Source organism: Stigmatopora nigra, chromosome 3 (assembly GCF_051989575.1).
Source record: "Stigmatopora nigra isolate UIUO_SnigA chromosome 3, RoL_Snig_1.1, whole genome shotgun sequence".
Taxonomy (NCBI): domain Eukaryota; kingdom Metazoa; phylum Chordata; class Actinopteri; order Syngnathiformes; family Syngnathidae; genus Stigmatopora; species Stigmatopora nigra.
The window spans coordinates 11181111-11458372 of record NC_135510.1 but is presented as its reverse complement, the minus strand read 5'-3'; the positions used below and the strand labels follow the sequence as shown (position 1 = coordinate 11458372).

The following is a 277262-nucleotide window of genomic DNA, read 5'->3' as shown; positions in this document are numbered from 1 at the left end:
TTGTTCACCCCACGTCCAAATTATTATACTGCTAAAAGTAAGGAACATTTTGAAGGTCACCTACAGCTTCTGATAAATAAGTTGTTGTGAATATGAACCTGGTCAAATTACTTCCTTTAAATTGTGTTTTGTCTCAGTTGCCAGTCATTGTTAAACCTCTGTCCTGGTGAGCAAGTGCTTCGGGTCGGCCCCACAGTCCTGGCATCGAGGGTTCGATTCCACCTTCCTCTGGGGAGTTTGCATGTTCACCCTAAGCTTGCGTAGGTTTTCTCCGTGTACTCCGAGTTCCTCCCCCATCCCAATAACATGATGGTAGGCTGGTTGAACACTCTAAATTGCCCCTAGGTATGAGTGTGAGCGCAAATGGTCGTCTGTCTCCTTGTGCCTTCCGATTGGCTGGCCACCAAATCAGGGTATCTCCCACCTGCTCCTCTTAGTTAGTTGGGATAGGCTCCAGCACCCACCGCGACTCGTGAGGATAAGGGGAACGGGAAATGAATGAATCAATAATAAAATGCACATTTACTCACTCACTCTCTCTTCCTCATCTGTTTCACTAAGTCTCTTGGCTTGCAGCTGTGGCTGCAATACAGCTGTGGCAACAAATGACTATCCCCATAAGACAGGACCAAATTACTATTTAATGTTTTTCTCCCTGTAGTGGTGTATTATGAATAAAATGATATGTAAATTATACATACATAATCTATATACAGATTATGTATGAACTGAACAAAATACAGTAAAAATTGATAATCTAACTACTTGTTCATAACATGAAAAATAAAAAGGAAAATAGTTTGTAATTGGGCAGAACTAAGAGATGGTAAAGAAAGCCATACAAATGGTTGAAGAGTTCAAATAAATATATTCTATACTTTAGTACTACATAAACAATTGGATCATTAATTCTCAATTGACATAATAGAATCACACCTTTATATGTATGTGCACAGCAAAGTGAGTAAGATTAAATTTTGACCAAGTGAAGAATGTCTGGCGGTCTTATTTACCTGAAAGCAGAATATAAATGTAGCAAGACATTTTCAGAATGCGACATTTGATGCCACAGCAGCACTGCTGTCAAACTGTTGTCAAGGAGAGTGTTGAGGAAAAAAAGGAGGCAGGGAGTGTAGACAGTTTCTGTTTCCTTCCTTCTCATGTCAGGCCTGCTATGTTTTTGTCAATTTGTAAATAAAAAGAAGAAAAAAATGTATATATATATATATATATATATATATATATATATATATATATATATATATATATATATATATATATATATATATATATATATATATATATATATATATATATATATATATATATATATATATATATATATATATATATATATATATATATATATATATATATATATATATATATATATATATATATATATATATATATATATATATATATATATATATATATATATATATATATATATAAATCATTAATTTATGCATATTATACATATATTTACATCTGATATTTCTCCCAGGAACAACATATCTACAGAAAAATGTTTTGAATAGGTCTCATGCATTATTATAAATTTATTGAATCTGACAAACCAAATGTTCAAGACACAACAATATGCAATGGCATGTACGTCTTCCATTTAAAAAAAATCCCAAAGTAAATTGTTAAATTTCTAATCCTCTTATTCCTTCTTGACTTTAAAAAATAACATTTTCAATAAATGTATTGCTCTCACCTTAATGACTTCCAATTCCAAATGTCACCCAAGAGAGCCACAGCAATTAGTAAAAAGATAAGTCCAAGTGTTTTTAAAAAGGATAAGGAGCCACTTCAAGATTGGGTATGTCATTCTGAGTTGTGTTGATGTATTTCAGCATTTTGGGATTGACTCTTGGGAACTGTGAGCTCTGTCACCAGAGGAAACATTTGGCAGATTAACTAAACAAGCAAGGAGCTTCATTTAAATGGGTGTATTAACATGAAATCGCTCTTTGCAAAAAAAACCATTTATAATTTACTTCTGTCCACTTCAGCTACTTCCCATCATGCAGTTTGAGGGAAACAAAGCAACATCCTCTTACAACCCAAATTACAAATAAAATGGAGCACAATCCAATCATTCATTTTATGCACTGAATATCCTCACAATAGTTGCAGGTATCCTGGAGCCTATCCCAACCAACTGTGGGCAGCAGGGAGACATCCCCTTCTATATTGATTGCCAGGCAATCGCAGCACATAAGAATACAAACAATCATTCACCCACACAGTCAAACCTGAGAGCAATTTAGAGTACAGCATCCATGCATTTTTTTGGGGTATGTGGGAGGAAATCCTCTGTTGTTTGTGGACGGATCACAACAAAATATGTAGATATATATTTTAAGAATGGGCGACACATTGGCGAGATTGAGGGTTGACTTCGAGCTCTGGCCTTCCAATAAGAAGTTTCCCTGTCCTTGGAATGTCTGGCTTTCTTGAACCTCCCAAAAACATCCATGGCAGGTTGATTGATTACTCCAAATTGTCTATACATGTGATTGATTGTTTGTCTATATATGCCCTGTGATTGGCTGGCTCTAGAATGCCTGTTTCCCATGTGAGAACAAGTGGTTCAGAAGATGAAAAGATTAATATTCTAGGGATGTACCCTGTTCAGTAGTTTCAATGCCATGCTGCCACAGTTGTGGCCTGGATTCTGGTGGTTATGTCAAGAAGGGAATCAGACCTAAAAACTCGAATGCAAAATCTATGATGCAATTCGTCTGTTTCGCGGTGGCAAGTGCAACCGCAGACATTTTTCTGGTAACGGTTTTCAATTTTAAAGTTAGAGCATAGCTCTTTTGCTCAGTTTGTTAGAGTATTCTTTACTGCTACAGTTGAAACACAGCAACTAAATTAAAGTAGTTTGTGTAATTGGAAAGAATCAATCACAATGCAGGCTGGATTTTGTATCAAATTAGAAGCATACATTAGTGTTCTTTGATTAAAAAAAGCTTGACATGGATAGTGAAGAAATGTTCCAACTGTCTTGATCGATGTCCCTAGTTTCTCTTCTCTACTGGCATAAACAGACACTAATGGCGTTAGCCTTTTCCTTCCTCTTCACTGGTCTCTCACATGGCTCACTAGTTTGGCTTGACAGCTCCTCTGCTTGTGGGTTCAATTGAAAGCCTTTTACAGCTCTGGGGTTTAGACTGATAGAAAACTTCCTTTACCTTTTGCCCTCAAGCAATGAGAAGAACGGAATGGGGTTAAAACTAGGCTATGTGGAAAGGCTAAATGGAACACGATTCTCAATTTATCCTTATATATATATATATATATATATATATATATATATATATATATATATATATATATATATATATATATATATATATATATATATATATATATATATATATATATATATATATATATATATATATATATATATATATATATATATATATATATATATATATATATATATATATATATATATATATATATATATATATATATATATATATATATATCGTCTTCCACACTTATTTAGAGCATGCTCACATTCTTTCAAGAGAACACAAACAACTCTTATATGCAATACCTTCTCTAAACAAGGTTTAGCAGGGAACAAAAAATACATGGGCCAATAATTTCCAAAACAACCTCTGGGAGAAGAGTGCATTCATCACTTGACTGATGAATGTGGGGACTGATAACAATGTTGGAAACTTTTCCGTCAAGACTAAGTAAGTACACAGAGTTGGGTCTCCAGTGAGCCTCTGTGTTATCTGGCGTGGTGCACACATCAAGGACAGTTGTGATGGAAATGATGGATGGCAGCTATTGTCAATAATGAATCTGAAATTGTCAACAGGAAACTTCATAGTTTTTTCTAATGATAGGAGGATTTGTGGAGGAGTAGATATAGCCTTGAGTGTTTTATTTTGGACTCGGATAAGCTTGACACAAAGACCGCATCAAAAAAGAAAAGACTGACACATTTTGCACTGTATATTGTGTATGTATATATATTCCACAGGAAAGTCATGATCCATATTTTATGTTCGGTATAAGGATAAAAGGAGCTGAAGCTCATTTGACTTGATGTGAGAGAAAGAAGGCACCCTGTTCCACAGTTTACTTTCTACGACTTTTATAATACTTAAATGCTTTTAACTATTACTGTGCCCAAAGCACTATGCTCTTCATGCCATGCCCACTGAGACATTTTAAGGCTCTGTTTTTTGCTCAAGGACATATATACAGTGGGCAGGCGGAACTGAGTTGAACTGCTGACTTATGGGTCAACGGCCCACCCTCAGTAGAGTGGTAACTGTGCTATGGCTCCCCTTTTATTAAAATTTTCTCGTTTATCCACATGTATTTGTTAGAACAAGAGCATCAAATGTTAAGATTACAGAGCCACACTCTAGAGAAACCATGAAAGAAATTAAGGAACATATGGGCCGTGAAACATCTGTTGCCCCAGGGGGTGGCAGGAACTGATGGAGCTCTGTTACTCCCATGGATAATACGTTACTATGATTGAATAAATGGAGCATTTAGTCTTTTACAATAATGTGTAGTTCTTAAAAGGTTTAAAAATTGCACTTGTCTTGTCTCATAAGGATGTTATGTTAAAAGAAGTCGCTGCTACTATACTCTCGACTTGTCCCTTGAGGGGTCACCACAGCGAATCAACTTTTTCCATTTCACCCTTATTTTTGCTGTAAAGTCATTTTGATGAACCAGATGAGACTACGGTAAACACTACAAACAAGATGCACCCAGTTTAGGCAAACCACACACTCAGTCCATTCCCAATTAAACAGGATGTAATGTATGTCTTAAAATCAATTTCCTGTTTCACAGACTGCTATGATCATAATCACTAAGAAGATTTGGTTTCGCAGAAGACTCATGATTGGATGAGGTATCAAAATAGCTTCCGTTTTTCCCATTTCTTCCACCTTCAATGACTTTACATTTATCAATGGAGGAAATGAGGGTCCTGACAACTTGATAATAAGGATATGGTTGGAGATTTTTTTTTTCACGTTATAATTATCTTGTTTTTTTTTCTATTTTCGCAAGAACAACAATGGATAGATAATAATAGTTCCAAATGAAAAGTAAAAATAGAGTCTCATCTACTTGGGTGAGAAAGAAATATCCAAAATCGTTTTTGTAATTAACATAAATATGCATAATGTTAGGAGGAAACTGCTTTACTCCTCAGGGTATCCGGACTCGAGCCGACCCAAGACACGCAGGAGAGACTGCGTCTCTCAGCTAGCCTGGAAACACTTTGCAATTCTCCCGGAAGAGCAGGATGAAGTGGTTTGGGGGAGGCAAGACTGAGCTTCCTGGCTAAAGCTGCTGCCCACGCGACCTGACCTCGAATAAGTGGAAGAAGATAAAGAAGAAGTATAATGTTAGACACAATTTTGTCTATATCAAACAACATTTTATGAGGTAAAAAGGAAAAAGGCCACATTCTGAGTTAAATAAATTGTGAATCGTCAGTGTTTGTGGGTTGAGATAAATAAATACGATAGTGAAAACTTTGAAATAATCACAGTATCCTCCATATGGGTTTGTATATATATGGCACAGAGGGGGGTGGCAAAGGATTTAATAGGGTAGAACCTTAATCACTAAGACTGCTAGCTTGTTTTCCCTCTGAAATGTTCGTAGATTTTAGTTGAGAAATGTTTGTTGATTTTTTTATTAGTATTTGTTGACGCAGACAAATGTGTAACGGTATATCTCACCCAATGAGGTTATCTCTCTTTAACATAGACTAAATCCTCACTAAGCTGCCAGTCCTTGTCTTCTGCCGTGCTGTGATGAATCTTGATCAACCGTCTATACTTTTGTCAAGTTCCCAGTCATCTTCAGTGTTGCGATTATCTGACATTGTATCTACTCAGGGAGAGCAGACATTTCTAAGGTCTGTTTACGCTGGCAAATCCTGTTTGATTCTGATTCCATCGTCACAATATCACCAGATATAAGTAAGCAGGGAGGCATTATCATTGGTGTGAATGAAAACAACAGTCCTTATTCAATGACAAAAACAACACTTACTCCAAAGCACAGTTGAGCCAGGCAAAATCCCAAAGGAAACTGAATACACACAACAAACCTCAGCGGGAACACAGGAGACAAAGCAAAGAGATTGATTCAGCAACCGATAGGTGAGCTATCTGGGCTCAAGAGTCGTCATTTGTGATGGCCTATACGCACAACTACTTCCCCCCAAGGGCCACTAAGGAAAACCCAAAACAAACACTTGCAACAGAACAAAAACATGATATGAGCACGAATCTGCTCTGTTTTGACTATTGATCCAGTTTGTTCATGCAAAAAAAAACAACCCAAAAATGCTATGCTTTCTTATTCATATTGTCTATTAATGCCTCTATTCATCCGTCCTTTCCGTCTATTGCTTATCCAGTCTCAGCTCATGGGTATTTTGGGGCCTCCTGCTGCTTTTAAACGGGAGGTGGTGTGCATCCTTTATTATTGTCCAGCCAATCGCAGAGTGCATACAGATAAATAAATATTCATGCCCACTTTCATACCTGCAGTCAATTTAGATGTTTTTATCAAATTGGAGTCAATGGAGACTGGATTGGATTCCTTCGAAAATGGAAAATTAACAAATGCAAAATCATGAATAGATTGGATTCACTGTATGGAAAAATAACAGTGTGGAATATTATTGCAAATATTATTGCAATGTTTACGATGTTTCTGACATGCATGTACTTGTTTATTCCCTGGTATACAAGGGCTTGTGTTTTTTGTATTTTTCATTTTTTTTTTAATCTAAAGCGCCCCATGCATATGGATGGTTTAGACCTGTTTCCCTTCCTCAATATGTTTATTTTTGATTTTTTCCCCCCTTTTAAGCTTTGCTCATAATTTTGTTGTTCAGAAGAAGACTGTCTTGATGTTAGGAATTCTAATGAGATTTATGTTTCTAGGACACCATCAAAAATTAGGCTTGCCGTCTCAGTTGGATGTTGGAAACACTCATCTGATGTTATTCTTTTTATTATTATTTAAATTGAATAACAGAGCAGAAAATGATAGACATAAGGGAAAAAAATCAAAAGGGAATATGCAAATTAATTTGACTGTTGAACAAGCAACCCCAAAAACTAACATTCTTGGGAAAATAAAATAAAACAATAATTTCCAAGATTGTAAATAAAAAAAGCGTATGGTCAATGTCCAAGAAACTCCAAGTTCTTTACCTCTATATTCCTTAAATTTATTCCATTATAGCTTGAGTTCATGTGGGGTCCTAAACATTATCACTTCATTTATTTGCAGTTCTCACATGTCAAGTTTAGACATTTTTCTACCAACAACCTAACTGCCAAGTTCAATCTCGGGATTGGTTTGGTCCATATAAAAGTTTAAATCACTGAGACATTACCCCAAAAATACTTTGAAGGAAAAACCTTTACTGAATAGAAAAAAAAGTCATAGGGTCAACATCCACTTGGATAAGAATTTGCCTACCACGCCCAAGTAAATGATACATGCCAGTTACAAGCATTGTAAGCATATTGTTGTAAAAAAATGGACAGGTAATATCATAAGCCTCTTATGTTAAGAAAAAAAAATCTTCATGTGGCATGTAGCATTCAAATGGCATCCCTCACTCCTCTCCCTATCTGTATTTTCCATTGCAATTATATCTACATGTTTGCCTTCAAACATTTTGGTGCAATTAGATGTCTGAATCTTGACCAGAAGAGATGACTTTTGTAGAGACCAAAACACTAGGCCAGTGGTTGCTTGATTGGCCCAACATATGTACTGTATACACCAACACATTCTTAACTGCACCTGGCATCATCAACCAGAATGTTTTGCTTTAAATAGTTTGTCTTGTCCTTCAGAAAACTGGTCTATTGTATGTTAAGAAGTTTAAAATGTACAGACTTTTTCAGTTAATCTGTTTTTCGGATGGGTAGGAATGAACATTTTGTGACATCTGCCACTTTTTTTCCACCTTGTTTTCGTTTTATATTGAAGTGTGTACTTTACATAAATGTAAAAAATCATACAAACCATTTGATGTATTTTTGCTGTTTTTCCCTCCACTGGACATACAGATATATTCCTATTACTATAATACTTGCATTTTGCAAATATATGTCATATAGCTAAACATGGCTATAGCTGCCAATGATTAACATTATACCATTATGGCTGATTCGTCTCATCTATTAGTTTGAAAACTATGTCAAGTCAACCAGACTTGCAATGCAAAAGCCTTAATTGTGCACTGCTCACTATCTGTTGCAAAAAAAAAAAGACAAAACAGGCAAAAAACACCCAGAAAGAAAGAAACATAATATGCATGAGACAAAGACTATTGATTGCAGTCATTTGTGACATCACCTAACCAAGTACTCTGTGAGGAGGAGCAGCTGACTCTTATTGCCCTCTCAAGGCTGAACTGAACTGTCTCAACGCTAATGAAGATGACTGATGTTGTGAAAGAAATGGAGCATGGTATGTCAGAGGACCTATTTGAAAGATACTCTGATCAAGCCACTCTTCACACACATAAGCCAAGGTTATACTTACAAAGGATTTCTTTCATGCTCTGCCTATTGTGCTCTCTTCTTGAAAGGCAGTGTGTAAAAGCCATGCTCTATGCTTTTCTCTTTTTAATCAGCATCAACATTGGACTCGCTCATCAAAAGGTCCGCATTTCCTTGAAGTCGAGTATACTTGACTAAAAAGATGAATGAAAACTGGCTCATAGTAGAAAACAAGAGAATAGCGACAATTACGGCACAGAGGAAATGGCTAATGTACTTTGGTTAAAAAAACGTGGTAGAATACATGCATTCATTTTAACTGGTTTTTTTTTCTGCACAGGTACATTGCTTCGATTTGAAAAGAAAAAGATAACTACATGAATTCATCATGGAAAGTTGACAAAAAATAAATAAACACATTGAATAAAATTGAAATAATACTTCCATCAGAAAAATAATCTTTACATAAATAATAACTGTCAAAGAACACATCCCATGACACTTCATTATCTAACATAGCATTGCACCAAATGCCACCACGTGACATTTAGCATTTGACTGTAGCCCCGTAGTGCAACACACCTACTGTGAAAATGCTTGCAAGGGAAAACATCTTAAAATGCGTGTGTGCGTGTGTATGAATGAGATAATAAAATACAATGGAGCGTTGTACATGGATTTAGCCAAGTTTGGGAATATTCTAGTTTTTAATGTTTTTGTTATTTTATTTTTATTTTTTCTTAATTCATCCAAATGAATTCACATTGTCTCTGGTGTCCTTTAGGAATTTTTGTCAACGTCCCAATGACTTAAACCACCTATTCCAGCCTATAGTGAACTAGGTTAGGGTGAAGAATCCATTGTGAGGATAAGCGGATGGATGACTAATTAATTCTTATGGTCTAACAAAATGTTTTATGAACAGAAACACAAGAACACAAATCAAAAGAAACAAATAACCGATTTAATCAGTTGATTAATAACAATACAGAAATAATTGGTGTTTGAGTTGGAAAGCAGTGTGAGAAAGCAGTTGTTCAAGATAACACTGATGAATATGATACAATCAAGTACATGTAACTGAAAAGAGAGAAGAAACAGAGAGAGGTAGTCCATTTAAAAACCGCTGAACCCTCCATGTTGGTTGATTAACATATCTTCAGATCCTGAAATAGTTCAACAGTAGGACAAGAATGACTATAAACTTAATGACATATCGATTGACTGAGACCTTTCTCTGAAGCAAGTAATTTCCTCCATCGACGATGACCTTTCATGGAGGTATTTAAAGACGGACATTGTTGGATGAAAATGTAACTGATGATCCATTGTATTTTTTTTTAGGAGCGTGTTTAAAAAAGAGCAGTCTGCCATTTGGCTTTACAACTCAAACCTATTTTATACAAATACTTTCATTTGAGCATTTACCATTCAGTCATTCATTAATTTTCTGAAACGCTTTATCCTCACTAGAGTCGTGTTAACGGAGCCTATCCCAGAGGCGGGGTCAACCTGCCTACATTGCATGTTTCTGGAATGTGGGAGGAAACTGGAGTACCCAGAGAAATCCCACGCAAGCCTTGGGAGGACATGCCACACAGGTGGACTCACCTGGATTTGAACCCAGGATGCATGGGCTGTAAGATCGACACGCTAGCCACTCAATCCAGCAGTCGGCCGCAACATCTACCAATGATTTTCATTACTAAACACATTTTTTTCATGACCACATTTTTTAAAAGTCTAATTCACATCTGTGTTGCATGGAGTCAAGCAATCTTTCAGCTGTTATTGCACTCCACAATTCCTTTGACAATGTTAAACTATTCCTTTATTCTTGGTTTTGGTTTCAGAAACAGCATTTTTGATGTCACTCCACAAGTTATCTTCAAAGAGTGCTGCACAGTACTTATAGGTAACTCTACACTGTCATTCTAGAGCTGATCATTGCCTGAGCCTTTGTTATTCTGGCTATTCTGCTATCTGTTTTGATGCTTGCCTTCCGTTCTCTGACACGTCTCTGGTTTTCACTCATTTTAGATGAAGGACCTATCCTTTTTTTCTGTCTCTTTATACCCACTCCAATCAACCCTTTATTCAAAGTATGCTGTTCTTCTGAGCAATGTGTTGAACGACCCAATTTTCCTCAGGCTTTCAAATAAAAATGCATGTTCAGCAGGTGCTGGAATCATCTTTAAATAGAATGACTTAACTGATTGAATTGCCATTTATTTTAAAATCACAACTTTCAACTAGCCACCTGATGGTGCACGATTTCACTTGCTTGACCATTATGAGGATGAATGAATGAATAAACTTTCAATAGATTCAATAAATTACCCATTTGCACAATCTAAAGTGTGTATATCCTTAACGCTGGGTTCTTATCCTCAGAAGGGTCGTGGCGGATAATGGAGCCTATTCTAGTCAACTCCGGGCACACCATAAACTGATTGCCGGCCAATTGCAGGGCGCAAGGAGACACACAACCATTCCTACTCACACTCATGCCATGATGCAATTTACACTGTTCAACCAGACTAGATGTTTTTGGGTTGCAGGAGGAGACTGGAATACCCAGAGAAAACCCACGCAAACCAGGAGAGAACATGCAAACGCCACACAGTGAGTACCCACTTCAAATCGATGTGTGCGTGTATGTGTGTGTGTGTGTGTGTGTATGGTGTGGTGTGAACATTTCCCACTGCAGCATCCAGCGGAATGGAAAAAAAAATCCCATCTGCAGCCCTATTCGCCTTGAGTGAAACATCTTGAGAAGCAGGGGGGAGTCGGTGCACTTCTCTTGGATCCTGTTGAGTTCCAGCAGGCTGTTGTGTCTCATCTAAACTCGTTCACTCTTTTATTGCTGCATGTCCTATTTACGCTGATGAATGGTCACAACCTTTTGCAAGCTCATTTCTTATTTCCTCGCTTTGTAGTAATCGTGCTTTTTCATTTGAAAAGCAGAAGAAGTATAATAATGATACATTTTCACTGCATAGCTCACTGGACCTACAGGCATAGGGAGGACATGGAAATTTGCAATCGTCAGCTTTTGGAAAAAAGACCAAAAAAAAAAAACCAAAATTACTAAAGCGGGCAATGCTGGATATTTATCTGTCAAAAAATAGGTAAATAGGAAAATAATGTGCACTTTACTGTCTATGATCAAAGAAGACATCCACTCCAATCTACCATCAAGATCAATCCAATTTTAACAGCCCAATAGTTATTGTGATCTTACAAATGACAAAAATGTACAATCTAGCCCAAAGTATATGTTACCCCCTTCCCATATTCTACTAATTAAAATTCTACCCTATTTAAAGTCAGTTTAAAATGTCTATTTCCATTATTAAAATGACCAGAAGAAATACATTTTCCTTTTATATTTGAAAAGCGGAAATTCTATTCACTGACCCCAAAAGCAAATGTTACTACTCTCCTACTTGAATTATTGATCGCGAACAATTCATACATGTTTTCCAATTTTTCTCCTGCACAGGCCAGCCTAAGCATGAGCTGCTATTTGCAGACTATGAGAGCAAATGGTAATTTCTCCCATGTGAATTTGTGCCAGAAGAGCTAAAAGGACTGGACGCAAACAGTGGGGAGAGGTGAACACCAAAACCACTTGAATATTTGCATCAGGAAATTTGATTAAGTTGTTCCCATTGATTTAACCTTTCTTTTCCAAATCATTGTACAAGTTGAGAAATATTATGTTCATACTGTATTTCTATGTGGGAATTCAATTTGTCACATATTACAGAAATCACATGGTTAAAAACATTCATTTATTTTCTGAACTACTTACCCCCAAGGGTCACGGAGGGGTTAAAGATATGTCATATTCATATGGGAACTAGTATTACTTTTCTTTTAACGCTACAGATCAATCAATAGGTCACATTGTTTGTACACATATATGGATTCTTCTATATTTACTGAGTACCATAAAACACGGGTGCTTAATCTGCATTTTCTATGAATAATAATAATAAGCAAATCTGATATTGATGAATTCCCCCATTTGGATCTTTCCTTGTGTGTCGACTCTGAGGCTGCAAAGCCCTTTGAGACATGTTTGGTGTTTAACATTAGAACAGTGAGGTTATTCTTACTTCAATTTGAGATCCCAGAAGGCTTGTCTTTTGTACTTAGTATGTCTAAAAGAGAGCCATTTAGTCCTAAGTCACAACGCGGCCTAATTTTTTTCAAAATCCTGAAAAAAATCATATATTTATGGGTTATTAGTTGACTAAAATACTAACAGAATAAATACACTGCAGAATTCTGCTGAAAGTAGTAAGAATACCTTTGGAAGGACAAAATCTACGACAGTCTACAAAATGTGTCCTTGCATATTTCTAACAGGGCCGTAGAACAAAAAGTGATGACTTCCTGGACCAGACAAAAGAATGCTACAGCCTGATATGGACATCGAAAGACCGCCTAGAAGGGGCATGACGAGACCACCCGAGATGATTGCTCCACACCGCAAGGCATTTGAGATGACACGCTTTTGGAGTTGATTCATCTTTGCTGGGCGGAGGGACAGTACTGATATTTTCCTGTAACTAGACTTTTCACTGGTCAAGGGCAAGATAATATCAGCCGGGATAATGTATTATGCTGGAATCTAATATGCTCTGAAGAAATTGCAAACTGTGTCTGAGTTATTCTTCATTGTATTTTTTAACTTGCTATCACGAGGACTACTGAACACGCTGAGGTTCATTTTAAGGGCTATACAAATAAATGTAACATGAATTGAGAGCACCGGAAGTCTTTTTCGACACATGTGCAGCTATGCTGTATATCAGAGGTGTCCAAATCGCTGGGGGTACAGGTTTTCATTCCACCAAAGAAGAAGCTACAGTTGTATCTGTAGTACTTCCAAAAATTGGTCCCAGAACTTGTTTTTTTTATAATTTGGATTTTTCATAAGTAGAGCAGGATTTTACATTGAATTAGCATAATTTGTACCACAATCTTTTATACTAGCTCTATAAACCCTTTAAAAAAATTCTGAGCCTGTCTCTCTCTCTCTCTCTCTCTCTCTCTCTCTCTCTCTCTCTCTCTCTCTCTCTCTCTCTCTCTCTCTCTCTCTCTCTCTCTCTCTCTCTCTCTCTCTCTCTCTCTCTCTCTCTCTCTCTCTCTCTCTCTCTCTCTCTCTCTCTCTCTCTCTCTCTCTCGCTCTCTCGCTCTCTCTCTCTCTCTCTCTCTCTCTCTCTCTCTCTCTCTCTCGCTCTCTCTCTCTCTCTCTCTCTCTCTTTCTCTCTCGCTCTCTCTTGTGTGGGCTGATGGGTTTGAACTGCACAGTGAATGTAAAGTGTTGTGAAGTCTAAGACTAGACTAAGTGGGTGTTGCTGGAAGGAGTATTGCCATATTGAGCATGCCTTGTCTGCAGAAAATGAGTCTAGGGCAAGCATTGCAGTATTTCTTCGTGAATTAGATATGCCGTATCTCTTTGGATGTTTTGTAGCTTGGACAAATTATCGTATATTGGAACAATAATTTTCTTATCAAAGTCTTTTGCAACCTGAAAAGGTTGTAACTAGTAGCATTTCTAAATCGAGGAACCACTGTAAATTCAGTCCAATTTTGTGTAATTGGTTGATTGCTATCAGAGGCTGTTGGTTTGAGACTCTGTGGTGGAGGAGTTGGAACAAAGACTTGCACCCAATGCAGCCTTTTTTGGAATAGTTTGGACACCCTTGCCATATATGTTCAATGGACACACTAAACATGTTTGGAAGTGACCCTTGCCCTTGCACATACTATCTACGATTGGTTTAATGCCATGGTATTCTCCTCATCTTCTATTTTTAACCCTTAAATCATAGATTTCCCTTGAAAGGTTAATTATTACTATTTTCTTTTACATTGATACCCATATAGCAAAGCGCACTGAACATTCGATCATCTTCTCAGCACTGTTTTAAACATGGGATGTTTTTCAAAACATAAAAAAATGAAAACATAATCTACATATCTGTGTATATTTGAAGTAATTCAGAATATGGAAATTTGCAAATATTTGCAAATAATAACAGTCCTGTTGCCTTGACTGCATTCTTACTTTGGTCTTATCTTATTCTTGTTGTCCAGTAGGCTTATCACCAACCTTTGAACAACACACAAGAAAAAAAAAACATCCCTTTGAATAATTTGGGTAAGAAAACCTCTCCAATTCATTATTATTTATTCCCCAACATTATTCCTGTTTATCAATATTATATTATGTGATAATGGTGATGCTTAATCATTCATTTTGGTAGCGCTTATCCTCATAAGTGTCGTTGGGGGTGCTGGGGCAAATCCAAGCCAACTACAAGTTGGGAACACCCTTATTTAGTGGCCAGCCGATTGCTGTGGACAAAAGACAGACCACCATTGAGGCTCACACTCCCAGCTAGGTGCAATATAAAGTCTTCATGTCTTAATGTGGGAGAAAACTGAAGTACCTGGAGAAAACCCACGCACGCTTGGATAGAATATTCAAACATGATGATTATTGTTATAATGATGTATCTAGGTACATTTATTCAGCAAACTAAGTGGTTGGGCCACATGTTAATTTGGAGTCATTAGTGAAGCGATGTTTCCAAGTCAGGTGACAAACTTAATTTGCATTTCATCTATCTCCTTGCCAAATTCACCCCAAGAAACTGAACTGATTGTCTCATCCGAAGCTAAAAGGCATTTCAGCATCCCATAAGGTGGGGTAGAGTGTGAGTGCATGTGTGTGTATTGGGGGCAGGAAGGGAGGGGGTTGAAGAAAAGCAGGTCAGAAGGATGAATAGCGGCTACAGCGTCACCACCCTGGCGACCAAAAAAGGACACCCTTCCAAGTCTATGTATTTTTTTTTGGTACATGACCATTTTTTCTGTGCACACTCAAGGTTACTTTGCTTGATGTGTACCATAAAACATTAGCAAGACATCGTCAAAACTTCAAAAGGTTCCGAGCAGAATAAAAGATGCTCATGTTATTGTTTGTTTCATAAGGACACGCTCTGTGAGGCACGACCTTGATCTTTACGCCGCATGGTGGTGCTATTGCATTGCGACCACAAGGTCACCGTTTCAGTTGCATGGCAAAATGATGCTCCTCTCTCCTATTTCCTCTCTCAACACAAACTGGTCTGGTGGTAAGCAAAATCTAGAAAAATGAAGAAAAAATGTAATAAAATTATGTTTTCTTTCATTACACTTCAAGCAGTAATTTTAGGTGAGCTCACAAATGTCGATTCAGTTTTATTTATTTATGTGACAATGTAAAATGATGGATAATATGAAATACATGTGAAAAATAAAATTATCAGATTTTTATGATCCAAATATTGTCATATATAGACACAATTAGTTATACGCTACACACTAATGAAAAAAATCTGCAAAAGAAACATATTTCAGACAATACGACATATTAAAATCTCATATTTTCTCCCCAAAAAGATTGTCCTATATGTATGAATGGAGTGGTTATGCTAAATGACCTCAAAGCTATTGTCTTGGAGCATTACTGTATTATACCTCTCCCCAAAAAGCTGTAATTCACATTCATCATATTCATGAAGAGAACAAATAACAAATGAATTAGTCAATAAAACTAAATGCTGCTAATGCAATCATGTGATTGTGAAGGTGAAACAGCTCAGGTTTTAAAAACATATTTGTTTTTTATTTGTATTTTGCTTAGAGCTACCAAATAACACAATTGCATTGACTTGCCTATTCACCATACTTTGGCTACCCACGGTGCTATGCAGCATCAACGGCGTATACTCGATTTTAATGGACCCAGAAAGTGAAACAGGCTTCCTCCTAGTCTCAGACGGCAAAAAGGAGAAAGACAGAGACAGATTGTCCGTAAACTGTGTGCTCGTGCCTATTTTCTTCGCTACTTTTTACGTGTTTTGAGTATGTCAGCATTTATGGTGCATGACGTGATGTTTGTCATACAACACAACGGATGGGCTCTTAAATGGTATATATTTTCCAAATATATTTCCCCCCATTATTAGACATCTAAAAAGCAAAATGGTTTGCCTACATAAATATTTTGTGGCACATTTCTCATGAGGGTCATTTATACGATGTGTTGTCTATTGATTTTAAAGTTTTCTTGGCATAATTTCTATGTGCTACAATTTTTTATCACTACTTTTGCACTTCTTCATTCTCTCCACTGCCATCCAATTCTCCTGGTACCCACTCGGTGGTGCCACGTAGTGCTTTCTCCTTCATCCCCTTCTTCTTCTTCTTCACTAACTGGCTCCTTCTGTCCTGGCAGTATGACAGTTGCTGGAGCATACACTGGTAAGCAGTTATCACCAGCCCACAGAGGTGTATGTGGATGTGCGTATAATAATAGTGGTGGAATACACACATGAGCATGTGTGTCACCCCGTGAATGCTATTTATATTGATGTGCAATACTCTTTTGTTCTGTAAAACAATACAGACAACGTGCCAAGTCGGTCGCTATTATATAGCGGCCTTGTATTTGTTATCTACAAGAGTGTTTTTGTGGTCGCAACGAAGCGAAATACAGTATATGATACTGAAAGCCTTCAACTCACCTCTTACCTCTGCCAAACATCCCTGGTGTCTGTCCTTCTCTGGATTCATATGAAAGGAACTAATTTGTTTGCTTTCATGGACTTGGTTTGAGTTACAGCCCCAGATGTCTCTTGGAGAAAGTCGAAAGAAAGGAGGAATAATCCCTTCTGGAATAATGGGTCTGCTGAAGGTATATCACATTCCAGGAAACAAGGATGATATTTTTGGGTCTTGGGGTTGTGAGGGGCTATAGACTCATGCCATACTTCTGACCTCAGGAGCCAAATAATGCTGGAGGAAATCCGACGGCTTTCTTTGAACTCCTTGCTTAGCTAAAATCCTATTTGTTTCGATAGTTTCCAAAATATTCTACCTTCGTAATATCGTGTTACTTGAGCATTTTATTTTGATAACTCTCACAGTCTGTTCAAAATGAGGATGCTTTTTTTGTAGCAGTCAGTTTGTTATATGCCACAACTTTGCAACCCGAAAAATATCCATTAATTATCCTGTTAAAGGCTGGAGGCGATCCTGCATGACTTTAGGCAAAATGCTCACTAGACCTTTAGACCGGGTGTTAGTCAGTAATGGCAGGGAAAATAGACAATATGTACCATGCAGATCTGTATTTGGACCACCACTAAGTGGGAACTGAATATATGCTGCCTGCATCTAACTAAAGTGAATGTCCACTCCTGAGGCACAAGCCATCAAAGTCCTGCATATTTACAGATCTGAAGCCTTGAAACCATCTCTACCATATGGCTCTTGATTTTTTTTATGTAGATATTTGTGATCCATGTCCAGAATACTCCATGTAAAAAAAACATGTGTGAGTATCAAAAATAAAAAAAAACAGGAAAGTGTAAAATGTGAAATGCGACATAGATTTTTGTTCAAAATAGTTTTGCTCTGAGCCATTCTTAGGTCTTTCAGATGTGTGTTTTGGTTCACTATCCAGTTGGTTAAAAATAATGAGTCAGTCGGAGCTTCATTAGTAGTTTCAGAGTGAAACTCCTTTGGGTAGACTCTGGTATAAAACCAGTAATACAAATATTTTTTTTTCTTACTCAACTTGCCTTGAAAATACCCTTTATCATACCCAAAAAATAGGGAAATAAATTCAAAGAAGAGGATAATCCTTTCAGTCTCCATAGAGGCTGGGACCCAGTATATGGAGGAAATAGGGTTCTGTTTTCCCTGAAGGACACTTTGAAGGATCTAGCAGAGACAAGAGTCACACCAGCAATCTTCAAATTGCAGCGCCGCTATACTAACTACCCCCTGGACATGTTGACCTGAAAAGAAATAGAATAGAATGAATTATGCTGAAAGTGACATCTGGTCTTCCCATATCGCAACAACAAAAGGCAAGTAATTTTGTTCGTTTCTTTACGCAATCTAAATTCCGTTCAGCACATGTACTTGTCTTTTAGACCTAATTGGCGGTCAATAGAGATGACGGTATTGGAAATGTACTAGAAGAGTAAGATAACATGAAGGCTGACATCACTTTGAACTGATTACAGTTAGCCACAAGGCAGAGAGACAGACAACCATTCCTACTTATGGTAATATTGTAACATATTGGGAATACAGACCACACAGGCTGCACCAAACTTAAACAAATGTAACACTGCCAATGACTGTACTCCACACGTCGATAAACTGCTTGAGTACTTCTAGGACACTTATGTATAATGCGAAAAGCACAACAATGTCCAATGCGGGGGTTACAAACATCATAATTATTCACATGTTCTGCAAACGATATATATGTTGTTAAACATAATGTTAAAAGATTATAGAACATCTTTTTCAAATTATTTTTGTCAGATTTTCTGCATGGTGGAAAACAATGGACACACACAGTCAAGAAAAATACACTACGTCAGCCGACCATTTGAACGAGAGAAAAAGAAGAGGTTTGTATTGTAGCGGAATGTAGTTTGGACGACGATTACAGAGCATGTTTTCAACAATAATGACGGCAGTTTACTGAGAGCAGCAGAATGTGCACTGCCCTACAGTCTCCCCCATCATTCAAGCCTTTAGCATAGATGACAGTATTATATGTAATCAGTCAAGGGTGGAAATGAAAGTTTAGATGAGCGCAAGAAAAGCATTTATTTATTTATTTACTTCATATAGTATATTCAGTTTATCTGTGTGCAGAGGCAGAGGTACTAGAACCTAGGGGATTAGGGATTTAGGCCTCAGGGTACAGTTTGTGTATCTGTTCAACCATCTAAATTATCTGTACTTGTATCTTTCTGCAGAGTGGGCAGTGTCTAAATTGGAAGTTGTTGTGTTTTTTCAGAATTTGGTGTGGCTTATATTGGTATATTTTTTTTTAAAGGGATTGATCAAAAGTTGCTTTGTTTGTTCATTTAAAACCTTTGGCAGAACAGCCTCTTTCAAACTAAGATAAATACTTTTAAAACCAAAACTAGGAACTATTTAGAGAACTTGGTGGTGAAACTGTCTATTTATTGAAAAATGTTCCCATAACCATTAATATAGGTACATATACAAAGTGTGTTTAGAACTGTTTCTCTCTTTCAACTTTATTTTCAGCAGCCAAAGCTGCAGTGGATTGCAGCCAACTAAAAGACTGCTCTTTTCTATAACACTCCCAAACTGCCTTCTCTCTGTGTGTTTTTTCCCACTCTCCTTCTTCTGCGCTCATTTTTTCTAACACCTACTCAAAAGCGTCCACTGTGGTGCCGGTAACACACTTCTACTTCTGGACAGGCAGGCAACAGGGTGCTTTGTTGCCCAGACTACCACTATGTTGCCACTGAAATTTTGAGTAGACATTAATTGTTGCACAATTTGGGATGATGTGGCAGCAATTATTATTTTTTTTCCCAGTAAAATTAGTAAAATGAATATTCATTTTAACTAGAAGGGCTTTCCAGTGAATTACTTAAAAGTTATGCTACTTATGGGTAACTCAGTGTCCTCAAAATGACTCTTAGATGTAAAAAGAGAATTATAAAATATTCAAATTCATGACAAATATTGTGTACCTGTTTCCTTGCTGTGTACAATATGTCTGTGTTGAGCTAAAGCACATATGGTGATAACAGGAGGAAAGATGCTTGCGGAAATATGAAAACAAAACAAGTAGAAAAGTATCTTGAGGATACTTAGGTAAGGGGGCAGCATTATTCATTCATCCATTTTCCATACCCCTTAGCTGTCTTCGAGCGAAAGGCAGAATACCCCCTAGACTGATCACCAGTCAGTTGTAGGACACACAAAGAGACAGACGACCACGCATTCCAACAATCACAATTTCACCGAGTGGGAATCGAACACGGACTCCCTGCACCAAAGTCAGAAGAACCACTGCACATTTTGGTGCTGGGGCAGCATTAGTGAAGTGTATCTTGAAAACTATCTGATGCATAACTTATAAATGATCAATGTTTTGTTTTTAACTTTCTTTTTGCTACATATTGGTTGGCAAGCCCAGGAGACCCATTAAGGAACCAAGGGAAGAAAACACCAGATTTCCTCTGATTCCCCAAGGAAAATGGAGTTAAAATATTAAGATCACTTGGGCAGGAAGTTTCCTTCCTGGAAATGGTCAAAAAACAAGATAAGTTTTGTTGTATTTTATTGTTTTTTTCTGGTATTGATCCAATTAGCTTTTCACTCACCATTGTCTGTATGACAAAGCCACAAATTCAATTACCCTCAATGCAATGTGCAACAGCACAGTGGTCTTTGAAGATGAAAAAAATGGCCAATTAGGGGGATTAAAATGTATTTTCCTTAAATTAAATTGCAGTACTAGATTAACAAGAGTTCTTGAATGAGTGTCACTTTTGTCTCTATACAGAGTGGACTATAAATTAGATCCATCTACGGTATATGTACCCATTTCTCCCATCTTTTTTCTACCGCTTATCCAAGGTTGACTCATAAGGGCAACAGCTTCAGCTCAGAAGCCAGACTTCTCTCTCCCCAGCCACTACATCCAATTCTTTTGTAAGGATCCCAAGGCGTTCTCCTCAGCATGCATGCTCTTCCCAGTAGGATGTGCCCGGAACACCTCCGCTTAGAAGGGTCCGGTAGGCAACCTAATCCGATGCCCGATCCACCTCATCTGGCTCCTCTTGATGCGGGGCCTCTCTCGGCTGACCAAGCCTCCCACCCTATCTCATGGGAGAGATTTGACACCCTGCAGAGGAAACTCATTTTGGCTGCCTTTATCTGAAATCTACTTTCGGTCATGACTCACAACTTGTGACCATAGACGAGGGTAGGGACATAGATTGACTGATTAATAGAAAGCTTCGCTTTTCAGCTAAGCTCCTTTTTCACCACGACAGTCCGATGCAGAGTCCACATCACTACAGACGCTACTTCAATCAACCTGTCATTCTCCTACTCTATCCTTCCCTCACTCTTTAACAAGACCCTGAGATTCTTAAACTCATTCATTTTAGGAAGAACCTCGTGCCTGACCTGGAGAGAGCATGGGTCCTTTTCCCAAATGAGGACTATGGTCTCAAATTTGGAGGTGCTAATTATTATCCAGATCGCTTTACACTCAGCTGCAAACCGCTCCAGGGAGAGAGTCTAAACTAAAAGTATATTCCTCCTTCTTTGTAACATTAATGAACAATTATTGCTTCCTTAAAAAAAATTAAAACACATTTAAAAAGACCATGAATGCGCCTCTGTCCGTGAAAATGTATCCCAATAATTCAATGACCATTCTTTACACAGAGTGCATGAAGTACAAAAAAATAATTTATCAGGGAGAGCAGAAAAAACAGCATAATACAATTTCAGGAAACATAATTTTTCCTTTAAGTAAAGGGTTCCTTCGATCACTGTGGTTTGCATTTCTATTGCACCTGAAAGGTCAGAGTAATTTCTCCATAAAAGGTTGACGACTATGGGAGTGGTAAAATGGAAGGCAGTAGTTTGTTACTTCTGTATATTTATGTGCAAAAATAGTGATAAGAAACACACATGAGGATGCCATAAAAAGTTAGCATTAAGCCAGTATCACGATTTAGTATTGTAAAAAATAACTGCATGTCATCAAACATATACACTGAAAAGTCACAACACATCCAACTTAGGTTTTAGAACACAATGTAGTTCAATGTCTGCGACTCAAAAATTAAAGCTTTGCAAAAAGACCAAATGCAGTTTGATTGTTTAATTTCCTCTGTGACACCAGCCCGTGTGAAGAAAAAATATCTGTGAATCTGCTCATACTACACTGATCATTAAACAACAATTGACCATGGGTTCAGATGAGACAAATATCTTGTCTGGGTTTTGAGCCCTAGTTACCTATTTGAAAAATGAGGTCTACAATTGCTGTCTAAATTGAGATTATAGCTTGTGAATGACACCTTCCCTTTTCTCTGCCCCCATTCAAATCACAACTTTTAACTTTTATTAAAGTTAACATTTGCGAATATGTGCCTGGCCTAGCAAGCCGAGGACAGAAAGAATCATGGAGTTGGTTATTATGTGGAATGACGAGACGACCAAAACTTGACATACAATTTGAGTCAAATCTAAATGACATAAACTTGTCCGCAAACATGTGAAAAGAAGATGTTGAAATACAAGAGCCCTGTAATGTTTCAATGTGTGTTCTTCCCTTGGTGTTAGAGGTTAAAAGCAGATGACAGAATCCTTTGGAAGAGAGCATTTTGCCCATAGGATTAAGATTGGATGGCTGGGTTTAGAGCTGTCAAAAGAGCAAACTCAAATCCCTCAGTCACAACTATGGTTCTCAAATGAAGTGCATGTGAGCGGTGGAGGAAGGAGATATTTCTCTTTCATGCCACTTACTTCAGAAGCTACTCAACACATCAGCTGGATTGTGTAGGATTTGAAGAGCAAAAGTAAAGACAAGAGATTGCAGAAATGTATTATCTGTTTTGCCTCACATTAGTAAACGTTCTATCATCATTGTTATTGATTCAAGGCCTGGGATTGGGACCTGAATCTTTCTAGCAGTCCAGCAACTCTGACATCTTAAGTGTCTTAAGTGACGTGCTTTGTAGCTCACCTTTAGAAACTTAACGCTTTGGGCGAGAAACCTTGTCAGCTTCTGGTCACTCACCACTACCCTAAGTCACACACATGACAGAGTGCGTGCAATTGGTTAAGTTTCATCGAACATGAGTATTTGGTATATTTGTATAGCTCTCAAGCACAGTTAAACACAAATATCCTTGGTTTTGGATTTCAATTCCAAAAGAAGTACAAACCCGGTATTTAGTGACAAAGACAATTATCATATGTGATACGATAACCATACTCTAATAATTAAATAATTCTGATGATGATAATGGATGGTAAAAACATGTAACATTTATGCAAACTCTACATGGATTTCGAAATTACATTTAATTAAACTGCCCACAATACTATTGTCCATTTACCACTCCGTTACTGTATGTGATCTGGGCTTCATGGTGAGCAGTCACGGGGCAAATTGCATCTTTAACCTTGCAAGAAGTCATGTGAATTCAATTAAAATGCATTGGTATTTTGGTAACAGATGCATTGTTTGTCTAAAGAGCACTTTACTTAGGATTTGCCTCGGGTTTTACATTTGAAAATATGAAATGGAGAATTGAGAGCTTTATTCTAAACAACCATATAAAATAACAAATGTTCTTTTTCTTTGATTAATCCTAATCCCTCAGAATAACAGCGCATATTTAGAGCTAGGATTTGAACTGTTGACCCTTCGTTCACTGGATGACCTACTCTTGGATAGCAACTGAGCCACAGATGTCCTACAGTAGTTATTATTCTGACATCTTAAGAATTTTCTCTTTAGGCCTGTGGAAGGACATGGAATTGCCTTTCTCCCTGCTTCTTTTGAACATGTGAAACCCCTTCAACAAAAACCCCAACAGATTTAATTGGATCAGAACTGGAGGATATGCAATTTACATACTTATGGAGCAGTTGACCTGCAGTGTTACACTTTGGAAACATAGACCGTGACAGCTCTTTTGAATGTTTCTCATTTTCCAAGTGGAATCCATGGGTGTCAAACTGAGCATTAATGGTTGTTTGTCAATGTTTTCCTTTCAAATGGCTGGCAACCAGTTTAGGGTATACACTTCCTACTGACTACAGTCATCTCGGATGGGCTCCAGCACATCGCTACACTATCAACATCCATTGTGTTTGTTACGGCTGGCAGCCTGGACACACTATGTAGGAGGGGGTGTAGTTTCTTTTCCTCTACAGAGTCTACAGGTACATGAAGCTCCACCCCTGTGACAAAGCCCTGCCCAGGCCAACACAACTGTGATTACTTTCCCATCATTCCTCATCCAATCAAGATTCACTTCCTGCCCTTATTTAAACCCTTTTTATTTGTCTGTTCTGGCTGACTTGCTGACTTGGTTTCTCTTAATTCCTAACTTTGACTCCTTGGCTGCCTGTGATTGTAACTGCTGAGGCAGTAGAGTCCTTTCTTTCCTTGGAAAGCACATGGTTTAGTGCAAAGTAAAGTTTGATTGTCCCAGCTTGACCTGGTAATGTGAGTATGTTGCTCCTTGTTATATTTAGTATTTATGTTGGCAAAGTAAAATATTTTTTGGGTTGCATGGGGGGACTATACATATAGTTTGCACATTTAGACACGTAGTTATTCCCCTGTCTAAACTTTGATTACATCAGTTCTGACACTGGCACCCTTCGGCCTTATTTCTTGTATTTTGTGGGTGTTCATTTGCACAACTGTCTGGGAGGGTGTTTTTTACCTTGTTTATTTGAGGGTGCCACTTTAATATCTTGTGCTTCCCCTATGTTATCCCGTAGTCTAGGTTTTTGTGGACTTTGTTGTAAATAGAATATCACTGAAGGCTACCTGCATTATTAGTCTGGACTCATCATTGACCGAACCGGTCTGCAGTGGTAGTTGGGACTCCCGTGTATATCTTACCTATGGGGGAGTCGTGTTTTATATTGTCAGTAGGAGTCCAGTCCAATACTGTTGCATGACCTATCAACATTATAAATATACATAATTGGAGGAATGGCTTCTTTTATTTCTCATTCTTCTTTTGTTTGATTTTGTGTTCTGTTTGATACTGTTGTTTTGTATTCATGTCTTTAATTAAAATTGATAGTTTTTTATTTTTTCAATTTTTGTGGAGTTTTAGTGTTCTCCCCGAACTTGTGTGGATTTTCTTCGGGTTCCCCGGCTACCTCATACATCCCAAAAGCATGCTGGGTAGGCTGGTTGGGATTTCCCCTAGGTATGAGTTTGAGCGAGAATGGTTGTCCGCCTTCTCCGTGACACTTGTGAGAATAAGTGGTAGAGAACATGAATGTATATATATATACAAATACACTGATTTCTTTATTTCCAATGGGAGTGTTTCTCAAAGAACACAATGGATCACAGATAGATTGTTGACCCCAGTCCTAGGGGATGAACTATATCAGATAAAGGAAAAAGGACTATGACAAAAATAAATCAATCAGCCTATTCTGTGTAATCTCTCTTTCTCTCTCTGCCTTAGAGAGTTGACGCACGTTAATAAGAGTGATCGAATTTTTGGCCCTTGTATACACATGATTGATTGACTGGCTCTAGGTTAACTCGCATTGTTTTTACTCATTTCAGAATGTTTATTTTTAATGGAGTAATTGGCATTTCAACTTAACTCAACTCCTTGTGAACGTGCACTGATCGATTTCAGCACTTATATGTTCAGATAAGAACTGTCATAACAAAGATTGCCAATGTGTACAGTATATAGCAGTGTCACATTTATTATGAATCGTGGTTATAGATAGTGCTATAGAGATAGCTATTGATTAGAGAGAGTAGATAGTAGATATGTTTAGTTACGCACGTGAAAATATACTGTATATGGGTGGGATCAATAGACTCCAAGGGTAGAATTGCTTGTGTCAATGTACCTTTTTTTTCCAATGAAGTCACATACAGCTCTGCATGTAAAACGCTAGCAGCCATTTGTTTTTACATTCAACTATACAGCTGTGATCCCGGGGATTAGTATCATTATAAATGATTCTATTTCTATTTTAATGGAGAGTAGTATAACAACATATGTCCATTTTAAAGACTTGACCATCCTCAAATGACCCGGCCTGTTTTAACCTCAATGAAGTCATTACTACTGCTATGGGTGGGGAGACGTTTTTAATTTTTTTTTTATTTTGAGAAAACAAAGAAATGAAAAAAAAACATCCAACTCCAGATTAGTCTTTAGACCTTTATAAAGATGTGCAATGCTGGACTACATGATGCATTATGATAAATAGGATGGATTAGGAGTAAAAAGGTAAATTTCATGTGATTTATTCTATTCAAATACTGAGAAAGTAGCACAAAGCCAAAAGTATCTAAAATTCAGAGCCGTTTTATTTTTCTACACTTTGGCACAATTATTGGACCCATAGACTCCGAAAGTATTTAATCCGATGCAAAGCATTAGGGGAAGTATTTTTTATGCATTGTGTTCTCTGTGGATGCTCCAAGAATCCTATAATCCTCATTTAAAAGTAGAAATAGAAGCTGCTTCTTATGAAAATGACTACAAATGAGAAGTGCCACTACTTGCAGTGCTCACAATATTACTTTGTATGTTTAATATGGCCATGACATATCTTGTATGAAAAGCATTCTTGCACAAGTTGTATTAGGGCCCGTTTAATTTTTGAGTCTCCTATTCGGTAGCGATTGACGTTTTAGTTCATTCTGATCTATACGGTACTGTGCTTTGAAGAAATGAATTCCTTCATCTTCCATACTGCGCATCTTTGATAGGGTTGTGGGGTTGCTGGAGCCTAACCCTGACTTCGGGTGAAAGGCAGGCTACACCCTAGATTGGTCGCCAGTACAAACGACCGTGCACACTCACAATCATACCGCCATCAGCGAGAATTGAGCTCGCGCCTTCGTGCACTGAAAGGAAAGCTGAGTACCCAGAGAAAACCCACACAGGCCCGGGGGAAAACATGCAAACTCCACACAAGTGGGCTGACCTAGAGTTGAACCCAGGAGCCCAGAGCTGTGAGGCCAACGCGCTAACCACTCAAGTCACTGTGCTGCCCTGACCGATTTCCAATCCACTTAAATAGTTCACTTCTCATTTCAACAATACCAGACAAGGAGAAAAGGTAGGATGAGAATACGGTGGTGTGGGATGAAGGAGGAGGTGGGGGTTTGCATCTCATCTGTTGACAGTCAGGTATGTTATTATCATTCTGGGCTGCCCTCTAGTTTATCTTCCTCCAGAAGATAACAGCTCGCTTCTCGTGAGTATAGGGCCAGACAACCAATTATCTATGTGCCCTCTATCCAATGTGATTCAAATCACTACGCTGCCCCTGCTCTGCTGTCCCTTCTTACCCGTGATCAATCATTTCCAGCTCAAACATAAAACAGACCCTTTTAAAAAACAAATAGCTGTTGTTCTGGATTAAGGACTGGAGATAATCACGTTGAATCTTGACAAAATTAAGGTGATACTGTCATTGAGAAGGAAAGAGACAAAGGAAAAATAGGGCAGATTACTACACTCATGTATGAGTAAATACCGTGTAAACCATCCAGAAGGTACACTTTAAATGTGGTGAGATAGTCATAGATTTTGCTATGGGCAATGATGGGGACTGCATAGCACACATTTAATGTGAGGGTGTACAAAAGATCCCCCCCCCCCCCCCCCCAAAAGGTTTATTTACTATCATATTTCCCTAAAACAGTACTACTCTACAAATTATTCTACTTCCAGTTGAGTAGTATTCAGGTTATAAAAAGCCTTAATGGGAAACCTTTTGATTCAAAATATAAAAGAAAGTTTGGAAATGTCAAAAGAAATCAAACATCCCCCGAAACATTAATAACATTCCTGTATTCAGCTGCTTTTTTTTTTTTTTTAAATATCATAGTATGGTTACTTTCTGACTGGTCATTAAGTGTTTTGACAGGTAATAATAAAGATTATGTAACAAATTGTGCTAATTAAATTGAAACTATCTTCGATGAAAAATCGTTAAGAAAAACACTTCTGTAACAAATTCCTTTTAAGTAGCATACGACAATTTATCAAGCTCACAAAAAGTGACATTACTTATCTATATTACCATTGTTTAATGCCCCATTTGGTAACCAATTATCAGCAGCAAATATTTATGGCATAGTATTATGCATCTCTTTAATATTCGACATAAAGGAGCCAGGGGAGAGCACATTCATTGCAAAACTTCATTTGGCTTAGGGCTGGAAGAAGGCTATCAATAGGCTGATCTCACAAAAGTGACAAATGTCTTTCACTGGGCCACATTCAGTTGCTTTTTGGAAATGGTATTTTGTCAAATAGTAAAAGATATTCAACTTGCAGGCAAATGACAGGAGAGACCAGGTGTGAGGTCCCTTGTATGAATTAAAAAAAAGGGACATGTTGACATTTTATTCCTCATTTCAAGTGTGGACACTACGGCTCAAGCAAGTAACTGCTGTCACCTTCTTGCTGGAAATTCTGCATTTAGAAAAGGTGGCTGTCACGATGATGTAGGTTATTCCAAAGCTTCACCAATATTATTTTAGTGAGCAAGCATTGTTATTTTCCTTTCTTGGCCTTGAATTGCTCTGCGGGTGCTCTTAGCAGACCCCCTAATCCCCATTTAACTGCTCCACTGCCTGTTGCTATGCAGGGGGAAAAAAACAGAAATTATTTCTCAGACAACTTGACGCAGGAACTAAACGGTACTAAAAGTACTGCAAGGTCAAATTGATATTTTTTCTTTCAAAATTCATGAAATCTATTACTGATAATTTTTTTCATATTCAAACAGTTGTCATGTTCTGTTTGAAAAAGGGAGGTATTGACGTGATCAGAGGAACCACTAAAAATTCAAGAACATGGTGTCAGAAGTGGGATAAGGACATGTTCATAATTGCAAAAGGATGGGCAGGAAAATATTTTTACTTCTCTGCTCAACCTTTGGGAATTAATTTTTAAATTTATCAAGGTTGTTGACAACATCTTTTTACTTTATAAAGTTATTCAACGCTTATAAGTTATTACTTATTCGCTGCCGATAATGCCATAGACGTCCAACCCATCTAAACTAGGAGGGGCTGGCAGCATTCGAGTGATCACTACCAACCCAAACTAACACTGCTAGTCGAAACGATATGGACGTTTATTCCCTTCACTTTTACAGAAATGTGATCATTCAATGACAAGCACCCAAATTAAAATTGGTTTCCTGTCTAACACAGTCAATGGCATTGATTGAGCTATTGATCTACTATGTATAGCAGATGCTATCTTTGCTCCATCACAAAGGTTTCTTGCATAACCAACCCAAAAGGATGCAGTGGGTGAAGGATTTGAATCCAACCAATCCAAGACAACACTCTTTCACCAACTTGGTGTTTTACGGGTTCCGATTAGTTGGTTCCATTCAGGAGCTGCTTTTCTTAACAGACACTAGATTGATTAATCTGTCTGGATCAGGTGGAACAAAAACAGAACCTACAGTGGCCCTTAAGGACTGGTTTGGAGACCCCTGTTTTACTACACTGGGTGTGAACAAGATATGACCAGTAGTAATATGTTTGTGTGTTCAAGACATAAGTAGGTTGAAATCAACCTTGTAGGCCATTTTCCCATTCTTTGTTGATGCCCTATCAAAAGGCCCAAGGACTGAAATGGCACAAAATAAACAGACTTCATGTTGTCTCTCAGATAACCATGAAATCAAGAAGCAGAACCATTGAGTGAGGAGAGTTCGGGGTCAGGGTCTCCCTCGGGATCTTTTCATTCTCAACGGAATGACCGATGACACTCCCCACAACCTCCCTGGAGACAAATGCCTAGGGATCTTGTTTATCCCCTGTTGTTGGTTTTACTTTCCTCACGAAAGAGCTAACTCTGCAATGTCTTTTATATAACGTCTGCTCTCACACATCGCAATGGTCGTCCCTTAGGGTGTTGTACAGTAAAATAGAATCAGCAATCAGGCCAAACATTTGCCAAGACCGGTTTTACACTAACAGAAACCACACAACAGTCATAGTGTAATGTTGATAGTTTAATATTGGGAAATGAATACAAAAACATACATAACTGGTCTATCAGTTGGAAGAATTCTATTATTTAGATAATAAAAGATTTTGATGTTTGTTTTATATTTGAAAAAATGCATTTCCCTTTGTAATTGGAATAAATACATGCTAAACTACCTAAATATTCTGATAAGATTGGGTCACTTTGCTTGTGTGGTTTGTTATATGTGGGAAATTGACCACACCATGATTCAAACTATTTCTGTAATCATAATTTAGTATCATATTCTGTGGCTAGCAGCACATCTCCTAACATGAGTCACAGTTGAACGTTGAGCATAGAGGAGACGGAAAGTGCACTTCATATTCACATATACATTTGTTGTCAAATCCTGGCACACTTCCAAAAACTGCACTGTGAAAGTAACTCCATCAAAAGAAAAAGATTAATTGTATTTTGGTCAAAAATGCTATGGGCTTTCCTAATGTTAATTTCCTCCTGGGTCATATTGCACGACTCGGGTGGCAATCTCTTTTTGAGACATTATTAATACTGAAAATGTGATACTTGGAATTCATGAAATCATCAGAAAAAAGCAAATTATGGTGCATTCACTGTTATATCGAGCAACAGAAATTTCTTGATCAACATATACTTGGACTCACAATAATCTCAACTAAGAAGAAATATAGGCTAAAGGCAATGTTCTAAAGGGAGAGTAAACAAATCAAATGTTTATGCAATGTTCTCTTATTTGAGAGTGAAGTGCTGCCAAGTGGACTGTTGAGCACAGATTTTTCTATGATATACAGACCTCTTGTGAAAAGATCTCCAAAGAAAAAGAGAAAAAAGGCAACAGACGGAGGAGGAGACCACTGGGAACTGAGTAGGAAATATGGCCATGAAGTAATTCACATAAGTCACCGTCATCCTTCACTCGTATTCCAGAGGTGATTGGTTTGGCTGGTAGGGTGCTGCCCGAGAGAATGGTCAGCACTTACTCTCATGCCACTGCCCATGCACAACCCACATGAATTTGCCTTCTTGAATTGAAAATATAGTAATTAACACATGTATCTATCCTTTCTTTGTACTGCATATCCGAAATAGGGTTGCTGATCTCCTCTGATCTTAGAAAGCACCACAACAGTTCTGTAGCCATAAATAAGCAGCTGGCAGGCAAGATAAGTACCTTGAGTACATTAGAGGATCATTCATGACGGCAAGCATGTAAAATTTTTTCATGGGGAAATGCTCATTTAAATCCAAATTCGAGAACTTGATAGGTACTTGACAACACAAGTTCACTTCCGAAGGTCAGATTTTGCAGAGCATTTTATATGCTGTTGTTCGGAAGAAAATAAAGAGACACTTTACTGTTTCAGTGGCTCTTTAGGCCACAGAGAGAAACAGCAACACTTTACAAAACAGCTGGTAAATAAAGTTGCCTGTGGATGATTTTTTTGTCACCTTATCTTCTTGCATTAGGCATGATTTTGAATATGTAGCCCATCCTCTCGAGCATGCGATAAAAAAAGGGAAAAAAAGGAAACTATGACTCGAGGCACCAAAACAGTGTGTGTCTAAGGCCAATGACAAAATTGGTTTTGTTGAAAAAGATAATATTTGGCTGGTCACACAGTGGCGGCCCGGCACTCGAGTGGTTAGCGCGTCGGCCTAACAATTCCGGGGTCTAGGGTTCAATCGAATTTCCCCAAGGTATTGTGAATGGTTGTCCGCCTGGTGACCGTAGCTGGGATAGGCTCCAGCACCCCCTGGGACTCTTGTGAGTATAAGTGGTTCAGAAAATGAATGAATGAATACAGGTTAATAAACAATCATACACTGCTTGCCAACTCTATTTTTATAGGCTTTTTTGAAGGTAGCTTACAAACTTAAAAAAGGATCATTGTAATTCAGATATATGTAGCATCTTTATCAGATGCTTTTACCGAATCAATTTAATTATTAAGTAACTTAATACCCCAAAACCTTATATGTTTAATGAAATTAAAGTTCATCAGGAGGTAGGGTGAAGCAGTCTCTCCTAAACTATGAAATAGGTAAATATTTAACAATGACAAGATACACGTGCAGCTTGTTGTTCCTGGATACTCCCATTAATTCAGCCAGCTAATGGTGCATTGGCCGGGAAGTGGCAGTCAATTTACAAATACTCTAGTTTTTCCAAGTAGATCTTCAGCTATCTGATTGACAGGCTGTTGTATGTTAATGCTGGGGATAAACCCTGGTGAGCAAGACTAGGGCACTGCAGGGAAGATTATGCTTCTCCCTTTTTATTTACACCATACGTGCCATTTTTAGAAGTACTCTGATGATATGGCTGTCGTGATGAATGAAGGGAAATGATAGAAGGGAGGACTGGGGATACATCTCCCCATTGATAGAGTAGAGGAGGAACAATGTCTGTCCAGGCTAAGGATAACGGAAGACAACAAGGTGACTCATCAAGGGCTGAAAGAGGATATAAAGCGGACATTGAAGGTGAAAGTGAGCGTAATTCCTGAGGTTGTGGGAACACCCAACTGGGAAAGTGGCTTCAGCAGATCCCAGCAACGACATCTGAACCTTCAGTCCAGAAAAGAGCAGACATAGAAGATGCTAAGATACTGTACAGATGTATATATAAAATGGTAAAACCAATGATGGAACATTGGTGTTATTATTCTTCCTACTTGCAAAGGTTTCAAACATTTATTAAACAAAGCTACAGCCTTTGCTTCTCTAAAATTGACTACCTAATTATTTAAGAGTTTGTAGCAAAGAGTGGAAGTGTCACACGGATATATAACACGTCACAAAGTGCCTGTACAGGACTGAGGAGTTTAAAACATACACAATACATGAACATTCTATGTCAATCCATTATTTACCATTCTACTGAAAGTTTCAGAAAAATTCACTCGTAATGTCATTGTTTTCCTATTGTGTTGGGAGGCAGATTTATAGAACTGCAGAATGTAGTTTGATCACATTTTGATTTGAACGTTTCATATGGCAATGTACATCACTTTTTGAACAAAATTTTACAGGTTTCTTTACCAAAAACATATATCATAACATTGGAGGAATGGATCAATGATTTAGAGTACATTATAATACCAAATTCAGTGTTGAGAAAGTAAATGTTAATAGTACTATTAAGGAACTAGTCATCATCATTCCCCTGTCTGGTTTGTGGTATGCAATTATTTATTTATTTGTTTTCATTTAATTTTCTACTTTGTTATTTTTTGCCAACAATATGTGGTATAGTTTAACTGACAATGGGAAATAACCAAATACTCTTCAAAATAGCTAATTAACCACTCACAAACACTACCAAGCGTACTTCTATTTTGCTTGCAAAAGACAGTGGCTGGTTGATGTTTTGGAACACTTGCTCCAAAATAAATGAAGGACTGGTTAAAGAAAAATAAGTGCAGGAATACCAATCGACTGTGAAATTAAACAACAATGTAAATTTTTGGTTACCTGTGTATTTAAAAAAAAAAAATCTACAAGCAAGCTGTTCTGCATGTTGTGTGTTGTGGTGTGTCCATGTGTTACATAAATACTGGGCTTCACTTCCTCTAAATACAAGCAGTTGGCCGATATCAATACACCACTGATGCTGGCCAAACAGATGTGTGCGCTAGCGTGGGATTTGCTAAACCTTTCATATAGTTTAACCTGTTTTCTGTTCATACTTTACCTTAAAATTCTGGTTAAATGAAAAACTGTATAACAACCAGACATTAATTTTAGCTGAGTTGAGGACATAGCCTTCAACGTTTATTCGTAATTTGCATTCAGAAGTATCTATCAAAGCAGTATTTTGTTATATCTGAAGTTAAAGGGGTCTGTTACTTAGTGTAATCTAATCCTTTAAATTTTTTTCGAACCCAGACTGGCCATACCAAAGTCAGGTGGAAGAACCATTGCCCCCCCGGGTGCCCCAGAGGTGATCAGATCAAATGGTTTTCATTTTAGACGTATCCCTTAACATGTTTAATTAGTGTAGATTATTGTTTTATAAATGTACTTGAGACCATTTTTGAAATCACATTGAATGACGTTTGTCTAAACCTATGGCCTGTAATCTATGAAAGAGAGAGATTGCAGTTGACAAATGCCTTTACTATTATGAAGACTGTCTGTGCAAGATTTTTTCTGAATGTGTGCAAGAGCATATGACCTTAAGATGGAACGGCAATCATAATACCCAACACACGGATGTACTGCATGCCATTTTAAGTTGAATTTGAGATGGAGAAACCTCCGCTGCCTGGAACTACATGGTATCTTGTTTTTGTACTTTGTGCCAGATGGGAGTCTCCCAAAAATAACCATTGAGCAATGACCACAGCTTTCAAAAGTTTGCTTAGGGGTTGTTTCAAAATTTCCAAGTGGCATCCCACCCCTTGTCCCAAATGAACTGTTGGTATGAAAGGCTGTTGTTGAATGTATCTATTCAAACTCCAAGGAGGCTCGATGTAGTGAGATGCACTCCATATTTAACTAATTGAATTCATCATTTACTGTGCATGATGTAGGAGGTTATGAAACTTGAAGTACCACTATGTGTACTCGAGTGTCTGTTTGGCTCTTTGCCTAATACTGCCCAACTGTTTTTGAACAATCGTTTTACAGCACCGACCAGAGCAACACATTAACCTCTGCTCCTCGTGGGTTGCTGATGCTGTAGTGCATTTAATTGTTTCAATTTTTCCTCTTCCTAAGAAACATTGATTTTTTTTACTTTCCAATTGGAGTTTTAGATTGTTAATTCGTTATGCTCCATGTCACACTCTAAATAAAAAATGTACGCACGCGCACAATTTGCTTTTCTGTTTTTTTATGCATGCATTAATGACGACCTTGCACATAAAACAAGAATGCATGGCATAAACCATCAAAATAATGATGTGCAGTATGTATGAAATGTTGTGAGGCAGAGGGCAGCATGTAGAGCAGGGTTGGGTAATTATTCCACAAGTGTGTCCTGGTCTTTGTTTCAACAGATTCAGCACATACAGTTTAACCATAGAGGTTTGCCCTGAAACAAACATCACTTTACTGCAATCAATAAAAATGTCTTGTTGTTCAGTTGGACTAAAGACCTGCACCCACTGCAGGCATTTATGGACAAAGTGCCCACTACTGATGTATAGGATCTAATAGAATCTTGATAATAGTAAAGGTAAGAGTCGTATTTTGTGAAAATAGTGTTAGGCTCATTTTCCTATTCGTCAAAGTGAGTACAGTTCCAGTCTTTTGTTTTACCTATTCGAGTGTTGCATGATGTGGCTTGACTTTGGCTCATTTGCTGATATAAAGCCAACTGGTTTATGGGAAGCAAGCAAAAAGAACCAACCAAGCATGGGCACCAGTGCGGAACAAGCACACGTTCGTATAAAGGAAAAGGGGTATGGATGTGTTTGCTGATGGGCTGCGAGGTGTTGACAGCTTTTGCTTGGAATCATCTTTGGCGCCTTTGACTTCTGCCACAAAACATGAACTTTATAATTGATTTAAACAGCATGCAGCATAAAACAAGATTATGGCGGTTAAAACAGATTCATGCCAATAGTAAATTAAAAACAGGTCTTTTTTCCCTTCAAACATTTAGTTTAATGCTTTTTGCAAATTAAATGTTTATATAGTAACATCTTTAAATGGCATATGTTCTGAATTTAAAATGTTAAAGCCATGAGTGATGTGATGCAAGGTGATTTACAGGGAGCTAGTGGAATACATGTTAGCGTGGACGATATGAGTAGAAGGCTAGAGTAGTAAGATAGCATCCATGAAGTGTCTGTATGCATATCCCACAGGACAGTTTCTGTAGTCTGTTCTCTTTAAAGAACAACAGAATATTTTATTGAAGCTGTATTAATTTTTAATACTAAATGGCACTCCCTCGCCATTTCCTATTGTTTTTTCATGTGAGTGAGTTGATATCCCTTTATTGTTCCCATGTAGCTTTTATCATCTGGGGGTATTGTGTTATGATGCCTCTTGAGTGCTGACTTTCCTTTTTGTCCTTCTTTTCTCCCATTCTTGCCATTGTCAAGCTTTTGTCTTCTTCTAGCTTCTTCCTTTCATGCATTTGTTCATTTAGCTTGACGACAACTGTATTACACTCAGGAGATTTTTTAAAGTTGATTACAAGGTATTAAAGCAGTGTGGTGACAAAACATGTTATTGCTTTTTTTTAAGTCTCAATTTAATCAGTATCACACAATTGATGGTTGAATTTGAAAAATATCAAATAGCAGTATCTCTCTGGGCACAAGGTTTTTTCACACTATGATGAGAAAATTATCGTTTCCTCCTTGGCTGAGGATGATGGTAATTCAATGAATTAATGAGATATGATTTCAGGAGAACAGGTGTGTGGAAAAGCAGGTGCTGCTGTGCGATAGTGTCAGAAAATGCACGTCCCTCATCTCTCCACAAGAACCTTGTCGACCAGCTGCTGCAACCTTGCGAAGAGAGAACTAAGAGGTTTTAATTAGGAGTGAGTGTGCCATTAATTACGTATATCGTTTACCCGCATATCAAAGTCTTACTGGGATCCACTTTACTCTTTGGCTCCACCTCCTCTCCTTCCCCTTTAGGTCAGGGCAGCTAAAAAAAAAAAAAAGCAAGAGAATCTATTGCCCTCTGGGGACAAAAATAAATTTGGTAATTTGATACAAAGTATATCTCTCTACTTTCCTGTCATATTACCATGTATCTTTTTCCCAAGTACTATTCAGTATTTTTTCAGGTTTAATATCGGACTCCAATGATAAGTCATGTTTGAAAAGGGAGGCCCCTGAGAGCTCATTCAAATGGCCAGAATTTAAGTGAGAGTAGAATTGCATGCATCACAGATAAGTCCCTTCAGTGAGTTAGGGAACTGTGAAGAGAGATTTCATATGAATTGAACCTCTCGGTTCATTGCTCCATCTAATTTAATTTGTCCCTTTTGTACATGTAAAGGGAGGCCATAATACGGTGCGGAACTTGAGATGGGTTGTTGCTGCCAACAATGTGAGAGAAATTCATATAACATGTTTACATTCCATCAATATACCCTTCTCTCCATATTTGGAAACCCCAAAACCATAAAACACAAGCAACCACTGGCTAAAAGTGCAATGAGAAAAGCTGTGGAAAGTAACGATTGTGTAAGTCTGTTAAAAGGAGAGTGCGTTATTTGTTGGTGTATAGACCTTTGAAAAGGGACCTGTCTTGAGCATAAAACATAATGAATGCACTGTGCTCAAAATTATTAAGCCACAACAAACACATTGTGCATTTGCTTTGAAGTCAACCTTCATAAGCCGCTTACAGACTTAAATACGCCAACATCAGCGAGTGTTGTGACTTGCAATTTAAACAGAATGTGTATTTCAGACATAAGACCATGTGTTGGATCATTCACGTCCAGCTGCTTCAGACATGCATGGTGAGCCAGTAGCCATGTAATTATTGGGTTATATAATACCATGTTAGTTCAGTGTGGAATGTACAAACAGTGCTAGGGTGGAAGAAGTGATCACAAAAGATTGCAGTCACGATTGAGGTGCAGCACTCAGTCAGCTGACTAATCATTAATGAAAACTGTTACCTGGTTTAACAACTGATGATGGCCTTACACTTTTTAATTTGTTGCTAGATCCTGACAGAACATGATAGGAAACCGTAATGATTGAAGAAAACCTACATAACCACAGGAAAAAAATTGCAAACTCCTTAACAGACCCCACCCCGTTTTGAGAATTTTGCCACAAATCGTAGGGCCACATATTCACTGTGTGGCACATAATGAGATGTGCGATAGTACATACCCCAGCAATTTCTGTTCTTGGTGCATTTTTAACAGTACACCTGCTGGTTTCTAGAATTGCAAAAAGGATGGGTAAATGACTGAGCAGCAGTGGGTGATAACGGAAACGTTATTTCTGATGAGATCACTTAAATAATGGAATGACTGTGTGCATCAGTTCTTGCACAACCAGTGGTGCTTATTTCTAAATGGCTTTATGAGTACTGCACCACACGCCATAGTTAGTTAGGCTATAATGGCAGTCAATTTGTTAGAAAAATAGGCAATAACTGGCGCAATTCCTATTTTATGATACTCATTTGTGTGAACAAGCACACGTGTACACTCAACCCCGCACACACACGTGTATGCAGATATCAAAATCACAACTAAAAATAAATAGGACATGGCCTTGAATTTATTTGTTATGACCCCTATAGCTGTTCTTTGTTGCAACTGACCAGGTATTGACCAAGACAGTAGAAAAAAAAAACAGTGACTGCTTTCTATTTGAAAAGAAAAAGTTAGAATAATTTCATAATAATCTGGTTTTAACATTCTTTATGAATACAGTACACCCCACCAGTACAACCGCACTGATATTTTCCTCTCATTACTACCAAATTAGGTTCCATATCCCTGGTCAAATTCAAGCAAAATAACTTTTGTTAAATATGAATTTTATGTTTTTGCATGTACGACAATTTTCGGTTATGAATTGTCTTGTAAAGTTGAAAAATATGGTGGTATTAATAATAATATTAATAATAATAATAATAGCATGGTCGACAAAGTCTACATATAGCGATTTTTTTTTTAGAATAAAACAATAATTATTGGATGTGAGGATGATTATGATTTCCTAAAAAAACATTGCTTTTATGTTTTTCCTTATGACAATTAAAGTTGATAGTCTCATGTATCTCTTAGCTGTACTCAGTAAATTGCAATTTTGCTCTCTCTGTTATCTCTTACCCAAAAGCAATGTTATAAACAATATTAACTTAAATTCCACCAATGGTACAACACAATTCTTTCTTTTACCTTGCTGATTCTATAAGATATAAGAGGTTTAAGGTAAGTAACATCCCAATTACGTCAGAGGACAGATAACTAATAAAATGTTGTTTTAGAGCATGGCCTTGTATGACAATTAGCTCTACTCGGTGGTGCTATATTTAAGTTAGTATGCAAAGTAAAATAGACCTGCTGGGAATATAATTTATATCCATTGTGTTAAAAGAACATTTTACATTGTCAGTGATTAGCATGCTGCGTCATTAACAGGCCTAGCAATCAACCCCTCTAGAAGAAAACATGATTTCTTCTGAATGGAAAACAGAGAACTAACTCATTATTTTTGGATATTCAAGGTATTGGTTTACAGATTAATATAGACAGCACATTGAATTGTTTCTATGTGCACATAGACATGAAGGTCAGTGTGCGGATGGGGGGCATCAGCAGAAAAAAGTTGCATTGCCCTTGAGCTGCAGAAAAACTTGAGAAAATAAGCTTGTGTGGAAGGTATTCAAGTTGAGTTACAGGAGGTTCAACATTAAAGCTGATTTCAAATAAAAAACAGCAGCTTACTTTAGATGTTGACACGCTCCAGGCCTCGTCGGCTACACAGTTGCAACTGTCACACAAGGCTAAAGTCATTTAACACACCAATAATTCATGGGAGATGTTGGAATTAAATAATTCTTACGTGCCTACTAATTAGATTTTTTACACATTAGCTGATGCTCAGTCTGTTAAAATAGAATTTGCAAATTGATAGTGCACAGTGCTCTTTTTGCAAGAAAATGTGCCATGCATACAGTTGATGCTTTTTAATAATTGTGGATTTTTTTTCATTGTCACTGTGCTTGTAAAACTATTTTATTAAAATAACATTGAGTATGTGTGCTTTTATAAAGTATTAAGCACTATGGTGCTGAACATACTGTAGCGCAGTGGACAAATCAATATAATTTTTAATGGAAGCAAAAAGGCCTAAGGTGCAATTAATACTAAATTGGAGACTGGAATTCATTGTGAGCTTTTACATTATTTTTCGGGGGATGAGCACAGCTTTCGTCTGTATTTTCTATCTTTTCAGTGGACAAACATGTATCATAGTAAAGCATCTACCCTCTCATAAAAAAGGAATCACATATTCATAACAGCTCAATGGCTACCTTTTCAGTTCATTCTAACTATCAAAAATCCAATAGGCATTCACTAAAAAAACGATTTAACAATCCCGCACACTACGTTACAGATCAGTTGTGTTCGCGTATTTTACTTTGTGCATAGCTGGTCTGTTTTATTTATTTATTTTTTTTTTGAAGGGGCTAACTGATGAATGGCTGTTGAGTTGGGCTATTTGGTGGGTAAACCATAGAATTCACAATAATTTGCAGTGGTATTTATTTGTTATTCTTATTTACTGGGAACAGCGGTCTAAACTTGTTTTTACCCTCCGAATCCCACTTATTATTTTGGAGAAATGTAATATAATTCTAGCCAACCGGTGATATAGTGGTTCTTTCACGTGACTTTGGTGCGGTGGCGGTGTGATTGTGGGGCGAATGGCTGTCTGTCCCTGTGTGTTCCTTATGAATTGAAGTTAAAGGTATAGTATGACCTTCGAATGAAGTCAGGTGGGGAAGGCTCCAACAATCGACAATTCTGACAAGGATAAGTTGTGTTGAAAATGAAAAATATAAAAATGTGAAAAGGGATTCAAAGAAATTCCATGGTTTGAGAGCATAAATAATGGCTAATGTTCAATTGTTTCTAACATCAAACTGTTCCTTACATTTCATTCTACCAAGATTTTATATTGCATAATAAAATGCGGCTTTCCCATATCCCGTAATTTGGAATTCAAGACATCCCGGATAGCCATCATCTCGGGAGACAGAGCATCATCCTGCTGACTTCATTCTAGTTAAACTTAATTTGGGGTTTTAATGGCCGAAATGGGGCACATTTAGGCAGCGTGACGAGCGTGAACCAACCTGGCAGCTTAGCGCGACCCATTATTGTTGTTTTCAAGTTTAGATAGAAAGGTAGATCGATGAGTTTAAAAGTCTAAATTTCATCATTTTGTGATTAATTGCGAATCAGCTATGGAAATGAATCACGATTGAAAAATGTAATCACTTGATGGCACTACGTTATACATTTATATTTAATGAGATTTTCAAAAATCGGGTGTACAAATACACCAGCCAAAATACAATCATGCTACTCACCAGGAGCGGGTCCGACGAGAACCAATTGCCGAGTGGTAATGAAGAATGTTTACGACTTTGTCCATAATTGTCAGAGGTGCGGTCTACACTCTCAAACCAATAACATGTAATCATCCACTTGTAACTCCCAGGTCAATCACAATTTAGAGATATAAACCTGTCCAGTTATAATAGTTGTAAATCAGTCACACCTGCTATTGTGTGGGAAAATTAAAATGGAAATCAACCCCACTCTTTTAACTTAATATATTGCATCAAAATGGTCCAGGGATTATGAAAAACATTACATTTTTTTAGGGCTATCATAAATGATTTTGATTGTACAATTTGTCTTATCATTTCTTTTTAAATACTCTTTGACAAGATCATATCAAATAGAGAAAGAGAAAAATTGTAGGTCAGAAAATTAAGCTATTTGAACAAAATTGGTTGTTACAAAAATGTCAAAGAAAATTAGTAATGAAAATTAGTAAATATCATTTTTTATTTCCTTCAGAATTTGAGTTAACAAATGTGGACAAGGGCTTCCGGTGCACCATCTATAACCTATTTAACATGCTTTTGGCAGTGAGACCTATTGGATTTCCTCCTTATATTAAAACTCTCAATTAATGGTTTATTGAAGAGTCAAATATTACTCATCATAATGGCATTCATCCCTAACTAACCTGTTAAAGAATTAGCTAATGCCAATATTTCTACTCCAATAGACAGTGCCACATTTGTAGGGTTTTTACATAAGCAGTCTCTTCAGAGTTATTGTTTCAATCATGTGACATTTAAATATTTGGGCAACTTTCAATTCACTGATAGAACCAATCAGCTCGTGTACTTGCATGTTTATTTTTTTTTCCATTAGATTACAAGCTAGAGTAATCATCCAGCTCGCAATTTCCCACTCCTGGCTATCACTCAAAGGGACATAACATACTCACTCATGGCCAAACTGTCAGAGAGACGATTCACTCTCTACCCCCACTGAATGAAATTTAATTATGAAAAGAAAAATGTTGAATAATCACAATTTACTGAATGAAAATAAAATGAGATGCTGATAAGCTTGGCTTTTTGCATTTGGAGCAATTTGTCACACATAATAGTATAATATTGATAAGGGAAGTAAGGCAAAAAGAGGTGAAAATAAGTGTTAGACTGAGAAATAGAAACATGACCAGCCTCGAATGGCTTCAAATTATAATGTTCATACAGTATATATACTGTATGTATTTAGATTTTAGAAGATTGCTAAGAAATTAATCATTTATATGAACATTTGCTTGATGGGACTCTGTTATGAATGTGGAAGTTGCAGCAGCCATTTGCCATTGCTTATCATGTAGTATGTGTCTTGCTGTATGTATCTATTCCACTATTTCAGCACCTTGGATAGCTACACGGGCAGACTCGAGCAACATGTGTTGTATACGTGTTGAGCACTTGCTATATTTTAAGGACTCCTCTCACAATTAGTTGCTGTCTTACTATTATTGGCTTGTGTAACTGCTATATGCGTCATACATTTCCTCTGAGTTTTCCTTCTTTAAATGGTTGCATTTCCAGTTTTTATCATTTTTGTATTTTTTCCTCGCCAACTTGGTCATGCTGTTTTGGTTGTAAATTGTTATGCCCGGAGATATGCTGATATATATGCTTTTTTGGGGGGGCAGTTGTGCCTGTTCTTTAGAGTACGCTTCTCAGTTGTGCTGGTTTTTTTTTGTACTTTGCCATTCTCGTGTTTTCTGGCGTGCTCTCTTTGTTTAATAAATATTATGCATATGATTTTCTCCTTTCGAGCCTTGTTTGGGATCCTCATTCAACAACATGCCGTTTCATAACACAGATTTAACGCTAACATCAACATCATATGCATCAAAAAAAGATTGCTTATTTATATCTATGTAAATGTGTTATTTTTTTGTGTGATTTATCCAAGATCAGTCAAAAAAAAAACTTAAATTCCCTCTGGTGGTAATTATTGTGATATGCAGTACGTGGGAGTAAGGCAGGCAACCTTGTCTTGACTTTAGCCTACTCAGGATACAAGACTGTGAGGAGACTTCATACGGTAAGTACAACCACACACTTGGTGGGTTTGGAGGAAATTGTTAATTGGGATGCTTTTAATTTCTTATGTAACATCCGTTAGAATTAAAAAAGAAAAGAAGTTACTTCTGATTAGAACAGCAACTCATAGCACCTCTGGTCTTCTTTATTGAAATCAAAACACAACACTTGTGAAGAAAATTAGAAAATACAAAGTTTCTATTAATGCTGGAATAAGCTACACTAATGAAGCTACCATTCAGATCATCTCCTCCTGACCTTTTCCTATATATTTTGAGTTGTAAAGGTACCACTGTATATACGTACTATATACAAGTGTGAACATACACATGGGAACATTACATTGTTTTCAGTCCAACCCAGAGCATACATGTATGTACACAAATGTGAGGAGCAGTGGAAGGGTTTGATGGATATGGTAAAGTTCAGTTACAGTTGTTGTAAATGTCTCATTATATGTTGATGAAAAACAGTAATCCACGATCCTTGAATACAACTAATAGCAGATTGTTTAGTTTTCATGATCCCAGCTGAAATGCTGCAGAGGTCAATGAAGAATCTCAACAGCAAATTTTAAGAATGCATTTGAACAGGTTTGTCCTCTTCTCTGTATATGTAGAATGTATCACTTTTGGACGGCCTTGAGGACAAGTAGCCCATCGGTCTCACAGTTCTGGGGTCGAGGGTTTGATCTCAGGTCAGTCCTCAGTGTGTGGAGTTTGCATGTTCTCCGTCGGCGTGTGTGTGTTATTTTTTTTCTCTAGGCACTCCGGTTTCTTCCCCCATTCCAAAAACATGCACGACAGACTGGCTGGACCCTCTAAATTGCCCCTAGGTATGAGTGTGAGCGTGAGTGGTTGTCCATCTCCTTGTGCCCTGCATTTGTCTGGCCACCAATTCAGGTTGTCCCCCATCTGGTGCCCAGAGTTGGCTAAGATAGGCGGTAGCAACCTTTGTGAGGATAACTGGTTTGGAAAATGAATTAAGGATTGTATAGTCATTTACATTTTTTAAATTTTTGACCATCTTATATATGGCAAAGATAGTGTTTCAGACCAGTTTTTGCAAACTAAACATTCACAAATTGAGGAGAACAACGTAAAGGCATGAAGAATTGGAATTACTTTTATAACCAAGTCGCACTATGACTCTCTGTGGGATGATTATATTGCAGGATATGATATAGATTATAACAAATATGTCTTAAAATAACATCCACGTCTTATCACGCTTTTTGTGTTGCTTGTGTGCAAGACCTTGTGTGCCACAACACCTTCAGCATCCTTCCTTGGCAACAAAGTAAAAGTGTAATTTTTGACAGTGAAATGTTCATAAAGTATTGTTACAAAGGACTGATTTGACACACTTTTCTTTGTGCAAACTAAACAACCAAATTCCCAAACACGCTCGGTGTGGGCTGCACTGGCACACAGCTGCACCTTTGTTGCGTTTAAGCAACAGTCAGAGTTCAGCAGAAAATAACAGCCACTGCAACACCTTCTGTTGACTACCGCAAATATTACTAAATTCTGGAACTTAGAATATCAGGATGCAATCTTTCGAGCTGTAGGTCAGTGGTTAAACACCCACTACAGACACATTTAAAATTTGCAAGTGCTATTCAAGAAACACTGGTTTGCTTTTGAGAAAAGAATTGTCCCTAAAAGAGTCTCAACACATTTTGGTGGGCCTCTTTCGCGCTAGCGGGTTTCTGCATGAAAACACAATCGTAATTCTAAATAATATGCACACAGAAAATATAGATTACAGCAGAGTGTGACTTGAAATCCCCCCTGAATGATTATAATGAGACGGCAACTGACTAATAAATTAAATACATATTCAAATAATATGATTAAAACATTGAATAAAATTTTGAATAAAAAACAAAAATACTTTTTTGGAGGGCGTGCAGGGATTTGGGTCAATTCCATTAAAGTTTGTTGTTCATCAATTAAAACATGGGTCTGATGAGAAATCTGCCTCACTTAAATTTTTCTAATTAAAATATACTTTTCTTTAGGTATAAATCAAAAACAATATGCAACATGGTAAACAGCTATAAATGTGTGACACAGCTCTCATACAAATTACAACATTTTTCTGGCAAGGCAGAAGCTATTTTGTATCCCCATGAGGTCTATTCAAAATCCAAAAGTCATTTTGCACACCCCTCATACATAAGACCACCTGAAGTGTTTCAGACAGAATTAGTCAAACTGAAGTTTTCAAAAGGAAAACTGGATTATAGAGGATGCATTTTAATCTCATTTGTCAACATGGAGATAAATTAGGAAGTACATTGCATGTAGAGGATATATCAATTAAATCTAAATGAAATCTATTTGAAAAAAATCTGTCAAATATACATTCTAAAATGGAATACATGTCTTTTTTGGTGAAATCTTTGTCATAAACACATCCAACGCACACGCAAATTCATCAACTTCTGTTGTGTCCAGTTTGTGTTGGAGTGTCGGTCCTCTTGACTAGATCATCTGCTTGATTTTGTTTATTGCTTTATTCCCAGTTGTGCTCTATCCTTCTGGTGGTCTTCTGACCTCAAGCCAGTGAAGACACCAATTAGTGAGTTTTGCATAAGAGTTTTGACTTCTTGCTGCTAATGAAGTCATAGTCAGTTATCTTTGTACATTCTTGATTTCATTATCCGCAATTTTTTCAGACAAACACTGAATCTACTCCACAAATCTACTCCAAATCAAGGCTCTAAGAATGTTTTCATTTTCTTTACCTTTTTAGTAATGTTTCATATTGTTTAATGAATACCCAGTTATGCATTTGTGGTTTGTCTCAAGGTAAGTTGGTTTTTTCCCACGTCCCAAAAACTTTTATTTAGGTCTGAGTGTGCATCTGGTTGTCTGTTTCCGTGTGCCTTGTTCTGGATCAACACCAACGCCTAACTCTGTACTTTCCAGTGCTGTGCAAATCATATTTCTTAGTTTGACCAAGTCAAACTAATGTTTAATGTGACTGCTATGGTGTGATACATTCTGTGAGATTTGATTACTCCAATTGGATCGGGGATCTATTGTTGATTTGACCGAGTCTTAAATGTTATTTGCAATGGTGATTGGAGAAACTTGGAGTAACTTGAGTACCACTAAGTTCTGACCCCTTTATTAGAATAAAACTTCTAATATGCAGCTGCCCTTCCAATATTGTCTGGTATTGAATGTAACTGCTGGGAGAAGATGGTCTCCAATGTGTGTGCAAACAAACTGTCTATTTGTTCTTCGGAGCACATCAAAGCTGCTGTAGCAGGAATTCGCCTTCCCCAACAATGCAATTATAGCTTTGGTGCTTCATCTAACCTTCTATTTACTATCCAAGGAGACCAATAAATTGGCCTCATATTTGTCACAATAAAAGAGCCATCATACTCACAGAGGTGGGTATGCGTAGATGAATGTTAATGCTGAGCATCTGTCCAATTAAAATGGTCGGGTGGATGTGCACTCAGGGTAAAGTCATAGCATCTTGGTGACACTGAGACCAATCAGGAGCATACATGAAAATTGTCTGTGAACCTTTTATTGTCAATTTCTGACACATGCTATATTCCTTTTGAGCTATGTTTCTCTCATTCAATTAAGGTTTCAGTTAGAACAAAAGAGGAGGCTGTGTTAATCCATGAAAATAAACAATAATAAATCATCTACATAATTTGAGCCTTTGCAATATTTGTCCCAAAGTTTCATTTGCCCCTGCACTCCATGTGACCTTTTGCGAGAATAAGTGGTAGGGGAGCTAACGATGAATGAATGAATATTCATTTTTATATTCCATGCTGATTCATCTGAACAATAGGATGGCCTGACCAGACACCACTAATAATTTGTAATGGTAGTCCGTTTTATTCAATCATTATTTTTTTTCAAACAATCTGTTTGGGTGGGTTTGTGTAGAGTTTGCAATTTCCTCTTAGACTGAAACAAAACTAAACCAGGTAGTCCACGGAGGATTATAGATTGGGGTGTTGACCTTACTATGATGTCATGTTGACAAGTGTGATGGCATTTTGAAATAGATAATGTGGAAAGGTTACACAGCTGCACTCCAAAAATTGTAAAAAGGAGTCTTGGAAAAATAGGCTTGCCTGTATCAAACTTTTATCCCAAAACTTGCAACAAAAAATTCTAATTTCTCTAGTACAGAAAAGTAAAAAAGTTTGGTAGAACTTCTCATTTTCATTCTACTATTTTTAGCAATAAAAATTGACCGGCTGGCAGTCATACTAATCGAATCCCCCCAATCAAATACTATTCCTAATTTTCAAAGAGGTGTGTTTTTGCTTTGTTTAGGGTGTAGTAGGACTTTCACCCAAAGACCACTTTGCCAGCAACCCTTTCGAGGATGTGCAGTACGGGAGATATATGAATAAATGGTTTTGTCATATTTTGCTACAGATGGCTTCCTCTTCCCAAGAAACATGAACATAAATAAAACTCAAGTATTCAGAGTATTTTTTCCTTCAAATTTCTCTGGTACTTTATCATGTTTCACATGTTAATAGTGTAGAGAGACTAGAGTGTATAACAATTCTCAAACATTTTTCCTTAAAAAATAGGAAAAATATACAAAGGATCATCACTCTTGAGTACATATAGGTTAAGGTCTAGACTTGCCCGTCATTGTGATTTATGAGAGGTTGAACATTTACACCTTGGCTTTCCCTTACTGTCTGACCAAGTCATTCATCAGGCTCCACATAATGAATGGACTTGTTCTTCGTGCAGGTGCTAACAAGACGGCAGGGTCCTGAGAGTTCAGTAATACGAGATTACAAGCGTTGGTCAACTCTAGGAAAAGGGAACATCTCATTGTTGTTTCCGAGCCAGGTCCCCAGGTTTTCTGCTTTAGAGAAAAAGTACCGAGGGAAGACAACATTTCTCCTTTCATTATAGTCTTCAAAATTTTAAGAACTACAGAAATTTTGAATAACTAATCTCAGAGCCTATCCTCATGAGGTATGCAGGGTGCCAGTTTTTATCCCAGATAAATACAGAAAGTAGCTGAGTTGGGTTACACCCTGAATTTCTCCCCAGCCAATAGAAAGGCACAATGAGACAAACAACCGTTGACGCACAAACTCATACCAACTGACAATTGGAAGGTCAATCAGCCCCCTAAAGTTGAATATTTGAAAGTTGAGCTTCTTGGCCAATGCAGCATTGTGAGACATGACACAATCCTTTGCATGCACTTTGCTACATTAGCAACATATAAAGTAAAACATGATTGGCATTTGTGTATTACATGTAGTTAAACCGTCTCCTGTATTCAAATATTTATCAGCATATGAACACACGCTGCTGAAATTTGCTGATTTTTAATGCAGGTCAACAAATGAATTGCCGCAAATGTGAAATGACAGACCTTGCCAAAAAGATGACCCACTGGAAGCTCACTGTCATTTGTTTTCCCCTGTGGATTAATTTGTCATGAACATTAGGGGTATCATCCTTCAAGTCAGCCAATGAAAGTCATGGGATTGGCAGATAAAGGGCATGGGGGATTTCTAGAGGGTAGATTCACAAGCCTTTGTATATATTAGAGTGTGACAAAACCTGAAGCCAGAATGTACTCGTGTGCTTCAAGGTAATGGATGCCTGTCTTCTTAATCATGTCCCCATACAATTCAAGGGTGTCAGGGGGGAAGTGTGAATAGTTAGGTTGGTGTAAATGGCAACCCTGTATCAGCCTGTGTATGTTTTCAAAATTACCCACTTACAGTAGAATTTATTAGTACAATGGTGTTGTGATATATATATATATATATATATATATATATATATATATATATATATATATATATATATATATATATATATATATATATATATATATATATATATATATATATATATATATATATATATATATATATATATATATATATATATATATATATATATATATATATATATATATATATATATATATATATATATATATATATATATATATATATATATATATTATTTTTTAAATTAATAAATCTATTTATTTATTTATTTTACACTCTGAATCGGGGGCCAGCCAATCGCAGGGTGCGAGGAGACGGACAAACATACACGCTCACACTCATACCTAGAGTTTATTTGAATTATAATAAACATCAAGTCCACCATTATTTAAAGTGTGTAGTATACATTTTTGAGACACTCCGAACATAGTACATTTGCGAAGTGTCTCTTATGTAGCATCAATTTTCTTGTTGTGCCCTCACCACTTGACAAATAGCAAATAGAAGCATGGTGTGAGAGACATTTTAAAAAAAAAAATACTCCAATTTACTCTGCGCTGAATTTACTGGCTCAGGCTAACAAGCTCTCTTGCCCAAAAGCTTGGAGTCTTGGAAAGCGTGCTCTGATGCCCGTCTTTCCGCAATCCACAACACAGACCACTGCCTCAAATAATAATGGACCAGCTAGGGCAAAGCATATAAATTCCATATGAGGTTTCATTTGTTGGAGTTGCCAACGTCCTAACTTGCTATATAATGTATAACCCCTATACTGTAGTTCTTAACCAACACCAAATATAAAGTGAATGAGGATAAACTTTAGGATTTTGCAATACAATTCTACTCCTACGACTTATGGAAACAGAATTTATCTGAAATTCTTTATGTGTATCTAGCTTAAATCATGCACAAATACGCCATATATCGTCAAAATCTGGCTGTTCACTCACTGAAAAGTATCTACAAGCATAGATTGATTTTGCACTTAGCTTTCCTGATTAATTATTTATTAGATTTTTGATGGACCCCAGACTGCTTCTCCTTTTGTAATATTAATAACTTTGCCAAAACGTGTTACAGGTTTATTTTCAATCATTGAGGTTGTCAAAATTCTCAAGCAAGATCGGACGGAAGCAAGGTTTTAAATCACCTATAGACTTTAAAATAATTAATAGAAATGTTAAATATGCCTTTCTTGGGGAACACCTAATGCCTATTTAAGCCAATGGTGCAAAAGTGCAAGAAAGCAGGTGCAAACATATGTATACTAATGCTTTATGCAAATGTCTCTCCTGAGAATTCATTCAAAGTTTAATAATAACAGCAAGGGTTATTTGGGGGTGAATGTATCACATGACTTGTGCTTTTGCATCTTACTGGTGAAATTTCACCATTGTTTTACATATGGGAAATAAAAGTAAAAATCATTCGTAAACAAAAGCAATAATTTTTCACAATCCTGAATCCCAGTCATGTTTCAGTATTTAGTTAACTGATGTTAGTGAGCGGTTTGCTTCCAAAGTTTGGCCACAAAGGTGAATAAAAATTATTTAACACTCTCAACTGATTTCTAATGCTTCAACCCAGATGGTGTAATACTATTGCTATCTCACCACCCTACATGGTAAATTTTATAAATGAGTATCGTCCATTGGGCATGTACTGTGCATATTGATCGTATGTTAACATTATAACTACCGACCCACACACACATTGTCATAACTAATAAAATTGGTATGTGAACAGCTGGCTTGTGATTTTTATAACATGACATTCTAAGCGCAGCTAACATTTTATATGATAGTTGTGCAATGATAAATATGATTGCACCAAATACAATAGGAGGCTACTTTATTCATTTTTAATTTGAATGAGTTTATATTAATAATTTTGCTTGGGATCTTTTATGATTTTAAGCGTTCATATCTTGTGTGTAATTATATGCAGTATAAGTAGCAGTGAAATAAATGATTACAAAAAAAACCGCACCCATTTTCTCAACTTTAACTTCAAAGTTTAAAACATTTTGCAGTCAATCTATCTATAAAAGGTTTAATGACGTGAGACAAGCACTTTTTAACGACAGGCAAATCCCTTACCTATGCTGGTAAAACATGTTAAAGCTATCTTTTCCTGGGTTTTGTATTAAGACTGTCTCAGCATTAAATCCCAGACACCTAATTCCAAGTCTTACCTTTGTAATATTGCTAATGAGCCTATAAGCTCTGAGATCCTTCTTTCTGCTGTGTTCCACGTTCCCTTTGATCCTAGTGATCCGTTTCCCAGCATCCTCACGGGGTCCGTGCGTAGTGATACTTCACTGCATAGTGCTAATGCTACAAATTTTTGTCCTTATTCTTTTTCTTGGGGTTCCCTTTCTTGACTTCGGTGCAGGCAGGTGCAGGCCCGATTCCCACTGGTGGTGGTATGATTGTGAGTGAAGATGGTCATCTGTCTCTATGTGTACCCTATGCTTGACTGGTGACCAGTCTATGGTGTAGTCTGACTTTCACCCAAAGTCAGCTATGACAGGCTTTGCGTTGTGGAAGTGATGAATGAATGAATATTATTTGTCTTTTTGCAAATCTCAAGTGGAAAAGACACTCATGGGATGGAATTATCATTCATTACACAGAGAACTCTACATTCATCCTGAAGAAAGGTAAATTTAGCCTATCAGATATGACTTCTCCTTTTGGCATTTTCTTATTTTAAATGTGTTACAGCTTGTCTTTCTATCATTATCAAGAATGTATACTGTTTATTTTAAAGTTTTTTTATATCATAATAAATACAATGCAAAATGTGAAAAAGAGCTAGACAACACTACACCACACTTTAATGACTTGAAAAAATGTCACTGGGACACACCAAGTTATGTGATGTGATATACTGATTCATTCATTTTCTCTGCCACTTACACCTACCAATTATGAGCTGGAAGATGAATGAATTGTTTATTTTTTGTTGTAGTATTTTAAAAATTGAAGCTGTGTTATATATTGCAGTGTTTCATCAAGTGTACCGCGCACATGTGTCACTTCTTAATCAAGTGGATTCTCTTTGGATTCCCCCAAAAATGTTGAAACAGGCAAATATTTTCAAAATATGTTGAAATTTTGATTCAAATTAGTTAAATATCAAAGTCAATGGTAAACTAGGCTTTTTTTTTGTGCTGACAGTTAGTGAGACAAACGGAGGGCAGTGGAAATATGTTTTGTTGGTAAAAATGTTTAGACTGCACCGAGTGTGCACTCGTACAGTGTGAGGTGATTCACTTTCCCCTTCCTCGCTCTTCCACCCTGCACTATCCCCCCATCGCTAACGAACTCTCTCTGCCAGGCCTTACCTCAGGCGGCCCTCTGTAATTATTCCCCAATGCCACAAGCGAGTGAGAGCGGTGTCTATTACACAATGTGTGCCTGGGTAAGAAAAACAACAACTACGGGGCTATTATTTGTCAATCAAACCCAGGGCCAATACAAAATGTAGTCTGCTATATCCCGAACTGTTCTTAACATCATTAAAAACTGTCAGGCCAAAGTGCATTTGTATTGATTTCTGGACTTACTGATTTATCTTTATCATCCTAACACATCCCCCGATCGCACTGCAGCAAAACCATTTCAAACATTTGAAACATTGGTACCCTACAAAGTGAGTGTTTGTGTGTGTGCAAGAAAGATAAGCCAAGATACGATTACACTTTATTCTACCCGTACATCCCAATTTGAAAATTTAATTGTATTTTTAAAACTCACCAATATTGGCTAATATTTCATTCATTTTCTGTGCTGCCTATCCTCACAAACGTTATGGGGGGTGCTGGAGCCTATCCCAGCTAACTATAGGCACCAGGCGGAGGACACCCTGAATTGGTGACCGGCCACTTGCAGGACACAAGCACAATTTAGAGTGTTTAACTAGCCTATGCTGCATATTTTTGGGACGTGGGCGGAAACCAGTGCCTAAAGAAAACCCACGCAAGGCCAGAGAGAACATGCAAACTGCCCACAGGAAGGTCCGGACCTGGGATAAAAGCCACCATCTCACAAGTGTGGGGCTGACAACCTAACCATTTGTTCACATGCAAATTAATCACACATTAGGGAATGTAGAAAAAAAAATAATATTTCAACTTTTTATTTCTCAACTGCAAACGTAACATGCACAAGGAGGGCAGAGTAGATGTAACACGCATGGCAGGTAAACCTTAATCCGAATGTCTTCAAGAGAGTGCGATGAAGCTGCTAGACTGGGTGTTTAGCTCAATTGTCAGTACGCTTACTGCCACGATGTCGGCGCAAACTCTCTTTGTCAGTGATGGATGGGGTAAATTTTCCTTTCCCTATCTCAGACTGTCTCACCTACACATTACACTTTTTTTGGTTGCTTTATGATGTGGGTTTTTTTTCTCCTGTTGAAATGTGTTCAAATGGGAATTTACCAACTTTTGTCCTACATCATATAAAAGTAAAAACTGGTAAAATGTAGAATTCTACCCTATGCCACAGAATCTTTTTACTGCAGCTTTAAATAACACAACATAATACAAAGACCATTCACTACATTATTGAAAAAAAACCACAGAAATATGTAATGCAAAAAAATATATATAATAATATTTTTCATCTTCATACAAACCAAACACAATGCATTTGTTTACTGGTGTATTCTCAATCCATAACAGACATTATCACATCAGAGAGATAGCTTGTGGGACACGGAACTAATTAGAGCGACCCACAAACTTGATCAGCCCAGACTTACAAACTCCAAAAAGACTACACATGTTTGAAGAAGCTTTGTAAACTATGCAACCCAACGCTTATTAGGGAAAAAAGAGGGCAGTATGTGTGTATGTGCATGTATGTGTGTAAGAGACCTGTTTCTTTATATTCATCATCATTTTTATATTTAATATCAAAACATGAAGAGCAAATTTTAAATTGTTTTATGGTCCAATGTCTATTGTGCGTAATTTTCCAGATTTCAGTTTTTCACTGTAATTGAATGAAACCTGATAGAAATTTATATGTATATTTCCTACCTCTTCCTCATGAAAGTAATCATTAAACTAAAAAAATATAACAATAAAAAAATAGAAAATATTCCCAAACTATGTGAAAACCTTTAGTACTTTTGTCATTGTGGACTCCATTCATTTCTTCCGCTGACTCAGGTATCTGACCATTGTGCCCAAAGGTGTGACTAAATCACAATGTTATTGCCAGAGACTTTTATGAAGGCTGGTGGACCAAACTATGAAATGAAACAGATCACAGAGGGGGTGTATCTAGCTGGAGGTTCACTTTGTGGTAAACATTTCTTTTAATTTATAGCAAGTAATATTGCCTTTGTCAGAATCTGTGGTTTGGATTTCCCACTTTAGTGATTACTTAAAAAATAACATTAAAAATAAAAGCTTTCAAGGGAGGCATCAGATATGATGCTGACTAAAGCAGATTTCTTCCCCCTTACCAGTCGTCTTTGAGAATAGTTGTAGGTTATATGAACAAAAAAGATGAACCAAATTCTCTTGTTATCCAATTTCAAATTTACTTTGAAAGACTCACTTGTTCCTCACTGCAGAAATAGTCATGCATTACAAGCCTATTTCCCTAAATAAGGTCTCTTCAGCTAATCAAAACCAACATGTTGTGAAAGATGACCCCAAAACGTTCATAACTTAATTAACTCATTCAGTCCAGTAATTTTTTCAGAGGGAATTTCTCTTCTTTATAGTGCCGCAAATAATTGTGTTTTATGGCTACATGATCCAAGAAAGTACAAAAAGAATGACTAGATTTGCATCTTTTGTCATTAAAATAAGTTTATTTCTACTCTTTTTAGTTGTTTAGCTTTGGCAGTTTTCATAAACATTGTGATGTTTTTGATACTGAGTGAGTTAATAGTCATCTTTCTGCAAAAGACTGGTCAACTATATTGACAGTACTATATACTGTATGTCAGTATCATGAGCAGTGGAAAGAATTTGCTTAACCCTGCTCCGGCTATGCAGAGTTAAAGAGGAATGAAACAACAAGCAAGTGAATAATTTAATTGTCTCATTGAAAATACTGCCATTTAAGACTGGCTAAGAAATTAAAATGTTCCCTGATAAATACATGTATTTGTTTTTTTGTGCTGTTTTGTTTATTCCCTTTTTATAGTCGGATGAGTTTTAAAATGTAGATATTAAATTTTGATTTGTATAGTTTCTTGGGCCAATAAAATGTGTTTGTTTTGAGTGGTTAGCAAAAAGGGAAGACTCGTTGTGTATGACAAACCTTTGTTGTTTGGACAACAACTCGGAGAGCAGCAAAACATTCATGTCAGGTCAAATGGCACACTTTTTCTAACAGTTATTTTTGTGCCATTGAAATCTTTTGAATTATTAAAAGCAAATAGGGGCAATATTCTATTCCTCATCCAAGATCCCTTTAAACTCACATGCCTCTTCTGCCAAGTAATGAATGGCTAAAAAAAATAAAAAAAAAAAAAATAAAAATATATATATATATATATATATATATATATATATATATATATATATATATATATATATATATATATATATATATATATATATATATATATATATATATATATATATATATATATATATATATATATACATACCTATATTGTAATTTCTATTTATTTTGTTAAATTTTGACATACATGGGCAGTACTAATATCATTCTTGAAAAATGATAATTTCTCTTTTAAATTCCCCATTTGGAACTCAACCGTGAACACTGCTCTTCATTGTTGTCAACCTCTATTACATTGATGAGGTGGTGGCAGAAGATGCTCTTTGATTTATTAGGTGCTTGAGGTTTTAGTGGCGCATGTCTGACTGCCATTGCCCAGAAGAACTACGTATAATTTCCAACTCATTATACCTCAGTAATCTAATTTTTTTTAAACATGTTTGTTGAACAACTTCATGCTTATATGTATATGATGAGCAAAGTGAAAATCTTGAGATTTTTGGTAATCTTTCAAGTGAAACTTTATAATTTAATAGCTCCATGAATACATTGCATCAAGGCTGAAAAGTACTGTCAAACTAAATTATCTATTTTCATCATTATATTTCTTGCATGTTTTCGATGGTGGCCTGGCGGATGAGTGGTTAGTGTGTCAGCCTCACAGCTCTGGTGTCCTGAGTTCAAATCCAGGTCAGTCCGTGGCTTTTCTTCGGGTATACTACGGTCTCCTCCCACATTGCTAAAGACATGCATGCTAGGCTTATTGGATACTCTCATTGCCCTTAGTTATGGTTGTGAGTATGATTGGTTGTCCGCCTCCTTGTGCCCTGCCATCGGTTGGCCTTGGTTACTTATTTGAACTGCAAATTCAAAGACAAATCATTCAAAGTGGAATATGCTGCAAGCTTTTAAACTCATACTGGCTGTTGAAGTACTTTTGTCTTTTCTTGTTCATAACCTCTGAGTTTGGAAGCAGTATTCAAAGTCAATTGTGTCTTTTTGGACAGAAAACTGACATTGTGGTGAGCTTTAAGTGCTGCTCTGCGTTTTCCGTTTTTCATGCAGAATAATTCCTCAGGGCCCTAGCACTAAAAGCCATTAGCGCTCCCAGCTTGGTCTAAAAATTGCATGAATTTATAAATCTTTCAAAGCAGTGGATTGAATATGTACTCTGATAAAGAACAAGATCTGGTTGAAACGTACGACCGTTGAGCAAATTTGCTCCTGTTCGGTCTCAGATGTTTATTAAAGCCATAGGGGAACATGCAAACTAAATTCCTGAAGTGTCTCATTCTAAAACACCATTGTAATCCGGACAGATCTTTATCTGAGAAAGAAATCTATCCATTGTATCTTCTGAAATATTGAGGGCAGATGTTCCTCTGCATTGGATATTTTCTTTTCTGTAGATGGAGAATTTTTACAAAGAAATAGAAGACATAGCAAAGTCGGAAAAATGGCTAGGATGAAAAATACAAGGTTAAATACTGACCATGGACAAACAAAAACGTTTTAAACCTTTAGTTCATGTATATAGTACTGTGCTGTACCACCTCATTTGTGAAGTATAGTAGTGGTGCTGCTATGGTCTGCATGGATGGATGCCAATTAAAGTAGTTACCTAGTATTCTTTAATGACATGACTATTGGAAAAATCAGTAGGATCAGTTTTGTAAAAAATTTGGTTCAACTATTTGCTTACATTTAGCAAAATGCTTCAGAGTCCATTTATCTGTTTTTTTTTCAGCACAAATAGAAAATTGCTTGAAGCACACCACTGAAGGTTTCTTTTTTATGTCAATGATGTCTATTATGCAATGCCAACTCACCCATTCTAAGTGCAAAGCTATGTTTATTAATATAGTTTCTCTAAAACTTGTTTATATGTTTTACAACCAAAAGTCAAATGGGGGAGTGTGAGCAAGCATGTCATATTATACCAAAAGAGGATGACAGGAGGAGGGGTGGGCAAATAGGGAGGTGGGAATCCAATCACCCAGCACAAGGACAAATTATCTGACCAAGGTGCTCAGAGTCTGTTGTTTTCAGCCACTAATTGATAAGAGCCTTCTATCTTTAGCAAGTAGCGGTATTGGGCTCAGGACATCAAAACCTTGGATGTGACTGAAAGACAAGCTGTGCCTGTTTCCCTCTGCATCCTAGGCCTATGTATTAGGTTAAAAGTCAGAATTTTACCTTGCCAGCTGGGTCAGTGCTCTACTTTCCAGTTTAGCAGACAATGACATTGTTTTAAGCAGTGGGTTCAGATATGCATGCCTTACTGTAGGGTGTGAAGTGTGCTTCGACTATATTTGGATTAATGAGAATATCATTTTATTCTTGGTAGCACTCTAAACACGTAATTGCATTTGTACTTCCAAAAATGCAAATACAAATAAAAGCACAAATTCCATCCCATTCCTGTTTCCAAATCCAAAGGTGACAACCTTGAGGTCATGATATTGATTCGCCAAAGATGCCCTGGAGCCCAGAAGTCAGTCAGGTTGTAAGATGACCTGAATTAGACTGTTAAATTGACATCAGAGAGCCATTAATGAGCAAATAGTAATCCACACTGATTACACCCTCAGTCCTTCTTAATTACTTCCTTCTTGACAGATATCTAAACAATGTTCAATATGTTTCTGTATTTTAAGTTCAGGGTTCAATTTTACTATCTAATTGTTGATCTGAAGGGCTTTTAATTTACCACATATGAACATAAAAAAGGGAAGGTTTTGGGTGATGGTTCAACACTAATCCGCACTGGGGTTTTGTACATGCTGTAATGCTGTTGAGTAAAGATTTACTGTTAGTGTGCGTGTAGCTAAGTGGTTGTGTCTCTATGTGCCTGGCTAATGAATAGTGATCAGTCTGAGGCTCACCACGCTGATAAATTGTGATCTTATCTCCTCTTCGATTTGGCAATGTAAAACAGATAGAAAAGCTATATATTGCTATATGTTGTTATTTAGAAATTAGCTAATTATACTTAGCTGGTGTCCAAATTTTAGAAGGAACACTGGTAGGTTGCTTTTTAGGAATACGAAGCCAAAATTATTCCCCGATAGCCCCTGCTTTTTGGCAAGTATGACAATGGAAATGACAATGACAATAAGCAATCCTGCTCATCTCATTGATCGGGTTACTATCGCTAAAATTAGACATTTATCAGACCAATTGACTCTCTAAGGTGATTTTATTTCAGTTTATTTTTCTTGGGAGTTGGCAACCCGAATTACACCAAAGACTGGTGACTTGGGTAATTGAATTAATTGGTTGAACTTAACTAACTTGTAAAAAGTGTAAGATGGAAATAATTTTATTTTATCTTGTGTTTTACACTTTAATACAACAACATTCTTTCTGCTGAGATGCAAAATGCCAATTGTTTAAATAGAAATAGAGACTAATATTTGTGGACACAAAAATAGATTGACAATGTTTCAAAATGCTTGCATTGAAATTAGACACATTTCCATGGCATGTGATACATCACAAAGTACAGGAGCAGTCCTCTTGCAAAGTAGATGTGCAAACATTCACAAGTTTTTGTGTACATTATATCTGAACAATGTCCTCCAAATTTTAGAATTATCTACACACAGGGCCATAGTTGCAATATAGGATAATGGTAAAATTTGGAATGATGAGGGTTGTCAACAGACATGTGATTGTTTAGGGACGGGACTGCTTCCACCTTGAATAGTAAGCCAGTAAGAGGAGCTTAATGCCCTTGACTCACCTTGCAGGTTCGATTGAGGTTTTATGAGGAGTATAAATCATCATGGTGCTCCCCCACCCCCACTTCAATGTTACTTCCCTTAATAGATTGACGGATTAAGAAGGGAAATTGGTATTACATACAGTATGCAGTAATTAAAAAGGCTTTCCAATTCAATACAGTTCAGTATAATGAAGTTGTTTTGGATGTCAAGTTTCAGTCAGAAGAAAAATAATATGTATATTTTCTATCTTGGAAATTTGTCATGCATAATTCCTATAGTTTATGGTAGAACTCATTTTAATGTTTATTTTTAAATGAATGAATGTTCTCCTCCATTTGGTTATAAAGAAAAGGTTTCATTGGCATCCTTTATTGGATTTGTCATATTGACACTCTGTTTTCCACACAAACCATTACAACAAACATCTGAACAATGTAAATAGCTAAGACCCAACCCACTCTACTCAACAAAACATGCAAGTGTTTTCCAGCAACTCTCACTCATATATTCATGTATTCATGTGTTTATCACAACTTGGTGGCTCGCACTGCCACTTTTTTTTCCCTGTATAATGAGTGAATGCACTTCCGCAGTGAAATGGAAATAATCAAGAATCCCATAAAAATGCAGATATATTTAATTTTAGTTGCTTTTTTTCTCCACCAGAGAGTAAGCAGAGAAATAGAACAAATTGCAGCCATAAACCCCAAGCTGTTTTTTTTTCTAGAATTGGCTACATTATGCTCCAGGCAAAAGTGACAATAAGTTTAATTAAGATCCTCATGTGAGCAAGAGAAATTGTCTTCTTTCAAGAAAATAGCACTAGAGAGGAAAGTTGGTGAATACCACTTACTTCCCGCTTTTATTTGTATACTCTTTTCACTTAATGTTTTCCTTGCCATTTTTCCAGTGTCCCAATGTTAAGCTTACATGTTGAAAACTGTGCTATTTATCAGTGTTGAATTGTATTGAGGTCTAATTGTCTTGAGTTTCCGGTTATTTCCAAATCTACTTTTCTTTGGTAAAATGATTGGAGCAGATACTTCTTTGTCCCCCCCAAGAAGAAAATCATGAATTTTGATTCGTTTATAACTTTATTCTGTATGAACTGAAAATGTGACCAAATCATCTGGGTCACAAGTGGTCCTCACTGTGTGGAGTTTGCATGTTCTCCCCGGGCTTACAATTCATTTTCTCCGGGTACTCCACTTTCCTCCCACATTGCAAAAACATGCAGTGTAGGCTTGTTGGACACTCTTAATTGCCCCTAGATATGAGTGAGTGTGAATGGGTGTCTGTCACGTTGTACCCTGCAATTGGCTGGCCACCAATTTAGGGTGTCGCTCACCAGGTGCCCGTAGTTAGCTGGGACAGCCTCCAGTTTCACCCACAACCCTTGTGAGGCTAAGCAGTTCAGAAAAAAATGAAAAACTATAATTATACATTCATCTTTCAATATGTATCCAAAAGAGTGTCGAGAGAGAGTCAGTGCAAATAGAATATTAAGCGTTCTAAAAAAAAAACTCTCTTTGGAAAACATTCTCGAACTTAGTTTGGAGCATTTGAGCAAGACAAACAATCCCTCTCAAAACAGCGTATAACTAACGATGTGGAAGGGCCTTGTACTAACTGACATGTTGTACTATTTTTTTCCCATCTTGCTACAGATGCTTCAACAGATAACAACCTGTGTGTGCTTCAGTGCTTCTGTATTTGCTGGGGGAAGCATAATTTATGAACATTTGGGGCTCACAGAGAGAATAATCTCTAGGCCTGTGTTGAGAACCAGATTTCATGCCAGGTACACAACACTATTCCATATACTAAATGACAGTTTTTTTAGTATATGCATACAAGATATGCATTGCACTGAATCTTACAATACCCACATGATCCACAAGACAACTATTCCATATACTAAATTACACAGTTTTAGTATATGCATACTACATATGCATGTTTGCACTGAATGTTACAATAGAGCCACTTGATCCACAATGTTATTCAACCCTCAATGACTGCAGTCGTATAGAGCCCTATTTTTGTCTAAATCTTTACCTATACGTCGATAAGTGAGTGGAAGGTTTTGTATATTTTGTAAAATTGGGGTAATTGGGGTAAGAAGTACATTGTATCCGTCATTGATATAATAGTTTGCTGGCTTCATTCTATATAATTTAAAACAGTTCCATTTTTTGTGCCGTTAAGCCTCCACCTAAAGAAAACAGAAACATATCACACCAGATTCAAAAACAGTGTGGTCTGCGGTACCGGTGCCCATAGTCTGTGCACTAGGTTTCTGGAAAATATTGCTGACCTTAAACGAAGAAAAACAAATTATTTACAATTGTACTTTATAGCTGCCCTCCATACAAATGTCTTAGCTTGAACACAAACCTGAGTCTGTTAAGTTCCTCACAGGTCTCTGAACATGCATAATTGTCTAAACCAGCAACGTGGGTTGCATGGCAAACTCTCAATTGTGCCTTGTGCTTGTTTAATTTGTACTCTGGTAATTACATGGATAGTTTTGTTGGTAAACATACTATAATTTGAAAAAATACATAAATAAACAGCAATTAATATAAGAGAGGACATGTTCAAATCATAATTGCGGTTGAAATAAATAGACATGGAATATTCATCTATTCACATGTTTTTAAGATATTAAGTTCAAAATGTTGGTATTTTCAGATCTCAGCAGTTGCTGAAATTTATAATCAGAGTATCATTATGTATTCAGAGTATATATCTTCGTAGGTAACTTGATGTGCTATATCAGTCAATCAATATGTGATGAGGTACAACATTTTTTCATATGTGATGTGGGGAGCATGGTAAGACCCAAATGCAAGGAAACAGGCGAAGACGGAGTTAGGGTGCATTAACAAAACTTAGGAAGCTTCTTTTAAAAGCAGATGAATTACAAGAAGAATATGTGAATCGAATATGTTGTCGATCCAAATTTATATCAAAAGTTGCAAATTAAATAATTGGCCTAGTGTTCATGTATAATATAGACATTGATTTGGACTGCTGAAAATGTATTAGGTTGCAAGCTGTGTGTGTGGAACAACCTACCCTGTCACCAATGATGAGTCTCAGCAACAAAGTGTGGCTACATCAAGATTTTTCCATCTTGATCTGTCCTTCATGTGTCAGCTCCTCCCTTTGGGTGATCAGGAAAGTCATTTGGAATGCAAAACCCACCTCTCCAACTAATTAATGTGTGGAAATGCAGTTTTAATTGAATGTGATATTGTTTGTTCATCTCTTCCGCCCCTTCCATCAACAACAATATAAATACAATTCCCAAATCTGGTTTAGCGGTGATGCCAGGCCAGTCTGATGGCTCCCACCATGCGCATAAATTCTCCACCTTATACACTTATACATCGGTTTCGACTGGGTACACACATGACTAGCTGACACTGGGCATATATTCGTACATAAAACTGTTGCTGCCAGTATTAACAATCAGATAGCTAAAAGTAGGCTGTCGACTCATGAATACTCACCGTTGATTTGAACATATATTGGCTCCCCCACTACACATTACTAACGTTGCTCACCCACTCACCTTACTTCATCCCACCTACTGTGCCTCCAGCACCCCTTTCCGACTCTTGTGAGGATAAGCAGTTCACAAAATGAACGAAATAATTAAATTTAAGTCTTATAAGAAACCAGAGATGGGATAGAAAAGCTATTAAAAATAAATAAATTGTCTAAATTCTTCAAGAAAATACAGTGATCACATATAGCCTGCCAAACCCCATGAAATCACTGTTCCATTCATGCCCCCACTGTTTGCTCTGTGATGCGTGGTTGCTACTAATTAACAGGCTTCAGAAACTGTAATATTATTATCTCAAAGGAGTAGTGCTTAATATTTGTTCGTGGAAAAAATTCTAAGTACACCCATCACTGGTAATTTTAATGTCAATATTTTAAAATTACACATTTTATTGATTTTCAAATGTATTTTAATGTTGAAGTGAAACGGAAAGTTGGGTCAGATACTTATCTTTAATTTTCACATTAATCATCTCATAAAATTTGCAAAACCTCATTAATTGACAAAACTAATTTGATTTTAAGTTCATCTCTAGTCAGTTATCACTCTGAACACCACAAACAAACAAAAAACAGAACGATAAGGGGAAACCCCACAAGATGCATTTAATGTTTGAAAAACTGGGTAGAAGAATAAATGACCTGTTGTTGTCTACTAAATGGGTTCAAATGTGTGTCACAGTTAACAATTACAAGGTCATTGCTACATTTAAATGTGTTAGGGGAAAAAAATAAAGATTGATTGAACAGATTCAACTCATTAGACTCATTTTTCAGTTGCCTGGGGTTAATTACCACACACCCACACCCACACACACACACACACACACTTACCTCATGCTGCTGTTCCACTTACACCATAATTGCAACAGCAAAATTAGGAATAATCTGGAGAGCCTAATAGGATGCTTTCTTCCGCCAACCAGGTAGACATACTCAACCCGCAGCAACATCCCCCATCAATATTTTCTAGCTAAGGTTCCTTGTAAGATTTAAACTCCCCCCCAACCTTCCCAGGGAAGCAGCTGTTTTTCTAGATTGATTTCACTTATTTAATGGTGGCTGTGCTAATGACCCCTTGCACATGGCTGATGGTGTCAAAGCAACATCTCAAGAACGAGGATTGGATGAAGGTGTCAGGAGATTGAGTGGGGGACGATATTCAGGGGGGCAGAATGAAATGAGACGAGAGCTCAAGTGAGGCACATTTAAAAGGGACGACAGCAGGCACACAGGCGGTCTTTGCCTTTCTCAGACAAACAAGGACACTGGATACAAAATGGTAAATTATTTTTTATTCCATGGTATAGAGACCAATCACACTCTCATTAGTGACTCTGAGTTAGTCAGAATGAGGATCAAATGGGAACTTGTTTTTTTTTTTTTAAACCTTGCAACCATTCATTGTCTAGTTATATGGAAATACTCTTTTACAATTATTTATTTTATGTGTTTGCATGTATGATTTTTGTTAATTGCGTTTTGAACCAATTGAAACGACTAGACGATATGCCGACTCCACAAAACAATCTCTTAGGTGGTCAATTTATAGAGGATTCCAAATTGCCACCATTGCTGACTATTAACGACTCATATCTCCATACTCCAATACATCTCCATACTTCAATACATGTCAGAAAATTAGATAGTGGTGGATGATAGTGTAGGTAGCTTTGCTGGTCCTAACTCTCATGATTGCAATGCAGTTTTGCTAGTGAGCCCATGCTAGTGGCAGTGAGGAATGAGGGCAACAGCCTATAAAAACATAGCACTTGAGTTCATTAGGAAATAAAAGTCATAGTATGGTCTCTTACAAAGTATGCATGTATCATTTTGAATGTTCAAATAAAGAATTTCAAAATGAAATATGACTGCAATTGATAAATCGGAACTGACAGGAAACTACGAGTCTTAAATAATCTAAATGGCCTTTAGACACAAAATAAAGAAAAACAAAACCAAGAGGTTCCAAAGTTTGATGTATATAAATAAATATAATATTTATTCATTTTCTATGAAAATATTTAATAATTGCTCCCTTGTTTACAACCTAATTTAAGACGCAAAAAAATACCCTAGCCCTGACATCACAGTCATTTGAACTTGACATATCTCTTTAAGACTAATTAGTGAGAAAAACATTGTCAAGGTACCATATGGTTGGAATGACAAAGCAGCTTGCTGAAGTCTGGTGCCACAAATTATACTTAAAAAATGTAAATTCAGAAAAGATGGTCTGCTTCTTGTAAGGTGCAACCTATGCAAATGAGGTCAACCATTATCATTTTGACACATTTGTTTCACGTTAAACAGAGCGGTGTGTGTGTAGGGGGGGTAATGAGGTTTAGTTTGGAAAAGTCTTCTTCATTTATTCCCAGCATAGTTTCCATTGAACATGCCAGCAAGAGGAATGGCAATTGGCATGCTCAATAATCTGGATCTTCAGGGTGTAATGCAATTTCTTAGAACTATGGTTTAGATGAGAGGGTACATCACAGGGTCAGCAATATCTCAGAGGGTTATGCTAATGCTGGAAAAACCAACATTAGTATTGTCCTCAATCAGATGAGACAACTCCTCATGTGGTGCTGCTTTATAAAACCATCCTCGCTCTTTCACTTACAAGCTATTTGTAACAAAACTTAGTGAAGTATGACAAAAAAGTGATAGAGTTTGAGTAAAGCAGACAGCAATTTTCTGACTTTTAATAACTGTATTGATTGCAGTCGATTGTTGTCAGGTAATGTTTGTTTCAGCAGAAACCTCATTAGTTCAACTGTTTGTGCAGCATTGTTTGGTACAAAGACCAGGACCCATGCATCGATGACATAAGTTTTCACGTTAAAAACAGAAAGTCAGCACAGCTGAAACCAAGTGAAATCAGTACTGCCACACGCCCCAACGTGTCACAAATGCTGTTGAGTGGCATTATTCATCATTCCTAGGATGCATCCTACAAAGAGTTTTTGGTATTGCTGGAGGCAATCCTGCCAACTTCGGTAAAAAGACAGACAATGCCCTAAGCAGGTCACCAGTCAGCTGTAGGGCATGCTGAATGGCCAACTTTGCTTTTTTTAGTTACTTACTAAGCAAGAAAACTTGGCATTAAATACCTGAAAAAGAAAGGCCTCAATCATCATTTTTGTCATTTTCAATGTACCCACTTGACTGGAGCAGGACTCACCTCAACTCAGCCCAACACTGTCTCCCACAGATGATGATGTAATTCATCATAAAATGTAGCGCATTGTTCAGCCTTTTTTTACATGTCATGCATTGTCAAGTGATTTACTAAATTAGAAGTATTGCCTCATTTGCTTTCAATTTGGTTTTTTTCCATGTTGTTGAATCAATCTCCTTGGCTGTGAAATGTAGCCAAACTCTGGAGTGCTATCAGATGCATGCTGTTGGGAGGTAGCCAATTAGAGGGAAATCACGGGAATTTCTAAATAAAATATAAGATGCGACAAGAAGATGTTTGAATTTTTTAAATTTTGCTTTCCTTCATTTAAAATGTTCGGAAGCTAAATGTTTCAAACATAGACACACCCCGTAAGTGGAGGAATCACTATAAACAATACATTAAAACATTATAAGAAACAGCTTTAGTATAATGACATTTTAAAAACTGTGTTACTGTAGAACACAAGCTCAAGTTCAGGTATATCACTTTAACTCACATTCTATCATCAGGCTCTTGTGTGGATTGACAACAAGAAACCAATGTTTGCTTGGTGTGTAAAAAATAACTTTAGGTGTACTTGTATGCGCACACATGCATGCTGAGACACACAAGACTTTTAAACATAGTTTTTTTTTTTTTTACAGGGAAACCAAAATGATCATCTTAAAGGTACTCAGGGACCTGACATTGAAAAACATGATTCTTGGAGAAGTACCACAGTCCATTTATGTGATGAATTCTGTTTGTTTTTCATTACAAACCAAAAATACTGACATTATTATTATTACAGTTTATGTTAACAACACTGAATAGTGGTATAGCGGATATATTCCAGTTATGTATGATTTAAGTATTATTTTGCAACTAGTGCGTTATGACTGTTCTGTTTTCTGGGTTCTTGGTAGATTGCTTCATTTACTGCAAAACAATATGTTTTAGCTGAAGATGTGTGTTGATTCATGGCCTACATTCAGTACAGCCATCTGTTACCATCAAAACCAGGTGAATAAAGGGACAAAGATTAATTATGAGAATTGTATTGCTTGCCTTGTTAATATATACATTTTTATGAAGGATTTGTGGACTGAGAGTGGTTTTGGGGAGATTAATGCAAAAAAACTATATCTTCTTCAAAAACCAAGATACTCTAAGAAGTCTGCTGGTCGATGATAAACTTGTCAAGTGGAGGAAAAGACTTAGAATGGAAGGTATTTCAATGGTGGACTTCTATCTGATATAGTACTATCAAGAAAGAGTGGTTATGACTCTCCTATGTTATGATAGTTTAGATTAAAAAATACTGTATCTGTGGAGTCAAAAAAAACTTGTGTCGAGAACTTCTGTGTTGAAAAACAATTCAGGTCAAAGCACCTTTATTCAATAATGTCTTAAACTATTGCACCTTTATATACAATAGCAGTGTGGCTCTATTAATGTGACAGTGTGGTATATTCGATCTTTAAATTTCCTTCTAATCATTGCCTTCCATTCATATTTTGGAGAGAGTAAAAAATGCATGAAGGCTATAAAACAGTTTATTACCGCAGATCCATGCAATAGAACTAACTCATCCTGTGACCTGTAACATTCTTCTTTTTTTCTTTTCTTTTTTTGATTCTATCCATCCATCCATATGCACACGTAAAGCTCTTTGTTGATACATGAATACTAAAATATTAATCTGTTGAGAATATTAATCTTGTGAAAATGAGCAGAAAGGCTTTAAATAGCTAAGAAAGAAAGAACATTATGTCTCCAATGATAAAAAAAAAGCCAGCAAAGACTAATTGAGGTATTTAAAATCCTCAATTAAAGACAATTTATTTTCCAAGTCAGCACTGACTGCCTGGATTCAAATATAGTTCAGTGAAAAATTCAATCAAATGGTACTTTACAGTTAAACACCAAATTTAATGCAACACTGAAATATTAAAGAGAGAAGAAAAGTGTCAGTTAAACATTCATCTCAGTGACCAAATATGGTTACACAATCAAGTTAAACTGCACTTGATAAATGGAACAGAGCTGCTCATGTGGGGCGGTTATACACTCTTTCTGCAGGCCCTGGAGGTTTAACATTAAAACTATTAATGTCGCTTTGTTACAACCATGTATAACTAATTATCTTTTTTAAATTAATGTTTGTGCAATTAACCAACTACGACCCCAAAGTTGTCCTCTTGAAAAATACTAACAAATATCTGTAATGTGAGCCATTTATAGATTAGGATTTAGCTCCCTTTAAAATTGCAATCTTGAAAACCGAGTGCTAGAAATGTCCAACAAATTTATGAGGATTACACTGCTCTCAGCGGCCCAGTGAATGAGTTGTTTGCCTGTCTGCCTTGTGCTTATCAAAAATCATCACTGAAGCCAAGTAAAAAAAAAAATGCAACCGTGTCATCATTTATCATTTAAATGTCTTTTTTTTCCCTTAGATTTGCTGCTTCAATTAATATGTGGAAATATACGTTATTTATTGCACGAGTTTGGTTAATGAGAGGAGGACGTTTTGTTTAGCGGATGAACAGGAATTAGGACTTCAAAATGGATTCCCTTTCTTGACAGCAGAAGGAAACATGTAATGATGAGGACACTCAAGGAGAATGTGGAGGGTATCTTGAGTACTCCCTGTTGCATATCAACTTTCGAACCGGGGGATGACTGCGATTCGACCTTTGAGTGGTAACAAATATGCTCATGAGGGATTGCTAATAGGTCAACAAGGTGACCTAAAGAGACAATAGTTTAGGTCTTGAACAGGGTCGAAAGAAGTACTGCGATTATAATAGCACTGCTTTCAGGGATGAGCCCATTAGTAAACACGAACCAAAAAGGGCACATACACTCAAGCTCAATATTATAATAGTGTAATTAAAAAATAATCATTTCAGTTGCACTAGCCCCAGGCCTAATTTTGATAGTTTTCATTTGTTTATAAAGCTGAATTGCTATTTTTTTTACATTAATTAAACCGTTTCGCTCAATGATAATTTTACTTATATTAGTTTTGTTATTACTTTTACATACTTGAGGTTATTTGTATGTACTTTCTATAATTAACATTAAAAAAAGTTTCCAGTCGCCCTTTATATTGTGTTTATACCGTGTTATAGCTTTGTTTGAAATATTCCTGCACAGGGAGGGTAGTTGGTGGTGACGGTTTGGACTCCAACACATGATTAAAAATTATAATTGATCGCAATGGGGAATGTTTGAAAATCTGGCCAACACTATGGCCAAACCATCATAAACATAATTGTGGCTGACCTTCAAGGCACCTCTTCTGTTATTTTCATTTTTAGAAAAAAACAGTGGTCCCCCTTGAAGAATTTATGTCACAGAGGCTTCCAATTCACTTGCAATTCTTTGCAGATGCACAAGTCCAACTGACATTTCTTATTGAGCCGGTACAAATGGCATTTCCCCAGACAACTTGTTAACTTTTAAAGGTTGATGGATTCAATACACATCTGCCTCAAATAAGCAGTGGATCACTGTGAAAAACAAAGCTGCAAGATTAGCCGCTGTCAGTTCAAGGATAAGATGTGCAATTTTGAGTGGCAAAATGTGAACACCATTTATCTGTTGACATGGAACATATTGATCTGGGCATTTGTTGGAACAAAGATCCTAATTTAAGAATCCCTGCTGCAGCAGCTGTCCCGTAACTGAAATTCCATGTGAAATGTTTGATTTCTACCTATCACTCCGTCTGTCTGTCCTTCCATCCATTTATAGGAATCATGTCTTTTTTCGGACCTATCTTCTCTACTCCCCAAAAAATTAAAAATCATTAAAAATACCGACAGGAAGTATGTCAACAAGAAAAAAAATACTCACTGAATATTTTATTTTCTCTCGCCCTATTCTCTATAAACCCAACAAATGGTTGTGTGTAAGAATCCCAGTAGATCAGCAATTTTTGATAAGGCCAGACAAACATAGTTTGCAAACCTACAGCCATGCCATATTGTAAGTCATTTAAATCACCTTTCTTTTCACATTCTGATGCTGTCTTTAGATAGAAAAAGACCGTCTTGATTGTGTTTACATGCCCAAATGCATTGAGTTTCTTCAATTTGATTGGCTGATTAGTCCTTAACGAGGAGGTGGACATGGTTTTCTAACTAATTGGGCTGCTCGTTCCACCAAAATCAAGCAAAAAAGCAAACTGAATAATTTGAGTTTGCCTTATTTTTCATTCTTTTATGAACAATCTAATTTAAAAACAGTAGCATGGTATGATTCATTACAAAAATCAATTAACATTGATTTCTTGAGTACTTTTCATAACTTTACTGCTCAATTGGCTTTGCACCAGAGAGGATTGGGCAGTTAACTGTTCCACTAGCCAGAGAACTAATGAGCACTCTTTCAGGAAAATCACAAAAATCAAGACACTGTACAGTATGTATTAGCAGAGTGTGAACACAGTGTGAGATGAAAGTTAACTCTGTGCCTGCTCTCCCACACAGCTTAGTATCAGCACTGTAACAAAGGTGGTGAGGCTTTTCAGTTCAAGGGAATTCATGAAAGGCAGAACAGAGGTTTAATACTTGACGCCAGAGACTCACTTCTCCTGTCCTGTTCTGTTCAAAACTGTCACTGATTTCCAAGTGTTCTATACACCAAACTCAATACTGGTGCTAATTTTAGCAGAACATACTTTTATTTATTTATTTATTTATTTAAATGTGTGCTACACAGCTGAAAAAAATATCACTGGGGGGTTAAGTGTAAAACGCAAAGGTTGATAAATGTCACGTCTTCTTTTATAGTTTGGATTCATTGATTTTTGGAGCATTCTTGTGGAACACAATATGTTACAAAATCAACAAAAATTGCAGATAGTCCAGAAATTGGCTGGAGGAGCAGGAGTAAATTGCTCTCGGGAATTTGTGCTGATTAGAATTTAGTGCTGATGATATGAGTTTTATATATTCAGAGTGACATTTTGTTATAGCTTGAGTGATTAAAGTTAGTGAAGTCCTCACTTCTTGAACAGTCTTTGAATAGACAAAGAGGAAGGAAGCTGCTGTCCTTACTATTTATGTGCATATATGCCATGACAGCCTCTTGATGGTGGATCTACTCATGGGGTTTTCTGACAAGTAAAGCTGCCATATGATATATGCCAAGAGTAATGAAAATAGCTTTTTTTCTCAAAGATAACATGTAAGAGAAAGTCTCACTCTCTGGCAGTATATCAGGAGTGTGACAATGATGTATTCCAGGTTTGGGGAGTTTAATTGTTTGGAGTGTAACAATAGAAATTAATATATGACTATATTTGTTTATCCATCCTATAGATTAGAGGGCCTCAGTATTGCAACCATCATTGGCTCATGTTTTATAGTACCATATTTAAAAAGCTGCAAGCCGGCTCTTTAAGTAAAGATAAAAAAATAAATAATTAAACACATTTTATGTTTTTTGGGGGGTTCGGATTGATGATTTGGAAACAATCACATTTAGTGTTGGCGCTACCATAGGAATAATGCTAGTATTTCCCCCAATGTAAATGAATTAAATTTAAGCCTGTCTGTTGTTAGTATACATTATTAAATCAATATTAAAAGCACGAGAATAAATGTCTTAACTTTCCAAATTGGTCAGTGTTTGCGAAAGGGAAGGAATAAAGCACACTCAATTGTCGTTTAGGCTGATGAACAGATCGGGTGAGTGTGCTTTTAATTTCTTGCTTCATAATTGACAGGGGCATATGAGAGGCAATTAGTTATTTTGAAATTGATCAAAATAAATTGGTTATAATGAAAATGCATGCCACATTCATTTTACTTAAGCACTAAAGCATCATAAAATAAAATTGTTACAGAAAAAAAACGGACCTTGAGACTGTAGGAACTATTGCCTCTGGCTATAGTCCTTTATTTGATTTTTTTTTTCATCTTAGCGCTAGCAAGGAATTAAATTTTTACATTAAAAAAGTGATGCACCAAAATGAAATTTCTTGTTGGAAAAACGAAATAGAGAATATTTGCTGCATCATTTGATCAAAAGTTAAACTCTGGACTTTGTGCTAAGGAAAGCTGTGGTTCTTGAATGTAAAACTAGGTCCAAATCTGCGTTGTCCATTATTTGCAAAATCACACGCAGAGTCATGCTTGCTGAATGAAATGAAAGAAGGACGCAAAAGTAGACCCAAAGTACATTTCATACACAATTAGAGATTAGGTGCACACGAGATCTAAAATCAGACAGAAGTACAACATCGGCAGCCAAAATGGACTGAGACAAAACGCAGAAGGTAGACATGGAATGTGTGAGTGGTGTCTATGAGCAAAGTGTCAATGTGTTTTAATGGATTGGGACATCACTTGGTGCAATGCTTTGATGGAAATTCCTTTAAAGGGTGCTCCCTTTTATTGAGACATTTTCTGACGATTTTAAGGCTCAGTAATTGTACAATGTTTGGTACGGGACATATTTCTACCATGACGAACTAATCTGTAAAATATTGTCCCTTTTGGCAAAACATTTCACTTTAGTATTAGTCTCCCTCAGGGCAACAAGTAAGAAGTAGGTCATTCTTTTTCGGAGTACCCTTTTTCCACTGACATACCATGCATATTTGATGTACATTAAGCCCCACATGGGTAGGGGGAACTATCAACTACTCTGAGGACATTGTAAAAGGTGATGTAAACACAGAATTTGACAGCAGTCATCAAAACACTACAAACATGTGTTTTTATACCCTGAGAAAACCCACACAGGCCTGAAAGAACATGCAAACTCCACACAGGTGGACTGACCTCGATTTGAACCCAGGACCCCAGAGCTGTGAGGCCGACACCCTCACCAATCAAGCCGTCGGGCCCCCAATTAAGATTACTTCAATAGTATTTTTAGCTGCATAGTTTTGGCATCCCCAAATTGCTTGACATTAGTTCACATTTCATGCACACATACCACCAATGGTGCCAAGGAAGGCACTGACAACCCACTGGCAAAAAGGCTGTCATAGGCCAAAAGTTGAATGTCTTTGACAGATTACTTCTCTCCACTATAGTCCCATCTGTCAGTCCATCCATTTATTTATCCATCATTTACATTGTTGTTGTAATCCTACTTCAGGGCCGTTTTGGCAATGCTCATCCAAGAGGTACAAGGGTGAGTTGAGGGCACTAGCCCTATGGGAATTTTGAACTCACACATGAAATATCAAAAATTGTAGCTGAACTTATAGGTTAAAAACAGACTGTTGAACTTTTAGTTTTGACCTGCATTGATTTAAGTCATGCATCTTTGTGCAAAAGGTTAGTAATATGTTCTGAAAGCTGTCTGAAACAAATTTGAATGTTACATTTATTGGCATCTTTCAATGTAAAACACACATTATGGTTAAATACATGTAAAAAAAAAAAGTATTTCAATTTATACTGTAAACCAGTGGTCTAAAAACGAAACAGAAATAGACAAACTTAATGGAAGTAGACTTCAGGACTACAAGTAGAATGTGAGAGTGCTAGTTCTAATGTTGCCTTGTGTTACATTGTAAAACTTGTAATTGTAAAAACTCATAGGTTAGTAGTAATGCTGCCTAAGGTATACAATATAACAAAGACTTGCAGTTTGACCTTCTCAAATGGTGGAGGACAGTCAAAGATTTATGTCACAAATTAGAGCTTCTGTTGGGAGCCTGACAGAAGGATAATCCTTTGGTTTAAACTTGGCAAATATTGATCCAGCTATCCTGCGTTGCGGGCTAGTAGACCCGAAATGGGGTGAAATAGATAATTCCTTTAGAGTAAAAAAAAAGACAAATGAGGAAGAGCAAAATATATCATGATCATCAAACCAGATAACACTGAGAGAAAGAATATATATATCTATTCTTACGCATCCTGTTATCTCATTTATATCAAGAATGCAGTGTTCCTCATTCAGTTAAGCAGTGTTTGGCAGTTTTTTCATTCAGAGTTTAAATTATGTTTTTCTCATCCATTAAAACATGGAATGCTCGTTGTCTATTGGCATTAACCAAGTGTATTTCCTATTCTATTGTAATGTTTACCCATAACACATAACTATCAATATAGTAAACCAATTCATTTTATTGTTAATAATCCATGTGGATGTTTCATATTTCTGACCTTGGATCTGAGCTTTTAAGTTTTAATGTGGAAAATATGTTTACTGCGTCGCATGTTTATGTGTCTGTTCATTACTTAGCCAGTGGAAGGCAATAACAAAGTAACTTGACACAGGTAGCTCTTTAAATGCTGATTAGTGTGATGTAAAATAAACAGACTTACATAAAAATGCAAAAAGAAATGGTTTAGAAGTATGTATGTGTTGTCATTCACCTTAAAAAATAAGTACAACATTTTTTGCTTTTTACAAATGCTTTGGTATCTGGCAGTGGTTCGATGTTATATGTTAATTATTGAATTGCACACTTGTTTTTCTTGTATACTGCACTTGCATTAACTCATTATGGGACATTCAAGCTTATGCTTGTAAATCAGCTCAAATAGCATATTAATAATTCAGTTCTCCAGTAGTCTTTGCATTTCTTATGTGATACATTATATAATTATGATAACAAATGAGTGGAGATGAACACGAAAACCCTATTGTTAGAATCTACTAAAATCTAAACTTTGTGTGTACCTTTGGGTGAACTAGTTCTATCTCAAACTTAATGCAGTGGGTTGTTGGAGGCCAAATAGCTAAGAATTGTTTGACTAAAGTCGAAATGCCTTTATATTACCTATGCCTGTTCAGTGAATAACCCAGGTTAATTGGACTGGAATATGATAAGGGATTTTAATAAAGTTACTAGTATATCGTTGATAAAAAAATATGATAAAGCTACTTTCATGAATATGTTAAAAGATAGTGTTTTGTGTTTGATTACATTGATACAAGTCATTATTTCCACCCACCAGTGAAAAGACGGTCTCGGCATCACTGTTTAAAAGTTCTATCCGAGTGTTTTCATTGCATTTTTTTATGTGTAGTTGGGGTTTTGGGACGGATCTGTGTTTGTTTCCCTTGTGTTTGCTTTTGTGTAATTATTGTATGAGTTTCGGCCTATTATATCCCTCATGGATTCCCTTCCCTAGTGTGATGAGGTGCGTGTATTTTATAACCAACCCTGTCTGTCTATTTGAACCCTGTGTATTTGTCAGTACTTGTCGGATTGGCTACTTTGTTTGCGTCATAGAAAGTTGCCATAGCATCTTTCAAGATCCTTGCATCCCCATGTCTTCCACTTTTTCTGATTTGTCACCTAGAATCTTGTCTTGTTGGTCTACAAGACAATTTGGTGTACAAGACACCCCTGCCAAACTAAAGGAAATACAGTGCCTAATAGGTGGAAAATTCTAAGTTCAGACATATGTTACGCTCGATAACAGCACATTCAAATGATGCTTTACAAATTACATTATGATTGACAAATGAGCCCAGAGGATTAGCATGATTTCAACAAACAAGCAGTGCCCATTTGGTGCAACTCTGTCACTATGATAAACTATTGCAAACCTAGAGAAGATTATCAGAAGGCAGCTATTCCAAACCTTTTATGCATTAATATCTATAAACAGGGAGAGAAAGAGGCTGTCTAGGCATAAAAATACAAGAAGTCAGACCCAGTATAATCCCAAATGCTTGGCCCATGGCAGTGAAACATCACTGGTTGTTGTATACTTAATTTTCTTCTAAGATTATTTGCTCTGCTTTGAGTGCCAAACAAACATTGAAATGCTCAAACAGATTATGTCACGGCGAGGGTAAATAAATATATTGGGGGAATCTTGGCAGGAAATTACACCCTTTGGGTTTAAGATGGAGAATATACTGGCATTACTTTTTTCTCCCTCAGTTTGTTTTGGACATCAAATTAACAGCTTTAAAATGAGAGTCAGTGCTTACACGATTAAGAAAGAATGCACAGTGAGCTATTTCTATATATTTGAGTAAGTTATTTGCATACATCATGATTTTGTCAAAATTAAAAATAGTATTTATATAGTACTTAAAGTTGTTTGTACAGTATGTTTTGCTGCAGCTTCAAAAATGTAACTTTTAAAAGGGCTTTCAAATAGTGTCAGAAGCATATTATCAGGGAATCAAATCTTAACATTTTATCAGTGTCCTTGTAACAAAGTCATCCATTTGCAAATGACATGATTAACCTATCTGTAATTATATTCTAAATAGTACTGTGAATGCAGGTAAAAAACTACATAAAACAACGGCAACATAATCACCAAAAGACACAGTCAGTCAATATACTGTCTTGGCTATTTAACGATGTCACAATATATTTGTATAGTATATTTTTACCACCCATGAAGACCACATTTTTACTTCTTATCATTCCTTTTTGTGTTGTGCTAAAAAATAATTAGTGGGTCAAATTACTCAATCCAACCCATCATCTAAATTTGCCACAAGTAAATGGAACAGATTGCAATTGAGAGTCTTAGGGATCTGTAAACAAGTATCACAATAACAAAGTGGCCGTGGTTTAATACATATTTCCCCAAAGTTTGTTCTTCCTTGGTGCATCCTCTCCCCCTTAGTTTCATTGGTAGTATTGGCACAGTTCTCATTTGCAGAGATAATATCATGGCAGTTGGCATAGTATTATAATTTAAAAAAACAAAGGGAGTAAAATGGTCTTCTGAAATTTAATGAACATAACATTTCACAAACAAGCAAACACATTTGTATACAGTGACACATTTATTTCATGGCTGATAAGCCTTTTGGGGACTTTTTAAAATTTTCATTTTTATAAATCCAATCTATTTCAAAGGGACCTTTTCAATTGTTTGTTTTTGACAGTATTACTTTTTGAGTCACTGTTAACTGTTTATGTTCATCATTATGCTGTGAATCCAAAATGTAGTCTTTATTTCCAAGTCTATCTTTCATACATTTTCTTTTTTGCTCATCCTCACAAGGATGGGGTCCCTCATACAAGCCATCTTTACTTATTAGACAGGGGACACTCTAAATTGTCTACCTGCCAATCACACAGATGGACAATTAAGAGTGCTCAAGCAGCCTACCATTCTTGTTTTTGGGATATGGTGGAACTGGGAGGAAATGCACACATGGCCAGAGAGAACATTCAAACTCAACATATAAGGGTCAGACACAACAAGGATTTGAAACTTTGACCACAAAAATGTGAGGTGGATGTGTTAACTACTCACCTCTGTGCCACCTCCAAGTCAAGTTTTGTAGAAATTTGCAATTAGATTAGATATAAATATGAATGCAACCTTTTATCTGAAAAAAAAAAAATAGCCACACTAGACTATATAAACCACAAGGTTCAAAGCAAAGTGGAAAGTAAGATTTGATTACGGTATTTGGTAAAAAAAAGTGTGCTAATGATATGTTTTGCAAGTTTCCATTTGAATTGTATTCTCAATAATAGATGTAGCATGTACACTCAGACAATGAAAACTACTGCATTATTTCCTTAAGTGAAAGCAATTGCCAAAAGAAAATGTAATCCTTGCTTAGTGGATTCTTTTTTTGTGGTTATTCTAACATACAAAACACAGACTATATATAGAGTAATAAAATACTTCTTGCTGGGTTATCCTATTGGTATTAATGATCTAATTCAAAACACGTGATGATGAGCAAATGTTTATGTGTATAATACAATGTACACATCTATGAGTTGTTGTTTTTTTCAAGACAAAATAAACCACATATTTTATAGACCGACATTCATCTTTTCATCAGCTAAAGAATGTTGACAATACTAATACCCGCATCACTCCATTTGTTCAGTTTGACTCATTATTTCCGGCTTGCTTCACATCATTTTTACAATTCACAAATGAATGCATGAGCGGTGGCTTCTACGCTCGTTTTTCTGATTTATCCACCAGATCTCTTCACACTGTCAAGATGTTAGATTTTTGCTTTGACTACACATTACCCTTTTTAAGCACGTTTGAATGAGTCTGTGTCCTTGTTTTATCTTCATTTTTTTGTGCAGTGGACAACATTTCTCTACGCACTTGTGCGTGGGGAACATGTTGAAGGTGTTTCTGGCCATGAATGAATACAGCAGAATATTAAAAGGTTAGTATCATCAATTATGGTTAAGGGAGGGACAGTGCATGGGAGGATGGAGTGTGAAATTTTGTTTTAAGGGAAAATACAGTACAGCAGGCAACGCTGTGGATTTAGGTCACCTCAGATTAAGATGAATGGTTTCCTCAGAAAGCCAAATAAGTTTCTCACTCCTGGCCAGAATGTCATTAGAACCAATGACATAGACACTCCCCCGCATGCACACACATATTTGGTTTCAAATGAACATTACCACACATCTTTTGCGATCATCTCAGTGAGTTTAATCTGTAAAATTTGTCAAGTAGTTGAAAACACAACGCTTACATTTCCTTATATTTATCTCTTGCTGCAAAGGTTAGTGAGACGTCTTAACGGTTTGGTGCCTCACTTGAAGGAATTAGAGTCAGATGATTTCCATATTTAACCCATGCTCCATTTCCAGCATAATCAGCATTTTACTGTACCGATTAACAAGTAATCACTTAATCATGTATTACTAATAAGCCTCTTAGTTTACTGTCATATGTACGATGATGTATGAATCTTAGGGGAAATGTTAGGAAATATTCCAAGCTCTTTGAGACTATGCTGTATAGTTAGAAAACTGACCCTCTGGAAACAAAGGACTTTCAAGCAAGCCCTCTGAGGCCCATTAAAAGCATGCAAACATGGATCACTCTCAATGGAATTTTTGCTGGAGCACAGTGGATGAAGGTCAGCGGATCAAAAGCTTTTGGCTGACATTTCTTGGTGCCTGATGAGCCCTCTTGGGTTTCATTGATTAGCCAATGAGAGACTGGGAGAACGACATTGAACAGATAAAAACAAAGTGACTTGTCCTGCTTGAGATAAAGAAAACTTAGTTTCCCTTCAGTTTACCCAAGAGAAATGCTTTGACTTGGGTTCTCTTCAGCAACAAGACACTTAATCTGGGTTTGAGCACTGTCAAAGATCTGCATATTTCTAAAAGAGGTGATAAATCCTGAAGGCTTAATGCATATCGCTGATGTCTTCAAAGTATCTGCATTCGACATTTGAGGTCTGCATTATGATGCATTATATTTAGTGCACCCATTGCATTTTTGAAAATTACACTTGTTTGGTTGCTATGTAGAGACTTGTGGATCCTTTTCGCATAAGTATGAGGCCCTTGGGCATTTCTGAGATACATAATGAGGATGAGACACATCGCATGTGACTGAATGATGTCCTCAGTGTTCCTTGTCCCCTGAGAATGTGGTTTGCATGCTTCTGAAGTTTCCTTCAATGGTGGAAAGCCTAGATGTTTGTCACTTGGACAGTCAACAACTTCGTATTACATATACCTACGGTCTTCGGGTCCTCCAAACGACACATTTTTAATCTTTTCCCCAACAGACGTAGATTGAAAAAATGGCGCATTTTGTAAGTGTTTTTTTTCTTTCTAGTCACTCATATCAACATAATCAAACTGATAATTATACTATTTTTAAATTAAACTTCATCAATTCATTTAATTTCCATTGCAATTATTCTCAAAAGGGTGGGGTCCTCACACTTCACGTGTAAAAGTCATAAAAGTAATGCTTAGATTTGGCATTGGTGTAAGGACATTTATTATACCCTTTAACTTTACATAAAACTTGTTTCTTGAATACGCTTGTGGAGAATTATATATACATACTTAATTCGGAATGAGTCAGAAATGGCCTTCAAAAAGTTCACCTATTTTACTTATTCATCCAACCCCTTTTCCTGTCTACATGCAATATTGGAGTCAAGGAAATGAGGTGTAATTACAGTAGTATAGTTGGAAACATCCTCTTATCGTGGAATTGTTATGACACACCTGTAAGGACCTGGTTGACCAGTCATCTGAGTACTTCTAATTACCTGGGATTGTTGTCTAAAAAACTGACTGCTTTATTTGCTGCTCAGTGAAGCTCTGCTAGTTACAGATCCAATTATGTAGATTGAAGTAATTTAAGCACTGTACTTCATTCTATTAAAAAAAAAAACAATTCCACGCACGCTCGTGGGGTGGCATTTCTATCAACTTGATCCTGATGATGATAAAAGGACTTTTTTATTTGCTAATGTAAACCAGTATAGCAAGAATAAGAAGGAAGGACACTACACTACACACTGGCTCACACAGTGGACACAATTATTTCAAAGTGACGCTCTTTTAGATGTTGAGACACATGCTGTATCTTTGTGGTCTATACCAAGTGTTAAACACTTGATGCCAGTGGCCAAGGGAAATAAGTGGCATCATTACAGAATTAAGAAGTGAGTGTCAAACCCCAAGTGAGCTCGAATCATGCACCAGTCTCTACCAATGATTATCTGACTCTGAAGGTTTCCTCAATGATATGTATTATTATTATCTTCCTGGTCACTATCATTATTTCTCTCTTGTCTTACTTTTCCACTGTCTCACTATCTTGTGCTGTCGTCCAACAATCCATCTTAGAGTGCCAGTGAACTGTGGCTCACTAACCCAAAAATACCTTCCCCTAGACAATGGTGCAAGAATATATTTTATATTTATTTACCTGTTATATTTGGGTCTACTCTTCCGGATACTCTTCTCATATTTTCTTGAGCTATAGTGTGTCATACTCATCATTCTGTTCCAGAATGTATGTATGTATGTATGTTTGTGTGCGTATATCTTATATGATCTATGGGGTGGGGGGGTTTCCGGAACCTGTCCCAGCTGACTTCATGCATGAGGCAGGGGACACCCTGATTTGGTAGCAAGACAATCGCAGGGCACGAGAAGACAGACAACCAATCACGCTCACACTAATACCTAGAGGCAATTTAGAGTGTCCAACTAATAGCCTACGTACATATCTTTGGAATATGGGAGGAAACCGGAGTACCCAGCGCAAACCCACGCAAGCCAGGGGAGGGAGCTTTTATTAAACATTAATTTTCCTTCAGCTGCTTCTGCAGTACATTGTTTGTGATCAAATTTATTTACTCTGGCAAGGGCATCCATCTTCTTAGAGACCTATATTGGTCTTTTGGCAGATTAGCCAAATTTAGCAGTAGAGCATGAGCAATTACGTGCATCATTCTTTAAAATAAATGTCTAGCATGGTGTCTATCTCTTGTAATGGTCATGTACATATTTTGTGACTCTATATATTTTTTGAAATCCTGATGAAATTACTTGCATCTCTCGCAGAATACAATAATCATTGTTTAAATAGATTAAACCGGATAGAGGATGGATGATGGATGGATATATAATGAAAGGATGGATGGATTGATAGAGGTATGCATGAATGGATGTTTGTCTTCAAAGGATTTGTTAATGAGACAAGGTAATCAATGACAGAAAACATTACTTTGATGGGAGCCTTTGAGAAAACAATGTGTCGTGACGACCTTTGTCTAAAAAACACAGAGCAAAGAATCCAAACAAGAAAAGTGACCTTCAGCAGGATCCAGCTAGCATACAATTGACCCATTAATTCGCTCCCTACACATATGTTGATTTAGCCCACCTTGGAGAGGAGACAGGAATAAACAGATTGGGAGCGTTGCATCTAATTATGTCAACTAATGCCCTCCTTTCCTGTAAGTGTGACCATACGACTTAAAGGTCCTGTAGACTCAAATAAATAAATTGTTAGATTATATGAAGGGGAATATTTTTGTTAACAACCTTGGCAAATTTAAATGAATAAAAATGAGTACATTTAATAAAGCTATAAAAATATTATCCATAGTCCAGGTTTTGGTGGACTTTGTTGTTAATAAATTATCACTGAAGGCTACTTGCAGTGTGTGTCTGACTCCTCATTGACTGAATCCTTCTGCTCTGGTAGTTGTGACTACCTGGTATGTTACGTAGTAACAAATAGATCTGTGGCTCTTAATGTTTTTTTTTCATCTTCTAGGAATCAAAAAGATCTTTTGGGTGAAATTTATTTTGTATCAAGAGCTCCACTGCAACAGTTTAAAATTCACATTTTTCATATAGAATATTGCCTAAAACCAAACCCATCCAGTTTTGAAGAAGATACACAAACGACTGTCTAATACAAACATTGGAAGGCCCTTATTATTTCATGAATGTTTTTAACATCTTTTACAATTTGTGTGTTCCGCACACATGCACCATGATATGGGTATAGATGCATGTCCATAGTCAATCTTACATCTCTGCTTGTGTAATGACATGTCACAAAGTAATTTATATTCGTCAATGATGAGAAGCCATTACAGTGCTGTGCTTGTCATGCTTTTTGCCTCACACTCATGCAAGTTTAATAAGAGGCTTACTGCAACTTGATAGACTCCACACTGTTTTTCAGCAATTATTTTATACAGAACAAATGATATGTATAATCAAGAGAACTTGACATAAAACTATTAGTTTCAAATCCAGTATATACACTAAAGTAAAACATGAGCTTTGAGGTTGACAGTCTGAGCTCTGACCTTCCAGTTTGGAGTTTGCATCTTCTCCCGTTTCTTCAGTGGGTTTTCTCTGGATCGTGGCATTTTCCTCAAATATGTGCACGCTGAATTATAAATCATATCTCATCTAATTTTATGAACCGCTTTATCCTCATTAGGGTCATGGGGGTGCTGGAGCCTATCCCTACGGTTTGTGTTAGGGCATTTTAAGGCACTATACATCTGTTTATTTTGGTAATATTCATTCTTTTGGCAATTTGATTTCATGCTGTGTCCACTGGGATTTGTGTTGTGGCAATTGGGGTTTGGGTTGCAACAGTTGTCTTTTAACAATAATGTAATGGAACAATAATGTAATTTGCTAATCCGAAAATAATCCATCATATTGAAATGTCCAAATGCAAGATTTCTTACGAGTCAGTTATAATTTTATTCATCTAATTGATTATATCATGAATACAATGTATATGCACCATATCTGAAGCCTTATGATGTCTCGTAAATTAAGATAATATAAATTGGATAGAATATTATATTCAGTGCTTAGGAGATATGTTCTGTTAGCTGTGTGTTCAGCAAGATAGTTTTGACTTTATAATGTCAGCTTAGTATTGACTGGACAAATCCCGTGTGGTATGAACGTTGCTTAGGGCTACGATGGGGGTCAAAAAATGGTACAGTATTGCATAGACTAGGCATGCATAGTTTTCAGTGATTACTGTCAAAGCTTCAAACATTTTCCCTATCGTGCCAAGGAAAAATAAATGCAAAAGGTTAGATAGTGATCCGTTTTTTTTATAAAAACCATGTCCAGACTTCAGTGATGAAATTTATTCATTCATTCATCTTCTATACTGTGCATCCTCAACAAAAGGGTTGTGGGGGTTGCTGGAGCCTAAAACAGTTGGCTTCAGACGAAAGGCACACTACACCCTAGACTGGTTGCCAGTCAGCCGTAGGGCTCACAGAGAGACAAACGACCATACTGGTATGTCTGGGGTGCGGCGTCGGGCATGGAACGTAGCGTAGACCCAAATGCACGCACGCAGTCGAGAACTTGGAAGGAGTGCTTCACCAAAACATTAATTATTTCTGGTCAGGAATCTTCAGAAAATAACAATGACTTAGTTATCAAATCACTCGGCTTTTAAATTTACAAACAAGGTCTGATTACCAAGCACCCGCAGCTGGTTATGAGAGGAAGGGAAACCCAGAGGGACACAAGAGGTGAAAAGCAAACAAATCAACCAAAACTCCAACTAACCCCAACACATCTGCACATAGATAATCTGACATAAATGATTATGCATTAGCATAACCTCACAATAGCATGATTATGTATATATCAGGGTTTGGACTCGACTGAATGATTATATTACAATGATTACTGAATGGTTTACTAACCCAATTCAAACAAAGTTCGGATATTTAACAGAATCCTTTTTTTATTGTATACAATACAGACCGTTGATCTTTGACAAATTACTCACTTTTTCTGGATCACACTTCTACATTAGCTTTATTCTCTCTTCCTTCCCGCTGGTTAGTTTGTATCCATTCCTCACATTGTCCCCCTGGTAGGAGTATAATAATGCAGAGACACAGAATGGTGACAATTGCATGCACATTTTTAAATGTATAATGTTTCAATTCAAAAGTAACAAACCCGACCTTTTGATATGAGCGTAGTATCTGGAAAAAATATCCTTTTAACTATTTTATTTATACTGCAATTGTAGCAAATAAACCCCATGCAGCTTGATGTGTGTATGACTGGGATGTACAGGATCCATTTATTTGCAATTTGAGATCTAATGCATGGTTGACTGCACATTAACATTGGCGTTGAACAGCTACAAGCAAATGACAGAATGTTCTGCACTACTGCTTGCAGGATTATCTGTAAAGCTGTCACTGTATTAATTCAGTGGTTTGGTCTGTAATTCCACTTGCATTGTAAAGCCAATCTCTGTCTGAGTTGAAGAGAATAGAAAAGAAAAGAACTTTTAAGAATGTTTTAAGTAACAACTGAAAAAAATGAATATTGTCACTGAGTAAACTCAACTCATCTCAAGTCACTACTATTTTTGTAAACAAGCATGCATGTGCTACAAAACACTAATGGCTATAAACTGCGATGGTTATTGCAGGATAAAGCAGGATTTGAATTTTGAGGTTGTTTTTATTCCCTAGTCCAGGGGTCTCCATACTATTCCAGAAAGGGCCAGAGTGGCTGCAGGTTTTTTTCCAACCTAGTATAAGAGGAAACCTTTCCACCAATCTGTTATCTTAGATGTGCAATCAATGGATTGCAGTCAGGTGCTTTTTGTTTTAGCAGAAACCTCATTAGGTAAACTGTTTGTGTCAGAACAAAAACCTGCACCCACAGCGGCCCTCGAGAACTTGTTTGCAGAACCTTGCCCTAGTCCAATAATTCATCAATCAATACATTCCTTGTGTGAACATACATTCAGTTTCCATACTGCTTGTCGTCACAAGAGTCACGATTGAAGCCTTTCCCAACCCACTAGAGGCATCAGAGGAGGGGCACCCAATCAGAGGGCACAAGAAGACGGACAGCCATTCACAGTCACACTCATACCTAGGGGCAATTTGGAGTATTTAACCAGCCTACCCTGTATGCTTTTGGGATATAAAAGGAAAAGTGGAGTGCCTGGAGAAAAACTACACAATGGAGAACATGCAATATCCACGTAGAAAGCTTCAGACCGAGAATGAAACCCTAGATCTCAGACCTGCAAGGCTGGCGCGCTAAGCACTCGCTCACAGGGCTGCCTTTGTGTGAACAGATACTTAAAGATATATCTGGTCTGTAGTCATTTAACTGACTGGCAATTTGGCAGATGAGAATTTTATAAACAAGATAAAATGACAACTGGTAGCTTCTTCACCTGCAGACAATTCTATCATGTTCCTCAAATAGTGCTCACTCAACTCAGATCTGATTGCTTCTTTTTGAGAGTCTAATTTCCTTTTCCCCACGTTTTGCAGCTTTGTCTCATTGCTATCTGGGTTACAATTTTCTGTGGTTTGAAAGTGTCTCTCTCAGTCAATTATGAAACAGTAAATTGTTGGAATTGAGATCTTCATGTCAAAAATAGAATAGGAAATTGACATAATGGCCATGTCAAATGTCCACTGATCATCCATAATTGTCAATGATACAATGTCCCATCTTTAGTGTGTATGAGTAGTTGGTGCAGTGGTAGAGTGGTTAGTATATTGGTCACACAGTTGAAATCAAAAGTTCAATATTTATCTGTGGAGTTTGCATTTTTTTTGGGTCATCTGTAGTTACTATATTTAATGGATATAGTCACCAAGGAAGGATTGTCTAACCTCTACAAACAAATAAACCTCTTCCTGCCTAGCTCCTCTGTCAATACCTTCATTTCCGCCATCGAACTTTTTGGTGCGAAGGGCTATCACACAGAGAGCAAGGACCTTGAACTTGCAATTAGAAAGGAGATGAACCCTGTGAACACTGTGTTCCAATTGCCCAGTAAAGTGAACAGCACAGGTCATGAGGGCATTTTAAGTGAGGTTTCAAACTGCAAATAAGAGGGTACTGGACAGCGGAAAGAATACCACCAGCCACTAGGAGACAGTGTCCTCCTTCATTGGTACAAATGCTAAGAGGGAGGACTTCGAGTCCTGTTTTCCTGAGTTTCTTTGTGATCATTGTGGTCCACACACGTTTCTTTGAGTTGTTCCCTTTTTTTACCAACCATCTTACATTCTTGTTCTTATCTTATTGAATGGGCATGGGTAAGTATATGATGATGACCCATCTGGGATCCAACCCCCTACCCCAAAACCGTGTCTGCCGGGCTGCCCACATGTCAAACAATGTTTTTAGTAAATTTATTTTTGCTGCAGAAGTGATTAGAACACATGTCCTTGAACAATTATTATGTTCTTAATCCTCTCTAATTGTGACATAATATGTTATTCTTAAGCAAGCACAGAGTCTATTAGTTTACCAGGTGTCATATCTTGTTTTTTTTTTTTTGGGTGTCTGAGTGAGCATGTTGGGTGGCGCTTATTACCCATCAGCGCCTTTTTGAGAAGCTGCTTCAGAGTCCAAGGCTGTGTTCACACTACTCCGTGCTCTCTACTCCCCGCTTCATATGCCCTTCTCAGGAACGCCCTAAAGTGACGAAATCTCTTAGTTTGGAACACCTTGCACGTTTCTAGCTTTTGTTGATTTTTTTCACTAAAGGAAAACTATTTTATGTGACAAATTAAAGCTGCATTTGGAGAATGTTCACCACTATTTTCTATTTTTTATTTTTATACCAATGCATTTATTGTAATATGACAAAATGCAATGTTAATTTCAGAGTAAGTCCTCAAATGTTTTTAAACCATATACCGTATAAATTAGGGGTGAACTGCATTTTTCTTATTTTCTTTCCCTTTTGAATTACCGAGGAAGGTGATGAATTGAAATTCATTATAGGAATCTCTGTGTCAAGCCTCCTACACCTGACCTCATTAGCAAACTCACTACCATTTTATTCCAGTGAAATAAAATTGGCATGCTCTGATGCGGCCCATGACATAAATGAGTTTGGCATCTCAGTTTCTGAATGAGATTACATTGTTATTATTTTATGTTATTATTTTGTTTACAATAGTATACCATTCCAATATGATTTTGTATCTGAACTTATGCATGCCCTAATTCATTATTTTTAACCTTGCATATAAGAAATCACAGTTCTAATACTTCACATTTTAATCAAAGGATGTAATAGTGTTTTTTTCAGGCACAGATAGCAGCAGCACATACTGTATCTACAACTGGCATTAAGATGACAGGAAAGTGTATTTTTCATTAATTGTACTGGTTCATAAAAGAAAAGAAAACACCGAACTGGTAACATTCAGTTAAGTATGTTCCCTCTTTTAATCTTATTTTTCCTCAATTGACGGTCTTAAAAACACTTTAGTTTTCAATTATTTACTTTAGTTTGATGACCTGTATATTAAAAGGGAGAAATGAGGCCATTTTCTGGATTTCAGAAGGACAGTAATACTTGCACCATTCTGTAATTTGTCCCCTAACATCTCTGGCAAGGTTGCATCCATGTGGTCAGGTGTGGGGGGGGCTTGACCTGCCAATGTTGAGCTTCCTTGCACACTAAGGTGTCTGGCACTCAGGTCAGAGATAATGGCTGCAACCAGATGGCACCTATCGCCAAGGGACAAAGGGTGGGTGGTAGTTGCTGTTTAACTTTGGAGGCTGCATATTCTAGCATCATTTAATGCTTGATTACATGCATCATTTAACACAATTATGTCTGAATAAAAAAATGATGCAAAACACAGACTAGGCCCTCTGAATATTCAAACTTTGACCTCTCCTGCTGATTCCACCCAAAAGGAAAGTAAAACCATTTTTTTTTACAAAGTATGCAAAAGTCATGTTGGTAGACGAAATCTATATAGAAAGATCCACCAATCCATCAATGATTAACCACATTTTTATTTTAGCTTCATTAGCTTCATTCGGCTCTTCACAGACCCATGTACACAATAATTAAAATACCTAACAAAATTCAAAAAGACTACACTACTTTTATCACAAATGAGGCTGAAATAATGTGTAAGGCCATTCTCATCCCAAAGAGGATCCTGTCTGTGTCCATCAGTTAATAATTACTGAGCTAAAGTATTGACATATAGTTTTTCAGGCTGCTGAAAGAAGGTCCATTTTAATGATAATCAAAGAGAGGGTACCTGTGACCACTGCTTCAAAGCCCAGCCTCTACTTAGCTCCCTTCAGAGTACCTTCAGGTGTATTTCACAGACCTTCAAACACTCTCTAGACCATGATCCTGCTTTATTACTTTTCATGAATTCTTTAAGTATGCTATAATACAATATAATTTATATTATATATAATATAATCATAATGATGTTTACCCATATCATTTTTCCCACTAAAGGGCAGAGAGGCAAATTTATTAGGATCACTTTGCTGAGGGGTGTTTTCTGCATTATTTAGTACTTTTTTTCCCCTGAAATGTTGCAAAATATTATATATATTTATTGCTGAACTTCTGAACTTGCAAATAACTAAAGGATTGCCCCACCCGTTACCGGGTTAATGCTATTTTTTTAGTATTTTTCCCTGTATTTTTGGGGGTTAGAATGTATGTATGTACATAATGTAACAATGTGTTTGGAAGCTCTTCGAGCTCTCCATGCTTCGACGTGGATTACTTCCACATTGGCCCTAAAATTTCAATTGATATGACAGCTTCATTTTTCCTATTGCTATAAAATATATCTGTCAGCTTCTCTCATCTTGGCGAGATCTTGCTTGTAACAGTAAATTTAGTAAGTTATTGGTGTGTTAATCTCGCCATTCCACATATTTCACGCATTTCGTTCATAGCTACAATACAGTAACTGGAGGAAGGGTCTTTAAGGTTGGAGCAATTTTCTCAACAGCCTCCTGGTAACCCTCACATCAAGCATCTCCAAACACATTTTAAAAAAGATTAAAAATAATGGTGTGGCTAATAATTGCAGAGTCCTAATTAGAACTTTTTTTTCCTGGTTTGCAGACTTTTTTGTCGATTTTGAGCAGAGCAAAATTTTAGCTATTTTTCCACTGGTCTCAAAATGGCAATCAGGACAGTAAAGTATACTATTGCATATCAGAGAAATATGAATATAATTGAATTGAATGTTTTTATTGTCATTTTACAAGTATAATGGGATTTAAAGCTTCACCACGTAGTGCACAAATAACAATATCAAACAAACAGACAGACAAACAATCAATAAATAATACCAACAAAAAATAAATACCCAATAAACAAGTAGTCAAGCAAAGCAGTAAACCTTCGGACAGGTGTGCAATGAATAAGAAGGTCACTCACTGATTAAATTGAAGACTGCACTGTTTCCCTCTATTAATTTTCTTTAACAGTCCTAATGCTGATTAACATGTAGAAAAACATTTTTATGAAAATGTTGAACCACAACGGTTCCAAATGTTTGCTCAAATGAAGTGGACTAATTTTGCTTGAAAATATGTGCACGTTATCTAGTAACATAAAGCACATGGCACAAAGTATACCAGCTTTGCACAAGAAACGCCATTGAGCGATTTAAATAAGGCTGCAACCACGTTTTTTGATTGGATTATGTGAAATAAAAATTGAATTCTAAATCCATTTGCCTGAGAATCTGTGAAGGTTGTCCAGGGACAGATACATCATTATGAATGTTAATTGTTAATAATTATCCTTCTCCTAAGGGTAACCCATATTTCAAGACATATTTAGAGGTGGAGGAAGCAAAAGGAGGACATAGAGAATTATATGAGAGACTAAGTGAAAGAAAGAAGCATGTACATGTTCATGCTTTTCAACTTTCTGAAACTCAGTGCTGTATGCATCATTTTAGAAATGGAGTGGGGTGAGCATAAGATCCAGCTTAAAGTCAGACCATCTGCTTTTGAACATTTGTATCAGCTCAAAGGATTTCTTTTAATACCACATTAAATGAAAGTGTCAGGATTTGCTTTCCTTTTCATTCTAGCTAGTAGTGATGTGTGGAAATGTCAAGAAAATGTTTCTCTCATCAGTGCCTTTGTTAAAATTATATCAGAATAGTTTGTCAGACAACATTTAACACTAACACATTGCTAAGATGCAGTACTTAAAAATAGCTACTCTGTGTCATTTTGAAGCTGATGGCTTACTATTGCATATAAATTTATGTACTTGTTATGTGAAAAAAAGTGTTCAACCAGCCTACAATTCATATATTTTTGGGATGTAGTAGGAAACTGGAGTACCGGGAGAAAATCCCACACTAGCCCAGGAAGAACATTCAAATGCCATTCAGAAAGCTCGGGACCAACAGGGCTTTGAACCCTCAATCTCTTGTTCACCGGGCTACCTTCTTACATTATATTTGTTGTTTTTCAGTCATTGATTTTATTTCATATTTCACTATATTTCATCAGATTTTTTTTAAGCCTTTACCTCCTCTGTACTTCCAAGTGGTCTTTCAACAATTCTTCAAATGTTGAGGATAATATATTTTCTTTAAAGCATTAGTTGCTTTGGAATATTGCTAGATATAGAAATAGTAAACCCAAAAAACAAAAACAAAAAAATATCCCAGTAACTACATTACATGACAGTATTATTTCATATCCATTTTTAATAATTTGGTAGATTTATTTTTGAATTTAATAAAAAATAAAAAATACACTGCATATTTTGAAACTCCTGAGCCCCAGATATGACATGGCAAAAAATAGCTAGTTGATATGCTCAAATAGTATGTAGTAGTACATACACGTTACATGCCCAACGAGCTACTACTTTGTGTGAACAAACAAGTTCAATGTATGAACGAGATCATGTGTTTACCCTCGTGTCTCATATGGCATACTTGCTGTACTGATTTTGTGCACCAGAAATACATATTTTGTGCACACTATCAAATACTAAATAACAAACATTAACTAAAAACTCATTCACACAAAGTGATAGCTCGTGCGCTCAAAGTACTCGCTTGTGCAAATGCAGTATTAAGTCAGGCACAAACCATTTGAGCATGTGCTAAAATTTAAACATTCATTTCATGTGAGGGGCTCTGTAGGAAACGGTGTCAAAAGAGAGGAACAGAAAAAGGAGAATCACAGACCTTAGGAGAATCATAGACTAGAATAATTATTGCATTTTATCATTTGTATGATCATCCACTACCAATACATCTCGCCTCTACTGCAACCTTGAACTCGGAAAAGAAAACTATATACATAAGAGAAACTGCTTGGAAGAAACTATTGAACACATTACAAAGCAGATGCTTTGCAATGCAAGTACATTAACTCAAAGTGAAAATACTGCAAGTAGAAGCACCACCATATTAAAATTGTGGGCAGCTGTGTGATTTTCACTTTTGGTATATAATGGCATATTTTTTTTCCAATGCTACTTATGGTTGAATAATATCGAGAGCTTCTATATTTCACGCACTGTGCCAGAAGTAACCTCCAGATAGTACAAAGTATAATTATAATTTCAAAGAATATTAATTGCTGTTGAAGTGATATTTGATGTTGCCATGTAGAAAGGATTTCATCAGTTCTGCAAAGCCAGGCAGAAGAGAACCTTTGCTTTCAAGCTTTCAGAGGCTGGCTGATTGTTGCTCTTTGAAGTAAAGGTGTAAAATCAATTGTACACATGTGGCAAGTAAAATTAAGTTGTTTAGAGCTTTCTGTTAACGCACTGAAAGGTTTGAAAGTACCATATGCAAATATGCAATATGTTTTGGTTTCTCAAAAAAATATCACACTGCGTTAAAATTTCTCAATAAAACTATTCTATATTTGTGCCATTTTAAGAATTAAAAAAATCCTGTTAATAGAAGTTTTTATGTATTTATTTTAAACATGCACACATTACATACTTGCATTGTGATGCCACCTATCTTTTGATCACTTTCTCTAAATTGGAGGATAGGGACTCTGTGTAGGAATAAGATTATCATGGGGATAATCGCCGTAATTTTTCAACTAAAATACAGCTTTTCCTTATCCCCAGAGGAAAGACATAAGCAGTTCCACTGATAATACTCAGTGTGAATAATATTTTAGATCAACTTAGGAGTCTGTATGAAATATCCTCTGTGTGACCTTTTACATTCCCCGATTTCATTAGCTACTTATGAGAATAAGATGTGCACATTTGAAAATAAATAAGAAATGTATTGCCTCATTTATTATCTGTTCGAAAATGTATTTCTAATCTTATGATAATTATCATTGTTTTTTTCTTTGTTAACAGAAACATTGTATCTAACAAGAAAATAGAAACTTGGTCAGTTCACGACAACATCGCTAAGACGAAAGAAAGTCTAAGCTCTTTAAATCATTCTTCTTTGCATATAAATGAGAGATTAGGCAGAAACTATATCTTACTGCCCGGTAGAATACATATGCCTAATTACAATTTATTCATAAAGTGAGAGTGTAATTTCCACAAAGGAGATTACAAACGAGGCACAAGGTCAGGAAAAAAAAGCTCTTTCTGTACTCCGCATAGCTATTAGGATGATGATGCTGATGATGTACAGAAATTACCTACTGGTGCTTATTATTTCGGTCACTTCATTCTAATTTTAAATCTAATTGTGGAAGAATACTTATCTGAATAATAAAAAATGGGACAGTAGAAAATAAGACTATAATCTGAAAAACGCAGTTTACAGGAACACGACTGACAATTGTTGAAGGGTGGCATTATTTAGTTGTGGTTGTTTTTTTTAAACAAAATACTATTCTAGGTGGAGTATTGTTTACTAGAAATTGTTACTGTGTAGTATAAATATTTTGACTATATAATTAATTAGTGGCAATGAGGTCGATACATTTCACAGTGACGTTTCAGTCAGTATTTATATATTATGTAATTTCAGTAAATTATGGAAAATCAACAACTATATATATTGGTATATATGTTCTTACGGCTAATTATTGGATGGTAGTTGTATAGGTTTTCACAATAATTTAACTGCATTTTTATACACAGTAGTTTCAGGAAATTACAGTTAAACTAAAATTATTCTTGGATCAACTGACAGCAGACAACTATTTCAGAAATAAAGTACTGGACCAGTGAACCAGTGCAACATCCAACACCCATTGAAGTGCAATTGGTTCTGAAAAAAAAATGGAACACCGCTACAAGTTATAATAGCCTAGTAACCAGGATTCTATGATTCCCTCAAGAAGAGGACAAGAGACTGAAGTTGCAGTTAGAAAATATCATATGTTGATCATGAAAATATTAGATGGCATACAACAAATTCTGTGTACCATAAACATATGCAAACTTTTTTTTCAAATAGATACATATATAGAGTTAGGAAGTTCTATCAAAAAAACCCAAGGAGTATATCGAAGAAGAAAAAAACAGCCCCAGCAGCAAGCCCACTGTATATTAGAGATCCACTGCCTGTATCCAGGGTGAACGTGTAAGATTGGAGTTTGTGGGAGGAAATGAGATGTTGATATTACTGAATATAATTACATCCCTGCTTAATTGTACAGGCGGCCCTGTGCCCGAGTGGTAGGCAGGTCAGCCTCACACTTCCGGGGCCCTGGGTTCGATCACAGTTTGGTCTTCACTCTGTTGAGAGTGCATGTTCTCCCACGTCACAAAAAAAACATGCATGTAGGCTGCTTAAACACTGAGTGGTTTTCCGTCACCTTGTGCCCTGTGATTGATTGGCCATTGGTTCAGAATGTCCCCTGCCTGGTGTGCGTAGTTATCTGGGATACGCCCCCCGCACCCTTCACGATCCTTGTGAGGATATATATTGGGCTTATACTAATTAGTGAAAGCTCGACAAAAGCCTGCTTATCCCTTCTACCATGACAACACACCTTGGGCACATGCATATTTTAATATTCAGCCATGCAATGACTGATGCACATATCGAAACACATGGTGATGAATTAAAATACCGCAGTTAATCATACACCCCAGTGGGAATTCCACGTGGGAGGAATTTTAATTTATCAATCTTCTCCAAATCTAATGTCAGTAAGGAGGTCACTGAAATTCCTTGTCCAGTCATTAGCATGTGAATTACCAAATGCTCTTATATCTGGTAATGTTCAGCTCCAGTCTTTTTCTTAACATTTTTAATGGAAATGGATTATATCATTCCATTCTCTGATATGCTCAATAGACCTTAGATTAAATAGAATAATCTGAAAACCTAACACATTTATGTTATGTTTATTATTGCTCCAATTCTGTGTTAAAGGTGGAAATTAAATAATAAATAAAAAAGTTTGATTTATTCTTAAAATAAAAGGTAAATGAAGTTAATTATAAAATAAAACATTATTTTTTATTATAAAATGTATGTGAAAATACATGATAATGTTGACTCTAATTTAATACAACTAAACAGAGAAAAAAACATGCTCCCAAATGAACCCAAGTGTTTGAAGTACCTTTTTAGATTTAACATGCCCCCGCAATATCATTATTTGTGGTTCGAGTTTAGGAAAATTACAGCCAAGACCCAGAATACAGGTTGTCTACCATCTCTAACTAGCCCCGACAATGTCAATGAAATCTAAATAAAGCATACAGTATGCAGCAGTTTGATTTTAAAAGTTACAGCACTAATTTTTCCCTGACTTGGAAGCAGATGAAAATGTTTCACATTGTAGATTGGGCTATTTGAAAGTTTCATCCTTAAATGTAGCTTTTATTGATGTCTGTATCCACATCATAAAAGTTAAATTCTGTTTTGCCTGTATTCCTTTTTCCAAATTAGATTATTTCCACGGGGATGCACTTGATCAAGGTCTCATCTTGGGTGTTCAACCTGAAAACTCAATGCGAGATAAGGAAGTGTCAACAGCCAAAACAGACATCATGAGCAGAATTATTTGGAATAGTTGATTAAGCCTAATTTAAATGTCAAAGTCAAGTCATCTATCAATATGAATTTACACATTAACCAGGGGGTCTGTTTACTATTTCAGTACACACGTCATGAAGTTAAGTATGATTTGCAAGTGACTCTCGTCGTCTCTGAAATGTATTCAGAAGTATTCATTCCAGAAATTTGACCTACACTATATAACGTTGCCCTCTGGCAATGTAATAACTCTGATGATTCAGAAGAGTGACATAAGGTCATAGCAAAAGAAGGTGCAATGTTTTGTGACACACTGCTAATCTGTCATTGTTATTTCTGTGGGTTTTGCATGACAGTTTCTGTTCTCTCATCATTTTCCCTACTGACCTTCATGTTTCATTTATGGAGCCTCTCCTCATAGAGGGCATATTTATCATGAAAACATAGCTCTGGGATTTATCCAATGAATACAATCGTGTTGAATTTTAGAAGCAATGTATTATCCTCTGTTTTGTCTCTCACAATGTCCAGCAAGGTTGGTTTTAATGCTCAGATGCAAATGTTTTGATTTCACCTCTCCACAAGAAATTCCACATGAAGGGGATGTTTTTCAACAATCTCCTTCCAGTTCTATGCTTGTTTTCATGGTTTTGCCTCGGCTATTTGTTCAATGTTAAAGGCCTAGACAAAATATTTTTTGTCAGTTGAGACAATTCATAGCCCAACACAAAACATAACGGCAAACAAGTATATGTTATTTTGTCTTATCTTTATTAAAGTCCCACTATCACAGATTTTTGCTCACTAATTAAATGACAGAATCTTGTCGCAGTATTCATGAATAAAGTTTCAGTAGTATCCCCCACCTGTTGCCCATTGTTGGGTAGGAATGGCTCTACTACCTCGGTGCCCCTGTGAGGATAAGCAGTACGGAAAATGAATGAAGATGCATATGAATAAATTAACACGTGGAAGAGCAATATTGCATAAACACCAATGTGAAAGATAAATAATTTGTGCTTCACATACACATACTGAATTACTTAAGAGATGATGTACTTACAATATAACTCGAAATTATCTTGGCAATATTGAAACATTTAAACATACACACACACACATAAACACAAGCACACATACACACACACACGTTCTATCACCAATTTTATTTGGCAAAAATAAATAATGGAAAACATACAAACCCTGACCAAACATGTATGTGGTGCAACTAATTTTTTTTTCCTTTGTCATGACATTTCTAGTATTATTATTAAGCCTTATACTCTGGAGTGACATATTGTCCTGGAAATATGCAGTTATTTTTACCATACAGCTTTGTGATTTAATCATTGTGTTTTCCTTTGTTTCTATGCGATTCTTTTGTTTTCCATTTTGATTATTCCAGTGCCAGTGTTCTGGCGGTAGTTTGGTTTATGAAAGAACAGTTTACAAGCATTTTATCCATTTGTGTCCATTTATTTATTTTTGTAATGGATGTTTTTTTACATTCTTAGAATTCTATTTCAGGTTTTGCAAATTTGAAAAACACCAAGCTGTTCCAGCGCGCATACACGCATGCAGACACGCATACCCTGCAAGTAGCATAACAAACTACATAAAAAAACCAAAGCAAGGCACCAACATTTTATTAACCCATCTAACATTTTATTGAATTGCATGGTGTGGTTTCCATTAGAAATGCGATTATATAAATTATGTCATTTCGGGGGAATTGTCCTATTAGGAATCTTTTTATCATTACTTTGTCTAAGATGTAAAGAAATAATGCATTGTGGTGTTCATTTTTTTTAAGATCAGAATATGGATGGATAAGTTTGATTATAAACCCTTAAAAATATCACACAATATATGTGTGTATTTTTCCAGAGTTTTGTCTCAAATTAATAGCAGATAATTAGCCCAATGTAGAAGTCTCTAAAATATGGTGGAGGTACAAATTTACACAAATATGCATACACATATTTTAAACATTTATTGCGGTAGCTGTTTACCTGTATAGAGTTACAAGGGTTAACTGTTTCAATATTGGTAATGTCAAACACCCTGACAAGTGGCACATACTGCAATAAGCATATAACACTCCATCCTACTTAACTTCTTTATATTGTGACATAAATATGAATATGCTGCAAAAACAAAATATAATATGCACAAATAAACTTTACAAAAAGAAACACACTAAATGAAGTTAATTTCAAAAGCTCAAAAGCTATATTGTTAAGCATGCTCTTCCATTGTGTATATTGCCATCCATGCGGTGGAAGAAAAACAAACCTTTTCAGACAGTGGAAATATGTGTGCACTTTCTCTTCACATGCCTTTATATATTTTCAATAAACCTGTAACATTAGTTTTCAATGTGTGTAATTATCTCTCATAATTTTGGAAAAAAGTCAATGCATAAAGCATTTACTTGAATAACAGAATTGACATGGGCAGCATCTCCCTATTATTGAATTGATTTTTTTTCTTTTAATAAAATTAAGAAGGCACAGTAACGGTAATATTATTTTAACATTTTTTTTGTCTTTTTTTTGGACAAGTGTGAAGTAATTCATGTGGAAATAATATGGATACTGTACATACATCAACAAATTCCAAATACGACTGCAGGATTGTACTGGGCTGAATCACAATTTGAATCAAATCTATACAGCAATATGTCAAACATTTGATAAAACATTTAGTCATTTACAAATATATTGCTATCCAATCTCTCAAACACTTTCAGAATCAATTTACAGAGTCTCCATAGTGTTTTGCCTTTATTATTAATGCACATATTAGTGACATCCTTCATACATTTTTTTTAAAAAGATTATTTGTGATTTTCTAGTGCTTCAATAATATGTGGTATATGGGTAACATTAAGAATAATATGCAAATAGCATAGTTTGAAACTTTAACTTATATATCTTTAAAAAAAAAGCAAGAAAAAAAACGTCAGACAGGTTACAGATCAGCTAAAAATCCAAATTCTGGTTACCACAGCAGTGATTACAGCAGTGACCTCTCCAAATCACTGTGGTGATAACAAATGTATGAGAGGGGTTAATAAGAGTTATTTACAAACATACAATGACGTGAAGGCAATAACAAGTGTTCACGTACAGTGTTCAAAGAACATTATCTTTTGAAATGTAATTCCAATTAGTTTGTGAAAAATCATATATTTAAGCACGCCTCAAATACCAACCACATCACAAATATTTTTCTATGCCAAGAATGTTTTTTTTTCTCCCTGTGAAATAATGTCTTTGTTTTCTCTACATTAGTTGCCTTCCCTAAGAAAATCAATGGTGGAGAATATACCATATGCACTATATCAATCCACGATGGTTGACTAAAAGTAAGTGATACATCCTCAGTATTGTTGAATTGGAGGGAACACTGCATAAGCACTTTAGCTTGGTGTCATATATTGTAAATGTTTATACCACAATCCAGGGGGAAAAAAATCAGCTCAGGTGTTAATACCGTAGATTACGAAAAGAAGAAATCAGCTAAAACAAGAATAGCTCGGGTACGTTGTTTTGCTTATGCTTCTTGTTCCGTCCGACACATGTGAATAGTCCATTTTAAAGCTGCTGGTCCTTGGTGTTGTCTGGGCATGAAGCTGACTGGCAGGACTTTAAACTTACCAACGGAATATCAGCCATACCGGTGCTTGTAAAGTGTCCCTCTTCACTCCCAAATTGCTTCCTGTCACCGAAATGCTCTGATTGCCCGTTCTCCTTTTTCCAGGTTCTATTCAAAGTATGCCCATTGAGAAGTTTATCCTTGGGACCCCACTCCCTCTGAGATACAAAACTGGATACAGGGGACTTGTGCTGCTGGTACGATGCCAAAGTTGGGGGCATCCAGCAGTTGTCTGAATGTCCAAGAACAAGGCATTCCTGTGTGCACATCTCCGAGGCCTCCATCAGGCCACGTGTTCCAAGGGGGCCATCTGAGGGATGAAGAAAATAAAAACAGGTTAGTGTAATGTTTTTAGTGGGTTCCTTGAAATTTTCTATAATGATCTCAGATTTTGGTATTTTGATTTTGGCAGAGATGTACAAAATGAGAATTTATTGACTAAATTATACACGGCAGTCAAAAGGATCAACACCCAGAAAAATGTGGAAAAAAAGGTTTTAAAATGCTGATGAGGCTGGCACATGTCCTAATTAAACACATAGACAAAGGAAGTCCGACTGTTCAGTTGTTTCTCGGTTATTTTTGTTGTTGTTCATTATGTAACATTGTGAATCTTTTCAGCATTTCTGCTTGAATTGCTTGACTTTCTTTTTCTAGTCTTGTCCTGTCATTCCTGCTATCTACGTCATGGATAGCATGAGTGCATGTCATGGAAGGCAGATGAGGATTATATCGAATAGATTGTTTTTGTTGGTCAGTCAGCTGTAAATAATTTGAAGGAATTGTATCTCGAGTCTTTGAGAAAAACATCTATACATCTGACAAACTGATCTCTAAGGACTTAACATCAAATTGTGGCTGTTAGACTAGATTAGATTAAACTTTATCCATCCCGTATTCAGGAAATTCATTCTGTTGCAGTTTGTTATTTAATCAATTTTATAGCACGTAGCGGTAAGAAAATGTAGACAATCACTTACTCTACTGCATGGGAACATCACACTAATAAGAAAGCCCAACTGCCACACAAAAATTCCCAGCCAGACACAAATTATCATTGTTGCATGAATAAACAGAGAAAGCAGTAATCAACAGCACCCATGAGATAGCAAGATGAATTCCTTAAATGAGGTGGTAGACAAGTGAGTAAACATCAGGGGACCCATTAGGGAAGAGAAATGGGAGGGGAAAGAAGCATGTGTATGTACATGGTGTTCAGTGTTGAGCAGGAACACTTAGAGAATGCTCATTGTGCAGAGCGTAATAATGATGTCTTTGCTGTCTACCACTTCACCCAGAGGATAAATGATACTGAATCTAGGTGTTTGCATAACTGTATGTTATTTTCACTTTATGTATTGATAGAAAAATATTCAATCACATGCCAGAATATAGAATTGATTGTAGAAATGATATAGAATTTGTATTTGATCAATTTAAACAAGAGGCTTATATGCAAAATATTTTAATTATATGATGAACGCTGATGATATAAATCAAAAATTCCTATCAATTATACGTGGATACACATTGTTTTTGCTGATTGAACAGTCTTAGGTGGGGCTGCCCTGCGGCCGAGTCGTTAGAAAGTCAGACCTCACACTGGGGGAAATGTGTTGAAAACCAGGTCAGTCCACCTGTGTGGAGTTTGCATGTTCTTGGACCTGCGTGGGTTTTCTCCGGCTACTCCAGTTTCCTCCCACATTCCAAAGACATGCATGGTAGGCTGGCTGGACACTCTAAATTGCCCCTGGGTGAGTGTGGGCGTAAATGGTTGTTTGTCTCCCTTTGCCCTGCGATTGACAATTCAATGTGCCCCCCGCCTCGGGCCCGAAATAAGGCTCCAGCACCCCCGCGACCCCAGTGTAGATTAAGCGGTCTACAAAATGAGATGAGAGAGATAACCAATAGTATAATAATGTGTTACTCTGTTAGTAGATGGTGAATTACAACCAATAAAAATGTTTTTCTATTGTAATATCCTGTTTTTGGTGTTTTTCTCAGATAGTGGGAACAAATTAATATGTATTTCGGTCATTTTCATGGGAAACATTGATATTAGATATGAGTAAATCGACATAAGAGCTCAGTCCCAGAACACATTAAGCATATATTTCAAGGTATGAATGTGTACTGACACACTTTTTTAGGCCAGTGGTCCCTTTTTTTCAAACATTAAAATAACACCGAGACACAGGTGTTGAGGAATGTAAGGAATCCAGAACTGTGTCAGAAGGCTCTGACTTTTGCTTACAGCACTGTGCAAACACTGCAGATGTCCAAACAGATGGATGGATAACAAAGACAAAGAAAAACATTAGATTTCTTCCTGATATAAAGTTGTAAGGGTGCACTTTGGGTAATACTGATAAATTAAGCAGAAATAGACTAATAAACATTCACCAAGAGCAATGCAGTTGTTTAAAGATGGACACTCTTACTGAACAACATTCAGATAATCTCCCATGACCCGCCCACTCAGTAACACCAAGGTTATAGAAGAGAAAAAAGGGTTGTTTCAAAGTGTATTCTTGTTTTTGTCTGTTGGCTATTGCTAATGAGATGGTGTTTGGGTAATTAATTGGATGCACTCTTTTAGTACTGATGTTACAGGCCTACACCAACAACCTGCAGCCTTTACAATAGCAGGAGGAGAGGGAGTTTATGTATTTGAGTGCACAAGATCTAGTGTCCACAGGGCTTGTTTATTTTTCCATGCTGTGAAGGATGCCCAGATGTTGTTATTTGGAAATGAATTAAGCTATGTTTTGGTGGCAGACTGCTGTCTCCAGATGCTGTTCAAATATCCGCAAGGTATATTCCCCTCCTTAATTCTGCCCTAGGTTTTATTTTTGATCTTTTCATCTGCTATCACAAAACAATACATATTATCGTATATGTACCACCAACGCATGAATGTAGAAAGCCAGCCATATCATACCATCATGAACATTGCCTCAATTTCAAAGTGAGCTTATAAAAATATATACAAAAAATAATGGCAACATAGCATGGTACACGTTGTACACGTTATGTGGATTCAGGATGCTTTGCAGCAAATTTCCAAATAAAACCTGTGATCTACGGTAAAAGCAACTTCAGGTTGGATAAATATTATAGCGAACATAACATAGCAACACGCCGACTGTATCCTCTGGAGAATACTAGTCCAGCTGATGGATCCTTTCTAGTCGCTATTTCCTTTGAGGGTGGGAAGCGGCTTCTTTCTGAGCAGAGATGAAGAGCAATTGGGACTAACATGGAAAGAAATACTTGAGAAGGGTACTGGGGGATGATCAGACATATATACTATCTATATATGTGTTGGAAAGCAGTGAGTGAAGGTTGGAAAGGGAACTAAAAGCACAAAGTGACTTAAAAAACAAACAAAAAAAACCTTCAAAGCCTATTACCCATTGAATTATTTTTACATGTTTGTCAACTGTGAACAATGTAACTGAACAATCAGTAATTGCAAAAAAAGAAAGTACCTGATTCCACTCCTGTACAAAAAAAGGCTGCAACAATGGAGTAAATAACAAAACAGGAAAAAAATTCAGCCCATATAGCTTACATTTCTGTCAACAAACATAACTGAATTTTGGTGCTTGCCTTGATCTCAGAACTGTGAGAGGGACATGCTAAACACTCTTTCAGTTTGCTGCCCCTTTTCCATTGTAATTGGGAAAAAAAAACCCAATTAGTCACCCAATGGTGCAGTGATTCTTTTGCCTGCCTTTAGTATGGGCAGCGCAAGATCGATTCCCAATCGGTGGCGGTCTAATTGTGAGTGAGAATGGTTGTCTGTCTCTGTGTGTTGGACACCCGGCAGAAGACAAGTCAAAGGTGTAGTTTGCCTTGTGCCCAAAATCAGGTGGGAACTGGTCCAGCATCCTGACAAGGATAAGCAGTGTTGAAAAGGAATGAATGATGGTTTAATCTACTATTGTGAAGTTGCTCAACTCTTGTTCCCTATGTGCCTTAAATTTGAATTATGTAAATTATACACAATGGGTCACTCCTGCTATCAGGTGTATTTAAATCTAAATATATCAAATAAATGTTTGATACTATTTTTATATTAATGCAATTCATCATGAGTTAATCCACCACATGATTACAAATGCCGGAAAATATTCATTGAAAATGGGAGGAAATTCAATAATTGATTTATCCTCCATACTGATTATCGAGAATTCAGACTGTCCAAATAACCTTTTGCGATGTGAGAAATAACCAACTTATAGCAAACTATTTATGTTGGTCATTTTTGCTTGCCTCTGAAAAATAATGGGTTTTCATTAATGTATGGCTCATCGGATCAAATATTACTATTCAATGTTAAAATGTAAATTAATGAGTCTGTGAGTGGGTGTCTCAGTGGGCAATTGTTTTTATTAATGGCTCTAGCGCAAAGTAGGAAGATATTTGCATAATATGGTGATGTCAAACTACCACTATTTTGAAATGTGTTCGTTTGCAGATTGGTTTGCTTCACCATAGCGATTGCAATTAAATCAGAAACCACATAGATAACACTTCAACTCTATCATCCAATTATTTTGTCCTATTTCACCTTTACAATATATATATATATATATATATATATATATATATATATATATATATATATATATATATATATATATATATGTATGTATATCGTAAATCAGATTAACGTTTGAATGCATCAAACGGAAAATGTAGAACTGTCAATACTTTGTGTAGCTTAAAATCAGAAAATTGTAGGCAAAAGGAATCTCACAATAAATCTTGCCTATATTTTCTGAACCGCTTATCCTCACAAGGGTCGTGGTGCTGGTTTCTATCCCAGTTATTTGCGAGGCCGATGCGCTAATCACTTGTATTCTGGAACCCCTATATCTTGACTATAATTGACAAAATACACACTGTATTATGGGTGACAATTGACAGACGTACTTCAACTCCTGGTATTGACATGCCTTCCCAAGCTCTATCTCCTGTATTTATGTGTTTCCTTATTAAAAAATAATGATGTTTGCACTGGATATGGTACTCTAACTTCTACAGTTCAAACTCCCATCTGTAATTTTGTGAAGAAACTTTGATATTTCTTAGGTCAGACACTAATGACTGGCTTTAGAATGTGCAACATGCCATGCCAAATTTACGGCAGCGTTAACACAAAGGTCTTTCTATACGAATCTAACCTTTACTGCTGCTCATTATGCTCATTATACTCTGTGAACAAAATGATTCGCAGTTAAGACTTATGGTATTGCAACCATTATCGAAATATTTTTTCCATCTTTTTGGTATACTATTGGTGGTATACGTATCCATATGAAAAGCTGAATTGAATTATTAGCAATTTCATCTTTTATCTGTTGCTGTTCAGCATCTAACTCTGTTTCAGATATATTTTTGCCCTTTTAAATGAGGAGAATGACTGTAATGAATATATAACAGTTCACTACTGGTGCCAGATAGACAGTTTTATCATGTTGGGGTGTAACAATATCGTTGCCATGCTTGGTTTTGTGCGCACCAAGGAAAGTGCCAAAGAACTACACTGAGGTAAGAAACAGGGATGGAAATGTCTGAACACATTTCTAGGTTTAAGGTTCGAACAAAGATGAGTCTTTAAACATCCTGCCAATATCAGTGTTAATAAAACTTCAAATGTGATGGAATTTCCTGTTCATCTTCACATAAATTATGAGCTGGAAACTTTTGAAACGAGTTTATCAGTCTGCCACAGAGGAAGTACAAACAAAATTGTCTTGCCCACATTCATACTAAAATACAACTTTGAGTCGCCCATTAATCTACGGTTTACATGTGCCAGCATATGTAAGGTAAAGAGGTGAACTGCATACTATTATTAAACATAAAATTAGTAAACATGTACTACTAAGAAAATGTATTGTCTATTTTTGTCACATCTTAACATGAACTCACAGTTCTTTTCTATAAGTAAATGTGTCGACCAGAGGAAAGCAGATACCCATCAGCTTTTAAAATAGATAACATAAGTAATGGATGACAGTTGCTAGAATTGGGTACAAGATTCTAAAAGGAAGAGTGGAAGATAAATGTGATGATAATTAAAATATACATTTATATTTAAAATTATAGGTTGATTTCTATCCATATGTTTTTTGGGTTTTTTAACTTTAGAAGAGAGATGTGAGGTGGAGGGGTTAGATAAAACCATGGGCAATTGCAGTCGGCTGCTTTGAATTAATGGAGAGTGCCTCAAACATTAAAAAAATTAAATAAATGTTCTCTGGATATAATGGATAATTTCTTTGCACCAATGCCCAATCATCACTGAAAACCTACTGTGAGTGCTTCAAATGTGACAGTCGGCAATTATTATACATTTGGATATTAGTGAATCCAATCTAATTCACTTGCTCATTGACTCATCTTAAGATGACCTATACATGCGGTCAAAGGTTTTTCACCTGAATAAATAGTGAAGTGTCTAAAAAACCATTGAAAGGGGGTTTATATTGTAACTTATCTAAGACCTTGTCCTACAGTATTGTGCTTTTTAGAAAACTGTCAGATGTCAGTTGCTTACTAAAACTTGTATTTAAGTACAGTGGTGCCTCTATTAAAGAAACATTTTCTGGTTACAAAACCATTTGATAATCAAATTACTATTCTTTCAGTATAGAAAAAAAATATCCACATCACGAAATCCCTAAAAACATTAATGTATCAGTATAATAGGAAGTTGTGTCCTTTCACCTTATTCAAAAATATATAGTTTTCATGCAGAGATGCACTTGATAGCTTTTTATAGTACAATAATTAAAGGTGACATCTAGATGTACACATTGACTTAATTTGATAATTTACCGATTTCCTAGGGTGCAATAATGGAGAAAAAAATAGAACACAACAAAATTATTGTAATTTAAAACTAAATCACTAACTTTAATAGGCTGTTAAATCTGCTTCTCCAAATGGAAAAACATCCTCGTCATAGCATCAACATTTAATATGACTGATTTGTAAAGGGCACCGCTGTGATTGCTTTATCTGCAACTGTTTTTTTTCTCATGTGTCCATATTAATTGGTGTGGTTGTTGTTACAATTAATGCCAGAATGTGTGAAACTAATTCGTTGTTTTTGAAGATGGCACGATTAATCTTTCAAATGACCTGGCGAGATTAAATGTGAAATAGGAGAGCATGGTAGGAAAATAAATGCCAACATTAGGGAAGAAATTACAAGATGACCTTACTGAACAATGATTTATAGATTCCCAAGTCAAGCAATTACAGTAGGTGAAATCTAAAACCAAGGAAATTAAATGGGCTCTGATACAACTTGTGTGCTTGTCGAGGTTGTTTAAAGTGTTACTGACAAGGTTCCTACGTATTTTTATTTTGTATTTTCCAAAGCGGCAGCGCTAAAATTGGGTTGTATAAATAATGGTGACATCTGCTGGAATAATAAATATAATAAGCAATAAAACGAACGAGCCCAAGGACATCACGGTACAAATTGGTTGACTGGCATGTATTTCATGCATGTTATAGCATTAAAAAAAATATGGAAAAAATTATACCTTTCTAAATCATGTATTGCTTTGGTCCCCCTTATCCTTTTCAGTATCACAGGTGGCGTCCATCCCATCTGACTTTGTGCTAGAGCCACTGCACACCCCTAGACAGTTCAGGAGTCAATCATATGGAAGATTGTAACTATGTTGCTATTTTGAATCTTCTTCAGAAAATAAAAATACAATCAATCTGACTAATCTCTAGGATTACGCGCTTTCGTTGTGTCTCTAAGGGCCTAATATGAGAATATTTTTATTACACTGCCTTGTGTAAATGCCAGTATTGAGGACTCATAAATCCTTACATCTGTGCTTACAATCAGGACACTCCCCTGCCAGTCCTGCCGTGCTTACTCTTTCCAGCATGCACTCTCACTGCTACACATGCAACATGCGGATGAAAGCAGACTTCATTCCCTCTATTTGGAACATTCCCCTCAACATGAGCCAAAACTGATGAAATTACATGGCACGTGAACATGGGTTTTTAATTACCAAGAACACTATAATATTGAGTGGAGATGATTTGCGCAGTTTATTGACAGAATTTTTGTATTCCCATTAATGAGACTGGCGATACGCTTCCTCCCATGTGAACAGATTTTTCCAAGGCTGCTGCCAACATTTCGAGAATGCCGAGTGGTTGGCGCGACAGCTTCACCATTCTGGGGTTGTGGGATCGATCCCAGTTTGGTCTTTACTGTGTGGAGTTTGCATGTTCCCACTGGGCACACTGGTTTCCTCACACATCCCAATAACAAGCAGAGTAAGCTACTTGAACAGTATAAATTGCCCTTAGGTATTTTTGTGTGAATGTGAATGGTTATCCGTCTCCTTGTGACCTTTGATTGGCTGACCACTGATTCAGGTTGAATTTGAGGAAAAAAAGGTAGAAAACTCATCTTTTGTGTGATGTGTGATACGATTTATTACTGGCAAACAGTGGAGGATGTGCCTGACCTCCTGCTCATATTCAGCAGAGATAGGATCCAGGTGCGCCACGGCACTTGAGGGGATAATCAGCCCAGGGTGAATGATTAATGATACAATTAAAAGAAATGTTACCTTTTTTCAATGTAATGTCTAAAAATTGTTAAAAACAGGAGGCCAATCAAAAGGAAACATAGAATAAAATGCCGTATTTTCATGACTATAAAGGGCACATGAAAGTAATCCAGTGTGCTTTAGATATGGACCAATACTATTATTATTCATCCATAAATAATATATATGCCATGCCTGACTGTGTCCTTTGTGTTGTAAAATACAGAAATAGGAACCGTTATTGACACTGCGGCTAAAAATACGATGCGCCGAATAGTCGTGAAAATTCGGTATTCTAAAACAAGTGTCCTCAAAAATGTAGCTGCAGAAGATATCTACTTTTTCAGGGCGCAACATCTATATTTTTTGCAGGTTCAGCAGTCATGTATGTTGATATAGCTCACATCACTACATGAGCCAATGTACTTATTCCTCAATTTTCCACCATTCACATTTTGTTTGTTGATTCAATGTATTGTAGGGTTTTAAAATTAAAGAAACAAAAAAAAACCTGTTTCATATTGAGGTGCGAGGGATTATATTTTGCAGCATGACAAGCATGACTCACTCATAAGCACTCATTTAAGGGATACAGGCATGAGAGCACCAATTAGCAACCACCACAGCCTCCAGCGTGGTGGACCACCAATAAGAGTGGCTTCATCCTTTGAGCTTATTGGCTGCTGAGAAGTCAAATTCATAATAGCCGAGCTAAGGAAACCAACAGACTGGATCACATATTATTGTCATGTAATCTACCAATGGTAGATTGCAATCGACATATTTAGGATCCCTGTATCTAAACAGAGAATGCATGGAACAATGAGATGAATAACAATTCCCACATTCTTCTCTGGGGACAATTAGAGTGTTCAACCAGCCTATCGTAAATGTTTTTGAGATGTGGGAGGAAACCGGAGTACCCGGAAAAAGCCTACACGGGCACAGGGAGAACAAGTAATTGCATCACAAGAGGGTCGGAAACCAGGTTGCCCATTCTTTGACTATACTATTGCCATTGTCAAAAACAATCTTTTTTTTCCAATGGCTGGTGCTGCAAGGAGAGCATGCAAATAGGAATGCCCCTCTGTTCAAACTCATTCCTCCTCCAATCCTTTCAATCATTTGGGGTTTGATGAGTAGCCTTGTCTGTGCCCTTCTCAATGTCAAAAAATCAGCAGACACTCTGACTCACTGATTGGGTCAAAGACCTCTGCCTATGTGAAAGGATGACCATGCTGTGGTGAGGGCACACTAAGCTATCACCATGATATACACGCTAGTGTTTTGAAAGACACAAACGGGAAAACAACACCAACAGTCACAATAAACAACAGTACGGAAAAAAAATACATGTTCCAGAAAGAGCGATATTTAGTAAGTAGTCAGATAAAAGGTTTCATCGTTGGCTTTGTTTTAAGTTTGTTATTTTTATCCAACATTCAATCCTGTGACAAAATAAGGATTATGATTTTAGAAGTTTCACAAAAGAATGGATATGAAAGGAAAGCCATGTATGGGGCACGAGCAAAAACAGCCAGTGGCCTTATTATCATTTAATTTTCTTCTTCTATAAATGGCATGCATTTGAATTATTTTAATTATGGATCCTTGCTACAATTACCTCAAATTAAATTACTTTGCAAACCTCAGAAGAATACATAGCTAATCAAGAAAGGGCTGATAATGCCGGGGATTTAACCTCAACTTCCCTTTAACACATTTTGTTATGGCCTCGTGACCTAAATCCAACTCCATATGGAACTGAAATATTGAAAATTCCTAAAAGCCCATTTTGTATCCATTCTAGAACCCAATCAGCCTTCAAACTTCTCCAAATCCCTTCTCCCCAAGTCATACTCTATTCATTGGGCTGTAGAGATTACAGAGAACAACTCTGCCTGGCAGGCATGCCACACTTAAATAATCTCTGGGTGAAATCCCAGTGTTAATGGGGTTTCTGGATCATGGCACTGCTTTGTGTCATGGTGCTCAATCATATGATGGGCACATAAACCCAGGCATGCTCCAAGTTGCAGGATGAAGGAAGGGTTGATAGTGTTACACGGGGGGTAAAAAGGACAACTGTGTTTTTTTGTTGTTGTTGGAAGAAATAGGTGGAAAAAGGGAATGAGGGGGAGTAATGAAAGAAAAGAACAACAAATCTGCTAAAGAGTAGAGGAAAATAACAGTCATAGGGCATTGAGAATTGACAGTATAGAGGCGTTCTGGAGGCGAAAAAGTCCCCTGAGTGGTCACAAGAAGGTTGCCAAGGTCTAAATGACATTACTCTGCATGTTATATACTTCATGGCCTTGGGTGGGTGTTGTGGTTGCCAAGAGTTGCATACAATTTTTACTTCTATTCTTACTCTTCACATCATCTGATCCATAAAAAAATCACTCTAACATTTGAACCATTCCAAGCTAATCGGTAACTGCATTAAGGATAAGCGGTTCAGAAAATGTATAACTATATATTTATTCATATAATGACAGACAAACAACATGATGATTCATGTAGTCAAATTACTGCTTTTTATGTGAAAAACAGATTGGGGTGCTCCTCTGGCAGTAAATATTTATAATAACTATGCAATGACATTTTAATGATGCAATAATTTAATAATTATAATTAAAAATGTTGTTACTGTGCAAAGACTTTTGACCTATGTTACCAAATAATGCTCATATGTCTCCAACTGTAAACCAGAGTCGAGCAACTATTGCACAAGGCGGTGGGTGCAGGTTTTCATTCCAGCCGATCAAGAGGAGATTTTTTCACCGCTCTGGTGTCTTACAAGTGTAATCAGTCGAGTGTAGTCAGGTGCTGCTAGTTTCAGCAGAAGGTTAAACTGTCTGTGCTGAATCTGTTGGAACAAAAAGCTGACCCCACAGCTTCCCTTGAGCTCCTCTCTGGTATGAAAGCTGAAAGGGATAATCTGATTGGCTGCTTAGCAAGAATTTCGGCGTTTCAGTGTTACAGTACATTGCAGCCGAATTCCTTCATATTCTTACAACTGATTGACACACAAAAGGAGATCACACTGTTTTAGAAGCGACAGCCCTCCTGACATTTTCCACACACTTATGGCTACTGTGGCTCTAACAGCCATTCGTGTCAGAATATATTATTACACCGCCAGATGTATTTGTTTTGTTTTAAAGAGCACGATCGAAATTAAGAGTAATAATGGGATGTGTTCAAAGCTACAACAAGTTACATTTATCTAGACTTGACCTCTTTAAAAATACTAATCATCAGAATGAGAAGCAGAATGAATAGCCAACAAGGCACATCAAATTGTTTGCATGGTTTGAAGTGTTTGCATTCCAAGCAATGACCTTTTCATGGAGGAAGGGAAGATGTGTACCAGTTACTTAGCACACGAGGGCATCTGAACAAAGCTGTCAAATCAACCTTCTATCAAATGCCACAACAGCAAAGCCTGAGAGATTACCCTTGAGCATCACCTTTGTCTATGGAAGTATGGACAGAAAATATGCACTTTTGGAAAAGGATTAGTTCAAGGTTTTAAACGGATATATTTGTGGTGCTAATTAGACGGAGACTGATGTGTTTTGTTGAGTTCCTACTCCAGTCATCGAATGACAGAATATAAGCCAAATACCCTGCATATGAGCTTTGGGAATATGGACAGAAAACACGACACACTTAAATAACACATCTCTAATCATTGAAAAGCAGGGACCAAATAGAAGTGCCAAATATAATGTTATTAATGGTAACACTTTGTTAATTTCCTTTTTTTTAATTCCCTGGATGCAAACCTAAATTGAACTGAATTGACTGCTGTCAAGTACTGAATTGTTTCAGCAGAAACCTTATTGGCTAAACTCTTTAATGGTTGGAACAAAGACCAAGACCCACTGCGGTCCTTTGTGGAAACACTGACCACCTATGTACTATTGGATCACAGAGTTTACCAGAGACGTATACATGCCACACCACTCTATTCATAAGCACATATTGTATGACTAAATTGGGGGGCGTGCGTCATGACTCCGCCATCTGCTGACAAAGACGGCGGGCACATGAGCTGTCATGGTGTATCGGACAGCAAGTTTGAGCGTGCATCTCTAAGTTTACTTTACTATTCTATATCATTGTTTGGTAGTGGCTTTGGTCTAGTCCTTTTACTGTCAATATTTATTGCAATTGTATGTATGTTGTTTTTTGTTTCTATGGTGGTGGCATTAGTTGTCCTTGGAGTCAGAAAATAAATGAGCACCTTTCATATGTCTAGTAGTTCCTCTAATCTGGTAAATTCTCTAAAATGGTTACGCCTGGTCGCCAGTTACCTATATTTTTTTATTAAACCAAGGATCCGTAATTAATGCCAGAGTAATTTTGTAAGTGTGACAAATCATCCTAATGTGATAATAGTTGTCTACAACCCAGTAAAATACTTGTTTTTAGTGTGTGGGATATTGGGTCAGGGTATGAAATTGCATTTTTCATATTTTTACGGTCCATTAAGATGCAATTCCACTAACGGCACTCTTGGCCTCAAAGAGAACATCTGTGAGGTGTGAATGAACTTGACTTGTCATTGATCCTGTTTTCTTTAGATTTTGTGTTGAAAAGAAATAAAACTGTAATTTTCAGAGTCAATAATTTATTTACTGCCAACTGTCAGTAGTACTCTGTAACAGTGCATGTAATGGTGGATGGGAGCCATGACCAAATCTTTCATCTCTCATAGTATTTCTAGCCCACTACCTTGGCTCCAAGTAGCTCTCGGTAAAGGCATAGATCATGCTGTGAGATGACTACACCTTTTTCAATAAAAGATAAAGACCAACTTATTACCTTCCCATTAAGGACGTAACATTTTGTTAAATGGACTACTATTTAAACCTCTCCTTTGAGCTCTGAGCCAGATTCAATGAATTTCAGACGCACTTTAATCAACCCAGGCTCAGCTCTTCCACACATCCTTTGGATGATTAAGAAGAATAAAAATTCATAGTATTTGATTATTCCACGTTCTAATTTAAAGATGAGTCCCTCAAGGGCAATCAAGCATATATCAACATCCTCACGATGAAATATCAATATAATTTCTATTTCAGGGCAAGTGGAAATGACACAGACTATTCAAGACATAAAATGTCTGTCTCTTTCTGCTTCTTTAACTTCACTCTTTAGCTCCCAGAACTTTATTCATTCATTTATAAGCATCTTGACACCATAATGTTAGCTAATAAAGTTCTTTATGAACATTATAATGTTCTAAAACAAACAATGATAAAGAATAAATCTGGACACAATAAGTGTAATGCTATAATTTACTCACCGTTAATGTTTACATTACTTAACCCGTCGACCCCGATCACAAACGCACATACACGTGCATGCACCTCCACACACATAAGCTTTTGGTGCAAAGCAGTCATCAGGTCTGAATATGTGGTGTATAAATGACATAATAGCCACAGTAAGAAGAACAATCAGTGCTTCTCTTCCAGCCAAATCGCACCCCTAGAGGAAAGGTCACAATAACCTATATTTTTTTTCAATCTCAATGCCAACTTGCTCATGACAAAAATGAATCATCTATTATAATGTGATACCCCTGCCCTTAACTCGTAGCCGTCAAAATATATAAGTATATGTTATTTTATAGGTCACTTTCATTTATGAAGCGTATCTTTGTGTGATGAGTTAACTTTTAATTTCAAGCCATTATGTTACAGCATTTAATTCCACGGGCTTTTAAGAAGATATTATGAAAGCAAACAACAAGAACACCAAGAAAAAAACATTAGTTCCTACTTTGTAGCCATTCTAATCCATGACATTTTCCACTTCCAAGATTTTGCTGGGGTTTTGAAGTGGCACAATGATCAAGCAGACATCTGCTTTATTCACTCACCACGGGTTAGGAGGCAATTCAAAACACGTATGCCTGCCTAATACCATAGGTTTACTTATATTTTCCTCTATACATCCATCTGCTACTGTTGTTTTAACATTCATTAATGTTCACTTTAACTCAGTGACCTCAAGGCAGAGAATGAGAAAATACGATACAATGAGCTTTGTTTTCTTAATGAGTGATGGAGATTACCATGGTTAATATTGAATTTTCAAGGTAAGAGTGCACCAGCTGTAGTGTGAAAGTATTTATTTGATTGCTTGCAATATATATTTATTACGTAGTGCATTGGGAAAATTCTACTGCTCATAAAAATGTGGAAAACTAGAATTATTATGTTTTTACCAAATATTTGGAATTGATCTTTGTTTAAATTACTGAACATTTTGATGAGAATTCAAGGCAATCGGTACAAGAAAAAGCAAATTAGCCACGGGGCATAACAAAGCAGTCTTTCACAATCAGTATAGTGTTGTATTTTTTTGTCTCCGAAGTATTAGCTTGCCAATTAATTTTTGGCAAATTTCAAGCGTGTTTGTTATTACAGTGATCACTGTAGATGTTTCCTACAAAAACATTAAAAACAAACAGTATACCAACAATTTGTCCCATGAGAGTAAATTGAACATTCTGATCCTTTTCCTCTTCTTGCTCTCTATTTTGAAAAATATGCATGACTGGGAAATACTGTTTTTACAAAGTGGGATGGAAGGAAATATCCACATTCATTCATTTTCTGTAGCGCTTAATCTCAGGATGGTGTGGGCTTCTTATAATCTAACCTAGCAATTTATTATGGACATGGGTTAATTTAAAATGAGAATTACATTTTTCGGCTTAAACATCATGGAAAAAATATATAGCTTTTTGTCAGTCAACATTTTCAACAGAAACCTCGACATATATGTATCCGTTTCCCCCTGAAACCATTCTATTTGATTGATTTTTTTAATGAAATAGCAGAAAGAAGGAGACACAAAAACAATCCATGATCATTCCTGTGAGCATAAAATAGGGAATGTAATCATGCCATGAAATCCAGGCTTAGAGCAAAGTGTTTAAGCAGAGTTACAGTTTGCACATAGCTACAAAGTTGTTTTCTCACTCAAGTCTGACTTTGAAATGAATCATCTGCTGTGAGCTGGGTACAACAGGTCCATTAAAAATATTTTCTCTACTTAGCATGGATGACTTTACTTCTTATTCACATGAGGAACCTCAAGCACGAGCCTCTCATTCGGAAAACCATGAAATTTGCATCTCATCACTTTGAGCTTTGTGTCAAAGGGAGAACAAAAACATTGCAAACCAATATCATTATGCAGATAAGCAGAGATTCAGTTCAATCACAATTGTTGATCCCAAGTATGAATGTATACATGCTAAATGTTATCCCAGATCCGTTAGTTTTCTTGACGCATTCAGACTTTTAAAAGTCATTTGCAATGAACGGAAAAAAGAAAAGAAAAGGAAAGCATTATACTGCTCCAAAAAGGTTCTCGCGTTATGCTGCAATTCAGCCAAATACTTTTCAATGATGTTTGATGAACTTAAGAACTATGTCACCTAATCGTATCAAATTTGTTCCCTCATGGTGGCTGTGACACCCCCTAGACAATTAGCTTTAGTTTTGCTTCAGGGTGTATAGAGTAGGGGCACTGCAGTGACAGACAGGAGTTGTATTCTGGCACCAAAATATGGGTCTGGAAAGGGTTCCTTTTTGGCATTTAAAACACCTCCAATCACTCCTGTGTCACGGGAGAAGTGACAGACCTGACAGGCTCAGTCTCTTGGGAGCCACTGGGCCTCTTTGCAATCTCTCTGGGTCACTGCGGGGTTGAGGCGCCAGTGAGGAGCTTCTGGCTAGAAACACTAATTATCATAGCTGCCTTGCATTTAGTAGCACTGTGTAGAGCACAAGGTAGCGTGCACCTCCTGGTCATGCTGTCAGATACCTCACAGGACAGCTTCTAATTGTGCAGAATGTAATGCTGAGGGTGTTTAGGTTCAGGGCTGCCAAAGGCAACTTTCCGCATGACTGGTTTATGCAAAATAAACGGGTAGACAAACAAGTGTTGTAATACCCTTCCCTAAATTTGTTGCTGCTGATATTGTATGAGTAGTATGTCATTAAAAATCGGTGTGATGCTTTGATTTGTGGCAAAAGGCACAATGGTGTCGCAAATCAAGCACACTACAAGAGAACAGCATTGCACTACACTACATGCAGAAAATCCTGGTCCCAAACTCATGATAATTTAATGAATGCTTGAAGGCAGAGTTTGAGGCATTGGACAAATATAAATATTAATTAAGACACTTGGGACTTGTGTGAAAGCTCCTTATCCCTGTAAGCTGTTGCCATATTAAAAGGAATTGGTCTGATTTTTGATGTGGTTAGGAATATGCATTGGAGCTTCAAACATGAACTTCTTGTGAACATACACTCATTGATATTGGAGGGTTTGAGATGGAGTTTGTTTAACTTGCAGCTGGTGAGACCCACTAACTTCTGATGGTTCTCTTTGATGAAGTAACTGCTTTGCTTTTTCTCTGTTTTGTCAGATCGTCAGAATGACATCAGAATGCAACGTAGCCTCACATTTGGACAGTTTTTTTTGTTTTATATATTAAAACTGCGTATGGGAATAAAAAAAATCACATGGTTTTCGTCATAGTAAAACTTCCCTTGGGTAGATCGTCATGCATATTTTTTTTTTAATGCAGATCTGCAAAATGATTTTTTTAAATGGCAGGCAGTGGTTCTATCAAAACTGCTGACTTTTACAGTAAATATTTTTTGTAATCAGCTACTTTGGGATTGGCCTCTGTGAAGCAATGTTACAGTATTAACTGCTTAATCTGGTTAATACTGTCTACCATGCAGAATTGTAGGTTGTAATGGAAGAAGATTAAAGGGAATCACTCTCACCTAGTGACAAAGTGACACCAGTAAGCAACGGGTAATTTGGCAAAGTTCCGGATGCTATTTTAGGTCATTAGATTAGGATTTTTGGGTTCAGATGTTTGGAGGGATACTAAATGTCTGTACCCAACACATTTCTCACAATTGAAAATCCTACCTCTTTAATACACATAAACATGATAACGTGCAGGTCTTTCCAGTTCCCTGCATGTAGGGTTTAACATCGCATACGGAGAGTGAATTCCATCTTTCTTTGTTTAGATTTTACAATTATACAACACAGATGTTTCCCAAGCATCCAGGACAACCCAAGGCTTCCTTTGATGTGAAGAAAAAAAACAAAAGATGATGACGGTTGCTGAAAAAGTTAACTTGCTCGACATGCTGAGAAAAAATGCCGGAAAAAGCATGTCGATCGTCATTATGGCATCATTGAATATACCGTGTGGTACGTAAAAAAGAAAAGGCTGACATTTGAAAGATGGCCGCGCTTTCATTTACAAGCGAAACCAAGCGCGTGGTAACCATGAGGAATAAAACCCTCGTCAAAAGGGAGAATGCCCTCTCAGTCTGGGTCTCGGAATGTAATGCAAGGAACATTCCTCTGGATACCAACATCATCTGAATCAAGGCGAAGAAATTGTATGATATCTTAGCTACCAACAAAGACCCTGAATTTCAGCCTCAGCCATTACCAGTGCGATGAGTGAGCCTCGTGAATTTTTCGGCAAACAAGGGTTGGTTTGAAAAATTCTAAAAGATGTATTGCTGCCTGTCTACTGGATGAGCAACAGAACAGATTAGATGACGAAAGCTCTCCATAATGAGTGGTAATATAACTTAATCGTGAACACAAAGATGTATACCTTGCGTGTACTGTGTACTTGGTGCAAAAAGTATGTAAAGCATGTATTGTGGTAGTTATAATAGAGGTGACCAAACTTCGCGATTTTTTGGTTATCGCGGCCATATCTGGCCTACCTTAACCGCGATAATCGAGGGATTACTGTAATGTGAATATGAAAACCTTTTACTACCCATGCAAAAATATGTATGTAAATTGTTGGTGTTAAAACACAGCCATGCTGTTTATTGTGCAACAAGGTCAGTGTTTTTTGAATTAAATAGACTTTAAGGGTGGCAGTTTTAAAAATGAAATTATACAAACATGGTCAATGCATCAAGTAGAAAATCAACAGCTGATTAAAGCGGTTAGAGTGTTTGCATCCATCGGAATTTTTTGAGGCGAGTGCCACATAAAGAAGGGCCTACATGGAAACTGTGCCAGCTCATCTACATGTAGCTTCAGGCTTTTTGGTGACGCTGATGACACCAGCTGAGTCAGAGCACTGTCAATCAACTGCCTGTCCAGTCGAATCCATTTTAAAATGAAAGACATTTCAATGTTCAGCATAAGAACATGAAATTTAGTTTTTCCACCTCAAAGCTTTGAAAGTGCTACAAACCGTTGTATCAGTAATGAGGATTCACGACAAGGATTTGCACCTGCCCTACAGTCAAAGGCATGGCTTCAAGTGACACAGTGGGTGTTAGATGGACCAACTCTTTGAAAGGCAAGTTACAGGTTTGCCTCAGGGCCTTTGCATAATATATCTATTTTTTTCTTTCTTTCTCAAGGTGGCAAGAACAATAACTACAATATTTCTGGCCACACCAATTCATGCTTCACGTGAACACTTCATGAGTTATTAGTTATTGAAGTTCGTGTCACACATGCTGAAGCACTGTCTTTTCATTGTGGGACATCTTTCCATTAACTGCTTACCATTTCTATATTAATTTTCATAGACACAAATTTGAGTGCTTGTCCACATATACATCTATATATATTTTTTTTACATATTTGGCCAAACATTTTTGACATATTGGAAGCAGTTGCATAAAAAAGACCTTTTTCACATTTGCCATGCCAACATTTCTGGCTTCATTAACGCTTCAACAACAAAATAAAAAGTTCATTTAAGACCAAAGGCTATAATAGACGGTAGTTAAAGCATTTATTCAATCAAAGAGTCAAGAGAGGTAAATAATAATTATAATGGTGGCCACAAAATTCTTATTCTATATCTCCCCTCTGTTTAAATGCAGTACATGACAAATGTATGTCAAATAAAGTGAGAGGAGTACGCTTTTTTATTTTACTTTCTTGAAAAGGCTTGGTATTTAAAACCCGTTCTCTTCTCAAAAGTGCTCTACTTGGCCTGACCTTTTCCTTTCTATCACTTACAAGACCCGTATTTATTCAACTCTCTGAGTGATTACTTTATGCCCCGTCAGCTCACCTTGAATTCAGCTGTCATCATATCAACTATTTTCAATGTGATATTGTTTCTCACCTTTTATTAGTGGTGAAGTCTGTGTTGAATACTCTTCCCCGCAACGTATTACTCATCTCCATAAGTAACACAGTCACCAAAGTGCCTTAATCCTTTGTAAAACAAATACACTCCCTAAATGTTCCTACCCAATCACCAATATATCAATAAAATCTAAGTAGATATACAATATTTTAAACGAAGATAACTTATTTCATCCACATTGTTCCAAATTGAATAGTATCCACAACACAATAATGTTCACAAAACATAACTACTTTAAGAAATCAGATTGGTATTGCATTTGCGCATGCATGTGTGTGTTGATATTTGTCGGAATGAATGCTAAAAATATTCCAGCAAAATGACGACAAATAAAATAGCAGACTTGTGGATGTTTTTTTAAGATGTGAAGAGCAAATCACTAAGAGAAGCCTGTGAAAATAAAGCTGGATCGCTTTACCAATCAAGAGCTGTTCTTTTGCACAGACTTTTGATTTGTAAATTTTAATGCAATCAACTTCACTCTCTAACTCAAGATTTAATTTAAATATGTTTAATATTTACTTCCAGAATGTCAGAAGTGCTGAAACGAATGCAGAACATTTTATCTCAACTTTCTCATCATTAATTGTCTTACACTCTACATCTGTTTGATTTGTTTATTTCTTGCGAAACAAATGTTCAACGTTAACATGATGAATTGTGTCTCTTGCTTATTGTCTGCTAAAATAAGCTTCAACAACTATGTGCCCCTTGTGAGGATAAGTGGTATTGGGAGTGCTGAAAGTAGAGAAACAGCAATCACACTTTGTTTTCACCACTTTTCACAGGGATAACAGCACTTATGTAAATATACCACCTAAGGTTGAATATTTGTGAACTCTGTATGAATTGCTTATTAACTAAAGAAAATCACAAAACATTTCTTTTCCAGTAATATACTATAGCTAGACAGCCATTAATTTTATATTAATAATACATATTTTTAAAAACTGTACATTTAATGGGCAAAATGCGTCATACAGTATAAAGAAAAGTCTTTGTCAGTCATATTTGTCCTCTGTTTGGCCTTGAGATGTTCAAATCTGGCATTCTTTTCATAAGAAAAACCATTGTACTTAATACACAATGTACTGTTATAGGCATTATTACATTACATTACATAGATAATTTGTTGTCGGTGCAAAAAAAATGCAATTCACATTATTTTGGTTTCTTATGCACAAGTGCATATTTACATTTAAGTAAATATAATTGGCTGCCAACACTGGATATGTGTGTTAAATGTAAGTTATTCTATTTATTAATAATAAAATACTATATTTTGCCAGTTAACCATGGGGGAATGAGTCGACTGTTATTCCTCATTACTTTTAACCTTCTTGAGCTCACTGTGAATAGTCATCTTAGAGGATGCTCTTCATCAGACCCCCGTCTGCTCACGCAAGCTGTTGGCAATGACTAGCGCAATAGTGACTGAGGCGACTCTGAGACGATGTTTACTGGTTGACAGCAACACCCTGCTTCCCCTGTATGCTCCAGCAAGCATTTCCATTTAGTTCACTTCAGAAGCACCTGTCTAATTTTTCCGTGGAGACAGAAATCCTTTAAACCCCTTTGTATCCTAGGGCAACATATTTACAGAGGCCTGGTTTTCCAATACCGAGGACAGATTAACACTCCTTCCAGATATATGAATCTATGCCACCCACAGGTTTCTTCCTGGGCCTGAGCGACTCTATCCATGGCCCTATCCCTATACTCATACCCTACACAACAATTTGTATGGAGTTTGATTCTGGAAAATTAAACTAAACTTTCCTAAAAAGGACATTTAACAGGAAATTATGGAAATGCTGTGAGGAGAAATGATGCATAGAACATTATTAAAAAGGCAAACAAGCAAAAATCTTCTTGACATTTTTACTACAACATGAATGATGAAATTGATCTGCAGGAATCATTTGCAGTCATTTTGCTGCATGCGGTACAACGGCTGCCAAACTGACAGCCTGTTTTTACTCATTGCAAATTGTAAATGGATGTTTGAACTACAATAACGTGGGTGCTGGGAAAGGGTTCAGCCAATCAGACATGGCAATGCTTTTATCTCAACAAGCATCCAAAAACAGTGTGATCATATTTTACTCAAACATTTTAAAAGCATTCCCAAGACAACATATTTGCAATGAAATGCATTTAAAGCTCATTCCGAGTGTTTTGGGAATGTACCATTGGAATATCACATATTTGTTTTTTTTTTTTGCATACTCATTTTTGCCAAATTACTTCCTACTCATCTTTCACATTGAATAAAAAAATATAATGATATACTAACCATGATTATATGGGATAGTTGGTGATTACAATAGCACTACTAAAAGTAGTTAATCAGTTTTGATCATATGAAAATGAAAATTTAGCTTGGTTTCTTCTGTGATATTGCTTTTAAACTGACAGATAGGCATAGCACAAATTAATAACCATGTATATTTACCGTTTTGTTGTCTTTGTGTATTTGTCGTGCAACTGTCTCTCTTGCAAACTTTTTGTTTTGCTTATCCTCAAGCAGTTTTCTTCTTTTTCACAGTTTGAATGCATGTTCAATAAAAACTGCATTTTAATAATCAACAGGAGGATTTGACGAAAGTTACTCTCATACTATGCCTCCACACTTCTGCAAGAAAAATTCAAGATCCAAGTATTTGGTGCCAAGCAAGTAAGCATTGTTAAACATAAAATTCACTGGGAATTGGGTGTGTATTTTCTTTTTATTCATGGCACAGTTGTTTATTTAGAAGTACTACATGATTTGGGTTTGAATTTTTTTGTATTGCTTAATTACATTGCGATTTTATAGTAGGTCTTTCCATTTTGGGGGTATTTGAGGCATCTACCGTCTAAAACTATATAGAGTTCAACAACAAGAAATCTCACCACTAATGATAAAATTATTCATTTTTAAGTAACACTCTTACAAACATCTCTCTTGAGTAACCATATTCTGTATGAGTGTTTTGGTTTTTCACTTGAAGATTCCAATTCCCCCAAAAATATATATAACAAATTGGAGCCGGAACACTTGAAAGTACAAATTCAAGAAAATAACACAAAACATGGTGCCCCATGTTGTGTTAACTACGTAAAGTGGATATTTGCTGCATGCTGAGTCATTTCTGGGTTCACTGTAAATATGATTAATTATGTATATGTCAATGCAGTATTTTTTTCCTTAGAAGATAAAAAAACATGCATTTTTTTTAACTTGTTGAAATACCATGGGAATCCCATCCAAATATGTGTCAGTTTTCCCCTTAGTTGTTTATAAGAACCTACTGTATTAATGTATAAAAAGTATGTTTTTAAAAGCCAGAAACTGTATTTTTCAGGCTCCATTCGTGAAGAAAAAAGTGTTATTATTTCTGAAAAATCATTTTAACTATGCAAATGTTACTTGTGTCCGACAAATGTGGTGGCCAGTTATCCAAGTATAATTCTACATTCAGTCATTTTATTGGAATGGATTAAAGCATCACTAAACCCATAATGCGTTATCATATCCAAGAAAGGACAGAATAAGAATGATTCAAGTTATTTTATTGATCATCAAGAATGCATGCATTTTCTTGGCAAGGGACTATTTGATTGTTTGCAGTAATAAATACACATCTGTTGGTTTTTTATTATTTGTTTATATGTCTCCATCGATATTATGGAACTGCAATATATTTTTCCCATTTGGAATCCCAAGGACGAGTAACTTTTATTATTCGGGGTTGCCACTGATAAAAAGTTTACTCCTTTGAGTCTTTTAACTAAGACATAAATCAGCTTTGCAGTGTCACAGTGGCAGGCCATTGTCCCTTTTTCCCACATTTAACTTGTATTTATCATGCACCGGCTCTGTGTGGTTTGAATATTTAACCAATATTATTATTATTTTATCCTAGCTAAAGTCAACCCTTCAACACCTAAGTGTCCCTCTTGTTTTATGACTCTTTTGTTTGTCTTTCTTATGCATCTTTTTGAAAGTCTAGCTGGGTTTTCTCCAAGTTAATTTCAAAGCACTAAGCACTATATATTCTGTTATATGCCATGTATTGTTACCTGAGTTGGATTTATTTACTTCAACTTTGGTCTGTAGAACACCCAATAAGGTTCCAAAGACAGATATGCTTTAAATAAAATCAAAGTGATGCTGGATTTATAATGGATTTCAGGTATTATATCAGGTATTATTCAAAAACACTTCCATTCAATTCGGCTTTCAGGTACCCAGTTTAGCTGATCTGCCAACTCTAAGTGCATCCGAAAGCACAAACAGTTTAATCACACTATTTGTATTTATGTGGCACTGATTCCCCCACCCTCGGAACACAACCTGGCACCGACCTTGGGGCCATGCGCTTGATCTCAGCACAGACTTTACCACTTAATGATAAAATGAGAAAACTAGGTCGGAGATGTACATCACCACCAAAAATAGTGAGAAGTTAACATCTTCAGAGCACCAAGACTTACAACTGGGAAATCATCTCTAAATAAATCAAATGAGTTTCACAAATAGGTGAAGTGCCTTTGGGAGTCATAGGTTTGCTCTTGGGAAGAACGAACACTTCGAGATCATTAACTGAAAATGAATGACCTGCTCATGTATACACTAGAAACCCATTTGAGCAGTTAGATGAATCAAAATTAAAAGACTTTTGATTCTTTGTTATCTTACCTGTATTTGTATTCTTTTTTAACCTCAAGCTTAAAAAAAGAGTAACATATCTAAGCTTTGCAAACATTACATTGAGAGACAATTGAGACCTACATATTTTATAAAAGTTGTTCAAACTATACACAATAGGCCAAGAACGGGCATGTGCAACCCTCCCCATTTCCACACCATGCTGTAAAAGGACAAAGTGCTCTCAATTCTACAGAGCCATTAGATCACAATCTCAAATACATAGTTGGAATAATTTGGCCTATTTCCACCACTACAGGTTGTTGCTAGCCATCAAGCTACGCATGCAAGCTACAACCCTCCGGAAAATACATTTTCCCTTCCACGGGTCTCACTCAAAGGCTTCCCATCATCCCTACCTTCCAATACTTTCCCATCAAGTGGTGCATGGTGAACTGTTATTTGACACGGTGTAAATTTGCTCGGTTACAATTCTGCCAAAGGCCAACTGAATACAGAGGCAAAGGCCACCAGGGATCAGAAACTGCTTGGCCTCCATAGACCACATCTCTCAGGGCATAAACGCATCCGAATTGCTGGGAGGAATTTGGCAACGGGCATAGCAACTGAACAAAGATGTGCAATTGATTGTCAGTGGATGATCTGCTTCATCGGACGCGTTCACAGTCTGACGAGTGGAAGCTCAATTTTTACCGATTCTGAAACTTGCAACTTCATAGACATCACATTCTTTTTTTGTACTTGTTCAAATTGGAAGGTTCCTTAACAAAACCTGTCTTCTCTGCCAATTGTCAAATTTCAAAGGCATATTTTTGTCATTTACAGTGTCTTTGATACGGCCAACGAAATATGTTTAGACATACAGTAAATGTTAGAACTTACCATAGTTGGGATCAGAGTTGCCATCTGCTTCTGTTCTCTGGTCAGGGGAGGCCTGCTCATAGAAGTCATCTTGTGCCTGCACCAGAGGGAGAGGATGTGTGAGGAGAGAGCCACTGCCTACAGGCTCGTGCTCCCCCAGACCGCTGTCACTGCAGCTCTCCTGGGAGCCGTCCGGCAGGTGAAACGTGACACGTCGCTGCGACTAAAAAACCAAAAGCACAGGACAGAGCCTTACACATTAGTGCTCTCCATCGTGCCATATTAGAAAGTTAATATGAAATTAATTTATAGTCGAGAATGCTGCTCCAAAGTCCTAGCGATTATCATATATTACTGTTCTCCCTTTGGATATAGTCGTAGAATTATTTCCATTGATTGAAGAAGAAGAGTTGAAATTGAATAATCAAGCATTATTATTATCATTTGGTTAAAGATCTACAGAGACTTTTAGACTGTCTTTGGGGGCAAAGAAAATGATTAATTGTCACGTTTCACTGCACAATGACAACCCAAAAATGCAGGAAAACAATCAATCAGGTGAGTGATTAAAATGTATGATCCTTGACTAAGGTCATTTGAAATCAGGCATAATTAATATTTGCAATAATAATTCAATGTCCACAGCACTGTTTCATGAACTTTGATGACAAAATGGTTTGGTTTGTGTTGTCTGTTTGATTTGGTATTTACAAAGAAGTGATATTCACCAAACCATGAATGTCATTCCCACATTATGTCTATGCAAGTAAGAAATGTATTCTATGGTCTTTGACCTGTATTATTATTAATGCGTGTGCACACAACCAGAGACCAATGCACACAATCTTTAAAGCCAACCTGATTTAATTTTCAAGTACAAATTTTGATTGTCTTTCCCCTGTAGCTCCATGACATTTTCCTCTGGGTTTTTCATAAGTCCAGACACAAGCCTCCAGCTAACCTTTTGTGGGAACAGAGAGGTGTTCATGTCACATCATTGGTGGTGACAGACAGGCACAAGTTTTCCAGTAATTATTGGCAAAAGCAAAGGTCACCCAATCTGCAGTCTAATGCAAATGACCTCATTATATATTTAGAATTGCTCCAAGAACATGCAGCATCCAATTAAACAAAAAGGGTCTAATAACAGAACCGAGAATGTGGACAGGGGTGATAGGAGTGGGTAGGGGAGTCAGGGGCTCTGATTTGCAGAGGGAGGGATGTGGCCTTCAGAAAGAAATGCTGGAGGACATTATTGCGAATAATAAATGATGGATACAGGTACTTATTGGTGGTGCGCTGGGTCCTTTCTGATCTTTTCTTTCAAGTGTATTGTGAAGCGGTTCATAAGAGAGGGAAGAAGAAAATAAAAGAAGTATGTGGTCTGGTGTATATATATAAATATATATAAATGAAAAAAAATATATATATATACCTATATATATACACATATAATATATATATATATATATATATATATATATATATATATATATATATATATATATATATATATATATATATATATATATATATATATATATATATATATATATATATATATATATATATATATATATAAAGAGAGAGAGAGATACTACTTGACAATTCTAGATATGTGACGGACTTCTACGATGTCTGAATGAAGCCACACACACACACACACACACACACTTCATGTAAGATTGCATAAATAACTTTGAATTGACCTGTCTTGCAGAAGACTTGATTACTTGAGACTTACTTGGGTGTTGCAAATGTCTGAGTTCTACCAATCTCTGGGACCATGGGCTAAAATGTTTGAATACATTTCCACACTTGCCTGCTAAATTGCAATAATATTAGCATAAAAACATTTAAACTATCCCTGCTGCCAGTTTACAAGCTATTATGATTTATCACGCCTGCTAACCCCTATTATCAGCTTTGTGCGGTATTATTTTTATCTATTTATTTATTTAAATAATCTTTCTGGCTAAAGATACTCACACAAGCAAATCTGTCAAAAAAACAACAGAAGCCCTTTATACGTGTATGTGACCATCTTACAATAAATGTCATGCAAGCTTCCAATGAGCAGTCAGGAAAAAAATGTTATTGCATGCTGCTTGCAATGCAAATTAGAAAACAGTTTGTACATGAGATGAAAGTCTAGTTTGCACACTTCATTCAAATGATGTCCAAGTAAACTATTCATCAAACAGTAAAAAAGTCACAGCTTGCTAGTAGAGACAAAAGTAGCGCAGAAGCTTGGGGACAAAACTAGGTGGTTGCATTCCAAATTAATTTAAACCGCATCACAATCATCCGTTTTGGGTTTGGCGTTTTAAATAAATTCAAGAACTAACAAATAGCTCTTTAAACCAGAAGTATTGACTCCTAAAACGGCTGTATATTTTTTAAAACTGTGATGCATTATACCATCACATTTATTTGCAATGTTTCGCACGTACGTCGTCTCAGCGGCTTGAGTGGTTAGCACTTTGGCCTCATAACTCTGCGGTCCATGGTTCAAATCCAGGTCGGTCCACCTGTGTGGAGTTTCCATATTACTCCTAAGGCCGGCATGGGTTTTCTCCGGATACTCCGGTTTCCTCCCACATTCCAAAGATATGCATGGTAGGCTGATTGGACACTCTAAATTGCCCCTAGGTATGAGTGTGAGCGTGAATGGTTGTTTGTCTTCTTGTGGCCTGCGATTGGCTGGCCACCGATACAGGGTGTCCCCCGCCTCTGGCCCAAAGTCAGCTGGGATATGCTCCAGCACCCCCGCAACCGACCCTAGTGAGAATAAAGCAGTTCAGGAAATGAATGAATGAATGTTTTACGTGTGTTAAGAAGAAACATGTTGTCAGTAGAGGCAATATGTACAAATTAGCTACATGTAACAAAGTCTGAATTATTTTACTTTGCTTTTTAGTGTCTTTTCGCTTCCCGAGTCTGACCATATGGAGCATAACGTTCAAACAAAAAAGCAACCTCTGTGCGGTATTGTGTTTCACGTGAAAACTGTATAACACTTTAATCTGTAAGTAAGAAGCTTTTGCACCCCTGAGCTGAATTCAAATGCAAAAATGTGCGCAATTGCTCATCCAGAAGAACGAAACCTCCTTAGCCTCACAAATAATCTCATCTAGCAGCAGTCTGACACCTGCAGTGAGAGAACACATCCCATGAGTTTGTTCTCACAATCACACCACTAAGGGAGATCAGTCATCCGGGAGAACAAAACTTACAAAAAGATCTTTGTCTCGATCCCTCAGCGCTGCACATCCTTTCCCCGAAGACCAAAGGTTCTCTGCCATCTACTGGCTTTCTTTGGGAATACATATTAATAGCTTGGTGAACCCCAAAACATCATAGAATTTATTTTCTTTGTAGTTTGCTTCAGTCAAATTTATTTGGAGGAAAAATTCATTTTGAGTGAAAATGACATCATACTTATGTCTGTCTTGAATATTAATTTAAACACTGACTCATTCTGCTTTGACTACATTTCCTTGTGACGGTGTATTATTGCCTCCACATTAAACTATTATAAGCGTACATGTATGGCAAATAATTATCACTGTTTTTGCGCTTTGTGTGTCTGTGTACAACCAGTGTGCACATCAGAACCATCCAATCAAATGATCTAAAGCAGATTAATGGATTCAATTCAGAGATAAACATGTTTATTTCTCTTTCCACATATTTGCATTATGTATTTTCAATTATCATGCTGTAAACACAAATATATATTTTTAGTAAAATGAGGATAGCCCTTACAAGTGTGTACTGATGCTAAATACTTGCATCAAGAACAATTTTTGTCAATAATGAAAAGTTTATCATATATGTTTTATCGTATAATCATTCTAATGTTTATTTGTTGTACCTAATTATCTGATCCATTGGCAAAATTTGGCAAAATTTGGGAAATGAGGAGAAGTCGCGAGATGTGACTTACAAAATATGGAACATTTATCAGTCACTTAATTAATATTCTAGTCATACAAAATATTAAAGATTAGATAGTGAGAGAGAGAGATTGTGAGAATGAGCGAGAGAAAGAAGTGTATTTTCCCATTATAAATTATGATTGTGTGGTCAGCAGTAAAATGAGAAAACTGAAGTCTTCAAGATATTCGACAATGAGCGAAATCCACAGCTTGTGCTTGTAAAACAAGGTGCTTACCCGTCACAAAGCGGTAGCATTTGGTTTTTTTTTTTCGGGTGAGCTGAACATTGATCTCGTGCTAGCGCTCCAGCTTCACTCTAGATTTGGTTTGTCGTTAAATAAAGCTGACTTCAGGTTACCGAGAACTGCAAGATTGGAGTAGTTCAAGCTGTTCTCCTGTGCCTGAAGCGAGGCTGGAAAAACCTGTTTGACTGCCACAGAGCATCAGCTAAACATTAACCTCTTCTGATTCATTCATTGGCACTACCCTCTGTTGCCATTCACAGCTATAAAGCACAAGACACAGCAATTCTCCTCTGAGTCTTTCACATTAAGGAGAATAGTGTGTCAGTCAAAAGGCAGTTATCTACAGAGCAGAGGTTGCCAGGTATCCTAGCCTGAAAAGGGGTTTGACATTTTTTAATGAATTATTGTCAGCACTATTCATTTTTTTACCCTTTACTGTGCTGTTCTCCACAATAAAGTATTGCACTATCCTATTCGAAACAAAGTCAAAATACTGCATGTATATGATGTATGAAGTGAGCCTTCACTTGGGACGAGCATATCTGTGACCCGCCACAGCAGATGTTTTAGTGTGTGTTACATTTTATGTTTAATACAAAGTAGTGATTCAATCTAAAACCTACTGTATATGCTATAAATAGGCATCCTACACTGTTAAGCGATGCTGTATTTTTCCTTTTTTTTAACCTGCAATTATATTAACCCTAGTGCTCTACAGTTTAATTACCTGGATTTATTCTGAAGACATTTTTTTCCCATCTATGGTCTATCTTATTTAGTCTTTTTACATTACCAGTTACTGTATATGAATTCCAGTATATGGTTCAATGGTGCCTCGCAATTGTAAGTGCATTTAACTTCAGATATTTCCACCTCATGAGAATGTGTTTCATTTCAGCAGGAAAGAACATTTTGTGCACAAGAGGTATGTTGAGCAACACTGCATAGTAGCAGATGTCGCTTTACTTTTAATGAAATAAGGGTGGTGTCAGAGGTGATGCCTTGTGCTCGAGTGCCATGAAAATAGCTCACAGTGCCTCAAAATATTGCAATTGACACTCTCCTTTGAGCATATGTCTGTGCAGGATCACACTTAAAGCAGGTCTGTGATGACTGTGAAACATTGAAGCCGGAGAGTTATTGGAAGGTGAAATGAGTATTTTAAGACAAATGAACAAGGATGTGTTGGAAGCGCTTCTATTACTCTGATGCGGTGCTATAGACGTCTCATATTTCTGAGGTTAAGGGTTCGAATTGGGACTCTCGCACTACAATATGACGTTTGCATGTTCTCCCAGAGCTTGGTTGGTGTATCTCTGTGTACTTTTGTTTTGGTAGGTAGCTGGATGAATGATAATACTGTTGTTCCTCATGTTTTATCTTCATCTAAAACCATGCAAAGTCATTTTTCCCATTTGCTCATCATTAATTACCAAAAAAAAGTAATGGTCACTTCATTATTTTACATTAATAGTAAAAGTGTGGCTTGTTGTGTGAGAATTACTTTGACTTAGTGAAATGTTTTAGTTATGTTCTTTATTTTCTATGCTGAATTATGGCAATATTGAAAAATTATTTTCAGTTTAATGGTTTTAAATAGTAGCATAATGGCCTAGTTTAGGAATTTCCTGAGACCATGAGCTTTCCCACAAATAAAAGAGATCGTTTGGTAAAATAATGCATTCAAAGTGGTGTTGTTACACAATGCAGAACATTAGAACATTTGATTGTCGAATGGTTGCAGTTTTGCGTATTATATTTATATTTTGCTTGTGCAAACCATGTATCTCTTGTCTCTTATCCTCATGAACTCTTATGTCACAGGAGACGGCCAAACCATGGACAATATCTTCACTTAGTGTAACACTGTTTCCCCTATTGCAGCTAGAATAGCTGACCAACTCACTTTATCCACCAAAGTTATAAGGGTAATTGGACTCTGTGGAGGGATAATAGCTAGCACTAAAACTAAAATAAAAAATATATAAAAAGACTGCAAAACACACACACACACACACACACAAATACATCAACTTTTTTTTTTAAATCCGTGTAAACATAATTTTTAGAGTATTGCAGGTTAAAAAAAAAGATAGGGTATAGCTAGCTCCAGGCTTGACACACTCCCTGTTTAGCTAAGTTTAAACAGAAATCCTCCAAAGTAACATTCGGCAAAAATATGTGATAGTTTAGTCATGGAAATAAATGGAAATGTTGTTTGCTATTCAAGAATATCCAAAGGCAAAACATGTGCGGTATTACATGTTTTGAACACTCTCTCCCAATAAACATTCCCCCTATTGGTACAAAATTGGAATAAATATGTCCTCATTGTGAGTCTGTGTGTATGTTGGTTTCTGAGTGTTCAAAAAAAGTGCAGGCATTCACTTGGGACTCTTTCTAACTGTCGAAATATCCAAAAAGGACAAATAACTAACAACATAGCGTTACAGTGATTTTTATTATTTTTTTCATTCATGCCTGTCAATATTAGCATTAACAGACATTATTGAAATAATGATAACGGGGAGATGCCACACTATCTTCTGGGATTTGAAATTCAGCGAATATATAATGGATATTAGGTTCAAGATGAGCATTATTTAAACACAAGTGCTAAATCTTCTCTACTGGCAGTGTGTAAACATAAGCAATGCCGGCAGTCTGTATCACCATGACTCTCATAACCCAACTGTGCCCTGAAACGCCGCATTGAATCCCTCGCAAGTCCAGTGGCTTATCACATAAACAATGATTGCACTCAAAGTCATCAATCACATGAGTACAGTTGTATATGCTGTAAGACCTTTTTTTAAAGCAGTGGGGCACAAACCATACGATGCCACAAAATAACACACGTCAACGATGATCGAGGGTTTCTTCAAATACAGTAGAATCATGTGCTATACTTTGCATCAGTGATGCTTGCCATCAAAGTGCCATCCAAAATGCCACATAAAAATGGTAAAATGAAAAAGTGCCTCTCAGGTCTTGCAGCTGAGGCAGAAAGATTTAATGAACTAATTGGGAACCAACTGAGATAATTAGGCATTTGGGATATGGTATGATCCCAATCTTTTTTTGCCTGTTGCTTCAGCACCATAGTGTGGTGTATTCCTGCTGTTTAATTTTGTTAATTAACATGAATGTTTGAGTCACTGTCGACAGATTAGCAGAGTGTAAAAGGGAAAACAAGCGAATGATTAAAACGTGTTCCCATCAACTTAACAATGTTTTCTTCTAACCTTTATGCCTTTGGGAATTGTAAGCCTTTGCCGATTCAAAAAATGATATATGTAATTTAATTGAATTTAGTTTTTTTTAAAGTTTTTTTAAGGAGAACAGGTTTGTGGATAGATGATGCCAAGGGATAATGACAAAAATGCTTATACCATTTATCCACATGAAACATTATGCTTCGTTTGCTACTCTTTGAATGCAAGTGCAGTCAAGTTGACTTCAAAATGGTATAATCACACAAGAAAATTGTTGCTACACCTTTGTCATTAAAAAACAAAATAAAACAGAACACACAATGGTGAGTAAAATCCCTTGATACCAAATGAACACTGTGATAATAAACTTTTAGCAAGATAAAAATCAGTCATTATTTTTGAAAAAATAAACTAGAAAAATGATGATGCCCATAACTTTTATTCGACACCTTCTGATAGCAATCTTTACAATCAAACATTTTTTGTTGTTGTAAATGTTAATGAGACGTCTTATCAACATCTATTTTCGTCCACTCCTTTGAAGCAAACTCCTCCAGTTTTCTCAGGTCTGAAGAGTATGCACGCCATATAACATGTTTAAACTCATTCGACATATCTTCAATGGAATTTATATCTTAGCTCAAATCAATCACTTGTTTCCTTTTGGACATTCTCATGTCTTTCAGGCTGTGTTTTAGGTCATTATCCTATCGAAAGAGCGATAACCTGCGATTTGGAAAGAAAAATTCTGACAAATGGCAACACAAGTCCTCTACAGAATACCTTGCTTGCCTTGAAATTTCATTGTACCTTTCAGAGCTTAGATAAATCCTGTAATCGATGCAGTACAGACTACAGAACTTGTATCACAGTAAAGACACTGTTCTTTTCTTGATATGTTTCATTGTTGTGTCTAAGAACATTAGGTTACTGTACAATAATACAAAGCTCAAATTCTGTCTTATCTTTAGAAAGGACATTCTCCCTGAAGCTTTGTGGTTTTCTTACTATGCATTTTCACAAATTCCTTTCTTGCGTTATTGTGATTTTTATGAACTCTGATGCAAAAAAAAATGAAGCATGCAAGAAAAAAAACACCATGAAGAAGGCTCAGTACTCTTTTGGGGCTGCTACCTCACAGAGGGTTTCTTGGAACTGTCCATGGTGCCTCAAAAGGCTACACAACAAAATATTAAGTCATGGGTACTATTATCTTTGTCCAAGGTTGGCTCATTACTTTTTGTGTTTAATAAATAATAATTTTGAAAAGAATTTCCAAAGAATTGGCTGGCTTTGTTTAATCTCCAAGAGATGTTTATGTATTGTTACTTTAATGTTTTCCAAGTGATTGTGGGTATTTTTCATTCATTAAGCCTGTAGTGCCAACAAATGTGTCGTTGTGGGTACAAACAATGATGGAGTAAACATGTTTGATTAACAGTTGTATTAGTGAACCTGCTGCCAATATCTACACACAAGAATCAAGTGTGTCTAGTGGCTATAGCCCAATGAACCAATTCAAGGGATTGGTCCAAAATTTCAACTTTCAACTTTGTCTAGACACAAATGGAGCTCATTTACAGCAGACTATCATTATTTTGGAGTTTTCACCTAATGAGAAATTACGATTAGCTAAATGTTACCCGAGAGTAATTGAGCAGGACTTTTGTTGTTTGCTGTGCTCTTATTATTGGATGCCAAGGTGTCCTTCTGTGAGGCTGACAGGAACTGAGTGGTAGGCCAAATTGATTGGTCTTCTCTTGCCCGCCAAAATGACCTGAACTCAATTTGCTTGCGATGGCTTCAATTTCCTGGCTGGGCACAATCCTCCTACCTCTCCTCCTTCCCACCCCAACTCCCTCTCTTCCTCACTTCCTCCAGCTCTTAAAGAATCTCCTCCTTGCTCGAGAGCTGTCATTTAATTAAATTAGTCAATGAGATGGGGGGTTCTTTTTGTCCTGTCACGTCAAATGTAGTTGTCTCCTGTCCCTTTGCTAATTTGTAAAAGAAAAACAACATGTATACCATGATAGGGGTTCGACTTTTATCTCTCTCTCTATATATATTACATACCTGGTGGCAGTGTGATTTTGAGTATGAGTAGTTGTCTGTTTCATTGTGCCCCAGCAACAAATTCAGTCTCCCCCACCTGCTGCTAAAGCACCCCCTTCATGAGGATAAGGGGTATAGAAGATATATATAAAGACATTTTTTTCTCACATTCTAAAACTTCAAAATTTACTGGCATATGAGACCCCCTACATGTAGCTATGTTTTCTGCAATAGTAATTGCCTGAAAAAAAGATACTAGATCTTTGCTTATCCCTAAATTTGAAGAAAACCATGTTAACTAAAAAAATGTCGAATTTCCAAACTCATGTTGTAATACGCAAAGGGCCATTGTGCCCCTTACAAATGGGTGAGACTTGTACTAAAAAAAATCACCTGGATCGGTCCACCTGTGTGGAGTTTGCATGCTCAAACCCAGGCTTGTGAGGGTTTTCTCCGAGTTCTCCGGTTTCCTCTCTTATTCAAAAAAACATGCATACTAGGCTGTTTGGACCTCAAGGTATGAGTGTGAGCGTGAATGGTTGTCTGTCTCCGCGTGCACTACGATTGGCTGGCCACCAATTCAGGATATCCCATGCCTCATGCCTGAAGTCAGCTGGCATAGGCTCCAGTACCCCCTAGGGAGGATAAGCGATTCGGAAAATGTATTAAAAAAAAAGGCTCGGAAAACACAAAGGGTTTGTTTTCAGAAGATTACTAATGTGTATTTTTCCATAACAAATTTAACTGGAAAGACACCCTATTTGCATGACCAAACTTTCAGAAGCCTTGTCTAGTAGTCTTGTGAACTCATTTCAAATGCACATAATACCCACACGGTCAACGACTGATTAGAAGAAAAACAGGATCTAAGGCCGGAGTCAAGCAAAGAGGTCTTTGAAGTGATTACCTTACATGCTTTGGCCTTGCTTTTGTTGCATGAAAGATAAACATGTGGAGCTGCTCAGCATATGCCAGCTTATGTCAAGATGAAAGATTTTTACTAGCCAATATCAGAAATCCGCTGAATTTACTGAGGGTATTAACTGGCCTCAGAAATACACTGCTATTGCAAGATCATAATCTGATTTCAGACACTGTCAGCCTCTCAGCATTTTACTATGGCCAAGAGTTCAGAGATGATAGCCTGCAACCACAACAAAAAAAAACCTTGACTTTCACCCTCCACTTTGTTTATCTTTAATAATCTTTCCCTTTACAAAGTTTAAAAAAATCCCATACCCAGGCATACAATTGCAAACATGTAGGGCATTCTATTAGATAAGCTTCAAGCACCATACAACAGCCTTTCAACGTTTTTCTCACTATTTTAATATTTGTCTGCGAGGATATGCTCTCTTCTGGGTGTATTTACAAGCGGACTCACAAACTTTTATCTTTAGGAAAAAAAGAAATCTGACTTATATTTAATAGTGATCAATCTCACTTGTGTATAAACCAGGAGGCATGGATGCAATACACCAAATAAAGGATAGGGAATTGAAAACGTTTTTTGCTTTCTTTTTTCCAATTTGGCTTTTTAAGTTGCACTGTAGTTGTATCGCTATTATAATTATGTTGACCTAAAGCTGTTGACACATTGTTGCAGTACTTTACCTTTCAATGTGGTTGTGACTAATCATAAAGCCCAGAATCTAAAAGTGGGGAAGTTAGACCACAACATAATGGTAGCAGTAGTATATATCTATCTATATCTATATCTAAAAAAACATCATGGAGAAGGTTCAGTACTCTTATGGGGCTGTAATATCACAGAGGGTTGCTTGGAGCTGTCCAAGGTGCCTAAAATGTTTCACAACAAGATATTAGGTTATGGGTACTATTATCTATTAAAATGTTGTCTTGTTACTTTTTTAGTTTACTAAATATTTTTGAAAATTATATATATATATATATATATATATATATATATATATATATATATATATATATATATATATATATATATATATATATATATATATATATATATATATATATATATATATATATATATATATATATATATATATATATATATATATATATATATATATATATATATATATATATATATATATATATATATATATATATATATATATATATATATATATATAGTCTTTATGCCGCCTTACATCGTTGAGCTGTTTGATCACTTAAGGAAACTTGACTTTTGCCGAGAATGTATTTAGTCTACAAAGAAATGCTGTGCCTTGACGGTGGAATCTGTTCTAGCGCTTTTCAAAAAGCCCAAGAGGGACAAAGCCAGAAGCTTATCCTTTGTGTATGGGGAACAAGGGATAATTCGGGCCGCTGGTGCAATGACAGTAAGGTTGCAAGCAGGATACCGATGGGTCCCCGTAGCTCCAGGGAAATTACCAAGCGATATAAATAAAATGCTTTGAAACATTGCATGATTGTTTTCGCTCCCCCATATCCATCTTTTTTGACGTGTTGAAATACCTTTATGGATTCCATCAACACAAATTGAATGGAAGGTGGAAGACAAACTTGTAAATTTGATTCTCAAAAATACTGCCAATCTCATCCTCATTATTTAACTATATAGTCAAAACATTTGCATGCCTTAATTCATTACTGAGAAATCTTATTGCATTCACCTGCAAAAAAAATTCAAAATAATATAATTGCGGGGTTGTTTTTTGAATTATATATATTTTCTGAAACCTCTGTGGTCAGCATGTCGGACTCACAGTTCTGAGATTGAGGGTTTAATCCCAGGTTTCCGGCCGGAGTTTGCATGTTCTTCTCGGGTGTATTTTTCCCGATTACTCCGGTTTCTTCCAACTTCCCAAAAACATGCATAGAAGGCCCAAGGTATGTGTGTGAGTGTGAAAAGTTGTCCGTCTCCTTGTACCCTGACATTGGCTAGCCAACAATTCAAGGCATATTGTTCGCTGGGCTCCAGCACCGTGACAACCCTTGGGGATAAGCGGTACTGAAAATTAATGAATGAATAGCTGTTGGAGGACAAAATACATGACAGCCTAAAAATGGATATCTATCAACTCATATAATAGTGTTGTCATCCGGATGTGCATTCCCCTTTCTACGTCTGCTTTTCATATAAATATAGCATGTGAGAAAGCCGTCCACTTTGGGGAAAATATTAGACTTTTAAGTGCGCCCTATGTGAGTAAATATGTGCCATGTTGCATTTGTACGATTACGGGAATGGTAATCTTTAATAAGGGGAGCAATTGGCCGAGGTTGACAGGTATGGAAAATGTGTCCTTGCATATTACTAACCGGGATGTAGAACAAAAAGATCTCAAACAGTGAGGTGTGATTCTTAGGCCTATGCAGAAGAGAACATATCTGTAAGGGAAAAAATCCAGGCATGTGTTCTTTTTCAAACATTAGTTGTCGGCAGTAACAAAAGCTAAAGACATGATTACCTGGGCCAAACAGAAGAACATGACAGTCTGATATGTACATCGAAAGACCGTCCGGAGGGGGCATGACAAGACTGGCCTAGATGATTCAACGTGTTTGATTTGTGCACCACACCATGAGGTATTTGAGTTCCCATGCTGAGTTTATACATCTTAGTTTGGCTGAGGGACAATATTGGTATTTTCCAGTAAAAAGACTTTATAGTGGTCAAGGGCAAGGTAATATCAACTGGGATCCTGTATTGTCAGTACTGTATTCTCAATAATTCTGGAATCAATTTGCTTGGAAGAACTTGCACCATGTGTTTTGAGTTATTCTTAATTGCCTTTTTAACTTTGTATCTACTACTACTTACTGAACACGATAGGGTTAATTTCAAAAACACATTTAAATGTTAGTTGGAATTCTGACTGCAATTCTTTAGGGAAACTTACAGAAAAGTCAGGTACCATTAAATGGCAAACTAAAGGAGTGGCCTCCAGCAATCCATTGCCCACACAAAAAAAAAAAAACACTTTTCAGCCTGGAAGGATTGAAGGAAAAGTATCACTTACAACCTAAGTATATGGAGGAAAGTACACCAAGGCACTTCTTTGAAAGCAATGGCAATTTTCCAGCCATCATTTAACTTTTATTTCAGAATTACAAAAACAAAGGGAGGAAAGGGTTTAATGGGTAACATTAACTGACAGCAACAGTAAGGAACAGAAAAGAATGAATATGTGAATCTGCAGTAAAGGAGAAACTAATAATACTGAAAAATAAAGATATTTTTTGAAGGAGGAAACTGTTGAGTAGATGTTGAGTGCTGGCCTATTATGATTTCTCTTCACTATTGCATCAACGAAGGGTGTTTACTATGCAGAGAGCGAGGAGAGGAGGATGATAATAATCTGTCTATGTTTTTCTTTTGCGGTGATGGGATAGTGGTACATTTGGTTGACTTTTGTGCAAGCAGCATGGGATCGATTGTCACTCAGGAGCTGTGTGATTGTAATTGCGAGTGGTTTTCTGTCTCTGTGTCTCTGCTGGTGACCAATTTTTGGTTTAGTCCGCCTCAAGGTGGATTGATCAATCGATCTATTTGTGTGTCTGTCCGTCCGACAATCTGAGTACCCCGAGAAAACCCATACAAGCCCAGAAAGAACACGCAAATTCGACACAGTGAGGACCCACCTGGGATCGAACCCTTGCCTCTTTCCTTTTATCTTGCTCATAACTCAGTTTGTGAATCACTTTCACTAGGATAATAATTTATAGTTTCACAGAGAAAATGGAGTTGAGATATGATCCTGGAATCCTGCCAAGAAGTAATATAATTCCAAAGTATATCGGCATCAAGGAAATCATTGAAAATCCTTTCTACAGCTGCAAATCATTTTCTCTTTCTTTTTGATTGACATAAAAACTAAATTTAACACCAGATTCTTGACATTTAAAAACAACAAGAGATCAAGATAAATATATTTGCATCTCATTACCAGAAATAGACTTTCCTTCAAACACAAATAATCATTATCATAATACCAATAAACATGCATATTACTTTCTTCTCCTGATTTGAGCAAGAGCGCTTTCAACAACAACCTTTCTTTTAAATCAGTTAATCATTGTTGACTTGAACAGAAAAATATTCATTCCATTTCTGTACTGCTTATCCTGGCCAACTCAGGACAGTAGACGAGTGATATCCTAAAGGAGACGGGTGAGTACAACTACCCTACCAGGCATGCTTTTGTCAGGTGGGATGTTACTGGAGCACCAATGGTAAACCCATGCAGGCTAGGGAGAGACGTGCTAAAAACTCAATCACAGTGCCGCGGTGGCCTAACAGTGGAAAATATACGCATTCAATTTCTGCACCACTTAACCTCACAAGGGTCAGAGAGGGTGATGGAGCCTATTCCAGCCAACTATGGGGCAGGTGGTAGACAGCCGGAATAGGTCGCTAGCAAATTGCATGGCACAAGGAGACGGACAACCATTCACACTCTCACTAGCTAGGGACAATTTGGAGTATTCAAGCCTACCCTGTATGTTTTTGGGATGTGGAAGCAAACCGGTGTACCTAAAGAAAAACCACTCAACTGGAGAAAACATGCAACCTGGGATCGAACACTCAACCCATCGCTCACCGGGAAACTCACAGAGGAATGTTTGTTTAAATGAGTAGGATACCACGAAGGCTCCGATTTTTGCAATGAAACTCACACACAGTAGGCTGCACACTCATCTCAAGAGCTTCTGAGCTTTCTATAAAGAGCTGTAAAACGTTTTGACATGTGACTATCTTTGCTTTGTCCTTAAAAAATATACCATCAACTTGCAGGTCAATCTGTCTCCTCATCTGTTAACCTCTCTCAAACTGTTTTTATTCTCTTTGCATGTGCACCCACATAACCTGCTGAGCACTTAGCCTGTTGATCCAGTAATGTGAGGAAAGCACTTGTGCTCCAATTATTCTCTTCTAGTTGTTCATAGATAGGATCTTTCTTCTCTATTAGCTAAAGGATATCATGCCCCCTGAGATTCTAGCTGGCCTTTCTGTGTTCAGTTCTGCAATACTTTCGACTGTATCTCCTAATGCACATGTGGGGACTGTTTGACCTGCAATTGATTCGACACGAATAATTTGGGTGAGAGCTCGTCTTGCAGTTAAACCTTGTTGAATTTGTTACATCTACTGAAAATCTGCGCTTGTACTGCATGTCCACACTCAAGGATATAAACGGCTGGATGTATCTAAAATTCAGCATTGTAAAACTGCAAAATACCATATACTCGAAGGGCTATTTGACAAGTCCTATTATCCATTTCAGTGCTTTCTGAATTCATTTTTTTCATTTCATTCTATTCAGTTTTGCAATTCTACTACCACCCGTGACTATTTTACATTGGTCTTTGGTCAGTCTCCAAACACACTGCATGCATACACACTACACTACACTACACACACACATGCACACACACACACACACATGCACTCACAGACACACACACACACATGCACACACATACGCACACAGACACACACAAATACACATGCACAAAGATCAAAATAGAATTAATCCTCCTTCTTGTTTCTAAAGAGCATATCTTTAAGTATTGCTGTACATTTGGGTGTTGTACTTTTTGTTGACATGAGCAGCATTAGTACTGCAGTTGTTTTGTTACATAATTCCATTTATAAAGTCTGGAAAAAAGTGCAATTTTCTGATATCATGAATAAATCAAAGCTTTTAGCAGCATGTATCCAACTATTATGCTGCTAGGGAAATGGAGAGCTCTGCTACCCAGTTATTGTGGGGGAGAGATCTCTGCTCAGAGATAATCTGTGCCATATCTCTTGCACAATTGAGGAATAATCTTCATCTTTTATGGTACAGTGTCATCAAGAGCTTAAAACCAGCAGCCTAATGGTTGAGAGAGGCAAGGCCGTCAAATGCAGGATGCCTGCTACACACATTGTAAGGCCTATGTGGCATTAATGGCATCTATACAGCCACAGGGTGACCATATGCTCGGGCATTTGGTAGAAGAAACATGTTCACTACAATTTGCTGAGCACAAAAACGCACTCTATCTGAAAGTGTTGACTGCCAAGTGACCAAATAGGGAGCTTTTTTTTTCTCTTTACAAGCGTAGTAAAGGCATGATCCATTAATCAAATTCATCATAAAATCATGAAGAAATTGTGAAGGGAACACCAATGTATTTGTTCATGAGAGACGGCTAAAAATGTATATTCAAAATGCAAAAAAAAAGTATTTGTTGTACACAATAAGTGCCCAAAATTTCACTGATGATTTCACTGCTGAGTTAAATAAGAAAATTTGATTTTCAATGAACTTTACATCCCCTCACTTGTTTCTCTCCCTAATAAATATTGAGCTTTAGGATATATGAGTGCTGTTCTATAACAGCACTACCAGCTGTGTCCTTCTGCATATTCTGGTCAATCTCATTCACTCTTGTACCACTCAAGAGCAATGGTCACCATTAGTGGGTTGACCTATGTTGTCCACAAGAGGAAAGGCGATTCAGAGGATGCACGGTAAAAGGAAAATCGGCCGGGAAATGACAGCGATGTGGGCTTCTCAAACATAATCTGGTTAGTCAGTGAATGTGCCTCTAAAATTTTAAAAGCTAGGGATGCCAAGGCCATATAAGGTTAGAAAGTAATTTTCTCATGTGCTGTGTAACTTGCAACTTCTGTGATGGGATGTCAGTTAAGATGGAGTCTGCTTGAGTTGAATGGGAATTCAGTATTCAGCAAATATGAATGATATACTTGTAATATTTTTTTATTATTATTATTTGTTTCCTAAAACTTTCACTCTACTGGTTACATTTTCCAAGAGCTGGATATGTCTGAATTTAAAAACCTCACCCGGTGCAGTCTTGATTAAAAATTACATTTAGAAATACACAAATAATGGAGGATGACAACAGATGCACAGCTATTTTCCTCCTGGCAGATGAAGGCGGAGAATGAAAAGCATGAATATGGAGAACTATGCAGCATAGGCTGGGCAACAAAGATTGGAATTCAACATGTATTCAATTTCCTCTGCTTTTTCTTAAAAATCATTACTCTGTGTGGAAAAATACTGCCAGATTTAAGCAATCTCAACTGCAACATTTGAATTTAAGGCAGACAACAAATCGAGTACAAATCATACCAGCTTGCCAGCACCACAAGGGGGAAACATCGCCCAACTCCACATCAAGCACAGTGGTTTTTTTATTGTGTTTTTTTTGCCCCTGTTTTGTCTTCTGTAATTGGTATGACTGCATGTATATCTTTAAGTCACTTCCGCTCTCACACACTGACATAATCAATATGGTCCATCATTGTCAATCTTAAATTTAGAATTCACTTAAACCTAAGCCCTCCATCCATCATATATCTCAAGGTCATAGGCAGAGGAAGGATGAAGGATAGCGATAAATGCATATGTGCTTGTGCAGTTGTGTGTGTGTGTTGGTGAGAGAGAGGGGGCAAAGAAATGGAGACAGCAGATTTAGTGTGAGCGTGTGTGAGTAAAAGTGTCACTGAAAGAGCGACAGAGAATGAAGCAGAGACTAGCAGGGGGCATCTAATGGCAGAGTACAAAGCTCAGCAACCCCCTAAGAGCCTCTGTAAGTCAGACTGAGTAGTGGTCTGAAATTAGCTGATTTTTCACTGTGAACAGTGCATATTATCTGAGTAGGCAACTGGGAAGAAGAGTAGAGGGTGTGCGAGTGTTGCAAGAGGAGGTGGGGGTCGGCGTTTAACTTAACAAGATTAATATGTTTGCCTCACGTCTTTGCGTTTTATTTCCTTCTCCTTGCAGGGTCCTTGTCAAATCTCTTTGGGCAGGCTCTCACACACATGGTGCTGCATGCAAGGAGACCTGAAGGACACTCCAGTCAGTGTCGAGAAAAGGAACAGACATTTTTTAAAGGCACTTTGATGAGCGTGTGACTTATGTTCTTCAAATAAAGGCATTTAGATTTTAGGGATTCAACTCACTTTCGTCTTTGCGGAGGGAGAAGCAATTTATTTTTTAATTAATAAATAAAAGCTTACTTTTTGAGAACAAATCACATAGAAAGCTCTCAAACTCAAACTGTTAAAATATATTAGTAAGTTAAATATGTTACCCTATTCCATTGTTTGTTGCTCTCTTGATGGAAAATAATATATTCTTACTGATTCATGTCTACCTTTAGTTTTTGAGTGGGATTGAATTAAGTTTTCGTCTCATCATTTTGCATGTGTTAGTCTGATTGCAGTCTCTGCTAACATTAGTTAATAAGTTAGTTTGATTGAAACTTTAATATTTTGGACTTTATTGCAGTTAATTTGTAAATTATCCGTGATTTACTACTACGTCTATTGCAGCAGGAATGACCTTGTTCAACATTTTCTCTTTTCTGATTTGTTTGACAAAAATGAACAAAATATGTAAGCGGTGTGCAAAGGCATTCCACTCATTGATGAATTGGATTAAATGATTTTATTATCATTATACAAGTATAATGAGATTTGGGAACAGTAAGTAATAGACGTGATGCCACTGACAGGTTTGCATTTTCTTTCGAGGAAAATGGAGAAAGCAGATCCAATCTTCAGCTCAGATTTAAATCTGCACCCGCAGTCAAACGTTTTGAGACACTTCACCATTCACTAGAATGAGACTGTGTCTGAAAACCTTTGACCGTGGGTGTAATGCAATCATGAAAACAGGTGATATACTGTACAGCACCGAAGGGTTAGATAATTAACCATTAAGAACGGGGATTTATATTCCATTGCTTGAAGACAGGTAGGGCATCTGAGATATTCTGTTTGCTGTAACCATGCAATGAGAGCATATTCTGTTCAATGCAGACATCCAATGGAACGGTATATGCATGACATAAAAATAAAAAAAGATAGGTCTTTGGTCTAGTGGTTTTGGCTACCACGTATAATGATAGTCAGATCAGCGTGCAATATTTTAAAACAAATGCAGCATCTGACCCAAAATAAATCTGACATGCACTTTTAACGCTTACATAGTATCTATTCTGATTACCTTGACAAAAGCTGTATATAACCAGACAGACTATTTCTCTGAGGAGATTAAAAGAACAGGTATGATGAGATTAAGGCAGGGATGATGCGATTAAGACTGACTACTTTAAAATGATTATGAAAGGTTTAGATGGCTGGGTCGTGCATGGCGTTTCAAAAGACAAGGAGAAAGGCAGGACACAGAGCAATCTTTGAGTTTTTCATCTATGGAAGCAAAATAAAAAAAGAGAATCTCAGTGAGTGTTACAGGCTCGTGTCAACAGCATTTTCAGCAGTACCACTTGATATTACTGCAGAGAAAAGGAGAATGGAGGAAGGACAACAAAAAGAATTAAAATGTGGAGTATGCACTCCCATATGACCTCAGAGAAACAATGACAATCAAATGGCCTGAAGCAGTTCCCTACTTCCTCTCATGCACATTTTCCTTCTCTTTCCCATTTTTTTGTGTACTTTGATGTACAAAATAGCCCCGATCCATAAACAGAACCATTACTTTCACTGCCAACCTACCTTGCTTCCTTTTCTTTTCCCATCACCCTATCCTCAAACCCCATACATGCACACACAAGCCATTTCAAGGTATATTTTGCCAGAGGCTTTTGAGTGGTCATGGGTAATATGGAAAGGAGTAGAAAATTGTGGGTCATCCACTGCAGTCACGCTTGTTGCATGGTGCCGACTGACTACTGGCTGAAAAAGTACATATGACAGACAGTGATTTATGTGGAGCTTTTCATACCAACCATTGTATCAGTCATTCTAGCTTTTGTTATTCAGTTATTCTGTCAGTCTGCCTAACAATGTAACAAAGAGAAATACAGGCATGACATTCAATGTAATAGTTGGAAAATGCCCTGAAAATGATTTAAAATCGGAGTAGATGCTTGTATTTATTCCTATTGTGTACCAAAATCAATGAGTATGTCATTTAAAAAAATCTGACACAAAGAGAACTTATACAGACAGACCTCCATCAACTTACAAGTATGTTTTCACCAATAATGTAACCGCTGCATCTTGAAAACAAAAAAGGTACATACACATTTGCAATCCTTATTTATGTATTTGTGTTTCATCTGCTGGATGTATTTCTATCATTCAAAATATAATCCCTGAAAAAAAGATTAAGGACTCTATTTTAATCAACAGCGTAAATCCTGGCCCACCCACAATTTTGCGCCAGAGATGGTTAAACCATTGTTTTTATAGACAAACGCTGGCGGTATTAAACAACTTTTAAGAGCCAATTTTTGCAATCTCCGATATAGCATACTCAGATCTCGCGGGAAAGGACACTGATGCATGCGTACAATTGTCGTTGTGCTTGCCCTGGTAACTTGCAGCCGAAGTAGGTATCCTGATGAAATCCAGATTGTTATACATCCATTTGAAGAAGGCTGTCTTATTAAAATCCTCCTATTGTTATGAAGGAAATATGTCTGACATATATGCACATGTTGGTAGGGCTCAGAATCCTGATTAAATGCATCAAATTTGACTGACTGACATTCCGCCAACACATTGTTACTTTCAATTTTCAGGAACAGGTACTTGCTATGTCAGAAGAAAAAGCATGGAACAGAGCAGTCTGGCAAAATGGGTACACAGGAACAGGAAGACTTGCACTTGCACAAAAATCAGGCAGCATTTCCACGTTTTCATTTTCTTTTTAAGAGACTTCTTTTTTTAACCTAATAAGTTTTGTTAAAAAGGGTTTTTTTTCTCCGTTTTATTAAGCTAATTCTTGGGGACAAGCTGCTTCAAGATATTAGGATTGAAAGAACATAAAACATAATGGTGTGATGGCTGTCAATCATCTAAATGGTATTCTGTTTCAAGCAACATTCATGAAAAAACCTTTCTGAGTGCCTTTAAAACCATCATTCTTAGTGAATGTTTTCCTTGGAAACTGAGCTTTCTTCTCAGTGCACACAGGGACATCAAATGGGAAAATTAGGTCAAGAAGGAAGGTAAGGAAGTGCCCTGACATTTCTTTGGTGGTGATTTACACAGAAGTGAGCCTTTGTGTTAGGTCACATGTGTGTGTGTGGTGTGTATGTGTGTGTGTGTGTGTCTGTCTGTGTGTAAGAAAGGACAAGTACTATGGGTAAAGAAAATATGTAATTCTATGTATGAAATTCGGGACCAGAATGCCCAAATGAATGACATGATAAAATATGTCCTTGCAAACTACATATTTTAAAAGCAAATAATTCCTTTCCTATTCACAGCTTGTTTGTATTCGTTGACAGCTTGGAGTTCATATTCGCCACAGAGCCTAAATGTGTTAAATCAGATTGTAGCATGTGATGTGATTCATTTTAAATTATGTTTAGCGTGACATCGTCACAGAAGAAAATGCAAGTTTTTTGTATAAATTCCTTAACTATGTTTCTGACTTGTACGTTCAATACGCAGTTAGAAGACATCAGAAAGTGGTAACAGCTCGTATTTAAATAGCATTGTTTTAACACTCTGAATTTTCTTTACAGACCATTTAGCCTTAAAATTGATGCCTTGAAATAGTACTTAGGGGTAAGGTGAGGGGTCATGGTGAGTGTTTGATGCATTATTTTCAGGTAACTCTATATGAAGAAAATATTTTCTTTCATTTTTAGTCCTGAACAATGTATTGTTTCATGTACATAAATGCAATACTCACATCACAAGATGTGCATTACTTTTAATATTAGAGGGGATTGTTCAAGGGACAAGTCTGTTCTTTTAATGAGTGCTGCCTCCCAACAACAACTTCTCAAGGCTACCTTGTGTGACATAAAACAAGTGGTGGCAGCTGCTCATTAAGTGATAGATTGATCTTGGACACTTCACACGTCGGCTTCAATTTTATGCTGATTTAATTCATTTAATGGCCTCTGGTGATTTTATTTCATCATTTTATTTATGAATGGAAGAAAGAGACTTGATACAAAAATATATTTTGCTATGGGTTTTGAAAAATATTTTGCACAATTATATCTGTAGTTTCAATTTGCATTTACAGACGACAGAAAAACAATGATTCTTTTACCTCCCACCCTACAAATGATGCAAGAAAAAGCAGAATCTTTTGATGACCCAAATACCAGTTAGGCCCACTTGCCAGTTAGAATGGAAATGAAGGCTAGATTGGAAGGGAATTCAAAGAAAAAAACATGAGGAAAAACTATGAGCACTCAAATACAAATGAGACCTGTTCATTTGCACATGGATATGATGTTTTTATTCTGATAATGTATTATTCCTTTTTTTTTATCTTGATAGCTGATCAATGTCAAAACCAAGCTATTACATTAGCAGTTGGAGTTCTGCAATGACAATAACAAGCATAATAAAAGACCAGCGTCACTAAAATCACGTCCATCTTGAAATCAAAAAAAAGAAAAATAAGATCCATGCATGTACCAAGAATTTCAATCCTCAAATGTATAAAATCAATGTGATAGTTGCATTAACTGGAGGACTGACAAATGTGTTAACAAGAGTATTAACTGTGTGGCACATTTTGCCAAAATGGCGACCATCGTGTGTTGGGTTGCATTATTTTCCCAAAAATAGGTGATAGATCAGTCAAACAATGGTCAGTATGACTGTGAGTGGATGCTTGACTACTAAAGATCCCAGAGAGTGGCTCGGAACCAGTTCATGGTGTGCCCATATTCTGCTGGAACAACCCCCAGCACCATCTCAACACACAATGGCAGGTACCGACAATTTTTGGATAAAGTGGGCCTAATGAGAAGACTGACTGGCAAGCAGGAGAATTTACCAATACTGCAAGACAACATCACCCAATTGATCCTGCCTCCAAGGGACATACTCGTCGAAAAATGAATAAAGGGACATCACACCTAAGAATTAGAACTATAGAAGCCTTTTGAATTAAAGACAATACATCTTCAACAAGCACTCCATGAGCTTGGTGGATCTCATTGACCATGAAAATGACTAAAACTATTTGCAATTATAGGAGTTGAATGAGAAGTGTAACATTTCTAGTCTAACACTTGTTACCGTCTGCACACAGAGTTGAACAAAATGAGTCACCAGCAAGTTTCATTTTAGTCATTAGCCTTCATGTCAAATATGTAAGGTCACCAATGCTTGGTTGGCAAATTGATATGGATGAATAATGGAATGCTGCCCACATTCAGACACTGTGGGAAGGTGATGTACTGTTGCCAAGCCCCACTCCCCATTGACCTCTCCTTCCCATGGCTCAGCATATTTTCTGTCACCTAATGGTTAGTACTCAACAGAAATAACATCAGAAAACCAAGTTGAATTCTTCTTGATGTCCAATGTGTGATAACTAGGATCTTAAGTTTACTCGAGAAAAAGTTACAATATGCAAGGAACTATAATATCAAAAGCTCCAATGCCATCCAGTGTAGAAAACCCATTTAAAATTCCAGACGTGCTAGTTTGGGTTTTTTTTTCTCGCATTTCATATTTGGATCCTACTCTGGGGCAGCAAGACACAAAAAGCACCTTTGTGCTTTATAAAAACTGCTGATTAAAGGTTCAAGCTGAGCAAATCTTGGGCAAGAAACTGCGAGCAAAGAGCTGGCTATTTTGCAATTTTGCTCTCATCTGCCGTTTTTTTCCTCAAGGCTTTGAGAGTCAATCAAAGAGCTACCAAAATGCTCACACCAGTCTTAATTATTCATGGTAATTCTATACTACTACACACCCTGTAGGAGTGTCACCTCCCCATGTGATGTGTGCTCTATGATGTGTTGATGTGCACTGAATACAAGTGTGAATGATGATGATGATGATGATGATGATAATATATATATATATATATATATATATATATATATATATATATATATATATATATATATATATATATATATATATATATATATATATATATATATATATATATATATATATATATATATATATATATATATATATATATATATATATATATATATATATATATATATATATATATATATATATATATATATATATATATATATATATATATATATATATATATATATATATATATATATATATATATATATATATATATATATATATATATATATATATATATATATATATATATATATATATATATATATATATATATATATATATATATATATAAATAAACCCTCACAGTGAGGAGAAACCTGGGATCGTGTAACGCACTAACCACTCGGCCATCGGGCGGCCTCCTAAATAAGTATGATTCTGAAAATACCTAAATAAGTCCAACAGCTCCTTTTAATCCATGTCCCTGAGTTGATTAAGGACACTGAAAGCTACAAAAACAGTTTGTTGTTGATGTAATTGAAAGACGAAACATAATCTGAGAGCATCTGACCACTCACATGGCATAATGAAATAACCACTCTGTACCACTTTGACATTAATGTTTCTATTTATACATGAAGCCGATGAGAATGTATTTAGTAGATATGTTTTTTCCCCTGCCTTGAAATTATTTATAATCATCATAGCGCTTGATGTGTCAAACGAGGACATATTTTCCATTTTCCACAATACAGCTTTGCCCATGTCAAAATGTTGTTTAATGATAAGTAAACCACCTCATCCAAAACATAAAGGCATAATACACCCTGGATTTGTAACCAACCAAGAATGTTGACCAAATACAAATCTCATAACATGGCATTCAAGCCTTTGAAGACCTGAACAAGTGAAAGTATAACTCTGGGATTGGGTGCATGCCCTTTATTCATCTCAGCCAGTGATTTTCTATCTTTTTTTTCTTTCATAATAATTTACATTAAAATGTGTATTTCAATGCTACACAGGTTAACAATTTGCACAACCTCTCTTTGGTAGCAAATGAATCTTCTTTAAGAATAATGATACCACCCACTTTTAGACTTTGCTGTGGTCTGCAATCTGCTTGCTAACATTGTGAAAGATGCGGTCCAATGCAATTCTGCATAATGATGCATGAGTCATTATCTAACTTCATAATAGTCTGTTATTCCTGTCAAATACCAGTGAGATTTACTCATAGAAACATGTGTGTAACTTCCAGCACATAATAAGTATTGTCTCACAGTAAACAATAACCACATTACAAAAATACAATGTCATCCACAAATATCCAATAAAGCCAGCAATGCAATGAATCTTACATTGACTTAATTATTTTTCTACACAATAATATAATGCTTTCTAATCCCGTTGAAAACACAAATATAGTAAGTAATTGTAAGTCTAATATAAAAGAGCCAAGCCTAGTAGGGCATTAGAAAGGGTATTGTTATTTGGAATCCTTTAAATAACACCACAAGACACACTTGGTCTTCAGTCTAATGTTTATCACTTGCAAGATCAAGAGACTGCATCCCATAATACTACTCTGCATTCACAGCATGTTCTCTCTTTCCTCACTGTGGTGGTGATAAATGGGCAACAGTAGAGCAGTGCTCACCTCTGAGAACCCTTGCCTTACCCTTGCTAGTGTCCTGTAAAACATTCAGGCTGATGGCAAACTGCGACGCTGGTCTCACAAACAAGATATAAAGATCACACTTTGTTCAAATAAGCTTATTTAGTTCCTTAACGGAAGTACACGTGCATAGGTTCAGGGGAACCTTGCTCCAGGAAGCAAGTAACTTTGAATGGGCAATGCATACAAACATTATTTAGTTAATTGCCACTGCATTAGAAGACATATCAAAACTAACTTCTTTACGAGCCCTTAACAGCAACAATGCATCCTATTAAAAAAGAAAAATTATACATTACATCATATGGGGTTAGTTCTGACAAATGCAAACCATCAGGTCTGCTATTACACTTCGATTTAGTAAATACCATGTCAGCATGATTGAGAATAAACACTCAAAAGTGGCAAATAATCCCAGAATGGCTATTTTAATATTCAAAAGCAACAACAAAGTGTGGCTCGGGGGTGTTGTGGGGCGGTCACACAGAACCTTAAGAGAATAACAAAAGAGGGAATGAGCAGTGAAGGAAATAAAGTGAATTCTGTGATGTCTAGAGGATCGCCGATTTCCGCTGCATATTGAAAAAAAAATCAAAAATAGCTGGCTTGCCAAGTATTGGCTTCACAATTTTGATCCGCTGTGATGTTGCTGTCATCATTTCAAAGAGAGTGCATGGAAAAGCAAAAGTGTGCATGTGTCATGGCGTTCAATGAAAAACAGAGATTGATGTGGACCTTTATATCAATCTTAAATAATAAATAAATCATGCAACATTGGTTCCTAATCCAGATGATGGGATGAGTATTTAATTTATTGAGACATGAAATGTTGATTAAAAAAAGATAAATAAACAAATACTGATAATGAACTACTTTATTTGATGGACATATTATTTGTATCCCATTCGATTGCTGTTATGTTTTATGTGCAAAAATGATTTTTTTTGTTTTCTTTCTGTTTTTTAAAGGCCATCCAGGAAAAAGTTACTTCTGAAGGAATTGGTTGGGAATGCTTTCAGAATTTTTCAAGAGTGAGCCCAGCTGTTTTTTGCTACGATTGAAATCAGCCATATAACTTCCTATTTATTTAATAGGGATGGAATGAGGTTATGGTTTAATATAATTTGAAGACAAATGAGATTTTGTTTTCCGCCAAAGAAAACTGCAAGCTAACATCTTAAAATTGGAACAAATTAAAATGGGTTCAGCCATTGAACAAGAGAGAAGAAGTTTTTGAGGGTCCACATTGAAAGTCAGTAGGATTTAAATCATATTTTTTGCTGAAAATAAATAAAAAAGGAAGTTTTGGAAAATATAGAAATAGCCCCCTGCATTTCATTAATTTTTGAAGTAGTATGTTGAATTTGGCACATAATAATTTATTCAAAGTGTATGAGTTGTGTGGCTCTGTCAAAAAGTGGAGAGAATAACTCTAATATGTCCACTATTAAAGTGTACGCAATCTTCTATCTTGGCAAAGTATCATGAGGAAGTAAATGACATTACGGCATTTTAGTGTGTTTGTTAAATATGGTCACTCAAAGAGTTTTAGTCAAAAGTTGTTTAGTCAGGATGGAGAAGATGTGGATGCATACTGTGATGTGGAGCAGTTTTTTAAATACAGAACGACGTGCAATTTCTCCATCAGTTCATGAACATGTACTGACAACATGACAGCTTGAAAGGCTTTTATTGCCGCATTTAGCCTCTGGGCTGAACACCAGCCATATTCAGTACAGCCAGCAAAAGTCCAGTGGGTGATGTACATAGAGGCTCCCAGATTGCCACATGATCTATTAAGTATTGAAAACACACATCATTTGCAATAAAATACAACACAAAATTGTAATACTGTTTTTTTTTTCTTTTCCCCAAGCTCCAGTCACACCACTTTGCCTTGTTGCCTGCCGGCATAAAAATCACAGTTTTTTTGCACCTAGGGATTTAAATTGCTTTTGGTGTTGTTGTTTTCATTTATTCAATATGGCTTATCAAATAAATAATTATCGTAATAATATAATTATTTTTTTGTTTAATAATATTCCAATAAATGAGTTCAAATTAAATCCTTTGAAAACAAATAAATATGTACTCATTCATTTTTCACTACTGTAGCCAAACTCTGAGTATCCCCTTGTTCATTTTGGCTCACATACATACACACTCTTAGGTTGAAGAAAAAAAAATAAAAATATATTTTTTAAAAGCCAGTCTATTTATTTATTATAATTTAGTCATTTTGTTAAATCAGTGGAACAGTGTGACGCAGAACGTAGCCGGAAAAATATTAGATTTTTAAGTTAAAAGCCTATTCAAACAGTGACAAGAAACATGACTAAATGAGGAAACATTCCTCTCCCTTCCCCGACAATACGCACACAAATTCCAAAATGAATTAATTTCAAATGATATCAAACTATCCATCCTCAATCCCAGGCACAGCCACTATGCATATTTAGAGAGTTGAACTAAAAACTTGATTCATGAAAATCAGTTTTTTCTTCTCTTTTTAAAGACCAATGGTCATAGAAAGGTGAAAAAAATGTGCATGTGCAGCACACATGCACACACACACACACTCACACACACACACACACACACACACACACACACACACACACACACACACACACACACACACACACACACACACACACACACACACACCAGTCAGCAGTTCCTGGCAAATGCACTGTCTCTCCAGCTCCCTCTTTATCTTTTGTATCAGAACTAGAAATTTTCTCTATATGGCTGAAAGCATTTGAACTGCTCCCTATACAACATTTTTTTCCAATCTCCTTCCTTTCTTAAGTCCTTGTTTATTTATTTATTTATTTAGCAGGGAGCAGGATTAGTCAGAAGCAGCAGCCTCACTATCAGCCCAAGATGTGCTCTTCTATTCTGCTGCTCCGTTCTGATAAAGGGGTCTGCTAGGCGAGTGACTCAGGTGCACATAGAGCCTACGAAAATAACTTTAACTACATTACATGTATAATAACTGTATTTATTTATTTTCCTGAGAAGTTTCTTGCATTCCCACAATCATTAATAGTTATGAACTCTCAAACTCACTCTCATTCCCTGAACCACTTATCCTCACAAGGGTCACAGGGCAGTGCACGTTTTGGGGATGTGGGAGGAAACCAGAGTACCCATAGAAAACCCACGGAGGACATGCAAACTCCACAAAGTGAGGACCCACCTGGCTCGAACCCTTGACACCAGAATCATGAGGCCAACGCGCTAACCACTCTTTCACCGGGCCACCGCTGAGAAATTATATTGCAAAATATTTCCGATAAGATTCAAAGACGAAAGCTTTCCAGGGCTTCTCTAAGTAATTCATGTATTCATTCATCTTCTGTTCCAGTTATCCTCACAGAAGATGCAGGGGTTCTCAAAGTTGAGTTATCAAAATTACTGTAGCATTTCAAACAACGCAAATTGAATTTTTTTCGTGAAAAGAGTAGTGTTGGTAGTAATATATATTTTACTGAGCGCGCTAAACAGAGTTTCTTTTTCCCGACTACATTTTAAATTTTAGAGTTGTTTGAAATTCACATTTATTTATTTGTTATTTGGGATTCCACAAAACCTTTACTCGTCTTATTTATATAATCCGGGTGGGCCAACTTAAGGCAGGCTTCTGGCAGCATGATCTGACTTCCTTTTAGCCCAGCTTTAAATGATTAAGCACAAATACTTTGCACCAAAAAAAGTTACACACACCCGAACTGTGCATAGGAAGTTAGTTTTTCAAGTTGTATGTAGTCATGAGAGCCCTCTGTCCACCTATTTTACTAAGACTACACGTTGGGAATCGCTGGTCTACAATGCGTGATTGCCTTGCAGAAGCACGAAGGAAACCAGCAACGGGTGAACCGATAGTAGATTTGCACAAAGATTTACGGTTATATCCCATGTTGTCACAGCCTGTTCTGAGGCCTCAAAAGACAAGCCAGTCTGGCCTCTATAGCTCTCCCTTAAACATAAATCAATAGTTTGTCTTCCTTCACAATGCTAACCCAAATTTAATTTAAAAATCAATGACAATGTAGAACAATAGAAACAACAAAATGTATCAAATGCAGTTATAAGATTTTGTGTATACATGATTCCTACTTGCATAATACAAATTATATTGTGATTGATACCCTGGACTTCCCTGCCATAAACATCAAAATTGTATTTTGAAGATCACATTTAAAGCATACTTTGTAGATTTCTTTGGAAATGTTTGTATATTTTTCCATCAAAATATTGAACACAGTATTCGGAAATAGCGATAATCCTTTTAAATCCTTCCTTGAACATTTCTCATGTTCAATTCCATGCAGTCACTTTATCCCTTTTCAGCAACTAACTAACTGACTCTGCAGTGCCATTATAAGGCTTTTAGGATGATACTGAATTGCCATGCTTCTGTTGTAAGTGCGTTTCAAAATATGGCATGCATCCTTTGGGAAAACACAGATGGCCTGTTTACCATCCTCGTATCATGGCATTTTTCCTCATTTCATGTTAGCTTTCGAGTCCTCTCAGTTGGACATTTCTTCCCTCTCTTACTTTTTTCATTATTTACCATTGATTCACCTAAGACATACGGTATGTGACATGTTATGGCAGTGACTAAGAGACACATCCCAGCCTTGCATCAAATGTTGGCAGTTCTTTAAAAGCTTTTACTTGCTGGCAGAATTTGATGTGTGTGGGCAGTTTTTGGTACTTTTGAGATATAGCAATCACATACATCTCCCTAACTGATGGTATAAAAAAAATAAAATTGAAATTATATTTAATAACTGTCACTGCTTAGAGCATTTCTTGGCTGCTATGTTTGTGTATTTATGAGCCAGTTTGAGATAGCACATGCACATTGGCATTGTAAATAGGAAAGTCAGTGGGTTCCTTGAAACAATGTCATATTTTCAAAGTTTTTATTTAACTGCATTTTGTGTCTGTGGCTTAGGTACATTTAAAAGTACTAGATCTTGTTTTTGAAGAAAATCATGTTCATGCAAATATGAGTACAGTATGTAAAGGGTGAGGTTGTGCTTAATTTGATGAAGCAAAGCATTTAAAATAAGCATAGTTATATATATATACAATCTCATCTCTCGAACAACCAATGCACACTCACACCCATATTCATACTTCGGGGCAATTTAGAGTGTCCAATCAGCCTACCATGCATGTTTTTTGTGGGAAGAAACCGCAGTACCCAGAGGAAAACCCACGCAGGCCGGGAGAACTTGCAAACTGCACACAGGTGGACCGACCTGGATTTGAACCCAATACCCCAGAGATGTGAGGTCAACACGCTAAAATGAAATAAAATGACATGCATTTATAGTCTATATAATTGGACTATGCAGCAGTAATACAAAAAGAAGAATGCTTAAAACTGTCCAATTCTGAGAACTGTAGTCGTTACACATAGACTTTTGAAAAATACAGTGACCATCAAAGTCTTGTTTATGACGTGACAGCGGTCCTTAAAGCAGAATGCTCTATGATGCAATAATTTTGAGAATATCTGCTGTAGAGAGATACTGTCTCTTGGAATCAGGGGTGGGTGTCACACATATCTTATCATTAAGCAGAAATAAAATTGTTGAATCTGACCGAGTGTGACAGTCGTAGGAGTATCATGTCTGGTAATGCTGGTAAGCAGCATTGTAAGCACACATGGGTCAAGATGCTCACAGGCTGAAGTTGTTTGTTGTTTGTTGTTTTCCGAATGGCACACATCTAGTAAATGGCCTATGGGGTCAATCTAGCTCTTCAATTCTTAGCTCAGGAGCACATTTTCAGCTTGATGGGAGAGAAGGAGTTTGGACATGGTACCTCAAGTGGAAATCAAAAGTAGAAAAATGCTTTTTATGCAAAGTAGCTCAACACAAGATCTTCAACTACATGTGGGTATTCAATGAGTAGGTGCTTGGGAACTACCTCATTTATTAGATGCAACACAAAGTTGCATCTAATAAATGAGTGCATTAATGTTATGTGTTTTGCCATACCCTGTCGAAGTCTTGCCCTTGTTTCTTTTGTTATTTTGCCTATTGGTTTACACAATTATTTGTGGACCCCCTGCCTTGCATGCATATAATAGATTTGATTTTTGCAACAAAAAAAAAAAGTCTAAAATGATTACTATAAATGCATATACTACATCTAGGCTTGAAACAAAGGGCATAAAGATGAATGCATTATCACAAATGACTTGGCATTGTATGAAATACCAGGACCAAATTTAAAAATTGGTCCTGCTTGGTCAACTGGGTCGACTATCTCGGCACAGCTCAAAGGATTGACTGGGGCTAGGGCTTATGAAATAAAGGATATAGGAGCAATAGGTCATTTGGATGGTGAAAGGACGGATAAAGCTAATTGTGATGCAAGCGAGAACATATCCATGCAATCTAATACAGCAGAAATACCAGGGAAATCTGTTGGAGCATGCTTCCCCCATGGTAGATTGGGACAGGGTGGTTGGATGAGCCTGTCTATAATTTAGAACTACATAACGCACCCACACATGGCAATCTTGCATGCATATAAAATGATCCATAAGAATAATAATTTAAAACACACACCCACATAATCCTTCTCATAATAAGGGCAACGGTTTCTACATTATTAACCTTTTTTTCCAGTTAATAATCGTATCTTTTATCTTTGTGATCGGAGTGCCGATGGCACCGCAATCTTTGTCAGTCAAACATGGTCAGGACTTGAAGCCGCACTGTGCAGTCCGGCTAGCATAGCAGGTGAGCACGGTAACCGCTAGGCAAAAAAATCCAGTCTAGTTGCTAGCGTCCTTACTTGAAGGCATCGGGAGGGAGGTTTCCATAAACCCCTAAAACCAGCCTGTGTGCACCCGTTACGTCTGCCATGGACGCCACCCAGCGAATTACCTTTCAAACATTTGGTTTGTCAAGAAACAGTCACATGCTCTTTATTCATTGCCCTCTCTTTTTATTCCATTTTACTTTGTCCACACATTGGTAGAAGAATAATTTAGCAGAATGAAAATAATGTATCCAAGTGTAATAATCAAACATGGTGTCTTGCTGAAAAATAATATCTTGCTCCCCATCTATGATGTTACCCATTCATTGTGTAAGTAAAAGGTCAAACCCGGTATCTGTTTGTATATGCTTTGTAATTGCAGCAACTTTGATACACATCTTAATAACACCAATGGCATCAAAACACTTGTTTTGGAAGTGTGAAGCTGCTTTCACGGTGCTGCTCTCAGCGGCTTCTACCTTCAACATTTATCATAACAGCAGCGAACCTTCCAACTCACTGCTGCTCCTTATATCTGTATGTATGGCGTTGTGTGTGCATGTTTCTTATCTAGCACTTTTAGCTATTGATCCACGCTGCTGCATTGGTTTCTTAGTATCAACACAAACAGAGGACCATCAGCCTCTCAGGTTTCTGAGTGTTTACAAACACACATTCATTGGTAGCAGACGCACACATGCAGACTGCACAGAGAACCTAATCTCAGAGGAGTTTGAATTTTATTGGCTTTCACAGCTTTTCTTCTCTGGGGAACAAGGTCAAGCCTCATCAAATTTAACCTCCACTATAGCCTTGGATTAAAGGTCATGGTTTGGTCCTTCACATCTTTCATGACCTATGATATTGCCATGTCATAATACATCAGGATTAATGTGGTACCACACCTCTGGACCATTTCATCTTATACTGTGCTGTCTGTATTTCATTTATAGGTGCCCTGGTCCCTCTTCTGCTGTTGGGTATCTGCGTCTGTGTATGCATTAGTGTTGCTCCAAAATCCAGTAGTTCTCACGTCACCCTTTTTGGTGGGTAGCTCAATCTTAATACCATGTTATCATGCTAAGGGTAGAAATACCTTCCATCATAACTCTTCCCTCGTCAATAGCCATTACGCTTCACTTTATACATTAGAAGCAACTGATGCGGCCATACATTCTCAGTTGCAGCTTGGCCATCTCAAAGCTCGTTCACAGGAAAAATGAGCAAGACTTGCATAGAAAGACAAAATGGAAAACTATAGAGCCAAGGGGAAAATATGTAACATGATACAATGTTTGACTTTTTCTTAATGCAATATATTTTTTATCAAAGAACCATTTTTCATACAGGTGTTGTGGAAGGTTTGGTCTGTTTTGCTGTGTATTTTGGGGTTTTGACTATGATCTTGTTTTATTCCTTCTGAATGGCTAGTCATTTGGATTTCCTATTGATTTCACCTGTTTTGGTTTGCCCCCTTGGGTCTGAGCCAATTCGCTTCTTTTCATGTCACCCACCTGTTTTTCTTTGTCTTGTCAACTGCTGTCTTTCTATTTAAACCCTTTGTCATTGTCTGCCATTGCTGGATTGTTGTTGTTTTTTCATGTCCTGATTTATTTCTTGGTTCTGATGCTTTTTAAGTTAGCTTTTTTGTTTGTTTCTTTGGGTTTTCCATGGTTTTTAGTCTTAAAAGTGAGTTTGGTGAACACGTTTATGTTTAAATTGAAAAACATTTAGTCCACCTCACCCTTGTCTTGTTGTGTCCATTCTCCCCTTACAACTCAGTGTAAAACCTTAACAATGCCACAGGTAAACTGGAGTCTTGATTCCCACCCAATATATGAGATGGCATTTACACTACCAAATACAACAATCAACACTCACATTCAATTCGCAAATTATCATTCATATGCATAAACAGAGATTAACACTTACAAACTCTCCACTCTCAGGCTGACATGCTAACCGCAAATATAACTAGGTAATGTTTATTCGTTTAAACAGTTGTGTATTTTTTGTTTGTTTGTTAGGTAGTATTCATCAATATGCACAACAGATTTGTGCCCTTGTTGTTTGTTCATGAAACACTTTTACTGCAAGACTACTGCCATTGTATGTTCACTTTCCAAGAACAGCAATCAACAGGAATACATTTGCATACAGATTTTCACATAGCCAAGACCATTTTGAGGATTCAACTCTCCAAACTTAAATCCGATAATACATCACACATTCTACCAAACGCTATTGTTTACTGCATAAGCATGACTGGATGCAGCATAGAGTGAACGCATCAATGCACTTTTTCATTTGGAAATCCAGGGTGGTTTCCCACAGTGTGAGAGCTGATTAGGAAACCAGTCCCATTTAATTCCTTTCTCTTCAATGGCTAGCAAGATAAATGTAATTAAAGCCAGTAAATCCCTCAAGGGCCCTGCTACCTGCGAAACCACCAACATGACATTTTGTGTAATTTGTGAGCCTGAAAAGTTATTTTCCTTGCGGTAGTTGTTGAACAGGACAGTCAAGAAGAATTAGATAGGCGGAAAATATAGAAAAACTTTTGAAAGCCTACCTCTGTTGGATGCCCAAAAACAGTTGATAGCTCCATTATTAAGATGGGAAAGCAGAACTAACAGATATTCACACAAGAGAATGTTTTGCATGGTTAAACTATCACCAATGAAGCAACTATCAGGTGATTTATCCAAATCTGAATTACTAGTCTAACCACAATAGTGTGATAAAACAGGACAATTTGTGAACTATACTTTGCAGGCTTTAAAAAAATTAACAATAAATAAATAAACAAAAACCATAACTGTAACTGAAACATTACAGTTTTAAAGATAGGCTTCAATAAACAATGGTGACGTTTTATGATGAGTTCAATGTCTTCCAATGCTATGAGATGAAAAGAACATTTGTGTAAGGCTTCAAGTGTCACCGTTTACTTCTGCGGCTTATTTGCATGCCTCAAAGAGCATATTAATTGTTTTATTGCCTCAATGAAAAGTGTTTCACTGTGCATGTCTGACAGTCACAAGCCTCTTAATAACAGTAGAAGTAGCAGAGTTAAACTGCAATAGTATATCATTTTGAATAATTTTATTTCCAACACATAACAAAGCAAGTCTTCCTTCTTATGCTGTAACTAATTGTTTAAAAAATGGCATTGACTAACAGCTCACAATTTTTTGGGTATCCGAGTTGTTTTGTAGTGCTTTTCTTCAATTGTAAAATAATATTTCTGGTTTTAATCTTTTATATTTACCATGTATGGTAACACACAAATGCTTTTAATGCTGTACTGAGTTGGACAACAGGAGGCATCATGCAATATGCAAACAAAAACAACTGGAAATAAAATGTCAAATAATGCAATACGGATGTAGTTTGAAGACCAAAGTAATGTCTTGGCATGGGGTAACATGAACATTTGGCATAGAAAAAAAAAAATATATATATATTTTCCATTTCCTCAGTTTTGCCACAATACATTTGGGGCCCCCTACTTAAGTCTATGCACTTGAAGCTAACATGCTCTGTGGGAGGCTATAGATGCTTTAAAAAAAACGGTTTATCAGGTAGGAAGCCAAAAAACATGTGTGTCACCTATTGAGTAGAATCAAGATGGGAAGGGGTAGACTTAAAGACTGACCCATATCCTATATGTTTGTTTTTTTGTTTTGTTTTTTGCACGTCCCATGATATATTAGATAAGACTTGGTTTCTTCCTAACAAGATGAAGGAATTTCAGAATGGAGTAGTAGTACTTCCTCTATTGTTAAAGTTTATTCAGAAATAGAAACTAGTCATAATCCAAGATGTTCAGTGTTTAAAGATGTTTGCATTGATGGCAAACTCCAAGAAGTAGTCAGTACTGTCACATAGCAAAGCAGTTAGAAGGATGTTGCAGATATAAATGGATGTTGCTCTCTCAGCCATTTAGAGAAGCAGCTGCATATGGGCATGCGATGTGACAATCTCTTGCTGCATAGTGGCAAACTTGTGAAGGCAGCGTGAAATATCGCTGGCAAGTACTGCTTTGTTTGTTGGTCTCATTAATTCTTCAGGAGGGTTTGTCTCAAAAGGGCCAACAAATACAATGGAAAAAACATGTGCTCTGGCACCGATCCACACTCCTAATTGGAAACCATGGGCTTCAGAAGTGCATGATGCACCTTCACTCTAAAAGTCTTCTCCATTATTCATTGAAATATAAGAATTAAGGGGCAAAAAACTAAACCCTTATGACTGTTTTTTTTTTTAAAGGAGGCTACGTGCAAATAGATAAATTAACTAATTATCTTTAAAAAAAAATTGCAATGGTACATAGCAATTCAACTTGCAATATAGATTTTTCATTGAAATTGCAAACTCTTTGAAACTGCATATGAATTGTTTTCAAAAGATAAAATACATCATTTGAGAACTATAACATTGTTACCCATGCACACAAGATTTGAGCACATATGCCAGTTGACCCCAAACCTCTTATTTAATTAGCTGGGATGTGTCGAACAGTTGTGATGCTCCTAAGCCTACCTTGTATAAAGTAAGATGCTTGAATAAAAAAGTTGAAAAGTTTAAAGCAATTGCAGTATAACTAGAAATCACATATATGTTAGTTTATTTTTGGTGTTGTTAAACAGATAGCTGTTGGCAAGTACTGCCATATATATATATATATATATATATATATATATATATATATATATATATATATATATATATATATATATATATATATATATATATATATATATATATATATATATATATATATATATATATATATATATATATATATATATATATATATATATATATATATATATATATATATATATATATATATATATATATATATATATATATATATATATATATATATATATATATATATATATATATATATATATATATATATATATATATATATATATATATATATATATATATATATATATATATATATATATATATATATATATATATATATATATATATATATATATATATATATACACTACAGTTATTAGAGGGTTTAATGTACGCAACTCAAACTAAATAACTACTAAGGAAATATGGCAATGTCTACCTTGGATGTTTTAAATTTATATGAAAATATAAATACACATCTGCCAGTATGCAATCTGTGTGCAAGACCAGCGCTGGAGCTGCTGACAAAACCTCTTTTTTGGCAGCAAATTAAAGTGGGTTTTCTGTCCACAAACTTGTCACTTGTGTCGGTACACCTGTCTTGGCACTGTCTGGTATAGCAAATTCCCCCCAAAATTGCAGTATTGTTTGCCCTTTTACTAAAATACAATCGAGTTATACATAGTAGACTGCAAAAATACGGACCAATGTGTCAAGAACATGATATACAGTTGGCTATAAGACGCAGCGCCATAAGTGATAGTGTGAAAAACAGAGCTAAAAAAAAACAAACAAACAAGAGGAATATAATAAATGACTGAAGATGCTAGAGTATGATGAAACAGCAAGGCATGGCGTGCTGCAAAGTATATTCTCCAATGATCAGCTTTCAAACAACAGTGGATATTTCTCAACATGTGGATGTCACTGTCTTTTTTTTCACTCTGTAATCCATGCACTTCCCTGTTTGAAGCAAAACATCAGTAATGCAAAACTCTAAAGCTCTTCAAAGTCTTGAGTCATTCTCAAGAAATACAAGACCAATATTTCTTGATTGTTGTTCCTTCTGACTGAGAATGTTAGAAATTACAAATGCTCGAAGAATAAGAAACGAAGAAGGTTCATCTAGTAGCCTTTACAGCTCCCAGTGTTATGTGAGCACCCTTGGGTGTTTATGTTATTACAGCCATATCAATCAGGCATTTAGCAGTAAAGCAAGTTGAGAAAGGGAAAGTAGATGAAGAAACAAACAAACAAACAAACAAACAAACAAAAAAGTAAACAACATTTGAGTAAAAAAAGAATGTATTTCAAGACCCATTACAAACAAAGTACGTCCCACAGAAATATTATTAATATTTAAAAAAATACTGTACCTTTTGACATCTTTTTCATCTAGCATATTGTTATTTGAGGCACTAAAAATGTGCATAATGGCAAACTGTAATGTAAAATACTCTATTGCACTTAATAGAATACCACACTCTACAATGCAGAATTTAAGCGCAAGTCATTCTTAAGCATCGAGCCGCAATGACTCATGGGGAATAGGCCAGGTGGAAATTGAAATGGTTCTAAAACTGAAACCACCTCCCTTTGGTAGTGGCAAATCTATAAATCTATTGACTTCAATCACAAAAGTGAAGTTTGCTGGCAACATAATCCCAATACTGATCCCATACTCGAATGCAGTCAGTACCATTAGGGAAATAATACAACTCCAAATGAATATAATTGTAATGTCACTGATAGTGTGCGGCCCGGCGGCTTTAGTGGTTAGCACGTCGGCCAAACAACTCTGGGGTCTTGGGTTCAGGTCCAGGTCGGTCCACCTGTGTGGAGTTTGAATGTTCTTCCCGGGCCTGCATGGGTTTTTTTCTTACTGATTGGACACTCTGAATTGTCTGCTTGTGCCTTGCAATCGGCTGGGTACCGATACAGGGTACTCCCGTCTCTGGTCCATAGTCAGCTGGTGGCTCCAGCACCCCCATGACCCTAGTAGGGATAAAGTGGTGCCGAAAATGAATGAACAAATGTTACTGGTATTTATCTGATTTATGGATTGACAAAAATACAGTATTTTGCTAAAAGATAATTTCTCATAAATTAAGTTAATATAGCATATACCGTTGTTTTTCACATTAAAGGTACTTGTTTTTTGTGCTTAGGCATCTTCTCTGGAGTGTTATTTCCATTTAGTTCATTTTGATTACATTAGATCCATTTTATCAATGTCATTGATATTGTAGCAAGAGGGACTAAATGAAAATGTTATTTTTTTTAATGACTATGCACCACAGATGCATGCGAGTGATAAACTGTTTTATTATCTAAAATTGTTGGTGGTATTCATTAAAAGTGTTACTCCCGTGGTACGCCAAAATATTAAACAACTTTTGTTAGCTACATCTTCAAAAATAAAATAAAATAAAACCTCCGAGCGCTCCAATTTCTTTTCTGCCATTTTCCTCTAGGCAATGTTGCCAGCCAAGTGAGGTGAACCTGTATTCTAGGTTCAATCTGTCCTGTTTTTAAGATCAAATACTGCTGTATGCTAAGATACATTCCGTCTCACTCATTTTTGGAGCAGTGCAATGTGGTATTGGTTACCAGCTGCTTCTGCCAGTGCTGCTTCTCCGTGTAAGTTAACTTCCTGTAGAACACATCATCTGTAGGTACTGTTTCTTTCTGCTGTCTTTCTGGCATATCCTCTTTTCTAAACTCATGACTTGCTGTAAAGCACCAAATGTGTTCTTGTCTCCTACATAAGGTTCCTCCAGGTGCCATTTTGCTTTCTCACCTGAGTTTGCTGTTTTCTTCCTTACACCCACATGTTTTTTTTTTTATTGTTGTTTAGTTTAGTTTTTTTTTTACTTGGTTTGAAGAGTGCTTTTGGTTTTTGATTATTATTTCGTTGTTTTCTCACACTTTTGTAGGTCTCTCTGGAATTAATTTTTATTGTTTTATTTGTTATTCTGTCAATAAAGATTTATTCGACAATGTTTAAGCGTCCTGACCAGTTGTGCAAATCACACCAACTCTGAAATAAACTTATTTTTTTAATTTAATTTTTTTATTGCAGGTGCAATTAAATGAAGTCTCTGTGCACAGCACAACACAACAAAGGTAAATAAAGAATAAAATAATAAAGTCATAACTTGCTTTGGCAATCTGAAACGTACTGGTAAAAACACAATTACAGTTTTGTATTTTATTGCCACTAAAGAAAATGAAGCAAAAACAGAAAACAATCTATGAAGCATGAATATTTTCTTTACTTGGTGACTCTGTCGGGACGTAATGAAACTATTGTTTATTGCCTCTAAATAATGCTGTATTGCAAGAATTATTGTTTAGTTTAATGTTCAGTATGACCTGTTTTCTATCTACCCTAAAGTCAGCAGCTATCTTCCTCTTTTTCCTTCTCAAATGTTGAATGGATACATTTTGCCAAATGAATTCAAATGTATTGCTTCCATGAGAGCGATGTGTCGTGTTTTTAACGTAAAAAATGTGCATGTGTTTTGTCTCTCATGGGAGCGTATAAAAAATCTGTGTGTATGCTTATTATGAGACCATTCCAGCCCTATTATTAGCCAAAAGACGGTAAACAAGATGGGCATATAAAGACTAGGGATAATGACACACAGGTGTGGACACACAGGTGATTAGGGAAGACAACACTGACAAAGTGTACACGGGGCAATATAGGAAAACTGCAAAATGAAATATGACGATAATCAACGCCCATGATGGCAACACAAACATAATTATTTTCAAATGGCAAAAGTATTATTCTACTTAAAAGTGCAATGAAATAATGTTCTAATATTTTACATTGTTTCAAGAAGAAGATAGGTCAAAATGGGGATGTGGCATTGTTTAAGCGTGTAATGTAATCCTAATCCGAGATATTTCTGCAAATGGTATGTTTTAAAATTAGCCATTGCGTGACGTCACAATGTGTCTTATTGCTAAGTACATTCCTAAACCCTGAAAAAATCCATCTAGAGCCTATCCTTGCTGCCGCAGGAGCGAAACACCCTGAATTGGTGGCCAGCCAATCACCGGATACGAGATGGACAACCATTCACGCTCACACTCGTACCTAGGGGCATTTTTAGAGTGTTCAATCAACCTACCATGATTTTAGCACAGAGTACCCAGAAAAAACCCACACAAGCCCGAGCAGAACATGCAAACTCCACACGGGAGTTTGAGCCCAAGACCAAAGAACTGTGAACCCGACACACTAACCACTCATTCTCCAGGCCACCCCTGACTGTATTTATGGATTTTCATAAACTAATGAGCTGCAGCTGGTGTATTTATAACATTGTAGACACCTGAAGTTTTTTGTCTTTATTTGAATGCAAAAACTGCTTTGTTTAAACTATGGGTATAAATAATTAGGTGGCACTTATAATTGTGAAACTCTCCCACTCAATTAAATATCCCATGAAGAGCCTCATTGCAAATGCACCCCCAACCCATTTTTAAAGGTATGGCAGATCAAATTGAGGCGGAAAGTGTCTCTCTTAAACACCTATAGGAATATATTTAGCACCAAGACATTCATACAATGAACAAAGGAAGAAAATTATTAGAGCGCCACTCAGCTTTACCTTGAAACAAAGGAATCAACACTTGACAAAATGTAGTGGTTTAATTTGTTTGCTGCTTGTTTTCCTCTCCAAGAGCTTACTAAGTATGCAACTGAAAATAAGTAACATAGTACATGCAGTTTAAATGGTGAATTTCAAAATTCAACCTTAGCTGTGTGTTAAAAGAAGAGGCCCTCCATTAACACCTCATCTCATCTTATTTTCTGAACTGCTTTATCCTCATAAGGGTCGTGGGGGTGCTGTAGACTATCTCAGCTGACTTTGGGCCAGAGGGAAGGGGCACCCTGAACTGGAGGCTAGCCAATCACAGGGCACAAGGAGACGGATAAACATTCACTGTCACACTCATACCTATGGGAGCAATTTAGTGTCCAATCAGTCTGCCATGCATGTTTTTGGAATGCGAGAGGAAACCGGAGTACCCGGAGGAAACCCACGAAGGCCCAAGAAGAACATGCAAAAGCCATACAGATAGACATGACCTGGATATGAACACAGGACCCCAGAGCTGTGAGGCTGACGCACTAACCACTCAATACACCGGGCCGCTCCTTTAACAATAGATCAACATTATAATTCCATATGTGAAATCTGAGATACAACGTATGTGGAAAATAGCGCATTTTTCTTCTGATTAAAAGCTCACAATTGTTCTCACCCTGCCCTTGTTAAGATGGGAACAATTGTGCAGAAAGAGACATTTTATACTAAACATAATTGGAAATTCATACCCCAAAAAATGTTTTCATGTACAGCCACACACTTTCTTGTGATCACAGTACGAATCTGTGTAGGTTTCAAACACATTTTACGTACACGGAAATGAAAATTGTGCACCAGAAATGGTTTGGCTGTGTTCAAAACGGTTCCCCTCTTTTAAAAACATCTGAAAAAAAATGGTCTAAAACTGCCACTACTGTCAAACTCTAGTGCCATATTATTAAAAAGCAATCTGATAGTTTGTTGAGTTGCATACAAAGCCACACTTTAAAAATATCTTGCTATAACTAATCAAACCCTTCTCTCATAATTGTTTCATCTTTCTCCTTCCTTTGCCACAGCAAGTAAAGCTATGAGTTACTGTCAGAGACAAGCCCTAATAGGTGTCATACCTAAGATCAAAACGATTATTTTTAAGACATTTCATAATTGAGTGCTGCAGAACAGCGGTAGGCGTCAAAACTGTCAAGAATACTAACCAAAGGTGAAAAAAAATGGAGGAATCATCTGCTCGAGCCATCAGAAGTGTTATCTGCACACTGCACAGGAAAACTGAAGTGTAGGAAATGATTTTGCAATGCACAAGTAAAAATTGACATGCGACATGGAGAGTCATATAATGTAACACATTCAATTTGAAAAGAGATAATTATGAAGTTTTTGTTGGTAAAATGTATTCAAACTTAGAACCAAACATTTCTTGTTCATTGCACAGTATAAACTCATAATTGAAGGTAGTGATTAATAGTGTTTCCATTCTGGTAGGTAAATTATCATATTTCAGGTACATTATTGAGGGTTCCTGGTGAAATACATTTTAAATCAGTATAAAGCATATGCTGTTTATGACAACCTTTTACTAATACTTTTTTGAAACCAAAAATCTGGCCTTGTAAATGGCTATTTAGCTATGTCCTCTAAAGCATTATTCACTTGTGTTCTCTACTTTCTACATTCACAAAAAAAGGTTGCTGCACAGTAACCAAAACACTTTTGGAATGAGGTGGGAACTCAAGATTTCATTAGTATAGTGAAAGAATTGAACATTATGTCTTTTATCGGCAGTAGAAACTGAAATAGCGAGATTCATATGAAGGCAAGCGAAAAGTAATGGCTATGCAGCAGTCAGCGGATATAAAAAATGGCGCGATTTGATTTGCTCCATGACTTTCTTTCTGCATGATGACACTGCTGTATTTAGGATTCCGAATGGAATATGCTGACTGATTTACTACCTGGTATGCTCCTGCATATAAACAGGTTATTTCAAATATCTTAAAAACAAAAACTGAGTTTCTTTGTATTATTACAAATGTGTACCGTAGGACTTGTAATGGTAATGCTGGCTCTGTGATGTTTTGATGTCACTTGGGTGTAGGCAAAAAAATGGTAAACGTGTGTAATTTAGATGAGGCTGATAACATGGCCTTGCAGACAAAAGCATTTTTTTAAAATAGGTCATTGATGGTGAAATGCTTCTTTAATAATGTTAAAGGATTAACATTCAATAAATTTCATAACTAAACTAGGTCACGACATTATATATGGGATTAAGACATTACTTGACCTTTTGTTGGTAAGTTTTTTTAATGAAATTAATACTTTAAAAAGCATTTGCAGATTCAACAAAATAAACACACATACACATACACACACACACGTGAAAATGTGATATTCATCTAAAAAAGGTTAGAATATTGATTAAATAATAAATTATCATAATATAATCCATAGAAATGTATAGTTTGAATTCTTATTTCCTAAAGTAATAATGACGTACGTTAAAAACCTGCAATTAGACTACAAATAAAATGATGTTAATTACATTGAGCCAATCTTGTAAATAGTGTATTCCTCTATGGAGCACTTTTCTATAACAATAGTTGCATCTCCATATATGTAAAATTGAACAAAGGTATTGCGTAAAGGTAGAAAATGAGGTTGAACAAATATATTTTCTAAGAGTGTATCTTTAGATCCATTTCTCCTTTCCACTTTCCCAATTAACAGCTTTCGTACCAATTAGCCAAATCAAAGTCTATTCCAAATGGAAACCCAGGGGCTCTCAACCAATGCACAGGCTAAAAAAATATATTTATATATCGGCAAATCAGCATGAGACTTAGTATAAAGTAATTGGGAGAGTGAGGATGGAAGCTGTTTGCTTATTTTATTTTTTAACTATGTTGTCAGCCACTCAAACATCTGCTTTTGCATATATACAGAGGAAAAAAATGCCTGCATATATTTAAATGGGACTTTCTTAATGGAGATAATAAACAAGCTCTAGAAAAACTAATCTCGTTCCTTGTTTCAACAGTTGTCATGTAGTGAAATTCATTATAACAGGTAACAGATTAAATTAACAAGGGTAGATATTACAGCCTGGCACCCCAGTATGCCTTAGAAAATAATTTGAGGTGCAGTAACTCTTCATCTAACTTCCCTTAATTTGAACAGAAATGTGTGGTCCACAGTGACAGAAGTTTATTAATTGGAAAACATACATTTGTTTAAAATATTCATACCGGTAATATAGTGGAAGGAAGAACAATTAAATGGGATTCTTTTTAATGGCAGAAGGCAATATGAATGTGTATTAACTTACTGCCATTCATACAGCAGAATAGTCATAGCTTCCTAAGAGCTTTTGCCCAATTAAATAGATAGAGATTTCACACTGAGTAAGTTAATTTGTGAATAAATTGAGATGAGATCATTATCGTTATGAGGTATCTTTATTCAGTAGGACACCACAAGATTTTATTATTATTTCTTTAATGTAAAATGATGATGGCTCAACAAACATTTCTGACAAATAGGTACATTTCACATGATTTAAGCAAAAGTGTATAAAATATTTTTAAAACTCAAATGGTTTCAATTAAATCCATCTGCAAACAAGTTTAACTGCTGTATTTCAGACATGAAAAACCATGCAGTTTCTGCAGACAGTGTTGAGATTTAATGTAATTTTGGTTTATTAGTATAAACATTGGATGTGTTGATTTCCTCACAGATAACAGAATGTTAGAAAAATAATATTAAATTATTTTATAAAACCACATTCAGTGCATGCTTACACTGCAAATGATAGAATGTCTTAATTTAACAGTTCAAATACATTACACTAGAATATTAGAAAAACGGAATTAAGAAACTATGGAATATGCTTATCTTTTGACTAACCTAGAACATCTTGAAAAATATCAAGAGAATCTGAATATGTGATACTTCTTAGAGGGACACTTGTACTTATTAACTTTTGAGTGCTACTTTGAATAGATGTACTCCAGTCAAGAAAATACGTGAAATAATGGGGAAAGTACATTATTTGTGAAAATTCTCTTCGAATATAGCCTTGTAAGTACACTTTCAAAACGTTTTATCAACACATGAACTTGAACTGTATTTTTTCCCCCCATTGGAGCTAATAAATGTATTTGGTAAGGACCTTAAAACTGAAAACATGTGACCAGTTTACCTTTCAGATTGAGCTGGCAGAAAACATTTGACATGAAAAGTGTTGATTCTAAACTACGCAGGGCCTCCAATAACTTGACAAGTTTGATTGGACTTATGTGTGAGTACACATGACTAAACTAAACACCAAAGTGCAGAGGGTGATCAACACAGTCCAAAAGATCATCAACTACCCCCTACTTGCCCTGTCCACCATCCACAAATCCCGGTGCCTTAGAAGTGGAGAGAGCGTCATTAAAGACAACACACATCCCGGCTTCCACCACTTCAAGTTGCTGCCCTCTGGAAGGTGCTACAGAGCCATAAAAGCTTAGACAAACAGACTCAAGAACAGTTTCTTTCCAAGAGCTGCCACCATACTCAACTCGAGATATGCACTTAGGACCTTATCAAGACTTATTGCCATCCATTTTAATCCCTTGGTACCACTTACCCATGTTGATCACCACTTATACTACTTATATCTAATGTTGACCACTTATTTATCTATTTCTATTTATTGATTATTTATCTATCATCATGTGTTTGTTTGTTTGTTTGTTTGTTATTGAGACCATAGACTCAGCGAGTCATGCACTCTCAACAACTTGGCGCTGAATGTCTCCAAAACCATGGAACTCATCCTGTACTTCAGATGGAACAAGGCTCTCTACTCAGCTAATCTCACTTGGACTACTTATTTATCAACTTCTTATATGTTGATTATTTATTTGTCTGTTTGTTTGTTGTTACTTGTGCACTATGTGGTGGAAGCTTTAAATCTCATTATACTTGTATGATGACATAAAAACCATTCAATTCATTTGAATTCAATTACAATTGGTGGTTTGAGATTGCAACAAATTTCACTTCACACTACCTTCTTCCATATTGGTGCGCATGGCAACTGTTTCATCATGGGCCAACACCTCAGATTTGTTTGATATGCTAATCTAAATCTGAATTAACCATGATTTTAATAACATCATATAATCTTGTACACTCCTCAAGTAACTTAACCAAGGACTAGTAGTCAACAGTATGGCATGTTTTAGATTTCCAACAGCGCTCAAATATATCAATATGAATGTCTTTCCCTGTTCAAGAATAGTGTGAGCTGATAAGGGATGGTGTCACTGAGAGTAAAAAGCAATTGATTTTCTTTGTTACAGACAGGAGACCATTTTTGTGTTGTTGCTATTGTTGTGTGTTTATGACACTGTTTTATATTTAATTCGTGAAATGTTTAGCAAGTGTGTGTACATGTCTTTGCGCACGAACATGCACCTCTGTTTGCAGTGACAATTGTTTCGAACTCTACCGCCATCAAGTGTGTTATTTTGTGTCTATTTCTGGTACAATTATGTTAGAAGCAAAATAACAACTTATTTGAAGCTGTGACTTTTTTTCTCAATAAAATCACACCAATTAAGTGGTTTAAATACCGTAAAAGAATCCATGTTAATGTCAGAGCAGTGCAAGGTGTATAGCACAATTAATACCTTTACTAAATTAGGTTTAATACAAAGTAGACTTTAACAAGAAATATAGAACTTTCTTATCTGCATACTGTAACATATTGTTGTATTCTTATGGGTCATGATACTGGAAGATAAAACAATACTGTGGTCGTTTCTGTACAGGTAGACCCCTCTGGTGTGTAATTAGGTGTTTTAGCCGCCTAAAATCCTCTAATATAAAGCCAATCAAACAAGTTAGCACATATGTCATTGTTTTGTTTCCAACAAACAATGAAAGGCAAAGGGCGGTAAGAGGTATAAAATGAAAGCCAATACATCAAACACAGCCGCTATCTTTTCGGCTGCATACTGTTTACTCCAGAGAGTAACATTCTTTGTCTACTTTTTTTTTCATACACATGTACCACTTGGGAAGTACAGGGAAGAAAGGGAATTATGGATTTGAAACAGTAGGTATCAACAGCAATGCAGCAGTTTTTCATGAATGCTTATGCTCAAACCGAACAATATTGTGCATTTTTTTGGATTTCCTGACACACTTTTCTCCCCACTGAGTGTTCAAAGAAGCAGACCCTTATCCAGAAGCCTGGCACTGTCATTAATTTTTGTGCTTTGTCAGAGACAAAGGGGTTTAAGCCTGTAGTTCTTACAGCTCCACCACTTATAGGCAATATTTCACCCCATCCATCTAGCAAGTATAGTAGAGTGTCCTTGCTTTTAACACCTGGAGGAATGACCAGCTATCACGAGCAACCAGGCGAGTATGAAAACTGGTATGGAAGGATCACGTTGAGATTAAAATGAAAGAAGATTTGTAAAAGGGTAAAGTACAAATTTATGCATGGTACTTGGACAGATGTATGAGATAAGCGAGCTTGTGTGATCATCAATTAGTTGCCAAGTTGGCATTTTCCCTCTCGAGATACATTTGAACTTACAATCTCTCTGTTTTGATTTCGGGTTGGAGAAGCAAGAAGAATTTTACTAAAAAGATGAAGCATGCATGTAATATGCTGATCTAGTTAATGGCCAAACTGACCTTCGGTGAAAGTCAAAGATTAAAAAAGAAAGTACTGTGTCGTACAAATCCACTGAATTTTAGCTCAAACTTCCTCATCACTTTTGCTTTAAGATTATACAAGTGTGTATACTTTTTTGACTCTGGCTAACATTTTCTAAACTTTTATTTCCTAACTATTTGAAGACTTAAAAAACCCATGACTTCAACCACATGAATAATCCCCCAATTTGTTGATTGAAGCATAATGTCAGTAATAATGGAGACCACAGGGAGGGTGATGCTTCAACAGCTCAGACCTCAGGTCAAGCAACCATTGAATCCATTGCAGTTTGCAAACCAGAATAACATGTGGGCAGATGAATGTGTCTTCTCTTTGCTTCACTGGTCTCTGTTTTATGTAGATGGGTCTGGAGGCTATAAGAGTCAGATGTTTTTCTATTTCATGACCACTTTTGACGCAATTCAACCTCTGAGGTTATAGAGAACCCAGAAAGGATGGGAGTGGATTCTACTTTTGCAAGTTGATCCAGAATTAACTCATTGACAGACTCCAGTGTTACAAACCCTGGTGAGCAATTCTGGCCCCTTTCATTTTCACGTTGTACATGGCAGATCACACAAAAAGACCTACGGCATTCTATATATTTTTATTGTATGTATGATGTGGGATAACATCGTGCTTTTGGATGCTGTCATTATAATGCAACTGGTGTTCTATTTTAAATTGTTGTTGGGATTTTAACTGCCGGTGTTTCTTTTGATCTGTCATTGTTTTGCAGGTTGTTGTTTTTTCTTCTTGATTTTTTGTAGGAGTCTGGGTTCCCCTTTGTCTTTTTGCCCCTCTATTAAATATTTCTATTAGTGTTGTTTTCCTGACCTGGAGTATGGGATAGTATTTGTGGGATTATATGGATGGCTGCCTGACTGTTGATTTCCCCCTGCAAAGGATTAATGAAGTATGTTTTACCTACAGTATAGTGCAGAGTGTAATCAAAAAGGATAAACCAGCTTCATGACACATTGCTTCAGTTTACAAGGATCATAACAGCATAAATTAGTGACTACTTTAAAATGGGGTTTCAAAGTTTGTTTGGAAGGGAGGCCAACATTTTTTCTCATTATGTTCAGTTTGTGGGATCATGCGGGCTCGTAGTGTATAATTTTCTTCTTGTAGAGATGTGGAAAAGATGATTTAAATGTTCAATACCTACCCACTACACTTGATCACGTCAAACATTGAATAACATCAGAGATCAACTCAGTGAATTGTTAAATGCCAATAGCAGCATAAGTAGGGTTATTTCATTGAATTGCAGGCATTAAAAAAATTAATAAAACATATGAACCTATGAAAACATCACTCATGGTGTTTTCTGGCCCTCATTGGCTCCACACTTCCCACTGTTTATTGAGTCACCATGATCGGCGCCGTGTTTTCAGTCTCCAATTGTGATGACCATATGTACGTGTGTGTGTGTGTGTGTGTGTGTGTGTGTGTGTGTGTGTGTGTGTGTGTGTGTGTCTGTGTGTGTCTGTGTGTGTCTGTGTGTGTAAAGCCTGTTCAGCTAGGATAGGTTTTTTAAATGCTCTATAATTAGGATATTTAACGGTTACAATGTAGACCAGGTTATATAAATTATTTATCTCTTTACCCTCCTTGTAGGGAATATAACTGTTAAAACTAATGTGACTTGATCACGTGATCTCCATTCACTTTATTCACCCATAATAAGGTTCATATATAAAGAGTAGAGGTCGCCAGGGGATGTAGTTAAAAACAGTTTTTCAAGCAAATTGAACTATCCGCACCAGGTGTGTCTTTTTACATCGCCCCACTCTACTTACACCTGTTTCATGCAACAGCTCCCAAATGTACTCCCGATGAAAAAGGAACATATCGATCACGAATACAATAAAGATGTTGGGTGACTTAATAGGGCAGCAGCATAGGGGCCACTGTGACCATCATGCCTCGATGCATTAATGAGAGTCATAAATTGCTCTTGGATAGGTAGAAAAAGTGTTGGAACAGGGAGCAAGAATATGTCTGCATAAGATTTTTTTGAATGTTCATTTCAGTGAAATCCAAAATTGCTCACTTCTTCAGAAATACATAACAGAAATGAAGTACAGATAAATATCAGACTAAAGAAAAGGAAAACAAGTATTCTCTGAAGACATACATCTTAAGTAATGGAAAAATCTAAATTTCTGGTTGGTTACAAAAGAGAAGTGCACATCGATTCTTAATACTAAAGGGTTGACTAGATACTTTCTTTAAAGAAATGAATCTTATGAAAACAGAAATGTATATGTTTGCTATTTTAAAATTGTGGCTCCCTGATTTATGTTGCTGTTGTTGAATAGCCATTGACTGTGATCTAGCGAATTAGCAAATATTATGTGGGCAATCAGTGGTAAGGTGCATAAACCGTTGATATAGATCAACAAAATAAAGCTCAACTTTCAAAAAGGATCACTGGGCCCCGTAATTAATTCACCCTCATGATCTCATCTCATCACATTATCTGAACCGCTTTATCCTCACTAGAGTCACAGTGGGTTCTGGGGCCTATACCAGTTGACTTTGTGCCAGGGGGGGACTCTGTGTTGATGGCTAGCCAATCGCATGGCACAAAGAGACAAACAACCATTCATGATTACACTCATACCTATAGGCAATCAGACTACCATGCATGTCTTTGGAATGCGGAAGTAAACCAAAGTACCTAGAGAAACCCCACACAGGCCCCATGAGATCATTCAAACTTCACAGAGTCGGACCGACCAGGATTTGAACCCAGGTCCCCCACAGTGAGGCCGACACACTAACCACTCATCCGCCGGGCCACCCCACCTTGATCATAAAATGAATAATATAAACAAGATGGGGAGAGGCATGGCTTACAAGGGAACATACCTTTTTTTAATAAGCTGTACTGATAATACCAAGTAAACAAATTCGACTTCATTAAGATTCACCAATGTGCAACAACACAATCCCCACATGACTATCACAAGCTGTGTTTTCAAAGTAGGGCATTAATGAAATTAATACTTATTATGAAAGTAAAAACGGCATTGTGATTTTTATCACATTGAAAATGAACTTGATGTTGTAACTACAATGTGAGACAATTTTGAATGGACAACAAAATCATTGTTTTGGCAAGGAAGTAAGGATTTTGCATCTTGTGAATAAGACTAAGCATGATTCAACACTGAAGGCAAGGTAAACATGCTGCTGATGGTAGAATCAGTAAGTTTAAATTCAAAAGCAAAAATATATTACTGGTTCAATGTCATATATGAAATGCAATGAGTTGTATGGTGCTTAATGACAAACGGGACCATTTGTACTCACTAAGGGTGTGCAAGGGGTCCAATATTCAGGGTTGAGCTCAGCTCTGGGACGAAGGTCCAGATATTCGGGGTTCAGTTCGGTTCGGGCACGAGTTAGTGTTCCCTTTGATGAAGATTAGGGGGAAAAAATAATGGTAAATTAGAAAATGGTCTGTGGTTGTCATTGTTCACATAAGAATATTCTAAAGTCATCCAACAACCAGTATATTCCACTGTTTATGATCTGAAGTAAACTTTCAAATAATTAAATTCATACTTTAAATTAAAATACTAAAATACTGCCTTCATTAAATAAAACCAGACTCCAAGTGGGTGAACTCTTCACACCTTGCAGTCAATCAAGGTCAGAAGAAAAATAGGAACAACTGCTTAAATGTATTAACACAGAAAAACAATTAAAAATGCAAATTCGTCAGCATCCAAAAATATTTCAAAATATTGCCAACCTCTGAAAACAGTAGGGTTTAGTTTGCGGGTAAATGTATTACATTTAAATATATAATAATCACATTTAAACACTTGACCCGAATTGGACATTAGTAAGATCTCTGTGGACTAGCATTCATGAAGACCATATTGATCATTATGATGATGACGAATTAGTAATAGATATACTTCACACAATAGGAGTATCAATGACATGTGCATATAAAACACTATTTACCGGTTCTGCGACTTGCCAAATTTACAATCAACATAATTTGGGCATCAGTGAGAACAAACTGCATAATGCCTTCACTGGCTGTTGAACCCAGATATACTTAAATCTGCAGATACCCAAATGACATTTATGACAGAAAAACAACAGCTGCAGTATTAAAAATATAACTAAATAAAAATGTCTATTCATTCATCCATCTTCTGAACTGCTTATCCTCACAAGATTGCACTCAGAGGGAAAAGAGGAAAAGAGCCAGGCAAAGTCAAAAAACAAACAAACATATTCCTTTGCAATTTTATTCAATGTTTTTGGATTTAATGCAAGTGTTTATGTTGCCTAATGTTCTATGTCACTGTAGACATGTTGTTTGGTTTCCCATATTTTAAAAGTGTAGAGAGATTGCTGATGAGTTGATCATTTGATTCAGGTGTGGTAGAGGGGAGAGATATAGAAAACAGACTGGATAGGGGCTCTTGAGGACTGGACTTGGCCACCCGTGCAGTACGTGATCCTTCCACTGCTATTTAATCAAATTTACAGAAGATCAAGTCTTGTTGAAGGTCACTCCATAATGGGGCAGCGGTATATATATTTTTATGTTCTTGGGTGTTTTATTGTGTTGGTGATATGACTTTTGTGTATGGTCTTTATAATTGATTCGATCAAGAACAGAAAGAAACCAAGTGTTTAGCAACATTGCCTTGGGCATAGTTGAGGGTTCCCAGTGCCAAGAAGTTCAGTTTTGTCTCATTCTTTCCATTGTCCTAGAGGTTATATGGGTGGTGAATTAGCATTTTGGGGGAAAAAAACTTAACAGTTTTAAGTTCATTCAGTGACCTTTTTTCTTCTTTAAGAAAGAGGAATAAAAAATGTAATACAGTACAGTAAGTGTGAACAATGTGGGATTGTCCTGCTCAATTCTCTTAGCAAATCAGATGCCTAAAAGCAACCATTTTGTTACTGTTAAAATCGAAATTAGTTGAGTCAGTCAAGAGATTTTTTTTCCAAAGCTTTGCAACAACCTCTACACACCGCTTCTCTACAGAGCTCCTTTAAATCAGGGCTACAAACAGTATAGTTATATGCCTTGTGTCACACTTTGATTTATATTGGGTTAAATTGTGGATTAGGAACCCATCTATGCCTTTCCTACATTTTAAAGTGCAGGGTGTCAATTGCCATCTAATTTAATTTCTTGAAATAAATAATCTGGTAATGGCAGAGTCACTGCTCTTTGTTGGTGTGTATTCACATGCTGGAAAAAAGGGTTTGGAGGCTACTGACTTCAAAGATGAAGAACAATACTGTGGTTTAAACAATATCAACAAAATTATCTCCTATGAAAAAGTAGCTCTTGGTCACCAACATTCCAACGAACTTCCAAAGAAAAATGTGCATTGCTGATTGAATCCAATCGTGTTGGTGATTTGCATGGATTAAATGATTTATTCATTCGTTTTATATTGTACTTATTCTCACAATCGTGGGCTGCTGGAATCCATCCCTGTGAACTTTGGGAAATAAGCAAGGGACACCCTGAACTGGTTGCCAGCCAATCGTAGGGGTAACCAATCACGCTCACAATCATTCCTTAAAGAAAATGTAGAGTGATTAATCAGCCTACCATGTGTGTTTTTTGAGATGTGAAAAGGGGTTCTGCCACTCACTCTTCCCCAGTGTCATCCAGATACACTCAAAATTAGATATAAAATGTTGACTAGCTTGTCAAATAATTTAATACAACAAAGATAAATGTGAAACAATTCAAATTTTAGTGTGCAGAGGAAATATTGTGTTGTGGTTAAGAATGCATGGAAATTACTTACAATCATTTTTCTTAATTCAAAAGAGTGTAAAAAAAAAAAAACATTACCGTCTGTGGTGTGGTTAAAAAGGATATGAGGTTGTCAGGCCTCTGACCAGACTAGTGGCTAGGTGTGCCTGTCACCCAATCACAGGCCCAGCCACTAACGAGTGGAGTGAGGCCAGGTGCAAGCCATCAGCCAATAGTATATAAGGCCACCAGGTTACAGTTAACTGTAAAGTTCCCTCTAGCATTACCCATTGCCTACTTGTAGATCAATGACCTCTGTTTGTACTCAGGATTTCGACCACGCCAAGCCCCACAGACCAAGGAACGGAAGAAGGATCAACGAGACCAAGATTACAGAGCAAAGACAACGGACCACAGATCGACGGATTACGACTGCGCAACCTAGCCAAATAAAGATTTTGGAAAAGAACTAAGATCAACCCTCGCCTGCTTTGGGGTTCGCACCTACGATCATAACAGAGGTAAATGAAAGAGCATTTTTTCAGAAACTAGGTTTTAGGTTTGAGTGGTATAACAGTCAAATGTTTGCCCAAGCTTGAGATCTCAAAATAACTAAAACATGCAGCATTACAGCAGTTTACATTAAAGCCACATCTGCCTGTTTTGCGTATATCATGACTTTAATTCTCATTTTGATTTAGTCCAGCTTGGAACTAGGGGAAAAAAAGTAGAATCGCTAAGAAAGCCAAGGCCTGTGGTGAATCTTAAAGTGCAAAATGTTAATATTTGCAGAGATAGAAATGAGTCAAGACTGGGGCCACAGTTAATAAAGATGTTATCGGTTCTACCCAATCTTATAATGCCACTAAATTAGATGAACTCAAGTGCAATGGGGCCAATGGTTCAGATAGACTGTCTCCAGGATGTGATGAATAGTTAAATCAGTCATTTAGGCAGGCATTTAACCTGTTGGATTTCAAGGATTTGAAATTACAAAGACGAAGGAAGTAAGGAGGCGGTCCAGAACATAACGATCACTTAAAATGAAAGTTGTTTGCTTCAAAGAGGCATTTGCACTTCAAATGTGGTCAGAATAAATGACTTTTAAAAGTCCACTCAAGGCTTTTGGTAGTTTGGATACTTTTACAAATGAGACAGATAGTGGTCACGAAAACAACTACATTTGTGTATGTAATGATTTGTTCTAATGCATTATATATGTCTATTTTATTGATTCTAGAAGTTAGTGTCCACAACATCAGAAGCTTAATGCATTCTCAAACCCACACATGGGCAACACCCAGAACGGTTGATCAGCAAAGGAAGAATTAAATGGTATGCAGTGGTTACATTTTAGTCTAGTATTGATTCTTTTTTACTTCAGAAGCACTGCTGATGCCCTAAAGGTATATAAAATGAATAAATAAAAAGTAAAATAAATCCCTGATCCAAGTTTTTGAGGTTTTTGGGGATTAATGCATCTCAGAAGGATTTAGAAGTGAGTTGTTGGTTGGAATGTTGGATGAGAGTTTGCCATCAACATTTTGAAAATGTGAATCCCGTTTAAGGAGATTTTTGCATCAGTACAACTAAAGAAATAAGACAAGGACATCACATATACATGGAGTAAGTAATAAAATAATTTCCTTTCATGCTCAGCAGTGAGTTCATCAAGTTCATTCTATTTATACTAATCATATTTCAAATGTTTCAAAAGTAATGAATATTAAATTAAAACATTTCATTTCTTAGTTTGTTGTGGAAATAAATGAATGAATTTATTTTTCATTTTTAAATAGGGATAAAACAAAATCTGGTGAAAGGTGCTATAAAAATGTCCTGGTACATTGAAAATTATACAACTTGGAGGCTTCAAGTGAAGAGCTCATTCAGTGTATATGGTGTGATTGTTCCCAATCATCTAACAATCACCTCTACCACATGTACTCATTATGGTTGCAGAATGCGGAGCCAGTCTCGGCTCACATTTGTGAAGTGTGATACGCCCTGACCTGATTGCTATAGTAGCGAGCAGTAAAATATGCTCCCAGAAGCTATAGGAAATTAACTTGTCAAATTATGTCCAATTGAACACTATTCTTATCACTATAATTTAATGATTGAAATAAGAAATTAAAAATCATAGTTTAGTGTTTTAATTTCTAACATTTTAAATGGTTGAAAAATTCCTAAATGGTACTCCCGATTTACAGTGACTTCTAAATTTGAATGACAAATTATTTGGATGTATCGTGAATGATCTGCATGTGTTTGAGCATCCTATTCAATCAATTTACAGTTTTATACAGTTTGCCCCCAAACTTCAAAAATGTGCAGATAAGCTTTGGTGATCGGTAGCTCTCAACTCGTATGCTTATTGCCTATTTCTCTTTCTAACTGGCAGGGAATCACATAATTGGCTGTGGTCCATTTGCTCAATCGCTTGTGTGTCCACTCAGTAACAGCAGATTTTAATGAATCGGTTTTATTGTTTTTAGAGCTCCAGGCTATAAGAGGGTCATGGTGGGAGTGAATGACTATGACCACTGACAGACAGCCAAGCCATGATATCCAGTATACAAGCTGGTTTGCGCACAGTAGCATTGACTTAATCAAATACAATACTTTTCTCTTTTCTCCCACTCACTTGCTATTGTTCTGAAAATCATGTCTTGGCTGGCAGGACTTCTTCTCATGATATTTATGTCATTGCACACTTGTTTAAAACCAAATGATGGATGACAATAGACATGACATCTTGGGCCAGGGGTGGCCAAGGCCCATCTCCGGTGTGAAGCTTCTGGCTAGCTTACTAATAAGTTAATCATTTGATTCAACCGCAGAACACTAGCTTGACAAGCCATGAATAACCATTCTTTAACCAGCTCCAAACCTGGGCTCTCTGTTTTTTTTGTTACGCACTTCGGATGGAGCAACCTTTTAAATGTTTGAGCTTCTCTCAATTCTACCCATATCTGTGTTCTCCCACTCGTGTAAACACTTTGTGTGGGCATTGTTATTACATGGAAACCAGGACAGACAGGGATTGTGCAACATCTCAGTTGTTCTTATATTGTAATGACAGACTTTTGATCATAGCTCTCTTAGACAGTGGTATTTGTATTTAATATGAAGTGAAATTATTCCTCATTTTAGGCCAATTACCATCCGTGCCTGAATTTTTTTAAATACTTTATATATTATAACATAAGGTCATAAATACTAGTGTCTGAAGTACAGTAATTATGCTAATTTTGAATTTTCAAGTCCTTTGCACAGCTGAAAGTAGACAGGAAATCAACTTTTGAATGAAGGTTGTAACACTGACAGAAACATACACATTGTTTTGGCAAGAAAAGCAGAAGAGGCGCTCATGAGCTTGTCGTAGTGTTATTTGCATTTGATTGACAGGTGGGCAATAGCCAGTGACGGAGTGGGCAGACCCCTAACTGCCAGTTCTTTTACTGTGGCTGGTTTGAAGCCGTCTGCATAGATTGTCTGGCCAACATGGAGAACATGGTGAATTAGAGAAGTTGACATGGTAAATCAGTGGACTTGGCACCCAGTGCAATGCTGTGAGCCATGCATACTTTGGAGCACTGCAGTGGATATGCATCATTTGGATAATTTGCTACACATGTATTCTTCTACATCCTTCATTAGAAAAAGGGCGTAGCACACGCACCCTAAAGTAACCAATTGAAAGAACTGTAATATACACTGGTGGTGCTGATTTAAATTTCTATATTACTTGTAATGATTAAAGTCACAACTGTTTCACAGTTGACTTTGTAATAAAAGGCAAGTTACACCCCAGTTTACCAAACAATTCCTGCTGGTGGTAGTATGATTTTGAGTGCAAATGGTCGTCTGTCTCTCTGTGTGCCCTATGACAGACTGGAGAACAATCCAGTAGGCTGTAGGCTTCCTTCCGACTGAAGTAAGATGGAATAGGCTCCAGAAACACTTACACAGATACGCGGAGCAGAAGATGGATGAATGAATGAACATGATGGCCAAAAAGTATCTGTTTTCTTAACTGATTATCTATTGCAGTGTGTATGCTTAATTCAGTGCAGCATGCGCTCATGTTGACTTTATAAGCAACAGAGGGGCAGAATGGACTTCATTCAGCCAGCCTATAAAAGTGTAATGAGCATCTGAATATGCAAAATCATTTGAAAGAAGAGCGATCAGATAATTCTCATATTTACGCAGAGTACCTGATGTTGGCATCCGCTGGTTTAGTAATTGGGTCTTGTTTTCACAGGCAATTAGAAGGAAAAGCTAGACTGTATTGGATAGGGTACAAGGAGAAAAAACAAGCTGTGTCTTGTCACACAGGCAAGAGTGAAGTCATTAGTGGTGTTGATCCTAAGTAGGGAAATGTTGACCACGTTAAGTTTCGGTTTAGCAGACTATTTTTCTTAGGCCGACGTTGAATTAAAATTCAACAACAATTCACCTATTTTATCGTGTATACCAAACTTTCAGGAGCCACATATCTGATCAGTTTACATCCATGTCACTACTCAATTCAATTGAGAAATAAAATCCCAAACTTCCATGATTTCATCTTGAATACTGTTAACAAAGCATTTGTTGGTAAATAAATGACTATAATATGGCCAGTAGTAGGGTTACTCAAGTTTTAATTACAGCACAGACATTAGTTAAACAGCTCTCAAGTTAAACTACTATCTATATGAAATTAATTATTGATTGCTCAAAGTGACTAGGGGATCATTTAAAATGATATTACCGCATTTCAAGTAATGACACTTTTTTTAATACATTAAAGAAGCACTATTCCACATAACATACAATGATTAACTAGTTACCCGAACAGCTGAATATTGCAATTGAGGCCCTCAAGGTTCATTAAAAAATAATTTTAATGAGTAGTTATCAATGAATCTGTCTGGTGTCACCCATTCTATCCATGTTTGATGGTGCTCAAAATTATTGGAGGGTTGGTGGTAAAGACCAATGACATTAAAGTTAATGCCAGAACATTACTCAGACAATGTGCAAGAAAATAACCACCATGGCAGTTTAGCCTGAAAAGGTCAAAATGGAAATGACTGTTCACTCATTATGCGGCTCCTGAGGCAACCTTTTTACTGTCACTCATTAATTAGTGTCAAAGCAGGAATCATCAACTTTTGACTTTTTTTGACAATTCAGTTGGTCTCGGTAAAGATGGGACATCACAAGTTAAAAATAATGTATTTCATTGTTGATAATAAATGATTCTATAGATTGTCAAGTGTTGACTAACGTGAATAAAATAGAACTGCTCTAAAATGTGAACTCACAAAAAAATCATGTATTGACCTTTTTACATTTATCGTGTAAGGACTAGCTTGCTGTTTTTCCATTGCTTTCTCCTGGTTTTCGTTTCCCTACTCATGATTCTGCCTACGTTATTAAAGTTTTGGTATGAGCACTATTTCCCTCATCCTCGCCCGCTTCCCTGCGATTGGGTCCTATTCCACGTAACCTCGCCTCAATGTCTATCCAAAGATGTAACATATCGTATACCCAGTGAGATGTCAGATTTCAGGTCAAATGTTATCTTTGTCGAAGTAGCTGATTTTTCCGGGTTTAAATATTTATTCTACTCAAGCTTAAATAATGTTATCTATAATAAATCAAGATCAAATACTTTCATGCTATTCCACCATTTTATTTTGTTTTTTTTTTCAATCAGAAAGAGATTATATACAAAATATATTAAAATTAACTAATTCTATTGAAAACTTTCTAGCTCTCATCTCCTTAGACAGATCTAATGTATTTCATATATAATTAAACATCCGTTATTATTAACATTCCTTAAAATAGCAGGTTTTTTTTTAAACGTGTACAAAAAAATAAGCAGCCCAGGGGTTGAGGAGTTCGATATGAGGTCAGTCCTTAATGTGTGGAGTTTGCATGTTTTCCCTGGGCTTGCGTGGATTTTTTCCAGGTACTCTGGTTCCCTCCTACATCCCAAAACATAAATGGTAGGCTCCTACTAGGTATGAGTTTGATACTGAATGGTTGTATGTCTGTTTTTGCCTGACCACCAATCGAGGGTGTCACCCGCCTGGGGCCCATAGTCAGGCGGAACTACGCTCCAAATTAAACTTCAGATGCGAGTCATGAGGCCCAAAAAGTCCCACCATGGCCATGTTTACCTCATTTTTACTTGCCCCATAGCAAGGGACTCACTTCCCTATTGGTGAAAAAAAACAACACCACATCATTTGTCCTAGCAGCCCACCCTCCCACTTCTCTTTGCTGATCTTCTTCACTAATGTGCATTCCCATTGCATCTGACTCCCAACTCATGACTCACCCGTGTCTGTGCTCCTCTTTAAATGTGCAGAAACACAATTGAAATCGAAGCAACACATAGCTACAAAATTATACCTGGACAAACTGTATCTAACAATGATGGCTGTGTTCATCTTGTTAAAATACCTCTTTTTAAATCTCACAAGGCACATGCTTTTGTGCCTTTGTTGTAATATTTTCTTTTATAAAAAATACCAGTATATTAGTATTTGCTTTTACGTGGAAAAAAATACAGTTAAAGCTGCACTGCTCTTGTTATTTTAGTATTGAAACTATCATTTACGTGTATTACAGCGAGTAAGTAAGATTTCAAAAGAAAACTAGTAACACTAATATACCTAATGGGTTGTGAAATATTTTTAAAGATCTATTCAAAGCTGCTTTCAGGAACTTTGGTACTGTCAGGTGCTTTCAATATCATTATCCCTGCTCTGTTGCCACTTTAGTTTAATCTACTGTGGGAGTGACCTGGTAAGAGTAAAAAAATAAAATGCAAAAACACAGAAGGGCTAGAATATACAATTGAAGAAAATGAAACTACTGTTCTGCAAAACTGGAGAAAATCAGTCCGACTAACAGACTGAAGGTCAAAATATAAACTTTTTGGATAGATATCATGATTTGCAGTGTGCAGAATGTTTCTGAAATATCCATTTGCCAGGGTTTCGTATATTCATTCCACACTGATGCCTCCAAGAAGAGACCCGCATTGCAGATAGAAATGACTATTTATTGTACAGAAAAACTTGTCATGTCTGTTTACCACATTCAGAGTTTTTCCCCCACCCAAAAACAGCTAATAGTTGTGATTGGATGAAAAATATGCACTGAAGAATGAATAACTGTTATTCATTTTCTGAACCACTTATACTCAAGGGTAGTGGGGGAGTTGGAGCCTATGCCTGGCAACTGTGGGCACCAGGAGGGGAACAGTCTGAATCGATGGCCAGCCAATCACAGGGCACAAGGAGATGGACAACCATTCATTCTCACACGGATACCTAGGGCCAATTTATAGTGTTTTACCAGCCTACCCTGCATCATTTGGGATGGGAGGAAACTGGAGTACTTGCGCAAGCCCGTGGAGAAAATTTAAAATCCACACAGTGAGGACTGACCTGGGATCGAACCCTCGACTCCAGAACTGTACAGCCGAAATGCTCACCACTCGTTTATTGGCACTCCCTGAATTATTGACTTGTTCAATTTATTAATCTGTGGATAATTAAGTGCATTTAACAAAAAATGCAGTGTTACAGCAAGCATTCTTTATTCTTGGCAGCATTCCTGGAAATAATTCCAAAAATGTTCCACACTTGGAAACTTCTCCAGTAGACAACATGAGACGCATTGAGACCTTTTTCACAAATTGATTTTCAAATTCAATTTTCACCACTCTAATCAGCAAATTAAAACGTTGTAGTCCAAAAAAGATTCAAACAGAGCTTTCCTTTGTATTGAAGATGGTTTAGGGAATGCAAGACTAGGATTTGCGGGGTAAACACTGTGCAGATTAGATTACTTCACTCAGTGTTTATGAGCCAAATATGGTGGTGTGCCCTGAAATAGAGTAGGGCACGACCTGGCATGTTAACCCAATTTGGAAGAAGGACTGTTTAATATGCAGCTGGAGATTTAGAGAATAGTGATTCCCATACAAAGAACTGACACTTTCACATAATTGTTCAAAACTCTGCATAAAACTCTGGTAAATTTTCATTTTTTTGCTGAAGTGATCTTAGATTTTAATACAGGAGTAGTATAACTGTCAGTGCTTTAGTTAGTCCAACAAAGTTTGGTATGGTAATAAAATTGCAGGTCACTTATATGGAAAATTGCTCTTCAACGGACCTTTCTAATCATCCACTCACATGGCAGAAAATAAAGGCAATTTGAACATGTAGACATCAAGATGTCTACAGCTATTCAAAACAAGCATCGGGATGTTTAAAAGAGATATCATTAAAGTGATTTTGAACCTAACGTGCCAGACTGGCTAATATGAGATCTTCAGAAAGTGCTGATTTACTTGGATTTTCACACACAACCATCAAAAGGGTATAGAGAGACTCATCAGGTAGAGAAAAAACATCCAGTTGGAGGCAATTCTTTGTGGCAAAAATCTTTGTTGATGCCAGACATCAGAGAAGAATGAGCAAACTGGTAATAGCTGATGAAATGGAAATAGTGAGGCAAATAACTATTTGATACAACCAAGATATGCAGAAGAGCATCTCTGAATGGACAACACATCAAACATTTAGGAAGATAGGTTACATCAGCAGAAGACCATGCCAATGTTATTTAAGAACTGAAACTAAAGTACTGGACTATGAGATCACTGGCGGCCGGTCGGCGCGAGTGGTTCGCGTGTCGGCCTGAAACTCTGCGATTCTGAGTTCAAATCCGGGTCATGTCCATCTCTCTGGAGTTTGCATGTTCTCGCCGGGCCCGTGTGGGTTTCCTCTTGGTACTCCGGTTTCCTCCCACATTCCAAAAATGTGCATGGTAGGCTGATTGGACACTCTAAATTGCCTCTAGCACTCCCCATGACCCTAATGAGGATAAAGTGGTTCAGAAAATGAGATGAGACTATAAAATCACTGATATTGACTGTAATCCATGGCAATGCTTTATGAAGGATATCTTTGAGATGGAAACAAATTAACAAAGTGTCAGATGATTTTATGCATCATATTCCTAACAGCTACCACATGATCCATTGATGAAATGGACCATCTGTTTAAAAAAATGGATAAAGGGTTTATACAGAAGAAAACAACTTGTGACTAAGCATGTTGCCCTTAGGTATAGAAAAACATAATTAAGATAATAGAGCCTTGTAGGGGACTTGACCCCATTATGTTTGTATAAAAACTCTCCAAAAGTGTTGGAACTGTAATACAAATTCATATATTTTTTCACTTCAAATGCAATTATTCAGTTTCTATCTTAACTGCTTTTGTGGTCATTTTCTATGCATTCCGCAAAGCCTGTTTCTGTTATTGTTTGGTAATCCCTGATGAACTCCTTTGTTATTTGGACTGTGGATTTTGGGTCATTATCTTTAAGCACAGAATTTCCGAATCACTTTAGTAGTATCGTTGCAATTTGCCTCACCATCGCAAATACCTTTGAAAGGTGTTTATAAAACATAACTACCCAGTTTAGGTTGGAATGACTTTTAGGTATTGTTCTCCTTATTCAGGATTAGTCACTCACTGGAACTTTGAAAATGATTCACCATAATATTTTTTAGTTCACTGCTGTGGAAGGGTGGGATATTTTGGGAGTAATGTATAAAGAGCCTCATTATTGCCCAATCAGATGAACAGAAAAATTAATTGATAAAAAAAACCTTAATTCATTTCATTCATTCATTCTCTGAACCGTTTATCCTTCACAGGGGGATTGAACCTTGAATCTCCTTGGTTCAAAGGACACCTTTTGTTTATTGATTCAAAAGAGGGATTGTGCATATTTTAGCAAAAAATAATAAGAAACCCAGCAACACTAGCTAAAACTGTCGTTCTAAATAATGCGGAGTTGGTCCATATTAATGAGGCTCAGAATTCTTGACATGACTGTCTGCATCAGATTGTTGATGATTCTACCGGTGACTTCTAGCTCTACTAAGAGAGCTAAACCAAAAGAGAAGACTCATCGGTGTGATCCCTGCAAATGTCTTACTCGAGAAGAAAAACAAATTCAAAGTGTCAGTCCAACTGCCAGGCCTGTGATTGCAGTAATATGGTGTGGTTCTTGAGTCGAGCTGTTGTCTTTGCACATAGGCAGCAACACATCAACGTCTATCAGAAGTGTCACTATTTAAAGTAATGGCTGGCTCAGCACTATACGGTTTCACAAACAACATAAAGCATGCTGTCAGTGTGACACTAATAAGAATTACACTCAATATCTCAATGTTTTTTTTTCTCCCAAAAGACTAAGTTGGATCCAGACCTATATCAACAGAAAAGTAGATAACAACTGCATGGTGCGGTTACATCAATCGTACATCTTTTTTTAACCTGAATGCAATGTTTTTGATATGAAATGAAGAACACAGCCTACAAACTATGTGGGTGTTATTCAAGAGCGTGAAGATGCTGGGCTCACCTGCTTGTATTGGATAAAACAACATAATCAGATCATTTATTTTTATTTTTTCTAACTGCAGAGTTGCATGTGCAGTAGTGCTCCCCAGAGCCAAGGTAATAGTGAAAAAGAGCCATGCTCTTTCCAAAGCAACTCATGTTTACTCTTATGCAGAATGACAAGTACTTGCAGAGAAACTGACAACGTGCAAGTGTAAATTAGGTCCCCTGTCTTCCCCACATTAATTATGAATTAAGTATAATTGTGGTGGGATTTGCCAAAGTCAATTTGTTTGGACTGACTGTAATGTTAAGGTGGCCCTTACTAACAAGCTCTAGGTTATGTTGTGTTTTTAAGAGGAGGCGTGTCTTTGTCACCAGTCAGCAATGAACAACAAGAAACAAGGTTCACAGGGGATAAAAGTGCTTTCATTTACAGTCATTTATTAATATGTATGATGGTATGAACTAATGGTGCTCAAGCTTTAATGTTTATAAGAGCATTATTTATTATATACTGTAAAATTATACTAGCAAGTAAATTGTTTAAATGGGCAAGGAGACAGTGATTAATAAGCAGACAATATTAACACAAGAGCATGTTAGGCTTTTACCGGAAGAGAATGTTGTTGTTTTTTTAATTCTAAGATTGTTTTATGTTGGCTACGTCAAGAATTCAACTTCCGCAGCAATAGATTTTTTGGGTATTGGTTGTCTAAATGGAAGAACAGAAATATAATGCATTTTGTGTTTTATTTTGAGTTAAATTTGATTGAGATGTTAGGCTTAAAATTTCAGGAAGAAAGAATATCACCTGGGTTTCCTCCCACATTCCAAAAACATTCATGGTAGGCTGATTGGACACTCTAAATTTCCCCTAGGTATGAGTGTGAGTGTGCATGGTTGTCTGTCTCCGTGTGCCCTGCGTTCGGCTGGACACCAATTCAGGGTGTCCCCACCTCTGGCCTGGAGACAGCTGGGATTGGCTTCAGCACCCCCCTCAGGGAAGTGGACTGATCAATTATTAGGAAAAAAAGATACACAAGAATGTCATGTAAAACAGTGCCGACCATTGTGAGAGTGGGACTCATTTTCCTTTAGCAGGGTTATAATGGGCTTTTCATCCTTTATATATATATATCAGGCTGTAACTATTGGAAACCATAGGAGGCTTAGACATCACTGCTGAGGTACTGGAGATCGAGAGGCTATGGAATACAGAGAAAATTATGTATTTATGCATGTATACACTCTCAAACAGCCCATTTGTTATCCTATATAATACGGGGGTAATTTGTTGTTGTTCTTGGTCACATTTTTAAGTTTCAAAGTTTCAAGTGTATGCTTAGAAAGAAGCACTTTTTTGAATGCTGAAAGTTTGAAGCTTTAAATGCATAGCACAAGCTTGTCACCAGTTAAAAATGATGGCTAAAAAAAGATTGCAAATACAAGTTTCTTTCCTTTCTTCAATGATGAGTGCAGCGCTGTACTGAATACAACATAGGGACAGACATGTTAGTATTTTTTATTTTTTTTAAATAAGGTACTTTAGTTGCTGGCAATGGTACTGGTACTTGTAATCATAGCGTCATTGTAGATAAATTTTGCTTCAAAATATAACAGGGTTGGATAATAGATTAATGTAAAGACATATATCAGCAGAACAAATGAATTAAGACAACCTTTATTAGTCCCATGATGAGAAAAAAAGCTTGCCAATAGATTCAAAACAAGTTTATTTCTACACCCTCTTGCTGTTATAATGGATTTAAAAACAAAGTTTAATGGACAACTAATAAATGCAATGTTAAAATATATCTTCCTAATCAAAACATGTAAAGCCTGTGTAGGGGAAAAGAATGTTTAATCATTGCAATGCATTGGTAGTGACTCTCTGCCAAAAAGCTCCTCCTCACTCACGGAAAGCATAGAAACATTGTGCAATTGTAAGACATCTTAAAAGGTTGTTTTTTTCCCCTCAAATCTAAATTGCATGGGCACACAAAGAACTGAAAGCTATGATTTTGTAAAAGAAATGTAAAGGAGTAAATCAACTAGGGAACACACATAATACAAAAGGTTCCAAAAACACACTTTCACACAAACTTGAAGCAGCAGGCAGCCATTAAGATGAATACAAACAAGCATATATGGCTTGAATGACAATAGGCTGCAAATTGGTGGGAAAAAAGCTACAAAAGCAAGCAAATGCAAAGCTGCAAAATGTGTTTTCAATACATAGGTATGCTATCCTGTAGGTTTTTCAGCACAGAGGCATTGTCTACCGCCTCACAAACATTTGCTCCATTCTGTGGCTTATGTACTGCCTGTAGCTGCCTTACACTTTGCAGCTGCGTTTCAATCACCCATGAAACCACATAGATAAAGTAGAAAAATGGACGGGTGGAATGACAGTGTAGGCTTTAGAGGTTAAGGGATAATTTCCCAGCATCTTTTGCAGCCGCGTCTAACCATCTGCCTCTTTGGCACCAGCCTCACTTTCCTGAATATAAACCTGCTCTAAATTGGCATCAGCTCAGCAGCCGGTCAGAGAGACAGGGTTTTGGTAAGGTAAATCAAATGGTTATTGTGCATAGTATAATAAACCTGAAGTAAGTGAAAACACCACAATGAAACTGTGGATTCCCATAAAATTGGAGTGCTGCCATGTTTGCCTTGAAAGGAAATTGTCGAGGGAGTGATGACTGATGGAAAGTGAGAAACAAATTACAGAACAAAATAGGAGATGCACAGGAAAGAGAGATGTGGAGGATAAAAGATTGGGAATATAAAAAAAAGGTGTCAATGCGAGGGCCAGTAAATGGCGTAGAAAATGGTACAGTGACATTAGGAGAGAGAAAATAAAAAAATTGAAGCAGTAGCAAGAAAACACAAAAGGATTAGACAACTGAACTCCAATATATGGAAAGTGTTTTATTCCTAGTCGTTAAGAGCTTTGGTCTAAGGAAGAGATTGCCTCTGCGGTAGGCCTGTGGTCAGGCATTTTTTAAGTAAAATAATTCTGACAGTAAAAGCAAAAAATAAAAATGTCAACCTTCTATTAATTCCTAAGACAACCATCTTATATATACACAGGTCGAGCTCTACCCAGAAAACTAATAATAAGGATAGGAGTTCTTCTGTAGCACATTATGATTAGAATTCTCATTCCAGGGTTTTGTTATGCTGAACAGCGAGGTGAGGCAAAGACGTGATGACACTCTATGTTAAGTCTTATTAGCAATCGCTGTTAACAAAAGGCGGATTTATCAGTGGATCACCACCCAAGGATTGGGCACTCTTCCCACATTTTCATGACCGCATCACATTCAACTTGGCATTTTAATGCCTAATTCATTCTGCCACAACCTCACACTCACAAGATAACGAAGTCAAGTGTAATATTTGCCCAAGAAAATTAAGTTAAACAGCCCAAACACAAATGCTAAAAAAATATTTGTCACCTCATGTTTACATTTGATACGTATTTGTGTGTGCGTTTGTGTGTGTGTGCGCCTCCTTGTTGGCTTGGCATCCATTACTTGGCGAGAGGGGCTGAGAGCCAGTTACAGCGGTCCCAGTGTGTGGCCTCCCTTGGCACATGAGCTGAGGGCTGAAACATTAGCTGAGGGACGACTGTTGTGGCAGAAAGCTTCTCTGCAGACAAAACCTCTTAATATTCTTTCCAAGTCCATTAGGGCTTCAAGAGATTGGCCAGGATTGATTGCTTGTGTTTGATATTACCAGGCTTTTTAAAAAGCTTGATCTACATAAAAAAACAAAAATAAAAAAGACTTGAACTAGCATTCAGGTAAGCCAAAGGTAAGCTTTGAAAACTACATACCAAAATTGCAATTTATCAGTCTGTACTAAGAATGACTGAAGACGTCTCTTTTTCAAGGCAAGCTTGTTGCTGCTTTGTGTTGTTTACATTTCCTTGGACTGTATTGACAGGCATTTTGCCTTTCTGAGTGGGTACTTTTAATATTTTTTTTCTTTCATTATGCAGTCAGGCATGATAGTGTATCATATATTAATTCAATTTAGTTGCCTGTCCACAGCACAGCTATAAGACACACATTCACACATTTGACGAAGAAAAGGGATAAAAGAAGTCCTTGTGAGAGCCTAATGCAGGAGCCAGGTGCAGAATGCTAAGATCAGACACTAATGATGTGTGGATGTAATATGTAAGTAATGTGTGTAAATCAAGTAATGTATGTATAGTATATTACTGTCCGGGACTATGACTGAATACATAAAGGTTATGTGTAGATGGACCAAAGTAGGTCATCTGAAAAACAGAAGATCACTGCAAATGTCAGTGTTCTGTAATTTAAGAATATGTGAGTGGGTAACTAATAATTAGTTTTAATCTTATTGGTGGTGTTCAGACATGCAGGGGCATTTAGAGGTGAGTGTTGGGCCTGGATAACATTAGAAATTAGGTCATTAGAGGGTCAGACAGGCATTATGAGCACATCTTAAACAAATCTGACACACAGGGCGAAGAAAATTAGAAAACCATGTTGGATAATCAGTGTTGACCAAGTTAGTTCTGTAGAAATCCACATGAATAATACAGCATGCTGTATGTATATGTGTGAACTCATGCACAAAACCAAAAGTGACAAAGTGACCCATTGCTCGCACAGTAAAAAGGTTGCAGCCTTCTCTATTCATTTTTGAGTCACCCTAAACTGACATCATACCAAAGGTCTTAATGCTGGTCTGCTACACCAGTGTTCATTCATATATTCATTATCCAGTCCGCTTATCCTCACAGGGTTCGTGATGAGAGCGCAGTTCCAACACATTGGACTGGTTGCCTGCCAATGGTAGACAGTGTTCATTTAGCTGTTTTAGTCTCCGAAATATAACAAATGACTATAAAGCTAATCAGTTACAGCATGAAAGCATGCTAACTGGCGTATCTCCTGATTGAGATATGGCACACAAAAAGACACTGATAAGAGTCTGCAAACCTCATGACCATCTCTAATCAGTTAAGTGTGCCAATGGCTGACTATGGAGCCACATGGAGTCACATGGCCCCAAACAGTGTGCTCCCAATCAGAGAGTCAAAACAAGATCAAAGAATATGATACTTCTAGAATCTAGATGTTAATCAGTCCCGCCGCCCACTGAGTTGCATGAAATCCCCTTTGCCTTACTCTGGTTATGAATATCAACCCAGAGGGTGCACTATTAATAAGTGGACATGCACACACTTCCTTACGTGGAGATATGGACCAAGGCACCCAGTGGTCTATGTCAAGGAACAACTTACTGCAGAGTTCACTAAGCGTTGAGTGTAAAGCTCCACCATCACTACACTCAGAGACACATATGCATATAAACACACAGAAAGAAGCACTAACACCCCCACACACACATACAGAACTCATGAGGAATTCCTTATGATATATGGCCCAGGGCAACCACAGTCCCGAGTCTGTGGCACTGAAGGAACACCATTGTTCCCTGGTTGGAAGCTGTGCCAGTTTCTGGGACAGTGAAACACCAGAGAAAGCATACAATGAATGAAGTGATGTCACAAGATAAATTGAGGCACCCCTTTTTAAAGCACACAGATGGAGGCAATTGGGGCAAACATAGGTCACAACATTTGGTACACGTGCATAATATAATGATCCCAAAGAGCCTGTTATTAACACATTCCCTGCTTTTGACAAAGATAAACGTCCAACTCATTTAAACTGAGAGGTCTGACAGTGAATCCTAGCTTTTCAATACCATTGATGGCGTTAGATGTTTCCTAGTCAAAGTAGACTGGATATCTAACACTGTCAATGGAAGCCAATGAGTTGAATTGTAGAAATACATTTACATATTTTTTGTATTAAATGGATACTATCTTTCTGTTTTACATTCTTTCTTATAACCTCGGATGCTTTTTTACCATGTTTGCACAACTATTTTCTTGGAAAATTCCCCCTAGACTGTCATTTTTCAAGATATTTTAGTTGGTCCTTTTGGGGCTCTTCTGTAGTCATTCTATATTTTTATTGATATGCTGTTGAATTTGAATCCTATTTGCTCTGATTGGCTGTCGGTGAATTAGTTCTGTTGGTTAAAAGCTTGTGGTGTTGGGAATACGCGGATGACAATCATTCTTTGATGATTACAATATTTGTTAGTTATATAAAAAGTTATATGAAAACAAAAATTCACTAATTTCGCACTCCAGCTTCAGTGTGGTCTGTGTGCACTTACGAGAAAATGGCATATTTCAGTCAGTAGAAAGATTTTGCTTCGACTTCCTGGTAGCAAAATGTTTAGATATTCCTTTACAATGTCTGCATCAATATGCTCAACGTGAGATAATTGTCATCTTGCATGTGTATGAAGGTGACACACAGGAGATGCAGGGAAAAAAAGTTAATCGAAGACCAGAGGAGGAGGTCGATTTTTGCCGACTGATGAACCAAGAAAAGTGTTCTGCAGCCGAATAGACGGTGAATAGCATCGTGGATATTGCATGGAATAAACTGACAAAGACAAGAACTGGTACTGCGCCAAAATTTATGTACTAAATAATGCTTTATTTATAGCCTGCATGCTGCAGCAAAGTTTATAACTAGAACATTGCAATGTCTAGAGATCTTTTCTTAGTGATCATCGCTCCCGATATCAGTGGGCGTAGGGAGGAACAAAGAAGGCAGGTGCATAGTTATATTATAAATCACTTTAAGCGGGAATACTCCTACTCATACTTTAGACTTTTCTTATGTCTCAGAGTGTTTAAAATATTGAAATATGTAAATAGGCTTGTCCCATTTGTGCTCCCTTTTACAGAACTTTCTGGTTCAAGGAAAATAATGGCATGAACCAACATTCAGCCGCCTTTTATGATTTTTTAACACAAGTAATAGTGTCCTCATCATAGTGACAATGTCAGAGAGGTAATCATTTAACGTCTTCGTTACTTTGATTAGTACTCTGCTATGTTGGGGTTTCTAAAATGCATCACACTAAGAAGTCCAACCCAACTGTCACATAACTCAGAGGAAGCTGGCTGCGGTAAAAGAAGAAATATAGTTATTCTTGCATTGGATTTTATTGAAATCTGCGGATATATAAATTACATTTGGGCAATGCATTTAAATGAGAAAAGAAGTCCGGAGGTGGAAAACACAATGCTCCTGTTAACTTTTTTTACATACACCTTTTTTTTTAAATATCACAACACTGCATTTAGTTGTTAGAAAATCATCTCTTTTTGGATGGCAAATAGTTTCTTGCTTACTAGTAGCTTTCTCCCTGTCTTTTGCCACAACAGACAAATGAGGTTCACGTTGAAATAAAAGAAAGGTTTCCTGGAAAATATATTGCGTCAAGAAATAGAAAATACATTTCGGTGCAGATATCCATTATCGGCATACGTTATCATCACAAGAAAGTCTGCAAAGCTCTAAGTCCCTTTGTCGGGTCTCAGATAGCATAAACCAATTTTTGCCTCATTCCTGTCTGTCCACAACATACTGCTACATTCTGCCCTCACGAAGGGCTGCATATTCCCTGGTTCGCAAACTAGAAATGGCACACTTTTCTCGCTTTTCCATTCACTCCCTTAATCAAGCACTCTGGGTAGAGTGCCCATAAATGCAGGCATTTTAAAAAAATATGTTTCTGTGTGCATATTTTCGGCATTTTTGTTTGGATATAAGCTTATTTTTCTTTCCGGAGTCCAGTTCCCCATGAAGGTGAAAGCTGCACATTGCGATTAAGATATCCTCCAGCTAACGGTTCAACAACAGGTGTCTGGTGCTGACAGTAGAGACGCCGGGGCCATAACGTGCTCCTCCATGCCGAATGCTTAATGTGGAACATTTTGCTCAAAACCAAACACCAACATTATATAATATTATTTGGCATAAGATAGCAACCCTAGCTGGCTTTTTCTCACCTATAATTCGTAAGACTTTTCACCATATTGCTGGAGCCTAACAATGCTGTCGTAGGGCGAAAGGTGAAAAACACCCTAGACCCGTTAGCAATCAATCGTAGGGCACACAGAGAAAGAAACAACCATACGCACTCCGAATCATACCGCCACCAGCGGGAATCGAGCCTGCGCCTGCCTGCACCAAAGTCAGTCGATTGAACTCTTACACCATGAGGTGGGGATTTCATAATTATCAAGCGAGAGTGCTAAACTCTCTTCCACCTGGCTTCCCATTTTCCTGTTTATTTGAGTCAATCAATAGTTATATTTTCTTGTCCAAAATTTTAAAAATTATAGTTTTATTTTGTTTTATGGTGAGTCTTTCATCATGAAAAACTTGGTGTTCCCGCCCTTAGTTGCACATACTCATTGTGTATTCTATACTCCAACAAACGCATATAAACGCACATATTTTTATTTTACTGACACTCACAAATGTAATTTAAGCTCCAAACACTACAATTAACAGCCAGCCTCAGAAATCAATGACTCGTGTATTTTGCTGGTTATGCAAAGATTTCCAGGTTACAGTAAATGAGTGTGTCAGACGTCCGGATGAGAGAAGGCACACAGCTGATAGTTGAGCCAGCCAGGTGCATAAAATACATGAATAAAAATTCGGAATACAGCCCAAAGTATACACCAGGACTACTAAATCCTTGAATCTAAATGAGCCAGCCACATTTACTACACCTCAGCATGCTACTCTGGAATAACACCGTTCTTATTCACAATGTTGTCTATCTCTATCAACTCGACTTATTTTATTTTATTTTTTTAAGTTCTGCCCAAGCCTTTTAGATTGAACGGCAGATATTGAATGTACAAAAAAAAGGTGAAGTTTAAAACCATGCCATTTTGTATACCCCAGATGATAAAACAACCGACACACTATATTTTATGTTTGTGTTAAATATTCCCATGTGAGACACCTCGATGACAGCTTATTCGCAGGCAGATTTATCACAAGCCATATCGGCTCGCCTCGTCAGACAAAGGTGTGGGAGCACTATGTCTCAGCCTGAGGCACAAGACAAAGTATACTATCTATATGAATGTGCAGTCTATACATTGAACTGCAGTGGGTTGACAGACATCCCTCAAGGAACTATATATCAACTTCTTATCTAATTAGCTCCCTGAAGAGCATTAAATGTCTACTAAATTACACATACTATATCTCTCTCCCCTTCTCTCCAATTTCTTCCAAAGAAAATCTTTTGCCAAGAGTTGTTGAGCTATAAGGGTCACAGTGAAGACGATATATTGAGGATGCTTTCTTATGGAAGTGTATTTATTTGATTTAGCAATAATTAATCAATGGTTTTATCCACTGTATGATGGTAAATAATGTGTGCATCATTGCAAATACTCCATACTGAATTATGTAATCTTCTAGCCCCTAAATTATATGGATAAACATTTGGTGAGGGGAAAACCAGAGTTCTAATTCAGAGAAACATACTCAACAATTTTCCATCAGTTAGAATTCAAACAGCCCCTATCTCACACAATAGCATTTTAGCCTTAAATGTAATTTCTTCACCCTTTTAAATGGTTTAAGGGTATAGTTTGGTTAAACACGAACAAATGAAAGCAATAGACTTGAACACTGTATTTGCATAGAAAATTCATCATGGTGGATTATCCTTTTTAATTTCCATGCTGTTATTTACATTTAGCTTGAATGTAAATCCTTGAAAATCCCCATAAAATCAGATTTATAATGTTATAATGAGTGAAGTGATCATTCTTTTACATTGTATTTACCAATACTTTCCTTTATCTAAACACAAGAGATTCACTGTGCCGTGTCATGTTTTCTTTACTTCTAAAATAGATTCACTGTGAAGGTATCTTTACTGTGAAAACTGCACCACATGCAAGCAGGATACAGAGTCTAATCCAGTCTAATTTATCTTCACAGTCTAATTTATCGCCACAGTCTAATTTGCCCTTCATGTTCAAGGATCAACCTGGCAAAGCCTGTAGTAGTCATAAATTCACCATCGCAAGCTTAAGGCCACTTTCTTGTTCCTGGATATGGGACACATATTTTAGTGAGGCCCTTGAAAGCAGAAAACTTTGACAAAAAGGTTATTTGTTGTGTGATTGCTGTACCTTCTTTCATTGATCCATTAATGCATGGTTTAAGTTATTGCCTGCCATGGACTATTAGAGATGTCCAGTTCATTTAAACTGGGAGGAATGAATGTGAATGCTAATCTTTAAGTGACATGAATAGCGCTAGAAGTCCAATCCATTTTGACTGAAAGGGTCTGCAAAAGTCAACCTTTTCCTCATTCCCAGTCAGTAACAGTCAACCTTTTCCTCATTCCCAGTCAGTAACAGTCAACCTTTTCCTCATTCCCAGTCAGTAACAGTCAACCTTTTCCTCATTCCCAGTCGGTAACAGTCAACCTTTTCCTCATTCCCAGTCAGCAACAGTCAACCTTTTCCTCATTCCCAGTCAAAACGCAATGGATGTCTAGCACCGTTAATTGGTAACCAATGAGTCAAGGATGTCCATCTTTTTTCCAGCATCACTGTGGATGGCATTAGTAGTATACAATGAGACTTTCTATTTGAGAAGAGACTGTTTATCTTCTAGGCAAACTTTCTTTGTTTTATTTCAACCCAAAGGAAAACGATGAGTGAATGAGAGGGATTATACAAGAGAGAGATGTCCATGGGACACAGCCATTCATTAGAGAAATGTGCATCAGTGAGAAATTAAAGGAGAGAGACAAAATTCATATATAAACAACTGGAAGCTTCTGACTTATCCAGGTTTTAACTCAATGTGCAATAGCGTCAAACGTATGACTAATTTAGTAGAGCTCCCAGCCAACGCGCTGTTTTCAAAAGGCATCTGTCAGTTCTTGAAAAGATATGAGAATGAGGCATATGTAAGCACATTTAGTGAAGTCGCTTTGTGAAGACCACACTCAGCTGTTCCTCCAAAATTATATTAAAAGCCGTTCTTGTTGCCATGGTTATTGTTGCCTTTCAGATGTTTCCTGTGATAAATTTCTAAATAACTTAGATATATTTGAAAGTAAAAACAATTTTTCTATATAAGTACTGAATTATTGAGAAAAATAACACTTTTTCAACACTGACCCTTATGACGCAGCAGTATGACACAGGTAGTGAGAAAGAGAATACTCAAAGGGTCTTTTTATGTAGCGCTAACCTGCAACACTCTTTCTTTGTATAATTCAGTCACACCTGGAGTTTTTTTAGCACATTTTCAAATCCAAAAGGTTTTGTTCCTATCAATTTTAGTTTGACAAAATCACATCAATAGTGTAAAGATGGTGAGGAATACAAATTAACATTGAATGTAAGTTGTTTTTAATGTTTATTGGCACATATTAAAAAAATATGATGTGGGAACTTTGAAATGTTATGTATACTTTATAGTATATACTATATAGGGTTCCTACAGTGCAGAAATCCACTTAGTACGGGTGTTTGTGGAACAGATTAACCGCGAAAATCGAGGAAATTGTCAGGCCCAGGGCTAGCCAGGTGGGTGGATATCCCTGTCACCCAATCACTATTCCATCACTAGATGGGTGGTCTTAATAAAGATATATGTCACAGTCAGAGTTGTCACTCTTTTCCGCTTTGGGGCTCTCCGCCCATTACCGTAACAGAAATACTGTAATCATGTTCAAGAAATTCTATCCTTGATTGGTTTCTAATATATTTGCATCACGATAAAGACATTGATCATAAATTGTTTGTGATTGTATGTCACGTAACTCGTAGAGATGTATTCTAACAACAATAGTTTATAGTATTTTTACATTAGGTTGATGAGAAAATTCCCACATCTGCCGTATAGTTGCAATTGAGTAGACGGCTTCAGAGTTAAATTACTGCTTTCATAGATATCATATACATACACAGAGACGTTTTGACCTAGTACTTGGCATGTACTGTATGAACACTCATGGATTGCACAACCCCAGATTTTCTCGTGGTATGTAGTGGGCGAATTCAATGCCATATTTTTAAATGTTGTATGAAGCTATGTTGAGGTAAATGATGTCTGTGTGGGTAATTCTGAATGTCTAGCCATCTACCCTATAGAACAGATCTTGGACCTTGTTATTCATTTTAACTAAATCTATGCAACATAGGCCACTGACTTAATCACATGCATAAGCTTACTGTGAATGTTGGTGATCACTACTATTTTTTGTGCAACATGTAAAATAATTATTTTATAAAATTCAAATAAAGCATCAATGATTATCAGAGAACTTACCCACTAGCCAAACTGATTGCTCTCATGTTATCGCTATGATGCTAAGTAACCTATGGGGCCTAGTTGTACAGTACAATATGTAGTTATACATATCTATAATAAGCTCAAATGTATTAGAGGTTTATGTAGTGCTAAATATGTTTCTTTCATCTCCCAGCTTTCACATGCTATTTGTCTGGGAAATGCAAATCACCATTTGCTATTACTTCAACAAAGAAAGTGGGTGGGCCAAATCTCATTGTTCATGTATTACATTTAATCATTTTAAATAAGCAGTAGCTGTCCTGCCCTTTTTGGTTTGTTGGAACTCCTTGGTTCCTTCTACATGTTCTTAAATGAAAAACACGATAATTATCACTTGTGTCCAAAGTCAGATTTCAAATTCAATTCTCAAAATCCAAAGTGCTTTCTGAAAATGACCATATGCACCAGGTCAAACTATAAATGCTCTAGTTATTTTTTTCCCTTTTCTTCCTCTACCTCATTCTTTCCCGAATTGAGACTAAGCTCTGCTCCTGGCTTTCAAACAGAGTGAACAGATTAAGCTGAGTTAGGCCTACTTTCCATAGATATGATGGTGTAGCACTTTGAAATCCCCCACCCAACCCACTCACACTCTCACAGATGCACCCCTTCTAGTGCAAATGAATATTTTTTCCTGAAATTATTTTTTTTTATAGAGAGTGAATGACAAGCAAAAAAGATGTCAGGATCTGAGCATCCCTGATCCGGTCTTGTCTTTCACATTGTTTCAATGCACCCCATGACCTTTAATTTTCAGGGTTGAAAAAGTGCGGATGTGGATACAGCAATTAGGTTTAGAACGCATAAAAAACTGTTTATTGAACTTAATATACATCATGAAAATTGCCAGGAATTTTAATTTGTTATAAAATGAAAACAATTAAAAATTAAATAAACGAGTGCACACATGCAAATCATCAACATGATGAATGAGAATGTATTATTTTGGTTCTTTCTACAAATAATTAGATTTTGTATTAACAAGTTAGGCTGACTATTCTGATAAATGCTTATTATCAAGACAAAACCGGTCCTAATAATTACACAGTAATGCAAATCTGTTGTTGCACATAGACACTGGTTTTCCCTTCAATAATGCACATGCCACTCAAGTTATAACTTGTAAATAAATGACAAGGTATTCTTAGGGATGCAGCTACATTTTAATAATTGATTAATTTTTCAATAAAAATGTTCAATTATCCCAGAATTAGCAAGAGAAAACTAATTCAAACGTCGAATATCTAAATTAAATAAATACATACATGTTTTCACTAACACGATAGCTAAAATAAAATAAAAAACTTTAAGCCCTGTATAATACTGAACAGATGGTGTACTATACATAGTACAGCTAACCTTCAACCTAAACGCCACACTAACCATTTTAAAACCAATCTAATTAAACAAATAATTGAAATTGATTTAAAGCTTTTTCTAATCAAATTACTTGATTCAATTGATTAATTTTTGTAGCGAGGTGGCCCGACGGCTTGAATGGTTGGCACGTCAGCCTCACAGGTCTGGGGTCCTGGATTCAAATCAAGGTCGATCCACCTTTGTGGGGTTTGCATGTCCTCCCTGGGCCTGCATGGGTTTTCTCTGGGGACTCTGGTTTCCTCCCTTATCCCAAAATCATGCATGGTAGGCTGATTGGCCACTCTAAATTTGTAGGTATGGGTGTGAGAGTGAATGGTTGTCCGTCTCCTTGTGCCCTGCGATCAGCTGGCCACCGATTCAGGGTGTCACCTGCCTCTAGCCCGCAGTCAGCTGGGATAGGCGCCAGCACCCCCCACAACCTAAGTGAGGATAAAGCGGTTAAGAAAATGAATGAATGAATTGTTGCAGCGCTAATCATTGCAAGTTTTTCATTTAAGAAAACTGAAATAAGATACTGCAGTGTCATTATTAGTAATTGTATGCTTAAAATGTGTAAATATGGCTGCCTCAGAATCAAGATAACATGCAACGACAGACAATTCTTATTGAGCATTGTTTATTTTTCCCAGGTCGTTGCCAGGTTTGCACCTTCTGTGAAATTGTTGGCCCAGTTGTATTTACTGTCGTTCCTTACTAATTTATGCCGCACTGTGTGTTTTATATGCAAATGTTTAATTAGGGCCTTGCCTCTATTCTTGCCTAAAAATCAGAGTCAGACTTGTGCAAGGTTGTGCTGTATATGTCATGATATTTAGGAATCCAATATCCAAGTTGTTGGGTTTTTTTTTTTTAGCATGAATTGGCTTTTAGGCACATCGCAGGCATTGTTCAGAGGTCGAAGATTTATATCCAGGCTCTGACCTTTATGTGTATGGAATTGACTTGTTCACCTTAATGCTTGCATGGGCTTAGTGCAAATACAATGTGGGTCCATATTCCTTATTGAGATTAGTGTTTCGTCTCATTTTCAATACAGCTCGCAAATACAAGCATCCAAACAAGGAAGAGTAGACGTTTAGTTAGTAGTCTCAGACGTTTAGTTAGTAGTCTAAAAAAAAGAGAGTGATCTTTTCTTTGGGTGGTTTAAAAAGTCAATCTGTACTGATACATTGGTCTGTTTCATCTCCTAAATCATGCTTCTCTCTTAACCTCATCAATCCCTTCCTTGGAAGCTGATGATCATACTAAGTTAAACATTCGTGCAGTTCCAACCTGACATGTCTCATTTGACACAATCTATCTTAGCCCATCAAAAAAGAAGAACAAACGGACAGATAAGAAACAGGAAATGGCTCTTGGAAACATTTATTATTAAATAGTAAGGTAGAATAGCAGTGTTCAACTAAAGCAGGGGAGAAGTCACAACGCTCTAAATAATTGGCAGTTTGCTTTTTTTGTTCTTTACAGATGTCCCTACAATGAAAATAATCACTGTAAAAATAATAAAATAAAAATATAAACTGAAAATAAAAAGAGGTAAGGGGGAGCATAGAAAATAAAAAATATAATCCATTATTCTGTAAAACACCACATCAGGCATGATTACCAGGAGTTACATGGAACATCTTATATATATATATACAATAAAGATTTACATTGATGAGGGTTACATAGTCTTCGTAAGTGACGAGGCATGTGGCACAGCAGTCTAATGCATTCACATTTCAAATAAAATAATTGCCCACCCACACTCTGTTTTGTTTTGGGCATGTTTGCCTGGAAAAGCCATTAGTACAACTATTAGCCTGGACACTGGCGAAAGCCAATGGCCGAGCACCGACTTATGTGTCACATGTAACAGCAACTGAATGACAAAGACATGCCTCCCTCTGGGTTTGTCATGTCAGGACATACAACAATGTTTTACCCATCTTTTACATCAGCCCCCCACCACCAGCACCACCACTATTCCCAAGAAGAAAACTGGCCACTAAACACAAAGGACTCCCATTTGTCACAAATGATCGGAACACAAAAAAAGGCGACCGTGACATCCACGATTTAACATTGCATTTTAAAACATTGACCCCGTTAGAAGATGGGTGAAAGTTGTGATGGAAGGAGATGGGTAGGAGTCATTTGGTGGTTGGAGTTGGGTTGGTGTGGGGTGAAAGAAGAGATGGATATTCGGGTGAGAGTTCACAACTGATGATGTTACACTAGAAATTAGACGTTATATCATTTTTGCAGACAAGTAAGAAGTCAAGAAACATTTTCTTCCACCCTTTACTCTTATTTTTTCATGTGCTGTAGGTACTAAGTGGTGCAGAAAGTGTTTTTTTTTTGTTTGTTTGCTTTTTTTTAATCATGCTGTGTTAGAAGACAACACAAATACGTATGTAAGCCTGATTGAGTGGCAGTAGAGAAAGATGCAATTTATTTTGTGGATTAGTGTAAGCATTAAGATGACTGAAGTAATGACAGTTCCACAAAAGTGAAAAATAATGTCGTTCTTTTATTTGTGTTTTTGTGCATGCCTAACATGAATAGCCTATAGTGACTTTCAGGATGATTGATCACCAGTCAATCCGTAGTGAGAATTTGTAGAGATAGACGATGTTTACTTTCAAGATGAATGACTTGTCAGCCAAAAGTGGCAGACAAACAAATGATAAACATAGAAAAATTTCATATGCACACACACACACACAAGCACCCCCCCCCCCACACACACACACACACACACACACACCGACAACAATATACAAACAATCATTCACCCTTTCAAAGATGACAAAATTTACCATTTCCAAAATTTAGTTTTATGTAAGAGGTATTAAAGATGAAGGTGGAAACTGTGACATGAATAAATTTGTCTACATTCAGTTTCAAAAAAAAGAAAAATCCTGGTAATTTGCCATCATCTGTGTTTGCTTTATTTATTGGATAACTTTGAGAGCAAACGGTCTAAAAAAAATTAAAGAAAAAGAAAAAAAACAACACTAGTTTAACAGAGGAAAGGAAAAGCAAATGCCTCACAGTCCAGCAGATTAGCAGGCAGACTAGAGTTATTGTGTTGTTCTTTGCAGACAAAATGAGATCCCCTCGGGGCTCTAATCTACTCCGATATAGTAGCTAATGTCCAATACCTTAGTACTGGCCACAAGTCATTCCATTTAGCCATGTACTCATATCTAGGATATGTCTAGAATTTCATGTGGAATGTTCTTTGCAGACACAAGCCTCAATGTCTTGTAAGGTTTGTGGAAAACCTTTGTTTATTGTGGTGACATTCTATCTAGCACAAAATCATAAAATGGAGTAGGCATATGTTGTTTTAAAATGTCATCTTACAATGTCATTATTGGCCAGTGATATTCAAGGTGATATATTTAATGAATGTGTTAATGTGAGTAAAACCTATACTCATGTTCTTAAAAGTTTGGTCCTCTGACAAAAGACTACACCGACTACCCAAACGACCCAATTTTTGTCATTTGTCAAATGATCTTGAGTGCTTTTGCACGTGCTGAACAAGGACAAGCTGAATAATGGCCAGTCACGGTGCCATTATCCTTGTCAGCAAACCCATGAAGACAGTGTAACATTCCCCTTAGGTTCCACATTGTCATAGTCCGTTAATCTTTTCCAACTTCCCTGCTTCCATCAACTCTCATATGTATCACTAATCCATTTATTAATGTGGCAAATGAACCTACACGAGCAGGATGATCCCCTTAAGGTCCCTCAATTATGACAATCGGTTAAAAAATGCTATTTCATTTATTTTATTGTTCTTCTCTCAATAATCAATTTTTTTCCAGTTTTTTTCCTGTCATTTACATACACTTAGAATGCATTTGATTATTATGCAGGCCGCTTATTTCCATTCAATTCTACATCATGAATCAAGTTAATTGCTTTGGGAATACATCACTTGCCATTAGAAGTTGCTTCAAAAGGGAGTTCCTTTAAAATGTACCTATTGCTGAGGTATGATTTGCACATCAGAGTACAAAGAGCAAATATTGAACTTTCAGTCCACACTTGTAAGGAGAAGTATATTTTCTTCTATGGTTTAAAAAAAAATAAGAAAAAAAATATATATATAAATCACTCGCTGCACATAAATTGTCACAAACGAAATGTTGGAGCAATGTGGTCTTATCTCTGACTCATATGAGGCTGGTAATTGCACACTCCCATACAGAGTATCGGCACATTAGCATAACAAAGTGATTGTAGAAAAAAAAAATTGACATCTCACAGTCACGTGCGGCTCAAACAACCTTATTTTCACATCCACCATGGATATATATTGTCAAATTATCTGTCTCATAGTATCGTCGTTAATGTTTTTTTTCCTAACAAATATAAACATTCACAGATGAACCCTGTGTAAATTAATAGTAATCAGTTTAGCACAATCTCCAATGCACCACTTATCGACTAGTTCTAAACTCAATATGCTGTGTAAAATATCATTAATATGTCCTCAATGTGAGCATTGGGATTTGTTGAACATTGTTCTGTTAATGCACAGCCACTGGGCACATGTTTTGTAAGTAGACCATACCTGTATATTGCCTTTAGATGAGATTAGATTCCATGTCCGTGTCAGTGTATTGTACTGGTAGCACTCACTGAATTGCACAATACGTACTATAGTGAAGTAAATGATGCTGAAAAAGCAACAAAACCATTTCTTAGTTTCTTTACTTGTGTTACCTTGTGAAAGTAGGACACCGTTTTTATGCTTTTTACTCACTGTTGTTTCCACTTATGTTGGTCCCTGGAGGATAAATAATGAGTGAAAAAAAGACAGAAAAGGCAAGAATTGTGCCTATTGCTATCAGCGTAGTGGGGGTCTCAAAACCCAGACTGAGTGAGAATGCCACTTAAAATGTCTCCTATTTCTATTTCTCAATGTTCCCAATCTATTAAAGGAGAGGGCGACATCACCAGTGGATTTTTCATGCTTTGCTGCAGCTGCCCTTAAACATTCTCTTCTCTCTGTCTACTTGTTAATCAATTTACTTTCAATTTTCTTATTTATTGATTGATCCTGATGTTGCATAGAAGTGACTCCAGAGAGCCGAAATAGAATGGCTTTTCAATCCAGGAGAGGAAAAAAAATCAATTCAAAAGCTAATGCCCAAAGCTTAACTGTGTCTTTGCCTGAAACATCCTTGTTCATTTAGTTGCTTATTTCACATCAAAATCAAACAAGAGGATGTGATTGATGATGTTATTTACTCGCCGATAAACAATGTTAAGACTAAATTCCACTATCATGCAATTTACCAATGACTGTTCGTATTAATTACATCGGTCATGAATGCATAGGATCGTACTCTGCAGAGAAACACGTAGACTCAACAAAGGAATTGACAATTTACTCTTCTTCCGAGTGTTGCCTTAACATTTTACCGCAATCAATAACTGTCGTTTAACCTGAAATATGAATAGCTCATTGAGCTGATTTGGAATTCATAGGACTGCAGAACAACCAGTTGTTTGGATGCAAACCTCCAAAGGTCAGTATGCAAGCATAAGGACAACGAATTTGAGATTGAAATGAAATTGTGTTTGTTCCAATTTTTTTGGGATAAATCATGCCATTTAACATTTAGAAGATGGCTATCAATGTCATGTAAAAATGCATGGATAAGAGAGTTGATGGACTAAAATGATATGTTGAGGTATAATTTGACCCTTAAGATGAAGAAAGGCTTTGTTACAGACCGTCCTTGAGGACATAAATAAAATCATTTGAAAGGTAAAGATTATTGGAAAACATTTTGCTGAAGTGTCTGCATTATTTGCTTTATAAATGGCACAACATCGAATGCGGTACAAGGTGTTTCCGTGTGGCTTTTCAACATGTCAGAATTATTGATCTAAATAAGTTGCAAAGGTGACTGAAAGAATCAATGCGCTTACTATACGGTTTCATATTTCATGCACTTTCCTGGTTGTCACACTCCATGAGCATACGTCATCACCTTGTCTTGTCTCCCAGTCTTCTCACCTCCAGCCAAGCACGCACCCACACACAGTTGTTGGTAAAATGATGACTACAGAATGCCTCGTTTGGATCCTATCTCTCAAACAATAAGACAGCAAATGCAATGACTATTTTCATAGACCCTGGCCATGAGTTTAGAATGAAAATACAACTCAGATTTATTTCTAGCACAGACAAGGCCACATGTTTTGAAATTTGGTAGCATTGCGGACACACACTCAACTTGAAACTGATGATTTTGTGCACTGTACCTTAACTAGGCCAAACAGGTGTAATCTTGGCTGCAAGACAGATAACTGGTTTTGCACCTATATGAACAAAGTGTGTGCAGAAAAAAAATCATGCACCTGCCCAGACTTGAAGTAGACATGAATGTGTTTCACTCAAATATAAATAGTACTTATTGAACCCTCTGTATCATTTTGTCATTGACATCTAGTAAAGGCTGAGAAGCACAAAGAAACTTGGTCAGAGGGAATACAAAGAAGCCTTCTTATTAGTCCTAAAGAGTCTGTAGTGTTCTTCTCTCTTAGTGATGTGTCCCACCCTATTAACAAGTTGCATGCTTGCACCTGTCCATAGATTTACCAAAACCTAATCTAAACATCCCTTTTCTCAGTGCAGACTTGCGCTGGTCTTATTCCAGACTAAAATAGGGTCCCAAGCATCTCACAATGTCATCCCAATAATGCATCTTGCTTTCCTGGTCAGACCTTATCCCTCTCATCTCTACCTGCCATTATCAATCTTTTCCGTGCAGCCTCAGCATCATTAGACGGGAGTATTTCACTAAGTATGCCAACATAGATTTCACTTCTTTCTTTTCTGTCTCGAATGGGGAACTGCAGACTGGCAAAGTGCCAGGTATTGCAATGCAGCTCAACACTGCCACCTTAAGGTTCAGTACCACCATCAGTCAAGCCTGAGCCACTGACAACTCTCTCACTTGGCCTCCCTCTGTCTTCTTTCAAATCCCCCACCTCTGCTGCTCCGTGTATTTGTCTGCGTGTGTTGTATTAGAATGTTATTATTTGTTGTGTGGTGGGGCTTTATTAGCTGAAAAATTAATAAGGCTTTGATAAGGCAATAAAAGCTGCATGGATTATGTTTAAATTTGAGGCTCATTATTGGCTAATCCTTTTTGAATTGGATATGTATCAAGTCCTAGAGAAGCCTCACTCAGTTTTGCTATGGTGGTTTGAGAGGAAATATTTTCATTTTTCTAAGTTGGGCTTTGATGTTGTAAAGCAATTTGCGACATTTGCCATTAACAGTATGGCGGTGTAATTGTTGCGTGTTGTTATTGCTCATGGGTCAGATTGGGCGGTCTTGTGTGGTACCACACTACACACCAGAACATGAAACAAAACAAAAAAAAGAAAACGATACGAAAAAAAACATGAATGTGCTCACGTTTTATGAGAGGTGAAACATCTGCTGCCATTTTAGGGATTGTGTATGTGTTGCCAGGTGCGAGTAGATGGGCAAGAAAAAAATGTTTCTTTCACAAAGAACAGTGGGTCACAATAGGTAAATGTACATTGTTTTTTGAACCAATTAGCTATCTTGGGTGCAAAATAGTATGTTCAAATAAGGCAGTGACTCACCCATTTCATCGTACAAATTGAGAATAAAATATGACAAATGACTATTTGATTGTACCACCAAACTATGTGACAGAAGAGTCCCTCCAACCCAGGATTAGAGGTTCTTTCTTTCATCTTGAAGTTTGACAATTAGGGGAAAAATGTGTGCTTCCTTAACTTTGTTGTTGCATCGCTAACTTAATGGTGAGTTTCATACAGTATCCTAACTGGCACTTTAGCAGTGTGGAACAGGGCAGTTATAGGCAGTACTTATAGACCAGTAAAAGTGCTCCTTTACCTGCTGTCTGGTGTGCATGGGTGGCTTTGTCTTGAACCCTCCTTGGGAGCTGCATTCTGAGGCACTGAAATGGTCTGAGCTGGTGGATGACCTCTTGGAAAGGGTGTCACAACCCCCAACAAACGTGTTATCCAGCGGAAGTTCTTGAATCACGTGATGCTTCTTCACTGAGACTGGGGTGTCAGCCTTGAGGTGGAATGCTGATTGCGGGGAGGCAGATTTGTAGTGCCGCGCCAGGTCAGGGCTGCTTGGTTTGAAGGTGGTGGTAGGTGTGGCATTCCAATCAAAGCGTCCAATCCCTTGCTCTTCCAATTCGGTGGGCAGACTGATGGTTCCGTTGATTGGCTCGTGGGCAGGATCATCAGGTTTGTTTCCCTCAATGGAAACAAAATTGAGCAGGGAACTCTTTGGAGATTTTCTTTTCTTGCGCTTTTTCTTCTTATTTTGTTTGTTCTCAGTGTTTGGTGACATCCATTCCGTGCCCTGTTTTTTCCTCTGGGCAGCTTTAAACCTGGAGGTGTGTCGGCAGCGTAGCAGAACAGTCACAAAGATGACAATAATCACGACTAAAGCGCCCGTCACAAACGCTATCATTATTGTTAAATAGTCCCCACTTTGATACGTTTCACTGCTTTCACTAATGTTGCGCTCAATTGGTGTTTCCATCCTACGCCGTATGAGATCATTGATGAGAGTGTAGTTGCCCACAGAATCGTTGACATATAGGAATACCAGCACCAAAGTATGGAGGGACTTTGGATATCCTAAATCACTGATGTTGACCACTAATCTGTGTAATCCTATGTCGTTTGCTGCCGGCTTCTCTTCCAGAGTGATATTCCCAGTGACCGGGTCAATCCTAAAAAGTCCTTTGTTGTTGCCGTGCACAATGGTGTATTTCAGCTCAGCGTTCATCCCTGTATCACCATCCACAGCAAACACCTCCGCAACCACAGATCCAGGGATGGAGGACATAGGGACAAGTTTAAAAGATGTGTTTGAGGGGGGAGATATGACAACAGGTGTGTTGTCGTTCACATCAATGACATTAATGGTCACCTTGGCAACTGATGAGCACGGAGGCCTGCCACTGTCCACAGCCCTCACATCAAAAGTGTAGGAACTCTGTTGCTCCCTGTCAAAGGACACATTGGACTTTATCACGCCAGAGAATGGATCCAATATGAAGTTTTCGTTGTCATTCAAAATGGAAAGTGAAACGGCAGCATTTTCTCCAGCGTCAGAATCTGTCACAGTTATTACCCCTACAGTGCTGTATTTAGGAAGATTCTCAGAGACAAAAAACTGAAAATGGTTGTGTGTGAACTTGGGGTTGTTGTCATTTTCATCCAGCACAGTAACCATGACAGCTGCCTGCGTCTGCAGAGGCGGGGTACCATTATCTCTTGCTGTTATCGTGAATAGAAACTTGTCTTGATCCTCACGATCAAAAACTCGGGATGCAGTCAAAATGCCCGTTTTGCGGTCAAGATCAAAGAACGATGCATTTGGTCCAAGTTGATAAACAATCTCTGCATTTTTTCCGCTGTCCTCATCTGTGGCACTGAGAGTGGTAAGAAACAAGTCCCGTTTGTTGTTCTCCATGACAGCCAGCTCAATGACAGGTTGAGTGAAAATAGGCGGGTTGTCATTCTCATCCTCTAGCCTCACTCTTACTAAAGCCGTCTGATTTAAGCTTGGTTTTCCTGAATCAGAGGCCACAATTTTGAAATTATACTCCTTTGTCCCTTCATAGTCTAGCAGTGCAGATGTCTCCAACAGATACTGGTTATCATATACAGCTTTGAGATGGAAGGGTACATCCTTCTCGATGAAACAAATGACTTTGCCGTTGATGTCAGTGTCTTTGTCTGAGACTGTGATGAGGGCAATCTTGGTATTGATGGGGTCCTTCTCAGAGAGGAAAACAGTGCCATTTATGGGACTGATGATGTATCTCAAGTCTATATTAGGGGGATTGTCATTAACATCAGTCACATTGATAGAAATTAGAGCTCTAGCGGGGTTTGGGCTGCCATCACTGGCCACAACAGAGAGCTTGTGTATTGCAGTCTCTTCCCTGTCAAGGGGCCTCTGCACGGTGATTACGCCAGATGTCGTATTTAGCGCAAACAGCCTCTTTGTAGCTGGTGACACCTGAGTCCCAAATACATATCGAATCTCTGCATTGGTCCCGACATCTGCATCGGTGGCCTGAAGCTGCACGACAGATGTGCCAATAGGGGAATTTTCTGGAATATGCACCTCGACCTGACTCTCCTTAAAGACAGGTCTGTTATCGTTGACATCTGTTACTGTGACTTGGAGAATAGCAGTGCTGGATTTTTGTGGGCTTCCGCCATCCTCCACTTTAATCTTCATCACATAGGTATCCTTCTGCTCTCTGTCCAGATTCTGTTGCACAATGAGCTGGGGCCACTTCTCCCCCTCAGGCGTTTCCACTATGTCTAAACCAAAGGCACTTTGCCCATTGATCAACTCATATTTGTGGACACTGTTTGGGCCAGTGTCCGGGTCAGTGGCAGAAGGAATAGCAAAGCGACTGTTAATGAGCGTATTCTCTGGGATAGAGATGTTGATTACGGGGGATGGAAACATGGGAGCATTATCATTTGTGTCTCTTACGATTATTTTTATTTTAATCAGTCTGAAATAATCATTAGGCAGGATGACCACTTCAATTTCAAAGGAGCACTCGCTGTCCTCAAAGGAGGGACCGGGGCATAACTTTTCCCTGTCAATTCGGTTTGATGTCGTGAAGATCTCACCGGTGCTGCTCAGAACGCGGACCAAAGGATTATCTCCTGCTTTCGAGACCAGCCGATACACAAGATTAGCACTTGCTCCAGTGGCTGCATATGTATGGGAAATGTTGAGATCCCTTGGTATATTTCCAATGAGGACATTTTCTTGCAGCTCCTCCCTGATAGGGTAGATTAGTTCTTGGGCTATTGAAGGATCTAACCATATGCAGGCAAGCAGTGCACCCAACAGGTAATAGTCTTTTAGATCCATGACAGCAGAAATGAGGCAAGTGTTTCTCTCTCAGAAACTGTAGCAGACTTTTCAATGATGGCAGGAATTTTCCAATCCCTACAAAGCAAAGAGAATGCTTTCAGTCAATACTTTACAAGGCAAAGAGTTCACATTAAAATCACATCCGTTATCTAACTCAAAATACTCCTTTGGTGTATTTTTACCAGGATCACGTAGTCATTCAATAATGTACATTTTTTTAATTTCTTACAATGTGTGCATATATCAGTTGTAATTCAGCAATTTGATTGTTAATTGCAATGTATATAACCTAACATATTTATTTTGTACTGATGATGGTTGATGAGTTGAAGTTTAAGAAATCATTGCAAACCCCACTTCAGTTTTGCATCAATAAATTAAGACAATAACTAATTTAAGAAAATTATTAATTTACAAAACGCTAATGAAATAGATATTTTATGCTAAAATGTCTAAATAAATTGAGGACATCAACTTCATTACACTGCATCAGCCATTTAAATGGTGATTTATGTGTGTTAGTGACCCTATCCAGCTCATCGTGCTTAAGATATCACAACAAATTATGCTGTACTTTTACTTTTACAAACTATTTACTAAAACTATTTACTAAAAACTATTTACTGCAGATAGCTGCACGTCCATCAAGCATTTACAACATGAATAGATACAATTTCCAATTCTCAGCGGGTAACTAAAATTGGTTTTAAGTGATAACATACATACTGAAAATGAGCAATATCATAAGACAAAAACTTGACAATGCCAGGAAGCTATAGTAATATCCTTAATTAAAAGCATTTAGGCGTGTGACCTGCGGGTGTTGCGGTGATCAGCGCCTCAGCTTCCTCCAGCCAGGTTGTCAGTGGTTTGCGGTATCTTCCATTAAAACGTCACCCCAAATCAATACTCAGATCCTGTTTGGCGTCCGGTAAAAAAAAAAAAAATAATGCACTTACTACATGGAAACGTTAAAGCGCCGGTCAAATGCAGGCAAGACAACGCACTCTTGTTCCCTCATGTTTCAAGTCCGTGGGCTTCATTGCCACTCGACCCTGACGCGCAGTCCATTAGGTCCAAAAATAAAAATTAAAAAAAAGAGAGATAGAACGAGAGAAAAAGATTGCATACAACAGCTGTCAAATGTTTCCTTTTTGTTGCTGCAGAATTCTTTCAATGTCACGCCAATGCGCAGCTTACTCGGGACTCATCCGTACGCTCTCACTCGCAGAGCAGATCTTTTGCTTCAACTCTCTCTTTCTCTCTTCTGTCAAACCACGGGAGGGGTGGCCAAGTCAATCCACGCACACCCACTTACCATGACCCACCATCTCCATTGGTCAAGCATTCTCCCTCTCGCTATCGTCGGCGGGCGTAATACGAACGCGATTGGCCCGGAAAAACGTCACTTTATGCGGATCCGAGAACTGCGCGCGTTGGGATGCTCCAAGAAGATGCTGCAGGCTGCAGAGACGTTTTGCCATTACCCCCGGCACCCCTCCAACACCCCCAAATAAATAAATAAAAAATAAAATACCAGAGTCATTTGACCAGGGCGATAATGAGTTTTATTCATGAAATAAGACAATGAGTAGGTTTCCGAGTATGTCTGTTGTGGTCCATACTGAGCGCAAAGTCAAAAACCAACCTGTTAGGATGGAGTCCTGCATGGTTGAGGACTGCAATTTGGAACCGTAAAGGCTACAGAAGTCTATTGTTACTTTTTTGGTCATTGTTTCGTGCATATGTAATCCATGAGGATGACTAAAAGCATCGCTGCAATAATTGAAGTCCGGTCTCGGAAGCTGTCGTCTAAGCATGTTTGCACGAGATGAATATTTGCGCTGTGTCCTCTGCACTTGGCAGCCTGCGGGCTCTCATCAGCATTTGTCTCCAAGTAATAACCTTGACAGTCATTTCACTCATCAAAGTGCGACAGTTGCGTGTGCTCGTCGTTTGTGCGTGCGCGTGTATACACGCGGATGCTCATCGTGTGTTTTTATGTATTGATAGTGTTTTGCATTGATCTCGTGTAATTCGGGAAGTGATTATGTGATCTTGAGATTGCACACGAATGCAGTCAATCTCATTTGTTAAGTTTCATGGCAACACAGCATCGCTTAACTGTGCCACAAGTGACCAAAAATATTATTAGAGACAGCTTTAGAGAACAACTCGTCATTCAATTCCTTCTGCCATATAGAAATTACTTCATTCCAATGCAGTAGATAACCCTCAAAATCATTCACGTCTCTGCGTTTGTGATGCTGCTGTTGTGGAAAGGCGCCTGATAAAACCAAAGTGGTAAACAGTGCCATCTTGAGGCGTATTTTCCATAATATATTGGCACTGCCATAAAATAGGTAGCCAATTTGGTTTCTCAAAGCAATACAACTGACCAAAACATTGCAATATGATAGAATAAAAAGGCAAAAGTAACCACCTGTTATCATGTTAATGAAGCTATGATATCTGGATCATAATTATTAAACCTTAAGGTTAGAACTAAGCTTCACATACATCCTGAGAGACTCATCGCCCGGCCAGGCAGATTCATTAGCACATCCAATGTGGTGGTGGGACACTTTTTGCCTGTGGTTACATCTGTGTTCTTCTGCAGTGAGGAAGCACCAAAAGAGTACTGTCACTTTAGTTTCATGTTTAAATCAATGTTCAGCAAGAGAATGCAACTTTGAGGTATCTAGTTATGTACTGGGTACTGTGAGGAGGTTTTTCCCAGAATTCTCAATGTTTGGGTTTGCGTGTGTGGGTTGATTATCTGCAATACATCTTACTAAATTTTAGGTTGACCATAGACAATATTGTCAATGAAACCTTTACTTTGAAATCTAGTTGCGTGGAAAATACAAGTAAAACAAAATAGAAATGTGTACTGTTAGCATTTAGTGTGTTTTTTATTCATACCTGTAAACCTCTGCCGATAACTGCCCTTATAAATGATTATGATTCCCCGTACAAAACCCAAAAAAAAAACCTTACAAACACCGTAAAACCCCCAAAAAACCTTGCAAACAGTTTGTAAGGTTTTTTGGAGGGTTCTACGGGGAATCATAATTATTTATAAGGGCAGTTATCGGCAGAGGTTGACAGGTATGTTTATTTGTTTTTTTCCCTAGAGTAATATTGTGGCTAATTTTGTGCTTTAGTCAATGTACATGGAGCATATTTTGATAAAACGACACATTCCGAGTTGCTGTAAACTCAGGTTTATACGGGGAAGTTATTTTTATTTTTACATATTAACTCATGATCTCAAAACCAATCAAATACATCATCTGATAGCTCCAAAATGTTTCTACGGACAATTCGTAGGTTGAGCAGTCAGAGTGCTGCGATTAAGAAAATAAATCTAATATTACAACAATTACTTTTTTTTCCATTGCATGGAGCCGAGCTGTCAGCATCTAAATAGCGGTAGGATTTTTCTACTACCTATGGTTGCCCAAAGGTAGCCCGAAAATGAACAACATTTTTTTGAAGTGATTGGGCAGATCTAAGCTGTCCTGTAGTGCTTCGAGAAAATTGGCTTGGTTCAGATTGGCTGTTTGAATGCTGTCACTAAAACATAAAAATGCCTGACAATCCCATCCAACACAGATTGAACTCCTCTTATTCTTTATAGTCGTTAAATAGCCCTATATTCTTGTAGTGTAAGGCCACCCTTGGTATCATCATCATTAGTCATCTAAAAATCAAATTTTACCCACCATCTTAAGTACTTTAACTCATAGTTCCTCCACAGACTTTTTATTCCGGTAATAATTTTGTCCCATCTTATTATTATGTTTGCCCAGGAGCAGGGAAGCCCAAACTTAAGGTTTAATTAAAAATATATATATTTATATAAACAACTAAAAAATCTTATAAACTCAAAACTGGTTTGAATACACAGACAAGGGTTGATGACAATAGAAAACACCTGGGTCACACAAGGAAATGAGAACCAGAAAAGAAATTCATAGAATCACTTGGACAGGACACTCAAGGAAACACAACCAACCATCAAAACACCAACAAAACATGACACTTAACAATGTCAAAAAGGTATTATTCTCATTTCTAATACTGTCTATTTTAACATCCCGGAAAGTTAAGCTGAAGAAGAACTGATCAAATATTTGCCTTGTGTATTTTTTTTATTGCAGTGGCTGGTTAGTGGTGACAGTAAAACCCTGTTGTTTGCATTACATTACTTATATGTACCTTTTCATTGCACAAAGAATATGTTCCAATCAGCAGTTTTATTACAGCTTTGAAATGAGATTACAGTATGTGTCACATGGTTTGGATGTTCAGGGAGCTTCATGCCAAATATACAGAGCTTCTTAGGTTTGTTATCACCCTATTTAGTGGTCTGAACTGGCTGTAGCTAATGTTGCTGCCAGTCAAGTACCTGACAGGTGATGAATAATGTAGTATGCTAATATATGTTCTCGGAGCTGAGGTGCACCTCCTACAACCTCACACTATAGACAGTGCCGAGGGGAAGCGTCCAAACCTGAGGCCTTCAAATTCCCCATTCACCAACACAGTCAATCACACAGCTCACCTACATTTGATTCTCACACTGAATTATTGACTTTTACATGCTGTAGAATTGGCTGCATGAATAATACACGAAACAAACATGTTTAACTTTCATGCTTATTGAAGCAAAAGGTCAAGTCAGTAATTAATGTATTTTCACAATAATTGGCTTTGGAGCATGTGCTAGAAAAGGCTAACAGCTGGTGGCCCAACGTCGTACTTGATAGGATTACACCAAAGCATTTTTAAGTTAGTTAGACTTTAAAATCATTACTGAAAATGTATTGTTTGTCAGATGTATTCAGAATATGAAATCAAATCTTAGTAGAAAATGACAGATTCAAAGGGTAAAGAATTGTTCATGGTTTTTATATATATGTTTGAAATGACAGGGGGAAAAAAACAAGATATTGTAGCTTTTAAATAATTATCAACAGAACAAATGTGCTAGACAAAGAGGCACAGCAACTGCTAATGAAAATCTCAGCCTTTTACATTTAAACCCTCTCACAAGAACGTTAATGACCCAGTGGATAATTGCCATCAGACATGCTTGAGACCCGGAATACCAATCAGGCATTGCACTTGCTTAAAAGTTGACTTTACGATCATTGTCTAAATCTAAAAAAACGGATAAATAATTGGCATGTTAATTCATTTATTAGTGACCTATCTAAACATTTTCTTTCATACAGATCATTTGGGGTAACAAAGCAGCAATCACTATTTTGTCAGTTTTGCCTGATATAACTTTGGCGTGGGCAGGCGCGGGCTCAAATCCTGCTGGTGGTGGTATGATCGGGAGTGCAGATGGTCGTTTGTCTCTCTGTGTGCCCTACGACTGACTGGCGACCAGTCTAGGATGTAGTGTGCCTTTTGCCCAAGAATGGGCGCTATGGAAGGTGAATGAATGAATGACAACGATTAGGATGTATTTTGCACTAGGCAAATAAGTATCATATCCTGTTATATTGCAGTATTGAATGCTATATTAAAATGAAACCCAGCCAAGATACCATTTTACATGATGTCAGGTTCATATTTGTGTTTGTTTCCAATGCACAAAAATGTAAGTAACTGATAAAAGCTGTCATTGCACGTGATAAGGCCCATCATGCAGTGTTGGCACAATGAGCTCCTGTCATCTTGTCTAATGATCAATTTTGTTCACGACTGGCGCATTGAGGCATTGATATGGGTTCCTTCCTTTCTGCGTTGTATCTGCCAACCTTGTCATGGCGAAGTGATCAACGGTAAATAACACAAGAGTTCCTGACAGAACTGTTGAAATTATTCACTTTCTTTGATAAGAAGCTGATTACTGCTGCTTGTTCAGCTGCATCATGTCTACTCTGAGACAGTTAAGATAAGTAATACATGCATCCTCAATTCAGAGCAGGTGGGCAGGTATGTTTGTTTTTTGTAGTTCCTATTTATCGGCCTTTATTATCCTACACTTATCGTAAGCCTCTGCTCTGTGTATAACACATCAAGTCCTCTAAGATTTCAAACCAAACATAATAATAGAAAGAATATAATTCTAATTACAAATTGGGTTCATGGTTCCATATTAAGAAATATCCACGCCCTTCTACTGCAAAAGTTTTATTAAACAAGAATGATGCTTCCAAGAAGTAGAAGACATAAAATATTTTACATTTCCAGGCTAGAGCTTCTGATGCCAATGCTATAGTGTGGCAAGGCAAAGAGAGAAATTAGATTTCCAGTAGAGTCAGCTCCCCAATTATAATGCATTTTAATAGTGCCACTTGCATAAGCCACATAACATGTCTATTTAGTGGATTTTTTCTAGTTATATTTAACTTTTTAATCAATGTTTCAGGTTATTGAGGGGAAAAAGTGTATCTTGTAAAAGGCGTTTGTTACTAAGACAGTTAGTGGTAATGTCTGGTTAAAAACATATTTATTTTAGGCAGGTTTCATCACAGGAATATGTACAGACTGAACTAGCTTTGAAGCACTGGATGTTGATAGTTATTCCAAATGTCTAAAAGTGCAATGTGGTGAATCAGTGACTCATCTGTGCTCCAGAAAGCAAGGGCCTTCATCCATTGAGAATCAAATAAGCTGGCTGCACACATGATTCAGGCAAATAAACACCTCACCTAATAGATAATCAGAGTCTCTTTGTCACAGTTCTGCTGTCTCATGATATTTCGTTCTTTTCTTTTCCCAGTGGGGTTTGGCTGTCTCTTTGTGTCTGTTCCTTATGACAGCATGCGATGTCTCTCCCCATCTGTCTGCTGTGTAAGCATCTCACAATGGTAGCCATCTAGTCAGGTATGGTGTTTGCTTTTGCATTCATCATCTCTGGCCACAGCCAGTTGCCAACACAATGAGAACAAAGGAGTACATTAAGTACAAGTTCATTTGTATTTGGTAAAGTTCAGGGTGGCCCGGTTAGAACGTCGCCCTCACAGCTCTTGGGTCCTGGGTTCAAATCTTGGTGATTCCATCTGTGTGGAGTTTGCATGTTCTCCCGGGCTTGCGAGGGATTACTCCGGGTTCTCCGGTTTCCTCCCACAATTCAAGAACATGCATGGTAGGCTGATTGGACACTCTAAATTGCCCCTAGGTATGTGTGTGAGAGTGAATGGTTGTTTGTGTCTTTGTGCCTTGCCATTTGCTGCCAAAATCAGCGACCCTAGTGAGGATAAAGCGGTTGAGAAAATGAATGAATGAATCAATGTTAAAATTCAACCAACACTTCCGTTTATCAGAGGTCTAATAGTAATTTGACAGTAGTTTATATATATATATATATATATATATATATATATATATATATATATATATATATATATATATATATATATATATATATATATATATATATATATATATATATATATATATATATATATATATATATATTTATATATATTTATAGTGTACAGTATGTGTGTGTGTGTAAGTAAGTAAGTATGAGTCGCAGTACTATAATTAAACACATATTACTGCGCTAACATTTTTGATAGGATAAGAGCCGCACCAATGTTTGAGCGAAGATCACTATAAAGCTGCTTAAATACACACGGCTTTCCCAACAAATCACACTCCTGTGCCCCAGCAGTGATTTTCCATCTATTGAAAGCTTAACTCTGTGACTTTGTGTGTGGTATTTTGAATCTATCAGCCACAAATTAAATTTGAATTTTTCCATTGCAGGCCAAACGTCTTGAGAGGCTAAACACAACACACCATGAAATTAGATTGTTGTTGGGCTTGGTTGGGATTTATTTGGATACAGATTTTGAATTACAGAAGTGTTTGCTTTCAAATCCGCAATATGGGTAACTGGTCTAATCTATTATTAAGCAGATATATATCATCCATCTCTTGTGTATATAAGACTGCAGGTTTGCTTTTACGGCTATACTGAAATCAATCGTTGCAGAGGCAGATGTGACTTTGTTTATGGTGGTGAAATACATTACCTACATTCCATTCATTACTAAAGGTTGGGCTATACACTCGAAGAAATAATACAGCGGGTTTGTCAGTTGAACATGAAATCATAATCTTTTTCAACATAAAATAAGATAACTGCTATATGGATTTAACAAGAAAAAAACACAAGCTTAACTTAATTTAAATTGAGTTTAGGTTGAGGCGGAATAGCTTTGTTTTTCTTGGGGGCAGGATTATTGTTGCGGCTGGTATTGATTTATATTAATAAATAATAATCTAATATCTTTCTATTAATTCATTCATTCATCTTCCGTAAAGTTCATCCTCGAAAGGGTTGCAGGGGCAGACTGCACCCTAGACTGGTCGCCAGTCGGTCGTAGGGCACACAGAAAAAAACGACCATCTTCCCCCCCAATCATACCGCCACCAGCAGGAATTGAGCCCAAGCCTGAGCGCACCAAATTTAGGCAACTGAACTACTACACCATGAGGCGGCCATATTGTAATTGTATTCTGTTATTATGCCTTTTTTTGTCACAACAATTGTACAGCATGCTCAATCACTAATGACATTTTTTTGGAGAAGTAGCATTACCTTTTTTTTTGGTTCAAATGAATCCCACCCCACAATATTTCATTTGATGGGGTTCCAGCAACAGTCATAAGAAAATGCTTGACTATGTGGTGATATGGCTTATAAATGGACAATTTACAGAGATACTTGGCTACCGGGTATATTCATTTTTGCATTACTTTGAATTTTCTCTCAAGATATTCTACCCAATCATTGTATTTTTTAAGTCATCGTGGCATATATTGAAATCATCATCATTTTCAAAAAGTTTAAAGCTCAAGGGTAATCAAGCAGACTTCATCTGGAGCCATCAATAGCAAAATTCTGGCTTCCATTTACTTATTATTCACCATAAAGGTTGCTGCATCAATGGTGTCGGGACCCACTACTATAAAGCAAAAATGATAACATTCAAAATCATCAACTATTATATATCTGCTTTAAAAGGTTGCATTCTGGAGCACCAGAAAAATAGTAGTCGTAATTGTAGTTATGTTAAATGCAGAATGTAACGCATTGCAAGAATGTAGACCTTACATTTAAATATCATTGTCAAATATTTGATATTTTATTTTTTCATACCATAACTTTTGAAAGACTAAATCTTGAGATATAAATGATTCGCTCATGAACTCAAATATATGGGATATTCTGTGAAAATCAGTGGCGGTATTGATGTCATAGCTTAGCTTTGCATGGCTTCTTTTGGGAAAGGCTCATTAATCTTCATTTTTTGTATCATAATGGTGGCAGGGAAATTAACTGAAAAGTCTACAGAAACATTTATCCTTCATGAAAAAGAAAGATAATGTCAAAAAACACTATCAAAACAACAAAGTAGTTCATCCAGAGAAATAGGTCATACTACCAGGTTATAATAATAAATTAATAAATAAATAAAAATCCCACTATTACTATGATCCTTTGTGGAATAATTGCCTACATTGGCTTCACGCTTATGTCTCACAATAACTAACCTGTGAAAGAGTGACATATAAACTACTAAAACTGCAATCCTTTGAAATGACATGAAGATAAATGCCCCCCACCATCCCCACTCCAATCTGGGCTCATTGAAACACATGGTGTGGCTGTATTACAAAGAATTACCTACTTTAGGTTTACACTTGGGTTTGTTCATTTGTTCCATTTTTCATAATAATGACATCAGGGATGGATATATTGCTGCATTATCTACAGAGTACTGTTTTTATTTTCTTCTTACTTTGAAAATCAAAGTGTCTTTTCAACAGAAACAGAAAGTTATTGAAGTATAAATTTTAACAATATCAACAAAATTTCCACCCTCAGATTCTTTACAAGCCATGAGTATTAAAAAAAAAAAATATATATATATATATATATATATATATATATATATATATATATATATATATATATATATATATATATATATATATATATATATATATATATATATATATATATATATATATATATATATATATATATATATATATATATATATATATATATATATATATATATATATATATATATATATATATATATATATATATATATATATATATATATATATATATATATATATATATATATATATATATATATATATATATATATATATATATATATATATATATATATATATATATATATATATATATATATATATATATATATATATATATATATATATATATATATATATATATATATATATATATGGGTATACATTCAACACGCTCATTCTCTTTTGTCTCACTCAAAGCTGACAGAAGGAAGCCATCGATCTTCATGAGGTTTGGATACACATCGTTTCACCTCCTGCAGTACCTGCTTTATCAGGAGATTCGAGGAGAACGGATGACTGATCAGACTGATATAGCTTCTCTCGCATTTCAGCGTCTAGCACCCCAACCTTCTCTTGCTTTCCGCATTCTGCTTCATCTGACTTTCCTCTACTTAATGCACTCCCAACAGGTTGATTAAAATTTGAGCAGCTTTAGCCTTGTGTTTGATACAATGCATTTTAATCCGTAGTTTAGTACTATGACCCGTGCCTTATTCAGAATTTTGGGCGTAAGGGAACAAACAAAACTTATTTGATGTGGCTGCACAAAAGAGCATATATATATAATATATCCTCCACAAAAAAATAATTACTTGTTGGTAAAATTCTTACTTTTGCAATACATCTACAAATGCCGTTGGCCTAGTGGGGCGAGTGGTTGGCACGTCGTCCTCACAGCTCTGGGGTCCTGGGCTCAAATTCAGGTCACATTCCCATCGGTGGAGTTTGCGTGTTTTCCCCTGGCCTGATTGGGCTTCCTCCGAGTACTCCAGTTTTAGTCCATATTCCAAAAACATGTATGGAAGGCTGATTGGACATACTAAATTGCCCCTAGGTATGGGTCTGAGTGCGCATGGTTGTCTTTCTCCGTGTGCCCTGCGATCGGCTGGCCACTGATTCAGGGTGATCCCCGCCTCTCGCCTAGTGTCAGCTGGGATAGGTTCCAGCACCTCCCGTGACCCTAATAAGGATAAAGTGGTTCAGAAAATGAGATGAGATCTACAAATGGCCTCACAAAGGAAATTGATTTCTAGAATGCATAAGAATCACATGCATCAAAGTACAGTATTAATATACATATTGCCTCAGCATTTGTTGAGCAAGCTTTTTTGGTAATTTACAAACGCTATTTGATCTTATCATTTGTACGGTAAAGTCCAAGTCAAATCATGTAACGTCAATCCAATGTTTTCTTTTTATTTGATGTCACAATTGGTACTGCATAATAACTAGCATCTATAGAACCCCTTCATTGCCATCATTCTCCTACACCACAACTTTGCATTGCCTAAAGATATTTTAATATTACATGGCATCCCTTTTGCATTAAAAATTAAAGGTCGAACCATTGAAGTTGATTTAGAAGATTTCAGATTGCTTATGAGCAACAAGATTAAAATGCTTTGAAAAGAAAATCACTATAGCAATAGTAATTGTCCTGAGAATGCTCCATATTCACCCCAATCGATACATTTCAACATCATTGCATGATGTCCATGACAATAGAAAATCCAGATTAATTCATAGCTGATGCAGGCACAAGAATTGATTTATTATAAAAAAAAAAAAATTCTTCAAAATTCAGACTCTCCAAACTGCCAACTTTTCCCAAGAAAGAAAACAAACAAACAAAAATACAATCGTCCTTGAATTTTGAAACACAGCTTCATTCAAGTTGGTGCTTGGATTCAGTTGTTCTCATTACAAGTGTTTATCTTGTCGAGCTATCACTCAAACCAACACAACACAACGCCCAAATTAATTAAATTGGTATGAACATGGGCCAGGTAGTTAGCATTCACTTGGTTGAGTATCCTAAGCACAGAACCGCAATATAAAAAGCCCCTCTTTGTCCATCCTCCCAAACTATTTTTCAAATATTCGAGCTAAAACTGTATACAGGCAGAATTAAATCAAAATTAATGGTACTTAGGTGTATTCAGCCTAACCAGTTTCATTTTGCATATTTGCTAAATGGGTTTCCTCTGTCATTGACTTCTGACCGACAGGCCGCAAGACAACCATCAGAAAACTCCTTAATATGAGTTAATTTCGAGGCAATTATTTTTCTTGAGTTTTTTTTTTTAATCCAAAACTACAAATTAACTACCAATGTTCACAGCATTAGATAGTCTTATTAAATTAGGATGCAGAGTTGGTCATCAGTAACTACCAATACATTTGAGGGAAACAATTTGTTGCTTGATTTAGCAGAAAATATTTTAATCATTTACCTTTTACCAGCCATTAAAAGCACTGAAAATTAGAATCACACTAAATGGAAATGATCTCATCCATTTCTTCATTATCCGAGTTGATTATCTTCACAAGTCGCAGGGGAGCTGGAGCCTGTCCAAGGCAACTATGGACAGTAGGCAAATCCACACCTTGAATTTGTTACCGGCCAATTGCAGGACAAAATAAGACGAACAACCAGAAACACTCACACTCATACCTAGGGGCGATTTAGTGTGTTCAATCACCTTACACGGCTTTTTGGGGGCTTTAGAGGGAAATCAGAGTAACTGGGGAAAGCCCATGCAGCACGGGTTAACATGTAAACTCCACACAGAGAGGCGGGAACACACCGGGTTGGAATTCTTGATCTAAGAACTGCGAGGAGGATGTGCTAACCACTCTATCATTGTATTTATTTATTAATTTTAAAGGACAAAAAAGGGAAAGAGGAGGTGGGGAAGCCAAGCCTTTGCAGGTGGCCTCATCACCACCAAACGTGATGGTAATAGCTGCCATTCATTATCATAGTGCAACTGCCTTGTATATGCCCAAGTACCCCATCCATCCCTGTCAGCTACTGGCATGTCAATGACAAAAATTTAATTACACCATTAATTAATAGAATGTATTTTTTCCCTCACCATGTGCTCTGCCTGATGTTCAGTAAGCCTCCTCCTGAGTGATTGCTCATGCCACGATACCGCTTATCGGATATATGTACAAAAAACAGGTCTGTGAGGTGACATGCCACGCTAGGTTTTCTCAGAAAGGCACAGTCGAAGTCTTTTGATTGACCAGGTACAGAAAGCACTTGTCAAACCTGCCCTTACATTGTCGTTGAAACTAACTTATTGTAATTCACGTAATTGCCTACTCATCGTGATTAGACATCAATTATTATTTAGCAATAATCCTAGAACTGTATTTCTTCTGCCAGTGACAAGCTAATTCATAAGAATCCAGATTTCTCGCACGCTCACTGTCAATCATACCCCCCCACACCAGTGGGAATTGAGCCCGCGCCTGCCTGCACCAAAGTCAGGCGAGTGAACCTCCACAGCACGAGGCGGCCCCCAGTCATTCACAGATCACATAATGGGTAGAAATACCATTTATACATAGCAATCCAGAGCCATTAATGGTCCAATCAATGTTTTGGAAGCAGGGAAGGAAGCCAGTGTAAGCAACACAAAGATAGTTCTCAGCTGACAATCAAACCCACAATGCTTGGCTGTGAGCTGAACTCACTTGACAAATTGTTTCACTGCTCTGTCTTGTCATATGTCATATATGAGTCCATGTTACAATAACACAAAAACAAACCGTGTAACTTCACAAATTGTTGTTTTACTGTACATGTGCAGTTTAAAATTCAAAGGGGAAAAGGCCCAATTCTACAGTGCACAATTAGCCACTTAATCAAGTACAGTATGGACTGCATGCGAATGGTAACGATTAAAATTTTGAATTGTTTGACAGCATTAATATTTAGATTTGGTGTACCATATGTTGAAGCCAGTGGTTGTCAAAATGTGCAGTCTGAATGATCACACATTCATTCTAATTTTAATTTCAGAATGTACTTCCTCATCTAAATAGTTGGAAGAGAATTTTAATCTGGTTTATGTTTGGTGCAATGATACACCTCATCGTTATCATAAAATGTGAAAAGTTCGTGTAATTGCCACTCCACTGGGTGCTATTTTGTTATAACATTTTCCTCTTCACTACAGCTGATTTACTGTGTTATGGAAACAATGAATACTCTCAGGTATTGTAATTGTTCCTCCTGCCACTGTGTCAAAAAGCAAACCAAGCCTTATCTCTTTTTCATAGTGCTGCCTCTTTATTATTGGGTGATCATCATCATTATTACACTAGGCACACATGATAATCACACCTCATTACTTCAGTTTAATATTAATGGGGACAATATAAATAAATCACCCCTGCCTGTGTTTTAAATGGGCAGCACAGTAGCTGAGTGGTTAGCATGTCCACCTAACAGTTGTAAGATTGAGGTTTCAATCCCCAGTGGTCTCTTTCTGACCTGCGTGGAGTTTTTATGTTTTCTCGGGGTACTCCGGATTTCTCCCGCAATCCCAAAAAGATGCACGGTAGGCTGATTGGACACTCAAAAGTAGGTAGGTAGGTATGAGTGTCATCATGAATGGTTGTTCATCTCCTAGTGCCTTGCGATTGGCTGACAACTAATAATTTTGGATGCACCCCGCCTACTGGCCATAGTTGGCTAGGATAGGCTCCAGTGCCCCCACACAACCCTTCTGAGGGTAAACGGAACCGCTAATTAATGAAATTTTTAAATGCCTTAGCACGAAAACAAATAACTTTTTACTTAGCTGCTAATTTTTGGGGGGTAAAAGATAAGGCTTTGTGCTATTGCAGCCTGTGAGGTTGAATATGTAAACAAGCCTAATTTCCCAAACTTGCTTGAGCAGGGTGGGTCTGTATCCGTGACCCTATAATGACGCAAAAAGCCCAACCTGTGTACGGGTTGAATGCTTGAGATATTTTATCGTCAAAGACAAGATACAGTGTCTGTCCGTATACTTTTGCACAGTTTGCAATGTGTGCAAAAAGAATTGGAGACCATTCCAGAGGATAGGACAGTTCTGGAGTTCAACACGCAGCAATCCGGTCTGTCTAGCTGTGTGTGATGCTGAAATCTGTCTGATCTCACTGCCTCACCCTCTGTGTGTCCTGCTTGAAATTTCTGTTTGATTCTTTGCCGTAGAGAAGAGGCAGTCATTAATACACCGCAATATCTTCCATGTCCTTCGGTGTTGAGGGAATCTTTTATCGCAGCCCTCCTCCAAAGTTATGTAAATCAAAATGTGCATCAAAAGCCATTTGCCATGTTAAGCATAGCCTGCAAATAAAGAGCATGCAAGCAACCTTGACAAGCATAACACTCCGTATTGCATCTCAAATTCCCTAACATCATTCAAAAATCAGCCGTGCTTAAAAAAATTAAGACATAGTCAGGCAGCTTGCTTTCAAAATCAATGGATTTTACTTGTTTAGTTGTGAATACCAGATATACGCTATGTGTATCTATTGGTCATAACTAAGATACGTCCATAGGAAAATTGCAGACTTAATTCAGTGCCCTTGAATATTACCAATTCAGTTTATTAACTAACATTACTATGTTACTCTTGTCATTCGGAATTTATTTTCATATTGCCATATTTGAAAGTGAGTCAATCATCTGAAATGATCGTAAAGTTCCACTATATTATGTCTTTTACGCACTAAATAAATGATCAAATCTTTTAAGGAGTATTCAAAAGTAAATTATCAATGTCTCATCCTCGGCTGCGCCACACAGTGACTGTTCACTTCCTCCTGAGCAGCTCCTTGCCTCTGAAGCTTAATGGCTCGACCAGCCTGCCTTCAACCAAAATAACCTTTGACTTGGACATACTAGCTCACAGTACGCCCACCGCCAGCCATGTTTGTTGTATGTACAGAGCATGAGTCCGTGTGTGCCTAGGTATGTGCAGCAGTGTTTACAGATTGGGCAGAACCCATTGAACTGGGTGGCATTCATTCACGCTCTGATTGGGTTGGAGAATTTCAGAGTCTTTTTGATCTAATAAGTGTGCAGTGCGTCATTGGCTCATAATCTCCATAATTGACGATAAACAGTGCCCCGTGTGAGTTTTAAAATGTTAATATTATGGTCTAGAGACAACTGGTGGCATAATTAAAATATTTGTTAAGAGAACTGCATCTGCACATCCTTGTAAGGGTTGCATGGGCTACTGCAGACTATTCCGGCTGACTTCAGGCGAAAGGCCAACTACGTCCCAGACCGGCTGACAGTCAGCTGTAGGGGATGCAAAGAGACAGACGGCCATTCGGACTCACAATAATACCGCCACCAATGAGAATCAAGTCCCTGCCTTTCTGCACCAAAGTCAACCGAGTGAACCCCTACACCATCAGCCGGCACCAGTCTCTTTCATTTATTAATATTCAACACATATGATTATGCACACACACATACAAATCTCCTAATTCCCTCGATGGGATCTTTGGTAGGAGGAATTGAAACAGGAGCATATGAAAAAGGAAGCTGGAATTATAGAGTTAAGATGATGTGTGCATCTTTTGCTTATCTTGCAAGTACTGTTTGTCCTACCAACTTGTAGTTCAGGCCAAGTTTCGGTCTTGAGGGGCATATTGACTTTGATGTAATGCAGTTTTTCACAACAGTAAACTTAAATCACAAAAGTACATGGTATCTTTGTGTAGACTGATAAATAATTGTGATGTAAGTAGAGATTTGAACTGTGATAATTCATGTGGCTTTTTTGAAAACTGAGTAATCAATCCAGTCAAACTGATTCACAACCTTTTAATATACTTACATTGCATGACACTGTTTCTGGGACTATTTTGGGCCATAGCATTTGCTGGTTGCCTAAGCGTATTGGCCTTTAGTCCGTTGTTTTACACCAATCTGTTTGTCTCAACTGCTCCTTCCTGATTAGAGACTCTCATCCCTAAATCAGTCGAGCCATTAGGTGCAAACAAAGGAGCCCCAAGTCATCAACTGGATCTCTGACAAGCCTTTAGATACATTTATTTTGAGTAGTTTATTAAGGAAATTATTTGTCCTTTAGAGGTGGATGGCTGTAATTTTATACGAGCAGTCACCTCTCACTTCCCTGTGCGAATTGCACAACTGCATTTGTATTTAACTGCTGACCAGATAACAATGTGAAGCACACGCCTACAGCCGGGATTTGTAGGAGTGTTTACTCTTGTGTGAGCTAGGTTGTTGTGGTGTCTTTTTTGGCAACTGTGTGGGTACTTGTTAGTTTATTTCTAGGCCACTTTTTTTATTGCAAACTGGTGCATAAGCAGACTTGATATATATTTTTATATATATTTTAATTTTATTTTTTAATTATTTATTTACTTATAGTAATTAGATAGGAAGACTGCGTTGGATTTTACAGCAAAATGGTCTCAATGTCAACAAACAAAGTTTGGGTAATGGAGTCAGTATAAACTACTAACTCCCCACTCCCACTTAATCCTACATCTGTTCAGTCGATCTGTATCTGCCAGCCTCCTCCTACATTCACACCTGCCACACCCACTTAAGTGGACTTGCTGCACTTGCACACCTGCTGTCTTTTTGCACATATTGAAGTTTATTGTTCCTGTTTGAGTTTTGTCTGTGTGCCTGGTCATACATTATTTAAATTGTAAATGGTATTAATGCTTATATTGCACTTTTCCTCCTTTTAAGGCAAATGCACTCAAAGTACCTTGACAATATTTGATCATTTACCTATTGATGATGCAGCATCAGGACCAGCGTGGAGTGCAGTATCTTTCTCATGGATACTTTGACAAGATTAAGGCTGCATGGAATGAAACCCACAACTTCTAGGTTGTTTACTCTACTCTACTGAACTATGCTGATCCAACATTTGATACATTCTTTCTTGGTTATTGTACAAAATTTGTCTTGCTGGTTGGAATTTTAACTTTGCTACTCATTAAATCGTAAGTGTGCCTGATAGATTTTTTTCTGTGTTTCTTCATTAAGTTGTTTAAACGGTCGCTCAGTTTCATTTTTACAAAAATCCCAAATTATATTCATGGCCTTTGATATCACGCATTCTATTTGTGGCAGTCACTTATTTGCTAACTAGGCTTTTGGGCTGAAGGGCAGACAGGGAGAAAAAGTCCCAATAATTATTAGACAGATGCCAGATCCACAATCACTAGATATCGTGACACAAGTTCCCCCAATGCCCTTTATTGTAATTGCCAGACAATGTAAATTGAAAGTCAGGCTGTCAACAATATCTCTCCTTTAATGAGCCACTAAATCTTAGGAATCTGTTTTTTTCCTTGAGAAAATTCCACATTTTTGAAAATATCTCACGAAGCAATTTTACGACTATCGAGGCAATATCTCACACCTGAAAAATAGACCAATCAGATGACATATTTTAAATTATGATTATTTACTGAATGGAACGCAAAGTGGACCCCCATATCCGATTGCTTACTGTGTGACTGTTCTTCCTTCACCTCTGCCTGTCATTCCACACACCAGACTGTTTCCTTGGCAACGGTGAAGTCCTGTTGCACCGACACCTGACTGACAGGCTACATAGGGTGGGGTTTTTGCAGGACAAAGAGCCCCTGTGTTTAATCCCAAACCACAACCAGAACCACACCATCAGATTAGCCACACACACAGAAAAATATGTGTAGCCATTTACACATGCCTTGGTATGATCTGTGGGAGGGCATGTGCTACAGTTGTCTTCTGCTCAAACCCATGTTGTCTATGGTGCACCTTTCTCTTCACTCCTCCTCTAGATATCTAGAGACCTAGCATTATGTCTTGTTGGTTTTGTATGCTCTGGATTTTTTTCTATTTTTTTAAGGTTTCTCAATTTTCTTTAGCAAGAAAGAAAGTGAATTGTTGTTGTTGCTTTTTAATTCCCTTTCTCTCTTGGGTCCTCTTTTATCTAATGAACTAGTGCACCCTTCATTGGCAGGCACCTTGTTCCGTCAACCCATGTATGTGTTTTTCCTGACAATCAGTACCTGTAATAATATGTTGTTCATCTGAAATAATGCACAATTACAATAAGTATATCCTATCTGGGATTGGCTCCAGCACCTTAATCCACTTGTGTAATCTTTTGGCACCATTAAGTAAACTACTGTCATTTCTCCATCTCCTCATTCAAAATTGGGTTTTGCATCCCTTTTTTTAGGTTCCTATGCAAATACGCTTTGTCTTCAGGGATATGTATAAAAAAATGGTGAATGCAATGATACAAAAGCAATGTGCCCAAGTGAACGTCATTAACCTTGTGTTGTTTACCAAGCATTACATGTATGCATGCAACTTAAACTTTGACTTCACATTGAAAAAGAAAATACATAATGAATGAACAAAGAAAATGAAACATGTCAAGATCATGCATAGGTGATATTTATTAAATTAATGAGATGAAAAGAATACGAAAGGGCGGCAGCAGGTAGACCAGATGATGGGGTCAATGGGAGGCCCCATAAAATTGATTATGATAGATCATGACAGATCAGAACATTTGTGCAGGCAGAGAGAGCAATTAAGAGGGAAATTAGCAACCACAGTGAAGTCACCTGTGATCTACAAACAGCATCCATGTACTTTTATAGCTTAAATATTTTGGATGGAATAGTATTTCTGTAATATCTACAACACAGTAGTATGTTTTAAGGACTGCTTCTGCCATCACAGAAATGTTAATAAAAAAATGCATGGATGTTGTGCAGTCATGAGTACATTATATGTGTGCATAATACACCATGAGATTACATCCACTCAAACATCAGAGATGTATCTGCTGGGATCGAAAGATAAAATGTCGGTTGTCAATTGTTTTTTTCTCATAAAGCTGTCAATCTTCTGACACATAAATGATCCAGAACAAACTATCAAATGCATATTTCAAAAGCCACTACTCATTATGCAATATTCTCCCTGATATCTTGAAATAATTGAACATCCAGGCTGCCATCTAACTTCATCAGTTTTAGTAAAAAATATGATATGAAATGGGATTCAGTGATGGAGTAGTCATTACCAACCGAGAAGTTGTGTGTTCAATTTGCCTGACCCGGGTGACCATGTTGAGGGGTCCTTGAGCAAGATAATGTACTCCTCGCTTCTCCTCATGTTGCATTATCAATAGGTGAATTGTGCAATAGGGCCAGAGGGCTTTCAGTAAGTTGAAGGACTTAGAGCACAATATAAGTGTACACTAATTTCCAATCTGAGTCAGGTAACCATTTCTAAGAATGGAAGAAAGAGTGAAATGGGTTGTGACGGCATTTGTTTGTTTGCTTTCTGTTTGGGTGGGTAGAGGTACATTTTAGATCAGAATGAGAATTCATTAGCTTGCCTACGTATGAATTGGAATGCAAGCAAACTAAATAAATAAATAATTTTAATCATCCCAAAAATATGAATCTTCAGATTAAAATGGGGGAATCCAGGTCAGTTCACCTTGTCTCCCCAGGCCTGTGTGGGTTTCCTCCGGGTACTCCGGTTACCTCCCACATTCCAAAAACATGCACTCTAAATTGCCCCTAGGTTTGGGCGTAAATGTGCATGGTTGACCATCTCTCTGTGCCCTGCGATCAGCTGGCCACTGATTCAGGGTGTCCCCTGCCTCTGGCCCGGCTGGCAGCTGAGATTGGCTCCAGCACTCCCCGCGACCCTAATGAGAATAAAGCGGTTCAGAGGATGAGATGAGATGAGATTAAAATGGGATCATATCAACTTTTAAGAAATGTGTAATGGACTAAGGACGTGAAGGCACATGTCTAAGAATAGGCTCCAGATGATTAAGTTCTCTTTTCAGCCAAGCAGCCATAGAGTCATTAACATAGACTTGGCTTGATTTCAAGATGATTCATCTTTCTCCATATGCAACACATGGTCAAAAACCTTGGTTTAACTTTGATGCCTGACCAGCATTTCTGGCAGTATGTCACATTCACAGAAAGACAGCCCCAAGAAGATATAGAGACTCGATAGGCTTCTAATACTTGAATGCAAAAGAGAACCCTCTTAAAGCGATCATAAATTTTACATAACTCTTTGAGCATGCACACAAATTATTTTGATTGATGTCAGAGAAGCGAGCTGAAATCGGGTACAATGGACTTTGAACGGCTTTAACTGAAAAGTGTCAATAGTTTTTCTTAAGTACGATACCATAAAAAGGTGTTGCTGGATCCATTCATCCATCCATTTTCTGGATCGCTTTTCCTCACAAGAATCGTAGGGGGTGTTGGAGCCTATCCCAGCTAACTATTGGCACTAGGTCCTCCCCTGCCGGGCCACCGGTGTAGCTCGATATATACCGTATTTTCCGCACTATAAGGCTCACTGGATTATAAGGCTCACTGCATTTTAAGGCATTCCTTCAATGAATGACATATTTTCAACTTTTAAAACATCTTTCATTATAAAGCGCTACAGTAGAGGCTGGGGGTTACTGTAACATCCATCCATTAGACAGTGCTGTGCTAAAGGCAATGTCAACAAAACAGTCAGATAGGTCAGCCAAACTTTATTAAGAGATGACAAAACAGCTTTTTGACAACTCCCTGTACTCCAAACATGAATAAACAATGTTTTATTATTTTCTCTGAGGTAAAGTATTGGTATTTTTGTGACGCAGCAATAGCATAATAACTCATGGGGAACAGCTGGGCGAATGCAGTATCCAACACGTACGTCCACACTCCGTCTCATCAAAGTCGTCATTTATCGAGTCAGCAATTCCTGCCTGTCATCTACTGCTCCCACGCAGTTCGCAGTCTAGTTTTGAATGCTCTGTTGACGCCAACCTCTAGCGGCTGGTGTTCTTTTGTCAATCCACCTGGAATGATGTCGAGCACAGAATTATTGTGCTACATCGAGCTCAATCGAAATGAAACCCCGTTTTATATATCCCAGCATGCATCACGCACTATTACTTCTACCTGGGAAATGGAGTCGGCGGCTGTTTACCTGCATATCTAGCAGCTGGAGTTATTTTATAAATCAACCCTGAATGACGGCAGGCACTGAATTAAAGTGCTCGCCGTCATTCTGGGTGAATTGACAAAGGAACTATATATCCCAGCATGAACCGCGCAGTACTTCTCCTACCGGAAAAATAGAATTGGGGACTGATTACCGTAGTTGTGGCTCAGTTTTGATCCATATACAAGGCACGCAGTCAGCTTTTGAAAAATTGAATGCTATTAGGTGCGCCTTATAGTCAGAAAAATACAGTATTTCTATTTAATATCATTATGCCCTAACATATGAGGAATTTGAGATACACATAAAATTCAGAGCAAATATTTGACTTGAGATGCGAGAAATTATGAGATACGAGCATACAAGACAGGTGCCTGCAAGGGGCTATTTATGATTTCAGCGCACTTTCTCACCGCATCTCATACGAGCTCGAACCTGGAACGCATTAAGCACGTGTCTCATGGTATGACTCCACAAGTACAATAGATTTGTCTTCCCACAGCGGTTATAGTTCTATATGCAAGGTGGCACATTTCAGCTTACATTGACTATTAAGGATATTTGTCAAATTCAGTCACTTACTCCTAGTACACTCCCCTCCCATCCATTAGCGGTTGTCCTTTGGAAGACTGCAGTCAATCCTGGATGACATTGACATGTCACCATTAAATCATTTGCCAGGTAGACAATAAAAGACAAATATTTGTTAAATACGGTACTTGGGGAGGATGGGCTGAAGGACAAAGATACTGTACACTATATATATATATATATATATATATATATATATATATATATATATATATATATATATATATATATATATATATATATATATATATATATATATATATATATATATATATATATATATATATATATATATATATATATATATATATATATATATATATATATATATATATATATATATATATATATATATATATATATATATATATATATATATATATATATATATATATATATATATATATATATATATATAAACTTAATATTTTATAACGCAGTTAACACAAATCCTGCATAAATCAACTGAATCTGTGATAGGTATTCTGTAAATTTGGTAATAAACTGTCTAGAAACAAAGGTGAAGCCCCAGGTGAGACTGTATATTAAGTAAGAAAATCAGGCTCCACCATTTTAGAAGACTGTGTACATCCATTATACCCTTGTTTGACATGCCAAGTTTTAGGTGTGGGAGAAAGAGGGCGGGCCATGAAGCATATTTATGTACTTGTGTAGGGTGAATCAATACTGAAATCAATATTGTGGTACCAGCCCTCCGATTACTGACCTGTGTACCCAACTAATTTGGGGTGTATATTTACATAACAAAGGCATCAGCCACAACTATTAACAATAGAAAGAGTTTGAGCTAATTTACATAGAATAAAATAGATATGTGGGCTGTAATTTTGCCAATGACAATAGAAATACTTACATACCCATACATTAAATTATTAATATACATTTTTTTGCTGCATACTGTATGTTTTGGCAGCCCGGCAGACATATGGTAAGCACATTGGCCTCACAGTTTTGACATCGAGGGTTTGATCCCTAGGTGTCCCCCCCTGCTGTCTAGAGTTTGCATGTTCCCCCCGGACATGTGTGGGTTTTCTCCAGGTACTCTGGTCTCTTCCCACATCCCAAATACATGCACCCTACTGCAATGATCAGAGCCAAAAATATAGCCCGGTTTTGTTGGTGAGTTCTGAAAGATTGATTAACAACCTGAAAGGCCTCTGTTTCAATGATTTGTCTTGTAGCTTTCAAATAAGCTTCTCTGAGCATTGTTTTTCGCTAAAGCAATTGTAATTGCTGTTTTTTGTCATCTATACTTGGACAGGATAGTCAATATAAATGCATGACGTTATTTTCAAATACCTTTGTAAGTCTTTAAAGTTTGTTTCCTCTAAAGAGATTATTTTGCTCTGAATGCATTTTCTTGCTAAAAAAAATGCATCAATGTCAAATTGGGTATGTTGCTGCAAAGACTTGACCACATGCATAGGCAGAAATCTGCCAATCCTGCACTTTTCTCCTTGTTCCGTATCCCTGACCTGCTTTTAAAAAATATAGTCAGCAGCAATGCACCATCTCTAATGATGTGTTGTCGCAGTGGATCTCTGCATGATAGCCACAAATTTGAAAGACACATTCAACCACCACTGAATGGTAGACTTAAGTAAAATGGCGAAATTTCACTTGGAAAAGAACACAAATACTAGTTCCTAATTTTGCAGCTCAATAAATTAGTAGCTAGAAACCATACATCAAAATTGTGATTATGATTAATTTTACAGAAATGTATTCAATAAATGAATGACATAGGTGAATGTTAATCAACATTGACATTTCTATAAAAGAAAGACTCCATCACAGTATTTATTCCTGTGAACGAATCCAAATGAGCAAGGCTGTTTGAAATCACATTAGCGTTTGCTTTCACTATTGTTGTTTAGCTTTTTCCCTTCTATTCCAAAGGCTCTTTTAGATGAGATGCAATGCAAAGAGAATGTTAAAAAATATACTCTGACTATAAAAACAACAACAACAGCCTTTAAGTTATCATGTGGGGTCATAAACAGTATCGGGCATGTCGTCTTGTGCAAGATGTTTTTGTTTTTTTAATTCACAAAAGGTTTGATACAAAGTATTTGTCCTTTGTTTGTAGAATTTTGCAAGAGCTGATTTATTTGGCAAGTTCAACCCATTTTTCTTCTGGGGTCACTTTTGTTGCTCTTTTCCTTCCAACACAAGTATGTCTGAATTATAAGTGGCGGATGCAGAGACAATAAAGAACAAAAAAATCCATGTATTTTTTTCGAAAATATCTTAAAATGATAAAACACAAAATATATATCCATGTATCTGGTTGGGTGAGTGACAGATCGGTTTTATGTTGTTAACTCAGGTTAGTGGTGCATTCATTCAAATCAAGCAGTCATTGTGTTTTTGTAGCAGCTGTTTTGGGCCCAAGTGCAATACACCTTAGTTGACAACAAGTATGAGCTGCAATGTGGTGCATCTCGGTGTTTTTTAATTTCCCTCTCCCTATTTGCAGCCGACCAAAGAGAAGTGAGGAAATAGATTTGCAGATTATTTCCATTTATAATTTCTTATCTAGTGATGCGTTCTCCTCCTGTCTCTCCTCTATTCTCCCCATCCAGGCACTCCCTTTGACTCTGCACTACTCTAATCTAAATACTGACTTTTAGGGGAGGAAATTATATATGAGAGCAATTTCATTTCGAACTTTTACTTCCTTTGCAACATCTTTGATTGGCTCCAACTTGAGATATGTTACCCTTCACCCTTACGACCTTTTTTAACCTGCTTTGAGTCTTCAGACCCCTAGCAGCCACTGAGTGTCTGCATTTTCCCTTCCTTTAAACCATCCCACATCTTTAAAATAGCCGGTTCGCAAGCCAAAGTGTGCCACCTGCTTTTGGCAGCTGGAAACCCTGGCAAATGTAGATAAATGAACAGAGTCACCTGAGGGATTTTATGAATCTGCTGCTGCTGCTTGGCAGATTTATTTGCTCGCTGCCATGGAGAGCTGCACTGCAAACAGAGATTAGAGCCCCTAGCATGAGCAACCCTGCCCATTCTCCTGTCCTTTGCTCCCTGTGACCACCACTACAAGAGCTCAGAGGTTGGTGACCTGTAATTCATCAGTATTTCAAATTGCATAGCACAACTTAGTGTTTTTCAGCCTCCCCCAGCCACATCGATGCTTCTCTGCAGAGATCAGTTTGTGCCCTTGGGAAGCAAAGCAATGTTTGTTTAGTGCCTGATCTAATCTGACATCATTATGCAGAGGGACCTTCACTAAATCTCACATGAAGTAATTACCTTTTATATTATTTTTAAATAGGCAGCAGATGATTTTCTGTACAGTATAATTAATTCTATTGTTAACTTACGTATTTTTTTTATTTTTATTTTAGCTTCAAGTAACTAAAATGTACAAAAAGCTTAATTAACCTTTAAAGTAATTGATTTGACATTGTCATGAACGAAATAAAGATATTTAAGTTTTAATACTACTTACAAAATTAATTCATTCAAGAAGTGATTTGGTAACTTGAATTTTTCGTAAGTAGAGACATATTTTTCATTGAATTAGCCTAATTTGTTTCATGATCATTTACACAATCCCCTTAACCTTTTATAAATTATAAATGTACACCACTTCCATAGAAAATATGTATGAAAAGTACTGTGTGCAAAAAAAGAGCAAACAGATAGGAAAAATATTCAATTATCATTATTCTTCCATACCTCCCATCCTCGAAAGGGTGGGAAGGGTTGATGGAGCCTAACCCAGCTGCCGTTAGGCAAAAGTCAGACTACATCCTAGACTGGTCGCCAGTCTATAGTAGGGCACGCAGGGCAAACGACCATCCGCACTCCCAATCATACAGTCATCAGCAGGAATGGAGCCTGTGAATGCTCACAAGTAATCACATCGCATCCCATTGTTGGACTTTTCACATTATCGCCTCCCTTTGTGTCGAGTCCATTACACTGTTGAAATAAGGAGCATGCATACTTCAAGTGGCTCATGACCACAATCTATTGGGGGATGATTGGTATGGGCGTTGTCACTCAGCTGCCATTTTCCATAGGTGTCACTCCTTAAACATAACCTTCGAGTCAATGAAAAGAAGCATGTTCCAGACAACTAGACTGAAGTCATAGGGACCCATTTTGATAACTTGCAACCCAACTCTGACATAGAGAAGAAGAAAAAAAACATATTTGTACTTGTCGTGCTTGGATCGGAATGGACTGAAACTTCTCGGGAGGCAATTACTCTAGACTTGTCTAGAATAGACTTTGGGGGTAAGCTGAAAAAGAATTTAAAGCAGACATAATGTCCCACTTACCATTTCCTTGAGAACACCGAGTGCCTGAGTCTCAGGCCTTCACAACCAGGGAGTGTGCTCCTATTCACAGAGTAGTAATCCATTTTGGTTTTAAAAACTTTCATTCCATTGCAAAATGCAGAAAGGTCAAATGCAAGACCTACAAAGCCACAATTAAAAACCAAAATGTCAACATGTCACACTTTGTCTGCCGCTTGATGAGGTTCTTTGGTTAAAACTGCACGTAAGTGAATAGGTAACGTTACATGGCATGCGTATCACGCTGACCAAATTGTCCCACCTTTCCATTTTTTCCGAAGTACTTATGTGGGCTATAAATGCAGCAAGTGGCATTTTGTAATGTCAAGTACCACCACAGCTTACACTGATTGCATGATTGTGTTGTTGATCAGGTCAAGGTTTGGCTTGTTGAAGTTGCTATATCTTGTGGGGGTACATTTTATTGTTCTACATTCAGGGAAAACGGGTTTGGTTGTCACCAGGGTTAGTTGTGAAATGTGTTATAACTTGACCACTAGAACATATAATTTCAGGTATATCAATTACTACTGGAACATAAAAGCCCCAGAATAGCTAATTTAGATTAATTCACCATACAATCTTTATATTAAGGAGGTATCAAAGATTTACTAAGAAAGGATTTTCCTTGATACCGTGAGTGTATGTGCCTGTGTGTGTGGGTGTGTGTGTGTGTTTGTGTGTGCGCTTCTGCTATTGGAACCATCGTTGTCAAGAGAAAATGCCACTTTTCATCTCTATCTATTTAGCATCCCATGAGTTACGTAGTGAAGCTCAGGCGTCACAGAACAGTGAACAATAATGCCCCTACAAATTCAATATTGCAGGTCATTTATCACAATAGATAGTTTAATGTAAAATTCTCTGCCATAAACATACAATTTCCTGTAAATATAAAGTGAGTCAGAACCTCAATCCTATTTAAATATGTACGTTAAAAAATACAAGCCTACTGCCTATTGTTTGATTTGTAATGATGATGGGTGCGTGTGTATGTGCAGGATATTTGTTAGGCTACATTCATACTGCAGAATGTGATCCTCAATTCTGAATATTTACTATTTCAAATGTGTGTTTGTCTTTCATTTTGCAAAAACACATGCAACTTGCATTGTGAAAGACAGTCGACTGAAAAGTGCTCAGAGACAGTAGTTCACATATATTAATTAGTTTAGCAGGTATTTGCGGCACAGACAGAGAGGGTGCTTAGGCTGAATGCAGTCTTTTTGATGGGAACAACACAATCACCCCTAGAGCCCTTGTTGATGTGTTGGATTTTTTTCCACAAAATCTTGAGGAGCTTTGTGGTAGAATATAGTGTAAACTAAGGTAGCATCTGCATAATTAGCAGTAACTGTATGCAGTAATTTGTATGCACAAACTAGTACTAATTTATACATATATAACCCCTATGATTCCATCATTAACCAAGGGATCCTACATAGCCATTTTACAGCTTCAATGCTTTAAACATGTAACACCAGAATACAACCTTTATTAGATTGTATTTGATAGCAAAACTATTGATGATACATTATACATGATATATGACCTTGTTTCAAGCAAGTGATGCTATGATGTGACTTATGTTTACTTTGCCATCTAATTTTATATAATGCTCCACTGAAATCCATCTATTTTCTGCACCATGGGGCTGTTTAATGTACCCAATTAACCTACAACTTTTTTCCTGTACCACCCAAGTAGAATTATCAAAGGCACATGAAGGACAGGCAGACTCCATGCAGTAAAAAGGCCTAACATGTTGGATCAAGAACAATCTTGCTGAGAGGTGATGACGCTAACAACTGAACAACTGTGCCAGCATGCTGTTAAGATATTATCCATTTAAGTCTTCTGAATTTACAATTATAATTTTGAGATTGTCTAGGTATCTTAAACTATTATATTCAGTTTTAGATTAAGTGTGCAGGAGCATTTTTTTATTTTATCCTTTCCACAACTTTCTCAATCTCTTGGTACATATTCACTCACCCAGTCACACACTCCCAGATTACAAGTGAACAAAAAGTCAGATATTACAGGAAAAGCATTAAAAGATCTATGACTACCAAACTAGGTCTGTCACAAGTTAATAGACTGAATACAGACAGAAGGAAATAACGATAGCAGTTGCTGGTGTTATTCAGATTCAGCCCAACAAAACTAGAGACTAAAATAACTTTCACATTGCACTGGGGTTTTCACACACAAGCCTGTTGCTGATTGTAAAATGTTCCCTAAGTGGATCCATCTCAATAGCGCCGCTCATACTAGTCTTAGAAGAAACTACCTCTTCATTCAGCACTATGCCATATAATACAATTATTCAATAGATTGTGTTCCATTCTGTTGATTCTCCAAAACATTAAATATGACATTAGACGTGTTCATACAAGCAGGAAAAAATCAACACGTTTTGATCTCACTTCTGATGTGTTCACACCGTCTATATGTTTTAACATGCGAACAGCTTCACCAGTAGTGTACACTACAAAATTTTCCGTACTATGCTATCAGGTCATTGCCATCCACGTAATTTCACTTTTAGATATTCCTGTCACAATGTTCAACTATTTAAAAGATTCAATGTAAAACAAGGTCCTGTTTAGCCTTGAGAATTAGAAACGTAATCTGAAGGCAAAACACGGCCCTGAGATTTTTAAAGCATGAAAACTAACTTGGTAATTAGATGCTAAATTAGTCCACATGGACCAATTAGGCAGCACAAGACACCACGGCTCTGTAATGCTTTGTCAACAGAAATGAAACCAGCACAAGCAGACAGACGGGTTGGAGAAGAACGAGTTGGAATGAGAGACAGAAAAGGGAGGAGGCCATGAGTGCATGCACCCAGATTAAAGGGTAGAAGACGATCAAAGATGTGCGTGTGATGATTAAACAAACCTTTAGAAGAAAAAAGGCCTCCATCATTTCCTGTATTACGTTTGAATTAAACTTTAATGCAGAAACATTGCTTGATCTCTTTGCTACAAATGATGCTGCTTTGATTTGCATGGTAAAAATGTAAGCGAGTCCCATGGCTCCAAACTGACTTGTTTAAAATTTCTTATTACTTATCTTACATTTAGTTTTATCTGAAAACCTGACAAGTCATCATGGTGGGTAGATGGCCAAGGAGTTGTTTAAGCGAATCATCCATTGATCCTGCAGGATCATTGGTACGATCCCCCTGCCATCAGATGAAGTGTCCTTGGGCAAGACACCAACCCCTAAATTGCTCCTTGTGGGCACGGCGACAGCACTGCCGTCTGTTATTCAAATGTGCAAACCTAAGCTTGCAAACTGCTTTGGGCACTGTAATATGACAATGCAATGTAATCAAGTGCCAGATAACTCCTCTCCATTTACCATAACTTGGAATTATATTACCGGTAAATCTTGAAATTTGCGGCATGTCCCATCTCAAACAGCAAGTGGATCATGAGATGAGGGCTACACTGATTTAGCTAGTGTAATGCAAGAGAAATTCAAAGTGAAAGACTAAAGTTATAGTTCATTCAGTCCAGATTTCAGTTCAGTGATAAAATGATGTGGTGGCGGGTGGTTTCCGGGCTGTTCCTGATCTTCGAACCTTTTCCCGGTGTTCTCTTCTACCTGTCTTGTTTTAATGCATACTTATTACTTCCAGCTGCTGTTGGACTTACTTGATGTTTGCCAAATAGTCAGCTTTTTGTGTACTGTCTATGTATTGGAAATGGTCTTTGTTTTTATTTAGTTCCCTGCTTTCTTACAGTCCTTGTTGGTTATTTGCCACTGTTGCTTTTACATTCTCCAGTCAGTCCATCAGTGAAAGCTTTGTACCATGCAATTAGTCATTGAAAAATCAAATTTAGACCTAGGGTTGGTTGCCTGGCTCCCACTTTCTCTCCTCGTTCTTGTAGTGCCCTCCTGTTTTCTCTCATTACATCAACCCTCTTTTAGTTTTTCTTCTTACTCTCCTGTCTGACAGCACCATCTTCATCATCCGCTTACGATTAATATTTACTATCTCTCCTCCGGAGTAGTCCGAACCATCAAAGTCGACTTGCTTTAACATTGTCTCTGGAACATGAAACCTTGGCTGACCCTCTGATGATAATGAACCATCAACTGGCAAGTACTGTATGTCTGAACTGAATATCCAATATTAGAATTTCTGGCAATGAAAGAACAAGGTATTGCTCAAAAGTCACAAAGAAAAGAAAAGTAAGCCTATCTGGTGTAGATTGGAGGGGTAAAAAAACAAATGATAAAGAATAAGAAGCAGAAGAATAACATCCGTGAGTCACATTCTCAGTCATGAATCATGGGCTAAAGTTTTTGAAAAAATACAGTTTATTGTATAACCTAGACGTTCTGTAACCTTAAATGCATGGTTTTCCCTATAGGAGATTGTCCTGTTCACAGAAGAAGCCTGACCAGGGACCCCAACCCTCCCAGCAGCCTTCTGGTATCCTGTTGGTAGAGGTCAGTCAGTCAGTCCATCCATACAAAGGGGCTAAACTGAAGTATATTGTGCAGTAAATTTTGAAGATGCCTTGAAGGCATATTGATTAATTTCTTCTATATGCAATCTGTTTGAAAGTAAGCGTTGAAAACATGGACACGAGCTGAGAATAAGTTATGAATCCTTGAGTTATAGGCAGAAACTCATTTGGCTGTTTTTTTTTTATTATTATTTTTGTTTTAGGTGGTTTTAAAGCAACGCGTTATGAGTTGAAGGCCATTGTCATCATTGCTATCTAGCCTGACCAATTTGTAAGTCAGTCAGTTTTCCATTTTATCAAGGACCAATACCACAATTCCTTTATTATGTGCATTTTCCAAAGAACATGGAGATGTCATTTAAACAAATTAAAAGTGAGGCCATAACTTCATTAAGAGTCATACAAATTAAGACATCTTTTCAGCTCTGCAGTCAGAGGTGACATCTTGACTCCATTGGGTGTAAATTAACATTTGTTCCTAAAAATCTTAAAAATCATAAATATCTTAAATGTTGAAGTTCAACTCAGTAGACCAAACAAATAACCTTAATGTGTCTCTGTTTTTTTAGCAGTTTTGTTGAACATTTCTTTTTTTTAATGCTGAATGTTGCAGTTTTAAGTGTCTTACAATGACTTCTTGATAAGAGTTACTGTATAAGGTGCTTTTAATAGGCCATAAAATCGAATGCAGGTCGTCTTTGTTGAGCTTTTGCCCCTGCAAGTGAAAGATAAGGGACCAGATGAAAACAACTGTCGACCTGCTGACATTTCTTTGAATAGTCAGCAATAAGACGCTGGGTGCATCCCTGTGAAAGAAGAAAAAGTACTATTTAAAGATTGTTATTTTAATGTTGAAAATTAAATTGCCAGTATATCTTGCTTTGGACTGTAAAGATTGAGTTAATACATTTTACAAAAAATACCAAACAGAGATATATTATGATATTCGTAATATCAAAATGTTGTGATTAATATTCAATTTGATTCAGAAAACAATAATGCTAAGTATATATATTTGTTCTTTAAAGGCTTTTTAAAATTAAAAGAGAATAACAGAATGAGTAGGTGTACATTGCCCCATTGGGTTTATCAGCATAACAATAAGATAGAGTATATTTTCGATATACTATGTATATCCATATATTAAGTATGAGCAATAATAAAATGGTCTACTTTCTTCACAATTAATGCATAATTAAATTTTAACAATGGTAACACCAACACATGCGCACCTTTACTTGTTTTATTAAGTGCGTTTTAATTATTATAGCATAATGGCGAGTAGTTATCCGAACATATGTTGCCTATCAGTCGGATAATTGAAAATTTTTCGAGCATGATCCCCGTATTCACCATCCAAGTACTCTGTCTGTCTGTAGACTTCATTTTGTTAATGGCATCATGTGTTACATCAATGAAGATTAATGATCCTATCCCAAAAGAAACATTGCACACCCAAGCCAGAACATTGCTTACTTTAACAGATGTGCTTGTAAACCTTACAGAATTCCTCAAGAATCCCTAAAAAATCATCTATAGACTTGTACCTGTTATGGACAATGTATGTTTATTTGGTTCTGATTGATTTATTAATCATGAGACACAATGGATTGCTGGTTACAAGGTATGCCTCATAGTTCCAAGGAGACAAACCTTGGTACGTGCTGGTCTTCATCTCTAGGGTCTGCATGTCCTCCAAGTGCGTGTGTGAGTGTTTTTATTTGTATATAATGCTTATTTCGGTTTTCTCTCATGTGGCCAAAATCTGAACAGTAGGTTATTTTATGATTGTGTATAAGGAGTGGTGTGACTTTGAGTGCAATGGGTGTCTCTCTGCCCAAAGACTGATTGGTGACCAGCACATATAGACAAACAACCTTTGATACACAATCACACCTACGGAGAATTTGAAGTGTTCAATTAACTTAGCAAGCATGTTTTGGGAATGTGAGAGAAATTGGATAAACCAAACAAGAATAGTGAAAACATGCCTAGTGCACGAGAAGGCTGAGGCTAATGATTTAACCCTAAATCTGAGAAATGTGAGGCTTCATACTAACCAGTAATATAAATTTAATGTGTTTATAAATTCTGATTTTCTGTGGGAATAACTCTGCCCAGAGTTACATTTCTTATGGCTCTAAATCTTCTCCAAAAAAAATATTGGTCAACCTCTAAGTCAAACTGAATGCTCTTGCTTCTCAGTTCAGATCTCCTTATTCTGTACCTTTCGTCTCTCTTTTGCCATCCTATTAATAGGGGGCTCCTGTGCTGCTCAACCTTCCAATCCAACGGGCCGTTGCTTATGTGCACCTACATTAAATTCAGGCACTTTTGTGGTTTCTTTCAAAGAGGTATTTTTTCCTTCATTTTTTGTGTGGGTTGTGTTGAGGTTCAGATAATTTTCGAAATAAGCGAAGGGTCATTGTGAATGTGCTCCATGTGTAAAATGCCGTGAGGCAACTTCTGCGCTGATTTGGCTTTAGAATTGTATTTAATAGAGCTTTAGCTATCCAGTGTTCTCTTGAACCAAGGTGTGAGAAGATACGTTGGGTTTACTAATATAGAATGGCTATTATTTTTGACACTTTTCTGTTTTGTTGGGTATTTTTATAGTTTCAAGAAAAGTTTGCAATTGATTGACTTATAGCATGATGCCACTTTAATGTGATGCAGTGTGTTTGAATTTGAGACTGTTATAATATCGTATCAAGCAGGATTTTGAGGGTTCAGCTGTTTACAGTACTGATCTTTGTGTTTCTGCAACGATCTGAGGTGCTGTGAGCATTTTTTTTAGAAACAAGACACCCATTTCATTCATCTATAACTATCCTTAAAATGGGATATATATATATATATATATATATATATATATATATATATATATATATATATATATATATATATATATATATATATATATATATATATATATATATATATATATATATATATATATATATATATATATATATGTACTACAATTTCTATTGAAGTGCTAGTATTTTGTCTATTTTACTGATTTATAGTTGGATAAGTGCATTGTCCTCACAAATGTTGGTCTGTATCAGTTGCTAGCTCCTGTGTAGCGAACACCTGAGGGCATGAAGAATTATGAAGGCTGTGGGTGAAAATTAGATATGAGACTGACTGCATAAAATATAGTAAGAAATACAATATTAACATACTATTATTTCATGCTAAATAACTTCTCGGAGTAGCCTGCTGTTTCAGTGCATTTTTTTTCACAGATTAAATTAGCTCAGTTGCAGTCCATTATCTTTTACAGCGTGAATTATATTCTTTTTCTTATAATTTCCTTCCTTCCTTTCATTTTTTTTTAAATACAAGCGGAGGTGACCTTTCAATTTCACTGGATTGGCCTCCAGTCTGCATAATCATTCGCCAATAATCCATCAAAAGTGGAATGTCGACGCAAAAATAAGCACAATGGGTAATATTAACCTGATTCATTTCATTTATGTGATGTTTCAAAAGATAATTTGAATCACAGTGTGGAACAGGAGCTAACAGTCTTAAACCAAGATTAAAAGATTGGCCCTGGCAATGATCTAAACCATTAAAACATGTTTATGAGACCTCTCTTATCTCTTTGGTTTCTTTCTTAATTCATTCATCTTCTATTCTGCTTATCCTCACAATGGTCACAAGGGATCTGAAGCCTTTCCAAGCTATTTATGGTCAGTAGATGGGATACACCATTTGCAACTTGAAGTAGTTGTTCAGCCTACCATGCACAATTTTGGGAAGAACATGCAAATTTCTCACAACAAGACCTGATAGAACCCTTGATTCGGAACTAAGGGGCAGATTTTTCTTCAAGAAATTAAAGTAAAAAAACAATGTTAATATTGATTTACAAGCACATGCCATAAGGGGAGAAGTCTAGCAACATGATGAAAGTCGAACATTAAAGGAAACGATGGCACAACATAAACAAAAACACTACATTTTGGTGCAAGTAAAATAGGGGACATATTACAATTCACTTGTAAACACAAATATTTCAGATGCACTTACAGAATTATAGATAAAGAAATATCACCAGGGACGAGGATATGTGGGTTGATGGGGAATTGCTTTGATGGGAGATGATCGTATCCTACCTAGTGGGATGCCTTGACAGAGAGAGCTTGCATGACAACTGCAGGATCCCGGGGGAATTTAGCACGTCAAGCAAGATAGAGGCGTTTCTAGATTTTGCTCGTATCGTGAAAATTTGTTCTCGTGACTACATGCATCTTGGAAAACTTGTAAGATGAGGTGCTCGTATCATGGGGGTTCACTGTACTGGCAAAATGATTTTTCCTTTTATCACAAATATGGCTATGGTGAATAATTACTTCGACAATAGAAGTATTTGCTGTGACCAGTGGGTGCACTTTATTTCAAAGAATGCACTTTACTCTAAGTGCATCCCCCTGCTGTGTGCAAAAAATATTTCATTTGGATAGAAACCAAGCTGGTCTGAGTTGCCTTTATATCCCTGCTGACGAACAACCACATATGGTTCACTTGGAAAATGCAGTTCGGTGCCCACCCACGCTGAGAGAAAGAGGAATGAGAGACCTATTAATGCAATGCAGAGGAGCCCAGCATGATACAGTTTTCCTTCAAACTTTTTACGCACCACTTTTTTCGAATTGCCGGATTAACTGACAATAACATACATGATTGCGTATATATATATATATATATATATATATATATATATATATATATATATATATATATATATATATATATATATATATATATATATATATATATATATATATATATATATATATATATATATATATATATATATATATATATATATATATATATATATATATATATATATATATATATATATATATATATATATATATATATATATATATATATATATATATATATATATATATATATATATATATATATATATATATATATATATATATATATGAAATCTCCTTATCAGACTACATAGGTATGTAAATCAAAAACCAAATCTTGTTGTTGATTCAACTATACACAATTTAAGACCTTTTGAATTTTATAAAAAGCCAGAATTTCCCAACATTCCATTTTTGTTCCATTACTTCTTTCCTTCAAATAAGTTCTACTGAAGTTGCAATAGTCCCATAAGTACTTTAACTCAACGGAAGAAAGGGGACAGGTGAAACTATTTTGCTTCGTCGTCCGGAATCAAAAAATCTGAACGTCTTTATGCTCATGTATAACCAAAGTAATAAGAAAGGTTTTTGACCGTCCAAAAAAAAGTTTCTTTCAAATTTTCTGACAAATATTGTGATTGCATTTGTTAATTTTACATGTCATACTTACATACTTTAATGCAACAAACCGAAATTCTGTATGAATCAGTCATTACTTTACCATCAAAAAATATTTTGACAAATACTAGATTATGTCACAGGCCTCCAATGTGACAGGATTAGCAGAACTACACCCTCTAAACTTCACAGCATAGAGAATCGAAGCTCAGGTGGATTTCAAGGGTCTACTTTTATTACACAGTTTTCTTTACAGATGTGCAAGACAGTGCAAGTGTCATTTCACCAATTGCTTCCATCTCAATTTTTTTAAACAATACATAGTATGATCATATAGTGTTGGATAACATGATATACATTCATTCATTCATTTTCAGAACCGCTTTTCCTCATAGGGGTAGCCTATCCCAGCTGACTTCGAGCACCAGGTGGGGGACACCCTGAATTGGTGGCTAGCCAATCGCATGGCACAAGTAGAGAAATAACTGTTCATGCTCACACTCATACGTAGGGGCAATTTAGAGTGTTCAAGCAGCCGACCCTGCATGTTTTTGTAATGTGGGAGGAAACCGGAGGGGCCGGAAAAAAAGCACGCAAGCCCAGGGAGAACATGCCACACACCACAGAACTGTGAGGCCGATGCACCAATGGTAATACAAATTGTATATCTGACATATCCCACGTAATCTTATTTTGTCAAACCAAACATCATGAATAATTAACAATACTCTCAACTGTCTAGTTTACTACACTTGGCACTTGAGTGAGGCGTGGTTTGAAGACAACGCCAGCGGGTACGCCTAAGGCGTCTGAGACCTCATGGATCATATTTTCTCCCATTTTGTAACTTTGTTACATGTCCTTGTCCTATTTTCTTTATTTAAACTTTGGAGGCTTGTTAACAAAAGCCTTTTCTATGACTTTGATTGCCCAGTCTCTTTAATCATTCAACTCTACAAGAGCAGATTCATTATTTGAAAAATATTTCAAAAACGCTTGACTATATCCATTTTGCCATTACTTACTGCACATAACCAAAATGACCTGTGGCTTCAAGAAACGTATACATTACGTTTGACGCACATTTGGACCGATTTTAAATGTAGGATTGCATCCTTTAGATTGATGTGTTGTTGTGGTTTTTGTACGCACACATGCCCAATAACGTTATTTTAGCCTTTCAATTATGTCTAGTGCAGCTCCGGACTTCATCACAACCACCACCCCTAATGCACCCCTAAAGCAATTACTGTTTGATCGTTGGACTAATGAAAACAACTCACTGTATAGATTCTGTTTTGTTTTTATTTCTATGAGCTCATAGTAGCAGTCCAACTTAGCTGTCATACTGTGTTAGTGTTAGGTGACATTGATCCTGAACTGTTTCATGTCTGGCAGCAATACATTATTTGCAAAGAGGAAAAAATAGGCACCTATTGTCATCAAACTTTGCAAACGTAGTTCAATCTCACTTTGAAAGTTAATTAGAACAATGATTACTACAACAGACACATTGTGATAGCTGATAGATTTAGGGCAAAGTTTTTCAGTAGGTGCACATTTTCTCAGTCCGATGCCTCAGGTATCATTATAATGCTGACAGGGTGACAAGTCAAAGAACCCTCCTGGGGAGAAAGAGTCCTGGGTCATGTGTTTCAACAATGTGTGACAAGCAAACAGTGCTGATATTAATCTAATTATGACAGTTAAGATAATATAATGCCAATTGTATAGTGAGTGATGTCAGAAGCACCAATCCATCTCATATTTGAATGAGATTCTGACTTTTGAAGCAGTATCCGAATAGAAAGTAAAGCAATGTTGGTATCCTCATTTCCCTCAAGTATCTCATGCCATTACACATGGATGCTGATATATGTGAGGCAGGGGTTTCAAATGTATGACCAGCAGGCTAATGAATGATACATTGATTAGAAAAGGTTGGTATCAAGACTTATTTAAGACATTTCAATTGGATGGTTAATGTCTGTGATGGTTGTAAATTGTTCCACTGACAAGTGTGTGTAGTATTACCCAGACTACTATTTCAATAGCTACTATACCCCTACTATTTCAATTGCTGCTATACCCCTACAATTGCTACTATACCCCTACTATTTCAATTGCTACTATACCCCTACTATTTCAATTGCTACTATACCCCTACTATTTCAGTTGCTTCTATAACTCTACTATTTCAATTGCACTTCTCTTTACAGATACGTATACATGTAGTTTGTCACATTTGTTGCTCTGCATACCATGCTTCATGTCCATGTTTTAGTGTATAACCGTTTTTAAATCAGTTATAAAGTTGGATGAGGTTGAATTAAGAAGGAACTATAATTTATTTCTTGATACATTTAAAAGTGACTGTTGAATTTTACATAAATAATAGTACACTTCAATTTGCTCAGATTCATCTCCAAAACTGATCATTGATTTGTCAAATTCTTCTTCTCATTAAGACGGATGTAGCAGTATACTGCAACTTCTCAGTTCACTTCTAAAGTTTTAGTGGAAAGGAAAAGCAGAAAAAGGAAAACAAGAAACACTGCCAAGGATCAAATAAAAAGGTGATCATGGTCCTCGTAACATTGATGTAGATTCTTTAACCTACCTATTCCACAACAGAAAGTCAGACTTGCAAAGACGATAGAATGAATCACACAGACCAGTAAGAAGCCAATCTGGTCTCAGGGTTACTTCTAGAAAACAAGCCTCATAAATGGCTCGTCAAGTCTTATACATTTTCTCTTTGGAATATAAATAATCCTAAAGAATATAGTGTTCAAATCATGTTACCTCAATAATCTTCCAGAAGAGAAATATATGCCCAGAATGTATCCACCAAATTTCATTACAATCTGCCTACTAACAGTAATAGCCAATTTGAGTGACTGTCCTAAAGAAGAAGAAAAAGAAGAAGAAGAAGAAGAAGAAGAAGAAGAAGAAGAAGAAGAATAAGGCGCAGGCTCGATTCCCGCTGGCTGCGGTATGATTGTGATTGCGAATGGACGTCTGTCTCTCTGTGTGCCCTAAGGCTGACGTGCCCAGTTTTGGGTGTAGTCTCTCTTTGCACAAAGTCGGCTGGGAGAGGCTCCAGCAACCTCCATTTAACCCTTATGCGGATGCATGGTATGGAAGATGAATGAATGAACAATAATGGTGGAAAAATTCCAGATGCAGATGAATTTATTTTACTAAGGCTCTCCACAATAAATCAGTTTGATTTTTAGCAGAATGATGTGATCCACACAAAATACATTTCAATGTGCTTCAGGTAATGGCCAAAATCTACTCTTTTTTTTAAATCAGCTTGAATAATTTTAACATCAATAACAGGGATAACAATCTGGCATCCCAAATCATCATCATCTTTGATATGTATGTTCAGTCAAGGCAGCAAAGCTGAGAGAAGACATTTAGAACTAAGGTTATGGTAATGACAGAAAACAACATTTTATGTTTACTATGGGACTCATTGAGGTTTTCAATACGGTCATATCTTCGCAAAATGGATAGATAGCACGTCTGTAACAACCTCGAAGTGTTTATTTATGAGTGACTTTACTGTGTGTGTTTATTGACTTTATTTATATGTAGCATTATTGTGTTTACACCACAAGCCCTCAGGTCCTGCAATAGTTTTTCAAACGATTAGACGGCATTCATTTTTATAGTTGCTATTCTGTTTATTCATTTGTTCATTCATTTTTTGAACCGCTCTTCCTAATAAGGATCCAACACCCGACCCCAGAACTCTAAGCCCGAAGCGCTAACCACTTTACACCAAGGCGTCCCATTCTGTTTACTTACATTATTATTTTTTTTAGCTTTTGACTGCACCAACAATAATGAAAACATTTCCTTTTAGTTTTACATGCTACATATACTTGGGATTGACACATTATGATGATTTCATCCCATTATCATCATGAATACTGTGCATCGTATTCACAGTTGTTGCCAACGAGCTTTAGAATAGACCATTATGTCGTATAGATCACAGGTAGAAATAGGATTTCAATATCCTTATGAGTGCAGCAGGATTTTCACATTATGCTAATTTTCCTCCCTTGCCTTCTCAATTTTAATCTTGGAGGGGTTGAGACACATTTGAAATAACAGCAATATTTACAAGAACCTGATATTCTGAAACTGCATGCACAGAAATTGTTTATTATGACCAAAACTGATTAGGAACATAAAGTACCTGCCAGACTAATACATTAAAATTAATGTACAGAAAAGCACTCACTTGAGAGTTCACCTCTGTTTTTACCAAAATTAAAAAAATACATAAAAAAGATTTAATATCTAGTTCTGAATGTATTATTTTCTGGTTTTAGAGCATTAGTTTTATGAATTTAGTTTAAAGGTTTCAGTCTATTACCAGACCGCTAATTCATGAAAAAGGCTTTTACCCTTGCAGAAATCATGCTGTACAAGATGTGAATGGCAGACCCTGGATTTAGAGGTAAATTTTATTTAATAGCTTTACTGTCATTTTCAGTAAGGTGCTGACTTTCAACATGTTTAGAAGTGTCTATTGGATACAAACTGAAAGACCTTCTCAGACTCAAAGGTTGAATGTATACAGAGGGCATGGAGGAGGAAAACTGCCGCTTCGACCTTGAATGGCATCAGAAATCCCATTAATACTTAAAACTCAGTTGGAGCGTTTACACTGGGTGATACTGACAAAATAATGCCTTGTATGTTATCATTTGTAAGGTCATATCTTAGGTTGTTTATCACTACCATTGTATAAGTCAGGCAACCTTGCTGAATGTCCATCTAGAGTCCAGTTAAATGTGTAGTTTTCACTATTGCATCTATGTAGTTGGTTTGTGGCTGTGCATACACCATCCATTAGTAATGTAAATGATGATGAGGAACGGTAAAGAGAAGGTTATTTCGCGCAAGGCAAATATTGTATAGCCATGGAATTTTTATTACAGTCTTGGCCCATAAATCTTACCGATATGTCTTCCGCTGTCACATAGTTTTATATATAGAACTCATCATTTTTTTAAATTACATAGCAGTCTATTTTTTTTTCTGTCAAGAAATATGTGTTTTTGTAATCTAACACTTGCACAAGGCAATCATGCGGTTGTATGGAGAGCGTAAGAAGTAAAAAGAAAATGCTTTATAAAATGCAGAAGCATCAGGTCCACTGTCAAAGCAACAGCAGCTAATCGAAATTGATCCTCACGAAGGAGAAGCACTCAGGAAATCCATCCATTGATAAACACTTTCTAGAGAAAGTCACGCTGAGGCACCAGCCGTGGTTTTTCATTTCCATTTGTGAAAATGAGCCGGCAATTTATTTCTAATTCAAAAATGGTTGCAACGGGCTAAACACAATAGGGCTTGCATCGGTCCCTCAATATGATTTATGGGACAGAATCTCTGTATATTTCTCTGGCTATAATAACAAAATATAGCAATAAATCTGGAAATGTCATGCAATTTTGTTATCACCTTGTTGGAATATTTGGAGGAGACGAAAGGGGGGGGGGGGCATGGGAGGAGAGGAAAGGAGAGGAATTATTGCTGAACTTGACGTTTATCAAGGAAATGTTGAGATTTTAATTATTAAACATATCAAAAAATAATTTATGGAAACTTAATACAATTCCATCCACTTAATTACAAATGCTATTTATTGAACTACAAAAACATGATATTGGCCATGAATTTTCTATATATTGTTCTGGATAAGCCGCCCATTTAGGTCACCATAAGAATTTGTGCACAAACACTTGTGTAGATTTTCATATGATGTATGCTACCATGAGTGTAATTACGTAATTATTGTCCCTTCTGCTATTACACAGAATTTCTTGAAGGGTCGCAGCTATTTATCACATCCAGTACACGCTGTCATCGGTAATCACTTGGGATGAAGATAGCCCACATGTGGAGTCTTGTACTGGACATGCTTGTCATCTTTGCAAAGGTCAGAAGAGCCATGCGGCAGCCAAATGCATAGAGTGTGCGCACACACATGTACACGCACATGTACACGCATGTTTGCAAGCACACACACACAAAGGATAACGGCTCAGAAGGTAGGGAGCTGCAATGGTGATCACTGGCTCATTTGTCTCTTTATCAGACAGTGTCTCCTCTCTCCAGAGGAGGTGTCTGTTTGAAGAATGTGCCACGGTTGGGAGGATGAATTTGCATGATGAACTCAGTATTTATTTTTTTTCTATCAGGCAGCACCCCACTATCATTACCATTTCTTAGATTGATTCGCAATATGTGCAGAGCAGTCACAGATTCTCTGCCTGTTAAGGACAGTGCCTTAGATAATGATTGCTCCTTTAAGATGTCATTTGTGGAAAAGCACAGATTTGTCACACTTTTTCAAAGATGCAAACATAAATTCACTGTGTATCATCATAAAACACTGTGGCTCAAGAGTCAAAGCATATTAGGTAGACTATTCATAGGCAATCTCCATGAAATGCAGCACAAGAACAGAAGGATATGGTAAAGGCACGCTAAGTGAGTGAGAAGCAATCTGATTATAGCGATCAGACTTCTTTACACTTTGTCACATGGTGAATGCGTTGAGCAGTTTTTTCTCTCACTGGTAATCATTTCCTGATTGGTCCTTTGGAGATGTTTAAGCGTGAGGCGCACGGCTGACGGTTGAAGTCATTTGTATAAATGACGGCTCCTCAGAATTTTCAACCTCCCCTTTAGCTCCCTTCAATCAAGGATGAAGGCGTTAGAGCTGTGAAATAATCTTAAAACAAAGACTGTTTTTGTCATCAGCGCCACGACAATACACGATATTTGGAGCAGCAGAATAACGACAGCCTCATTTGGAGTTATTGTGCACCACATGTTTGCAGCAGTAGATATCACAAACACTTAAAACGCATTCACTTGACAGCACTCCGTACATGTGTTGCCTGCTGAGGGATGAAAGAGGCAGCAAGCCAATTCTCGCAATCTGATGGGAGCATTGATTGAGACCAAACTGTGCAGACATTTTTGAAAACATGGTCGTGTCCTGACACATTTTACAGAAAAGAGACTTCAACAATCGAAACTTTGCTGATCCATAGGCTCACGGCACCTTTTGACCTGTATTCTTAAGGAAGGTCTAGCTGATAATGATCCCTCAACAAGCACCTGGGTACAATCTCTACTGTGGTTTATTCTTGTATTGAAGAAAGTCAAATGAAAAATATTTGTATTGCTGTCCCATTGATTCCCCAGTTTTCAGTCATATTTGTGAGAAACTAGAGATCCAAGTACCAACATCATTTTGGTTCCTTGAACAGGTTACTTTAAATCAATTTGCTGTCTGACAGTAAGGGGCTCAATGATTGTAGTCCATTCATTCAATTCTTTTTGTGTATGGCTTATCCTCACAAGGGTCACAGGAATGCTTGATGTTATTTCAGCCAACTGTTGGCACTCTGAATTGGTTGGCCAATCAGAGGGCACACTTAGATGAACGTCGAGAGGTAACCTGTCAATCATAGAATACAATAAATTGATTAATCCTGATTTCCACTAAAAATCACAACTATGATCAATTAAGTGGCTTCAATAATTGCTACATGAGACACAGGAAAATAAATAAGTTGTTGAGGAAAAAAAATAGAAACATCCCATGGAGATGTTGCAATGATGTGAATGTGACCTAATACAAATAAAAGAAAACTCTTACATTATTTCATCAATTATTAATCAGCATGTGAGTACCGTCTGCATAGGCCACATGGGCATATATACCCATAGCCATTCAAGCAACGCGGATGTCTCCTGAGAACAAATTTGCAATGATAGTGTGTAAAAAGTATAAATAGAAATACAAACAATCCCAGTTAGATTTGTCGAATTGACGTCAAAATGGTAATGAAGTTGAAAGAGAACATGCTGAAGCACGAAGAACATGTTCAATATCTGATAGAGAGAGACAGAGAGAGAGAGAGAACAGACAACATGAATTTACAACAATGCAGTTTTTATTTTAGTATTGACTTGTGCAACATTATCCTCAACATTTGGCTACACCCTTATTCCAAAAAATGAATAAATGCTTCTTTCACCTTCAACATCTAGTGTCCCATATTACAAAAAAAGTGAAGTGTATTGCATTGCAGAGAGGTCTGTTGTGAAACTTCAATACAGAATGATGTGAAGGATAGGACTCTATAAGACTCCATAGGACTTTTTATAAGCTGGCAATTGGTGAAAAATGGACTGTCACCAAACTCACATTGTAAACCAAATGATTGTTCAATGTAACTGCTTGCTTTCCTAAACACAGATCAGCACAGAGAATAGAGCTAATTTTGAAAAAGGAAGCCAAACATTCCAACAGGACAACTATCATAAGAACACAGGCTGGATAACAAAAGAATGACTTGGATACATCTGTGAATCTCAATGAAAGTCCCATACTTGAACCTGATGGAAAATCTCTGAAGAGACCTAATGGATTTTGAAAGGAACTGCAAAGAAGAATGAAACAAAGTGCCCCAAAGTAGAGTGGTAAGAATGTTTATTTTTCTATTTTTTTAGTGTTATGTGAATATCTGTTAATGTTACATTAACAGGTACCATTTTTGTTTGTCGTTCCTTATTTGATTATTACTTTAACATTTAATGTTCTTGTTTCTGCTCATTTAAAAACCCCTCCTCTGCAAAAATGCAAATAATAATGTCTCCTAAGGCTAGCTGTGGGTATTGTTTTTAGTTTCAACCGATCAAGCACAAACAGTATAACCAATGAAGTTTCTGCTAAAATAAACAGCACACCCAACCATCACACCATTCCCTCTGCTTTCTGCCTTGAGAAAGACAATACCAAAGCCGCCGGACTATTTCCCACAAGCCTCACAAGCCTGTTGTCAACTTGAACTCTGTCTCACTGTAACCCATCCATGCGCACAAAAAATGGCCTCTGCTGTTTTCTAACGAAGACTAATCATATTTAAACTAAAATATGTCTCCCAATATTCCTTCAGTCATTAATTTTCTGAACCGCTTATCCTCACAATGGTCGTGGGGGGTCCTGGAGCCCATCCCAGCTGACTTTGGGCGACACCCTGAATTGGTGGCCAGCCAATTCCAGAGCACAAGGAGACGGATAACACTTTGTGCTCACACCCATACCTAGGGGCAATTTTGATTCTTCAACCAACCTACCCTGCATGTTTTGGGGATTTTTACCTGCAGAAAACCCACGCATACCCGGGGAGAACTTGCAAACTGGGAATAGTCAATGGACAACTACTTAGAAATAGTCAACATAACTTGATAATGTAGTTTTAACACTGATAAAATAAGACAATAGATGCAAAAAAAAAACCCAACTGAAACACTTTGCTTAAATAGCTTATCTTTTTTTTGTATTCATTTGAATAAAGATTGAAAACGACTTGCAACATATTCTGTTTTGATGAAATATTTTACACAATGTCCGGTTGCACTAGAATTGTGGTTTGTTTTAATGAGGTGTCTAGCTTTGTGTTTTTTCTTTTTTTCTTCTTCAGAAGTCAGCACCATGATGAGCACTGACAACATTAATAAAAATAAATAAATAAAAAGAAGAAGAAGAAGAAGCTATTTCTTTCACTTTCGGCTTCTTTCTCCAGCGGTTTGCCCAACTCTTGCTCAGTATGACTTTTTGGAATTATTATGAACTATGTATGATGAGTGGTTTTAAATGCTTTGGTGATCAGATCACAAAGAGGCAAACTGAACCCAAATATAGGCAACATAAACTCATGTGATTCCTTTCTCTTGCTTCTGATCTTGTGTCAAAGTATTTCTACCTTTCAGTTCGAAACATTAATTTTCATATTTTGCAGAATTTGGCCGTTTCTGTATAAAATTGTTTCTTCTTTTCTCTTTTCACGAGTTGACCTGCCAAATGTTGCATGTGGGTGAAGCTCAGAGACAAACAATGCAGGAAAATGACCTTAAAAGAATAGCTCATCCCTATAAATTACTATCTATTTTACAAACAGGACTTGAATGTGTCCAGCTGGTACATTATTGTATTAAATAAAAATTTTCATCATAGTACAGGCATATTATGTGCCGACATTACTAATATTCCAGAATATACAGAGAAGTGGGTGCGTGTGAACAAAATGAGTTTACATTTACGTTGCACCATATTTGAATGCATTGCTAGTGCAATTGTATGCAAATTTTTGCCATGTATACAAATAGCTTAATTGTGTTTTCATCCACAATAGCATAATGAAAATATTCTTCAGTTGACTACAGGAAAAAAAACACACAGCATCCTTTATTCTATATTTTTCAACAGAAAAACAATTTTGTTGCCTCCTCATTTGTTCAACAAGGTTGCCTATAATTAGAGACATTTTTATTTCAATTTTTTTGCATATGTTGCTTAAATAAAGGAGCTTTATGCATGAACATTGTCTTATTATTCCCCTTTTCATTGCAGTTGTACCATTTCTAGTTCATCATCTTACAATTGTCAGCGTTTGTTCCTACCCATGACTTAAATCAACTCACACATTGACTAGACTCATTCACATTTTGGCCAAAAATTATTATTAATACTATCATTTATTTTACTTTATATCTGAAATATGCCTTGATAGAACAACCCAATAAAGCTTGGTGCTGTGAGGCAAATTAAAATGGCGAATAAAGTTACTTAGTTTGAGCGATTAGTCTTTTCTCAAATAATGTATTGGATGCCAGAACGGCTGCGGGGTGTAACTAAAAACTTTTACATGGCTCTTGGATTTACTGTCTTCATATGGAAAAGAATCAGCGTTAAACGACCAATAAATCAAGGCGGGGACAACTCGTTTATCATCCAAACATCTTTAAAATATTCACTGTTACCTATCAATGACAAACATTATTCCGAGGTGCTGTTAGTGCGTAGTACTCGAAAGCTTGTAAACTAAAAACAAAGATATAAAAAAGCCAATAATGAAGAGGTAAACACCTCTTAAAATGACTGTACCTCTTCAAGTGTTGTTTTTTCTCTTTTTACCATTTCAGATGCAAACGAAGCTTTTAGTCAGGAAAAAGGTACGTCATGTAGTGCATACTTTTTCTTTCCCTCACTCGTTGCCTTTTCTTTGCTCCTAATGTTGTACTCATTGTTCAGCCAAAATCTGAAAACTGTATCATATTATAATATAATTGGCGTCTCCTTTTCTTATGTCATTTAAAATCTCTGTATGAAGAAAATTATACTTTACCTGACTGCGTGATAGGATAGCTGCAGAGCACCATGTACATGAGAAATACTTAATAATTTCCTTTTCATATATTGTTTTTGTTACCGTAAAATCAGTGTATTTAGAACTATAGAAAAGAGCTTACATGTGAGACAAGGACAGACAGGACGCAATTGGGATATTATGAGTGAATTTTAATGCACAACCTCGAATTAGTTTGCCAATAGGAACACACTGTACATTCAAAGACCTCTAACCCCCTATTAATCTGAGAGAAAAAAAGCACTGAAGTTTATTCCAATTGAGAGGTTTGGGTGGAACATTTTTCATTTGACATTCACTTTCATTTTAACCGAAATACGAGAATTATTTCTTTCATTTGAACCTGGTTTCTACCATCAATTGCCTGCTGCAGTTCTCTCAATGCATCAGGGTTCATAATGTACAAAAAGTTTGTTCTTCATTGTTGTCTGCCTTCTTATTACGCAGAGTGTCCTTCAGGTTTTTATTATAGTTATCTCCAAGCTTTATTGCTGTGAGTAGTCACCGTGACTGAAAGCCATTGGTGTTATTCAAATTAATCCCATTTCTTTTGATAAGTAGTACAATTAGCAGGTAGTTGGAGTTCCTTGATACAAACTGTGTCATAACTGCAAATTGCAAAACCGTGCAGTCATACATTTGGAATAATAAAAGTCATCAGGCCACATACTTCAAAATAATATGTTTTGACACGTCGACACAGAATTTACGTTACCAGAGCTTATTTTGCATCTTCTCATTTAATTTGTGGGATGAGAATGGTCCTTTTTTAGGGGTGATAAGAGGAAAACAAGGCTAAGAAAAGAGAAGTATTGCATGTAAGTATTTTATTTTATGCACATGCAAAGTGCACAACAATATGCAATATGCTGTAACCAAGCCATACTTTACATGTGAACTTAATCTGCTGATATCTTTGATCTTTAATCATTTTAAAAGTCCTTTCTTCGAATTTGTCATGTTAACTCAGATGACACAGACAAAAATAAAGCCCACATTCAAATAGCACCAGCAAGTGAACCAAATCTCTTGGATTGTCTAAAATTATATATTTTTCTTAGATCAATGAATATTAGAGAGAGAGGGGGGGGAAAGAGAGAGAGGGAGAATGGTTAAGTGGGATTATCAATAATTGCGATATACATCAGATGGCAAGAACATGGAACAGACAGTAGGACGAAAGGAGAAGTCTTCAAAAATGAAGTCAACAGAATGTTTTTTGCAAAGGATAATAAAAAGGAATCTTTGATGCTTGCACTCCAAGTCTGGACACACACAACTGAGGGTTGTATAGATGGATTAAATGGATTCCCCACGTACATCTTGCATGCTCAAGTCTTTTTTTCCCCCCGACAAACAAAATATGACTACATATATTTTTAATCTCAGTTATGTTGCATTTTGCCCCCTAGGCAGATATGGCAGTGAAGACCTGAAGGAAGGTTGATTCCAATTTGTACTGTATACCCCAAGAGGCTACAAGGACAAAACAAGAACAATCATTGAGCTTGATAAATGATCTTTTTGTGTTCGGTGTGTGTTCACTGTACACTATATTTATTCATTGATTCATTTTCTGAACCACTTTATCTTCATTAGGGTCAAGGGGGGTGCTGGAGCCTATCCAACCTCAACATAGGGGTAAAAAAGACTGCAGTGTTTGTTGGGTGCAGCTAAGTGTGGTGGTACATCACACAATAGTGAACATACACTCTATTTACCTTGAAAACACAAAAGAGTTTTGTTCAGGTAAAATCCTCTGAATACAATTTAGATCTGCCATTTTCAGGCTTTTCCCCCCTATTCTTATTTAGAAAGTGTTTGTAAGCCTGTAGCGATCTCTCTTGTTGTGACAGTCTGGAAATTACGTCCGGCACAAAGCAGTTGGAGTGTATTTTACATTAAATTTGTCCGAACATGTCACCTTGTAACAATGTGGCATTTTCTGTATTTTGTAATATTAGCTTCTCCCTTATCATTGTTCTTCATTTATACTCAAATATTAACATTTCTTTAATGGAATGCTTAATCCCAATTGGTTTCCAGCCAATCGCAAGGATAGTAGGTATTTAATGACATGAAATGAAGCCAATATGCAATTTTGTGGTAGAAATTGGGCGTCAATTGCCATCAGAAAACTTAGCAAAGAAGTAGAGACTAAAAAAGAAATTGAGTGTTATTATTTGTTGCAGTTCATATACCTAACATGTACAAAATTCTCTTTGAAGTTATAATTCATACTTGTTTTGTTTTTGTTTATTTATTTTTTTCTTATAAAGATTGCATAGAGATCAAATTGATTTTTTTCAGGTGACTGATTGAAGTCAATTTAAATGTATTTTGACAAAGTGCCAAGATCCACTAGAAAAATCCATAGTTCTTAATGCCGAAGATAAAGTAATTCCTCAAAAGTCCATTACACTAGCTAACTTGAATACTCTGCGTTGGTCATCAAGCCAAGAAGATATAATTCTTCATTTAGTTTCCAGGCCAGATCATAAAGCAATCAGATAGTGAACACAAAAGCAGAGCCTCCACCAAAGGTAAACTAGGATTAGTCATGTTGTCCTGATCATTTCTGTTTTAAAACTGTAATCCCTTTTTTAAAGCATGTAATCACATTAGTACTGTAATACCTTGTAAAGCATGAGTAGGACCTACGAGAAATAATGACATGATGTGCTGCTATTATAGAACCCAAATTCCAACATTATCTGCTGAAGAGAGACTAAACGTTGTACGTGTGTTGTCTCTCTCCGTATCATCCTCTACCTCGTATTTGTGGCCTATCCGTGGCAACTTCAGGTGGCTAATCCACATATTAGTGACACTTCATTTGAGCTCCTGTCGCTAATCTAAGGTAGCAGTTACACTTAATGATCCTCCGGTAGCCTCATTCTACTTAAGTAAATCGGGAAAGGGAAATGAGACAAAGAGGATGCAGGAGAAGAGGGGAGAGGGGGGATGGGGGTGGACATGATGAGCAGTACAACCAGCTGGACCTTCTTAGCAGGGAAACAGTGCCATCTGTTGATCTTAGTTTAAGCAAGTCATAATGAAGAGTGTTTTTTTTTTCAGAAAGCCTTATATTTTAACCAGAAATCCAGTCCTTCACTGTATAATATAAACACGTGTTCCTATGAATCCTTTTTTTTCTAAATCACATTTGTTTGGTTAGAACAAGAAGCAAAAGAAGAGGTTCATTAGACAGAATGAAATCAAGCCACCGACGAATCTTATTCTAATTGATCTTTCTCTTAGCCAAGCAAAGACAGGAGGAGCGGGAGGGAAAACAAACAATCCAGAAATGTTGATTTGGAACAGACACTTCAGAGAACAGATTAGACTATCTAATTATCATCTTTGCCTTCGGACGAAGCCTTTGATGTGAATGTGACTGCCAAGTCTTTCCCTTCACTCTGTAAATAATGAGAATTCTAATTAAGGGATGTAATAATCGGGGGGCTAATGGCCTCGGTTTGCTTATTATGAGCCGCTCCTTATATCCGGGGGGAGTTGGATAGCGGACATTTGGAAGGGCAAGGCAAAGTCTTGTTTATTGTTTTCTGTTTTTTTTACCCTGAGATGAAATAAATTTACTGGCAGTGGTGCTTTTATGATGTCACCATCAATTGAACGGAATGCCAATCATTTGAGGCATTATAAAAATCATGTCACTCTGCATTTTCAATAAGCAGATTATGGAGTAATGTTTGCACTCTCTGGCAAGCTTCTAACGTGGGATAACGTTGACGTTTTTCCCTCCTCATCGAATTTATGTCACAGACACCACTGGTGGTCTCTGAAAAGAAATCTGAAAAGTTTGAGGCCGAAATCTTGAAAGACAATGATGTTCACAATAACAATTGTTTCTTCCATTATTGAGGAGGTTTTTTCTGTTGGACCAGGAAGAGGTTGTACAAAGCAGGCATGATAAATGGCAACCCTGTCGAGTTGGAAATAAGCTATCGATGTGACTGATGTAAGTAGTGCTGTACGCATCCAAGAGCCTTCTTCAGAGGCCTTTAGTAGTGGATGTAAGCCACTTGGCAGTCAAGTGAATTCATCAAGTGAACTAAATGAATTAACCTTGAATCTATTAAGCCAAGCCCTCATTGATCCCCATGGCACACATTTGAAAACAGTCTGCAAATGAATAGATGCTTGGAGTCAAACCTTAATTATTGTGGAAAAATAGTATGGCAATTTGTTTTAGCGCAGGAACAAATTCTGTTACTGAGAAATAATGCTAATTTAAAGTGGAAAGTAATGTGATTAGACATTCTAACATCAATGCAGAACTGTATATTGTTGAAATAAAGGTCCTGAAACTGGAAAACAATGTGGTATGTATAAAAAAAAAAAAGCCAAACTAATGGTTCAGTACACACTCCAGCAAAGAGATACTGCAGTTTTAGCTTCATTTAGTTCCAGAAAAACACTGGCTAGTGTCTCATCTTACAAGCCCTGAACATCCTAACGGTCTTTGCCAGTGTTAGAAGACCTCTTTCTTGTGGACTGTACAAAGATGGAAACGAAAACGAAGCTGTGTAGAATCCCATAAGAATCAGGCTAAGAAGATGAAGTTAGTTCAGAGGAATAGAGCATTTCTCCAAATGGGAAAATGTGTACTTGCATGACATTTATATTAGTTTAGAACTTTTGAACACATCTCTCCTCATACTGTGTGTCCTTAAAGAGACAAAATCCCTTTGATTTGTCTTACATTTATTTTATTAATGGAAGAAAGAACAACTGGCTATACTTGAAAGCTTTTCATCCCCTCAACATGCAGCCCTCAATGTCTCAAGACCTTTGACTATTGAGGATACTATCTTTAAATCTTTGTGCTGCTGGCACTGTTAGCTACAGTTGACTGGGGGATTCACCAAGTATAAAGAGTCAGATCAAATAAAATATTCTTTGACCTACGAGCCTGAGCCTACTCTTCACCAATTTAGAACTAAATCAGCTCATGTAAAGGCGTGTCTCCAGCTCTGAACCCTATTGAGTATCTATGGCACATCCTCAAACAGAAAGTTGGAGGACCACAAGTTCTCTTACATCCACAAGTTCTGTTTTTTTTCTCATCTAAATTTGTAGCATCCATCGACAACCTGTACAAAGGAAAGCTTTTTGCACGAATGTGTTATCATTTTTTTCCGATATGCTGTACATGGTTAGATAAGCAGTTAAGCGTGTCAAAATACTCCTAAGAAATATCGGAAAGCCACAGTTTCTGTTTATTGTTTGTCGACAGTATATTAAGGAGCTGTAAACTTTCCATAACTGACAACAAACACAATAATTATCACAATATGAATGAGGACACGTTAGGTAAAACACTTTCGAATATTAAAAGACAATATACAAAGCCATTTACACATTTACTATTCATAAGGAGAGTGCTATGCAATTCATAATGCATGATGTGAATTGATGAGAAAAAAATGAGGAAACAGAAAATATTTGATTTCAATTATTAGATGCAATATGCTCTAACCCCATGAAGTTTCTAGCCCTCATTTTCTCTCCTGTCTACTGTGGCACCATTGGAAGCAGCAGAAGTGTTGTGCTACTAATTTACATTACTTTGCATATAATTAAATAGCAATTTCGACTTGCTTTTTTTACATGATGATGTAAAATTGGCAGTTATTCTAATTTACAACCATCAATCTAAGTTTTTGAATTAAAATAGTGTTTGATTATAGCTAAAACGATGTGATGAATCCAAAATTCCCCGGAAATAACAACAAAAACAAATTCAGTTCTCATCAATATGGAGACTATTTGTATGCATGTGGTAGAAGCAGTGCACTCCAATGTATACAAGTTTGTGTGTCTTCACACTCGTGCACAAACACACACACACACGCTAACTCTTTCTCTCGCGAGCCTTTGTTTTATTCATGAACTCTTGTTGGTCATCGCTCATTACACAAGCGATCACAGCTCCCCTGTTGTTCATGTCTGCTACCATTTTAAACAAGTTGTCTTTTTTGCTTTGGGATTCCAGGTAGAGTCTCAAAGTGTTTTAAATGTTGAACAACTCATATAGTGTGAATTTAAAAACATCACAAATTTGCTGGTTGTTTATACAAAATCAAAAGACCTGCTGCTGTAAATTCCTTATTTGGGCTTTTCTTCGGCTTACTGAAAACTGCTGTATTTTATTATTTAAACTTGTTTTAAATGTTTTCTTTTGCTGCAGGCACTTTATCTTTTTTAAATCTTTTATTATAATTGTATTGATTATTAACAATTGGACCAGTGAGTGGCAGGCATTTCCCAAATAAAAGAGAATATAGGCATCACAAATATTTTTGTTCTGATTTTTGGTTTCTTAAAACACCTCAAATCCAGCTTTCTTATGTTTGCACTGATTAATCCTCACTAGGGTTGCAGGTGTGCTGGAATTAATTCTAAAAAAATACATTCAGTCTTGTTTTCACAACAAATGATACATTAGAACTCCATGTTTACCATCTTTAATGGATGCTAGGGTTTTGAAATGTAGGGTAAAAGCTGCTAACTTTTATTAAGCACTAAAATTAATTCCAAAATATGTATCTGCTTAAGAAGTAGGATTTAATTTACTACACGAGCATGGCCTAATGTACAGTTACAGTGTCAATTTTCTAAAAAGCCTGCAGATTATGACACTGTTAAGATGATATCGGGTTTATGAATGCTACTTTCCTTTGTGAATGTGGTAAACAATGTATACATTTTTTGCCAAAGGTATGCTGGAAGTGTTGATTTATTGCTGAAATGGTAACCAGTCACGCCATGCCGTCATCATTATTGTTCTCCTACGTTGCTATGACAATGTATTCTGTTTGGCTGTTGTCACCTTTTTGTAGTGGCCCTTCGTCTGGAAAGAGTGAATCCACGTACAACCGAGAATGTCATTCACCGTGGCTTTCGGAGCCTATTAGCTAGACAGAAGTCAGTCAGTGACACCTGTCAAAACACAAGGTGAGGCGATGGACTGTGTGGTTTTTTATTAGTGACTGGATGTCCATATCAAGTGTCGAATAGAAAAACAATAAAATATGTCACTAGAATATTCCTTTTTCTTCGGTCAGCATTGTTGTTTATGGTGACATCCAAGGTACAAAGCAAAATGAAACGTGTGTTGGGAAAACCAAAATCTAAAAATATTGCTTTTGTGGTTTGAGTATGAATCACCCGATTTGAGTGAATAATAGAATGCAACATAACATGTTGTGGAAAATGTTGATTCCAGCCCTCAGGTTACCGAATGATTAGAGGAGTGGAATTTTCAGGACATTAGACGCCTTCAGATAAGCTCTGAAAGAAGTCTCGACCATTAGAGGAAAATAATATAGATTATTCAATACATAGTACAATGAGTAATACATTTAAAGTACTATTTAGAAATGTCTATTGGACATACAGTGTCTCAAATTGTAAACCAATGGTGAATATGTTTACAGTTGTGAGATTACTCAGCATGTAGCAAGTGATGCCAGGTAAATAAAGCAATTTCAGTATCCAGGCTATCTATTATCACTGCACCTATTGTTTTTGTTTCTGTCTTTCTTTTTTTGTTTCTTTTATTCATTGGAGACTTCAGTATTGCTCCCTTCTCTCATTGATAGTTCCTCTGCACTGCCTGCATACTAAATCAAAATATAAATGAGTTTTGTATCTTCAAGGCTTTTTTAAAAATTGTATGATTGCGTGTTTTTTCAAAAATCATATTTGATTTGGATTTGTGTCTTTGTTTTCTGTTTAGCAAATAATGGGTTGCGTTGGAAAGTATTTTGCTTATAAGCTTTGTCTGTCTTGAACAAGAGTGACCCGGTGGGTGAGTGGTTAGTGTGTCGACCTCACAGTTCAGGGATCAAGGGTTATGTGGACTTTCCATGCGTGTGTGAGTTGTCTCTTTTTAATCCGGTTTCCTCACACATCCCAAAAACCTGCATGGTAGGCTGGTTGAACGCTATTAGGTTTGAGTGTGTGTGTGTAAATGCTTATCTCCACGTGTTCTGTGACTGGCTCCAGCACCCCTAACAACCCTGGTGAGGATAGGCAGTACAGAAAATAAATGTCTAATAGTAGATTAGAATGATATGTCTTCATGATTTATATGATCCAGCTGTGAACGCAAAATGCTACATGTTTGACCAAGCTTAGTACCAGGAATGAGATCTTATATTGTAACCACTCTACACTTATTTCAAAGAAGAGATCATCATTTAATCATGTAGCGTTATACAGTACTTTAAGGTACTTGTAGGTTTAGAATAGATTAATAGTAAATTCAATTGATCTACTTTAAATGAATAATTCCCACAGCAAAGGATAAAATTAAATTACGGTGTCTGTGACATAGTCTGTCTTTGAATACACAAGAGAGAAAAGAACATTTTTAAAGTCACCAAAAGGATTTCGAGTTAGACTTTTCTAATTGCGTTGGAAGAGAACGACTACATCTTTGATAGGATTAACCATCAAATGCTCAAAAGAGTCATCTATTTTTCTCTCTGCTCTCCTGCAGGGCCATGATTGGATTAAAAAAAGTTTCCCGCCCACTTGTCATTACCAATCCAACATGGACAGATCTATTTTTAATTCACACAATGAACAAGGATGAAATGAAAGTTGGTTAATTCTGCCTTGATCCCTCTTGAAAGCTGCACAGGAGGTTTTCCTCCTGCGTAAAGAGGGAGAGGGGCATCTAATGGGGTTTTTCATCTACGTTAATTATAGTACAGAAACCTTGAAGAGGGGAAAAGTAAGAGAAGAACACATTAATATCATCATTTCAAACAATTTGTTGTTGCATAAATTGTACAATGAATATTATTGTGCTGTAAATGTTCAGTAGCGACAAATTATTCCAAACACTTCACCAAATTTGGTCATGTTCGGATGAATGAATCAATATTTAAGCTTAAGACATTTTTTCGATATTATCAAAGGTAGTGTGGGAGTAAAAAGATGAAAAATGAAAGCGGCATTTTATTTCCAGAGACAGTTTAAACAGACATTGAAATCCATTTAAATCAAGTCAGATGAGATGAGTTCATTGCCAAGGTGAATGAATCACTCCCTTTTTTTTTGTATTGTAGCCTGAGAAGGAAAGTTTCAAGGGTTTAATGTCCATGTGGGAAAATCATATGAATTGCCTAATTGTATGTACGAATTTAAAATACACTGTATCTTTTTGATTTAAAAGAAGTTACAAAGATTTTACAAAGCCTTTGTTGAAGATAGCAAAACATCTGATTCAGTCTATTGCCAACTAACCTATTGAGGTACAAAAGTCTTGAGTAATAGTATTCCAAAAAGGCTTTTTGAATGCAGAAGTTTGGGTTAAAAGATTGGTTTGTTTTGCCTTGGGTTCCAAGTCAATCCCATGTACTGGCCAGGTCACTCACAAAAAAAAAAAACATGAACTCAGCCTCCAGAGCAAAATAAGCAGATTCAAAAAATATAAATGCTAAACATAAAAAAAACTTGCCTGAATGTACCCCTACACTGATTCTTGTAGTGTGTAATAAACCCTGTGCAAACAACAGCCAACAACTCCAGTGCAACTTCTAGCCTTAAAGAAACACAAGGGGTTAAAGGTCGGTTATTGCATTTTTGCCAACATGACCTTTGAGACTACCCAGGGATATTTCAAAATTCAGCCAAAAAAAAAAAACATAAATATGAATTACGCAATTAAAATGTCCATTTAATGTCAATATATATCTTTTAAATACGTGCTTGACCTCAAAACACACCTTTCTTTTTTGCGGTCTTAAGATGTATGAATGATTTCTCAGCTTCCCCAGAGGAGCAAGTTAACAAGAGCTATATGCTCCCTTCACTTTGCTGTACAGAAAGTTCAGTACTATTTCCCCCCAGGTTGACTGCCTATCATAGCACAGTCTACATGCTGTGCAAAGCTGCTATAAATGAGAGAGAGCTACATGATTGAAATCTCCCCTGACCGGTCCAAGGGAACTCAGATTCTTTTTTAAAATCACAGCATGCATGATTTGAATGATGTTTCGCTCACATTGGCTTCAGCAAGATCTAAACAAACAGCTTCAGTTTTAAGTAGTTACATCTCATGTTGAAAGCACTCCCCATGAGATTTAATAGAGCAGTGGTTCAAATCCCTTGCCCATTCTCCCTGTACAGCACTCAAGGCAGCAGCTTCCCTCCCTCTCCCTGGCCAAATCATATTTCTATATTTGCAGCCTTTCTCTGTTTACATCTCAGCGCCTTCCATCACCTTCTAGAGTCAAAAGAGTCGGGGAGAACACCAGAGGAGCGAGAAGAATGATTTGGAACAGTGGAGCGCCATTTCATTGTAAAGGGTCATGCAATACATGGTAAACATACACACATGAAAAGAGACATACATTTTACTATTTTATTGCTTATTTTTTATTGCTAATGGTGCCTTCTTCAGAGAGCTTGTTCTAAAATGTCCCTTTACATTTATTTCCTAATGTAGTTTTTTTTTTAATGTTTTTATTTTTTTTATAGTTGTTAAGATGAGCTCTCCGTTTTGTACCAGAGGTTGTCATGACAGCACTGGGCACTTGCCTCAGCCCAAAGGATGTACTACCCCATCAGATTTATAATAGTTAAGTAATAGCCTGAGTGAATAATATCTGGAGCATACAACATTCTTAATTTGGCTCACGTCTTTCTTGCTCTTTCTCCTTTGTGTTGTGTTTACACTTGTTTCACATGGTATCATATTCAAATAAGAAATTGACTTTTACCTGCGAGCATATTTAATAGAATGGATTTTAATAAGGTCAGATTACACAAAAGAGCACAACGGACAACAAATGTAAAGGTCACAGACATGAGCATTGAGGTCTCAGCATGCAGCTCAGTAGGAAAAAAATAAAATAATATGACAGTGGGATAAAATGGGGAAGCAGAACATTGAGTCACCAAAAGTCAAGGAATTTTATGAATGATTATAAAGACTGTGTCATTGCTAAAAGGGGCACATGGAGGTGCTTTGGCCTTTGTTCTAGAACTTTTTGTGCTTGGCATTTTTGCTAAATTGACACAAATTGCTGATGGAGAAGGCAGCAAAGTGCATGAACAGTTAGCACATCAACCACATGGTTTTCACATTTCGGATTTGAATCATGACTCAAGCTTTTGTTACTGTTACATAACAAATGGAAGACTCTCAATTAGTCAAATGTGTTGGTTAGCGTCCTTTTTAATTGGTTGATGACGACTTTAGGTTGTAATCTGCTACTTTAAGTCCATTGAGATCCGTGGTGTCAAAGATACTGTAAGATTGCCTTATCTGTAAACATTTATGTTTCTCTAAAACATAAAACAATGGATAAACATGCTTTATGCGAATATAATTTAGTTATCAGAAGCATTTTCCCTTTCAATGGCATCTATAATATTTTCTTCGTGACTGAAATTTGTCTTGAATGAATTATTGCTGATGAGCTTTCATCAAAGAGAATTTTCAAACTTGTTTTAAAATAAATCAAATGATTCAAAGACCGCTAAAGGGTCAAGAAGTGATACTATGGTGATGCTTTGCATACTTATAAGGTTCAAGTGTCAGGCTAAAATAGTGAAAGGAGTTAGATATCTAAATAGACGTAAGTGTTTTAAATCTTTTAACAGATTCAGTATGGTTTATTCTCTTTAGCTCATCCTGCTGCACAAATAAAAGAGCTAGATGGGCTGGGTTGAAAGTGCAGTACTTACAGTACTGTAGCCAAAGGGAGGCCAAAGTGAGAAACAATACAATGCGTTATCGTCAGCTACAGCGGCATCCGTTGGCTGGCGTGACGAGCGTACAGACCCAACATGGCTGGATGGAAAGGAGAGATAGGCTGCTCTGATAGAGCCCATGGCTAAAATAGAGCGCTGCTTGGTGTTGTCTTAGTTATGCATCAGAGAACTGAAAGCAGCTCCCCAATTACCTCGCCGTCTCTCACGTCCTGCCAATTCCGTTATTCAGTCAAACATGTAAAGTATGTTCACTGGGTTACAAAAGTGCAAACTGGCAGATGCTGTGTGAATTTTTTGTTTTGTTTTTGTTTTGTTTTTTTTATTCCATCTGGTGGACTGTGATAATGGATATTGGAAGGCGGCTTGAAGAGAAGAAAGTGTGAAAGGGTTGAAACATAAAGGACTTTAAGTGTGCCATAATGCAAGAGGGGAGGGATCAAAAGGGTTGCATTGATCCAATCGCTCAGACAACTTTAAGAGGAGTCACCAGAAAGGAAATGGAACCAAGATCTCACTTTAATAGTTTTCCTGTAGACATTCACAAGCTAATGCTCAGATTTTGTGACATACTTTGAGTTATCACCCCCATTTATTTCATAAACATTGATCACATTCCCTACTATCCATCTACACAGTCTCCGAGACATTCATCTCTGATTGAAGTGCTTGTCCAAGGAACATAATGGAAGAATTAGACAAATCCCTCTGTTCTGGCAACACTCAATATTTCCCCATTAGTCTGGTAGAAGCCCCTGGGATTAGACCTTTGCCGCTTTTTAAAGATGTCAATAGTGCTAATATTGTTTTTTTTTCTTCTTTTTTTTGAGGTCGGTCATCCACCTTCAAAGAGCGATATAGCTTGTGCAATCAGCTCTGCTTGATAAGATCTATTGAGCAGCTCTGGCACAAGCAACAGCAAACTAATCAGACTTATCTTATGTTTGGAAGTCAAGAGTCCTTGAAATAAATCCTGCTCAGAGTGAGTTGGAAGAATACTGATTCATTACAAATGATCATGCAATTGTGCGATATGGCTTTCGGTTGTTTTATCATTCATCATTAACACATTAATGGTAGATACACGTAAATATTACACGATATTACACTACTTTCAAATTCTGCATTTAGGAAAAAAACTATGCATATGCTTTGTTGGAGAAAAACTGAAATTAAAAATTTCACATTCATAAAAATAATATGGCCAGATTTTTAGGAACAACAATTGTGATAAATGGTTCAGATGATGAATTAATGTATGATTGAATGCATCAATGAATGAATGTGAAATTCAATTTCCAGCCAGTACCCATGACAGTAGAGCATTGAGCCCTTTATACCACAAGAGGACACTGTTGTATTTCTGCAGGATTTGCAGAATTGTTTCATGATGGGGTTACTTGTTGACGCAATTGATATACTTGATTATCCATAGAATATATATATATAGTTGGTTTGTTCCATGCAAAAATGAAGAGAGTTAAACTTGGGGTATCAAGTACCTGTATACATAGGTTGTATTGAAATAAACAGAATTATGGAAGTCATAATGTTTAAGTTTGTCAAAATGCCCCTGTAATTATCCCCTGTTTCTATGAAATTTAAGAAGAGAAAAAATATTCGTTCAGGTTTTTTTCATTAAAAAAAGAAGATGAAGACGAGATTATTACAAGTCATTATAAGTAGGATGTTTTCTCATTATTTCTTTAAATACAGGTTTGTTTGTAAGTCCAGACGGACAAATATCCCTCAAGGACAGCCCTTTGTATCATTTTAGTGATGAATGAAAACAAATACCCCGTGTGAGTGTGAGAGAAGATCCTCTGATCGAGGCATTGCTGAGGTCATATCCATTGGGATGACCCAGCTAGTGTGTGGACAGGATGAGGAATAGAGCCCCACTTTCTGAGTTAGATAAATACCTCCATTCTCCTTACAAGAGCATGCACAGGGGACAACACAAAGACCAAAATCAGCAATACATAAGCATCAATAATTAAGCAACCACACAGAGAGCAGGGAGGTCAGGGCCTGAGTGGGTGGGATTTTCACAGTTGGCCTCCGTAGTCATCCTCAATGTTGTCTCCTTCACTTGGTAATAGGGCCAAAAAGCCAAGATGTGTGTTTGTTTAGTTTCAGGTCACCAGTGCAACAATAGTTCTTTACTCTAATGTTCATAGTAATCATCTTATGATACTTTTCATGGGTTCTTTCTAAGATTAATTCAATAATTTTGATATGTGTATGCCCCTTTTTCTACTGTATTGATGATGTGGGTCACATTTTTGTCTTTATTGGCACATAATCACACATTTTGCAGCCACTTGAAGCTTTTATATAGAAATTTGAGTTTTGATAGTATGTCTGGCAGTTTTACATACATATATATTATCTCTGGTTTGAGAGAGTGTTATTTAGTATGTTAATGTTCGACCCTAACTCTTAATGACAACCGGTGACCCCTGTTCAACCCAAAGAAGAGTTGAAAAGGAGTGAGTACCTTGTGAAGTCCATAAATGTAATGTGTAATCTCGCCACAAGGGGGCGAATCAGATGCAACACAGTGGATCATACGCACATCAAAACGTGAGCAAGAGGAGCAAACAAAAACCAAGTGAAAAAGGTAAACCCACGTGTTTAAAACTTTTAAAGGAAGGTTAACGCATCAAGGGTTAGTCTGAAATGTGAAAGGGGGAATTTGAAGGGAAAATGAAACTGTAACTGTGAGATTTATTTTTTTGTAATTGTGTGTATGAAGAAGTAACCTGCACTCCTTCTGTGGCCTTTCGGTATGTAACTCAGCAGTGTATTTCCATTCATGGGGCTTGGAGAGCACAGTGACCTAAGGGAGCCCCTGTAATTATCCTCTGTGTCTGCGACAGGCCAGGATAATCAGTCTCACTGGGAATACTAGGCCAGATCTGTGGCCGAGTCCATTTGAAAGGCCTAATCCTCAATGAAGCACACTCATGGGTTGTGCAAGCGCTCGCTGGTACATAGTTTTAGGACACACTAGAAGGTGTGAAAGGGTGTCTAAAACCTTACTTAGGCTTTCTTTTAGACCGTTCAATCTAAAATTTCTGTTTGGGATACCAGCAATCTAGATTATGATTTATTTGACTAACATTCTATCCTGTAGATGTGAAAATAATGTGCCAAAAGGTCACTTTTTTTATTAAATGGCTCTTTTCATATCTGTTTTAAGTCGCTGTTTGTGAAACAGCAACAATGCAAGCCAATTAGTGAATGTATTTGAGGGGGAAAACCGGATTTGATATTTAGTCTTGAAGTTTGCATTTGTTTATTTTAACCCAGCTGTGTATTTAATAATCATGCACATAAAGTGTCAATCAAGTCAAGACACTTTACTTAAAGTAAGTAGCCAGGAAAATGTATGTCATATTACAGAGAGTGTTTTGCGGGTAAAAAAGTAAAGGTTAACATGCGCACTTATGCTTTGAAGTACTCAAACACACGAAACAGGATGTGCTCTCACAAACACAATGGATCAACTCCTCATAAATTTTTCAAAGAGGCTTCAGAAAGAAGGCACTGATTTGGCACAAGCCACAAATACACACAGCAGCAAAACACACACGTTCACAGAAATCAGACATGAAAACATTTTTTCAGCATCAATTAATGTCAACTTGGAAAAAAAAAACTCTCAAAAAGGAGTTGAAGGTCCTACCAAATTTGACATGGGATCAAATTTAGCACAGATAACAACAGGGATGTGTTTTCACCCAACTGTTTATTTTGAGCAAGACTTGCCATACAAATAATGGCAGCCACATTCCCAAAGGGAACCTGGGAATCAATTAACCAACTCTGAGTGGCAGCAGATTGGCCGGTCAGGGCTAGACACACTCTGTCAAGTTGTTATCATCTGATTTGCACATAATCAACCCCTAATTGTATCACATTGGGGTGCAGGTACCTGCAATGTGCAGCAGAAAGTGTATTCACAGGGGTTTTGTTGCTGACGAGCCGTTATGTCCCTGTGGTAATGAAATAGAAGGGAGCGCTTTAATGTGGTTGGCCCTCGGTGGCCCCTGTGCTACTAACATTGGAGACTCTGACAGTTTGATTGACAGCTG

The 277262-nt window shown here is 36.9% G+C and overlaps 1 protein-coding gene and 3 long non-coding RNA genes across 8 annotated transcripts in view; 2 read left to right on the top strand and 2 right to left on the bottom strand.

The window, feature by feature from the left end:
• LOC144194493 (uncharacterized) overlaps positions 1–8865 on the bottom strand; it is a 16119-nt gene extending 7254 nt beyond the window's left edge. The window contains exon 1 of the long non-coding RNA XR_013325902.1: positions 8593–8865. This is a non-coding gene — a long non-coding RNA (uncharacterized LOC144194493). The remainder of the gene's footprint in view (positions 1–8592) is intronic.
• Positions 8866–10029: 1164 nt separating this feature from the next.
• Positions 10030–10724, top strand: LOC144194601 (uncharacterized). The gene is made up of 3 exons (XR_013325929.1): positions 10030–10188; positions 10403–10464; positions 10590–10724. It is a non-coding gene; the product is annotated as an uncharacterized LOC144194601 (long non-coding RNA).
• An 86256-nt stretch (positions 10725–96980) lies between these two features.
• pcdh9 (protocadherin 9) lies at positions 96981–214726 on the bottom strand. 5 transcript variants are annotated; one of them, XM_077712773.1, is made up of 5 exons: positions 214302–214726; positions 210449–213562; positions 176012–176113; positions 124014–124215; positions 96981–98972 (listed from the first exon to the last, which is right to left on the bottom strand). In XM_077712773.1, the coding sequence occupies exons 2-5, from the start codon at positions 213482–213484 to the stop codon at positions 98602–98604; spliced, it is 3711 nt and encodes a 1236-aa protein (XP_077568899.1). In that variant the 5' UTR covers positions 213485–213562; positions 214302–214726; the 3' UTR covers positions 96981–98601. The 5 variants fall into 5 exon arrangements, with proteins under 5 accessions (XP_077568899.1, XP_077568902.1, XP_077568900.1 ...); XM_077712776.1 differs by having other exon boundaries at positions 124014–124089; XM_077712774.1 differs by lacking the exon at positions 176012–176113.
• LOC144194024 (uncharacterized) lies at positions 178729–260415 on the top strand. Its single transcript, XR_013325807.1, has 5 exons — positions 178729–178966; positions 244752–244830; positions 255997–256118; positions 258456–258679; positions 259684–260415. It is a non-coding gene; the product is annotated as an uncharacterized LOC144194024 (long non-coding RNA).
• The last annotated feature ends 16847 nt before the right edge of the window (positions 260416–277262 follow it).

Bases quoted from the DNA above. Each gene is read 5' to 3' on its own strand.
- pcdh9 (XM_077712773.1), bottom strand. From the start codon at position 213,484: ATGGATCTAAAAGACTATTACCTGTTGGGTGCACTGCTTGCCTGCATA. The intron at 176,114-210,448 runs GTAAAGGAGCAC...TCTTCATCAAAG, and splicing joins CCATGCACACCAGACAGCAG to GGAACACTAACTCGTGCCCG. The intron at 98,973-124,013 runs GTAAGTTCTAAC...TTCATCCCTCAG, and splicing joins CAACTCTGATCCCAACTATG to ATGGCCCCCTTGGAACACGT.